The 265,000-nt window shown below is 62.9% G+C and overlaps 1 protein-coding gene across 2 annotated transcripts; it reads right to left on the reverse strand.

Annotated features, from left to right (window-relative positions):
- Positions 1-67,965: 67,965 nt before the first annotated feature.
- On the reverse strand, positions 67,966-239,932 carry ZNF536 (zinc finger protein 536; the record flags this gene model as incomplete). Of its 2 annotated transcripts, XM_084905463.1 has the most annotated exons (6): positions 239,646-239,932; positions 157,793-157,901; positions 114,620-116,857; positions 82,250-82,402; positions 72,625-74,109; positions 67,966-68,427 (listed from the first exon to the last, which is right to left on the reverse strand). In XM_084905463.1, the coding sequence occupies exons 3-6, from the start codon at positions 116,853-116,855 to the stop codon at positions 68,420-68,422; spliced, it is 3,882 nt and encodes a 1,293-aa protein (XP_084761589.1). In that variant the 5' UTR covers positions 116,856-116,857; positions 157,793-157,901; positions 239,646-239,932. The 2 variants fall into 2 exon arrangements, with proteins under 2 accessions (XP_084761589.1, XP_084761588.1); XM_084905462.1 differs by lacking the exon at positions 67,966-68,427 and having other exon boundaries at positions 72,614-74,109.
- Positions 239,933-265,000: the final 25,068 nt, after the last annotated feature.

Below are 265,000 nucleotides of genomic sequence, written 5' to 3' on the forward strand. Positions count from 1 at the left end.
CTGTTGGTTATGTGCGGAGTGGGGCCCAGAGGGGGTGGGAGAGTGGCTGCAGGCTCAGGAGCAGGTCAGGCCTGCAGGGCGGGTCTGGGCCCGGGCACCCCACCCTCCCTCAGAGCATCTGCCCTGCCCGGGGGGTCCAGGGCCCAGGTCCCCCGCCCTCCTCTGGCCCCAGCCCGGGCGCCACAGGGCGTATGCAGATCGCTCTCCATTTCCCTAATTCCACAGCCTGGACGGCTCTCATCAGACACTAGTTCTTGTTTTCGATTTCCAGAAAAACATGCCTCCATCTAATCAAGATGCCGAAGGGCTCGGAGACCTGCCTCCGAGGGCCGGGTTTCACCTCCCTGACCCGGGCTTTTAGCGTGGAGCCCGTCCAGGGCTGTGACTCACTGAACGTGAACAAACAACATTCTTTTCGTTGTTCAGTCCATGGGTGATGCTTTCCCACTGATTCTTAGAGAGAGTAGAGGGGGGCGGGGGGGGGAGAGAGAAACATCATGTGACAGACACACAGCCATCAGTGCCTCGCCCAGCCCAGGGCCGGGACCAGCCTGCCTCCCAGGCCCATGCCCTCCACCGGAGTCGAACCCCGGACCCTCTGCGGTGCCGCCCTCCGCTCACGGACACGCCGGGGAAGACTCTCGCCCAGCAGAGCCGCTGTGCACGCTCTCACTGCTTCCTCATCTGTGTGGTTTTCGTTTCCTTTTTCTAGTTTCCTTGCGTTATTCCAGTGTCTGTGACTGGGTTTTTAAAAAATATATTTTAGCCAAGACCGGTTTGGCTCAGTGGATGGAGCGTCGGCTTGCGGACTGAAAGGTCCCGGGTTCGATTCCGGCCAAGGGCATGCACTTGGTGCGGGCATATCCCCGGTAGGGGGTGTGCAAGAGGCAGCTGATCGATGTCTCTCTCTCATCGATGTTTCTAACTCTTTCTCTCTCTCTTCCTCTCTGTAAAATATATATTTTATTGATTTTTTACAGAGAGGAGGAAAAGAGATAGTTAGAAACATTGATGAGAGAGAATCATCGATCAGCTGCCTCTTGCACGCCTCCTACCGGGCATGTGCCCGCAACCAAGGTCCATGCCCTTGACTGAAATCGAACCCGGGACCCTTCAGTCCACAGACCGATTCTCTATCCACTGAGCCAAACGGGTTTCGGCTGTGACTGGTTTTTAAGAGCGTGTCTATGACCAGAGATGTTAACCGTGTCTCACGTGCTGCAAAAGAAATGCCATGTTTCCTGTGACTGTCTCACTCTGGTGCTTTACCTTTTGGTGTATCAAACGTGCGTATGAGCTAGAAACCCTGTTCTGTTAAAAAAAAAAAAAAGGGGGGGGGCCCTCTGGGCCCACACACACACATACACACACACACACACACACACACAGATACACACTCATACACACATACATACACATGCACACACGCACAGATACACACACAGATACACACTCATACACACAGAGATACACACATCATACACGCATACATACACACGCACACACGCACACACATGCACAGACAGATACACATGCACAGACATACACACTCATACACACGCACACATACATACACAAAAACACACACACAGATACACACTCATACACACACAGACAGACACACACACTCATACACACACGCACACATACACACGCACACACGCACGCCCCAGGTCTGCGAGCTCCCAGGCTAAGAGGATGCATTAACTGCAGCGCCCGCGTGTCCGAGGGTGAACAAACGCAGACGCCTTAGAAGGGAGGCGTGTGTGTGACCCGGGTGAGGCCGTCTGATCTCACGGAGCTCAGCGCGGAGAAGAGAGAAAAGCCAGGCGGTTCCCGGTGGCGGCAGGGGAGGCGGGGGCAGGGGAGGCGTCGGCCCCGGGGAGGAGCTGCCCCGCTGACCCCAGCTTGTAGGGCCGCGCCCCGGTGACCCTCTCCGGCTGGACCGCGCGGGGCCACCCACGGCCACCAGCCCGGCAGCTGCCGCGGGAGCGTCGCCCGGACTGGCCGGGGCGGCCTGGCCTCCCGGCGTGCCCGGCCCGCGGCAAACACCGTGCAGGCAGAGGGGAGGATCTGCCATCTCCCCCTTCGCCTTCCCACAACAACCTCAGCAAAACCACATGACTCGCCTCCGACAGTCTCCCCGGTGAGGCTGCTACTTTGGCAGGAAGTCAGGACGGCTGTTATATAAATTCCATCTGATGCCAGCACGGCCATCTGTGAGCGCGCGCGCGGAGCTGCTGCCCCCAGCCTGCCTGCACAGCCACGCTCCCCGGACGGGGGAGGGGAAATGTGATTAATTTGCAGAACGCTCGTGATTTGCTCATATATTATTATAACCGCTCATCAGCACATGACACGCTCCCGGCCCTCGGTGCAAGCGCCGCTTGGTTTCAGCAGTTTCCTGCGTCGGCACCTGACAGGCTGCGGGGCCTCTGATGGCTCTCAGATGCTTACCAACAGTAATTCTACCCTCCGAGTCGGAGAGAAAGCCCGTAGGAGGCAGAGGGGACGGCGCCCGGCTATTCCGCTTCCTTCGGGGACATGAACCCCATGGAACTCCCGGGGGCGGGGCCGGGAAGAGCCCTCCCAGCCCCGGGTGCCGCCCGCGGAGACAAAGACCCTCTCCCGGGGCAGGTGGGGCGCTGCGGGAGCCAGGTGGCTGCGGGAGCCGCTGGCCCTCTGCCTCCGTGTCGGGGTCCCCTCCCTTTGCCCACGTTTAATCCCCGCGGAGCCCCCGTGTCCTCTGCACACGCGGCCTCGCGGGCGCTGGATTCCTGCACCCCACCCCCCGGCTCAGAGGACCAGGATGCTCGGAGCCCTGCCTCAGTGCTCCATGGCCTGTTTCAGATTAGAGACTTTAGCGGGAAGACAAAGGCCCAGCCTGCCATCCCCCGCGCAGGAACGGGACCACAGAAGGAGGCCGTAAGCGCCCGCGCCATCTGTCCGCAAACAATAACCTGCTTGCCGGGAGGGCTCGCAAATTACCCCGCGCCACCGCCCGAACGGCGGAGCCGGAGCCGGGGAGGCCGCCGGAGACCCCTCTGCTGTTCCTCGGTGTTTCCCGCCCCCTCGCCCTCCCCCCAAACTGACTGCTCACCCACCAGGGAAGGATGCCTGGGGCAGGGAGATGTTTGTTATCCGATCGGCTCTTCCTATCCCTGCGCCTGGGACTGGGGCGGGGGCGGGGGGGCTGGCTGTCTCCCCACTAGACCGTTGGGACCACTGGCTGCAGGCTTGCAGGGTCTGGGGTCTGGGTCCCTCCCCACGCATCTGGGAGGGAAAGGGGCAGAGGGAGGGTCCCTGAGCAGACCCCACTCCCAATAGGGAGAGTCCTGACCGACCTCTGTCTGTCCAGCAGGCTGCTCAGCTGGTCCCTGGCTTTTGCTCCAGATTTTGTGGGAGGCATTTGGACAACAGGGACAGGGCTCCCTCCCCAGCCCCAGCCCCAGCCCCCCTGCTCCCCACCTTTTCTTGCTCAGACTGATAGAAACTGCCTCACTAACCACCACCACCACCCACCCCCCCAATCCCACCGGGCATAAGCTACTCATGGTAATTAGCCAGACTCTTCACTCACGCTACAAAATCCCGGGAAAGTGATTTACTGGGATGGAGGAAAAGGAAAGCCAGCCATCCGCCAAGAGGAGGGAACGTGGTTTGTTTGTTGCGGGAGGTTTTCTGTCAGGTGCTCCCGGCGGTTCTGAGCCTGGACCCGGGTCCCACGGGGTTAGCTCGGCGTCCCAGCAGGTCCTCCCACGTCCCAGGCGGGAAGAGCGAGGTGCAGAGTCGGCACCCTGACAGGGTGAGCCAGTTAAAGCCAGCTGGTTGAGCCAGAGTGAGCCATTAAAGCCAGCTGCTCTGGCCCGACCCCTCCTCTCTCAACCCCCAGAGCCCGCCAAGACCCTGCCTGAGGAGGAGTCTGCACAGCCCGTTTGGTGCCCAGGAAGCCGGGGGACTCTGCAGCCACACGAGATGTCTTCCCCGCGTCTCACAACAGACTCCGGCTGCGCAGAGAGGGAGAGGGCTGGGCGGAAGGAGGCCTCCGGGCCAGGGCACCAGCTCCTCGCTTCCCAGATCCTCTCTCCCTGGTGCATCCCCCCCGGAGCCAGGGCCACCCCACGGCCGTCTCCCCTCCCCGCAGGCCCAGGGCCAGCGCTGCTTGCCCCCCCCCCCCCCCCCCCCCCGCGCCTGGCCAAGCCCTGCACCCAGGAAGTGACGGGAAAATAAACGCGGATTGTAGGATCTGGGAGAGGTCTCAAGAGGCCGCCGCCCAGCCCTGACTTCGCCGTGTTTTCCTGACGCCCCACCTGCTGTCAGTTAGGCCGCTGACACAGCCTGGCTGCAATCTCGGGGGCAGAGGGCAAGTTTCACTCTCATTCAAACCACCAGGTGTTTCTATTTTCAAGATCCAAGTGCCCATGGCGGTCAGCTCTCCTGCGCCCAGCGCCCCACGTGCCCCCAGCCCAGCCCCAGTCAGAGGCCCCGCCCCGTTTCCTGTTTCTTCTCACCTCCTGTCCCCTCGCCTCTGCCGCGTGAGCCGCGCCCTGGGATTGGCTGAGCGCTCCGCTCACGTGACCGTGGGAAGCGGCTGGGGAGGCGCCCGGGTCCTGCCGGTCCCTGCCCAGCCCCTGGCGGCTGTGCTGCCGAGGGAAAGACCCGAGTTTCTATTTCCTGTCCGACGCCCACCTGGTGGCAACGGTGCCACGTCCGCAGACAAGGGCCCAGGCGGCTGCCCTGAGGACACGGGGGACGGGGAGGGCGCAGGTCCCTGGAAAGCGGTTCGTGCCCCAGGGTGGGTGGGCCTGTCTGTCTCCGGCGCGTCCCCCAGACCCGGGCTCGGCCCGCTCTTCCCACCCGCTCCCCTGGGCACGCGCCCCAGGAGGCGAAGCCCCTTCCGGGAACACTGACGGGTCCGAGGCCGAGCCAGCGGCTCTGGGCGGGTCTGCGAGCACCTGCCGGGCATCTTAGGCCGCAGCACCCTTACTACCTGTCCCAGGGCGGACCGGGGCCACGCTGCCAGAGAGGGCCAGGCCCAGGGCGGACCGGGGCCACGCTGCCCAGAGAGGGCCAGGCCCAGGGCGGACCGGGGCCACGCCGCCAGAGAGGGCCAGGCCCAGGGCGGACCGGGGCCACGCCGCCAGAGAGGGCCAGGCCCAGGGCGGACCGGGGCCACGCTGCCAGAGACGGCCAGGCCCAGGGCGGGGACCCGGGGTGGGGGGTTGTGCCCACTGCCTACGGCTGCTGCCCACAGAGGCTGGCCCCCAGGAGGGGATGCCACGTGGGCACAGGGCCCCAACGCAGGGCTCCCCTGGGCGAGAGCCTCGGAGGCTCCGGCGTCCCCACGGGCACCCACTCTCCTGACAGGAATGGAGCCCATCGCGGAGGGCTGGGCCGGTAGCAGGTGAGGGAGCCGCCCAGTGAGAGGCCGATGCCCGCCTGACTGCCTTTAGGGGCAGCATCCACTGCACCTGCCGGGCCGTGACAGACAAGCACGCGTGGAGTTTGTGGGGTGCCCACAGCGGGCCACGTGCGCCCCCAGCGCTCGGGCCGCCCGGGGAGGAGCGCACCTCCTGCCCCAGAACATTGTTAGACGCCCGTCCACCCCCCCACTGACACTTCAAAGGGCCCCCCTGGACCCGAACAAGACCCTCAGGCACACGCTCCCCACAGCGGGACTCAGCCCCACGGGAACACGAGACAGACAAACCGACTCTGGGCTGGGGGCGGGGTGGGGTGGGGAGAGGGGCAAGAAGGGGGCAGGGGAGACCTGAGCCGCTCAGGCAGTGCCCAGTGAGTGCTGGCTCCCTGTTTCTGGGCATCAGATCCTCAGCAGGAGTCCGGACCCTGGCAGCTGCAGGCAGACACATAATAGTGCTATTTACCAAATACAGTAAACTGTTATCGGGCTCCTGCACCCGGAGTAAAACCCACCTTCTGCCCCGAGGACGCCGGGGGGAGAGCAGGTGCCCAGAGAGCAGGCCTGGCCCGTGTCTCCGAGAGCCACGCAGGTAAACAAACCGGAAAACCCGGAGGCAGAGCCCACCCTGCAGGCATCCCACTGTGCAGACCGAGCCTGGGCCGGGCCATCGCGCGTGGCAGGGCCTGCATCCTGGGGTCCCCAGGCCCCGTTCCTTTTTCGGGGGGGGGGGGGTTGGTTGTTTACAAAGTCAACCTTCTCAGTTCCCCGAGGCCTCGACACTGCACCCCACCGCAAGCAGCCCTCACAGAGCTGGCGGGCGGAGGTGCCGCGCTCCTGACTTTGCCCTGAAAGACGGGATGATTCACACCGAGGAGATGAGGCCCCAGCATCCCTCGCGTGTGGCGGGGGCCTGATCCACAGACGTGTCCGGTGGTGCCGGAGGGGACCCAGTCCCGGCCCGGGGCCCGGAGCCCCCAGCGAGAGCCGGGCTGCGTCCCCGCGGGGTCTGACGGGCTGGACGCGGGAGTGTGGCAGCCTGCGATGTATTTCGTTTTAATTCAATTTGGTTTCACATCCTGTTTTGCAAGTCAGCGAGACGGGCGAGGTTTGCCGAAAAGGGGGCGGACGGAAGGAGGGACGCGGTCGCCGAGCAGGCCGTGCTGCCGGCCGGTGCCGGCCGGGCCGGAGCTGCCTTCCCGGCCCAGGCACCCGCCCGCAGCCCGCGGCCGCTATCTCGCGCTGAAGGGCCTATTTGTCTGCTTTAAGTGAAATCACTCAATTCTCAAAAGTCAGTGGAGGACTTTGGGAGGGGGAGGGCTCAGATAGGCTACTCCAAATAAGTTCCATTAATCAAAAGACACAGTGTAATGTAACTAATATTTTACAATTAGGGGAGACAAGATGGAACTCGGAGCCATCTATCTCTCTTACACCGCGTGATCATCGATTCATAATCGGGCCTGGGAGTCGCAGGAGATGCATTCGCTGGCGGGGCCGGGGGGAGGGCCGGTCGGAGCCGAGATAATGAACACGATGAGTGCGCGGGCTGAGGCTGAGCCGGATGACAGGCTCTGCTGACGGATGACACGGAGACAGGGAGACACCTGACAGCCGCCGCCGCCGCCATCGCCACCGTCACCGCGCTCCTTCCCCGGCACCGGCTCCTCAGTCACCAGGGAGCCACCCAGAGCTCGGGCCCAGGGCTCGGGTCACCAGGGAGCCACCCAGAGCTCGGGCCCAGGGCTCGGGCCCAGGGGCCAGGCTGCCTCGGTACCCGGGCCCAGGCGAGCGCCACTCTGCTGGGCTCTGCCTCCCATTGTCTTGCCCTCCTGGGCACCGGCAAGCCGGCCGCCCCACTCCATCTGTGTGGTAATAAAATGTCCACCTCTCCAAAGGGAGCCACTGCCACCTTCAGGAGGAGAGGCGCTGGCCCTTTCCGGAGAGAGAGGGAGAGGAGGAGGAAGAAAGGAAGGAAGGAGAAAGGAAGGGAGAAAGGAAGGAAAAGAAGGAAGGAAGGAAGGAAGGGAAGGAAGGAAGGAAGGAAGGAAATAAGGAAATAAAAAGAGAGAGAAAAAAAGAGAAGAAAGAAAAAGAAAAAAAGGAAAGAAAGGAAGAAAGAAAGAAAAGAAAGGAAGAAAGAGAAAGAAAGAAAGAGACGAAAGAAGGAAGGAAGGAAGGAAGGAAGGAAGGAAGAAAGGAAGGAAGGAAGGAAACAGACCGGGGTGCCTGGGATCGGGGAGGCCCCGGGCGGCAGAGTGGCCACCGGGGCCTGCACTCCCGAATGACCTGCCGGAGCCCGGGGAATCCGCGGGCAGCGAGCCGAGCAGTCACCGGGCAGAGAGGGAGGGGCGGCGCGGGCACTGCACAGGCCTCCCTGGACGTGGGGACCCTGAGCCCCCCACAGGCCCGTCCTGAACCCCACGCGGGCCCACAGCCATGGTCTCTGTCTGAGACACAGAGGGCCTCGCCGCGGGCTCAGGTAGCGTCTCCGAACAAAGGCAGCCAGCCCTCCCCGGAGGCGGGAGCTGGCTCGGCGGGATGGCAGGCCCCGGGGCAGGCGGGGCGATGGGCCCGGGGTGGGTGACCTACTAAGCCCTGGTGACTGCTTACGTGAGGCGCGCAGACGGAAGCCAGAGGTCGGCGAAGGCACGGCTGGCTTGCTCAGCGTTCCTTTTTCCAGTCGGAGCGTGACCGCTGGGTGTGTCCCTTGCTGCTGACCACCCTGCCCGCCTCCCCTGCCCCGCCCCCCTCCCCCTCCCCCATTCCCTCCCTGCCTCCACGGGGTCTGCTGCCGGGGCCGGGCCCCGGAGCTGGGGGAACGGGCTGGGTGGGAGCACGCGGATGAGTGTGGGCGCACCGACCCTCACACACGGGGACACGCCCTGTCGGAGGCCCCGAGGCCCCGGCCTCTCTGCCCGCGGGCACCTCGGCGGGCGCCATGGGGGAGGGAGGGCTCTGCCGGGGGCGGGGGCGGGGCCGGCCCTCAGGGGGAACCCTGTCACCTTCCTGACGACCCGATGGTGCCAAGGACACGAGGTGTGGGAACCTGGGTGCTGAGTCCGATGGGGTGGGCCAATCACAGGGCGAAGGTCTAGCAGCCAATCGATTCCCTGTGGCCCGAGGAGCCCTGATTGGGGGCTCCCCCGGCAGTACCCCGGGAGCTGCACCAAGGCGGGCCCCGGAGGCCGGTCGGAGAGCACAGACACACTCGGCACTGATGTGTGTGCCTCGCGAGGCTCAGGAGCCCCCGTGCCGGACGGTGGGGCAGGTCCCGGCAGCTGCCCCCAGGCCAGCCAGCCGTCAGCACCGGGAAGTCCTGCTCGGAGCCGGAGCCCTCCCTGCCCGGCCTGGGCGACAGGCCCGCTCACCTGCTGCCTTCCACACGAGCCGGCCCTCGCTGCCGCCACCACGCGCAGAGCCAGCCGGGCCCGGCTGCGGACCGGAGGCCCGGAATCCCGCACACACCGGGGCCGCGTCTCCGCGCTGGGACTCCGCCCTCGGAGGCAGGACGGAGTTTTCAGGTGTGAAGGGCCTGCCAGGTGCACCCGTTAATAATGCGGACTTTTTTTCAATCGATGGAGTTACACATATGTTTGATATATACTGGTACGTGATCTGATATGTATGCTATTTTGTTGTATTGACAGCAAGCTTCAAAACTTCATATGTCAAATTTTCTGAAGGTGTTAACATCATAGATATTTTTACACTTAAAAATGTCAAATTTCGTGCCAAAAAAAGAGCATTTGCGGGAAGTCTTAATTCATTACTTTATTTTGAAGAAAAAGTTAATCGTATACTTCGGGAAGCTTATGGTGAACATGCTCCATCTCAAGATCCTTGTGAACGCTCGTGTAAATGCTTTAAAAGTGATGATTTCCATGTGAAAGACAAAGAACATCCAGGTCAACCGAATAGGTTGGAAGACCAACAATGACAAGCATTACTGGATGAAGTTGCGTGTCAAACTCAAAAACAACTTGCAGAAGAATTAAACGTTGCTCAGCAAACAATTTCCGATCATTTACAAACAATGGGAAAGATTTTAAATGATGGAAAATGGGTGCCACATCCACTGAACAAAAGACAAATGGAAAACAAAAAGTCATCAATAAATGTTGCTTCAATGGCACGAAAAAAAGTATTTTTTGCATTGAATTGTGACTGGCGATTAAAAGCGGATTTATTTTGAGAATCCCAAATGCACAAACTCATGGCTTGATCCAGGTCAACCATCAACATCGACTGCAAGGCCAAATTGCTTCGGAAAGAAGACACTGCTCTGCGTTTGGTGGGATCAGGAAGGTGTGGTGCATTATGAGCTTCTAAAACCAGGTGAAACCGTTAATACTGATCACTACTGACAACAATCGATCAATTTAAAGCACTCTTTGATCATGAAACAACCAGAATGTTCCAGAAGGCATGGCAAAGTAACTGTGCTTCATGATGATGCCCCATCACACACTTCAGAACCAGCTAAAGACACGTTAAAAGATCTTGCCTGGGAAGCATGAACCCACCCGCCGTGTTCACCAGCCCCTGCTCCGTCAGATGACCGCCTGTTCCCATCGACGGCACACGCCCTGTCTGAGCGGCACTTCAACAGGTACAAAGTGGAAAATGGGGTCTCTGAATGGTCTGCCTCAAACAAGAACAGTTCTATTGGGACGGTACCCACAGATGACCTGACAGACGGGGGTGTGTGTAGATAGTGATGGACATCACTTTGAATACAGCACTTTCCAGGTTTCTCTTGAAATGACCATATTTTCTTTGATTACAAAATCCGCACTATTAACCGGTACACGTGGTCTTTATGGACACTGCCCCCTCTGGGACCCAAGGCATTGTGGGAGGAAGCAGGAAGCAGGCTGGGCCCCCCACATTCCAAGGGAGCCCCTCGTCTGGGTTGGTCATGTGAGTCTTTGCTTCTGTTCCTTGAGGTTTGATCAAATGCAAGTCAAGGAAGATGTGTGATTTCTAAGGAGAGAGACTCTCTGTGGGAGATACGCACCAAGCTGCCGGCTCGTCTTACTGTATCAGTACACACACACACACACACACACACACGCACACACACACATGCACACACACGCACGCGCGCGCACATATACACACACATACACACGTGCACACACATACATACACGCACTCACTCTCACACGCACACATGCACGCATACATGCACACACACGCGCATACACACACACTCTCACACACACACGCACACACGCACACCACAGCCCTGCCCGTTTCCTCGGGGTGAGAGCATGGGCCCCGGGACTGAGGGGTCAGGGGGTCAGTGCCGGTCAAGGGCAGGTTCCTCGATTTCGGCTGCATTCCCAGCCCGGCTCAGGGCACGTATGGGAGATGATCAATCGGGGTGTCTCTCTCACTTGGAGGTTTTTCTGTCTCCCTCCCTCTGTCTCTCCCTCCCTCCCTTTCACTCTCTCAAAAAAATCTATATATCAATGAAAAAAAATATTCTTGGGTTTGGATTAACAAAAAACAAAAACAAAAAACCCCAACCAGAGTTAAAGGTTTGAATCGTTCAGCTGAAAGAGGTATGAATGGAGGCCTGGCTGTGCTCTGATAGCCACACACAGGGAGCCCTCCAGGTGAGGATTTGGGGAGGGGCAGGTGGGGTAGGGAGGGGCAGGTGGGGGAGGGGGCAGTTGGGGGAGGGGAGGGGCAGGTGAGAGAGGGGCAGGTGGGGGAAGGGGAGGGGCAGGTGGGGGAGGGGCAGGGGCAGGGGAAGGACAGGCGGGAGAGGGGAGGGGAACCTGGGGGAGGGGAGGGGCAGGGGGAGCGGGGCAGGGGGAGGGAGGGGAAGGACAGGCGGGAGGCGGGCCCCATTTCAGTGGGGGGTGGTTTTGCAGCCTGGGGGCCCTGCCTGTGCCTGGGTGGTGGCCTTAGGGGTTCCTGGTTGTGAAGAGGCGGTGAGGGACCAGCCCATCCCGGAGGCCCCTGGTTTCCAAGGGTCTGGTGAGTCTAGTGTCCACAGCAGGAGGACGAGGCCCGGGAAGGGGCAGAGTCCGGCCCCCCTCCCGCCCCGCAGTGGGCGGGCGGTGGGCGGCGGGAAAGGGAGGAGCAGAGGCTTTGGGGGGGGGGGACATTGCAGGATCACCCAGCAGCTCCCTCCCCCCAAACACATCCCGGAGGACAGGGGAGCCGGGCGGGGCCTTCTGTTCTCAGGAGAATGGAGAGGACCGAGAACGGGGGCCCATCCCGTACGGGCCCCCGCTCCGCCCCCCTCTGCGCATCTGACACGGGCGGGCCCCGTTCCGAAGCTGGTTCAGGCCCCTGCACCGCCCAGGCCGGCGGGGGGGGGGGGGGGGGGGGGGGGGGGGGCCCTGACCACTTCCCAGGACCCGCGCCCAGCGGCGGTCTCTCGCGCCCCCCGGTGGCCGGCGGGCGCGGGCGGCGCGGGCGGAGATGAAACAGCTGAATAATTGAATGCGGGCAGGTTGAATCAGGGGTCACCATCTGCTGACTGGAACTGTTGGCACACTTCGGCTGCGCCGCCGGCTCGTAAACACGCCGCAGTTACCACGGCGGGCCCGGCCCGAGATGAGGGAAAACGGCCTAAAATAAGCCCGCGCCAATTAAACATACACCATCCTGTTGTCATGGAGACCGAGGAAGGTCACCCGCTTCTCATGGCATTAAGGAGGGCGTTGGTGCCAAAAAAAAGAGAGAAAAAAGACAGGTGATCCTTTCATCTCCGGGAGGAGGGGGAGGGGAGAGGGGGGAGGAGAGAGGGGAGGGGAGAGGGGGGAGGGGAGAGGGGAGGGGAAAGGGGGGAGGGGCCGGGAGGGGGTGGCGAGGGCAGTCCCCAGGCTGCTTCCTCCCGGCGTGAAGGGGAGGAGGGCACGGGCAATGACACCATCTTAGCAGATGCCAGCGAGGGCGGGGCCGGAGGGAGCCGGTGCCCCTGCCAGCGCTGCTTAGCGTCATGCCCAGATGGTGCATTCGTCCCTGGGGCTGGGCCGGGGCTGGCGCTGGGGCTGGGCTGGGCTGGGCTGGGCTGGGCTGGGGCTGGGGTGGGGCTTGGGTGGGGCTGGGGCTGGGGCTGGGGTGGGGCTGGGGTTGGGCTGGGGTGGGGCTGGGCTGGGCTGGGCTGGGGCTGGGCTGGGGCGGGGGGGGGGGGGGTGAGGCTGGGCTGGGGCTGGGCTGGGCTGGGCTGGGCTTGGCTGGGGCTGGGCTGGGCTGGGCTGGGGCGGGGCTGGGGCTGGGGCTTGGGTGGGGCTGGGGCTGTGGTGGGGCTGGGGTTGGGGCTGGGGCGGGGCTGGGGGCGGGGCTGGGCTGGGGGCAGGCACCCTCCCGGGAAGGAGGTGTCCCATGGGGCTGGGCCTCGCTGCCAGCTGCCTCCGGGGCGGTGACCAGGGGTCGGATGTGGCGGGGACGGAGCCGTGAGGATCCGGTGGGCTCTGCGAGGCCGGCCGGCGGGCAGGCCTGTTCCAGGAGGAAGACCAGGGCCAGTGCCGTCTCACAGCCTCCGCCGGGAGCGGCCTCGCTCAGGGCCTGGGCCCGGGGTGCAGGGGGGACGGATCTGGGGCAGCGCACAGGCTTCCTGCACACCCGACCTGGGCTCCGAGCCGGGCAAGACCGGGACGCGCCCCGTGAGGCTGGGGGTGTGAGGCGTGGCCCCCGTGGCCCCCAGCCCTCCCCGCCCTCTGCACACGGCCACAGCCTCCCCTCCCCGGTGCCTCCGGAGGGCGCTGTCCATGCGCCGGATCGCCGGGCGGCGGCGGGGTGACCACGGGCGGGCCCTCCTCGGGGGCGCGGTCACGTCTGTGGGAGCCGGGCCGGCGGCGGGCACGCCACAGCTCAGAGGGGCCTTCCCGCTCGCGGGCGGCGGTGCCGGGGGAGAGGCGCTGAGATGGGGCCGGGGAGGGCCGGCCGGAGGCCCCGGCACCGCGCCCGGTAACGAGGGGCCGTCACGCCAGGCTGGTGCCCGTCTCGCCGTGAAACCAGGCTGCGGGCGGCTGCCCGGCGGGCGGGGCGAAAGGAGGCGGGCCGGGCGCTGCCCAGCGGACGCGGTCCGGGCCGCCCGGGAGGGACCCTGCCCTCCGGGCCACAGCGCCCTCTCCGGTGCTTCCTGTGCCCCCCCCCCCCCCAGCAGCTCCACGCCCCTCCTCCGGGAAGCCCTCCCTGATGCTCACCGGGCGCCCTTCCCCAGGCGGCCGGGCGGGGCACAGCCTTTCCCAGGCCCGGCCCCTCCTGTCCCTTCACCCCCAAAACCCGAGGTGACCCTCTGCCCGCCCCACGGGCTCCGTTCCTGGAAACAGACCCGCCATGACCAGGAGGCGTGCAGGAGGGTCCCTGGGTTGGGGGTGGGGCGCAGGGACTTGGTGATGGAAGGGGCTGGGAAGTGGGGGACGGGGCACACCTGGCAGAGCCCCAGGATGAGAGACAGCTGTGGGGTGGGTAAGGGGGGCAGTCTGTGCATGGCCGCCTCCCTTCCTTGTTACTATGGTGACAGAAGTCCCGGGACTGTGGCTCCCAGACCCGCCTGTGTCTCCTCGGTCGGCCTGACCCAGTCCCCTGGCCGGCCACACCATCGTCCGCTGTGCCCCGCCCCAGTCCCCACCCCTGGGCTGTGCCACGCCCCACTCCCCACCCACTGCCACCTCTGGGCTGTGCCACGCCCCAGTCCCCATCCACTGCCACCCCTGGGCTGTGCCACGCCCCAGTCCCACCCACTGCCACCCCGTGGGCCTCTATCTGCCACGAGCAGCCACAGCCCGGCCTCCTGCCTCCCTCCCGGCCACCCTGGCTTCTCCGCGGTGATCTCCCCCGACCCCACACTGCCCTGCGCGGCCCCGCGGAGCAGCCGTTCAGGGGAGGGGCCTATTGATGACCCACCCGCGATGGATTAACTTTCAATACAGAACCAGGCCGGTGCCCGGAGACAGGGAGCCCGGCTCAGCCGCCCGCCCTCGGCCGGGGCAGCGGGTCAGGGCTCCGGGGCCACTGCACCTGCGCCCTCTCCCCCCCCCCCATGAAGGGTCCATCCCCAGGGGGCGCCGGAGGGCAGCCCGCTTGGGAGGGCAGGCGCTGGGTCAGCCAGATGGCCGAGTGTGGCTCATGGCCTGGACAGAGACCCCCTGTGACCCGCAGCCTGTGACTGGCCCTGGGGCCGCCCGCCCGTGAGGACACTCCCACCGAGACAGACCGGGAGGGGTGAGCCCGAGGGAGCGCACACTGCCCGGGGACGGCAGCCCAGGACGCCCTGTCCCCCAAACGCCAGCCAGCGGCCTGTCTCTGCCCAAACGCAGCCTCCCCGCCCCGGCCCTGCTGAGGCCGCCCGCCAGGCCCAGCGCCAGGCGCTCCGGGCTCATAACCCCGAGAAACACCGAGAGGCTTCCGGCCAGGCCGGGGCCGTTCGCACCGGAACACTCGCAGCCCGAAAAAGGATCCCTGCCCCTGAGACAGCAGCGGGCCCGGCGAGTGGGCCACCAGAGAGACGGGGATCACGGGCCGCACGCCTGTGTGGGATCTAGTGGACAACGTACACCGGGGGAGGCAGGGGCATCCACAGACTTTCGACAACAGAGATAAAAAAAACTTTAAAGCTGAAACCGGTTTGGCTCAGTGGATAGAGGATCGGCCTGCGGACTGAAAGGTCCCGGGTTCGATTCCGGTGAAGGGCATGCACCTTGGTTGCGGGCACATCCCCAGTGGGGGGTGTGCAGGAGGCAGCCGGTGGATGTTTCTCTCTCGTTGATGTTTCTAGCTCTCTATCCCTCTCTCTCCCTCTCTGTAAAAAACCAATAAAATATATTTTTTTAAAAAAATTTTAATGGAAACGGAACAATACGTGGGATGCACATTGTCTCCCCACAAACAAGCCCGCTGTCCGGAGCCGCCCCCCGTGCCCCCAAAGACTTCTCAGGCAAGTCCTGGTGGAAGGGCTTTGCTGGAAACGTAACTCAGTAAATGAAAGATGGAGCACAGCGAGCCTCCTCCCCACAGAGCCTGCGCGGGGAGAGACAGGGTGCGTCTCCGAGGTGCCGTCACTGAAGCAGAGACTGACGTTGGCTGTTTCTGAGCTGGAACAGGATCGCCCGGTGCACACCCTCCTCGGCTGCGTCCTGGGACAGGGTGGGGGGACCCCGGTCCGGGCGGGGCCGCTCGGCTCCCCAGAAGCATTCCGCCCGGCGGGCTCCTCCCAGGAGCTGCCCATCCCGGGTCCCCTTACCACGAGGGCACAGGGCACAGGGTCCCGGGGGGCACACGCAGACCAGGGCACCCAGGGGGCCGCCCGGGGGCCGCGTCTCCCCGCTCTGGGGGCCGGGAGCCGGAAGCAGACCCGTGTTCGCGTGAGCGCGCCCCCAGCAGCCGCCTGGCCAGAAGCGCCAGAGGGACCCCCACGCCCCCAGGAGGGCGTCTTCCCCAGAGGGGGGCCCCCTGCGGCCGGGCCAGGCCCCCCCAAACCCACCGCAGCCAGGCCTCCCCGGGAAACGGGGCCCGGGCCAGCCAGATGTCCTGTGACCTCTGACCTCTCTCCGCAGTGGGTCTCTGGGTGCAGCGGGTGCACAGCACCCATAGCTCGGCCTGAGGTCCGACGGGGCCCCTGCAGCGGGAGCCCAGGCTGGACGCGCGGCGGGCGCGGTCCTGGCCCATCCACAGGGGGCGGGGGGGGGTGAAAACAAGCGTCCGATGACCCCGTGGACGCAGGGTGCGTGTCGGTCACGGGGTTTCCGCCGGCGTGGGAGCCAGGCCGGGAGGGTGTGTGCGGGAGGGTGTGTGTGGGAGCCAGGCCGGGGGGGTGTGTGCGGGAGGGTGTGCGTGGGAGCCAGGCCGGGAGGGTGTGTGTGGGAGCCAGGCCGGGAGGGTGTGTGTGGGAGCCAGGCCGGGAGGGTGTGTGCCCGGAGGTGCGGGCCGGTCAGTGCCCGGACGACCTGGGCCAGCACCTGGGCCACAGGCGCCCGGAGAGCGGCCCCGGGGGCTGCCGGCCGGTCCCCGAGGGTCCTCTCTGCTCCGACTGGTCCCCGAGCCGCACGCAGGCAGGGCTGGACGTGGCTGAAGAGGGAGCCGGCCAGAGCCCCTCACCCCGCACGCCCCCCCCCGAACACCCCCCCCAAACAGCCCCCCCCGCACGGCCCCCCTCCCTGTACAGCCCCCCCCCCCCCCCCCCCCCCGCACACCCCCCCATCTCGCTGGACCATCTCCCAGGGATTAGGAACAGACCCGCCCATCTGCGGGTTTCGGGCGCCCTCTTGTGGCCATTCTGGGTTCCGGCGCCTGGTCCCTGAGGGCACAGCCCAGGCCCCGGAGCTCCGCCCACAGGAAGCGGCCCAGGCTCCCCGAGGCAGCAGCTGGACACAGGCCGTGGCCTTGGGGTCGCTGACCTCTGACCGCGGACAGCAGCGCCCGGTGGCTGCGGGCACCTTCCTTCCTGTTATCAGAAACCCGGAGGAACCTTCAGATCTTATACAGTCTCTGTGGTGACTTCACTTCACCCCCACTCAGGCCCGCGGGGTGCTTGTCACCTTGGGGTTCCCCACCACCACCCTGTGCCCTGCAGGCAGCCCTGCACCGGCAAGGCCTCCTGGACCGATGGGCACGGGGAGGACCACAGGCAGGCGCAAGGCTGGTGACCCCCCCAGACACACCGGGGGCCGGTGACCCCCCCAGACACACCGGGGGCCGGTGACGCCCCCAGACACACCCGGAGGCCCGTGACCCCCCCAGACACACCAGGGAGCCGGTGACGCCCCCAGACACACCCGGGGCCGGTGACCCCCCCAGACACACCCGGAGGCCCGTGACCTCCCCAGACACACCAGGGAGCCGGTGACCCCCCCCAGACACACCCGGGGGCCGGTGACCCCCCCCCAGACACACCGGGGGCCGGTGACCCCCCCCAGACACACCCGGGGGCCGGTGACCCCCCCAGACACACCCGGGGGCCGGTGACCCCCCCCAGACACACCGGGGGCCGGTGACCCCCCCAGACACACCCGGGGGCCGGTGACCCCCCCCCAGACACACCCGGGGCCGGTGACCCCCCTCAGACAAACCCGGGAGCCGGTGACACCCCCAGACACACCGGGGGCCGGTGACCCCCCCCCAGACACACCCGGGGCCGGTGACCCCCCCAGACACACCCGGGGCCGGTGACCCCCCTCAGACACACCCGGGGCCAGTGACACCCCCCCCCCCCCGCCTGTGCACAAGTCCCTGCCCTGTGCCCGGCAGGCGGCCCCTCTGAGCTCGGGGACAGTGACCCCTGGCCCGGGGGGAGGAGCTGACCCGGAGGCCCTCAGGCACCATGCAGCCCTGCTCTGGCCCAGGTCCCGGCTGCTGCAGTCTGACCAGCCCCGCCCTGTGCTGGGAGGGGGAGGGGGAGAGGGGGAGGAGGGGGTGTGGGCCATGCAGCATCTGCCCCTGTCTGGGACAGCAGGACAGGAGTCTGGGTCTGGTGCCACCATCTCTCTGACGCGGCCCGATGTGCTCTGAGGAGCCTGGATTTAAAATTTGGGCAGGTTTGGTTTAATTTTTTAAAAAGAGGAGAAATTAAACGGTGTCTTCAGGCGCCAGTTCTGAGAGCAGGGACTAGCCGGTGAGTCTCCAGCCCCCTCACCCCTGGGGGGGGGGCCCTGAGTCCCTCCAGGCAGGACTGTCCCCGAAGGACCCAGGAGGGCTCAGAACGGGAGCAGTGCGGTGGGTTTTAGCCTGAAGGCAAGCCTGGGTGCCATTGCTGTGCAGACACTGCCACCTGCTGGTGGCCGGGGTGAGAGCAGCCGCGCTGGCTGACGGAGGAGCTGGGCCACAGCACAGCATCGCCTGGAGCTGAGCTCAGGTGAGCCAGCGATCATGCCTGCACATATGTGTTTGTGGCATGTTTGCACACACGTGTCTGTGCCATGATTGTGCATGTGTGTCTTTGGCATGTTTGCACATGCGTATCTGTGACATGTCTGCGTGCGTGTGTCTTTGGCATGTCTGCGCACACGTGCCTGTGGCATGCCTGCACACATATGTCTGGCATGTCTGCCTCTGGCCAGTGACCCTCTCTGTCCCTCAACCCTCTGACCCCAGTGCTCCCCACACTGCTGCGCACCCCCCGGCCTGTGCCGGGAGGACACCGGCTGGGTCCCTGGGGCCTGACTGACATGGAAATCCTTCCAGAACACAGATCCCGAGTGTGTGCGCTGGCCCTTCGGGGCAGCCGCCAGCCTCTCCACAGCCAGGTTCCCGGGAGCCACTTCAGGAGGCTGTCCCAGCAAGGGGACCCCTGGGGGCCCAGCACAGGCTGGGGGGGTCCTGGGCCCAGACCCCGCGTCTCACGGCTGCGCCAGCTGCCTCCCCGGCCTGACCTGTCCGCCGCCTGCCGCCCGCAGCCAGCAGAGCAGCCGGCACAGCTCTGAGCCTGCACTGCTCCTCACTCTCCAGCTCGCTCTCCTCACCAGAGGGCTTCCTCTCCATCAGCCACTTCCCTCTCCTGAGCCCAGCGGCGCCGGTGGCTCCTCACGGGGGCCGGAGGCTGCAGTGGGTGCGAGCGTCCGGGGCCCAGGCACAGCCAGGGTGCCGGGTGCCCTCGGGGTCCGGGCTCACAGCACAAGGCGCTCCCCGGCCCCGGCGGCAGGGACCCCACGGCGGCCCTGTGCTCACAGGCCCAGGTTTTCTCTCCCCCCTGAGCGCCCCCGCAACTGGATTCAAAACAAGAACGAATAAAAGCCACCGGGAGATCCCACCCACAGGTGAACCCCGAGGGGGCCGTTCCAGTGCCCCTTTCCGATGAGGAATCCCGGACCAGACGTTAGTAACCGGCCCGCGGCCGCACAGCGAGGGCGGACCGGGGTCTGGCCCGTCCCCGGAGCACAGCCGAGCCGGACGCCCCCCTGGGCTCCGGGAGGCGGGCTGCGGTCCTCCCAACGCCGAGGCCACGCTCCCGAGCCACAGGGCGCCCGCGCCCGGCTGCCCAAGGTCAGCTGTGCCGCGGCCTCCACGCCTGCAGCCGCCGCCAGCAGCGGGGCGGCCGGGCGGCCGTGGGCAGCTGCGGAGGCGGGCGAGGGGGTGCGTCCGCCTGGCGAGCTCCCTCCGCAGCCTCCCCTCCCCCCGATGGCACCGGGCGCGGGCCTGGCGCGGGGTATCTTTCCGATCCGGGAAGCTAAACAAATGAGCCCCCTTCTGGGTGCATCTATCACCAGATCTCCCTCCCGCACAGCTGTGAGAGAGCGTGCGTGCGTTCCTGGCAGTTTTACCAGAGATTAAAGAAGCCTGGGGGGGAGGTGGGGTGGTGGTGAGGGTGGTGGTGGGGGGGGGAGAGGGGGGGGGATGGGGAGGGGGAGGGGGGGGGGAGGGGGCACTGGCAGCGGAGACAGCCATATGCCACTTGACCCGGCCCCTGACCCTGTGGTTCACTCCGGAGAGGGGATTACGGCGTCACTGTTAGTAACTCCCTTTTCATATGGAAATTCCTTTTCAGAGCACAGATCTGTCTTTAATCGCATCCCCCTAAAAACATGCCTATTTCTAAATTCCCCGATCACGGACATATAGATTTTTTCATAGTTGTCTGCGAGCATACATTAATGTTTAATTTCTCCGGGCCCCTTTGTATTTTGTTAATGTCACGGCCTGCGTGAGGCCTTGCCAAGTTTCTTAACTGTCATGTTAATTCCGAGACCTATTCTGCATCCTCTGACATTTCGGGACAGAACAAGGCGGTAAAAATAGATTAGAAACAGCTTAGAAGCGTTAGGACCGGGGCCGCGCAGATGGCGGACCCGGGCCTGCGGGCGGTGGCGCACACAGTGACCCTGGCCCGGCCCTTCCCCGGAGGTAAATGTTTGGACGGGCGCGGGGCGGTGGCCGGGCTCAGGGCGGGGCCCGGGGCTCAGAGCGGGTCCCGGGGCTCAGGGAAACGTGACCAGTCCCATCGCCTTCAGCCACGCACTGGGGACGCGCACCCACCCTGACCCGTCGGGAGTCCCGGCAGCGGCCGGGCTCAGGGCGGGGCCCGGGGCTCAGGGCGGGGGCCAGGCTCAGGGCGGGTCCCGGGGCCCGGGAAACGTGACCGGTCCCATCGCCTTCAGCCACGCACTGGGGACGCGCACCCACCCTGACCCGTCGGGAGTCCCGGTCTCCCTTCCGCACAAACAGGACGGGGGGGCGGCCCTGGACTTGGCTCTGGGTCCGTCCGAAGGCCGTGGACACGGTTCCAGGCCGAGGCCGTCGGCGGGGCCCAGGGGAGGCTGGCGGTGGCCGCCCCCGGACGGACGGTCACAGACAGGGACACCCACAGCACAGACAGGAAGCCGGACCCGTCGTCTTAACCGGATGGGCGGGCGCCCACCGCCCGGCGCGATCTCCATTTCAAAGGCCGCTGCCCTCTCATCTCTGAAGTCCCAGCCCCGCTCCCCGGAGGGCAGGATGGAGTCAGGCTTAAAATGCTTTCTTCCTCCCCCTGGGGAGCTGTGTGTGTGTGTGTGTGTGTATGAGTGTGTGTGAGTGTGAGAGTGAGTGTGTGTGAGTGTGTGTGTGTATGAGTGTGTCTGTGTGAGTGCGTGTGTGAGTGCGTGTGTGAGTGCGAGTGTGTGTGTGTGTGTGTGTGAGTGTGAGTGTGTGTGTGAGTGTGTGTGTGAGTGTGTGTGAGTGTGAGTGTGTGAGTGTGTGTGAGTGTGTGTGTGAGTGTGAGTGTGAGTGTCATCCCCTTCCCTTTGAGGGGCCTCATTATTCCCACCGTCCTCGCTCCGTCCACATCCCCCCCTCACCCCCCGTCTCTGCGCGCTCTCATTACTGCCGTCTTTCCCACGGCCCGGCTGGCGGCTCGCACACAGCGGGCATTGACCGGGCATGGCCCCCGGCCCCCGCTGACCCCCCAGACGCCGCGTTGAAACGATAATTGCTGCCCTCCTCGCCGGAAACCGGGGGAAGAGGCCCCGTCCGTCACCACCAGGTATTACCGAGGCCCCGTCTTCAGAACTCACAGAGACATTAAAAAAAGAAAAGAAAAGAGAGAAACACACACACACACACACACACACACACGCACACGCCCGCCTCGCTGCCTGTCCCCCGTCCGTCCGTCCGCCGGGGGGCGGCGGCCATTCTTTGCGGCTGACATAATCCAGATTGATTCGTTCAGCAGATAGAATTCAGGCCACTCTGCCCTTTATGGGGGAACACAATACCCGCCTCTATTCGGCCACAACGTAACCTAACGGCAGCGGAATGTGCAGAGGAGGGAGCTCACACTGCTGGCCCCGCCGCCGGCACAGGCTGGGCCTACTGCTCAAACCGCCAGGCCCGGCCCCGGCCCCTCCGCCCGGAGGTCAGCCGCCCGCGGGCGCTGTTTTCGGGGCAGAAACTCTTTGCTGAGATCTCGATGAGGCCGTGTTCTGGGGGGCAGCCCAGGAGCCACGGCTGAAGGAGAGCCGCATCAGAGGGTGCTACGTGGGGGGCGGGGTCCTCTGGGGCTGCCAGCGGGAAGCTCTGGTCTGGGAAATTTGCAGAAGATTCGGGGGGAGGAAACCATCAAGACAACGACTCCTCTCCCATCACACACCTGGAAGTGCCCGCCGGGCGTCCGGCTGTAAACTCAGCCCCTCCTGTTCCTCTGCGTCGCTATCGACACCGAGCGGCCAGGTGACTGTGATCTCTGCACGCATAACAATCTGGCCACTCGGTGTCTGTCCTATAGAATAAAAGGCTAATGTGCAAATGGTCCCCTCAGCCAGCAGGCAGGCTGGCCAACTGCCCATGTGCCCTCCCCTGGCCAGGCTGGCCGGACCCCACCCATGCACGAATTCATGCACCAGGCCTCTAGTGTGTATACACACACACACACACACACACACACACTCTGAGTGGCCAGGTTACCATGTGTTCAGAAATCATCATAACCTGACCGCTCAGTGTGTGTTTTATACAAAACATGTGCTTCCATGTAACAACCTGTCACTGAGTACGTTTTCTGTGCACAATGCTGCGTGCATATCTGTATGTTTCCAAGAAACGTATGCTTCAAAATACACCATTTCCCCAAATGTATTTGCTGTGCATAATGACACACGTGTAACCATGTGATGTGTTCACAGCACGTACGCCCGCAGCCCTGGCCGGGCAGTTCCGGGGGTGAGAGCACCTTCCGGACACGCCAAGCATGTGGGCTTGGTGCCCTTTGGGGCACAGACAGAAGTCACCCAGTGGCGGCATCAACACATGGGCCCCCATCGATGCTCCCCCCTTCTCTCTCTAAAGCCAGCCCGTCAATAAAAGGATGCTCCCACATACATTCCCCCAAGCGTTTCACTGAATATTTCCTGTGCGTAACTCTGTAACACGCTTTCATAAGACGTACGCGTAAGCAGCTGACGCTTCACCGAAGGTTCCCCGTTCCACCGCCATGGGCCCTGGCGACGCGGTGTCCTCCTGGAGGCCTGGCCGTGTCTCCCACCCCCTCCTCCGCACGCCGGCGGGGAGAAACCTGTCACCATGGGCCTGGCCGTGTCACCCGCCCCCGCCCCGTCATGCCGGCGGCGGAGAATGTGGCTGCAACCCGCTTAGACGCCCCTCCTGCGAGCCGGTGCGGCCCTCGGCTGAGGCCCAGCAGGGGGCGCTGTGAGGGTGAGTGCCTGTCGCATCCACGGGACACGCAGGTCCTCCTTGGCCTCCGGACCCCCCCCCCCACCCGGTGCCAGTGAGGACGGGACGCTGCTGGTGGCCAGGGGCCCTCTGCCCGGACGCATCCTTTGGGAGGACACAGCCCGAACCCTCCCGGAGCCTCGCTCTACACCTGCTGACCTAGGCTCCCGCCGATCCCGCCGGATCCCGCACACGGACGGCAGACTGCCGAGGGGGGCTCCCGCCGGATCCCGCCGGATCCCGCACACGGACGGCAGACTGCCGTGGGGGGGCGGCGCGGACAGCAGCAGCCGTGCAGACGGGCCCTGACAGACCCACGGGCGCCTGAGAAGGTTCTGGAAAGGCGGACCGGGGAAAACCAGAGCAGAAGAGACCGCGCTCGGATGGAAACCCTTTTCTCCCCGCGCGAGGCCGAGCCTCCTGCAGTTTCATCTTTGCATTTGAGAGCAACGCGGTCTCTTATCTTGTTTAAATAGGAGACTCCCACAGCGGGTGCTCCGGTCACCGGGGGCAGAGACGGCGCGGCCGCGCTCCGGAACACTGCGCCCGCGCTGGGCCCGCCGTGTTCGGCCGGCGCTAACGGAGCCAGGCGTGCGCAGGGCGAGGGAGCGTGTGGCGGCAGAGACTGCATGTGTGTTACCCATGCACACAAATGCACACACCCCACACGTGTAGATTCACCCTCATAATGCATACGTGCAGACACACGCACACATGCATGCATATATTCAATGCACACCACCACATGCATGTGTGCACACATGCATACACACACACACAGAAACACACTCATCTACAAACCAGCACCATCGGAGCCCCGTCACCGGAAACGCACAGCATCTGACACACCTGCATGTGGCTGGGCCTCCACTGTCAATCATGAGAGCTCACGCCGAGAGTCAGGCCCTGTGGCCTGGGAACCTTCAATCAATGGAACCTTTCACAGCTGAGGCTTCCCAAAGCTGTTTCAAATATGTATCCAATGAGGAGGTTAATTGAATAATTGATCACTCGGTAGCGATTCAGTGCTCTTGGCTCTCTCTGGCGGCCTCGGGATACGGCGTGGTAGATATTTATCCGTTGACCAGTCACCGCTGCCTCATGCAGTTACCTGAGCCCCGAACCCGGGCCTTCCTCTGTGCCTTCTGACGTCAGGGCCCCGGGCGGACGGGACGGCTGTTTCCCGCCGTGACTGAGGAGAGAAGGTGAGCGAGGGCCGGTCACCAGCTCGCTCGCAGCCTTCCCCGGCATCAGACACGGAGTGGGGACAGCCTGCCCGCCCGCAGGAGGACACGCTCGGAGCATCACGCTCACGAGGGGCCCGTGGCCGTGGGGACGACACACCGTCAGCTGGCCCCCTCGCGGCATCGGCAGCAGGCGCACTCCCTTCTGCCTGTTTCTCTCCAAACGCGGGAGCCTCCGGGGACAGAGCCAGCGCCAAGCCCCTCTGAGAAGGGGGTGGCCCCGCCCGTCACCACTGGTTAGCGAGTCCCCACTGCCAATGGCTTCTTTAAAGGGGCGTCGATGGAGCGTTATGAAATCACCAGCTGTGCACACACCTGTATGCACCTGCACGTACCTGCTCACACCTGCATGCACCTGCTCACGCCTGCACACAACTGCACATATCTGCATGCATCTGTACATGCTTACACACACCTGCTTGCACCTGCTCACACCTGCACACAACTGTATGCACCTGCTCACACATGCATGCACCTGTACATGCTTGCACACACCTGCACACACACCTGCTCACACCTGCACACGTCTCTGAGTCGGAGGGCGGGGCCAGGAGGCCTGACGGTGCTCTGGAGCGATCCCGCACACCCCGGCAGAGCCCGGGTCCGTGTGGAGCGTCGGCCTGTCGCCTGGAGCTCGGAGCGCATCTGGAGAGAAGGCTGCGCAGGCCCCACCAGGGGCGGCCAGGCCCGGGCCCTGCTCACACCCAGGACGGCTCGCCCACCGAGGGGTGAGGAGCAGACACGGTGCTTCCTGCAGCACTGCCGGCCGGCCTGCCTCTCAGTCACTCCTCCGGCCGTGCCTGCAGCCACGGCGGGCGAGGGGGCGAGGGGGCGAGGGGGCGAGGGGGCGAGGGGGCGAGGGGGCAAGGGGGCGAGGGGGCGAGGGGGTGAAGGGGTGAGGGCGAGGCCTTCGGGACAGCACACACGGAGGACCTCGGGCCCGGCTGCACCCAGGAGCCCGGGAGGGCAGGCCCAGGAGGGTCAGTGGAGAAGCCGAGGAGGAGCGGCCAGGGCGGCAGAAGGCAGGGCCCGGGACAGTGCCCGGGAGAGCCGGGCAGGGCTGGCAGAGGGGCCCAGCGCCCCCGTGGATGTGGCTGCTCCGGGGCCACCCCGGGCTCAGTGGTGAGGTCGCCCTCGAGAGGCCGCCCACGGCCCGGACCGTGGAAACGTGTGGGCTCGCGGCTCGGTGCCGCCTCTGCGACCGGCCCCGTGCCCGCCCGTCCACAGGGACCGCCCGTCGGTAATCAGAGCCCACGGCCGGGCGCCCCCCGCCCGGCACTCGCCGGCGTCAGCCTGAGGCAGATGCGATTAGAGCCGGGGCTCCATTACCGAGCGGCGAGCGGACTCCACTTTTCTTCGGAAAACGGAGAACGGATTACCGTCCGCGGGGAGAGGCGGCGATCGTGAGGAGCGGCTCAGGTGGCGCGGCTCCGGGTGCCGGTAATTGCCGCGGCCAGGGCCGTCTCTGGCTGTATAATGAGCGTTAAAAGAGTTTGTGCATCATTACTCTATATGAGTTCCACAGTTATTACCTGAGAGCCGGAGCGGCGGGACGAATGACCGCCCGCCCGCCCGCCCGCCCGCCGGTCCGCCCGCCCGCCAGCCCGGCCTCGGAAACGGGGCGCGGACAGACCTCGCCGGCGGGGCTCGGAGAAGGGGGGACCCTCGCCGGCTCGGAGAAGGGGGTGGCTCCCGTGGCGGCTGAGGGGAGACCTGCCCCCAGCACTTGTGCCGGCTCTCCACATTTTTCTGTTTCGTTTCAAAGGAACGCTATTGAACCAGGGGCTTAAGCCACACACACACAGAGCTCCCTGAGCACAAAGGGGGCCCGGCTCTCAGACAGGCCCGGCCCAGGGGCTAGGCCCGAGGTCGGCAAACTCCTCCGTCCACAGAGCCAACTATCAACAGGACCGCGATGGACATTCCTTCGGAGAGCCACAGTTTTAAAACTTAAACTTCTTCTAACGCCACTTCTTCAAAACAGACTTGCCCAGGCCGTGGTATTTTGTGGAAGAGCCACACGCCAGGGGCCAAAGAGCCGACTGTGGCTCAGGAGCCGCAGCCCTCGCCTCTTCGTGGCCCAGGGTCACAGGGCAGGGTTTGGAGCCCAGTACTTAGCGGCAATAACTACTGACTCCGCGGAGGAGAGGCCCCTCTGGAAATCCGGATACAAGCATCTCTGCGGACACAAAGGAGCTGACAGTACTCAGAGGAATGTTTTAAATGTCGGAGAGGTGGGGGGGGGGGGGGGCGGGGGCAGCGTGTTAATGGAACCCGGTCACGGGGGACCCCCCTCCCCCCCATCCCTCCCCGGCCGGGGGGAGTGGGTGCTGCTCCCCGGGCTCCGCTGAGCCTGTTTTGTGCGTTAATCCCAGCATTCTGTGCTGCTGGACCACACCTGCTGCCGCCGGGCCAGCGGGCGCCGAGGAGAGTGGAGATCGGAGAGGCAGCTGCACAAACAGAGCCGGGGCGGGGAGCCCCCCCTGGCGTCCCCGCGAGCACGCGGCCGTGGAGGGGCTCGGAGGGGGCTCAGGGCCAAGTTCCACACCGGCTCCTGGGCTGGGCCTCCTCCCTGGGCCCCGGCCTCCTCCCCGGGCCCCGGCCTCCCTCCCCGGGGATCAGCCTCCCTCCCTGGGCCCCGGCCTCCCTCCCTGCCCCCCGGCCTCCCTCCCCGGGCCCCGGCCTCCCTCCCCGGGGATCAGCCTCCCTCCCCCGGGCCCGGCCTCCTCCCCAGGGATCAGCCTCCCTCCCTGGGCCCCGGCCTCCCTCCCTGCCCCCCGGCCTCCCTCCCCGGGCCCCGGCCTCCCTCCCTGCCCCCCGGCCTCCTCCCCCGGCCCCGGCCTCCCTCCCCGAGCCCCAGACTCCCTCCCGGGCCCCGGCCTCCCTCCCTGGGCTCAGCCTCCCTCCCCAGGCCCCGGCCTCCTCCCCGGGCTCAGCTGTCCTGCCCTCTCTCCCCTGCCGAGGGAGGGGATGCTGGCCTTCGAGGGTCCTGCCCAGACCCCTGAGGGCCCCTCTGCCTCCCCCGGAGCAGCTGGGGGGGGCTGTCTCCACACACACGTCCTGGGGAGAACTTGCAGGTCTCCTCGAGGCCTGACTGTTGTGCGTCAGGTCTGCCTCCCCCGCCCCCGTCACAGCCACGGTCACAGCCTCGGTCAGGGAGCTGCGACACGGACACAGCCCCTAACAGCGGGCTTCCCGGCGCTCTGCTCCGGCCCGTCCTGGCCGTACCTCGCACCCTGACCGCTAGGCCCGCGCCCCCGCCCGGCCTCCCGCCCGGGGTTTCTACGGGGGAGGGAGGGCACTGCCATTGACCCGGACTGACTCCCCGAACGGAGCCGAGCCCGCATGCAGGGGCCCCGCGCACCAGGTGCGTGGAGAGCCGCCTGCCCCCACGCTCCTGTGCAACGAACCAGCGGCACAGCCACCTGTTCTGCCGGGAGCGTCTTACCGACGACAGCGAAGCGGTGCGATGGACAGCGAGGGCGGAAGCTCCCCTGGTCCTGCCAGAACCAGAACCAGAACCAGAACCAGAACCCAGCGGACGTCTGAGACCGAGCCCGCGGGGGGGGGGGGGGGGGGGGCCCAGGGAAGAGCCCACACAGACCACAGGGCCGCGGGCACGGTTCCGAGACCCGGTGCAGGGGCAGCTTCACGGGACCCTGGGAGCGTCCGCTCGGAAGCCGAGCCCCCCAACGGCATTCCGGGGGTGCGGGCTCTTCCCGGAACCGAACCCCGCTCTCCCCCACCCGCCCACCGCCTCCAGGCACCAGGCCCCGCTCCCCCATCCGGCTTGGAGCAGCGTTCCCGCCGCGGGCCACTAGGGGGCGCCCGCGCCGCGCGGCCCCGGCCGCTGGCAGGATGAACACATTAATTTGCGATGAGATAATTTTTGACGTAAATGTAAAATGGTGCCCATTCGGACTCCGTAATGAAGCATGGTGCGTTTCGGCGGCTCCTAATTTGACGAGTTAAATGACTCCATTACGTGTCTAACAGACAGAAGCAAATAATTTCTGGTCAGTTGATGTTCACTTACCCGTGTCATTTTTGCCCTGAAAATAAAAGCCTCCCCTCCGCCGTTCCTTTGTCTTAAGGGCCTTTTTCTCTCTTTCCTCCTCCTTTCTTTTCCTCTCTCTTTTTCTTTGCTTTTTCGTTAGGACTTTGAACGCAAATAGACTCAGAGAATCCGGACGAAAGCAGTGCCCACCAGCCACGGACACGTGCACACACACAAATCACAGATCCCTTCGAGGGGAGCTAGACACGGGACACCCCCTGCCTGACCCGCCCCCTGAGCCCGGAACTCGGCTCCCGGGGGTTCAGGGTGGGTCCGGGGGAGAAACACGTGTCCACCCCTCACGTCCATCGTCCTCCCGTCCAGGCGGCCCAGTGACTTTGAACGCGTTCGGCACGTTGTCAGGGGGTGCATGTTACCATCGCGACAAAAAAAGAGAGAAAAACAGCTTTCACAAATATCCAGTGAAGAATGATTTTGCCCAAAGGGGGGGGTGGTGGTTAATATTGAATCTTAATGCTCCTCACTGAAGGCTCTTTCTCCGCTAAAAACAAGCGGGAATGAAAGCGTATCGGCTTACACCCGGTGCATGCATATTAGCAGGCGCAGCTGCGGGCGGCCCCTAAGAGCCTGTGATTAAGTTATGGGGTATCGTGTGCCCCGCGCCCCCTCCCCCCGGCCACCCTGGCAGACAAAGCTTTCTCGCTGTCGGTCTATTAGATGACAGAGCGTCCGGTTCGGAAATGTGCAGGCAATTACGGCGGCACCTGTGTCCCGCCGCTCCCGCGCCCGGAGCGCCCTGGGACGGGCGGCCGCCGGCCGGGACGGCTGTCTGGGCGCGGGGCCGGCGGGGACCGTGGTGCTGGGCCTCGTCGTGGGGAGAGCGGGAACCCCGGGGCCCAGCCACCCCCCCTGCCCCGGCAGCCGGACCGGAGGAGCCCACATTGGCAGGGCCCGGCCCTCCCTGGCCGGCCCACACGGGCACCGGCTGGTGACACCGTTAGGGCTCGAAGACGAGTGGACGGCGTTGGTTCTCCCCGAGGCCACGGCTGTCTGACTCCCTGAGATCGGGCTGGAGGGCGTGTCTCTCAGGCCCCGGTCCCCCCGGGTGCAGACCCCGCCCCCGGGGAGCGGCCCGGGCTGTGGACGGCCGGGGCAGCGGGACTGCGTGTGGCTCACAGCTTCCCGCTGAGATGTCCCACTCCTCTGTGTCCGGGGAGTGGCCGGGGGCCCCGACTCAGCCCCCGTGTCCGTGGGGGAGGGACCCCCGTGTCCGTGGGGGAGGGACCCCCGTGTCCGTGGGGGAGGGGCCCCCCGTGTCCGTGGGGGAGGGGTCATGTCCGTGGGGGAGGGGCCATGTCCGTGGGGGAGGGGCCCCCCGTGTCCGTGGGGGAGGGGCGGGTGGTGGGAAGGACCTCGCCTCCCATGGGTGTCATTTGCGGCCTGAGCGGCGTGGACACAGCTCCGGGCTGAGCGGCTGGAAGGAGACCAGGCCGGCTGGGAGGGAGCACCGTCCGGGAGGCCTCCGGGCCTGGCTGGGGTGTGGGACGCGGGCCCCAAAGCCGGGGGGGGGCTCCCCAGCACAGCCCTGGGTCTGTGTCCTGGGACCGGTGAGAGGCAGCGCATCCCTGGGGGAGTGAGGGCCTGACAGCCAGAGGCGAGAGCGGCCCGAGGAGGGCACACCCCAGGAACATGGCCCCGGCCCCCGGGAACCAGAGGCAGGTGAAGGGGGCTGTCCGGGCTGAGCCGACGCCGGAGGACCGGCTTCCAAAGTGCCTCCCGGGAAGCTCTGCGGCGCCCGCAAAGCGGGGAGCACCTCCCCCGAGTTCCAGCTCCCCCGGAAGGGGGGTCCCCGGAAGGGGGGTCCCCGGAAGGGGGGTCCCGGGAAGGGGGGTCCCCGGAAGGGGGGTCCCCGGAAGGGGGGTTCCCGGGAAGGGGGGTCCCCGGGAAGGGGGGTCCCGGGAAGGGGGTCCCGGGAAGGGGGGTCCCGGGAAGGGGGGTCCCGGGAAGGGGGGTCCCCGGGAAGGGGGGTCCCGGGAAGGGGGGTCCCCGGGAAGGGGGGTCCCTGGGAAGGGGGTCCCCGGGAAGGGGGTCCCGGGAAGGGGGGTCCCTGGGAAGGGGGGTCCCCGGGAAGGGGGTCCCCGGGAGGGGGGGTCCCCGGGAGGGGGGGTCCCCGGGAAGGGGGTCCCGGGAAGGGGGGTCCCGGGAAGGGGGGTCCCTGTGAAGGGGGGTCCCGGGAAGGGGGGTCCCGGGAAGGGGGATCCCCGGGAAGGGGGGTCCCGGGAAGGGGGGTCCCCGGGAAGGGGGGTCCCGGGAAGGGGGGTTCCCGGAAGGGGGGTCCCGGGAAGGGGGTCCCCGGGAAGGGGGGTCCCGGGAAGGGGGGTCCGGGAAGGGGGGTTCCCGGAAGGGGGTCCCCGGGAGGGGGGGTCCCCGGGAAGGGGTTCCCCGGGAAGGGGGTTCCCGGGAAGAGGGTCCCGGGAAGGGGGGTCCCCGGGAAGGGGGGGTTCCCAGGAGGGCAGCCTTGGGGAGGCTCTGGGGGCATCAGAACCGGTTTAACCACCACCACCCGCCCCCCTCCCTCCCCCCTGCTGCTCTCCCACCTGCACTGACAGGTGATGCTCAGGCCTGGGGCGGCCAGGCTCACGGCACAGGGACCTGGGGCAACCACTGAGGACACGCAAAGGAGGCGTGTGCCTTGGTGCCCAGAGGGGGGCCCTCCGAAGGCAGGCATCTTGCGGGGGGCGCCCCCAGCAGGACAGCGGGGGAGGCATTCGAGGGTCTGCAGGCCGACCCTCGGGGACCGGGGAAGCGGCTGCGGGGCGAGAGCAGCAGGGACCCCCGGGCCGTCAGCAAACACCTCGGAGCCCCCGGGACACGCAGACGCGCGGTGGCAGGGCCTCACGCAGCCCCTGCGTTTAACAGGGACGGGGGGGGGGGGGGGACCCCAGCGCACGGCGGAGCCCGGAGGAGATACGGGCGCCGCTAATCAGCGACCAAACAGGGAGAGTTACGATTTAATTAAAGATATTCAGCATGGGTTCACAAAAGGGAGGCCATACGTAACAGAACTAATAGAATATTTTGAAAAAGTAACAAAAAGGAATTGGAGAGGGAAGCCAAGGGTATAATTTACCGGGACCGGGCAGGGGCGGGGGGGCTGCCACGGCTGCGCGGGGGGCGCTTCAGGGGAGCGTGGGGGCCGGGGCTCCGTGGGCCAGGCCCCCGGGGACGCCCCGGGCGGAACACGGTGAAGTTACTATCTCAGAGCGGCCGCGCCGCGGGCCAGGCCGCCGGTCCGAAGGCCGCGGGAGGAAGAGGCGCCGGTGAAGGCCGTGCTCTCGCCCCGTCACCACGGCAGCAAAGCCGGCCTCAGAACCGGGCTTAGCACAGGCCCGGCCGCCGGCCGCCCGGCTCCGGGGGTGAGCGCGGCCCACGGCCCCGGGGGTCAGGGCCCGGGCCCGGCTGTGGGCCCCCCTGACGCCGAGGCCGCTGGGAACCCCCGCCCCCGTGCGTCCCCCGGGGAACGGGGCATCAGCCATCCCAGCCCGCCTGCCCCTCACGTGCCCGGCAGACCCCGTCCCGCGTGGCAGACCCGCTGCTGAGGGCTGGGGAGGTGCCTGCCCCCAACCCGCCTCACCCCAGACAAGCCCGCGCGCCAACCCCCAAACCCACCCCAACTCTCGCAGCCTCAGTCCTCTCTTTCCGGGGAGACCGGCTCCAAAGGAAGCGGCAAGAGCAAGTGCACGGAAACAGCACGCTCCCCCACACGCTCTGTACACGGGAGGGGGCTGGACGTGACGCCGGCCAGGCCCGTGTGCGTCGCAAACAAACTCTGATTTGTGGGCCCCGCGGGTCCCCCCGAGAGTCTGTCTAAGCTCGGACTGAACGGCCCGGCCACGCGGCTCAGGGACGGAGCGTTGACCTACGAACCAGGAGGTCACGGTTCAGTTCCCGGTGAGGGCACAGGCCCGGGGGGCGGGCTCCCTCCCCATAGGGGGCGTGCAGGAGGCAGCCGGTCCGCGGTTCTCTCTCCGCATTGACGTTTCTCTCTCCCCCCTCCCTTCCTTTCTGACATCAATAAAAATATGTTTTAAAAAAATAAAAAACTAGGGCTGCGCTCACAAAGCATCGGAGAAGAGATTTGGGGCCAGAACTTGGGCGAACCGGCTCTTTGGCCCCTGGAGTGTGGCTCTTCCACAAAACACCTCGGCCTGGGCGAGTCTGTGTTGAAGAGGTGGCGTTAGAAGAAGTTTAAGTTTAAAAAATGGGGCTGTCCGAAGAAATGTCCATCGTTGTGCTGTTGGTGTTGGGCTCTGTGGACGAGTGACTTTGGGAACCACTGGCCCTAAAGTGATGGACAGTTCAAAAACACAATGCGTGACTTTGTTAAAAATAAAAATAAAAATTTACCAGGCCTATGAGAAAGAAGACCCCATAACACCAGCAGGGATTAAACTCCTTAAAGTCTAAGAGTCTCGCAGACTTTAAAATAAGACTTTGCATTTAAGAAAATAGACATTCAAGAAAATAAGGACAGGCAGAGACTTTTGCGGAAAATTAGAATCTTAAAGAGAAATCAGCTGGTCACTCCCGAGCTAGGAAGCAGGGTCTGACACCAAAGCTAGTGTTTCTGAGACGCCTGGGAACCCATCGCTGAGCGACCGGGTGCGGGTGACCCCGATGTGCTCTCTCAGGAGGCCCGTCTGGACCGGTCACAGCCACGGACACTCAGCCCACGGGGCCCACGGACACGCCGGCCCTCCCTGGTGCCAGGAGAGCCCGCAGCCGCCACGCAGGAAGTGCTGGGGGCGGGCAGCGGGCACAGGGGCGGCAGCGGGCACAGGGGCGGGCAGCGGGCACAGGGGCGAGCAGCGGGCACAGGGGCGGCAGCGGGCACAGGGGCGGGCAACGGGGCACAGGGGCGGCAGCGGGCACAGGGGCGGGCAGCGGGCACAGGGGCGGCAGCGGGCACAGGGGCGGGCAGCGGGGCACAGGGGCGGGCAGCGGGCACAGGGGCGGGCAACGGGGCACAGGGGCGGGCAGCAGGCACAGGGGCGGGCAGCGGGCACAGGGGCGGCAGCGGGCACAGGGGCGGGCAACGGGGCACAGGGGCGGGCAGCAGGCACAGGGGCAGGCAGCGGGCACAGGGGCGGGCAGCGGGCACAGGGGCGGGCAGCGGGCACAGGGGCGGGCAGCGGGCACAGGGGCGGCAGCGGGCACAGGGGCGGGCAGCGGGCACAGGGGGGGCAGCGGGCACAGGGGCGGGCAGCGGGCACAGGGGCGGGCAGCGGGCACAGGGGCGGCAGCGGGCACAGGGGTGGGCAGCGGGCACAGGGGCGGGCAGCGGGCACAGGGGCGGGCAGCGGGCACAGGGGGGGCAGTGGGGCACAGGGGCGGCAGCGGGCACAGGGGTGGCAGCAGGCACAGGGGCGGCAGCGGGCACAGGGGCGGGCACAGGGGCGGGCAACGGGCACGGGGGCGGGCAGCGGGCCGGCCTGGGGGCAGGGTTCCTCGCTCTCCGCCCGCCTGCTGCGCCGGACCCCCTCCGAGGGGCGCGTGGGGACCTGGGCACCATCTGCTGTGGGGAGTGACATGGGAGCAGGAGGGCGAGCCTCCGTGCGGCCCCCAGGGTGCCACTCCCCCAGCTGCTCCTCCATCGGCCCTGCTCCCTCGAGTCCACACTCCTGAGCCTCACGGCTCCGCACCGGGAGCCCCCATGCCCTCCTGCTCCCTGCCCCCGGCCGGGCGCCGGGCGAGGGCCGCTCCGAGCACCGCCGGAGTCACTCCGAGAGCGCCGAGCCCCCCCGGACCGGGACCCACGGCCCCTCTTTGTCCAGATGATAACAAACACAAAGCAGCGGCGACGACGTCCAAACAGACGCGGCTCCAAACAGCCGATGGCCGCCTCCCCCGGTGCCCTCACCAAGCACAGCCGTGCCAGCGCTGAGCCGGCTCCAAGCGCCATATGCCGCCCTCCTCAGCCCGGTGGGCGGGCCCGTGGGGGGCCCTGCGTGCTCGGCAAGGCAGGCGGGACACAGCAGTGTGCACACGCGCGCACACACTTACGCACATGTACACACACACATTCAAAGTCATCCACACACAGTCACACACACACTTACGCGCATGTACACACTCACACATTCAAAGACATCCACACACGCGCACGCGCACACACACACACACACACTTATGCTCGCGCACACGCACACACATTCAAATACATACACACACAGTCACACACACACTCACACACTTATGCACATGTACACACTCACACATTCAAAGACATCCACACACTCAAACACACACACACACACACACAATCTCACACAAACACACACACACACACACACAATCTCACACACACACACACACACACAATCTCACACACACACACACACACACACACAATCACACACACACACACACACACAATCTCACACACACACACACACACACACACAATCTCACACACACACACACACACACACACAATCACACACACACACACACACACACAATCTCACACACACACACACACACACACAATCTCACACACACACACACACACACACACACACACACACTCACACACACACACACACACACACAATCACACACACACACACACACAATCTCACACACACACACACACACACACAATCACACACACACACACACACACACACACACGCGGGTATTAAATGGAGGGACGCGGGGAGACGAGCACACACCCAGGACCTCCCCGGGCTGCACCCTCTCGGGGCTCCTGACAATCTGTCGGCGGCGGGACCTGCTGCCCGCAGACACCCCGTGGCAGAGGTGCTGGGCGCCCAGGAGAAGGGAGAGGAGCCTGCCCCCGTCCGCCATGGGCCGCGGTGCCGGCCGGGCCCTCCGGCTGCGGAGCGGGAGCTGGCACGGCAGGCCTCTCGGGGGCACTCTCTCTTCCTCCGTCTCCTCCTGACGGGGAGCCTAAGCTCGTCAACCCTCCGCCAGAGCCTCCCAGGCGGGCGCCGAGGGACATATGGCGCTCGCCCGGTCCATATGACTGGCTGAGCGTCGACCACCACTGTTGATACAATACATCACGTTCCCCTCAATATTGTGACAGCGTTCGTCACCGCGATGAGATCGCTGTCAGATGCGGCCCGCCAGCCTACGGCGCCGCTCGGCGCGCCAGCCCGCGCCTCCGCCAGCGGGACCCGCTCGGTGCCCAGCGACACCGGGAGGGGGCGGGCTCCGGTGCCAGCAGGCCGCAGCCGGCACGGGGCCCGGGCGGGGGGGGGGTCCGCGGGGCGCACACGCGGGACACGGGTCCCAGGAGGGGGAGGCACGCGGCTCCACGCCTGTGCGGGAGGACACGGGCAGGAGACCCGCGGGGCTTCCGATCGGAGAGGACAGGCCGTGGCAGCACCGAGAGGGGCAGCAGCCCCTCCGAGTCCATCCCGCCCGCGGCCCCGCCTGAGCTGGGGTCTGAGGGCGGGGACTCGCCGGGGGGCCTCCCAACGGGAAATGAGACGCTTCCCGCAGGCCCCGTGGCATCGGCCACGCTTCTCTCGGCCCCGCTCACCGGGAGCCCGGGCGCTGGCAGGACAGGGACAGGGGCATCGTGGCCCGGGAACCGCGGTGCCGGGTCCACAGGGCTGACCCCTCCGCGGCCTGCGTCCAGCCCCACCCACCCTGTGCCCACACGGCCAGGCCTGCCCCGGCTCCTGAAGAGATACCCGGGGCCCGGCTGGGGGGCTCAGTGGTTGAGCTCTGACCTATGAACCAGGAGGTCACGGTTCAATTCCCCGTCAGGGCACTTGTCCAGGTTGCAGGCTCCAACCCCAGGAGGGGGCGTGCAGGAGGCAGCAGATCAATGATTCTCTCATCATGGATGTTTTGCTCTCTGTCTCTCCCTCTCCCTTCCTCTCTGAAATCAATAAAAATAGATTTAAATACACCAAAGATAATCTGATTGAGTAGAGATATATATATAGAGAGACTGTGGTCTTGGCCCCGTGGGCTCTCCCGTGGGCTCTCCCGTGGGCTCTGTCCTATGGGCTCTGTCCCGTGGGCTCTCCCATGGGCTGTGTCCCGTGGGCTGTGTCCCGGGGGCTGTGTCCCGGGGGCTGTGTCCGGTGGGGACGGGCCTCCTGGGTGTCCTGGGGGGTCTCACACGCCTGAAAAGCCAGCCATGCCCCTCTCCTTACAGGAGCCTCCGGCCTCGGCCACGCCCTCCACGGCTCAGATAGGAGGCGTGTCCACCCTCGCAGAGAACGTCCCAGTCACACGGAGAGCCCTGCCAGGGGCTCCGGCCAACGGGAAGGGCATCTCAACCACGACCCACTGGCGGCCCGCCACGCACCCGTGGGCCCCACGCCCCACCCGTGGCCCTGAGGGCGGCGTGCACGCAGGCCAGCGGCGGCCTGGGGAGGGACCCGGTGTCTCCTCAGTCGCTGGAGAGAAGCCTGAGGGGCCTCTCGCCTCTACAGCAGGACCCAAAGCCTGCAGCCTGCCCGCCCACGGGGCTGGGGGTGGCACAGCACCGTCTTCCCGCTGCCCTCGGGGGCCTGCCTGTCCCTGGAGACGGGCCACGGCCCCGGTGGGCAGGGGGGCGGCGGGGTGGGGCGGCCGGGCCTGGGCACAGCCTGGCGCCGTCCCCGGCTGGCAGCCCGACTGCCCCCGGCGGTCCCCGCACAAAGAGGGCGCCTGGCGCGCCGCGGAAGGGGCGTGGGCGGCAAGGTGACTGCACACTCCAGCTCGCTGCGCCAGCGCGGCTCGCACCTGAGCGCCAGATGCTCCGAGCAGATGGCCGGGGCGGGCACGCCGGCTCCGGAGAACCAGCCACGAGGCGGCCCCGTGCCCACGCCCGCCCAGCCTCCCTCCCGACGCCGGGCCGGCCGGAGCCCAGCCCCTGCCCCCGGGGGCCCAGACCCGCGCTGGCCGCCCGCCGGGCGCGGCCTCTGCCCACGGAGGCTCCCCGGCCTCTCCCGGATGCCTCTGGGTCGGCAGGTGCATCTGCTTCTGCTCCAGAAGGTCCCAGTAAATGTGATTCATTTGCAAATTAATTTTTCAGCAAGTGGCTGGCTGAGCAATAAAAGGGAGCCTCCCGCGGAGCCTGGCGGCCCAGCGACAGCCCCGGCCCTTCCGCTGACCTTGGCCCCAGGGCCAGTCCTGACAGGGACCCGCCACCGGGGGTTCTGAGCGGCCACGGAGGGGCGGGCAGGGAGGGCTGTGCCAAGGAGAGCTCTGCAGGGGGGGGGGCGATGCTCTCTCAGCAGCAGCGCTGGCAGGGGCTGCGGGCCAGGGCTGGGCCTGACCGGGGCCCCTTTCTCTCCCAACAACCTGTGTTCTCGCATGCCACGCCGACACGCAGCGCCCACGCCGACACGCAGCGCCCACGCCGACACGCAGCGCCCACGCAGACACGCAGGGCCCACACAGACACGCAGGGCCCACACAGACACGCAGCGCCCACGCAGACACGCAGGGCCCACACAGACACGCAGGGCCCACACAGACACGCAGCGCCCACGCAGACACGCAGGGCCCACACAGACACGCAGGGCCCACACAGACACGCAGCGCCCACGCAGACACGCAGGGCCCACACAGACACGCAGGGCCCACACAGACACGCAGGGCCCACGCCGACACGCAGCGCCCACGCCGACACGCAGGGCCCACGCCGACACGCAGCGCCCACGCCGACACGCAGGGCCCACACAGACACGCAGCGCCCACACAGACACGCAGCGCCCACACAGACACGCAGCGCCCACACAGACACGCAGCGCCCACGCCGACACGCAGCGCCCACGCCGACACGCAGGGCCCACACAGACACGCAGCGCCCACGCCGACACGCAGCGCCCACGCCGACACGCAGCGCCCACGCAGACACGCAGGGCCCACACAGACACGCAGCGCCCACGCAGACACGCAGCGCCCACGCCGACACGCAGCGCCCACACAGACACGCAGCGCCCACGCAGACACGCAGCGCCCACGCCGACACGCAGGGCCCACGCAGACACGCAGCGCCCACGCAGACACGCAGCGCCCACGCCGACACGCAGCGCCCACGCAGACACACGGCGCCCACGCAAACACACAGCGCCCACGCCGACACGCAGCGCCCACGCAGACACACGGCGCCCACGCCGACACGCAGCGCCCACGCAGACACACGGCGCCCACGCAGACACGCAGCGCCCACGCAGACACGCAGCGCCCACGCAGACACACAGCGCCCACACAGACACGCAGCGCCCACGCCGACACGCAGCGCCCACGCAGACACACGGCGCCCACGCAAACACACAGCGCCCACACAGACACGCAGGGCCCACGCAGACATGCCTTGCTGTTTTACAGACGGATAGAGACACCCCCCCCCCCCCCCGCCATGTGGAGAATGCTGGGACGTACCAGGGGCTCCATAAACATGTCCCATGACCGGGTGGATGAGGCCGGGGACGGAGGGATGAGATGGAGGAGACGACCTGCCCCAGGCCCTGCTTGGCTCTGTGAGAAGGGCCTGTTACACGTTTGCTTGCTCACAGGCCCTGCCTGGCCAGGCCCCCTCGGGGTGCCTTCTGCCTGTCCATCTCGCTCTCTGCCCAGCAGGCGGCAGTGTACGAAGGTGACCCCGAGGCGAGGGCCGGCGGGCACAGAGACTCCGGCCGGCCCTGCGCCAGGAACAGGGATGCAGGCTGCGAGGCTGGGGCCTCGGGAAGGGGTCCCGCCGAAGAGAGAGCAGTGGGTCCTGACTCGGGGCCCAGAGCGTGCAGGTCCGGCCGCCGGTCTGATGCCCACAGTTCGGTGTGACCGTGTTTACTGTCCCAGACCCAGTTACCAGGGAAGGATGGGGGAGGGGGCCCGGCCGCGGGCTGCGGTCCCTGGCGCGCTCCGCTCCTCCGCCCGCGTCACCCGCCCTTCTCCCGCGTCATTGAGGAGCACCTGCGTCCGCAGGCGGCACAGGGGTGCCCGGCGCCACGGGGGGGACACGGCCCCAGCCCACGGCCCCCGGCGCCTCCTCCGGCGCCCCCCCGGGGGTGCGGGGCCTGGGGTGGGGGCGGCAGGACCCGCTCCATGCGGCCGCAGCCCTCCCCGTGCCCGTGCCAGCCGGGCCAGCGTGCCAGCCAGCTCGCTCACGAGTGAACAGCTTGTCGCCCCATGAAAACCAATGGATGGAACAAATTGTATTAAATTATGTAAAATGCTACTAAAGAGCACATTCTACCAGCGAAGAGAAAAAATAACCCCGAAAACCCCATTCTGATGACAAAGGATAACGAGGGGCAGAAATGCTAACTGGGCGTGATGCTTGAGACCCAACCCTGGGCCACGGCGGGCGCCGGGATGGACCCCGCGCGGTCAGCGGCCCCACTGTCCACCCGTGCCAAACCCGGGCCTCTCCCACCGGCTGCCCCCGACCCAGGGGCGGGGCCGCTGGGCCTCTGACCCACGTGAGGCCTGAGGGTAAAGCACACAGCACCCTCCCCACAGCCGAAAGCACGAGGGCTCAGGCAGGACCCCAAACAGCCTCCCATCCGAGGGCCTGTGAGCCCGCCCGGCGTGGCTCAGGGTGAACGTCGACCTATGACCCAGCAGGTCAGGGTTCGATTCCCCGTCAGGGCACAGGCCCGGGTTGTGGGCTCCATCCCCCGTGGGGGGCGTGCAGGAGGCAGCTGATCCGTGATTCTCTCTCATCATGGATGTTTCTATCTCTCTCCCCCTCACCCTTTCTCTCTGAAATCAATTTAAAAAAAAAAAAAAAAGTAATTTAGAAAATGAAAACTAGAACGAAGTGAGAGGTGTGCGGGTGCGTCCGTCTGTCCGTCCGCGAGGCGGATCTCGGGTCCCTGACGGCGGTGCGGGCGGCGCTGGCCGGGGGGGGTGGGGGCGGAGGCCCGGGCGCGGAGGCCGAGGCCAGGCGGGGGGGGGGGGAGGCTGAGCGCCTTCGCCCGGAGGACAGGCACAGGGCCTCCCACCCCGCGGTCCGGGCCTCGGGGTCCCGCGGCCTTTGCTGTGGGCTGGGACCGGTGGCTCCCAGAAGTGGGCTCAGGCACCCCGAGCCTCTCCCTTCCCACCCCTTTTCTTTCTTTTTTAAAAAATACAAATGTTTATTGATTTCAGAGATGAAGGGAGAGGGAGGAAGAGAGAGAAACATCGTGAGGAGAGAGAATCATGGACGGGCTGCCTCCTGCATGCCCCACACTGGGGATGGAGCCCACAACCTGGACATGTGACCTGACTGGGAATCGAACCGTGACCTCCAGGTTCACAGGCGGATGCTCAACTCCTGAGCCACGCCCACCGGGCCCCAGCCCTTTTCTGAAACCTCGAAGGAAGGCCGGCACAGCTCAGCCCCCGAGAGAGGCCCTGAGCCACCTATATATATAAAAGCCTGAGCGACCAGACAACCGGACGACTGGACAACTGGCCGGCAGCCGTGACGCACACTGACCACCAGGGGGCAGACGCTCAGCACAGGAGCCCGCCTGGTGGTCAGTGCACACCCACAGCTGGAGCGCCACTCGCTGGCAGGGAAGCCGGGCGGGGGCGGCACGGAGGGCCATGGATCCCGCGGGCCAGGCCGAGGGACCGTGCCGGTGTGCGAGCCCGTCCGCCGGCCTCTGGTCTGTAATAACACGGAAGATAACTAACCCTGTGCTTTCTTCTCAGCGAAAACGCCTTCTTTTTAATTTTTAAAAAAATATCTTTTGTTGATTTTTCACAGACAGGAAGGGAGAGGGACAGTTAGAAACATCGATGAGAGAGAAACATCGAGCTGCTGCCTCCTGCACACCCCCCACTGGGGATGTGCCCACAACCAAGGTCCATGCCCTTGACCGGAACCGAACCTGGGACCCTTCAGTCCGCAGACCAACGCTCATTCCACTGAGCCACACCGGTTTTGGCTCAGCAAAAACTTCTTTAAGCTGGTGCCTCAGACCCCCCAAGGGTAGCCTCCCGCCCCATTCGCCGTCTCCAACAACCAGGTCAGGGCTGCTCCACGAACCCCAAGGACAGACACTCGGGGGGGCATGGGGACACCCGAATATCAGGCAGGAGGACGGAGCCCCAGGTCCCACTGGGCACCAGCACTGCCGCGCTCCTCAGCCAGAGAATGGGGTGCTGGTTGGGGGGCCCTGCGCTTGCTCGGCGTCTAAAATCACACAGACGGCCACCAACGGGCGTGAGACGAGCGGCAGTGACCCAGGCCTTGCCCGTCGGCCTTTCTTTCCTGCGGAAGCGGGCAGGCGCCATGCCAGGGACCCAGGCCCAGGACCTGCCCTGCCGGCCGGCCGGGAGGCCCCTCCCGCCGCTGCGCCCCCGTGTGTCACTCAGCGGGAAATGAGTAAGACGAGGACACGGTGACGGAAATCACACCCGTCCGACCGCTGACACCCTCCGGACAGCGCACCGCGGACACCGCTGCTCCCGGGGACGGGGAGACTGCGCAGCGGCCAGGGCGGGCACAGCGGCCAGGGCGGGCGCCGGGGGGGGGGGACGGGGGGTCTCCGAGGGTCACCTGCACCCACAGGCTCCCGCCCAGCCCCCAGGCGCCCGGTTTGCAGCTCAGCAGCTCCGCGGCCACCCTGGGGCCCACAGGTTCCGCTCGGGTTGGCCCACGTGGTGTTGGGGTTTTGGGTTCTGAGCCTACGCTTAGCCATCATGAAGCTTCGTGTGAAGATCAGACATCTGGCTTCATTTAGAAACTGGAGCTTGGCGGAAAAAAATAGCACTCATAAAAAAAAAGCAAGCCGGCCGGCGTGGCTGCAGGGCTGCGCGTTGACCTAGGAACCAGGAGGTCAGGGCACAGGGCTCCGTCCCCAGTGGGGGGCGTGCAGGAGGCAGCCGACCCATGGCTCTCACTCACCACTGGTGTTTCTGTCTCTCTTTCTCCCTCTCCCTTCCTCTCTGAATTCAATAAATATGTTTTAAAAAATAACATGATATTTTTAAAAGTGAGAATCACCACTGCGGTCCTGGAGGCAGACCTGTGCACGCTGCGCCCCGGGGGAGGCAGAGGGGGCGTAGGGAGCACGTGGACGGTGGAAGTGGGACCATCGACAGGCAGGTCCCCTCTTCCAACCGGAGCACGGCCTTCCCGGCCCGAGGGCGGACACGGCTGGCGGCGAAGAAGTCCGTGAGGCCCCCACACCTGACACGGACACGGCCCCGAGCCGCGGGCACCGATACAGACACGGAGGCCTCCAGTGGAAAACCAAACCAACCGGAGACCGATGCGCCTGTGCAAACCTGCCAGCGAGGAAAAGCACTCGGAGGGAGTGAAGACGGAAAGAAAAACTGCAGCACTTTTGGTTAAAAAAAAAAAAATTTTTAAATCACCGCCTATCCAGGGAGCGAAAGCAATCGTAGGGGGAAATCCTGACGTGGAAACCTTCGTGTGTTCCCCGAGGAGAAGGCCACCGAGAGCCACGCCGTCCGCCCACAGCACAGAGCGCAGGAACCACATCTTCTGCAGGGAGGCGGGCCAGGCTGGCACCGGGCCGCGGGAAGGAAGGAAAACCAGCGAAGGAGCACCTGCCTCTGCAGGGACAGGCCGTGCAGGGCCCGCCCAGCACCCGCGTGCAGCCCACGCAGACATCTAGGCCCGCGGTCGGCAAACCGCGGCTCGAGAGCCACGTGCGGCTCTTTGGCCCCTTGAGTGTGGCTCTTCCACAAAACACCACGGCCTGGGCGAGTCTATGTTGAGGAAGTGGCATTTAAAGAAGTTTAGGTTTTAAAAAATGTGGCTCTCCAAAGAAATTTCAACCGTTGTCCTGTTGATGTTTGGCTCTGTGGACTAAGGAGTTTGCCGACCACGGCCCTAGGCCACACGTGGCAATGTCTACAGACTTCTTGATTGTCACCGTTGGGGTGTGGCCTGGGTACCTGGTGGGCAGAGCCAGGGACTCAGGGTCCTGGGTTCCCGGGGGAGTGGGGGCGGAGGGCAGCCTGGATGTCCGTGCTGCTAAGGTCGAGAAACACTGAATTATATTTTTTTAAAATATGGGTTGTTTTTTAATTTACTTTTTAGAGAGAAAGGGGAAGGGAGAGGGAAAGTGATAGAAACATGGATGAGAGAAGCATCATTGATCAGCTGCCTCCTGCACGCCCTTGGGAATCAAACCAGCGGCCTCTTGGTTCCTGGGTCGATGCTCAACCCCTGAGCTACCCTGGCCCGGCTGACCTCTCCTAACAGGTGCACAGGAAGGGAAGCACAAACTCACAATCAGAAAGAAGGACAGAGCCACAAATAAATAATAAATGTGTGTGCGTGCTTTGTGCAAATCATCCTAAGTAAATCAAATGAATATGTTGTTTTTAAAAGTGGAAATCACCAAAGTTCATCCCATAAAAGAAAGAACTAAAACCAACCGAGTCCCACTCACACACACACGCACACGCACACACACGCACACGCACATGCACACTCACACACACATACACACTCACACATGCACACGCACACTCACACACACACATGCACACTCACACATACACACACTCACACATGCACCACACACCAGAACACAGAGAAGGCTGTCAGAGAGCCGCCTCAGAAATGCTGGCGGCCCAGATGTTCGCACTGTTAATTCCATCAATCCTTCAAAGACAGATGACAGCGGCGCTATTTTAACCGTTGGCGGCCGGGGGAGGGAGGAGAGAGCCTCCGATGCTTCCCGAGGCTGGTGCGGCGTGGACCGCAAAACCTGGCACCGATATTTAAAAAAATCCACCTCCCCCCCCCGCCCACCCACTCCCACCCCCTGCTTCTGCGCAGCGAGGCAACGAACGGCCAGCGATATTGTACTTATTTATTGTTTTATTTTTATTTTCCCGGCACGCCCTATCCCCTCAATGCCTCTCCCCCTCCACCAGCCCCCCCCACACCACCACCACCTAAACGGAGCTTTAAACAGTCGGCTTCGGCAGCTGTGCGTTACAGAGAATCACAGGTTTCCACCCAATGCAGTTGGTTCTTTAAATAAAAAGATGAGCTGCTGTAGCAAAAGCTGCTGATATGACTCGCTAATTTAATATTTTAATATGCTGCCACGGGGGCGGGGGGGGGGGGGTTGGATCACCTCCATCCCGAAGAGGCATTTTTAAATTTAAACACAAACCCCCGATGGAAATAAACAGCCACCTCATCCGGGGATCCGGGGGAAGGCGGGGGAACGGGGCTCCTGCTGGGGGCTCGCACCCGGCGCCGGCCCTCAGGGGGCGCCCACCCCCGCGCTCCGGCCAGCCCTCCACGCGGGCTCCGTGCGGAGGGGACACAGCCGCGCGGCTCCATCAGCCCAGACGGGGGAGGCGGCGAGGCCGGCCTGGGAGAGCGTGCTGTCCCGGATGCTATGGGAGGCGGCGGGGATGTCAGAAACAATGAGACAACCCAGGGCCAGCTGACCCTGACGTCCGGAGATGGGCGTGTTCGATTCAGCCGATAAATCGGTATTCCTGGTCGCCAACGAGACAAACACCACGGAGAGGAACCCTGATTTACAACGCAGGGCGGTATGGAGGAGGGAGGGAGGGAGGGAGAGAGAGAGGGAGAGAGAGAGAGAGAGAGAGAGAGAGAGAGAGAGAGAGAGAGAGAGAGAGGGAGAGAGGGAGGGAGGGAGGGAGGGAGGGAGGGAGGGAGGGAGAGGGAGGGAGGGAGGGAGGGAGAGGGAGGGAGGGAGGGAGGGAGAGAGAGAGGCAGAATACCTGGAGATCACCCTAAACAGCAATGCCAGGGCCTGTGTAACAGGAAAACAAACAATTGTGCATCACTTCACCACCGACTACGAGACGAAGGCGGGACAGTGTTAATTCTCTATCCACACCTACAAATGTACTATTTCCTTATTCCCCCAAAAAACAAACAAAAATCCTGCTGAGCATTTGGAGGGGAGAATAATTTTTAAACTGAGGCTAACGATCATAAATAGACGAGAATGAAAATCTGAGCAGAAGGCCAGGCTGCCGGGGCGTTCCCTTCATCACAGTCGCCGGCGTGTTTGGGACACGCGTGGGGGGACAGGCAGGTCCATGGGCACACAGGTGGGCGCCAGGGGGCAGAAGAGAATTCGGGAACTGATAAAGGTGCCTTTTCGAATCAATGAGAGAAAGAAGAATTATTGAATAACTGAGCCACTGGGTGGGTGGTGGGAATAAAACACAAAACTGGAACCCAAATCCACTTCCTTCCCCCCCAAATCAGGATGATTCAGGATGGAAAGTTCCAGAAAAATGAGCAATCATTAAAGATACCCAGGAGGTTAATATAAAATCTGGGAGGAAGCCATGACAGATAAAGCTAAGAATAAAAAAAAAAAAACAACCCTAAAACCTCACCATGATAAAAACTATATAAACAATATCAAAAGGCATATGACAAACTGGGAAAAATATTTATGACACAAATGACAGAAAAGGGCTAATTCCCTTAATATATAATAAGCTCTTACAAACCCGTGAGAAAGATATCAATCATTCAGCAGGGGGAAGGGGGGAGGGGGAAGGAATGAAAAGGCAGTTCACAGAAAGGAGGAGTACGTGACTTACAGGCAGCTGGGAAGAGGGTTCCTGTCACTCACAACCACAGGCGTGTAAACAAAAACACGGAGCCCGTCAGATGGGCAAAGGTTTCCGTCTTTGACTGAGCAAATCTCTGGTTTTGTCCTATCAAAGCGTCTTCTCTCTCTCTTCCTCTCTCTCTCTCTCTCTCTCTCTCTCTCTCTCTCTCACACACACACACACACACACACACACACACACACCACAGGTGGCCAGTTGTAAAAGAGGGAAACCATATAAATAATGATATTCTATTATCATCATCATCATATACAATAAAAGACTAATAAGCAAATCAATTGAACAGCGAAACAAATGGTGGAATGACCAGACGCTATGATGCACACTGACCACCAGGGGGCAAACACTCCACGCAGGAGCTGTCCCCAGCCTGCAGGCCCCAGGCCAGCCAAGACAAGTGCCAGTGGGGGGGGGGGGGGGGCGAGAGTGACCTGCCTGTTGCCCCACAGATCGGCCCTGATCATCGGACAGGCCTAGAGAACCTACCTATGCATGATTTTCATGCACTGACCCTCTAGTATTACATATGCATATATGAGTATCATATACACTGAGTGGCCAGATGATGATGATCTCTGAATGCAAAATAATCTGGCCACTCAGTATATATCCTATATTTATCATATAGGATAATAAAAGGCTAATATGCAAATTGTCCCCACCACCAGGAGTTTGACCAGCAGACAGGCCGCCCAACCACCATGTCCCCTCCCCCTGGCAAGGCTGGCCAGACCCCACCCATGCACGAATTCATGCACCGGGCCATACACATACACACACACACACACACACACACACACACACACACACTAGGTGTACCAATTAATAATGCACATTTTTTTAATAGATGGAGTTAGATGTAGATATATATATGCGATTTGATATGTATGCTATTTTGTTGTATTGACAGCAAGCTTCAAAACTTCATATGTCAAATCTTCTGAAGGTGTTAACATCACAGATATTTTTACGCTTAAAAATGCCAAATTTTGTGCCAAAAAAAGAGCATTTGCGGGAAGTTTTAATTCATTATTTTATATTAAAGAAAAAGTTATCGTATACTTCAGGAAGCTTATGGTGAACATGCTCCATCTCAATATACTTGTGAACCAAGGCTTTAAAAGTTATTCTTTCCATGTGAAAGACAAAGAAACTCCAGGTCAACCGCAAAAGTTTGAAGACCAACAATTACAAGCATTGTTGGATGAAGATGAGTATCAAACTCAAAAACAGCTTGCAGAAAGGTTAAACGTTGCTCGGCAAACAATTTCTGATCGTTTGGAAGCAATGGGAAAGATTTTAAAGGAAGGAAAATGGGTGCCACATAAAACTGAACGAAAGACAAATGGAAAACCGAAAAGTCATCAGTAAATGTTGCATCAACGGCACAAAAGAAAGTCTTTTTTGCATTGAACTGTGACTGGCGATGGAAAGTGGATTTATTCTGAGAATCCCAAACGCACAAAATCATGGGTCGATCCAGGTCAACCATCAACATCGACTGCAAGGCCAAATCGCTTCGGAAAGAAGACACTGCTCTGCCTTTGGAGGGATCGGGAAGGCGTGGTGCATTATGAGCTTCTAAAACCAGGTGAAACCATTAATACTGATCACTACCGACAACAAGTAATCAATTTGAACCACGCTTTGTTCATAAAAACATCAGAATGGGCCAGAAGACACAGCAAAGTAACTGTGCTTCATGATGACGCCCCATCACACACTTCCAAACCAGCTAAAGACACGTTAAAAGATCTTGCCTGGGAAGCATTAACCCACCCGCCATGTTCACCAGCCCCTGCTCCTTCCGATGACCGCCTGTTCCCATCGACGGCACACGCCCTGTCTGAGCAGCACTTCGACACGTACGAAGTGGAAAATGGGGTCTCTGAATGGTCTGCCTCAAACAAGAACAGTTCTATTGGGACGGTACCCACAGATGACCTGACAGATGGGGAAATGTGTAACTTGAGATGGACATTACATTGAATAAAGCACCTTCGATGTTTCTCTTGAATTTATTGTGTTTTCTTTGGATTACAAAAATCCGAATTATTAATCGATTAACAATCTGCATTTTTAGCCAGTTAACAATCAATCCGCATTAACTGGTACACCTAGAGCATATATATGTTATATCATATATATATATATACATACACACACACACACACACACACATACACACACATACACACACACACACAATTATTCATCAACAGACGCTGATTAAGTAAATTATAGCGGAGACAAAGGGACTGGTTCCTGGGCAGCACTAAGAATATCTGACTGCCGGCTTAGGACCGCTCCCTGCCATCTGTCGGACATCCCCCGAGGGCTCCCAGATTTCATGCACCGGGCCTCTAGTTTCAAAATAAAAAGTTTAAAAAGTGGTGAAAACCTATTTTTTCCTGCAAGTCTCCCTTGGACCATCAATGAAAGATACAAGACAGCTGACGGACAGTCCTTACATCCAACGGAAAGTCCCCAAGGCGGGACCACACTACCTCCCGCCCCCATCCCTCCTCCCGGATGCCCTGTGCCCAGACCCCCATGACACGCACACACCCACCCTCTCCCTGGCTGACAGAGAGACCGGTGGCCCCTCAGAATCCAGGCAGGTCCCTCGGGGACAGACGTGTGAACTGCACAGCCTTCAGCGTCTGCTGGAGCCTTGGACCTCAACGTGCCGCTGGGTTTGGAGAACAGGCCGAGCCGTGGGACCCTCTCCTCGGCCAGAGCGGCCTGGGACCGTGTCCCCCCGACCCCTTCCCGGTCCCCCAACTCTCCACGTGTGAAACCGGGAGGCCCTGGTCCCCAAAGACGGGCTGCTGACCTCCTGGCTCCGATCCCTCCCGGGGACCGGCAGCCACCGGGAGCGAGAGCCACGGCCCTGCCCCGCGGCCTGGCCCAGAGCAGCCCCGCTCGCCGGCGGCAGAGGCTGGTGCGGAGGCGCTGACTCCAGCTCCCGCGGCCCCCGGTTCAGGCTTAAGCGATGAAAATGATGTTGAAAACCAAGGCCAAAGGCCACAGGCACATCCTTGCCACCGATTATTGACACGAGCGTGCCACGGACCTGGCCAATCAGAAAGTAATTCCATAAACACTGTTATTAAACGGGAGGGCAATTACGTTAAGTACTGGAAAAATGTCAGGGTCGGGCGTGAGTTTGGTGGGTATCACGTTCTGTCTGACACGCAGTGGATCGATGGCGCCAGGAAATGCATTCAGAGACCGCGCGCCCCGGCCACCCACCTCCGCCGGCCCTCCCTCCGCGGCGCCGCCCGGTGGAGAGGGAGACGGCCTTCCGGCCCATTCCGTGGACCCGGCGCGGGGAGCGCTCTCGGGCTCTTTCTACCCACAGGGTGGGAGCGACGGAGGAGGAAGGTGAGCCCTGACCAGTGTAGATCAGTGGGTAGAGCATCGGTCTGCGGACTGAAAGGTCCCAGGTTCGATTCCGGTCAAGGGCATGTACCTTGGGTGTGGGCACATCCCCAGTGGGGGAGTGTGCAGGAGGCAGCTGATCGATGTGTCTTTCTCATCGATGTTTCTGAGACTCTATTCCTCTCCCTTCCTCTCTGTAAGAAATCAATGAATGTATTTAAAAAATAAAAAAGGAGGAAGGTGAGTGTGCAGACTGGGTGAGGGGATGGCCTTCCAGCCAAGGCCCTATTTGCTTCCGTCTTTGTCGCGGGAGGGGGCAGGGTTCGAAGTGCTGAGGAGACACGGGAGGGTCCTGGCAGCAGCTGGACGGGGCCTGTTTGCAAACCGGGGTGCCTGGAGGCACCCACCCTGAGGCTGTCTGCTGTCGCTCCATCGGTGCCATCCGGGGTGTGCCTGGCCCCTCCTGCTGGCCTTTCAGAGGGCCACCCTCCTCCACCGGCCGGTGTGGCTGAGCGTGCACCCCGGACCCAGGAGGTCAGGGTTCAATCCCCGGTCAGGGCACTGGCCCGGGTGCGGGCTCGATCCCCCTAGGGGGGCGTGCAGGAGGCAGCCGATCCGTGATTCTCTCTCACCATGGCTGCTTTTATCTCTCTTTCCCCCTCTCCCTTCCTCTCTAAAATCAATAAAAATATATTTAAGAAATAAAATGAAGGCCGCTGGAGGACTCGCAGGGGATCAGTCTGGAGAAAAGCTCCCTCCCGGGTCACCTCAGGTCACAGACGGCCCGAAACAGCGCAGAAACGAGCTCATCAAAACCCCACCCGGCCCGCGAGGCTCCGTCCAATGGGGCAGCCTCTTCCTTTCTAGGGAGATTGTTTTTAGCTAAAAGAGAGAGAGAGAGCGAGAGAATATAGCACATATACATCTGCCTGTCTCGGCCTCATCTAACCTACGTGGTCATCAGACCCAAACCCCCCCCCCAAAAAAAATCCCGTTTCCTTAAATATTGCGGCTCCGCGGCCGCCCGCCTCTCCTTCCCCCTTTCCCCGTAGCTTTGGAAAAATAGATAATTATTTCAGTTAATTCCAGCAAAACAGTTCAAACTCATCAGGCTGAACAAGTATAATTTACTGCTCCTTCTGCCGCATTGTTGGGGCTCGTGCGGAGGGATGAGCGAGGGGTGAACAGCGATGGAAAAGGGCTGACGCGGCGGCCGGGGCGCGGGGAGACACCTGCCCGCGGGGGGCCGGGCCGGGCGCGGGCTGTCACGGGCGTGACAAGGTGTTCTCCAATTGTGTCTGTGAACGCCGCCACACACAGCTCCCCGCGTCACTCCCGCCGCCGAGCAGCCTTTGTGGGACACAAAGGAAATGAGCGCCTTGCACTTTCCTCCGCGCCCCCGCCCGGCCCCCCCTCCCGGCTCTGCCCTTTCGCCGCCGTTCCCCGGAATCTATTTTGCTCTTCAGTCAAATTGCCTTTTATTTAAATGGCTGCCCAAAATAGCTCAGCCGGGAGAGAAAGCTCAGGCCGTTTTGCTGGGGTCCTGGCGGGAGGCGGCCCTGGGGTGCGGGAGGCCGAGAACCAGCCCCCTCCCGGGCCCTGAGCGTGTGGGCGGTGGGGTGCTGCCCCCTCCTCCCCACACTGTCCCCGGGGACACGGCACCCCAAGAGCACAGGCCCCGCTGGCCCAGCCACGTGGCACGTCCGGGGAGGACAGAGTGGGCTCGGCGAGGCCCCCTGGTACGAAGCCAAGGACTTCTCCCCTGCAGAAGTGGGGTTCGGGGAGAGTGAGAGAGAGGGGGTTCTGTCAGAAGTGGGGTTCTGGGAGAGTCAGAGAGAAGGGTTTCTCTCAGAACTGGGGTTCGGGGAGAGTCAGAGACAGGGGGTTCTGTCAGAACTGGGGTTCGGGGAGAGTCAGAGACAGGGGCTTCTGTCAGAAGTGGGGTTCGGGGAGAGTCAGAGAGAAGGGGTTCTGTCAGAACTGAGGTTCGGGGAGAGTCAGAGAGAAGGGGTTCTGTCAGAACTGGGGTTCGGGGAGAGTCAGAGAGAGGGGCTTCTGTCAGAAGTGGGGTTCGGGGAGAGTCAGAGAGAGGGGTTCTGTCCAGAGCCTGCGTGGAGACCGCGGGCAGAGGGACAACCGCCACGGACGGTGGGGGCCAGCCATGTCCCAGGGCCCGAGGGGGGCAGGGAGGGGTGGCGCCCACGCGCCCATGGACACGGGAGCCGGCGCTCGGACCGCGTGGGCAGGAGGCGGAGACCACGCCTGCCAGCAGGATCCGGGCTCAGGCCGGGCTGGGCCGGCTCCCGGTGGACCTCGTGGCGGTGCCCGGCTGCAGGGACGCTTCTCTGGGTGTCCCTGCTCCTGCCGCACCCAGGGAGCCGGTGCCCCCGCGGCGTCCTGCGGGGACAGCTCTGCACGCACCAGTACACGCGTGTGGTTCCTGGCGGTAGGGCCCAGGGGCGGAGGGTGCCACACGGAGAGACCTGGAGGAGGCGTGGGGGCCTCCAGTCCATCTCCCCTCCCCCTCTCCCCCCCCCCAACAGAGGCTCCATCTGACTTGCCTTTTTACAATGATTTTTTAAAATATTTTGATTGATTTCAGAGAGGAAGTGAGAGAGAGAGAAACATCCATGATGAGAGAGCATCATGGATCGGCTGCTTCCTGCACGGCCCTTCTGAGGATGGAGCCCGCAGCCCCAGCCTGTGCCCTGACCGGGAATCGAACCCTGACCTCCTGGTTCTCAGGTCGACACTCAACCCCTGCGCCACACCGGCCAGGCTGACCCGTGCGCCACCCTGAGCGTCTCCCGGCATCTTCTCCGATGCGCCAGGCTGTGGCTTCGAACCCCGGGCGGCGTTCACGGGGCCTTCCCGCCAGGCGCCGGGGAGGACCGGCTCCCTGTGCGGGCGAGGGCGCCCCCATGGCTTCCGGCTACGGGAGACCGCCCATGGCGCCCGCGCCGCCCTCTCACCTGTTTGCCTCGCTCCCTCCAACGCACCCGTCACCCTGGGACCTGCACGGCGAGTGCCACCCTCCATCCCGCAGAGCCCGCTCAGCTGTACGCTCCGCGCGCATCGGTCCCCCCGCCTCCGCTGCCGCGGACTGGCTGCGAACGGGGCCGCTGATTTAACCCGGGGGCTCTGGCGGGGAAAGCAATGGCCCCGAAGATGTCTGTGATGGCGAGGCATTTGCTTCTCGTTTCCACAGCCCGTGAGGCTCAGACACGGAGTCCGTCACGGGACGGCGTGTCCAGTGTGGCCGCCGCTCACACAGCGATTAGCGGGCCCAGAGAGGGCCCCTTCCCCCCTCAATCCCCCCTCAATCCCCCCCAATCCCCGCTGGAAACCTGCCTGTCAGTCAGCGCACAAAAGGAAAGGTGCTCAGGGAGACAGACGGGCCAGGGCAGCCCGGAGGCTGGGCCAGGACCCCGGGTTTAAACAGACCGCCCCCCCCAGTTCTATTCTCTGACGTCCCCGGTGCTCCCTCAACATCCCAATTCGGCACCCATGGGTGCTTCCTCTGAACATGAAGGCTACTTTTCAAAATATATTTTTATTGACTTCAGAGAGGGGTTCTGAGAGAGAGAGAGAGAGAGAGAGAGAGAGAGAGACATCAGCGATGAGAGAATCATCGACCCGCTGCCTCCTGCGCGCCCCCTCCCCATCTCCCGCACTGGGGGTGGAGCCCACACCCTGGGCATGAGCCCGGACTGGGAATCGAACCCTGACCTCCTGGCTCATAGGTCGATGCTCAGGCCCTGAGCCCCCGGCCGGGCACGGGTGCTATTTTTGCTTTGCAGGAACCTGAGCCTCGTGACTCCGCGTGGAAATCTCGGCCGCTCTGCGCCCTGATTGCGGTGCTTGGCGCGAGGGTCGTGAATAATAATCTCGCTAAATACGCTCGCCGCCGGCTATAAATAAGGTGATCAGGCCGAGGAGGCTTTGTTTCCGAGGGAGCGGCGGCACAGGCCGCTGCTGTGAGACAATAGAGCTTTAATTTTAACGCGAAAATAAATACTTACATTCATAAATATTCAAGCGGCTCCCAGAGTGAGGGGGCGGGTGGGGGAGGCGTGCAGGAGGCAGCAGGGGGCGCTAGGCTTCCCAGCCAAAAGGGGTTCGGAGGGGGCCAGGCCCCTCCCAGGGATGCGTGCTTCTCCTCTAAGTTCTTAAAAAACACGTATTTTTATTGATGTCAGAGAGGAAGGCAGAGGGAGAGAGAGAGGAACATCAATGATGAAAGAGAGTCACGAATCGGCTGCCTCCTGCACGCCCCCCACTGGGGATGGAGCCCACCACCCGGGCCTGTGCCCGACCGGGAATCGAACCATGACCTCCTGGTTCCTAGGTCCATGCTCACCCCCTGAGCCATGCCCCCCGGGCTCCCTTCTACGTTTCAGTAAAAGGATCGTCTGTGATCGCAAGCCGCCCCAGCACCCACTGAGGCCGAGCCGCAGAGGGGAGGGGCCGAGGGCACCGCTGACTGGGCGCCGAGGGGCCGGGCGCTGAGGAGGAGGTGGCGGTCCTGTCCAGACCCGGCCCTGACATGGCCCTGACCCCGCCAATCCGACCGCGGCCGCAGCAGAAAGAACGCCATCTCCTCGGGGCGTCTGTGCGGGTCCCATCCCCCCCCCCCCCCCCCCCGAGTCCGTGTGCACGGAGTTAGCCACCGTCTGTCCGCACAGACCCACCGCCTGGGCCGCGGTGTGGCTCCGGGTCTGGGCCCGGCTGGCGCCGGGAGCTGCCCCTGCGGCTTCGCCCCAGGTCACCGATCGCAGGCGCCCGGGGCTCCGAGCAGGAGGCGGGGGACCTGCCCGGTCCATGGGGCTGGGAGGAAAGCGGGCGGACACCGGACCTGACGGGGCGGGAGACACGGCCGAAGGCCGTGTTCACGGCCCCGAGGGCAGAGGGCAGAGGGCACTGAGGCCAGGCTGCTCTCAGATGCCAGGGGCTGTGATCCAGATTACGGCCTTAACCCCTCCGCCCAGATCCGCCATCAGCGAAATCGCTCACGGACTCAAAATTGGGGAAAGTGAAGAGATTTTAATTGGATTTCGGCTGCACCTCGGTCCAGAAAAGCAGCCAGGGAGGAAATGGGGGGCCAGGGTGTGGGGGGTGAGGAAGGACTGGGTGTAGGGGGAGTTGGGGTGTGGGCGGGGCCGGGGTGGGCGGGGCCCAGGAGAGGTGGGCGGGGCCGGGCAGGCACACACCTGTCCTGCCTCAGTGGGCGCCCCTCCGGCAGTGGCCGGGACGTCCCTCGTGGAAGAACGTGGGCAGCAGCGCGTGAGGCTTTCCATCACCACACGCCGCTCTCCCTCCCGCTTCACGTTCCTGTAATTACAGCTCTTCCTCTGACTTCAGTCAGTTTGCATGCGCTTCGGCGGCAGAGCTGGGAGGCCCGGCTCAGATCTCAGGCTGCAGCGTCCTGTCTGATGGCAGAGGCGTCTGTGCGGGGACCCGTGCCCGGGGCCACCGTGCTGCCGTTAAACCCGGCCCAGCGCCGGGCACGGGCCCCCCCGCCCCCGGGGTTTCTCTCACAGGTAGGAAAATAAAAAAAACAGGCTGTGTCAGACGCATCAATTCCCAGAAGGTCCCGGTGCCTCCAGAAGCCACTGCAGATGATCTCCCGTTTACGACCGTCCAGAGAGGCCTCGGGAGAAAGGGTCTCCGACTGAAATGAGACCAGTGCCGAGGAGAGAGGAGGGAAGAGATGGTGGGGGAGGGAGGGAGGGAGGGAGGGAGTGCGTGGCTTCATCTGCCCGAGTCACAGGGGCCCCTCACTTTGGGGAGTAAACACCCAACCTTCACGAAGCAAGCTCCCCGGGGAGTGCCCCTGAGTGCCCATCCGGCTGAGGTGGGTGGGGGTGGCGCACACGCACACACACACACACACACGCACATGCACATGCACACACATGCACACGCACACGTGCACAGGCACAGGCACAGGCACACACACACAGGATCGGGCCCCTTCTGTGAATCAAGCTGCAGCCCCTGCCCGCTGGCTGGCCCTGCCATGGCCCCCCTCCTCTCACAGGCCCCCGAGACCAGCCAGGCCCGTCACAGACCCCGGCGAGTCCAGCTGAGATCCGCGGGCCTGCCCGGACCTGCAGAACCATCCGTTGGCCCGAAGACCTGTGGGGAGACAGAGCTGTCTTTGGGCCAATGAGTCGGGGCTCTTTGTTACACAGCAATACTAACCGCTACAGCTGGGCGGAGAGTCATCTGTGACAAGGAGCCGCGTGGGCCTGCCTTGTTTCCCCCTCCCAGCTGCCCTCCGCCCCAGGACAGGACGGGCCTTCGCTAGGCATGTTCTAGAACCATGATAACAACGGCGACTATGTAGCTGGCATTTCCCATCCAGTGGGCAGTGACCGGGCCTCGGACACAGTGCCCAGCCCTTTGCATGTGTGACCTCACGTCATTTGGGGCAGACGCTGGCGTTACGCCACGGGGCATCTGACGTTCAGCAAAACAGAGCTGCCTGCCCAACCGGCGTGGCTCAGGGTTCGATTCCCAGTCAGGACACAGGCCGGAGTTGTGGGCTCCATCCCCAATGTGGGGCATGCAGGATGCAGGAGGCAGCTGATCCATGATTCTCTCTCATCATGGATGTCTCTCTCTCTCTCTTTTTCTCTCTCTCCCTTCCTCACTGAAATCAATGAAGACATATTAAAAACAATGACAAAAACAGAGTCTCCTGACCGAGGTCACATCCCATGTGGGAAAGGGACCCAGGCCGTTCTGTTGGAGCCGGAGCTGGTCCTCAGAGCGACACCCTGAAGCGGAACCGGCTGGGGAGCCCCTCCCTCCCGGACCACAGGCCGAGCTCACTCAGCGACACGCCAGGCCTGTGTCAGCCGTCTGGCAGGCGGAACCGAGAACCCGTCCAGGACCCGCGCCAGCCTGCAGGCGCCTGGCCCCCGCTCTGGGAGGTGAGCCTGCCCGGCCCGGGAGGTCCTGGGGGAGGCCAGGGCTCGGGCTGCAGGGACCGGCCTCGGTTCTGGACACTGGGGTTCCCCGGCCCTCGGCGCTGGCCCAGCCTGGCGTGGGGACAGCGTTCCGTGCCACACCAGCACCGTTCTCTCCGAGGGCGGCCAGGAAGCCCGCGGCCAGACGGGTGCCCTCACAGGCAGAGCCGGGGCTGCCCCCCGAAAGTCCCACAGGGACACCAAGGACCTCTCGGTACCAGCCGGGCACTGTCCTCGGCCCAGAACCGGGCCCCTAACGTGTGACCCAGCCGAGTGGGAGGTAGAACGGGCCTCAGCCAGTGCCCGGCCGGCCACCCCGGGACTCGGGGACGCCCGGTGCCGCGGTTACTAAATGGCCCCGCCTCCTCCAGAAACCCCCTCAGACGGCACCTCCAAACCTAACACCAATGTGACTTAGAGCGAGCGCTGACATCACGGTCACAAAGAGGACCCGTGGGGGTGAAGTGGAAGATTCGGGGGTGGGGGCGGTGCCCGGTCAGCCCGACCGCACAAAGCCTGGCCGGGCGGGCAGCGGGCCCTGCCCCTCAGAACTGACTCACCCCACCCCCGTGCCTGCGCAGGGGCCTCACCCCCGCCCGGAGCCCCGCGCCCGGTACCCCACCCCTCCCTGTGCCTGCACAGGGGCCTGGTCCTGCCCGGAGCCGGCGCCCGGTACCCCACCCCTCCCCATGCCTGCGCAGGGGCCTGGCCCTGCCCGGAGCCCGCGCCCGTCTTAACGAGCTTCCTTGGAACGTGGCCTTTGGAAGCCGCTGGGACGACGGGCTTTAAATCCGCGATGATGTACTGCGTCTCCGCCCGGACAGGACAATGGTGCTTACTGTGCTTTATGAGCCGCCGGCGGCTCAAAGGTCACTCTGGATATGGCTCGGCCGGCAGGGGCCGCGCGGAATGGAAATTAGGTTACATGCGATCAGCTTTCGTATTAATCAGGCCAGAATGGATTTTTAACATTTTTCTAATGAGCAACGGAGAAGGGAGAGAAACACCAGGAATGAGACGGCGGGAGGCAGAGGGTGGCCGGGCCGGCGAGGCCCATGGCCACGGCGAGCCCCCGGCCTCGGGTCCGAGCCTCGCAGACCCCGGCCCAGGGGGACAGCGCCGGTCACCGTAGGTGCAGGGACAGAGCGGGACCAGCCGGACGTACCCGCTGGTCTTCGTGGGAACGGATGGCAGAACGGACGGAGGGAGGAACGGGCTGCAGTCCGCGGGCAGGGCCACGGCCCCGGAGCGCCGGGCGGGCAGGGCGCGTCACCGCTAAGGATGCCTCCCGGGCTCAGGGTGCCCGCCCCTCAGCTGTGAGCACGGGGATCAGACTCAGACCTGGCACCCAAGGCCTGGCCAGGGCTCACCGCGCCCACCCCGCCCCCCGTCTGATTGTGGGGGCCCCGTAGGCGCGATGCTTCGGGGTGAGAGTCGGGGTGCTGAAATGAGGAGAATTATTCAAAAACGGAATCAGCCAAAGCGGAAGAGCTGGGGTTTCTCTCCTCTCTCCTCTCAAATCAAAAGGTGGTTTGCTAAGGTTCTGTCCGCCACGCACAGACTTCCGATCCCGAGCCAGTGAGGTCAGAGGGCAGAAGGCAGAGGGCGGACCCCAAGGGCAGCTCTCTCTCGGGCGTGGGGTGGGGACACCGAGGCAGGGACTGCAGGTGGGGCTCCCAAAGGGCCTCGGACGCCGCCTGGTGGACGCAGAGTCACTCGGAGCATCGCGGACAGGAAGCAGCCCCTCCACCCTGCCTGAGCCCCCCTCCCCCCGCAGACCAGGCCCCGAATGCAACCATCGCATGAGCCGTGCGTGAGTGACCCCGACTTCCTTTCCCGAGAACCCCGGGACCTGCGCCGCCCACAGGGGTGGGTGTGCCGGGGCAGACGGCGGCAGACGCGGGCGCGGCCGGGAGCCCTCCGGTGTCGCCGGGGACTGAGGGCGCACCGGCTGGCCCCGCCTCCCGCCTGTCAAACCAGCGCAGCACGCGGCCGCACCAGCGGGTGAGAAATAGACCTGTGTCTGTCATTTCAAATATTTTCTGTTAAAGGGAGAGAGAGAGAGAGAGACATCCATGATGAGAGAGAATCCTCGATGGGCTGCCTCCTGCACGCCCCCCACTGGGGATCAAGGCCGCAGCCTGGGCCTGTGCCCTGAGGGGGATGGAACCATGACCTCCTGGTTCATAGCCCGCCCACCGGCCCTGTATTATCTTACATTTCCTTACTATAGTGTGTGTGGGTGGGTGTACGTCCATATACGTGGCCCTCGGTTTTGGCCACACACGATTGGCCTGGCCTTCGGCACGGGGGCTCAGAGTTATAGCGCCCCCCGCCCCCCGTCCACCTCAGCGCCCCTGCCAGGACGGCTGGGCTCTGCGGGGACCGGAAGCCTGGCACCCTTGCCCGCGGCCCTGCCCCCTGCCGTGGAAGGCCAGTCCCTGAGGGGCCCGTGGCAGCAGTGGCCCCAGGCCAGCTCCCCGGGGAAAGGGGCGCCCGTGGGGCGGGAGGCGGTGGGAGTGGGTGGAGGACTCTGCGCCCTTCTCTGCAGAGGAGCCCTGCCCCTCCCGGTCTCTGCTCAGGCCCCTCCCGCCCTCGGCCTCGCCGCCAACCCTCGCCTTTGTGCACAGAAGGAGCCGGGGACACGCGGGCGAGCAGGTGGCCCGGGTTGCCATAGCGCCACCTCCACCTTCCCCTGTCGGGAGCCGCCGAGCCGCAGCGAACGGGCACGGGCCACCCGCCTCGCCCCCAGCAGCCCGAGCGGCAGGAGCTGCAAATAATAGACCAGCTGGGAGAGAAGCACGAAGGAACCATCCAGAAATAGCTGCTCGTGTGCGAGCAGCCTGCCCAGACGGAACGGGTCCCGGAGCGAGCAGCCGGTCCTCCCTCCTCCCCCGTGTCCCTCGGGGAGCGGCACCCGCAGACGGGGCGGGCTGGGGACCCGCTGGCCCACGGCGGGCCGGGCCGGCGCACTGCCCGCTGCCCCCGGACTCTCAGGAGCCTCTGCCCGGAGGCTCGGCTCAGCCCCCGAGGACCGACCACCGTTCCTGGTGACGGCGGGGGCCGGCGAGAGCCTGACCAGCCCCGCTCTCGGGCCCTGGACACCGGAAAGGGAAACTGGGCAGAACGGACTGGCCCTGGGCAGCCCCAGGGGTGGAGGGGCCTGGGCAGTCCCAGGGGGGTGCACCCCGAGTCCCTGCCGCCGAGCGCAGCCTCGGAGCTGGAGGCCGCTTCCTCTTCCAGGAGGAGGCGTCGGCGTTCTGCACGCCGGACCCGGTTCCCGCCCGAGGCGCCAACGCACATCCAGGCCGCAGACGTGTGAGCCGGGGCGGCGTGACCCCGAGCATCTGCCCTTACCCCCTCCAGGCCCCGCCTCCGCACCCGAGAGGTTGCGTGCACCCGTGCTGGCACCCAGGGGCCCAGGAGGAAGGCGGTTCCGGGGACCTGCCCAGACACCCCGGACGGCGGCAGCCCTGGCCTCCCGCGCAGCAGCCGCGCGCCAGCCCTCTCCCTGTGCTGACCTCCCAGGTGACCTCTACGACTCACATAGCCTAGGAATCTTTTTCTTTTTTTTTTAATGATATTTTTATTGATTTCAGAGAGGCAGGAGAGGGAGCGAGAGAGAGGAACATCCATGATGACAGAGAATCCCAGGTTGGCTGCCTCCTGGGGATCCAGCCCACAGCCCAGGCCTGTGGCCTGACCTCCTGATTCGGAGGCCGATGCTCCACCGCGGAGCCACGCTGCCGAGCCCGGAATCTCACCGTGTGTGCGGAGGGACCAGCTTGGGCTCAGTGAGCGTAACGGCGGAGCGGGCTGCCGAGGGGACGGCGCAGACCCTGGGGGAGAGGGTAAGGGGGAGGGGGGTACCTCGTCAGCACCTCCCCACAGCACAGAGTGGGGAGGTGCTGACGAGGTGGCCCCCGGAGGTGCGCCCAGGGCTGGGGCGCCCACCCCCGCGCAGGAGGCAGCCAGTCCTCTCTGTGCGGCTGACAATGGTTATTACGAGGATCCGCCCGTGACGGGAGCTTGTGCTGAGTGACAAGGTGTTATTTTAACCTCGGCGACAGCGAGTGCGGCACTGCCTCCGCCCGGGAGCGCTCAGCTGCGTCACTCACGGGAGAAGAGCCGTCCGTCCGCCGGCGCCGCCCCACCCCCGCGGAGGCACCAGCCGAGTCCCCGCCGCCAGCTTCCCCGCAGAGATCTCCCTGAGCCGCGAGTGCCGGTGACGGCGTGGAGGGAGGGGGTCCCGGGAGCTCGCCGAGCCCACAGCCTGCCACTCACCGGGCCACCGCGTACCCAGCCTGGGGTCCCACTTGAACACCTAGACCCGGGGTTCCTCGGGCCCTGCACTGCGCACCTCGGGGCCAGACTGCCCTTGGGGCCCATCCCGCATGGTGTAGGATGTTCAACAGCGCCCCGGCCTGCACCCCGATTCCAGGAGCCCCCCGACGCCTGTATGCCTGATGCCTGCCCCCTCGGGCGGAGCCGAAAATCCCTGCTGTGCCCGCGGCCTGTTCGCTATGCAGCGGATAGAAGGTTCTAGAACCCAACTCTGCCTCTCCTCCTGAGCCCACCTGGCCCGGAGGCAGGTCCGGGCCCGACGGGAGGGCACAGGGGGTCGTGACCTTCTGGCCGGGAGCAGTGGACCAGGCAGGCGGGGCCCAGGCGGGACGGTGGCTACACGGCCATTTCTCCTCGGGAGCCCAGGGCCCTCGCCCAGGACCAAGAAAGTGCATTTTCTTCTTCTTTTTAAAAAACATATTTTATTGATGTCAGAGAGGAAGGGAGAGGGGGAGAGAGAGAGAAACATGGGCCGGCTGCCTCCTGCACACCCCACTGGGTATGGAGCCCGCAACCCGGGCCTGTGCCCTGACGGGGAACCGAGCCCTGACCTCCTGGCTCCTAGGTCGGCGCTCACCACGGAGCCACGGGGTGGGGCGGGAAGTGCACTGTCTGTGACCGGGCCGCCCACCGCGTCGGGCTCTAACACGAACACGAAAGGCCTCCGTGCAGCCCGGCCCACATCAGCAGGAGGCCCCGTGGCTGCTCACAGGCTCGGCGGACGCCGGTGACCCAGGCCAGCGTGCGGCTCCTCCCTGCTCCCGCGTCCCTCCCTGCACCGGCCGCAGTGGCAGGAAGGCTGCGGGGCTGGGATGAGGCTCCCTGGCCCGGGACCGTCTCCCTGAGCACCTGAATGTCCCCCGAGGGGAGCGGGAGCGAGAACAGGGACCAGTGAGAGCCACACTCCGGCCGTGACCCTCAGCGCCCCGTTCCGGCTGATTCCCGGGGGAGACAGACGGGCAGAGAGTCGCGTCCGTGGCCGTGAGCCCAGGTCCCGTCACAGCCAGGTGTCCCCAGGGCCCCGCCCCACGTCCCTCCGACCTCAGGCCTCACAGCTCGGGGAGGCCGCCTGCTCCAGCCCTCCCGATGTGTCACTCTCACTCCGCGTGTACCTTCTCCAAACCAGTGCCGCGGCCTCAGTGAAAACAAACGGTGGTTTCCGGGCAGATCGATGCTCGCATCCTGGCCTTTTGAAAAGGAAAAAGGCACCTGTCACCAGACCCTCCTCTCGGCCCCACCGGTCGGTGTTCACAGGCCGATACGTGATCGATAGCAGCCCCCGTGCCCACGGCGCCCTAAGAGGCCGCGCTTCTCCAGGCTTCCCGGCCCGCAGGTGGGCGAGGCCCCTCCCCGAACCCCGCGGCTTCTCGCCTCCGTCCTGGGGCCTCGGCTCCTCACGCGTCCGAGGAAAGGCTCTATTACCAGTTAACGGCTCCCGAGCGGAGTGCTCCCTGCCGGGGCACAATGGCCGCTCGGTCTCCGGAGGCGTCCGGCTGACGTGTCTGAAGGCAGGCGCAGGCGCCGTCCGAAATGCCCAATTTGTGCATCTGCGCTCCCGGCCGCGCGGGCACCACATGTTTTTAATTATCCTAATGGCCCTCCAGAACCTGTTCACGGAATCACACACACACACACTCACACACACACACACACACACACGCACGCAAGCACACACACACTCACACACACACTCACACACACACACTCACACACACACTCACACACACACTCACACATACACACGCACATACTTGCACACACGTGCGCGCACACATGCACACATGCGCGCGCGCGCACACACACACACACGCAAGCGAGATCCTTTTACTGCTAGTTGTAATTTAAACACTTTTCACGGGAACGGCCGGGGGCGGGGGGGCGGCCCAGAGGCCTGGGGTCCCAGGCTGCCGCGGAGTTCCAGCTGGAGTCCCACCCCCTCCCTCCCCCGGCACTGGGGGGACCCGTGCCCCCGCCTGACACTGGTAATTGGTCCCATGTGACGGGACTCGCCCTCACCGGGGCCCGAGGAGGAGGTGATCTGGGGCCCCGGGGGCCGGTGGGGTCAGAGCCTGACATGGTGAGGCTGACAAACATTATCCCGGTCTGACCCGGCTGCCTTCCCGGGCCACCCACGACCACTGCACGGCTCTTCCCCACCTGGGCCGGGAGCCCCGGGCGCTGGGTCAGGTTTCCTGGAGGCCTCTCTCTCTCTCTTTCTCTCTCTCTCTCTCCTGGGGGAGGGGGGACAGGGACGGGGTGCTGGCAGGTTTTTGTTCCCTGAGGCTGAGTGACTGAGTCCATAGAGACCTGAGGATGATGGGGTCCCAAACGGTGTCCTTCCTGGAGGGAGGACGGACATGGAGGGGGCGGGGGAGACCTGCAGAGGGCGGGGGGGGGGCAGGTTCAAGGTCAGCGGGTCACGTGGAGGTCACCGGCCTCCGCCCAGGCTCCCAGGTCCTTCTGAGACGGAACCTCTCACCCTCCGTGAACCATGGGTGGCCCGTGAGGTCCGAACGGTGGGTGACAGCTGCTCTAGGGACCCAGAGCGACGATCCAGGGGTGAGGGCAGCGCCCCCCACGGGCAGGTGTGGAGCTGCACCTGCTGAGAACCGGCTCTGTCAGCGCCCCGCGAGGGAGTGGCCCTGCACACAGTAGGTGTGATGCTTAAAAAGAACCGTGGCAGATGGAGGGACAGGGCGAGGACCAGGCCCGCGAGGGAGCGGGCGGCCATCGGCCCCGCCTGGCCCGCAGCCGGGGGACATCCTCCCGTCCCCTAGCCCGGGGGCAGGGCGCCTCGAGCCCCGTTCTGAGAATCCAGCTCCGGGTGGATCCCAGGAGCGGGGAAGGCAGAGCAGGGAGGAGCATAAAACCCCAGTCCCACAGACAACATCTGTCTGCGCAAACAATGGGCCATTATCTTGTAAATAATTCTGATTAAGCGGCTGCATTTCCTCCTGAAAGGGTGCAGGGAGGAGGCAATGGAAAGGGGTCTGCCAGCCTCACCCTCACCCTCACCCTCACCCTCACCCCTCACTCCTCACCCTCACCCCACACTCCTCACCCCTCACCCCCACCCTCACCCCCACCCACACCCCTCACCCACACCCACACCCCACACTCCTCACCCCCATCCTCACCCCCACCCTCACCCCCACCCCTCACTCCTCACCCTCACCCCCACCCACACCCCCACCTACACCCTCACCCCACATCCCTCACCCTCACCCCTCACCCTCACCCTCATCCCACACCCCTCACCCCACACCCCTCAACCTTACCCCACACCCTCACCCTCACCCTCACCCCTCACCCCTCATCCTCACCCTCTCCCTCACCCCTCACCCTCACCCTCATCACCACCCCACACCCTCACCCCACACTCCTTACCCACACCCTCACCCCACACCCCTCACCCTCACCCCACACCCACACCCTCACCCTCACCCTCACCCCCACTCCCACCCCACACCTCTGTGCACTCAGCACCAGACACTGGCCCAGGCCCCTCTCCTCTTCCCCCGCCCGAGCGCCCTCTCTCCTCCATCTCCTTCACTTCCCTCCATCTGTTCACACCCGTTCTCGCCCTCATCCTTCTCCCTGAATCACTTCCATCTGCCCAGGTCTCCATTATCAACCTGCTCCCCCGTCTCTCTCTTTAAAAAAAAAAAAAAAATACATTTTTATTGATGTCAGAGAGGAAGGGAGAGGGAGATGGAGAGAAACATCAATGATGCAAATCACTGACCGGCTGCCTCCTGCACTCTCCACACTGGGATCAAGCCTGCAACTCACACATGTGCTCTGACTGGGAAGCGAACCCTGACCTCCTGGTTCAAAGGTCAACGCTCGCCCACTGAGCCACCTGGTCTGGGCATTGTCTCCTCGTTTGACCTTTGCCCCCCCATCCCCCTTTCTCTCTGCCCACGTGTCTGACTGCTCCCGGTGTCTGTCTCACTGCCTGACTGACCCCTCGGCGTCCAGCCCTGCTGAGGCTCCCCTCTGCCCTCAGGCTGGCCCGCCCCGCCCACTGCCCGGGACACCGCGTGGTGGGAATGGTGTGCAGTCGGGGCTGCGGGCAGCTGGTGGGCCCCCCTCTCCCCCCGGAGGCCCCGGGCCCAGCAGGAGTCCTCTGGTCTCGCTGGCCTGGCTGCCCGTGTCTCCTGCTGGAAACCAGGGCCACGGCCGGGAGCGGGGACTGGACACCCCTCGCATGGGGGGGTGCCGGCGTTCCCGGCCTCGGCTTCCAGTCAGCCCCCGAGGACTCCCCTTCGGAGGGCATTCTGGGCCCCCAGTCCCTGCTCCCACGGGCGGCCACGGAGAATTTCACACGCCCCAGCCGGGTGAATCCGTCTGCTTAGACGGGAGAAACAGCTCTGGCCGGGCCAGCTCAGTGGATAGAGCGTCAGCCTGTAGACCAAAGGGTCCCGGGTTCGATTCCGGTCATGGGCACGGACCTGGCTGGCAGGCTCCTCCCCGGCCCGGGCCCTGGTTGGGGCGAGGGCAGGAGGCAGCCCATCAATGTGTTTCTCTCTCATCGATGTTTCTCTCTGTCCCTCCCTCTCTCGTCCCCGCTCCCTAAGAGCCCACGGAAAAGTATGCCCTGGTGAGGACTGGAAATTAAGTGAAAAATAAAACCGGGAGAAGCAGCTCCTCGGGAGCCGGGCCGGTTCTCACGCCCTGGGACCCGCCGCTGACGCTCACACGGGTCCCCAGACGGGGTTCCCGGGGGAGGGGGAGCCCGGCTCGGCTCTGATCGGCCCTCACACGGGCGGACACACCGGCAAGAACGGAACGGCAGGGCGGGTTCCCAATACCCTGCAGGGTCCCTGCCGCCCGGTGTGGTCTCAGCGGCCTCAGCGGCCCTGGGGGCTCTGCCTGGCGCTGCCGGGGGGCAGGGACCCTGAAGTCACTGCCATGGGGTGACGTGTCCCCTCCGGAGGAGGGACCACCGGGTCACACTCACCTGGCGCCAATGCCGCGGGGGGAGGGGGTGCCCACGTGGGGGTGGCACTGGGGTCCTAGGAGACTGAGGACGAGTGGGCTCCCCTCGATAAGGAAGGGCCCCCACACGGTGTGTGAACCCCATCACCGCCCCCCCGCCGAGCCCTGCCCGGGGCAGGCACCTCAGCGGGCCTGTCCGTGCCGCCTGCAAGGCCCCCGCCCCCGCCCCCCCCCCCTGCCTGCCCATGCTATAAAAGAGCAATAATTCGTTAAATTGATTGCCAATTTGCTTTCCTCACGTGGCTGCCTCTCTCCCTGGACGTGGATCCAGGAGAGCATATCCCATTAATCTGACAACAGCCGAGTTCAGGGGAAACGGGCTGCGAGCCGGGGGCTGGGATGGGGGCCTGGGCGGCCCCAGCGAGGGGGCGGGGTTTCTGCGGGAAGGCGCGGGCAGAGCCCCTGGCGGGCGCGGGCAGGGAGTGGCGGGCGCGGCGCCGTCGGTGTTAACATGACCCCGTGGCGTTTCTGGGAGGAAGGCGACCACACCAGCCAGGACCCCCCCTCCTGGGGTTTTTTCATTTACTCTTTTACTGATGTCAGAGAGGAAGGGAGGGGAACAGAGAGAGAGACATCCATGAGGAGAGAGAATCATGGACCGCTGCCTCCTGCACGCCCCCTCCTGGGGATGGAGCCCCCAACCCGGAGCCCGTGACCTGACGGGGAATGGAACCGGGACCTCCTGGTTCCTAGGTCCACGCTCAGCCCCTGAGCCCCGCCGGCCGGGCCTCCCCCAGTGCAGCTTCCTGTAGGCCTCTCAGAGCCCCTGCAGGTCACCAGGGCCAACCCGCTTCCCGGCACCTGGACGGACGTGCCCCTTCCCTCCTCGCCTGGGCCTCAGCGTACAGTCACCCCCGGAACCTGCACCCCACCTACAAAGGAGCCCCTCCCCCGGGCAGGGACCACCCCCCCCCCCCCCCCCCCGCTTGGCCAGGACGGGTCTAGGCTGGCCGCCGAGGGCAGATCCAGCCCACGGGTGATGCTTGTGGCTCCAAACAGGCGGGGCCCGTGCTGATGGGGGAGGGGAGGGCGCAGGGAACAGAACCGCCTGCTGTGGGCGCTGGGGAGTCAGCTCATGGCAGAGGCTGAGCCCGCTCAGCTCCGCCTGGCAGGCCGCACGCCCCCCAGGACGCCCACCTGGGGTGAGAGGCTACCAGGGGAGGGGTGGGGAGGGGGCGTGCAGTGCAGGGGGGTGGGGGGAGGGGAGGAAGCTGGGGTGCCCTGAAACGAGAGGGGAGGGGCTGGGACTGGCTCACACACTGAGCCTCCAAGCCAGCCCTGCTCGGCCTGAGAAGCCACCTGGGGGCTGGGCCGCGTGGAGGGGCGAGGGAGCAGTGGAGGTCCGGATCGCACCTGGATCGGGCGCCTGGCGAGGCCGGCCCCGGGGGCAGAGGTCCCGTGTGCAGGGCCCGCGGCCAGCAGTGGCTGGAGACTCTCCCGCCCGCCCACGTCCCTGCGGAGGCCTGGTCCAGAGGGCCTGAGCGTGCTCCTCTGAACAGAGGGGGCGCCCCTCCTCGGAAGCTGAGAACGTGGCTTCGTAAACCAAACGGGGCCTGGGCCTCAGCAGAGGGAGGCCCTGGGGCCCTGGGGGTGACGCAGCCTCAGAGCCACCCGGAGGCACAGGCGCATGGCAGGTGTGGGGGTGGCAGGGGGGTGCAGGGAGTCTCCTGACATTCCGCCTACCTCCCAGGCAGCCCGCAGGCTCCGTGCCTCGGCTTCCCCCCCACAGGCCCCGAGGTGTGGGGGTCCAGATGCGGGGACACCCCTCGTCCAGGGACCTGCGCCCGTGCCTGGCTCTCCCCTCCTGCCACAGTCACCCCACATCGGGAGGCCCTGTCCTTGTGAGTCAGTACCAGGGGCGCCCTAAAGCCGGCAGGAACCAGCCCCGGAGCCGCAGTGCCCTGGGGTCCTCTGGGGGCTCCCCCCGGGGCGGGACTCCAGGGGCTCGCGGGGGGGTGGGGTCACCGAGAGAATGAACACGAGGACTCGAAGCGGCACTGCTGGGTCACAGCGTTTATTAGCAACAGCAAGACAAGGGGCCGGGCCTCAGCGTCGTCCACATCCGTCCGCACGGCCCTCGCGGCCCACGCGGTGCCCAGCACACGTCACGCCCCGCACCCACAGAGGGACAGGGCTTCCTGGCACACGCCTCCTCCAGGGACACCTCCAGCATCTCCTAATTGCCGAGCTCGCCCGGTCCCCAGGGAGTGACCCCTGGCACACGATCCCCCCCGCCCCGCCCCGCCTCTGCACGTGGGGCCTCAGCTCCTGCTTGTCTGTGGGCCGTGCTGAGGAGCCGCCGTCCTGGGTCCGACCGGCACGGGCTCCCGGACGCCGGGCCTGACACCCGGCCACACTCGCACCGTGACCCGTACACACGAGGGCGGGGCCGCCGCACTCTCTATGCGTCACAAGCACAGGACACGGACACGGGACCTCATAGGGCTGCCAGGGGAGGGACGGAGCCCGCCCCCTCGGCAGGCCTTTCACGGGGAGGGGGGAGGGGCGGGGGAAGGGGGGGAAGGGGGGAGGGAGGGGGCTGGGAGCACCGGGCTGGTCACCGGGAGGCACAGGGGAGGGAGCCCTCACCCTGCACACCTCACTCAGGCGTGGCAGACGCAGGGCGCGGGGACACGCGGGGACACGCGGGGACAGGTGGGGCGGAACCCCGCCTCCCGCTCCGCGTCCACGTGCTGTGGGGTGGCCCCGGGCACCCCCCTCGCCAACAGCGACTGTCTGCTCAGCACAGGTTCAGCCTTTCTCCTCCTGACCTGTGAGGGGCGGGGCGGGAGCTGCCGGGGGCAGCGCGACAGCAGGCCCGTCCAGCCGGACCGGCCAGAGCGGGTCACTTACCTGCAAGAAAACGGCACAGGCGTTAGACGCCCCGGCCCCGGGCCAGGCGCTGACTCGGGGGCCGGACCACAGAGCAGTGTGCGGGGGACGCCCCGCCCCCCACCCCACAGCCAGAGCAGCAGGAGGGTGAGCGGCGGGCGGCCAGGCGGGAGGTGCGGTCAGCGCTGGGGGGGCGGCGTGTGGAAGCGGCTGTGCACACAGCAGCGGGACACGGGGAGGGAGGGCCTGACTGGGCAGCCGGGTGTGGGGAGTCCAGGCGGCCGTCGGGCTCCCAGGCCGGTCCAGCACCACGGACGGAGGTGCCACCGCGGAGCTCAGCTGGGACACACACACACACACACACACACACACACGCTCAGGACAGCAATGGGGTCACTCGCCCCTGGTCTGCCTGTCCCCAGAGCGGGTGTTCTGACCACACTCTCAGCATTCTCGTCCTCCCTCGAACCCTGCAGTCCTGGGAGGGAGGGAGGTGTGTGTGTGTGAGTGCATGTGAGTGAGTAAGTGAGCAGGTATGAGCGTGCGTGTACGCCTGTGAGTGTATGCCAGTGAGTGTGTGCATGTAAGTGTGCGCACATGTGTGTGCAAGTATGTGCAGACACCAGTGTGTGAATCTATGCATGCACATGTGTGCGTTTATGTGTGTGTTCACACGCCTGCATGTGTTAGTGTGTGCATGTATGTTCACACATGTGGTGCATGTGGGCTGAACCAAAGAGCTCTGCTGCTCCCTGGCTCGGTCCTGGATCCGAGGGGCCTTGGACAGGACGGCAGAGGACGGCGTCCAGACCCCGGAGCCGGCCCCCGCGGCCCGGGGACGGAAGGTAAACAAGGCGAAAGGCCACCGTGTCTGCGGCTCAGACGCCACCATGTGTCTGTGCTGAGACGGGGAGCAGCCCGCCTGGCACACACAGCGGGTTCACACCACGCTCTGCCAGCCTCAGGGCACCCTCAGCCCAGGCGTTCCAGTCCGTGCACAGGAGGGGGGGAGCACAGGGAGGGGGCGCCCTTCGGAGGCTGCCCCGGCACCCCCACTCCGCACAGGGAGCACTGGGCTCGGGGGGACGGGGAGCGCCTGCCCAGGGCGGCTGGTCTCGGGGGCGCCTGGCGACAGCACCCATGCTTCATCCCAGCAAGGGTGTGCGCTAGCTCACTGCACTGCTCTGGGCCTTCAGGGCGAGCCGCAGGGACCCAGCCCCAGGCCCCGGACCACACGGGGAGCGGGCGCCCCATAGGGAGAGCCCAAGTCCACAGGAGGGAGGGGAGTGCTCCGCCAGGCTCCGGCCACGCCAGGCTCCAGCCACGCCAGGCTCCGGCCACGCCAGCCCACGGAGGGTGCAGGCCTCGGCCGGGAACACAGCAGGTCTGCGAGGCCAGGCCTCAGCCGCCATCTGCCCTCCGCACGCACGGGAGGCAGGGAGTCGGGGCCGAGGGGAGACGTGGGACCCTGGATTCCCGGCCAACACCGGCCCCTCTACCAGTGACGCCCACGGATGCCAACGTTCAGCTACTGTGTGTGCTCCCCGTGAAGTGAATGAACTAGACCGGGAGGGCAGTGTGCCCACAAAGCCCTCTGCCCCCGCCCCGCCCCGCCCCGCCCACGGCAGCCCAGCGGACGGCGATCCCGTTCCCGGCCGGACACGCAAAGGGATGCGCGGGCTGGGCCTCTTGGGCGAGGGGAGGCGAGGGGAGGGCTGAGCACAGGGTCGGCGTCAGGCCCCTCCCGAGCACCAGGGCAGGTCTCCACGGGCCTCCCTGGGCAGAGCAGGGCCGGGCCGCTTCACAGTGGGAAGGGGGAGGGGGACAGGTCAAATGAACGCACACCGGCTCCCAGAAACCAGGGGGTTCCCGCTGGCTTCTCCCCAGTGCGGGGAGCAGGGCCCGGCCTCACCGGGGAGTCTGTGTGTCAGAGCTCCAGACCCCGGGGGTAAAATATTCCCTCTGCCCTCTGCCCTCATTTTCCTCCTCCTCCTCTCTTCCTTCCTCCCTCCTCCCTCCTTTCCCCTTCCCACCTCCTCCCTCTTCCTTCCTTCCTTCCTTCCTTCCTTCCTTCCTTCCTTCCTTCCTCCCTCTGCCCTCCTTCCTCCTCCCTACTCCCTCTTCTTTCCTCCTTCCTTCCTTCCTTCCTTCCTTCCTTCCTCCCTCTGCCCTCCTTCCTCCTCCCTACTCCCTCTTCTTTCCTCCTTCCTTTCTTCCTTCCTTCCTCTCTCCTCCCTCCTCCCGCCCGCTGGGAGGTCAGGCACAGAGCCCCTCCCGCTGCCTTCATCCCCTCTTGGAGAGAAACTGTAACTTGGGTCCCAGATGCTGCTGCCCAAGGGCCGAAGGGGTGACCGGGCAGAGGTGCACGCGGTGCAGGAACCGGGCGCTGTGAGCTGCTGTTTGTCACAGCTTTGGGGGGCGGGGCGGCGGGGCCTGGAGCTCAGCTCGGAGAAAAGGGTTCGAGACAGAGCAGGCTGCTCCCGGGCAGGCTCCCTCGCACGGGCAGGAGGGTGGGAAACTGACGGGTAATATGAGCTCATTTCAATGAGAAAGAGCTCGGGAGCGCGCCCGGTTTTGATCTTTTCCGAAGCCTGGATTCCTGGCAGGGACCGGGTCCTACTGAGGGTCTGACAGCACTGGGAACGGACTTACAGACACATCCCAACCGTCAACGGAGGCGCCCTCACACACGGACAACGGCGGAAGGCAGACGTCCACCGTCCGGCTCCCCAGAAGGAAAGGGGGGGCTGGCCTGGCCACACCCCCTCCTCCTCTTACACCGCGTTAACGGCCCCAAAGGAGGGGCCTGTGTGGCCGGACGAGCCCGCGGACCACTCAGTACAGGGGCTGCAGCACTGGGGGGCTGGCAGCTTGGGGGGCTGGCAGCTTTGGGGGGCTGGCAGCTTTGGGGGCTGGCAGCTTGGGGGGGCTGGCAGCATTGGGGGGCTGCAGCTTTGGGGGGGCTGCAGCTTTGGGGGGCTGGCAGCATTGGGGGGCTGGCAGCTTGGGGGGGCTGGCAGCTTGGGGGGGCTGCAGCATTGGGGGGCTGGCAGCTTGGGGGGCTGGCAGCTTGGGGGGGCTGGCAGCTTGGGGGGGCTGCAGCTTTGGGGGGCTGGCAGCATTGGGGGGCTGGCAGCTTGGGGGGGCTGGCAGCTTGGGGGGGCTGCAGCTTTGGGGGCTGGCAGCATTGGGGGGCTGGCAGCTTGGGGGGGGGCTGCAGCATTGGGGGGTGTCAGGAAGCCATAGTGGTCTCTGAGAATTCAAAAAGTCTCTCTGACGCCTGGTGCAGCTCCTCGGAATTAGGAAGGAGAGGGATACATGTCCATCTCAAGTTCCAACCAGTTCAGCTTCCCAAACCCATGTGTGCAAGGACGTCAGATTCAGAGGCTGCAAAATACGCCTGCCTTCCTGTCTTCCTCCCTTCCCTCCTCTTTCCTTCTTCCTCCCTCCCTCCCTCCCTCCCTTTGTCACAGGTGAAGTCGGTCACAGCCCCGGAGGAGGACTGGACCCCCGCCCCGCCCCCGGCCCCGGCCCCCAAGCCTCCCGTCCACCAGAGCCCCGTCGGCCCCGGTCTAGGCTCGGGGCCCCGGGAGCCGTGCTCTCCGAGAGGCAGAGGCGCCGGTTCGCTAAGCAGAGCGGACGCACGGGGTCACCACATGGGCGGCTGGGGCTGCGCATTTCTCGCCGGGACAGCGGACGGACAGGTGACGAGACAGACGGACAGAAGGCAGCAGCAGGACAGAGGGCCCGGGGCACGGTCCCAGCCGCTAAAGGTGAAGCACAAACGCCCCGCAGCCCCCACCCCACCCCCATGTGGAGACAGGTCCCCGGCTCCTGCCTCGGGGTCCGCGTGAGGGCCAGCAGCCTGGCGTGCGCAGGAGGGAAGCGGAGAGGGTTTGGCCGGGCACAGGGGGGCACCGCCCCCTCCGAGGCGTCAGTTAATGCTGAGGAGTTTGTACGCTGCCACGTCCCTTCCCCTTCACGTGCCCTTCCCCTCCAGGGGTTCAGGACGGGGTCCCTCCCCCGGAGACCGCCCGGCCCAGGCCCCGCCGTGCGAACGGCGGTCCGAGCGGCACCGCCAGGACCGGGGGGCGGGGGGCTCAGATGTCCGGTTCAAAGTCCGCCAGTGCGTCAGTCTGTCCGCCCGCCCGCGCCTACCGAGTGCAGGCTCAGCCGGCCGTGCCGGGAGAGGACCGGGAGGAGGGTTCTAGAACTTACCGCACACGTCCGGCCTCTTGGCGCAGCCCGAGCCGGCGGCGCCCCCGGCGAGCCCGTTGAAGGCGGCCAGGCCCTCGGCGCTGTAGGCCCTGAGCACCGACAGCATGTTCACCGGCTTCTCCGTGGCCGGGAGGAGGCCGGGGCTGGGCCACGGCTTCTCCGCCGCCAGGCCCTGGGCGGGGGCGGGCTGCGGGCCCGTGGGCAGCGGGCCGTCCCCGCCGTCGCCGCCGCCCTTGCCGAGGGCCGCGGGCGGCTTCCTCGCCGCCTCGGGCTCCGTGTCCGCCTCCTCGTCCTCGTCGTCCCCCTTGGCGGAGTCCGCGTCCTCGGAGGAGGCGGCGTCGGACAGGCCGTCGGCCGCGCTCTTGTCTGCGGGGTCGGGGATCACGATGGGGGCGTCGTCCTCCGGGGGCGCAGTGCCCTCGGGCCCCTTGCTGGGGCAGGAGCTGGCGGCTCCCGAGCTCCCGGCGCCGCCGGGGTACACGCCGAACGGCTTGTAGAAGTCGGACGGGAAGCTGCAGAACGTGGCGTCCACGTGGCCGGGCCACGGGCCGCTGCTCGGCTCGCCCAGGGTCTCCGTGGCCGGTCCCGGGGCCGTCTTCTCGGGAGCCGCGTCCAGAGGCCCCGCCAGGGAGGCCAGGGCCGCCTCCTTGCCCGCCTCCCGCGCCTGCTCCTTGCCGGGGCCGGCCACGCCCGCGGCGGGGTCCCTGCGCCTGGCCCGGCCCAGGTGGTTGGCCTGCAGGTGCAGCGCCATGAGCTCCACGGAGGACGTGGTGAAGGCGCAGAACAGGCAGCCGTGCCACGCCACGCTGTCGCGCAGCGTCACCTGGGAGCCGGGCAGGGCGGGGGCGTCCGGCCGCACCGACAGGTCCAGGGGCTCGTACTGGGCCTTCTCCGGCCGCCGGGGGGGCGCCTTCCCGCCGGCCCGGTCCTCGCCGCCGCCGTCCGCCCCGCGGGCCCTGGCGGACGCGGGGTCTGGCGGGGCCTTGTCCTTGGCGGCCCTCTCCCTGCGCAGGGAGCCGAGCACGAAGCTGTCCATGAAGGCCTGCAGGGAGCCCTGGAAGCTCACGCCGTTGCCCGCCAGGCCCTGGTAGGCCCTGCCGGCCTCGGAGAAGTGGGCGCCCTTGGCGGGAAGGTCGGTGCCTTTCGGGGCGTCGGACGGGGGCTCCGAGGAGGAAGACAGGCCACCGCCGGCCGGGCCGGGGTGGTCCCCGGACGAGAGCGCGCCGGCCGGCCACGGCTGGGCGGCGGGGCCCCCCCGGAAGTCCACGCCGGGGAGGCCCTTGAAGGCGCCCCTCAGCACGTCGGGCCTGAGGAACAGCGCCGCCCTGCTGGCCGGCTCGTCGCGGGCGTCCGGGCCAGCGGGCGGGCCGGGCAGGGGCCCCGCCCCGTTCTGCCGCTCCCGGTGGTGCCGCTCCAGGTGGTACTTGAGGGAGGCGGACTGGGTGCCCGCGTAGTCGCAGTGCGGGCACTTGTAGGGCTTCTCACCTGCCGGGGGCGGGCACGGGGAGGGGGTGGGGGGGAGAGAAGAGAGAGAGTTTATCTCGCTTTGCTGCTCGCGAGGCTGGAAGGAGCAGAGCCTGTTCTTGGACACAAAGCAGCGCCAGCTAATAATTAGCCGGAGAACAACCGCTCGTTAATAGGAGAATAATTCGTGCTTTCCAGCCTGTCTAACGATCCCATACCATTGGGGACTCCTCAGGAATGACATACTATCCACACACAATTAGCCATCTCTTTCTTCATCTAACGTGGGGAAGCGCTATAGGTTTAAAAGCTATGATTACGAAAATTAAGCGTGATAATTCCAGCCGCGGCGACAGCGAGCGCGCAGGTCCGGGGAGGTCGGCGTGGGGAGCGAGCGGCCGGGCGCAGTGTGTTCGTGCGCACCGCCGCCCTGGAGTTTGTTTGAATTATACACATGGAAACCATCTTTAAACCTAAAAATTTTATGGCCCTGTTACGCAAGACTGAAATGAGTGATTTAAGCCTGGCTCGCAGTAAATCATGGATATAATTAGCAAATGGCACCCGGCGCAGGCCATCCATCACCATCCGGAGGGCGCCGGCCCGGGGCGGGGCGCGGCAGGCCCGGCGTTGTTTCCAAGGAGAGATCCATAAATACCGGTCCCCTAAAATATTAACGCCGCCCCGCGCACGCACGTGAAGACGTACCGTTCAGACCGAGCGCAGTTCATAAAGCTTAAAAGAAAACGAGTAATAAAAGGGGGCAAAACACACTTAGCGTCGGCGTCGGGAATTAACGTTATCTACTGGCCTGCGCAGGGCCCTAAATTTGTCCTAATGGCGAGCCCCACGCCGCGGCAGTAAAACGCGTAATTTACCTGTAATAGGCGCTTTCGAGAGAATAAAAACCGCGTTAAGGGGCGTTTTAAAACATATAAGGCCATTTCCGCGAATTAAATATTTATTTCAATTCCGCACCCGCTCCTGTTGTCCCCGCCTCCACAGAGAAGACGCAGGCGCGTGGGGCTCGGGCCAGGTGCGCCGTGGGCCCAGGGGACAGGAGGCGGCGCACACGCAGGTTTAAATCAGTGGAGAGAACGTCGGCCTGCGGACTCAAGGGTCCCGGGTTCGATTCCGGTGAAGGGCATGTACCTTGGTTGCAGGCACATCCCCAGTGGGGGGTGTGCAGGAGGCAGCTAATGGATGTTTCTCTCTCATTGATGTTTCTAGCTCTCTCTCCCTCTCCCCTCCTCTCTGTAAAAAAATCAGTAAAAGAGAAAAGAAGGGACGCAGGGCTTCAGGCGCTGCCTCCACGCCCCGCCTCAGCCGTGGGATGCCCAGGTTCAGGCCGCCGCCGCCGCCGCTCTCTGGACAACTCACCGGAGACGGGACGCCTCCGAGGACGGAGCTGGGCCACGGGGGGTCGGCGGCCGGCGTAGCCCAGGCGGCAGGGCTGATCAGGACGCAGGGTCGGGCTGGGGTCAGGGGGCACCGGGTGGGTGAGGCCCGCAGGCGCTGGGTGAGGCGAGGGCTGCCCGCAGAGCACACCTGGGCAGTGAGGTGCTTAGTATTTCACCGCGGGGTCCGCAGGCAGCGCCGGGCCTCTGTGGCGGGGGCTGCAGAGGGGGGGTGTGGACGTGCCCCTGGGCCTGGGTGGGAGCAGGGGGCCGCACGCAGGAGCTGTGGTCCTGACGCCCTAGGTCAGGGTGGGGCCCGTAGGAGCATTGCTCCGGGGTCCTGAGCGGTCCCGACGCAGACAGGGGAGGAGTGCGCTTTGAAAGAGCAGAGTGAGCTGAGGAGTTAGACAAACTGCCGACACTAACCCCCTCCGCGTCCAGAAGTCCTGCTGCCGCCCGCCTGCCGCAGCCTGAGCTGGACACCGGGTGCCGCTCCCGGGAAGGGGCTCCGGGAGGGAGGGCAGCTGAGCGGGCAGGCCCTGCCCCTCTGCACCAGGCGGGCTGAGAGTGAGGCTGGGACCGCGGTCTGCCCCCCAGGCCACGCCTCCCACATCGGGCCTGTGCCTCCTCACCCTCTGGTGTGGGACACTGGAGCGTGTGTGCTCGGAGGTCTCCTGTCCGCTCTGAAACCCGGATAGGCCTGTGTGCACTCACACTCACACTTACACACCTGTGCGCGCACACACACACCCAGAGACGCCCGTGTGCACTCACACACACACATACACACTTGTGCACACACACGCACACATGCACACACCCGGAGACGCCCGTGTGCACTCACACACACACATACACACCTGTGCACACATACGCACACACGCACACACCCGGAGACACCCGTGTGCACTCACACTCACACATACATACACCCGGAGATGCCTGTCACGCTCTTGCGTGCACACACACACACACACACACACTCTCGTGCATACACATCTTACACCACACACATTCCATACACCACACACACATGCATGTGTGCGCACACACACAAACAATACAGCACACACATCACATAACACATGCACATCAGTGCACACACATCATGCAACACAGACACACACACATGCACACACACCCCCCTCTTCCATTTGGCCAACAGACAAATGCGAGCCCACCTGTGCTGAGAGCTACTGCCCAGTCCACGCCACCCACCTGGCCACTGGCTGCAGCCTGGCAGGGCTGGTGCCAACGCCTGGGCGTCTGCCCAGGAGACAGCCATTGCGCCCAGCCCCTCCCGCCCAGCAGACCCTGCCCGGGACTCGGAAAGGTGTTCCCTGTGCAGCCACGTGGCCCCGGCCGCCCAGGCCCGGCCAGCAGCGCCGCCAGCTGAATAACTGGCCACGTAGGCCTCACGTGAGTCCAAACCCGCCGGGGGGGCCCTCGGGCTGCCCCGCCTCTCGGGCGCCTGGACCCGTGGCGTCTGAGACGCCGTCTCTGCATCTGCCTGGTGTGGGAGCCTCCCTCTCCCGGGCCTTCCCCGCGGGCTCCCCTCGGGCTGCGAGACGGCGGGCAGACCCCACGGGGTGGCCGCCACTCAAGTCCAACCAGCTGTGGACACGGCGACCGCTGATGCTCTAGGTCCGCGGTCAGCAAACTCATCGGTCCACAGAGCCAAATGCCAGCAGGACAACGCCTGAAATTCCTTTGGAGAGCCAAGTTTTTTAAACTTAAACTTCTTCCAACGCCACTTCTTCAACACAGACTCACCCAGGCCGTGGTGTTTTGTGGAAGAGCCACACTCAAGGGGCCAAAGAGCCGCATGTGGCTCGGGAGCCACCGTTTGCCGACCACGGCTCTAAGCAAAGCCACACTCCAGTTTTCCACAGGCAGCTCCCTGGTTTTTATTATATATATTATTACTTTTTCACAGAGAGGAAGGGAGAGGGATAGAGAGCTAGAAACATTGATGAGAGAGAAACATCAACCAGCTGCCTCCTGCACACCCCCCACCGGGGATGTGCCCGCAACCAATGTACATGCCCTTGACCAGAATGGAACCTGGGACCTTCCAGTCTGCAGACTGACGCTCTATCCATTCAACCAAATTGGCTTCAGCGCTCGGCGCTCCCTGGATTTTAAACGCTGGCAGCTGCCTAAACACGTCCCCAAACACTGGGGCCACGGAGCCCCCTCCGCCGGCTGGTCCGGCCCCGACGGCCCCTCCGAAGGCTGCGCCTGGGGGCGGGGCTGGGGCGGGGCCAGTCCCCCACCCACCGAGGCAGTCAGCGCCCCGGGACCTTCCCCGGGAGACCTCCACCTTTCCAGACGCCGCCGATCGGAGGAGTGCAGCTGGAATCGGGTCACAGCCTCCGCAGCCCCTCACTCAGCGGGCAGACGCAGGGGTGGGAGCGTCCAGCCCGCGGGCCACGTGAGACCCTCGAAGTCATGGGGTCTGGCCCTGCCGAGGCCCAAGGGGGTGTGATTAGGTGTTTGCCCAGATAGAGCAGACGGATGTCTAAGCCAGCGGTCGGCAAACCGCGGCTCGTGAGCCACATGTGGCTCTTTGGCCCCTGGAGTGTGGCTCTTTCACAAAACACCACGGCCTGGGCGAGTCCATGTTGAAGAAGTGGCGTTAGAAGAAGTTTAAGTTTTAAAAATGTGGCTCTCAGAAGAAATTTCAATCGTCGTGCTGTTGGTATTTCCGCACGGCCATAGGGTTCCCCTTCGGAGCCTCCACGTGGTGCCGGACCAGCCGGAGTGAGGTCCCTGAACCACAGGTGGGCCCGGACGGGTCCCTCGGGCTTTGGGAAGGGCCTCCTGCTTCCCAGGTGTCCTTGCTGGTTCCTGTCTGCTCTGCCGCCGGCTCAGCGAAGGGCTTCCGTTTGCCAGCGAGGGGCGGACGGCGGCTCCTCACTATCAGCTCGGCCTCCCTCCCGCGCTCGCTCAGCGGCGGCGAACACCGGGAGAGACAAATGCGCGGGGCCTTCCCGCGGCAGCGCCGGTCCATAAATATAAATTGTGCGCTAATTCCCCCAAAGCATCTATACGTTGTAAACCTGGAGACTCCTCACACAGCTGCTCCGCGCTGAGCGGTGGCTTGTCCAGAAGGGGACAATCTGTGTCTCTAATTGCTGTCACTGGAGCCCAGATTCATTAGGCGACTTCCCCATTAAGCGTGAGCATTAATTTGTCTGATGAAATATCGCCGCGGCAGCGTTCATTAGCCGTGCCCGCGGATGGCGCCGGCTCCTGCTTCCGAACCGCGGTTAATCCCGCTAATGGGCACCGCCCGGCTCGGGGTGTGCGGGCAGAGGCACGCCCGCCCCTCCCCTCGGCAACTCCTGGGGCGGTGTGGACCCCGCCAGGTCCTTTCCACAGAGTGTGGGCGTCCTCAGGGCAGGGTCCGGAGGGGGCGGAGCGGGGAGACCGCGGGCTCTCGGCTCATCGGGGGATCCACGGGGCCATGAAAAGTCACCTCAGAACAAAAGGGTAAAAGGATCCTCTCCTTTGGGGCAGGGGGGTACTTTCCTCCCTTTTTTCCATCATCTCGCAGGGGGCCGGCCCCGCTAAGCCCGGCACACGCACTCTCCTTCCGGAAGAGGAATTGGCAGAAGCTGGCAGGCTAGCCCCGTGGTCGGCAAACTCATCCGTCCACAGAGCTAGATACCAACAGCACAACGACTGAAATTTCTCTGGAGAGCCAAAATTTTAAAACTTAAACTTCTTCTGATGCCACTTCTCCAACAGAGACTCGCCCAGGCCGTGGTATTTTGTGGAAGAGCCACACTCAAGGGGCCAAACAGCCGCACGTGGCTCTCGAGCCGCGGTTTGCCGACCACCGGGCTAACCTATCTGATTCTGATCAGCCCAGGACGGCGTGTCAAACAGGAGGGGAGCGCGGGCTCCCAGGGGTGCATGGCAGAGCCACGTGGGGGCGGCCTCCCGGCCCGGAGGGTCCCTGGCCGCTCCCTCCACAGCTGGGAGCCGCGCAGGTCTCAGGGCCACGCCGAGCTGAGGTGCGGCCCGCTCACCTGCCTAGGAAGGGGTGCAGGGGGACGGGCAGCCGCTGAGTCGGGGAGGGAGGACGCGGGAGGGGTCCCCCTCTGCCCGCCCTGTCTTCCCACCAGGAGGAAGGACGGTGCACGAGGCCACCACGGGGCCGCCCCCCACCCCACCGGTCACAACACGTCGGGGACACGCTGTCTCCGGCGCTCCTGCGGGCCCAGGAGGACACGTGTGTTCTCGCTCACAGACTCCTGGCCGGGGACACGCCGCCCTGGGCCGTGGGCTCAGTGGCCGCCAACGCTCTGTTCACTTCGGTTCCTCATGCGTGTGGCCTGACGCTCACACCGCCGTCACGGATGTGCCGAACCGCACACGGACCGCCTCCTGCTCAGCCCCCCTGCACGCGTGTAAGCGCCTCCCGCCTTCTTTGTTCTTTGATCAAAAGGAAATCGATCTCCATCTGGGAACGATCCTGCCTTTCGCACTCGGCCGCGCTGCTGGGGTGTGAGGGGCCGTTTCCACAGCGTCTACCAAGTCCAACCTCCTCTGGGCGCTCCCAGGATGCCTCTGCCACGGCCGGCGTCCCCGGGGGCTGAGTCAGACATTTCGGGAGAAGTTTGTGAAGCGGGAAAACAGGCGTCTGGGGAACCGTTCACGTTTCCCGCGCGTTAAAGCGTCAGCAGCAGCATCCACCTGCTTTTGTCCAGGTCCGGACGGCCTCCTGGCGGCCTCGGTCCGCTCCCCAGAATGTTCTGGGAGCATCGCTTTCCCGCGGCCAGCTGGGGGGGTCTCCCACGGGGTGGGCGGGCTCCTGGCGGGAGGCCCTGGCCCTCTCTGCTGCCTCCCAGGCCCTGGGGGCCGGGGCCACGGCGGGAGGCACAGCCATGGTGAGCCCGGTCCAGGGACACGTGGCCAGGTCTCCCCTCCTGGGACAGGCCCGTGGCGGGGCCCCTGGGGGACTGTCCCCATGTCCTGGCAGGATGGGGGCCCCCCAAGCACCGCACAGCCTCGGGGACCCGGCTCCCCGGGAGGGCAGTGCTCCTCGGGAGGAGTGGGGAAGGCAGAGGTCACAGAGAAGGGGATTGGCGCCACGTTCTGGGGGTGCAGACACCCGCGGGCGGGGTCCCGGCCTCACCGCGCTCCTGGGCCAGTCTGCCGCCCGCAACCTGGAGTCCCGCCCACAGCCGGCTGCCCCCGTGGTTCCCGATGGTCGGTGCTCAGCCCGCCTCTCCCATCTGACCAGGGTCCCCGCCACCCCCGTCCCTCGGCGGGCGGCCCCAGCACCAGGCCCGGCTGCAGGAGGCGGGTCTCTCAGGGATGGCCAGGCGCGGGGCACCCATGGGTGGCCCCTGGGACCGAGACATCCCAGCCTTGGGACAGGGCACGGGTGGCCAGCCTCTCGTTCTACAAACAACTGCGCGCGCAGGGTCCTCGGGGGCGTGAGAGCAGAGGGAGATGGAGTGGGGCCTGAGGGTGCCGGGCCCGTCTCTCGGAGATCACAGTGGCCACCGGAAGGAGATCATTCCAGGCGGGGTCCGTGGGCACGGACATCCTACAGCGGGGCCAGGCCCCTGCCCTGGAGGGACAGACAGGAGGACGGGAGGGGTGGGAGGCAGCCGGGGGCAGAGCCACGGTGCCCGCTGGGCCGGGTCCCAGGGCCAGGCCTCGGAGGAACCCGGCGTGCTTTCGGGGCTCCCTCCTGGCCGGGGGGGCTCGCTGGGAGGGGACGTCCCAGGGGCCACGCTCCCACCCCCCTGGCTCTGCAGGAAGCGCAGCCCGGCCCACGCCGCCGTCCTCGGGGCTCTCTCCCCGTCAGGGAGGTTGGGAGCAGCAGGCGAGGGCCCAAGGTTCGCCGCTGCCACTGCTCTGAGGCCCGCGCCCCGCACACCCTGCCGGCCCTGAGCTGTATTGATTCCCCGGGAAACAGACCACAATTATTTCTGAAAATGGATGGCATATTTGTCCACCCTCCGGAGCAGCCCAGACTCCGATAGATAAAGCGTCAGGAGGAAAATCAAAGAAAATGGAGGTGTCCGTAGCGCGGATAGATTTTTCTTTCTTGTCGGCCACGTCCAAGCGACTCGCAGGAAAGCAGGAACCGGGACGGAGGGGCAAGGCAGCGGCCGGGGAGGTGCCGGCCGGAGGGGCAGCGGGAGCCGCCGTCAGGCCCGCGGCCTGTCCCCCGGTGGCCTAAGAGCCCTCGGTCCTTGTTCTCAGGAGACGCAGCCTCCCTCCGCGGCCCCGCCTGGCCCACCCAGGTTCGGGCCGGAGCCCCAGGGGGTGAAGCCAGGGAACGGCGACATCCCCTTTCACACATGAGACAGTCTGACCCTCAGCGCTGTCACCCTCTCTCCTGCCCCATGGTCCCGGGGGGCCGTCTGGGGGGCCCATGTCCGTATCTAATGAACCGACAGGATCCCGGGACACGTGGCCAGGTCTCCCCTCCTGTGACAGCGTGCAGCCTGAGGAGCCCCCCACAGCCCCCAGCGCAGCCTCGGGGACCCAGCTCCCCCGGGGAGGAAGGTGCACCTCCCGGGCCTGCCATCCTGCACCCCAAAGGCACCGGTCAGTACGAGGTTCGGACGGGCCCTGAAGCAGCAAGAGGAGGCGCGGCCGAGTGTCCATGTGGGGGGGGGGGGTGTGTGTGAAGTCCGGTCGGGGTCGGTTCCCCGCACACAGTCCCCTGTGCCCAGGCTCGAGGGAGACCGGACGGAGTGACCCCCCGCGGTCCCAGGCGGGCGGCCCCGGCTCACCTGTGTGAATCCGCAGGTGCACCTTCAGGTGGTGGGACGTGCGGAAGGTCTTCCCGCAGTACGGACAGTCCTTCATGGCCGAGCCCAGGCTCCGGTCCCGCAGCAGCGCGGGCGGCTGCACGCCGGCCGCTCTCCCCGCCTCCTCGCCGAGGTCTGCAGCGGGGGAAACGTTGGCACGTCACTTCACGCCCGTCAAACGCTGTTCGCACCCGAGCCGCCAGCGCCACGCGGAGCCACGCGCGTCGGCACCACACCTGTCTGTCTCGTCCTTCTAAATCTGACAGAATGCTGACAATTCATGTATTTCCTTGTTATTCTCCAAAATTATTTCATCTTTCCTATCATCGTCTTAAGCAGCATATGGTACCTTTATATCGAACTGAATTAAACAAGAACAGAAACAGCTGTGTCAGCAGCTGGTCGGATTTCTCCTCTTGCTTAGCTCCTATTAAATATAGTTTTCCCCCCAAAAGTTTAGCAACGGAGGGGTTTGGTTGGTGGTGACTAATTTATAAGAGGGGCTGGCGGGAGAGTCTGCCGTGGGACTGAAGTCACTTTTGCATCGTATGAAGCACCAACGGGAAATGGAAAGCGTGCAGGCCGAGCCCACAGGCCGGCAGGCCAGGGCCCCGCAGGGGCAGGAAGGACAGGGCGCGGGGGGCCTCCTGCCGGGCTGCTGGGCCCTCGCGGGCGGGAGGAGCCTGGAAAGGCAGTTCCACGGTCCGCCCGCCATGAGCACGGAGACGCGCCCACGGGCCGGTGCGGACACGGTGAATCCCCGTCCGCGTGGAGCCGCAGCGCAGCGGTGCCCATGCCTCCGGCTGCCGCTCCTGGAGCCCAGACCGTCAGACGGCGGAGCCAGTTTGCAGGGAGCCGCCTGCCGCGTGGATAAGCTGGGCCGTGACGGTGCAGACAACGGTGGGAACTTTGAGCGTTTGGAGAACACGTCAGGGCCGTGGTCGGCAAACCACGGCTCGCGAGCCACAGGCGGCTCTTTGGCCCCTGGAGTGTGGCTCTTCCACAAAACACCACGGCCTGGGCGAGTCTGTGTTGAAGAAGTGGCGTTAGAAGAAGTTTAAGTTTAAAAAATTTATCCAAAGTAATTTCAATTGTCCTGTTGATAGTTGGCTCTGTGGACTGATGAGTTTGCCGACCACTGTGTCAGGGCGAGGCTCGAGGGGGCGGCGGGAGCCGGGAGCCGTGTGTTGGGGGTGACAGAGGGAGCTGCACTGACCACCTCACAGACCCGAGGCCCTGCGGCGCCCGGGCTGGCTGGATCCTCTCCTGCCGCAGCCCCCACCCTCCCTGGAGGCCTCACCTAGACCCTCTGGGGTGACCACAGGCCTGGGCTCTGCGGAGAGCAGAACACACATGTTCCACGTGAGTGATGGCAATGCATATCGCTGCCTCCTGCAGCACCGTGTGTGGGCTCCATGCAGACCCACAGGCGTGAGCGGGACTCGGGGCCCTGAGCTGGACGGGGGCAAGCGCCCTTGGCTCTGAGGCTCCCTGCAGACGCTCTGGGTGGAGCACCTTCTGCCTCAGACCGCCCACGAGGGCACGTCACCATGGCAAGTCCCGGAGGGCTCGCGGGAGCCTGAGCTCTGACCCCTCTCACCTGGGGAGCTGTTTGAGGGCCCCGCCCAGCACCAGGTCTGGGGGCCTCCTCACGTGTGTGCAGATTCCCGACGAGGGCCGTGGTCGAGGGCCACGGGCACTGGAGGCTGACAGTGCCTCGGCGAATCCATGCCGCATGCAACCGGCAGGGACCCCGCTCCCGGCGCCCATTTCACCAGAGCCCAGGAGAAGGATGGTTCAAATAGCAGCAATGCCCGCTCCTGCCGCCCGCCTGCCCGCCCCCCCCGCCCTCAGCACAGGCACCGGCCTCCCCGCCTCCCTCGGCCTCTGCGGCGGGGACCGTGAGGTCAGTGACCACCAGTGGGCCGCCCGCTCCCGGATGGCAGCGGCCCTCAGCCGGTTACAGAGCGCCAGGCGCCCGGAGGCTGCCTCCGGAGAGGGGTGAGCTGTGGGGCTTTTCACCTCCTCCCCGCACCCAGGGTCTTCCTCCATCGCTTCTCAGCGCGAGCAGGAGGCAGGGGAGCAGGGAGGGAGCGGGGAGAGGAAGGAACACCCATGGGGCCGAGATCAAACCTGCAACCCGGGTGCCTGCCCCCCACTGGGCACAGAACCGGGACCCTTTTCTTTTTTTAAACTATGTTTTTATTGATTTCAGAGAGGACGGGCGAGGGAGAGAGAGATAGAAACATCAATGATGAGAGAGTCATTGATTGGCTGCCTCCTGCACGACCCCACTCGGGATGGAGCCCACAACCGGGGCACGTGCCCTTGACCGGAATCGAACCTGGGACCCTTCAGTCTGCAGGCTGATGCTCTATCCACTGAGCCACACCGGGTAGGGCTTAAAAAATATTGTTACTGATGTCAGAGAGGAAGGGAGAGGGAGAGAGAGAGAGAAACATCCATTTTGACAGAGAATCAGGGACCGGCTGCCTCCTGCAACACCCCACACTGGGGATCCAGCCTGAAACCCGGGCCTGTGCCCCGACCGGGAATCGAACCCTGAGCCCGGCCGGCAGGGCAGGAGTGGATGTCTGCCGCTCTATTCCTGGGGCCCTCGTGTCCCGTGATCTGCACGTGGGCACAGCCCCCAAGTCTCCCCCAACAGCCCTAGTGGCTCCGTGGGGCCGTGGGCCAGTCAGACAGGAAGGAGGACGGGATGGAGCAGAGCGGAGCTGGGGGCGGTCCACGTGGCCCCGGCAGCCCTGAGCGATGACACAGATAAGGCCGCAGCCGGGAGGTTCCAGCGTGTGTGGGGGGGGGGGGGGCGGGGGCGCCGGACCGTCGTCATGCGGAGGCTGGCCTGGCCCCTGCCTTTCATCTCTCCGCCGCGGACATGTGTGGCCCAATAAAGGGAATACATTTGTAAGATAAACAGCCTTCGCTGCAGATTTAAGAATCTAATTTTCACTTTACACGGAGATGGGATTTTTTTTTTTTTTTTTTTTGAGGGCCAGAAGGCCCGTGGCGTTTACTCTGAGACTAAATCCAAGTAGAAAAACAAACTCTGGGCGACGATGAAGGGGACGGTGGGTGGTCCGGGAAGTGTCCGGAGGGGCCGGGAGCCAAGGGCCGGGACGGAGGGCTAGGGACACAGGCCAGGCTGTGTGCGGGGACCGCCCGCCCCCGGGGCCGCTCAGAGCCGACGCTGCAGCCTCGACCCCCAGACGCCCGGGAGAGGCCTGAGCTCGGCCGGCGCCCTGTGCGCCCTCCCGCACCTCACCCCCGCTCCCCCCCCAGCAGGAAGCAATCCGGTCCTGGCTACAGACCGAGGTCCCGCCCCCGGGGAGCAGGCGGGAAAGGAAGGGGCAGTTTACATACCGAGCTGTGGTCCTCGGTCGGACAGGTGGGTGGGTGGAGCCTTCTAAGAACTGTCCTTCCCACAACCTAGTTCTCCCCGGGCAGACGCACTCCCCAGGCCTTCCGGGGGTGAAGGACGTGTGGACGGGGGTCAGCCTCAGCCCCCTCACCTGCTCCTCGCGCCCTGGGTCCGCCCGGACCGGAGTGGCCCTGGGTCCGCCCGGCCCCGGGGTGGCCCTGGGTCCGCCCGGCCCTGGGGTGGCCCTGGGTCCGCCCGGCTGTGGCTGGGGGCCGTCTCCTTCTCCTGCCTCCCTGGATGGGGAAAGGCTGGGGAGACCCCTGGGACCCCACACGCCCCGCACTGGGGACAGAGCCCACAATCCGGGTGTGAATCTAACCAAGAATCGAACCGGTGACCTCCTGGTTCACAGGTCGATGCTCATCCTCTGAGCCACGCCAGCAGGGCTGGGACCCTGTACACTGAGCACTCTGGGATCGATCCGTCCTCAGAAATGGAGTCGTGTTTGGGCGCAGTGATAATATTCCGGAGGGAACGGGCTGCAGGTTCCCCCTTCCCAGGTCCCTGCCGAGGACAGGTGACCGGGACCAGGTACCGGAACCTCGCACGCTCTCCCTGCCCCCACGGCGGGGGTGTTTGCTGGAAAAGAGCAGGCAGGCCCAGGCGTCCAGGTCCCCAGTTGGTTCAGAGGGACTCGGAGAACAGAGCCAAAGACCACGCCGGGGACAGAGGCTGCCCTGTGCATCGGGCCTGTGTGTCAGCTCTCACTTCATCCCCCCACCCCCCTTCATGCTCACAGTGCATCTTGGGAAGATTTCCTTCCAAAACGATTACAAGGAGGATGTTGGTGGTGTTGATGGTGATGATTGTGATGATGGTAGTAATGATGATAGTGATAATGAGGTCATAGTGATGATGAGGTGATGGTGAGGATGGTGGTGATGGTGATGGTGATGATAGTGATGGCAATGATATGATGATGTGAGGAGGATGGTGGTAATGATGATGGTGATGATGAGGTCATAGTGATTTTGGTGATAGTGATGGTGGTGATGGTGATGGTGGTGATGGTGATGGTGATTATGGTGATAATGGTGATTATGGTGTTGATAGTGATGAGGTGATGGTGATGATGATGAATGGTGATGTTGGTGATGGTGATGATGATGGTGAGCATGATGGTGATGATGGTGGTGATGATGGTGATAATGATGGTGGTGATGGTGATGATGAGGTGATGGTGGTGATGGTGGTGATGAGGTAATTGTGATGATGATGATGAGGTAATGGTGATGATGGTGGTGATCATGATGGATGATGATGGTGATGATGATGGTGATAAGTTCATGCAGTGACTGGAGAGTTTTTCAGCAATCTCACCCAGATAAGGTAGCTGTCTGTATACCTGAGCACTTACCTCTTTATACCATGAACTAGCCATGGTATTTTGTTTTATGGAATTTCTAGTATAACAGTAAATACATTTTCCTAGATAAGTTGTCAATTCAGAAAGAACCTTGTTTAAAAAGTACCACAGAAGTCTGAATCTCAACTCATTAATGAAAAAAAACAAAACTATTTTTGGTGGCTACAGGGTGAACAGGACATCAAAAAACTGCATCTTTCTTCATTTCTTTGCCCCCACAGAGCAGCCTCTGAAATCGTCCCTGGGGAGCGGAAATGGCTCTTAGGAGAAAGCCCAAAAGAATGCACAACTCCTCTTAAAAGCTTAACACTTTCCCTAATTTTAAAAATTTTAACACGAATCAACTCAAACGAGACCATGGTTGCTGTGGTAGAGATTCCCAGGTGAGCGTTCCCATGTTCGTTTTGTTTTGTTTTGTTTTTAATTACTTTAAATGGGCGGTGTGCGGCGACGCCGTAACATCTCTGTCAACAACCCTATGGAACTCTGGGAAGGCCAGGCCCCGGGGCCTGCTGCCCTGGTGTCTCTGCCGCCTCATCAGCTCCGGCGTCTGATGGCCATATATAGTCATCGCGAAAGCTACACATGAATATGGATTGGCCGAGTGTTTGTTTAAACACAGAGATATTTCTGTCCACTTAGGGGGAGGCCAGAGTCAGCTGCCCTTCGGGTCTCCGGACCGGAGACGGGACGGGGCTCTCGGGGGACCCCCCCCAGCTCACCAGCCCATTTCCGTGTGTCCGGGGCTGGAGGCGCAGGGGGGTGTTCCTGCCCCTGTCGCTGCCTTTTTTCACCTTTGACCCACACTCAACACTGGGCATCTCTGCGTTTGGCAAGATAGGGTTTCGGGAACTGGGGAAATAGGTCATAAAAAGGCTAAAGTTTGGAGAGAAAAAAACTCACAGAAGATACCGGGATCTCAAATAGCTTCGCTAAAGCAACATTGTGATGAGTTAAGTGAAAATGAATCAGAAACACATGGATTAAATTTCCCTTAACATACACAAGGCTCCGGCGTCACGCTTCGGGCCAAACGTGTCCCTGGTTTTACGGAGCCCAGGCCCGCTCCCAGCCGCCGGGAGCGTGGCACCCCGCTGGCCACGGGCCACCCATGGGGTCTCTCCGGGCGTCCTGAGACCTGCGCGGCCACATGCCCTGCGCTCCCGCGTGCCCGTTCTGCCAGGCCCTCGGGCCGCTGTGGGTGGCGCCCTAGGCCCCGCTTGGGGCCTGACCGTGGGTGTGGCAGGCAGGATTCGGGGACACCTGTTGTGACGGGTCTCCTTGGGCTCTGCACCCCGTCTCCCCCCTCTGGCCTGGGCAGGGGTGCAGCCTGGAACCCGCCCTGCAGACCACTAGGGTGACCGTGGCCCGAGCACCGAGCAGGCCCACCATGACCCGGCTGGGCGAGGAGAGCAGGCCGGAGGTGAGGCTGGAGGGGGCCAGGGCGCAGCGTCTCCGGAGGGGACACGGGGCAGGGAGCCTGGTGGGGGAGGAAAGGCCCTGGGCCCGTCGCCTCTAGAATGGCCCCCATCTCTCTCAGGGTCCTCAGCCCCGCCCACATGGCCCCCTGCTGCTCTGACCTCACTGCCCTCGCCCCCCCCCCCCAATCCTCAGCACCCATCTTCTCTCCTCCTCAAACCTTCGCAGGGTAGGGATCGTCCGGCTCGCAAGCCTATAAGGCTCACGAAGTCACTTGGTCACCATCAGGGGGGAGTTCGTGAAATGTCTGACCAAACAGAGCGGCTCATTTTTATTTACTTACTTTTTAGTTTATTAAATATACTTTTATTGATTTCAGAGAGAAAGAGAGAGAGATAGAAACATCAACGATGAGAGAGAATCATCGATCGTCTGCCTCCTGCACGCCCCACACTGGGGATGGAGCCCGCAACCCGGGCTGTGCCCTGCCCAGGAATGGATCCCTGACCTCTGGTTCCTAGGTCGACGCTCAGCCCCGGAGCCACTGGCCGGCGAGCAGGGTAATGTGTGAGGGGACGGTTGGGAATGGCCTGGAATGACGCTATAAACACCCCAACGGCCCTGGCAGGAACAGGGTTCCCCCTCCCCCCCACCCCGCCCCGGAGCTAGGTCCAACCCCCCAGGAGTCTCCAAAGACACCTGCTCCCCGGGGGTCCCTGAGCACCCCGCCATCTGCAGCGGCTCCCCACGCCCCGCTGTGGGCAGCGCCCTCCACTCTGCTCCTTCCCGCTGCCGCCTCCCTCTGCCCGCTCTGACTTGGAGTGGCTGCTCCCCTCCGGGCCCCACCCGGCCCCACACGGAACAGGGACCCGGCACCAGGGACCCGGGCCGCTGTGTGCTGCACGTCCCAGCACGTGTAGAACAAGCTTTTAAACCTGCACCTGCTCTTCTCAGACAATGAGAGCATCCGAGGGGGCAGCAAGCTGGAAGTCGGAAGCTGAGGTCCGCCTGGGGGGAAGGACTCGGGGCACCCGCAAAACCCCAGGGACGCCCCACAGTGCTCAGCAGCACCCCCAGGGCCTGTGGTGTGACGCCAGCGGGACGGGCAGTGGTCGGGGTGCCCGGGGGCTTCCTGGGGGAGGCGGCCTCGGGGTCTCCGGTTCCTCCCGTCCGGGGGAAAGGACCACAGCACCGGCTCCACCAGCAGGGCCACGGACCAGCTTTCTCAGGGAAGGGGGTGGGGGGGCCATGGGGGCACCTTAGTCCCCCCTTCCTCCCTCAAACCGAGGCCTCGCCGCCCCGAGGAGACATCAACCAACCAACGAGAACGGCGAGATCGATGTCCTCCAGCAAAGCCACACCCCGATGGCCGCCCCAATCGCTGCAGAATATGTGGTGTGCCTTCCCTGCTCACAATTTAAACTGAGGACTTTTTTCTTCCTTTAAAAGAAAGAAGACAACTTGAGAAGCCTCTACTTCCAAATAGAGCACAGATTTCTCCATAATTTATTTTCTTAAACACACACACACACACACACACACACACACACCATACCCTATAGCTTTTAAGATCCTTTTAAGATAATTTACAGCCCCTCTTCAGGGGGAGGAGAATATGGGGGGCGGATCTCGCCTGCGGGTTCCCAGGAATTCCTCCTCCTCCTCCCCACGCGGCCCTGAGACGCTGACCGAGCTTTTGAAAAGGAACGTGGTCCGTGGCCGCCACCTGTGGGGCCGGGTTTGAGCGCGGGGAAGGCGGGGCGGGGGACCAGGCCCGCCGGGAGCGGGGTTCTGCCAGGTCCTTTTTAAACACAGACGGCACCTCGGGGTCCCTCTCAGTTAAGGCAGGTCCCTCCCCGCCCCCCCCCCCCCCCCCCGGACGCCGGCCGAGCCTCTCACCGGAACCAGGGGGGCCCGGCTTCTCCTACCGCCGCTCCAATCACTGTAAAAGTCACCGGCGCCTCCGAACCACAAATATTGACAGTTTACTGCACAACACGCTCCTGACATTTGAAGGTCACGCGGTACAAAGCACGGGCTCTGTTCTTGGAGTGTCGGGAACAAAGAGATACACGATAAGCAATTACCGCCCCTCACGCGGAGTCCGCACGCCGGGCGACGCCGGGCGACGCCGGGTCCGTGGGAGGCGCGGGGCCCGTGTGGCAGGAGCTGGGACACAGTGCCCTGCGGGGCCCGGGGCCGTGGGAGGCGCGGGGCCCGTGTGGCAGGAGCCGGGCGCAGCGCCCTGCGGGGACGGGGCTGTGGGAGGCACAGGGCCCATGTGGCAGGAGCTGGGACACAGCGCCCTGCAGGGACGGGGCCGTGGGAGGCGCGGGGCCCGTGTGGCAGGAGCTGGGTCACAGCGCGCTGCGGGGCCCGGGGCTGTGGGATGGCTCAGGACGGCTGCCGGCGTGGGGGCGGGGGCGGAGGACAGGCCCAGGCGTGGCGCACATGGGCCCTCCCCACTCCACCCCCGATGGCGGGTCACAGAGGGCCGGGCCTCACCTCCCAGCCAGGCTCCCCCAAAGCCACTGAGCCCAGCACAGTCACGTTCGGCCTACTTTCCTCGATGGTCTGCGTGCGGCTGGAAGGAATTTTAAATATAGATTTTTATTGATTTCGGAGAGGAGGGGAGAGGGAGAGAGACAGAAGCATCCATGATGGCAGAGAATCACAGATCGGCTGCCTCCTGCATGCCCTACACTGAGGATCAAGCCTGTAATCCTGGCATGTGCCCTGACCGGGAATCGAACCCGGGACCCTTCAGTCTACAGGCCAAAGCAGCCGGGGCTTGGTGCATCTTTAAAATTCCTTTCAGCCAGGCCAGCTGAAGTGGCTCAGGGGTTGAGCGTTGACCTATGACCCAGGAGGTCAGGGTTTGATTCCTGGTCAGAGCACCTGCCAGGTTTGCGGCTCCATCCCCAGTGTGGGGCCTGCAGGAGGCAGCCGATCCATCATGGATGTTTCTCTCTTCCTCCCTCCCTCTCCGCTCTTCTCAGAAATCAATAAAGATATAAAAATAAAAAACTCACACCCAGTCCCGGGCTGGTGACCCCACACTGCCCATCCCCAAGGCTGTGGCACCCACACACCCCCAGACACCCCCGCACAGGCGCGCGGCCGCCGGGCACAGGGAAGACCAGCGCGGGGTCCCTGACGGCTCTGCGGACATGGAGGCTATGGGGGAGCTTCTAGGCACCGTCTGCTCCCTGACCCTCCCCGGAGGCTGCTCAGCCTCAGCCCCTTCCTGGCTGAGGCTGGATGGAAGGGGTTCAATGACAGGTTAAGCCCGTCGTCGGCAAACTGAGGCTCTGGCCCCTGGAGTGTGGCTCTTCCACAAACTACCATGGCCTGGGCGAGTCTGTGTTAAAGAAGTGGTGTTAGAAGAAGTTTAGGTTTAAAAAATGCGGCTCTCCAAAGAAATTTCAGCCGTTGTCGTGTTGATGTTTGGCTCTGTTGGCTGATGAGTTTGCCGACCACTGGGCTAAGCAAAGACTTCGGGGGAAACCGGGTTCTGCCCCCGGGGGGCCTGGAGTCCCGGGCCAATGACACGGCCGCTCTGGGGTTCCGTTTCCTCATCCGCAGCCCGGGCCGGTCTCCATCCTCCCTCCCCACAGCGCCGGGCGCAGGACGCGCTCCGGGCACAGCCGCCCCCCGCAGCGTGGCCCACGGGACATGCGAGGGGCAGGGACCCGGGGGCCTCAGCGCCCTCCCCACCTGCCAGCTCCAGGGTGAGGCAGGCTCAGGGGCAGAGCTAGCACACTGGGGACCAGCTAGGCCGACAGGAAGCGGAGCCTGCTCTGTAGGTGACGGCTCTGTGCTGACCAGGAGGCACCCGCCCACCTGCGGGAGCTGTGTGCCCGGGGCCTGGGCGCCCCGTCCGACACGGTCCCTCCGCCATCACAACGGGGGCATGGACGCCTCGGGGCTGACACAGGCTCATCCAGAGCCACCTGCTCTCCGCAGCCCCTGCCCCTGGGCCTGTCACCCGGTCCGGGGGCGCCTGGGGGTGCCCGCCCTCTGTGCCCCACCCTCTGCACCCCGCGCGCCCCCCAGCATGACGTGTCACCTGTAAAGATCACCCCGGGCCCACGTCCCCCCGCCTGTCACTCCTCATCCCCGCGTAATCTCGGTCCTCCTGCCCCGTGTAAGCGCCAGGCTGCGGCGGGGGGCAGAGCAGATTCGTGGGGGACCTGCTCTCCCCCTGCCGGCAGGACCGGGGTGAACGCTCACAGAGGACTCAATCGGGGTGAACGCTCACAGAGAACTCAGCCTGTCTCTGCTTTTCGGGCTCGAGCAGCCACCGCAGCCCGGACCCCACGGCAGTCGGTGACAGAGGGCGCTGCTCCCCCGAACAGCCTCGCCCCGAGTCGTCCCTCCGAACCCCCAAGACCAGGCGGGAACCCCCCGCCCTCACGGAGGAAACCCATTCGGGCCCCAACAGAGCTTCGCCTCCACGAGGGTCTCCAGTCCCCGACGGAGCCGGGGGGCCGGGGAGTCACCCCGACGCCCTTCAGAGGGACACGGAGGGCCGCGGCCTGGGAACATGTGTCCCTCTGCGTGCACTGTGAGCGCCGCGCACCGGGGAGCGGGCGGCGTCACCATCCATAACGGGCACACTGTCACATGAACAAAAGCCCTCCGCCAGGACGGAGCCCGGCTTCATCTCCTAAAATTTAAGCGCGGGGCCCGAACGATTCCTGGGGAGGGGACGTGTTTATTGGCATTAAATCCCGGGAGCGGGGCCTCCCTCGGGGAACACATTTCTGCTCCCGGAAGGCAGGCCCGTGCGCGTGTGCTGTCTCTTTAAGGAGCCGCGCCGTGTCAGGGGGAGCGGAGGCCGGCCCACGTGATCCCGGGGTTGCTATGGTAAATATGCATCTTTTATTGGAGAGTAAACAGGGGCAGGAAACAAGTGTCAGTTGCCAGCTCGGAAGTCACTGCCATCCTTGAGCTGAGCCGAGGGACCCGGCCCTTCTCGTCCGACAGCCCCCGTCCGAGGCTCACCGGCCGGGACCCAGACAGAAAACCTGTCAGCTCAGTGCCGGCCTCGGCCACACCGGGTGCTGATGGAGACGTTAGAGGACGGATAAAAATCAGCAAGAAAATAAAAAAATTAAAAAATGGGATCAGCTGTGCCCAGCACAACCCTCTTTCTGGAGATGTGCTGCCTGCTCTGGCCTCGGCCCGGGCACAGACAGGACAGTGTTGGGGCGCCCGGCCCGGCCGGTGCGATTCCCGGTCAGGGCACATGTCTGGGTTGCGGGCTCGGTCCCCAGCAGGGGGCGTGCAGGAGGCAGCTGATGGATGGTGATGTTCCCATCTCCCGCTCCCTCTCCCTTCGTCTCTCTCTAAAACCAATAAAAACGTATACATTTTTTTAAAAGTAGGACCCAGTGTGAGCACGTGTCTCCGAGCAAACCTCTCAGGCTCTGGGGAGCCCTCAGACCGGCCCGAAGGAAGGGGACCAGGATCGAGCTTCCGAGGAGCAATGACAGGCCTCCCGGGCCCCCGGAAGGAGGGGCAGTCGTGCCCGGGGACAAGGGACAGGGCTGGACCCTCGTGTCTACCCGCTGCGGGCCGCTCAGGACGCCAAGAGGGAAAACACCAAGCTCCAGTCCGACTCCAAACGGCTCCTGAGCAAAGCAGGCAGCACGCTGTCCCTCACGGCCTTCGCTTCCCTGTCCTCCGAGCTGGACGCAGCCACGGGCACCAGGGAATCTGGGCGTCGCAGGAGGCAGAGGGTGAGCTACGCCTGTGTGCCCTTAGACCCCGGTGGTTTCCACAGGCATGCCACCCAGATTGCTCAAGACCTTTCCTTCTCCTTCTCCTTTTTTTAAAAAAGTATTTCTATTGATCTCAAAGAGGAAGGCAGAAGTAGAGGGAGAGAGAAACGTCAATGAGGAGAGAAAATCATGGACCAGCTGCCTCCTGCACCCTCCACACTGGAGATCCAGCCTGCAACCGGGGCCTGTGCCCTGACGGGGAATCGAACCCTGACCCCCTGGTTCACAGGTGATGCGCAGCCCCTGAGCCCCGCCGCGGCACCAGGGCCGCTCTCTCTGGCGTGGAAGACGTGCTCCCTGCCCGGGGAAGCTGCCCACACCGCACGCTCACGTCTGCCTGGTGCTGAGGGCGCCGGCCATCACCGGAACGCGGCCATCCTCGGAGCGCGCCTCGGGGTGCTGCTCAGGGGGTGTCTCCTTCAGTGCCAGCCACCCCGGTTCTGACCGTGACTGTGGGGCTCAAAACGGAGGTGCACCAGCACGTGTGCGGTCTACACCTCGGCCGCATCGGCTGCGATAAATCCACCGGCCACTGGGCGCCGGCTCACTGTCCCCCACGCCCGGCCAGCGCGCAGGCCTGGGCTCGGGCTCCATGCCCAGTGGGGGGCGTGCAGGAGGCAGCGGATCCATGACTCTCTCATTGTGGATGTTTATCTCTCTCCTCCCTTCCTCTCTCTGAAATCAATACATATTTAAAAATCAAAACACAAAACAAAACTAAAAAACCAGCCTGGGTTCTGAGGTGGGGGGGGGCGGACAGGGAGGGGAGAAGGCCAGAGGCTCCTACCTCCCCCCTCCCGCCCCCACCCCGCCCCCAGCCCGAAGGGCACAGGCCGCTCCCGCGGGATCTGCAGGAGAGGGGGAGGGGCGTGGCCGGGCCTGCGCTCCTCCTGGGGGACGGCCCTTTGAAAGCCAGTGCCATCCAGTGCCATCTGCTCAGCTTTCAAAGGCAAAGCCGACCCTCTCAGGGGTCCAGGACTGATGCCAGGGGAGAACCCTACCAGGGTCGCCATGCCCTGGGGCCGGGGAGGGCTCCCCCGGCAGCCAGGGGCACCCAGGGGCACCCAGGGCACCCCAAACGGATGGCCAGAGCCCAGGGCCCAGGGCGCCCAGTCCCCGCTCTGGGGCCTCCTCGGCCCCCCGCAGGGAGGATGGCGGCCGGCAGAGGCTCCAGCATCGGAAGGCTCATCCCCCCACCAGCTCCCCTCCAGGCCGCCCCCTCCCGACCCCGACATCCAACGCCTGCCATGTGGCCCCTCACGACCCACACGTGGGGAGCCCGCCTGGGGAGCCACCCACACGCCCAGCTGGACCCCGAGTCCGGCCGAGAGCCACTGGACACACCTCCCTGTCTGTCTGTCTGTCTGCCTGTCTGTCCTGGGCCATGGCCCCCGGGCCCTGTGCCCTTGCTCATCTCTTCAACACAGCCGGAGTCTTGGGTTTCAGGACATTTAATAAATGTTATTTTTAACTGAGAACCGTTACAGACTGCACCCGAGACACAGCAATGTCACAGGAGTCACGGGGGCAGGGGGGGGGGGGAGCAATAAACAGAACTCAGCCTCTCCTAGCACCCACCCCGAGCACCCTCAGCCCTGCACCCCGGAACCAGGGATGTGGGGACCCCCCCCCACACACACACACACTCTATCTCACACACACACACACACACACTCACACACACACACTCACACACACACACACACTCACACACACACACTCTCTCACACACACTCACTCACACACACACTCACACACACACACTCTCTCACACACACACACTCACACACACACACACACACTCACACACACACACTCACACACACACACACACACACACACTCACACACACACACACTTGAACAGGGCTCCGAGCCTGCCCCCTTCCCCGCACCAGCGGCGAGGGCACCGCCCGTGCCCGGCCACGCCCTGCCCCCGTTAATGGCCGGGACCGCCAGCTTGCTGGTAATGGCGCCCGCCCCGTAATACTTTCCAGCTAGATTGTTTTGTGGTTTTGATTCTAGGATATAAAAAAAAATGCTTTCCATTATTCTAATGTGTCACGTGCCCCGTGAACCGGTGACCTAAGTGTGTGTACATATAAAGAAAATATGAAAAGAAGAAAGGAGGGAGAGAAAAAATATTAAAATATGATGACATCATTTCAAAGGCATAAGCTTTTAAACATGCACCCGCGGGGATTTATCCCGCTCGGAGCGGAGCGCCATCCGGCCGATGCGCCTGCTCCTTTTTGTTTGGACTGGTGCCATCTTTGTGCGCCTGGTTCATGCAAGTTAATCAATTTGAGGTTTAGTTACACTGCTGAGGCTTGCATTCTATAGATTGCTAGAAAGTAATTCGAACTTGCAGAATTTATTAACCAAACACCAATTATCATTAAACAGCACTGCATTATCCTGCTTTACTACCTGACAAGAACTACTTAATGAAATTTTAGATTAAAGTTATTCAGGGGTTGATTTATGGTACGCAACTCTAATGTGGCCACTGTGCAGATGCTGGGAGCAGCGGTTTTTTGTTGTGTGTTGTGTGTGTGTGTGTGTGTGTGTGTGTGTGTGTCTTTTTTCTGAAATGCTTTCCTCCGGGGACCTCTCCCCCGTCGGCGTATCACAGCAACGCGTGTGACCTGAAGGAAAAAAATTGCATTTCTTTTTTCCCCTCTCTCTCCCCTTAAAAAACATATAGACGGGCACGAGCTCTGCCGGGCGGTCGGCCGGACCCGCGTGGCGGGAGCGGTGCCGCCCACGCCGGCTTCGGAGAGGAGGCGGCCGCGGAGTGCGCTGCAGACGAGGCTTCCGAGCAGGCAGGAGCACCAGATGTTCTTTGATGTTAATAATGGCATTTATTATTAATATTAATTAGACTGCATTCAGCAATACATTTGGGCCATTTCCAAGTCAATTAAGGAAAACGACGTGCGGGAGATGTTGTGAGCGACGTTTTAAGGCAGGTGTTCCGCAGCCCCCTCGTGACTCCGTCCTGCGGCGGAGGGGGCGGGGCGGGGAGGGAGCAGCCATTTTAGATGCCGGCTCGGCCGGGTGTTGTTTACGGCTCCGATTCTCTGGGTTTTAATATATTTTTTTATTGATTTTGTACAGAGAGGAAAAGAGAGGGATAGAGAGCTAGAAACATCGATGAGAGAGAATCATCCATCAGCTGCCTCTTGCACGCCCCCCACTGGGGATGTGCCGGCAACCAAGGTACATGCCCTTGACCGGGATCGAACCTGGAACCTTTCATTCCGCAGGCCGACGCTCTATCCACTGAGCCACACCGGTTTAGGCCGATTCCCCGGATTTTAAACACGCGATCTGCCAGCCCGCCCGCCGCTCTGACGGCGAGAAAAGGGGCACTGTTTTCGCTTTAACATAAAAGCGGGTCGAGGGCCACGGCCTGCACCCCGAGAAGCCCCGGGTTCTGCCTCACGTGGATGGCCAGACCCCTCGTGGGGGGCTCTTTAGGGACCTGCCTCGCTCCTACCGTCCCCCACAAACCTCTTCCGGAGACGAGGAAGGGGGTGGGTCCCAGACCAGGAAGCTCCCGGAAGCTCCCGTTCTCCGTGGCCTTCTGTCATTAACGGGACACGGGAGCCGGTCTCCTCCAGCCTCGGACGTCAGTGGCGACGTTACACCACGGTGATGTCCGGCTGCGGAGTTAATCGTGTTTAAGATGTTACAGGAGCGTCTTAATCGGCGACACTCCATGTCCACGTGGGCCGGGCGGGGCTGGTGCCCGCGAACCGCTCGGACCGGCTCGGACCGGAAAGCCCCGCCCGAGGGCCGTGGCCGGGAGCACAGCGAGGCGAGGCCGCGCCACGTGCCTGGCTCCCTGCTTTCCTCGAGCCCCGGGCAGACCCGCAGAGCAATGGTCCTCGAGGAAATGTACCTGCGCAGCACCCACCCCCGTTAGCCCCGGCTCATCGGGAATTCACGGACCTGGAGGCTTTCTTATGATTTGTGTACGAATTAAATTCTGTGTCATCGCAGCATTAGCTCCGAATGTAAACACAATAGACTGGGTCCCTGTGGCTCTAGCAGCTGAGGGAGCTGGAGCTGGGAGTGGGGCTGGGAGTGGGGCTGGGAGTGGCGCTGGGAGTGGCGCTGGGAGTGGCGCTGGGAGTGGCGCTGGGAGTGGGGTTGGGAGTGGGGTTGGGGGCTGGGAGTGGGGCTGGGAGTGGGGTTGGGAGTGGGGTTGGGGGGTGGGACTGGGGCTGGGAGGTGGGAGTGGGGCTGGGAGTGGGCCCGCAGGGAGGACAGGAGAAAGTGGCCAGAAGCCCTGCCAGAGAAAGTCTGACCACGGCCTCGCTCCATTCAAACCCGGGCCGAGCTGCAGACACTGGAAATGGCCCTGGTGGTGAGGCGTCCCGCTCAGGCCTGGGGATGCTGCTTCCTTTGTTCTCAGGCCAAGTCTGGCCCCGGGAGGCAGGCGGGAAACCTGATCCCTCCCCCGTGGCCTGGCCCGGCCCCAGACTCACGCGGCTGCGCCCGCCCCCTCCACGGGAAGCTGCAGGCGGATCCGCGTGGACCGTGGGGAGACGGCCTTCCCCTGGCTGGACACGCCCCGGGCACGGCCAGGGGACAGCAGAGGGAGGACACGGCCTACCCCGGAAGGGCGGCCGGCCAGAGAGGCCAGTCTGCCATCCACCTGCCTGGACTCCAGGAAGCTCTGTGTCCGTGTCCTTGAGGCCACAGGGCAGAGGTCAAGGCCACAGGGCAGAAGTCACAGGCCACAGGGCAGAGGTCAAGGCCACAGGGCAGAGGTCAAGGCCACAGGGCAGAGGTCAAGGCCACAGGGCAGAGGTCACAGGCCATGGCAGGGCAGAGGTCACAGGAAACGGCAGGGCAGAGCGGGACCCGGCCATCATGAAGGGGGCGTTTCATTTTTACAGAACGCCAGCCCCTGCCCCCGCCGAGGGAGAACGGGCCTCAGGACAGCGCGGCCCGGGGGAGGCGGGGCCATCGGAGGCCCCAGGGTGGGCGGTGCCCGCCATCGCCAGGCGCTCCCGATGGGCACGGGCTCTCTGCCCCGCGTCCCTCCGGGCACGCTCCCGCGCCGGGCACGCGCCCCCGGCGGGCGCCCCGAGGGGGGTATTTGTGGCGCGGTGCACTTTCATGGCTGGAAATTAATGAACATGCCTCGCTCCTAACAGCAGGCACCTGGATCCTCGCGAGCAATCGGAAACAGATTTATTCTTATTAGCGTGTGCGCAGCTCTCCGGGGAGCGGAGGGACGGCTGTGCCCTGAGCTGGGAGCCCCGCCCGGACGGGTCCGGGCAGAGGCACCCCTGCCGCCCCGGCACCCGGGGAGCCGCCGGTGGGTGGGGCCCAGGCACCCGGAGAGGGAGGCTCTGAGGCAGCGACCGGCCCCCACGGCAGAGGTCAGGCCATCTCACCGCTTCCACCGCCACGTCCTGGTGACAACCGCCCCCTCAGCCACGCGCCCGGGGGCCTGCCTTCCAGCGAAGCGACTGGGGAGGGACCTGAGCCCCTCCGTCAAGGCCACGGCAGCCACTGCCACGACCTTGACCGTGGTCCCCGCGGAAGGACAGCTGGTGCCGTTCCAGGCGCTGGCTCCCTGCCTCCCGGCCCCCCGTGTCACCCGTTCATTTTTTAATTTACTCTTTTTTTTGGTTAATCCTCGCTCCAAGGATATTTTTCTATTGATTTTAGCGAGAGTGGAAGAGAGGGGAGAGACAGAGAGAAACATCGATGTGAGAACGCCCATGGATTGGTGGCCTCCCGCCCACGCCCCCACCAGGGATGGGGAACCTGCAAATGGGGTACACGTCCTTGACCGGAATCGAACCCGGGACCCTTCCGTCCTTGGGTACGACGCTCTATCCACTGAGCCGCACTGGCCCGGGCCTTCACCCTTTAAAAAAAATATATTTACTGAATATATTGGGGCGACGTCGGTGAACATGATCATCCAGGTCTCGGGGTTGGGGTAGGGGTTCTCTGGGACAGCATCTGTCTGCCCCACCGTGCGCCCACCCCCAAGTCAGATCTTCTCCCGGCACCTCCTGTGAGGACCCCTCACCCCCCCTTCCCTCCGGCAGCCACCCCACGGCTGCTTGTGTTCACAGGTTGTGCTTCTACGTCCGTCCGTCCGTCCGTCCGTCCGTCCCACACGTGAGGGGACGTACACAGTCCTCAGCTCCCTCTGCACCTGAGCCCGTGGTGGGCAAACCGCAGCTCCTGAGCCACCTGCGGCTCTTTGGCCCCTGGAGTGTGGCTCTTCCACAAAACACCACGGCCTGGGCGAGTCCGTGTTGAAGAGGTGGCGTTAGAAGAAGTTTACGTTGTAAAAATGTGGCTCTCCGAAGACATGGCCATCGTTGTGCTGTTGATGTTTGGCTCTGTGGACGGATGAGTTTGCCGACCACGGGCCTAAGGGATTGCACTGGCAGAGTTTCCGCTTCCTCTGACCCCATACGTGTCCCAGGCGGCCCCGGGTCACGGCCCCTCGCCCGCGCGGCTCACCCACGAGGGAACGCGCTGCCTCCCCTCGGCGCCCGGCCTGAGGTCCCTCGGCGCCCCCGCCCCGGATTGTAAACACACCGGCTCTCCTTGGAGTCTTCGGGTTCTTTGTATTTGTTGCTTTTGCACTTAACTCCTCGGTCCTCTGGGGTTTGTTTTGGACGAAAGAGTGAGTCAGAGTCCAACTAACAGAACAGGACGGCACCCGCTCCTGCCCTGCAGCCCCAGCGAGCAGGACCCCCCCCCCCCCGGCTGAGGTCCACGAGGGCGACACAGGACACGTGTGGGAGACGTCCAGGTGAGGCCTCTGTGAACACGGAGTCACGTGGAGCTTCAGACATGTGGAACGCACCTCACGTGTGAGTGAAGCTGATAGAACTAAGATCCAGTCCGGCTGGCGGGGCTCAGGGGCTGAGCATCGACCCAGGAGCCAGGAGGTCAGGGTTCGATCCCGGTCAGGGCACAGGCCCGGGTTGCGGGCTCCATCCCCAGTGAGGGGCGTGAGGAGGCGGCCGGTCCGTGGTTCTCTCTCATCGCTGATGTTTCTGTCCCTCTCTCTCTCTGCCTTGCTCTCTCTCTAAAGCAGTAAACACCTTTAGGAAAACATGGGTGTGTGTTTTTCCACCTCGGATGGAGTGTGTAAGACCTAGATGTTCGGATGGAATGTGCAGTCCTGTTACTTACCCGTGGGCCGTGCCAGCAGCCCCGTCTGAAGACGCACGGAAGGAAGAGGGTCTCCCTCTGAGCAGACAGACCCCCTCCGCACGGCGCAGCCCCGAGCGGCTCCCCATCGGCTGCCATGACCGCACGGGAGACGGCCTTCGGGGGAGTGGTCTTTACACACCAAGCACACGCAGCAATGCCAGCTTTTATTAAGATGACACGTTCCGTGTAAAAATTAGAATCCCGTTCCCGTGGCGTGTGAGGGGAGACGGGAAAGGCAGCACCACGTGTGAGAACAGCCGGCCCGAGGGGCGCGCCCTGCCCGGGGCCCGCTGGCTGCGCGCAGCCCCGGACGCCCAGCAGCCGCAGCGGGCTGGTGGGGGCGGGGACTGAGGGAGAGGGAGCGGGCTGGTGGTTGGACACGGGGCAACAGACCCACCGGCCTCCACCTCGTGGCCCCTCTGCAAAATGGACACCCCCGGACGCGGGACAGGACAAGGGACGGGACACGGGACGGGACACAGGACGGGACACGGGATGGGACACGGGACGGGACACGGGACGGGACACAGGATGGGACACAGGATGGGACACGGGACGGGACACGGGACGGGACACGGGACGGGACACGGGATGGGACACGGGACGGGCGGCGTGTGGGACTCTCAGCCTCCCACTCGGGGAGCGGCGGGCGAGCTGGCCTCCCTCCCCACCCGGCCGGATCCCAAAGGCCCTGCACTGAGCTGTTCTCCTCCCTCTGGCTCTCTGGCTCTCCAATGAGCCTGGCCGTCCCGCGAAGCTCTCACCTCTCCCGTGTCTGTGCTAACGAGCCCGACAAGAGGCAGAAGAGCGAGACTGCCATGGCCGCGGCCGCCCTCGCTGACACGGTGGGAGCACTCCAGAGCTGCCTCCCGTTCGCTCGAACAAAGGGCCAAGTCCCCGAAAATGCCGGCCCAGGTTCCCAATACATATCCTGGGGACACGTACACACATGGGGACACACGCATGGGGGCGCGCGCGCACGGGGACACACGCATGGGGACACGCACACGCACGGGGACACACGCATGGGGACACGCACACGCACGGGGACACACGCATGGGGACACGCACACGAGAGGGGACACGCACACACATGGGGACATGCACACGCGCGGGGACACGCACACGGGCGGGGACACGCGGGAGGAAAGCTCTCTGGCCCCCGGAAACTGCCTGGCTTCCGGAAGAGGGCAAGGTGAGTGACAGTGAGGGAGGTATTTCGGAAAGCGGTGACTGGACTTCAAAAACATACTCCAGCCGAAACCCGTTTGGCTCAGTGGATAGAGCGTCAGCCTGCAGACTGAAAGGTCCCAGGTTCGAGGGCATGTACCTTGGTTGCAGGCACATCCCCAGTAGGGGGTGCGCAGGAGGCAGCTGATCGATGTTTCTCTCTCATCGATGTTTCTAGCTCTCTAGCCCTCTCTCTTCCTCTCTGTAAAAAATCAATAAAATTTTTTTTAAAAAAAAACAACAACACACTCCACTCGGGTGGCAGGCTGATTGGGCCGCACGCCCGGACGTGGTGTCCACCGGGCCCTTCGTGGGCACATCTCTGCAAGTGCGGGGCGTGAGGGTGCCCATGAGGTGCCCGAGGCCCACGCCGGCCGGCTGCGGCCACGCGAGGGTCCCGCGGGGCGGGCCGGCAGGCGGCCCCGCAGGAAAACACCTAGTGTGCGCTCTATTGCGCCGCACGGAGGATTACCTATCTGTCCCGCCGCAGACCCCGCGTTGAGTGCGAGCCAAGAGCGCGCGATTGTGTTAATTAATCTGCCATTGTGCGCGCGGGCAGCTGCCGCGGGCCCGTGGCCGCGTTGTCAGAGGAAACAATGTCGTGTTAGCCTCCGACGGCGTCCGCGGCGACAAAGGACGCGCATAAATCACCCGGGCGGCGTCATCGGACGGCATCTGACCTTTCCGGGGCCGAGCGCCGCGATTCGGCGGGAGATCGCGGATACGTGATACCGACGCCTCCCGGCCTTTGTTTGGAAAACAAACATTCTCCGGAGAGGACGACGGGAAGGGACGGAACGGGGCTGGGGGACCCCGCCTGCGGGGGCGGCCGCGGTGGTCGCTCTCGGGAAGATCAGAGCCCGGAATATCAAGTTAAAAGACAAGCTCGCTGGCCGGCGTCCAGCGCCTCGCGGGGTGAGAACGGGGTGTCTGGTTCTGGGCAGAAGCGGGGGGCAGGGGCATGTGCTGAGGGTAGCACGCAGTGTGGACACCGGCCTTATCTTCCTCCCTGCAGATAAGGCGCGGAGAGCACTTCCCCTCTAATTAATATCCCGCCCCTCCGCCGCCCCACCTCCCCACCCACCCGCCCCCACACACAGGCCGGACCGAGGACACAAGGCCCACGGAAGGGCCTGGGGCGGATAGGGAGCCCGTGTGCTGGTGCCCGGTCCGGGCCCTAAGCCGTGGCCAGCGCCCGAGGGCCTCAGAGAAGGAAGATGAGCCAGGGCTAACAGGGTTTTTAAAGGGTAAGCCCCTGGCCCTGGCCCTGACCCTTGTGGCTCAGAGGATATAGCGTCAGCCTGCAGCCTGGTTCCATTCCGGTCAAGGGCATGCACCTGGGTTGCGGGCACATTTCCAGTAGGAGGTGTGCAGGAGGCAGCTGGTCGATGTTTCTCTCAACTCTCTGTCCCTCTCCCTCTCTGTAAAAAATCAATAAAATATATTAAAAAGAAAAGAAAAGAGTAAGGCCATGTGCCTGGCCGGCGTGGCTCAGGGGTTGATGCCGGCCCAGGAACCAGGAGGACACCAATCCAATTCCGGGTCGGCACACGCCCAGGTTGTGGGCGCGATCCCCACTGCGATTCTCTCTCACCACAGATATTTCTCTCTCTCTATCCTTCCCCCTTCATCTCTCTCTAAAAATCAATAAAAACATATTTTTAAAAAATAATAGTCTTGAGAGGAAGAGCACTCATTTAAAAATGTATATACATATTTTTATTGATGTAAAAGGAAGAGAGAGGGGGAGAGAGAGAGAAACACCCATGATGAGAGAGCTTCACTGACCGGCTGCCTCCTGCACGCCCCACACTGGGGTTCGAGCCCACACCCGGGCCTGTGCCCTGACCCGGAATCAAACCATGACCTCCCGGTTCCTAGGTCGGCGCTCAACCCCTGAGCCCCGCTGGCCAGGCTTGGCTCCCATTTTAAAGGCGTTTGTGGGGAGGAAATGGGTACGTTGAGATCACGACCCACACTGCCCGCCCACGTCAGGACAGGCTGACCATTTACCCTCGGGAAGTGAGGGGGTCCCCAGGAGCCGCAGCAGAGGGTCCCTCGTCGATGCCGAAGCCACAGCTGACTACTCTTCCGATGCAATTTGCCCATTTTCCCGCCCCCCACGCCCCACCCAGAGCCCCGTGCTGACACCCCAATCCCGCCTGCCCCCCGACCGGGCGGCTGGCCCATGAGTCACTGGGCCCGGCGCCTGCAGACAAAGCCCCATTATCGCCAACGTCGGCGCGCGCGCCCCCAACGCAAACCTTGCCCTCTCACAGCCCTGCTCTTCTCCCACCGAATGCCAGCCGCAGTGGGCCGGGGAGCTTGACATTTCCCGGTGCGGCGGTGCACGAGGCACCCCGGGCCGGGCCGGGGACCCGCCCTGAGGGGGCCGGGACAATGGCCCTCAGTCCCGCTTCCTGGAAGCCCGTGGGCAGCGTGGACAGCGCCCCCTGCCGGCCGCAGGGCTCCCCGCCTGAGGTCCCCAGCTGTCAGCACGGGAGGGGGCCCGAGGGGACCCCCAGATGCCGCCCCAGCTCTGCTTCCGCTGTGCCGTAGCCGGCGGCGGCTCACCCTCCCCTCGTCCCCACGGAACCCAGCGGCCAAAGGTCCGGATGGCAAACGCTACGTCTGTTTGAAAATAACTCAGAGAACGTGCCCGAGAGGTGAGACCCGGCCGCTCGGGGCTCAGCCCGAAAGGTTGTGGACTCAGCACTCCTTCCTGGCTTAGGAAGCGTCAGCTTAGTAAAAAAATAATAATAAAATAAAATAAAATAAAATAAAATAAAATAAAATAAAATAAAAAATGGGGGGCGGTCAGCAGTGGCTCTTCTCCCCCAGCAACCAGGTTACTCTCCCTCCTTGGTGTGCATGTGAACCAAGTCTGAGCCCCACACACCTCCTCCCTCGGCTAAAACACGGGCTGGCCAGCGTGGCTCAGTGGTGAGCGTCGACCTGTGACCCAGTAGGTCATGGTTTGATTTCCCGTCAGGGCTCAGGCCCAAGTGGTGGGCTCCATCCCCAGTTGGGGGCATGCAGGAGGCAGCCAGTCCATGATTCTCTCATATCGCTGATGTTTCTATCTCTCTCTCCCTTCCTTTCTCTCTAAAAATCAATAAAAACATTTTTTTAAAAAGGAAGAAACCACCACCATACGCTCTACGCACACGGTGCAGAGCTGCCCACGTCCGGGCTGGGTGGACCCAGGCTCCTGACGCTGCCAGCACTCGGGGGGGGGAGGGGGGGCGCGGATAGATACAGGAGGCCACGAGCACGGCCACGGGAGCGGCGTGGCTGCCGGCGGAGCCTAACGCGCCGGGGCCGGTTCTGACCAGAGCTGCCTCCTGGCGTTCCGAGCGGACAGGTTCATGGCCGCTGAAACCGCCCGCGGAAAGGGAAATGGAGCGGCCCTCTCTCCGAGTCACCTGATTTATAGGAGCCGAAATGGATCCATATCATTGGAGACGGCTGATTGCAGGCGCCGGAGAAGACGATGGTGGGAGTGCGGGGAGGTTTGTCGCAGGGATCCGGGGAGGGGGCCTGCGCACGGCGGACACTCCTGCTCCCTGTGCAGGATCCGCTGAGAACACACAGTAGGTCTGCCGTCCTGAGACAGGCCTCGCTCTTTCCCAATTCCGTTCTATTCTTTGGAGGGGATGTTACACGATACACAGCAGGGGCGAGGCAGCCAGAGGGCCACGTGCCGGCCGGACGCCGCTCCCGCTGGGACTTCCGTGTCCCTGTTTCCTGTGTCCGTCCTCCCGCGTGGCCACGAGCAGGAGCCACGCTCGGGGCACTTCCTTCTTTTCTTCTTTTGTCCCCAAACCCTCGGGGCGGCCCTGAGAGGAAGGGCAGGGCCACCTCCTTCACGGCGGACAGCGATGCCCCCCGGCCGGGGCGCGGGAGGGAGAGCACAGGCAGGGCTGCCCGGGGCTGTGCGGCCACAGTGCCCGCCTCCCGCCGGGAGGCAACTCCTCTCCCGGTGAGCCAGCCAGGGGTCCTGTGTGACCTCCCGTGTGACCTCCTGTGTGACCTCCCCTTCCTCTCTGTAAAAAATCAATACATTTTTTTTTAAGAAAAGAGGTGATGAGGTCACGAGGGTGGAGGCCCCCCGGGTGCAATTAGCGCCCTTCCAAAGGGACCCAGGGCAGCTCCCTCCCACCACGTGGGGACACAGGGCAGCCCTCGGGCCAAATCCACTGGCCACCTGCTCCTGTAAATAAAGTTTTATTGGAACACATCTCACCCTTTGATGGATAGAGCTGAGCAGTTACCACGGAGACCACAAGACCTACAAATGCCTAAAAAGACTGATCTCCTGATTCTTTACAGAGAAAGGTTGCTGACTTTGTATGGAACATTCGGTGACAGATGACACAGGACATGCATTTAAGTAAAAAGTGTGTCACGTAGAAGCTCACGCAGGAAGACCGGTTCTTGTGAAATCCATCTCTAATGCACCAGGGTTTGGGCAGGTCACTGCTGAGTCGCGGTGGCCATAGACATATTTTTAAAGTCATTTTCATTTGCCCGGACGGCGTGACTCCGTGGCTGAGTGTCAACCTAGGAGCCAGGAATTCACGGTTCGATTCCCAGTCATGCCCGGGTTGCAGGCTTGACCCCCAGGAGGGGGCGTGTGGGAGGCAGTCGACAGGTGATTCTCTCTCATCAGTGATATTTCCATCTCTCCCTCACCCTCTCCCTTGGTGAGATCAATAAAAAATTGTGTTTTTTTTTAATTTTTTCTTTATTTATCAGTATTTTCTAAGCGTCTAACAGGAATGGGAATTTATAGTTTGGAAAACAACTGCCATGTCATTAAAGAGCCACAGCCATAGCAACCAAGAAGCAGGGAGGGTCCGTCCTGGAGGGGGTCGCTGGTGAAGGTCAGAGAGGTCGCGGGGCGGGGCCGCGGGAAGGCCCGGCTCTCCCAGCCCCTCCCTCAGCAGAACCGGCTCGTGTCCCCGAGCCGCGTGGCCGAGGGCCCTCCCCTTCTCAGGGCGAACTGCTCTAAAACACGGCACCTACTGTCACGACGGAGCATATTTAGCAGCAAAGGGAGCGTGGCATCTGCCGTGGTCTTCGCGGGTGACGCGCTCACACCTCACGCTGAGCTGAACACACGCGCTGGACGCGGGCCAGACGCCTCTCGAGGGGATCGAAGACGCGGGGCGTCCGCGGGGGCGGGCGGGGGCGGGCGGGGGCCGCGTCCCGGGATGTTACCGCGGTGAAGAGGCGAGGGCGCGGCGGGACCCACGGCAGTCAGACAGAAAGGAAGGCCCGGACGGCGGTCAGACAGAAAGGAAGGCCCGGCGTCCCCTAAGGTCCAGCCCAGCAAGCGGCCTGAGCAAGAGGGAGAATGGAGTCCACCGAGGGGCTCCGGGGCTGAGCGTCCACCTGTGAACCAGGCGTCACGGTTCCATTCCCGGTCAGGGCACAGGCCCAGGTTGCGGGCTCCATCCCCAGGGTGAGGCGTGCAGGCCCCCCCACACATCACAGGCCGAACCTGGTTCTCCATCCCGGCCCCGGCCCCGGCCCCGGCCCGCCGACAGGCACCACATGCCCCGTGATGTCAGCAGTGCCGGTGACGACCCCCACGGCCCTGCCTGGCTCCGCACCTCCGCCCCCACGGCACACCCGAATGGTGCAAACGGTGAGCAACGTGCAGTGCACGGTCCACCCGTGGGCACACGGCCGGGGGCTGGGCACACGGTCCACCCGTGGGCCCATGGCCGGGGGTGGGCACACGGTCCACCCGTGGGCACACGGCCGGGGGGGGGGCACATGGCCGGGGGACGGACACACGGTCCACCCGTGGGCACATGGCCGGGGGGTGGGCACACGGTCCACACGTGGGCACATGGCCGGGGGGTGGGCACACGGTCCACCCGTGGGCACATGGCTGGGGGGTGGGCACATGGTCCACACATGGGCCCATGGCCGGGGGGGCGGGGTGGGTATGCTCCTGCCCAGGGCCTGGTCTGGCGGGACCAGCTGCCGAGGCCGACAGGGCGGCAACCACAGGCCAACACGGAGGACCTGCCCCGCCTCGCCTGCCGGGTGCCCGGATGCCCAGGCCCTGCCCGGGGAGGCAGCCCCGCCCACGCGGCTCCTCTGAGTGCCAGGAGCCGGGCTTTCTGAGGAGCCTCTCCAGATGGCGCCTGGGCGGCTGTGCCAAGCTCCGCAGCTTAAGTAAATGTTGCTGTCGCCCCGTCCTGCCAGGAACAGGCATGGGGGACCCGCCGTGCGTCTCGGCTGCTGCGATGCTCCCTTCCCGGGGAGATCGGCGAGCCCCCCGCCAACTGCCCGCACCCGCGGGGAGCCCCTGCCCCTCTGCCTGGGCACGCCTGGCTGTGCCCCCGCCTCCCCCTCAGCACGCCAGCCCGGCCCAGGGGGCGCGGGACCAGCCGGCACAGGCGCATGCCGACAGAGGAGAGGGGGCAGGAGCCCGGAAGGGCAGCGAGCAGGCCCCAGGCTGGGAGATGGCAAAGGTTCAGCCTGATCATCACAAATCCGGGATGTGCACACACATCCAATCTCCGGCCCTGCAGGTGTTTCTCCGCCCCCGCCCCGCCAGCCCGCAGCGCGGGAGGCAGCCACGGAGCCGGCTGCTCGCCCGGCGGCCTTGCCGCTCAGCTCCTCCACCGTGTGCCCGGCCGGCGTGGCTCAGGGGCTGAGCACCGACCTAGGAACCAGGAGGGCAGGGTTCGATACCCGGTCAGGGCACAGGCCCGGGTTGTGGGCTCCATCCCCGGGGTGGGGGGCGTGCAGGAGGCAGCCGATCCGATTCTCTCTCGTCATGGATGTTTCTCTTTCTTCTTCTCCCTTCCTCTCTGAAATCAATAAACACACATTAAAAATAAAAAGAGGCCCCACCACTGAGCCAGGACACGCCTCTCTCTGACACGCTCAGCGGCAGCACGCCACGTGGGCTTCTGGCCCCCGACAGGCTGAGTCCAGCTCCCAGCACCTGCCCCGGTGCACGAGCGAGCAGGCCTCTGCAAACCGCCACTGAGCGCTGTCCAGCCAGGACGGGAGGGAGGTGTGACCGGGCCCCGAGGGCCCCTTCGCGCCAGCTGCCGCCCCGGGCCTGTGGGCAGACCACCCCACGCCGGAGGGAAGGTGCAGGCCAGAGGGGGCGCCCGGCCCGCTGACCGGTCCCCACCTGACACTCGCCGGGAGTCAGCTGGCTGGCCTCGGCCTAGGTCCAGCCTGGGACCCGAGCCCAGCCTCCCCCTCCCTCCGCCCGTCTGCACCGACACGCGGCGGCGCCTGCACACACGGCCAGGCCTGCGGGTGGAAGGGCTGCAGGTGGCCCCGGTCTGGACGGCTGAGCTTTAAAAGCCTGCGGCGTGTCCGTTCCCTGAGCTGGCTTCCGGATCGGGGGCCGGGGGGGTGACGGGGGTGCGGAGAGGGAGCGGGGTGCACAGGGGCACAGGGGCACCGCAGACCCTCCTCCGCTCAGCAGGTGCCTCTGGAACCGGAAACCAGCTCCCCGTTTGACCGATGCCACGTTCCTAATGTCATCTTTGTAAAAAGAAAAGAAAAAAAAACGAAAGAAAAAAAGACGTGTTTCTATTCTCTTCTGTTTCTAATAAAAAGGAGGCAGCAGCCTGTCCCTGGGAAGGCACTCGCGGCCTCCGAGCGGGTTAACGGTTTTTAAGTACATTTGTCAATGGGATTATTGTTTTCTAAAGTTCTGCTCTGCACGGAGATTAGTGGCCGCCGTGCCCGGAGAGGGGGGCGGGGTGAGGCGGGAGGGGGTCCCTGGTCCTTTTCATCCCCAGCCGGGCGGGCGGGCGGGCCGTGCAGGTGCCGGAGAGGGAGGCCCCGGAGGGAGGAGCCTGGGTGGGCGGGTTCCCTGGAAGAGCCTGGACAGGCCCCCTCCCCGCCCTGGGGCTCCCAGCCCCCTGTTGCTGCCTGGGTCCCCAGCGCCAGTGGGAAGTTTGGCTTTTGCTGCAGGAAGCAGCTGGGCCAGGCAGCCGCGCATGATAATGGCCTCCGAAATCTGCTGTGCGCGCGGCAACAATAGGGCGCTCAGTCTCCCGGAAAATTGTGTTCATCAGCTAACTCCGCTCAGTTACTAATTGACATTGCCAAATATTTTAAGAACAATTGAAATGCACAAGCAAAAAAAAAGAAAAAGATCTTAATCCTCAGATTTAAATATTTTTCTTTTTTTTACCCCCTCTGCTTTGGGGCCTGGATGTGTATGGGAGCGGGGTGGGCGGGGAGAAGCCCCCGGAGAAAAAGGGGGCACAGGAAAGGGAATCGAGGGTCTCCCTGTGCAGCCCGGGGCTGGACGCCGGCCGCTGAGGCTGTGGTCACGGGGCCTGTCCAAGCTGGACCCCTACATGGGAATGCCACTCGGCCGGCACCGAGGAGGCCAGGCGTGGGCCCAGCTGACCAAACAATGCGCGTGCCCGCTGGACAGGCCGCCCAGCAGGGTGGGGGCGAAGGGCCTTCTCCTCTCTCGCTCTCCCTGGCTCCCCAGAACTCGGCGGCGTTATTTACCCTCGAGGGTCGGCGCCTCTGGGCGCCCTCCCCGTCCAGGCTTCGGCGAGCCCTCTCGGCAGGCCCGGGGCGGGGGGGGCAGCCGGGCCGTTTCCCAGCACATTAAGTTTTAATTACGCCGAGGTGACTTCCACGCGAAGCCTGAAGATGCAGGCGCCGGGCCGTCCTCCGGGGGGCGTGCCGCTCGGATGCGGGCCGGGCTCTGCGGGGCTTTCGGGGAGAGATGCCGGACGGAGGCCTGGGCGGTGGGCATGCGTGCCAGCCTCGAGGGGACGTCCAGACAGCCACCCGCTCCCGATGTCACGAGGGTTTGTACTCCGCTGCCTCCACGTCACTCACTCGCTGGCCTTGGCCACGGACACAGGAAAGACACCGGCTGGTGTGAAACCATCCGCCAGCCACGCACACAGCAGCAAAAACGGGGGGATGAGCCGGGGGGAAGGGGCGGCGGGGGCGGGGGAGGTCCATGCGGCCGGTTCTGCCCCTTCCCGGCGAGAACGCACGGCCTCTCAATCTGTCCGAGCCCTGGCTCCCGCCGCCGCTCCGGAGAACAAACACATTTTCCGGTTCACCGGCACGGCGTTCACACGCTCACCGACTCGAACCTCCTCCAGCTCACAGCACCAGCGGCTGCACCCACCCCAGCCCGGCAGGGGCGGCCGCCGGCCGGCAATCACCGCCGTCTGATCGCAAACTTGACCCTTTTGGCAGCGTCCGGGGCTGAGCTGCCGTTTTAAACAGCCGCTCGCCGGCCCCGCGCCCGCGTCGGTAACAAAGGCCGTTCATTGTGCGCCTCCGCGCCCAGGGGCTCGGCAGAAAGGGGGGTGATGCATTCAGAGCGACGGTCGCGTTAAGAGCAGCGATTTGTAAAGGAAGGTTTGCCGGTGATGGTCTGGAGACACGGTTTCCCAGGCCCTCCTGACCCAGCTTCCACCGAGGAGAAGAGGCGCGGGCGGAGATGGAGGGTGGCGAGGCTGTCAGGCCGCCGGGAGCCGCGGGGAAGCCAGAGGCCTCCATGAGCGCCTCTCTCCCTGCGGAGGGCACGCCGGCTCTTTCCGCCCTCCCCGGGCGGTCCCTCTCTGACAGCGATAATAAAACAGCTATGGTGTCACCTGTTCTATGTAAAGGCTTCTTTTCCAGGCGCTCTGTCCTGGGAAGGAAGAGGGAGGAGGGAACAGACTGGGGGTCGGGTTCTAATCCCCGGGAGCCGCGTGGACAGGGGGCCTGAGGCTGCGGCTCGGCCAGAGCCCGGGAAGGGCCTCGGTGAAGGAAGGAAGGAAGGAAGGAAGGAAGGAAGGAAGGAAGGAAGGAAGGAAGGAAGGAAGGAAGGAAGGAAAGAAGGAAGGAAGCCGCCCGCCGGGGACGCGGTCAGCCTTCGGGACTCCGCAGCCTCCAGGGGGGGCGGGACAGCGCGCCGCTGACCAGCTGACCGCGGCGCGGGGCGCGGGCTCTGCGAGGCGGGGGCCGGCGGGCCGCGAGGGCAGAGCGGCTTTTGGCGAGAACATTTGGAGGCCGGGCACGGCGGCGAGGCAGAGCGTGGGGGCCGCCGCTCAGCCAGAAGGTGAGAAAACCGCGGGGAAGGAGCCGCCGCGAGGAGAAGGCGAGCATTTGGCGCCGGAACATTCCGCCGAGCCCTCTGCGTCTCAGCGGGTCCGGCGAGAGGCGCGGACACCTGTCAGCCGCCTGCCGCCGGCGCAGGGGAACCGGCCTGCGCTCCGCTCTCTCTGCCCCTCGAAGGTCCCCCGTCCCCAAAACAGCACCGGGACCGCACTCCCCAGCGCCAGGGGCCTCTCCCCGGCCGGGAACAGTCCCCGGGGACAGGGGACGCCCTCTCTCTGCTGCTCCGCGTCCAGGGACCATTCCCACCGAGGCCTGCAGTCCCCCTGCCCCTCGCCCGCCCCGGGCCGCGGTCAGTCCTCGGCGCGGCCGCCCCGCCCGGCGCTCCGTCCCGCGCGGCCTCCCCGGGGCTCCCGCCGGAGATAAATCACCGCCGGGCGGGGACTCGGAGCAGACAGTGTGTTTCATGGGTATTTAAGCAGCGGCATTAAGTGCTATCGGAATCTCTGGAATGTGCCGCTCAGATTTATGTGTCTTAACAGTCGGTCCTGGTCTCTGATAAGCCGGCGGCACACACTTCATCTCAGCCGCTCTGCCCGGCCGGAGGGCGGCCCGTGCCCGCGGTCACCGCCCCGCACACAGACGGTCATCAGAACGGGGGGGGGGGACTTTAAGAGAGCACGCGCCCCCGCCCTCGCTGCCGCCCGCCCTGCAGGTGCCGGAGCCGCCATTTGTTTTCTGGGCTTAATGGCTGATGGCAGAATCAATGCTGCCGTTAGTGACGGGGCGTTTGTGCGGCTGCGGGGCGAGGACGGTGTGAGCTGGCGCCTTCCTCAGGAGGGCTCGGCACAACTGCCCTGCCCGTCCGAGCCGAGGGCTGGGCCCGGCCTGGGCCGCCCGCCTGCCAGGTGGCCACTGAGATTCGGCCCTGGGAGGTACAAGGATTTGTGTGTGTGTGCGTGTGCATGTGTGTGTGTACAGGTGTGTGTATGTGTGTGTAGGTGCGTGTGTGTACGTGTGTGTGCTTGTGTGTAGGTGTGTGTGTGTAGGTGCATGTGTGCATGTGTATATGTGTATGTAGGTGCGTGCGTGCGTGTGTGTAGGTGCGTGTAGGTGCTTGTGTGCATGTTTGTGTAGGTGCGTGTGTGTGCATGTGTGTGTATGTGCATGTGTGTGCATATGTGTGTGTTCTTCAAATGGGCCATGAAGCCTCCGTGTTGCTGATGTTCTGATGACAGATTTGCTGCTTCGCTGTGTTGGACCCCAAGGCCGCATCGCCCATGCACACGGCGCGTGGCGGGATGGGCACTGGCACATCCGTCAAAGCTCCGTGCCTTCCCAGCCACAGAGGAGCTGGCGGGAGGGGGGGGGAGAGGGCACGCTGCGATTCTGGAAGGGACCCCACAGGGCCTGGTCTGGGGGGGAAGATTGGGGGAGCGGGCTCCGGGCCCCCGGGCGCTGGAGAGCAGAGGGTGCCAGCAGGGGCAGGCCATGAGGGGGCGGGCGGGAGGGCAGTTACAGGGAGAGGTCTGCCCCGGGGGCGAACGTGCCCAAGGGCCACCCTGCCACACGGGAGGAGGGTCTGAGACATTGGGTGGGAGCCAGGGCTCCGGGGACGGCCAAGGGCCACAATGGCAGCCTCTCTCCACCAGACAGACAGGCCCTGAGGTCCTCCCGCGCCCACCAGCCATGCTGACCTCGGCCCTGACCTCGCTGACCTCAGACCTGACATTGAAAAGCAGAAAAGGCCCACCCCCGCCCCCCACCGAGGCCTGTGCCCGGCGGCTGTCGCCCGCCCCCCCGCCCGCCCGCCCGCCCGGCCGCCCGGCCGCCTACCTGAGGAGGACGGCGAGGCGGGGTGCGGGCTGTCCTCCTGGGCGCTGCCGGTCTGCGAGAGGCCGCCGCCGGCCCCGCTCTCCTCGGTGACGTTGGAGGAGCCGGGCGTGGTGGAGCGGCTCACCGACTGGGACTCCTGGTCGCTGCCGGAGCCGCGCCGCTCCTCCAGGCCCGCGTGCGGCCCGTCCTCCTCCGCCCTGCGGTCCCGCTTGTGCACGCGCGAGTGCACCACCACCTGGTGGTAGGTGCGGAACACGCGGCCGCAGTCGGGGCACTCGGTGGGCTTGTCCTTGAGGCCGCCGGGGCCCTGCAGGTGGTAGTCCAGCGCCTGGCCCGGCCCGTGCGCCAGGAACTCCCGGGCGCCCTCCAGCGGGTCCCGCGGGCCGGCCGCCTTGGCGCCGGGGAGCAGGTCGGCGGGCACCTTCTGCCGGGAGCCGTCGGCGCCCACCAGCACGTACTCGCGCTTGTCCCGGTCGAAGAGCACGCCCGCGGGCGCCAGCGCCTCCTCGGGGCCGCGCGGCCGCGGGGGCTCCTTGGGCAGGAAGCCGTGCTCGGCCGCCACGCCGCGCGCCATGAGCTGCCAGGCCTGGTAGCTGTGCACCGGGTCCATCTCGGCCACCTTGGCCGCCGCCTGCAGCCGCTCGATGCAGCTGGACTTGAGCGGCGGCACCAGGCTGAGGCAGCCCAGGAGCGCGTGCTTGTCCCCCTCGGGGGCGGCCCCGTGCGCCCCGCCGCCCGCCATGGGCGCCAGCAGCTTGCCCAGCACGTCCTTGTCCTTCGGGGGCAGCTCGGCCTTGTAGAGCGGGCCCTGGCCGCCCGGCTCGCCCAGGCCCGCCTTGTCCGGGCCCAGGAAGCCGCCCTGCAGGCAGGACAGGTAGCGGGAGTAGAGGTTGGCGTGGGCCTCGGGCGCCAGGCCGCCCAGGGCCGCGGGCGCGTCGGCGGCGGCGGCGGGCTCCCCGGGCGCCTTGGCCTTGGCGGACAGCTTGTTGAGGTGCACCTTCATGTGGTTCTTGAGGAACCAGGGCTCCTTGAAGCGGCGGCCGCAGATCTGGCAGCAGTGCTCGAAGGAGTCCTTGTGCTTGCGCATGTGGCCCTTGAGGAACCAGGCCTGGCTGAACACCTGCCCGCACACCTCGCAGCGGAACTCGTGCGCCGCCTGCTCGCCGCCGCCCGTGCCGCCCGCGCCCTGCGCCGACTCGGCCGTGATGTGCGCCTTCTCCACGTGGCCGATGAGCTCCTCCTCCTGCGAGGCGGCGAAGTCGCACAGCGTGCACTTGTAGGGCTTGTGCAGGATGCGGATGTGGCGCTCCAGCTCCTCGCGCTTCTTGAACTTGCCCTTGCAGAAGGTGCAGCGGAAGCCGGCGGCGGGGGCCGCGGCCTCCTCCTGCGCGGCCCCGCCTCCGCCCGCGGCGGGCTTGGGCGAGGGCGCGGGGCGGGCGGCGTCGGGCGCCCCGGGGGCGGCGGCAGCGGCGGGGGCCGCCAGGTGGCCGGCGGCGGCGGCGGGGGGCGCGGGCTGCGCGTGCGCGTGTCCGTGGGGCGGCGGGGGCTTGAGGTCCGGGCGCGCGGGCGCCAGGCTGCTCCGCAGCTGCCGGTCGCGCAGGATGGCGCGCTCCTCCAGCTCGTGCAGCAGGCGGTTCTCCTCGCGCACGCGCCCGCGGCCCTTGCCCAGGTTGCCCAGCTTGTGGGTGCGCAGGTGGATCTTGAGGTTGCCCTTCTGCGCGGCGCGGTGGTCGCAGTAGGGGCACTTGAAGGGCTTCTCGCCCGTGTGCGTGCGCATGTGCAGCGAGAGGATGCTGTTGAAGCGGAAGCGCTTGCCGCACAGCGGGCACGGGTACTTGCGGTTCTTGCGCGCGTCCTCCTCGATGTCGCTCATCTGCGACATGATGCCCAGGTTCTGGCCGTTGAGGAACTGCTGCAGGTCCACGCGCCCGTTGAGGCCGGAGTCCAGGTCGCGGCCCAGCGGGCCGGCCAGCAGCGCCATGGGGCCGCCCAGGCCCGGGCCGCCGCCCAGGGCCACGTGCGCCTGGTCCTCGAGGGGCGCGGGCGGCTTGTCCTCGGCGCCCGGCCGCGGGTGCAGGTCCGGGAAGGCCTGGCCCAGCTGCGCGGTGATGTGGTGCAGCTTCTGGCTCATGGCATACTGCCCGTTGAGGACCGGGCCGCTGCGGCGGGGCTCGGCGTCGGCCGAGGCGGCGGCGGCGGCAGCGGACACTCCAAGGCACAGGCTGGCTTCTTCCATCCCTGGAGAGGGAGAGAGAGGTCAGATGGGGCGTGGAACCGGGCGGTCCCGGCCCCGCCTCGGCACCATCACACTCGGGGATGAGACTGGAAAACAATAATAATTTTTAAAAATGAATTATTCAATGCCAACGATGCACCGTGGCTCTGGTCCCCCCATTTGTTTGGGCAATGCATCGTCTTCCCTTGTATTTCCTATTTGCTGACTGCAATTACTCATTCGCAGCTCAATTATTAATGTTTTACCACTTTTCATTACCTGAAATATAACACATGGGGCGGGGGGGGGGGGCGGTCAGCGTGGGAAAGCCTCCCTCCCGCCCCCTCCCCCCCGCGGGACCCCCACACCTGTTGGCTGGGTTCAAAGTCAGCCCCGGAGCGCAACGGCTGCCCCCTCCCTCCGAGCTCCGGTTCCCACGCCAATGCACTCGCCACTCTGAGATGAAAGGGGTTATTTCATGTTTTGGTCAAAAAAAAAAAAAAAAAAAAAAGGAAAAAGAAAGAGACACCCATGGCATGATATTTACCGATACGTAATAAAACAAGATAATGTTTTGGGGGGAAATAAAGCGAAGGACAGGCTTTGGAACAATAAAAGGGGTTTTGCTTTAGTCAACAAAAAGTGCAGTAATATCTCATTAAGCTGATTAGTATGCTGCTTAGAAACAGTGCTAGGTGCTGTAACACATGATTATAATCATAAAAATCCTTCAGTGTTTGCAAGGAAGCATTAACGAGGTATATTAAATTTTAAGGAGACTGCTAGTAGCAGCTTTGCAAACCTCGGAGATTAAGGTTTAACCCTTGATGCCACGGAACGCCGTGAGGGTGCCGTCGGGGAGCTGTGCCCGCCGAGGCGGCCGCACGGCCTCCTGGCTGAGCCGTGGTCGCCGAGGAGGCGCAGGTGTGGGTGGGGCGAGGCCCCACCAGGGACGCGCTGGCTCCCTGTCCGTCGGCCGCACCGTCTCCGAGGCCGGGCGCGGGGCTTAAGGCGATCGTTCGGAGAACTAGATAAAGACCAATTAGAGGCGGCGCCGCCGCCATCAGAACCCTCGCCCAGGCTGAGCGTTTTTAATAACTTTCCCGATGCCCGGTAATGAGTACAAATGGCACCTGCGGAAGCAGCTCTGCAGAGAATGAGGACGCGGAGCCGTTTGTTAAACACCAGCGCGCAGCGCGGGCCAGGCTGTCACCGGCCCCGCCGCCCTCCAGCCGGGGCAGGGCCACATCACCGGCCTCACCGCCCTCCAGCCGGGGCAGGGCCACATCACCGGCCTTGCCGCCCCTCCAGCCGGGGCAGGGCCACATCACTGGCCTCACCGCCCTCCAGCCGGGGCAGGGCCATTCACCGGCCCCGCCGCCCCTCCGGCACTGGCCTCGCCGCCCTCCAGCCGGGGCAGGGCCGTGGAGCCAGGCCGTGCGGGCGCGGGTGCGGGAGCCAGCCCCACGGCAAGCCCCCGGGAATTCCGCTCTGGGCAGCCAGGAGCCCACGCCTGGGTCCTCCTGTTCCCAGAGCCCCGCTCCCGCCCGCCCACGGCCCCCAGGAGCCCAGACCCGCTTCCTGCCCCGGAACGAAGCTGCCAGCAGTCCTCGGCGGGCCCCGCCGTTGGGATGTCCCGGCCAGCCAGGTGGGCCCGAGTGGCGCTCACCCCCCCGCCAGGATGGGTGCCCGGCCCCTGACTCCTCAGGGGGTCTGGGGACAGAGCCCGGGTGTGGAGGACGCACAGTCAGGGCCCCGGGGTGTGCTGCCCGCCGGGGGTCTCCAGCAGGCCCCGGGGAGACAGGCTGGGCTGGGTGGCTGTGGGGCACAAGGCGGGGGAGGCACAGACACGGGCAGAGAGCGCCAGCGTGGTGCAGGTCCGCGTGTTCACGTGGACGCCGTGGGGCACCTGCCGTGGCGCCTGCAGTGAGAGACCTTCCAGTTGGCCATCTTCCTGTCCTGGTGGCAGTCAAATGGTTCAAAAAATTGTTATTATTGTGATTTTCCAAGGCCCAGTTTGGAGACCGGTCCAAAGGAGTGACTGCTTGTGGTGAGTCGTGCATCTCAGTAACTTGCCGAGATGCCCTGCGTGCCGGGCCCGGTGCTGGGCCTCAGAGACATGGCTGCCGGCCCGGCAGTCCTGGCGTCCACCGGCCCGGCGGGCACCGAGGGACATGCCCAGGTGCAGAGCCCTGGCTGAGGTCCCCAGGACCGCAGGCCGTGTGCCCAGCCTCTCACCGCCTCCAAGGCGCACCCTCTCCCCCGGCTGAGCCACGCTCGCTCCTCCCCTGAGCAAACGCGGATCCCAGCCCGAGGGCACCGGCGGGCAGGGACGTTCTCGAAGTCCGGAGCCAAGGCGAGGGCCCGCGCCCAGAGGCTGCCCGTTGGCGGCTCCGCAGACGCGCGGCCAGAAGGCGGGCCGATTCCAGGCTGCGGCCAGTCCTGGGGAGGCGGGAGGCTGAGCGCCGCCCCTGCCACCCGGCAGCAGACAGCGGGTCGGGGAGGCCCGCCCGCCGCCCCCAGGCACGCGGGGCCGTGGACACGTGTCCAGCAGCGCGCGCAGGCCTTTCCCGGGGGGTCTGGGGACACGGCTCTTTCACTTTAAATTCCTTTTTCAATCAACAGAGCTTTTTAAAAACCCTCTGTGCAACTGGTCAAGTGCCATTGCTGAACACAGAATGTCCCAGAGCCAGCAAAGGCCGAGAGCGTCTTTCTTCTGACTCGGGCCTCGGCTCACATGTCCCTGTGCCCCGGGTCTGAGGCCGATGCCCCGTCCTCTCCAGACCGGCCCCACCCGCCCTCCCAGCGCTCAGCGCCGGGGAGTCTGGCGTGGACCCTCCGGCGTCCGGCGAGCAGCTGCTTTCCCGTGAGGCCAGGTCAGTGGGCCTTGGTCCCAGAGAACGTCTCAGGCGAGCGCAGTGCAGGCTCCGTGCTGCCCGCCGAAGGGGGGTGAGCAGGCCTCTCACCACAGCCCAGGGTCATGAGCCCCACCCTCAGGGGCCCCAAACTCAGCCTCGCACAAGCCCATCAGCACCCACAGTCAGACGCGCCAGAGCCGAGGGCCTCGGGCTGCCCCCTGGGGAGACCCCGCTGCCACCAGCCCTCCTGTCCAGGTGCCCACGGGCACCAGGGGGCAGAGGCCAGGTCTCATGGGACCCACAGGGACGAGGATTTGAGCAGCGCCAGCCCACCAGGAGACACGCCAGGCATGAGCAGAGCCCCGAGGGCAGGGCCGTGCCAGACGGTCAGCCAGTTCCGCGGGGACCCAGCCTGCAGTGCCAGGAGCAGGTGCCCAGATGGGTCAGCCCGGCCAGTGCCAGCGCCAGCGCCAGCCCGAGTGCAGGGGAGGGAGTTCCTGGAAAGAAGGGAGCCGGGAGCTGGCCGGGCCAAGGCGGCTGCGGCAGGATGGGCTGGCGGCCCGCCCGGCCTGGGCCTCAGCGCTGGGTCCACCCAGAGCCTCCAGCCGCCAGGTCCCACGTCCAGCACTCACTCACCCCTGGCTGGCCAGTCACCCGGGGACACGCGCCAGAGGCCAGGGCACGGCCACCGATGACAGGGAAGCAACCAAAAGGCTCCTGAGAGGCAGAATGCCAAGTTCAGGGGGAGGAGAAACAGCGCAGCTGTGGGCACAGGTGTGTGTGTGTGTGAGTGTGTGTGTGTGTGTGTGCAGAGTGTGTGTGCAGGGGAGTGTATTCAGAGGTGTGAGTGTGTATGAGTGTGTATGAGTGTGTGTGAGTGTGTGTGGGTGTGTGTGTCTGTGTGCATGTGGATTTGTGCAGGGGGAGGGTGTTCAGAGGTGTGAGTGTGTATGAGTGTGTGTGTGTGTGTGTGTGTGTGTGTACAGAGTGTGTGTGCAGGGGAATGTATTCAGAGGTGTGAGTGTATATGAGTGTATGTGAGTGTGTGTGGGTGTGTGTGTCTGTGTGCATGTGGAGTGTGTGCAGGGGGAGAGTGTTCAGAGGTGTGAGTGTGTATGAGTGTGTGTGTGTGTGTACAGAGTGTGTGCAGGGGAGTGTATTCAGAGGTGTGAGTGTGTATGAGTGTGTGTGTGTGTGTGTGTGTGACACATGTAGGGGGAGTGTGTTCAGAAGTGCGAGTGCGAGTGCGTGTGTGCATGTGCGTACACACATGCAGGTGAATGTGTTCAGAGGTGTGTGTGTGCAAGGAGTGTGTGCACAGGTGTGTGTGTGTGTGTGTGTGTGTGTGTGCGTGCCCATGGAGTCGGTCTGTGCAGGAGGTAGCTGATCATGATTCTCTCTCATCATGGATGTTTCTCTCTCTCTCTTCCTCTTCCTTCCTCTCTGAAATCAATAAAAACATATTTTTAAAAAAGAAAACATACCAAGAACCAAGCGGGGCCCGAGTCCCGGCCGCCGTGGCAGCCTCGCCACCACGTGGGCCCAGGACAGCTTCTGGGGCCGGAGGTTCCGCGGGAGCTACGCCACGACCGTTTCCGGGAGGGTGCCTTGGCCCAGGGCACCCACCAGCGGGCACCCGGATCGCCCGCCCTCCCGCCTCATCACCGCAGCCACCGGAGCGCCCGCGGCCGGCGGCTCCTGCGGCAGCTCCTCCGAGGGAGACCGGACGGCGCCTCCCGCAGAAGGACATCGGAAACCAGCGGCCCCAGAGATGCCAGCTGCAGCGAGTATAAATGCATTTTACACAGAACACGGTTCCGTTTTGCTAGCACAGGAGGAAGGGGGGAAAGCAATCTTACGAATCGTCCAAAAAATATAGATCTTGCCAGCGAGGGTCTTACCGCGCACCATGAAGAAGAGTGGTGGGGAAATAAAATGACTCAAAATTGCCATTGCAGCTGGGTTTTAAAAAATGGAATACTGTTGACTAGCCAAGCACAGCCAAATATTCCTTTTTTATCGGCGTGGGGAGGCCCGCCTCCCAGCGCCCCCAGCTCGCAGCCCCCAGGCCGGCGCGGGGCAGGAGGGGGCTCGGGGCTGCGGCCGGGCCCCGGAGACGGCCTCCCCCGAACGCTGTGCGGCCCGGGTTCTGGCCGCAGACGGACCCCCTCCCGGGGGCGGCGCCGCCCTCGGCCTTCGCCGGACTCGTCCTCCTCCTGACCGGGGCGGTGACTGAGACGGCCCCGGCCGCACAATGCCCTCCAGCAGGCCCCTCTCCCACTGTCGGGCTCACGCTGCGCGCTCAGGTTGCATCAGCACAATCCGCTCCTGCCCCGAGCACGGAGCGCGGACCGGCGGGCCGTTCGGGGTCATTAAACAGCGGTGAACGCGGTGACAAAAATAAGCCGGCGACTTCACGCCCGTGTGCTGGCCCGGAGCTCCGTGCTGAGCCAGGACCTTGTTCTCCGTCTCCCACCACCCACGCCGGCGACGTGGGCCCCGAACGACCCATCGCAGACGCTCCCGGGGGCAGGACGCCGAGGGTGTGCGCCCGGAGGGTGAGCCATAGTCCCAGGAAGGCAGCGAGGGACCTTCCTGAGGTGACGGACGGACGGATGGACGGACGGACGGACGGACGTGCGGGCGATGCTGCGAGCTGGGCCAGACATGGCTAAGTGCTGGCTGCGGTCGCTAATGACAACGTGCCGTTCAGACCGGGCTGTGGACGTGGCAGCCACGGGGTAACCAGGGGAGTCCGGGTGGGAGAGCTGTCCACTGCCCACCTCCCCCGGAGGGAGTGCGGACAGAGCCCAGGCCCTCACTCTCTCCAATGCACATGGTCAGCGGCCGGTCCCACACAGGCCCACGGCACCCCAGGCAATTCCTGGTGAGTGTTCCTCCTCTCTTCCTCTTCTTCCTCTTCCTGCTCCTCCTCTTCTCCTCCTCATGCTTCTCCTCCCCCTCCTCTTCCTCCTGCTCATGCTCCTCCTCCTCCTCTTCCTCCACCTCCTCTTCCTCCTGCTCCTCCTTCCTCCTATTCCTCTTCTTCCTCCTTCTCCTTCCCCTCCTCCTTCTGCTCCTCTTCCCCCTCTTCTTCCTCCTCCTCCTTCTCCTCCTCCTCCTCCTCCTCCTTCTCCTCCTTCTTCTCCTCCTCTTGCTCCTCCCCCTGCTCCTCCTTCTTTTCCTCCTCCCATGTCCTTCCTTGTTTCTCTCTCTCTCCTAAGTATATGTTTGCTGTGGTCAATAAACTCTTGCTTTTCTACCAAAATAAAAAAATAAAAAAGCCAGCTGACAGCTCGGTGGGAGACTGGAAGGTAAGGCCATCATGAATGACACCTGTCAGGCCTCGTGTGGCAGGACGTGGGCGGACCGAGGGGTCTACGGCGGGACCGGTTCCCGCCTCCGAGGTGGCTCCGGGAGGAGGGGCCCACAGACACAGCCGACCGAGTCCGCTGCTGAGATGGGGGACCTATGAGGTGCGTGAGGCCGGGTGGGGGGGGGTGGAGGCTGGGAGAGGAGGGGGGGAGCAGGGAGGATAAGGTCTGGGAAGCAGGGCGGACGGACACAGGTCTCCTGGACCAGGGGGGCGTGTCGAACGGGGAGTGCAGGTGAGCTACAGCCAGGCGTGATTCAGCCATCCCCGGGGCCTGGGGTGGCACCAGCAATTCCTCAGGGTGGCCCCAGGGCGGTCCTCCCCACTCCCCAAGGGCCCCCAGAGCAACAGGGAGGCGGGCCAGGCCCAGGAGAGCCCCAGATGGAGGGAGACCCCAGACCTGCCTCTCTCCTTCCAGAGGCTCATGCACCCTGACGGGAGCCTGGGTCTGCCACTCGTTACCGCTTGTCCACTGCCCACCTGCCCGCACCTCCCTCCCTCCCCCGTGCCCCATGCCCGCCTCCGCGGCTGGGGCTGCCAGCCTGGCCCCCTTGGGCCCGGGAGGAAGCCCTGCCCGGTGAGCCCCGGAGGCCGGCTCTGCAGGGCCCACCTCTCATTCCAGGGACACAGCTGGTCGGGGCCCAGCACATGCAACCTCTGATCTACGAAACGGCAACTGCTGCTCCCCCCAGCGCCCCGGACTCCGCAGCCGGTGCCCAGCGTGACTGAGGAAGAGGATCTACGGACGGACACACTCCCTCTCTCCCTCCCTCCTTCCCTCCCTCCCTCCCTCCACCTGATGCAGAGCGGCCACGGCCCCATTTCTGCTCCCCAGGAGCCTCCCCACTAACTGCAATGGCAGTGACGGCGCCTCCCTGTCATCGCCCAATCCCTGGAGCCAGCACTTCCGTTTAACTTTTTATTGGGAAACATACAGAGCACTCTAATCCATGCTTACTGAGGGGATGGAGGGGTAAAGGCATGCATCAATGAATGGATGGATGATAGATGGACGGATGATGGGTGATGGATGCGTTATGGATAAATGGATAGGGAGGTAGATGGGTGGACAATGGATGGATGGATGGATGGATGGATGGATGGATAGGTGAGTGGGTGAATGATTGATAGGTGGAGAGGTAGATGAATAGGTGGATGGATGATGAATGATGGATGGATGGATGGATAGATGATGTATGGGTTATAAATAGATGAATGGATGGATCCATGAATGGATAAGTATGTAAATGGGTGGATGGATGGATAGATAAATAATGGAAAGATGGATGGATGGATGGATGGATGGATAGGTGGGTGGGAGGGTGGGTGGGTAGATGATGGATAGATGAATGGATGGATCCATGAATGGATAGGTGGGTGGATGGGTGGATGGATGGATGTGTGGATAGATGGATAATGGGTGGGTGGATGGATGGGTGATGGATGGATAATGGATGGATGGGTGGATGGATGGATAATGGATGGGTGGGTGGGTGGATGAGTGGGTGGATGGATGGGTGGGTAGATGGGTGGATGGGTAGATGAGTGGGTGGATGGATGGATGGGTGGATGGGTGGATGGATGGATGAATGGATGGATGGGTGGGTAGGTGGATGGGACGAGTGAACGAGCACCCTCTACACGCTGGGCACTCGAGGGTTGTGGCAAGGAGCCTGGATGCATTTCCGGGTGCCAAACCCGAGAGCAGTGGGAGCACAGGAAGTGCCAGGTGGCGTCAGAGCAGGGGAAGGTGCGGGGAGGCAGAGCCCACCACCCACAGGCCGGCCCGAGAGCCTTCTCAGACATCGGGCTCTGACGTGCGTGAGGGAGGCCCGTGCCCGCAGGGACTGTCCCTGAGGCTCGGCCCATGTCCAGCCTCTGGGTCCCTGTGTCCCAGGAGCCCTGCTCCCTGACGCCCCGAACTCCCGAGCTCAAATCCCCTCTCCTGTGGGGAAGCAGGTAAAGCAGAGGGCGGAAGGCCTCCCCAGGCACCGCCTGAGCTCCGCCCGCGAAGGAAGGCCCCACCTCTGCGGTGTGCGTGCCCCGCTAATATCCTTTTAATTAATTCACTATTTTTTACTTTAATGCATTTAAGAGAAAACTATATCATTACCCTAAATGGGAGTTTGTATCGCATGCTCTAAATTAAAGGTAATTATAAAAATAAATAAAACGGGAGCAGCGTTATTAAATCCTGGCGGAACCCGGGGCGGCTCCCTCTCCCCGGGGCGGCGGAGGGGGTGGCGGGGTGCGGGGACACGCAGGGGAGGGTCGCGGGGAAGGCCTCTCACGGTGACCCGGTTGCTCCATGGGGGGAAGGGGGTCCTGCACGTCCTGAGGTCGCCCTGGACACCCATGCAGGCCCCTGCGGTGGCCGGCAAGGGTCGCAGTGCACAGGGGCCTCCGTGAGAAATGCAGAATAAAAGGAGCCAGCTCACCTTCCTGCCGATTACAGAAAGCTTTTCATTCCAGCCCTGGCCGGTGCGGCTCAGTGGTCGCCGATTCGATTCCCAGTTAGTACACATGCCCAGGTTTTGGGGTTCCCTCCCAAAAGGGGCCCGTAGGGGAGGCAACTGGCAGATTTCCTCTCTCACATTGATGTTTCTCTCCCTCTCCCTCTCCCTCTCCCTTCTTCTCCTTCTAAAAATCAACAACAGAAAGAAACATTCTGACTCCTCCCTTCTCTGCCTCCTGGGCCTCCCACGCCTGCTGGGACCGTCACCCGCTCCGAGCCCCCACACTGGGAGCCTCACCGCCAGCCCCTCCTCTGACGCGGGAAGACAGGACAGCCCTGCGCCCTCGCCGGACCGGGGAATCCAGCTCGTTTTCTCTCTCCGGAGAGAAGATGGCAGAGGCGGCGATATGCCCTCGGGCGCTGGGGCGATGGGTCCAGCCCACAGCAGCCGCCGCTGCCCCAGGGGGCGGGTCCGAGGGCTGTGCCCCCAGGGCCTGAGCGGCGCCCCGCGGGTCACCGGCCCAGCCGGGCTCCAGGTCATTAGCGCGCGGGCCGTGCCTCCACGCCCGATGTGCTTCCTAGGACTCTGATGGCGGGAGGAGACGAGCCCCACGCGCAGACGGGAAGGAGCTGCCTGGGACCAGACGCCAGTGATGACGGGGAAATAACGGGTTTCAGAGGCTCCTGGGCAGCCACAGCGTGAAGCCACCTGTGCACACACACACACTCACACACAGACTCACACACACAGGCTCTCTCTCACACACACACACACATAAGCACAGGCTCACACACACAGGCTCTCACACACACACTCACACACACATACTCACACACACTCACACACACACACACTTACACTCACACACACACACACACACACTCACACACACCACACACACGCTCACACACACACACTTATACTTACACTCACACACACACTCACACACACTTACACTTACATTCACACACACACACTCACACACACACACACACACACACGACATCAGGACTGAGGAAGGGAAATAAAATCAGATACAAAGAAGACTTAAAAATCACAATACAATACAAAACAACGTTATCCCATTAAAAATCCTATATTAAAATGGACGATTATCTAATAAAAGGATCTGCTATGACTCAGGGAGATGTTAAATACCTGAATAAAATCATAATCATAGCAATTAAAAGATAATGGGCAGTTACATCCAAAAGAAATTACAAAAAAAGAAAAGGCCCATCCGTTTCAGACTCATCACTCCTGAGGCCTCCAGCGGGATGAGCCTCCGTGTCTATAAACGGGCCCAGAGCACGGGGACACGGAAGGGCCCTGGTCCATTCTTGAAGAAAAAGGGGAATCAGGAGGAAAAGGGGGAGGGAGGGGATGGGGGGAGAGGGGGAGGGAGGAGATGGGGGAGGAGGGGGAGGGAGGAGATGGAGGAGGAGGGGTAGGGAGAGGAGGAGGGGAGGGAGGAGATGGGGGAGGAGGGGGAGGGAGGAGATGGAGGAGGAGGGGTAGGGAGAGGAGGAGGGGAGGGAGGAGAATGGGGAGGAGGGGGAGGGAGGGAGATGGGGAGGAGGGGTAGGGAGGGGAAGAGATGAGGGAGGAGGGGAGGGAGGGGATGGGGAGAGGGAGGGAGGGATGGGGGAGGAGGAGGGGAGGGAGGGAGGGGAGGAGTTGGGGGAGGAAAGGGAAGGAGGGGAGGAGGGGGAGGGAGGAGATGAGGGGAGGAGCAGAGGAAAACGGGAGGAGAAGAATGATGAAAGGGAGAGCACTCTGCCGCTGCCCCTCCCCCCCCACAGAAGCCAGAGGGCATCTCATTTACAAACATCCATGCAAACGGCCTAAATAAAATATTAGTGAAATGAACCTTGCAGCCTCTTAATAATTCCTCAACAGAAAACCACAACCGAGTCCCATCATTCAGGACTCATTCACCAACAGGAATCCTAGAAATCCACCGTATTACTATCCTATAGAAAATTATATCAACAAAGTCCCAAAGACACACGATAAAAATCCAGCGTACCCTCCTGATTTATTAAAAGATAAAGAGTCTACCTCAGGCATCGCGTGTGATGGGCCGGTATTGGAAGCGTTTTTGTTGAAGCTGGCAACAAGATGCTCTGTCCTGAAGGTCTTAGCCAGTGCAAACACAGTTGTTGTTTTTTGTAAAATGGGAAAAGAAAATAGGAGATAGAATTCTTGGCAAGACAAAAGTGTCACTATTAGCAACTAAAAATGACTGTGTGCACAAAATCCAAAGAAGTAGAAAACCCTTGGTATTAGTAAATGTGCAGTAAGATGACAAAGATAAATCAATACACTGAAAATAATTGCTTTCTTATACACTGTAAACCAACAGCAAATTATCAGAGGAAATCTTAAACACCTAGAACTAAGTATAATAAATAATGGGCAAGACCTACATAAAGTAAAAATATGAAACTTGATGGGGAGGCGTTAAAATAAGACCTGAATAAATAGGTATACCATGTTCATGGACAGAAAGGCGATGTGGTAAATATGTAAGTTTTATGCAATTAGTCTACAAGTCCATGTCAAATCGCTGATAGGAATATCTACCAAACTTAGCACATGAAATCCCAAATTCATCTGGAAAATGTGACAAAAGTAAATTTTAAGGAAGGGGGCATGAGAAGGCATGGAGAGCATTATGCTGAGTGACGTAAGCCAGTCAGAGAAGGACAAGTACCATATGATCTCACTCACAGGTGGAGTTTAATGCACAAACTGAACTAAGGAGCAAAATAGAGACAGTCACTCAGGGAGCAGGCAGAAGACAGCTCTGTAGGGGGAGAAGGTGCCGAGGGGGAAATAGTGGGATTGAGAGAGAAAAAAAGATAAAGAACTCATGGACAAGGACAACACTGATGAAGGAAGGTAGGTGGAGCTGGAAAAAGGGTAAGGGGAGGGGGAGGGGAGTAAATGGTGATAAAAATAATAATAATGATTTTTAAAAATTTAAAGACTTCAATTTTGTATTCCATATTTCTTTAATGTGACTCTTAAACAAATTTTCTTATATAAAACCAAAACAAATTCCTCTATATTTTATATGAGTTAGAAAATATAAATTTAAAATCTCATGCATAATAGCAAATCATGAGTAAGTACATACATGTATAATGCATGTAGATACCACCTTGCCCTAGTAATATACATCAAAATAAATACTCAATGGATTAGAGATTTACATTTAAAAATAGGACCATAAATACATAAGGAGGTGAATTGAGGAGTATCTTAATATAATAATGGGGTAGGAAATTATTTTCAAAGCATGACACAAAAGGCAGCAAAGGAATAGATTAAAAGATTTGATCTCTAAATCCCTTTATCTCATTAAAAAATGCCATGTACAAAATTAAACAGCCAGTGAGAAACTTGGGAGAAACACTTGCAGGATATGTAAAAGACAAAGGGTCAAAACCTCTGGCGCAGGGAGAGATCCTACAATTCAAAGAAAAATTCAGACATCCCAGGAAACCACACGGGGCAGTAAAAGGCATAACCAGTGGCGCGCCGAAGACCTACAGACATTCCTTTAAAGGGAGGCAGATAGATGCCGAGATAGAGCGATGACGGGATAGAAATAGTTATAGAGAGACAGCTATATATATATATATAGAAAGACTGATAACCACATAAAATATAGATACGTGTATATATTAAGCTCAAGAAACGAAGAGTCGCATTAGTCACCTGTTAAGTTAGCAGGGCTTTGTTGAGTAATACTGAGTATGGGCAGAGCGTGGGGGAAGGGCAGTTATGATCTGTGTGGGTTGGGGGCAGGTAACAATCTGACATAACCCGCCTAAAGGGCAGGGAGATTTGGCAACAGGTAATCAGACGGCTCCACGTGCATTCCCTTTACTCCACGCCGAGCAATTAAACCCGAGGAAGTGATTAAGAATGTGTACAAAGATTTATCTGAAATGATTTTCATCAGAACGCTGTTCATTAAAGTGCAATGGGATTGCCCTTTAAAGGGCCGGCTGCCGAGGGTGGGGCAGCGGGGCGGGCGGGGCGGGGGCCAGGAACGCAGAGAAGAAAACCAGGAAGGATGGCGGCACTGGGAAACAGCTCTGCGGGTTCAGGGGGTCCTGAGGGGCCTTCTCCGCAGGACAAGGTGTGAAGTCAGGTCACCTGAATCTCATGGACCTGCTGGGGCTGCTGACAGGAAGTAAACTCTCCACGTAGAAACCTCTGGGTTTTATTTGATTTGTTCATTCATTCATTCATCTACTCAACAAGTATTTATTGAGCAAGTACTCTATGCCAGGCACCATTCTAGACACCACAGATGGATGGATAGAAAGATATTGATAAATACATGGATGGATGAATGATGGATGATGGATGGATAGATGATAGATGATGGATGATGGATGATGAATGATGGATGGGTGAATAGATGGATGGATAGATGGATAATGGATGGATGGATGGATGGATGGATGGATGATGGATTGGTGGATGTTGGATGGGTGGATGATGGATGGATGGATGGAAAAATGGAAGGATAGATGATAGATGGATGGATGGATGGGTGAATGGATGGATGATGGATTGGTGGATGATGGATGGGTGGATGATGGATGGATGGATGGATGGAAAAATGGAAGGATAGATGATAGATGGATGGATGGATGGATGGATGGGTGGATGGATGGATGATGGATGGATGATGGATGGATGATGGATAGATGGATGATGGATGGGTGGATGATGAATGAATGGATGGATGATGGATGGATGGGTGACGGATGGATGGATAGATGGGCAGATGGATGGATGAAAAGATAACTAGCAAAGCAAAAAGAAAACCAAACATGTTGTAACTCAGATGCTAGTCCTCCGTAAGATCTTTCCTCCTTTGCTTCCTCCTTTCTTTCCAGTATCCTTCTCAGCTCCTGAAATTGGCAGGCGAGAGGGCAGCTCACAGCCCTCCTTGGAGGTCAAGACGATTTTGATGGATTTGAAGAGGGTGATGACTTTTTAGTTCCCGGAGAAAAGGCCACAGCCGGGAAGAGGCATGTGATGGGTACCGGAGGGAAGAGTTTAACGGGATGAGGTCTGAGGGGTCTGGGTGGCAGGCTGAAGCCGGAGCCACGGCTGGCCCCTGGACGGCGCTCAGACCGGCAGCCCTGGCTCTCAGCGGGAGCCGCGCGGGCAGCAGGCAGGGGGACGGCGGTGAGGGCGGCCCCGGGCCCGTCTGCACGTAGCCCGTCCTCCATGCCCCCGGAATGCTCACCACAGTGACCAGCAGCTCACACACGTCACGGGAGGAAACGCAGGCCCCACGGTGAGGCCCCTGCCCACAGGCCCCCGCCAGTGGCTGTATCGCTGACACCGTGTCCACGGCCACGCATCTGCCCACGGAACCACACGGCCCCCTGCGGCCCTGCGGCCGAGGGAGCTGGACAAGAGAGCGAATGAGACCCAGATCCCGCTGCAGCCCCACAGAGAGGACCCCCCACCGGCGCCCGCCCCTCGTGTCCTGGGGAGCCCCCGAACCAGACTGGGCCCCCCGAGGCGAGGCGCCCGAAGGCCATCACGTGCCGTGTCCTCTGCAGGGTGAGCCGCGGGGAACGGGGGTGAGCCGCGGGGAACGAGGGGGGGAGCGGGGGGGGGGGGGGCAGGCGGCCAGGTGGTGAGGGCGGCGGGAGCAGCTGGGACAAAGACTGCGGCCAGCGCGGGAAGAGAAAGGCTGGAGGGATTAGGCCGCTGAATTCCCCTCCGGTTCCCAGGAGCTCTGCAGCCAAGAGGAGATTCTGACGCGGTGACTCAGCGGATGTTTACTGAGAGCCTACTGTGCGCCAGCCTGTCCCGGAGGCGGCAGCTCCCATCACAGCCAGTGCAGGACCCAGCCTAGGACCCAGCCCCAGCCCCAGCCCCGGACCCAGCCAGAGACCCAGCCCCGGACCCAGCCCCGGACCCAGCCCCGGACCCAGCCCCGCACCCAGCCAGAGACCCAGCCCCGGACCCAGCCCCGGACCCAGCCCCAGCCCCGGACCCAGCCCCGGACCCAGCCAGAGACCCAGCCCCAGACCCAGCCCCGCACCCAGCCCCAGCCCCGGACCCAGCCCCGGACCCAGCCCCGCACCCAGCCCCAGCCCCGGACCCAGCCCTGGACCCAGCCCCGGACCCAGCCCCGGACCCAGCCCCAGCCCCGCACCCAGCCCCGGACCCAGCCCCGGACCCAGCCCCGGACCCAGCCCCGCACCCAGCCAGAGACCCAGCCCCGGACCCAGCCCCGGACCCAGCCCCGGACCCAGCCCCACACCCAGCCAGAGACCCAGCCCCGGACCCAGCCCCGCACCCAGCCCCAGCCCCGGACCCAGCCCCGGACCCAGCCCCGCACCCAGCCCCAGCCCCGGACCCAGCCCTGGACCCAGCCCCGGACCCAGCCCCGGACCCAGCCCCAGCCCCGCACCCAGCCCCGGACCCAGCCCCGCACCCAGCCCCAGCCCCGGACCCAGCCCCGGACCCGGCCCCGGACCCAGCCCCGCACCCAGCCCCGCACCCAGCCCCGCACCCAGCCCCAGCCCCGGACCCAGCCCCGGACCCAGCCCCGGACCCAGCCAGAGACCCAGCCCCGGACCCAGCCCCGGACCCAGCCCCGGACCCAGCCAGAGACCCAGCCCCGGACCCAGCCCCGGACCCAGCCCCGGACCCAGCTGCACCCAGCCCCGGGGACCTCCCGGGTCAGAGGCGGCGGCCTGGCCCAGGGCGGAAGGCTGCTCGGGGCAGCAGGGCCTCTGGCCCACCGTGCGCTCAGCATGGGGCCCTGAGCTCCCACCAGCGGCACCAACCCCCCGGAACCGACAGGCACGGCCGAGGGCTGGTCTCGGCAGCGAGGCCGGGCAGCGCCCACCCTGCACACTGCCCCCGGCCGTGGTCAGAGGCGTCCGAGGGCCCGCTGGAGCCAGGGCAACCGGAAACCACTCTCGCCCGGCCGCGGCCTCTGGCTCTCCAGCCGCTTCTCCGTTTTCGGGCCAGAGGTCGCCTGCGGGGCCACGCAGCAGCTGCTCCGGACGGGACCGGGATGTCCTTGGTGCCACGGTAAGCCACTGCCAGGGCCCCCCAGGTGTGGCTGCCAGGGGCAGGCTCTGCACGGGAGCCCCGTCTGGTCCTCCCTCACTGCCAGGCACCCCCAGCGTGAACGGTCACTCCCCAACCACAGAGAGGCCTGCGGGCCGGCTGGGTGTGGGCTGCCTTTCTCTCTGCGAGGACGAGGGCAAGGCTGCCCCTCGACCAGCCTCCGGAGCTCAGATCAAACTTTTAAAAACGGCCCGGCTGGCGTGGCTGAGCAGCAACGTAAGACCCAGGAGGTCGGGGTTCGATTTCCCGGTCAGGGCACAGGCCCGGGTTGCAGGCTCCATCCCCAGTGTGGGGCGTGCAGGAGGCTGCTGGTCCATGATTCTCTCTCATCACTAATGTTTTTATCCCTCTCTCCCTCTCCCTGCCTCTCTGACATCGATAAAAATATGTGCGTGTGTTTTTTTAATTTTAATGAAAAAAATTGTTTTCATTTTCAAAAATTAAACATAATCTTCTTCCAGGAAGCAGTTGGGCTGGCGAGACCGTCTGACCGGGCTGCTTTGGAGACGGCGCCCTGCGCGTCCGCCTGCACCTGCGGCTCTGCTCGGGGGCCTGGGCGGGGGCAGGGCGGCGGCGGGACGGAGGCGAGAGGCCCAACAGCTTGTTTGCCACCAAGAATCAGAGTCCGCTTCCTCCTCGGAGGCCGAGACGGCCCTCTCGGCAGCCGCCGAGCGGGCCCTGCCTGGCGAGCATTGTGCCGCTGGAGCGCTCCAAAGGTTAGCGTCAATGAGCCTGCCACCAGTATAACCCAAAATAACCCATTCAGGAGAAAAGTAAGAAATAATTGCCGCTCCCCCCCCCCCCCCCCCCCCCCGCCTGGCGCTATAATGATTTTGCATAACAGATTGAACGCGGGGCTGTTGTGACAGGTGGTAGAATCCAGCTCGTAAGCACCGAGACAGGGTTCAATTTAGTTTGTGAATCCTTTAATTGTTGTGCAGCTAATTAAGGAAGGTTCTTTACACTCGCGAGTGTTTACCGTCGCTGGTATGCATACATGAAAAATTAAATTGTGCCTTCGAGGGCTGAGAACTATAGAAAAATCATGGCCGAGGCTGCAGCATGCTCCCCGGCTTAAAATAGCTGCTCTTCACAATCGGAATCTGTAAAACTTTTTGCTAAGCAAATACAGAGCTAATTAGAAGTGTTCGTTGGACCAATTAACATTTAAATAAATAAGCCATATTGCACATTTCACAGTCTTTATTTAATGATGCTTCTAACTCTTTGGGAAGATTCTCTTAAGTACAAATAAGTTGTCATAAAAATGAAAGATAAAAATAACCCCATCACAATATATGCTATTTTTCTCCCCGTGCCTTGAAGTCCTTTTTTGCGAAAACTCTTTACCTATTGTTGAGGGAGAGGGGGGCGGGGAGCCACACACATCCTCTCATCTGCTCTGGCTACCTCTCCCGTCTTTGAATGGCAACAGGGAAACATATTTTATTACTATTTAAATTGTTATGATAATTCTGTTTACTTACGGCTTTTACCCCGTGATAGAAAAATCTATTTTAGAAAAATCCCATTGAATCTGAGAATATACACGAGCATAGAAAGCAGGGAACGCGAGAGAAAAGCAGCCGGGTCCGGGGGCGCAGCAGAGACGGCGGTGTGGAGGGTCCCTCCCGCGGGCTCCTTTGCAGAATGAACCCGGGAGGGGAGGGAGGGGGGCGGGGAGCAGCACCCCATCCTGGGGCTGCCTCTGCTCGGGGTGGGGGCCAGCGGAACGGGGGCGGGGAGCCCTGAAGTCCTCTCTTATCCTCAGAGACCGACGGGCAACCCAGCGCAGCCCCGATGTTCAGTGTCTTTTAGGAAAGAGGCAGAGCAATTCTGCAGAGGAAGGACGGCTTTTTGAACAAATGGCGCTGGACCGATCGGAAGCCCGCAGGCAGGAAGATAAAACAACGAGCGTTGACCTAAACCTCGTGCCTCACACAACGTTCACTCACAAAGGCACGCAGACCTCGGCGTAACACACACCGGCACAGAACGCCCGGCAGGCAGCGAGGCGGCCGCGGCTTTGGCTGGGCGCGCTCAGCGCGGCACCAAAACCACGGAACGTCAGGGGTCACGATAATGCCCTGGCTCTCACCGTGAGTCACAGCGCTGCTCCGAGGAAAACCCTCCAACGCAGACAGAAAGACAGGCGACAGCCTGAGCCGGTGTGGTTCAGTGGATAGAGCTCCCGCCTGCGGAAGGAAGGGTCCCAGGTTCGGTTCGGTCAAGGGCATGTACCTTGGTTGTGGGCACCTCCCCAGTGGGGGGTGCAGGAGGCAGCTGATGGATGTTTCTCTCTCATCGATGTTTCTCTCTATGCCTCTCCCTTCCTCTCTGTAAAAAAAATCAATAAAATATACATTTTTTAAAAAGATAAGCGACAGACTGAGAGGGGCTGCCTGCACGCCCTGCACCTGCAAGGGACTCAGCGTGTGCAAAGGTCTCTGAGCACCGACAGGGGGACACAGGGAAGCATCAGAACGCAGGTGAAGGCGCGAGCAGACGTTTCCAAGACAGAGGTCGGCAAACTCATCCGTCCACAGAGCCAAATGTCAACAGCACAACGATAGACACTGCTTTGGAGAGCCACATTTTTTAAACTTAAACTTCTTCTAACGCCACTTCTTCAACACAGACTCCCCGCCTGGTCCAGCCTTCACAGGGGAACGTGTCCCAGAGAAGCGCACGCCTACTGCGCGCAGCACACAGGCGCCGCCGTCCGTGGCAGCCGTGTGCCGGCCGCGGGCTGCAGGTGCAGTCACACCGGCCCGGCCCACCGCGGAGCGCCACAGGAGCACAGAGGGACGGGCCGGGGGCACGCAGAAGCCGGCGGGCTCGGGGCAGGTGCTGAGAAAGAGGAGCCCACGTCTGAAGGGCATAAGTCGCCCGGCCGGCGTGGCTCCGTGGCTGAATGCTGGCCTATGAACCGGGAGGTCCCGGGTTCGATTCCCAGGCAGGGCACATGCCCCGGTTGCGGGCGCGATCCCCAGTGTGGAGTGTTTTGCAGGAGGCAGCCGATCGGTGATTCTCTCATCATTGATGCTTCTATCTCTCTCTCCTTCTCTCTGAAATCAATAAAAATATATTTTGGAGAGAGACGGACAGACAGACAGATACCTGGGTGTGTGTGTGGTGGGGGGTTTCTGAGCCCGAATGGAAGGGAGCAGGGAAGGTGGGGGAAGGCTTGTTTAAGGAAACGAGCGTTTACATGTGCGAGCCCGCTAATCACATACCCCCACACGCACCTAGAGGGCGTCCCACACGCCATCACCCCTGTGCCAGGGTTCCTGACCCACACGCGAACAAACCACAGACCCGCTGAGGCCGAGCACCCGCCGGCTCAGCCCCTGAGGCTGTGTCTGAGGCCGAGCACCCACCGCCGGCTCAGCCCCCCGAGGCTGTGTCTGAGGCCCAGCACCCTCCACCGGCTCGGCCCCCAGAGGCTGTGTCTGAGGCCGACAATCCGGAACGCCGTGGGCACCGCCCGGTGGTGCCCTCACACCCGCTCAGCCTCCTGTTCGGACAGAGGAGCAGCCGGCGCTGTCTGCACACAGGCCTCTCCTCCCTCTGTGGGCCGCCGTCCGGTACAGAAGAGACTGCCCGCTTCCACCTCCCGGAATGAAGCGCACGCCCAGGCCTCAGGAGTTAATGTCAGCCACGTGCGAGCAGTTACCCGGGGCCGGGAGACAGACACCTGGAGACATGGGGGGCCCCAGAGAGGGGCGTCCAGGGGTCTCCAGGCAGAGGAAGTGCGTCTGGGCCGGCGCCAGGGAACCTGGTGGGACGAGGGTGGGGGTTCAACCCCAGCCCTCCCAGCCTCCCCGCTCCCTCCCCGTGGGGCCTCCCGCCACGTGGGGCCCCCACGGAGCCCACCTGGGCGTGGCCCGTGAGGCTCCGCTCTGCGGTCTCCGTAATGAAGTCCCCGTGGCGGCTGCTCCTGCCCTCCCTTTCTGGTTTAGACTCGACCGCAAAATCTCTCTGCCCCGCCTCCCGCCCCCCTGGGTCTGTGGTTTCCGTCTGGTTCCTGGCACATTCTGGCTGACACCCATCGGGCGGGGATCCCCAGGGGAGGGGAGAGGAGGAGGTGCTGAGGGCTTCCGCCGGAGCTCCCAGGACACCCGCTGGGTGCCCCTCACCATCCACCATTGTAGGTGCTTCTGGGGGTTCAGGCCATCGCAGGACCCTCTGCACCAGGCCTGCTGGGGGCCCCATCCGTGCACCTGGGCCTCGGGGGGGCCCGTTCATGAACCTGGGCCTGCAGGGGGCTCCATGCATGCAGCAGGTCCTTGCATGGGTGCTCTGTGGGCTCCTGGCCTTAACTTGGGGTGAGCAAGAGGCCACGTGCACCCCACGCCCCGCAGAAAACCTGCAGCCAACCCGTCCTGCTTCTCCCCTCCCCTCCCCTCCCCTCCCCTCCCCTCCCTGCCCTCTCAGCCCCCACTTCCCGGCCGGGTCACCACCTTTTGGGTCTCACAGGGGAAGAGTTGGGGTGCACAGGGAAGGACCCCAGGGATCAGGTGCCTGGCCTCCCCCGCAGCCCTCCCCCAGGCTGGCTGTGCGGCCCTGGCCCCTGCACCTCCCGCCAGGCCCGGGGAGCGGCCATTAGTGTCTGCGGCTCTTTCCCCGCGGGGATTAACAACAGAAGCGACAAATGTCCCTCCGTGTGAGCGTCTGACCTCACCGGAGTGTGTCATCGCCGGAGTCAGGGCTCCTGTCAGCGCGGGTGACAAACGGCCCCGGCCTCCGTGTGGGACCCGCCGGCCTCAAGGCCCGTGTGCCCAGCCTGCGGGCGCGGCAGGAGGCGTGGAGGGGGCGCGGGTCCCTCTGTGCCGTCGGGGCCGCAGGAGAACGGGGTGCTGGGCCCCAGCGCCCGCTGCCAGGGGCGGGGTGAGCAAGGCCCCCACACGCTCTCCAGCCACAGCCACAGAGTGTCCTCGCTCTGCCCCCACCACCCAGCCACCTTCCCCCTCACCACGGGCCGGCCGGCCGGGCGACAGTAAGGGGCGGGTGGGACCGGAGCAAGCACACCCTCGGGGTCTGCACAGAGGGATCGCAGAAAAGAGGAAACCCGGCCGGCGTGGCTCAGGGGCTGAGCGTCCACCTGTGAACCAGGAGGTGAGGGTTCGATTCCCGGTCAGGGCACAGGCCCGGGCTGTGGGCTCCATCCCCAGTGGGGGGCGTGCAGGAGGCAGCCGGTCCATGATTCTCTCTCACCATGGATGTTTCTCTCTCCCTCTCCCTTCCTCTCTGAAATCAATATAAAAAAAATAATTTAAAAAGGTGATAATTCCCTGCCCACAGCCCATCCGCCAAAAGAAGGGTGATCAATGGGAGAATTAACTGCATCCCTAAATAACGAGCGCGGGCCTTCCTCCGAGGTGCTTTATTAATTTGTAAATACAGTTATTGAGTGTCTGAAAGTTCTAATTTAAATGTATTGATCTATTAGTGTTTGGTCGCATTTCCACCCCAATGTCTCGGAGGAGATGGATGGCGGAGCCCATGTCACCACAGTGACCAAAACCCTGCCGAACCGTGAACGCGCTGCACCAGGACAGGCCGAGGGTCCGGCGGGGCTCAGGGGCGGAGCGCCGACCTGTGAACCACAAGGTCAGGGTTCAATTCTAGGCCAGGGCACAGGCCTGGGTTATGGGCTCGATCCCCAGTGCAGGGCGTGCAGGAGGCAGCCGATCCATGACTCTCTCTCCTCATGGATGTTCCTCTCTCTCTCCCTCTCCCTTCCTCTCTGAAGTCAATACAAATATCTTTTTTTGTTGTTGTTAAAGAGGAATGGAGACAGCTGTCACGGGAACGGGCAGGAGCAGAGCTGGGTCCCGGTGGCAGGCGGCTGGGGGCAGGTTGGGGGAGGCAGGGAGAAGGGAGACACCACAGGAGCCAAAGTGTGAGAAGCAGCCAGAGGGAACCTTCTAGAATATGCAGGCACAGGCCCCGGAGCTGGAGCAGAGTCTGAGGCGGCTTGGTGGAGTTCCTCTGAATGAGCGCTGGGAAAACGGGTCACTCATAGCTCAGACTCTTTGGGCCTCAAGGCTTCCCAGGACCGAGCCCCCTGTTCTTCGGGGTGCACAGGCCTGGCCAGGGGCGGGGAGGGGGGCTGACGGGGTGGACCATGAGCAGCTGGACAAGGAGGGGGACAGGTCGATGCTGCTGACCCGCCCCTGAGGCGCGGTCCCCACGGTTTCAGGAAGACCGGAGGGAAGGGGCAGCCAGAGAGAAGCCTCGGTGTGAGAGGGACACGGATTGGCTGCCTCCCACACGAGCCCCACGAGGCCCGGGACCGAGGGCCGGCACAGAGGTGGCGCCCGTGGCGGGGAGATGCACCTCCGGCCTCCGGTCTGCGGGCGGATGCTCTAGCCACGGTGCGGGCAGAGGCCAGAAGGAAAAGTGAGAGCAACCCGGTGGCCGCTGCCGCCACACTCCGGAGGGGAGGGGCCCTCGGCCAGCAGGCCCTCCCGCCAGCCAGGCCGGCCAGGCACTCCGCCCGCGCCCCGCGCCCTCGGGCTCAGAAACCCAGGGGCCGCCGAGGGCCCGGCCAGCCGCAAGACCAGGGCCTCACCCTGCGCGCCCGGCCCCTGGCACTGGGTGTCACACTCTGCCGGCCCAGGAAGGTCCTGGGAGGTCACGGGAGGTCACGTGAGGTCCTGGGAGGTCATGGGAGGTCGGGAGGTCGGAGCGGTCTCAGAGGGGAAGTGGAGACGGGCCCTGTGCCTTTGTTGGGCCCCTCCTGCTCTTGCCTGTACGACGCTGTCGGTGTGGCCCCGCCTGTTCCCGCTCCCAGTCCAGTCCGTCTGCTGCGCTCAGAAAACAGGGCCAAGGCCGGCAACGGAGCGGGCACAGGGGGAGGGGCAGGGAGGGGCCGGAACTGGAGGGGCCGGAACTGGAGGGGAAGGGGCGCTCCGGCGTGGCCAGGACCCCACGCCCTCTCGGAGGAGCCGGACGCTGGGCTCTCGAAGGGCCAGGCGGGAGGGTCAGGGACGCGCACGTGGGCCGGAGGGGGTCCGGGGGGCGGGTGAGCACCTTGTTCTTCTCGGTCAGAAGGCTTCCCCCTCCACGTCCCTCCCAGCCGAGCAGAGGCAGGACCGGCCCTCCCGTACGGGCCGAGGCGGATGGAGGCCCAGCAAGGCCCAAGCCCTCCGCCAAGGGCACCTCAAGGTCGCAGTGAGAGCTGAAGGCAGCTCCGGGGTCCTTCCCGTGGTCCTCCGAGGTCGGACCCCAGACTCCCCATCGGGGTGCGTGGAGCCAAACAGAGCTGGCCGGGGTTCCTGCGGCTTCCTGTGACCGGAGGGTCTGCCGGCCTGGCCCCTCACACACACCGCGGGCACACCCTGTGCACACCCACCTACGCGCACACACGTGTGCACACACACACAGCACAGGAGTGGGTGCGGCCCAGGGGGAGCGCCCGCAGGGGCAGGAGGAGAGCCAGGCCGGGCGGTCAGGTGGGCCCAGGGCCGGTGGGCAGGGCGTGGAGCCCGCTCCCCGAGGCCTGACTTCCAGCGCCGCCGGCAGCTGTGTGGGCCGGACCCGGCCTCTGATTGATCTCATCATCCCCTCCACAAGGTGAGGTGCGGCCGGGGACGGCGGGGGGCCGGTGCAGCCGCTCTGGGCGGCTGCCAAGGACCACAGGCAGCGGTTGTGGGGGCGGCCCTGGTCCCCCCGTGATTTCTCCACCCACAGCCCCGCTGGGCGGCTGGGGTTCCTGGGTCACGCCCCACCGGGTTCATCATTGTGAATGGGCATCTGTCCACCTCACCGGCCCCTCTGGGCTGCGCACGCTCCTGGGACCACTGACCGTGCACCCGGGGGAACCCTGGGTGCTCTGGGCTCCAAGCTGACCCCCTCAACTCCTCCGCCCACTTCCCCACCCCAACCCAGCCCCTCAATACAGCCCCTCAATACAGCCCCCCTCAATACAGCCCCCCTCAATACAGCCCCCCTCAATACAGCCCCTCAATCCAGCCCCAATCCAGTCCCCGGCCGTGGAGCGAGCAGCCCCGCCGGAGCCCAGGCCGCCGGGAGGCTGTGTGCCATGTGCAGTGCAGGGTGCGGTGCAGTGTGTGCGGTGCCGTGTGCGGTGCAGTGTGCGGTGCAGGGTGCGGTGCCGTGTGCGGTGCAGGGTGCGGTGCAGGGTGTGGTGCAGGGTTCGGTGCCGTGTGCAATGCAGGGTGCGGTGCAGTGTGCGGTGCGGTGCAGTGTGCGGTGCAGGGTGCGGTGCCGTGTGCGGTGCAGGGTGCGGTGCAGGGTGTGGTGCAGGGTGCGGTACAGGGTGCGGTGCCGTGTGCGGTGCAGGGTGCGGTGCAGGGTGCGGTGCGGTGCCGTGTGCGGTGCAGGGTGCGGTGCAGTGTGCGGTGCGGTGCCGTGTGCGGTGCCGTGTGCGGTGCCGTGTGCGGTGCCGTGTGCGGTGCAGGGTGCGGTGCCGTGTGCGGTGCCGTGTTCGGTGCAGGGTGCGGTGCCGTGTGCGGTGCAGGGTGCGGTGCAGGGTGCGGTGTGTGCCGCGGGCAGCGCGTCCCGAGCTTGTTTTCCTGCCAAAACGCGACCCCCTTTGTCTCCGCGCAAAGGAGGCCTCGGCCCGTCTGCGGGGCGCGGAGACGCTGCCAAGCGCTGTCTGGGCGGCGCCGGGCCCTCCCGGCCTCCCCGGCTATATTTTTAACATAAAAACCCCACATTTAATTGGTTATGCATCTCTGTTCTCCCCGCACTCCTGGATATCACAGAGAAACACATTAGTACACGGCAATTAGTGCGGCGGCGGTAAGCAGCGCCGGCGCTGGGCGCGGTGGGTGATTAAAGAGCATTACTCTTTATTTCGTGCGGGGCGCGGGGAGGGGCGGCAGGGCGCTCCCGCTGGAGGCAGGAGGACACTAACAGGTGGCCCTGGCCGCTGGGCGCCGCGGACTCCGGCCGAGAGCGCCTCTGGGTTCTTTATTTTTATTTTTAACAGAAAACAAAAACCAAAAACATCAACAGCTCTCCCTTTTGTACGAGCCGGGCAGCCTCTCTCCTCTTCGCGCCACCAGATCAGCGAGCGGAGATTTTATTATTTCCGGGAGCGATGGTGTCAGGAGAAACAACACCGACCCTCATTTCGCACAGAAACGGAGAGCCTCTTCCCCGGAACGGAGGGCAGCCCGGGTCCGGTCCGGGACCGCCGGCGGCACCGGGCCCGGCCCACCTCGCAGCCCCGGCCCCGGCTCTCCCTCGGTGCCCGTGCCCTTCTGTCCGTCCACCTCCTCCTCGCAGGCGGGCCTGGCACCTCTCCCTGGCATCTGATTGAGTTGACAATGTGCTGCTATTTGCATGCAGATCCCGGCGCTCTCTCCAGCTGCTCCCAGCCGCTCCCTCCGCGGTGAGCGGCCCTCCCTGGATCTTTGTGGGCCCAGGTGCCTCCCCCGCGCCGCCCGCCTCCGGAGGCTTCTCCCGCAGCGGCTTCTCCCGCCGCGCAGCTCCGAGGAGGAGGCTGCTCCCGCGGCGGGGAGGCTCCGTGACGCGGGGCCACATCTGGAGGCGGCGGCTCCTATTCATCACACATTCACCGGGCAGACGGTGCTGGGCCGCCGCCACGGTGCCGGGCCGCGCTCTGCGTGGGCGGCGGGCTGTGTTTGGTTTGGTTGGGTGTGTGTTGTTGTCTCCTCGGCATTTCAATATTTAAAGAGCCATTCACCGAGGGAGGCGCCGGGTTTCTAGGAAAAGAGAGGCGAGCCGCCTAAAAGCGCTGTCTGCCCGCCGCCCGCCTGGCCGGTCCGGGAGAGGCACCGCTGCGGCCTTAGAGGTGAGGGGCCCGGGGCTGGGGGCCCGGGGCTGGGGGGCCGGGGCTGGGGGGCCGGGGCTGGGGGGCCGGGGCTGGGGGGCCGGAGCTGGGGGGCCGGGAGGTCGGGGGGGCCGGGGGCTGGGGGGCCGGGGCTGGGGGGCCGGAGCTGGGGGGCTGGAGCTGGGGGGCCGGAGCTGGGGGGCGCTGGGAGGGGGACGGGAACAGGCCAGGAACAAAGAGGCCTGAGCTTGGGAATTTGTTTAAAAAGAAGCAACTGCTACAGCCTTCGCCCGTCTGCTCCCGCGGACACGCGCTCAGGGCACCAAACACGAACGGCTGCACTTGCTTCGGGGGGATAATGGGGCGGGGGGGGGGGGGGGTCCGGTCGGGTTCGAGGCGGAGGGAAAGGACAGTCTAACCCGGAGCTGAGCGTTGGTCTCATCTCCCTGAGTTACTCTGGAGCCTCGTGGGCTGCTCTCTCAGAAGCCCTGCGGCCGTCAGACCCGAGGGGGGGACCACGTGACGCCGGGAAGGCCCAGCAGCTGCCTCCCCCTCTGAATGGACAGTGCGGCCCACGTGCCCGGAAACGTCGCCGTTGATTCCAGAACCAATCTGCAAAGGGATGTGTACTGCGTGGACGGGAGTCCATGTGTGAGCGTGTGTGTGTCCTGTGCTGAGGAGGACATGCTTACACACATACAAACACATACACAAATATACACACACATGCACAGACACGTGTGTGTACACGTGCACGCACACATACACAGGCTGAAAGGTGAATGACAGAACAAGGATCATCGAAGTGGGACCATTCTCATTTTTCAAGTCAAACTCCAGCAGGTACAAGCCGAAGCCGACCTGTGACGACCACAGTGAGACCGCTTTGCCGGCGCCTGACACCGGAGAGAAGCCGGGCCAGTCCCAGAAGTGCCAGGGCGGCTCCCACCGGCCACGTGTGAGCAGGGACCGTTGTGAGTCCTGCCCCGGGCAGAGCTGCCTCTGCCACGGAGCCCACCCCTTCGCTGGCATCACCCTTTGTCTCAGCCAGCGGCGATGCCACAGATGGCGGCCGCCGGGCCCACACCGGGCCCCTCCGGGTGCTCCACTGGCGAAGGGAGCCCCCCCGGCCCGCCCGGGGGCGCCACGTGCAGGACAGCCGACGCCAAGGCCCCGTTCTCCGAGGTCACTTCCTCCCCCGGAGCCAGCGCCCCTCCCGCTCCCCGGGGAGGCAGGCTGCACGAGGCCAGGCACTTAGCAATCGGTGCATTTTTTTTAAGACACATTTTTAGGCAAATGACACAAAGAGAAAGAATCCTGTTTTCATGGGAGTCTTTGGGGGCCACGGGCCTGTCCGGGGCCCCTGCTCGCCGGCACCCCGGCACCCGGGTACCCGGGCCCCCAGCCCCCCGCCCACCCCCTCCCGCAGACCCAGAGCGGAGGAGCAGATGCAGGCGGACAGGATGACATCACTGGGTGGCATGTGGCACGGAGGGGGGGGCGAGGGGGGGAGGGGAGAAGCGGAGACGAATGACATTTTGCCGCGGTGGCGTGCTATTTTCGTGGGGGTGGCTTGACTTTTGGCCCAAACGCATATGCCAGTGGCGGGGCGAGCTCCGGGACCCACAAGCACGGATGTGTGCTCACAGCTGTACTGTACTCCACGCAGATGACATGTTCCGGGCGCCGGCCGCCGCGGAATGCTAATTAGCATACTGGAGCGATGAGCGGCTGCGAGGCCTTATTGTTCCATTATTTCACGAGGCCCAGCTGCCTTTGTTTATGCCCTTCCCGCGCGTGCCACAGGTTCCCCGCCCCCACGCCCCCGCCCGCGTTAATATTTAAAAAACAAAGGGCGGCAGACTGGCGTGTCCGTGCCGGCCCGAACCGCGGCACCGTTAAGCTGCTCTGGTTCGGCGCTGAGAAATAATTGAACAGCCGCGGCCAGCCGGCAGCCTGCGTCCGGGCACCGAGGCTGGGCACCGCGGCCGGGCACGGAGCGGCGGGGGCACAGCCAGCCGGCGGCCTCGCTCCGGAGGGCGGGCACGGCCAGCCGGTGGGCACCTTTACCGGCATCGATACCTGGACAGCCCCTCGCCGTGGACGTGGTTTTTTACACAGAGTTCCTGGGACCGCCGGGAAGCCGGGATGCAGAATTCAGGAGCAATTACCTATTTTTTTTATTTATTTTTTTTTTTTTGCAAACTAATATTCCAGGCGATTATTAAAAACAAACACTTTCAAAAAGATGGACTTAGCGTTAGATAATGGGGAGAGCACCAGCCCCCCACACCGGATTAATCATGTTTTTACACGTTTTAATAGCTGTGTCACCTGCCGGCTGCGTGCACCGGCTGCTACTGAGGGCGGGCATTGATGACGGAGGCAGCGATGTTCCACGGAAAGCCATCTTGAAAGCTTGTTTTCGGTTAAAAAAAAAATTAAATTAAATAAATCCATAATTTTATAACCCCACTCAGAAGAGTGCCGTCTGCCAGGGGTTCCCTCCAGCGCCCTGAGCCTGGCTGGCCGTCAGTCTGTGCGGTGAAACCCGGGTTCCCCGGCGGAGCCGGCCGCGGCCTACAGGTGCGACAGGCACGTGCCGGGCGTTCGCGGGGGAGAGGCTGGCTGGAGCCCAGCGTTTACGGCGCTTTGGCTCCGTGTGGAACAGAAGGCCCCCGCTCCCTGGCAGGTCCCCCCGCCGCCTCCGTCTGTCCGCACCGGGCACTGGGCACCGCGGATGGCGACAGAGGTCACGCCCCGTGTAGAACTCTCCCCTAAAATGCCCGGTCCTGCCAAAACCGGTTTGGCTCAGCGGATAGAGTGTCGGTCTGCAGACTGAAAGGTCCCAGGTTCGATTCCAGTCAGGGGCATGGACCTTGGTTGCGGGCACATCCCCAGTAGGGAGTGTGCAGGAGGCAGCTGGTCAATGTTTCTCTCTCATCGACGTTTCTAACTCTCTATCTCTCTCCCTTCCTCTCTGTAAAAAACCAATAAAATATATTTTAAAAATAAAAATAAAATAAATAAATGAAGTGCCCGGTCCTTCGCTGCTCACAGCCACGCTGGTGCTCCAGACCCCGCCAGCTGCCCGCAGCCACGGCCGGCAGCTGTCTAAGGAGCAGCGGGGAAGGAGCCTCAGCTCCGCGGAGACCCGCCCGCGGGCCCTCTCCTCGGAGGTGAGGGGAGCGTGAGGGCGCCCGCGTCCCCCTGCGCGTCCCCAGGAGGCGCCACCCAGCGCTCGCTCCGCTGCGGCCACCCCCGCTGTGGACACAACGCGGACGCGTTTTAATTGGATCCAGGAGTGAGCTGAATTAGCAGCCGCTGGGCGCCTCGGCCCCAGCCCGCGCACAGACCAGCAATAATAAACTTCCCCTGACTGCCGCCTCGCACCCGCATTCCTCTTCACCTGCACGTGGGACAGCTCTGCTCTGCTGACAGCCACGAAGGAATGCCTTGTAAAAACAAACAGGACTGGTTTCCTTCTAAAAAAAAAAAAAAAAAAAAAAAAAAAAAGGCTGTCTTAGCCAGTGTGGCTCAGTGGGTAGAATGTCAGCCGGAGGTCCTGGGTTCGATTCCAGTCAAGGGCAGGTCCCTTGGTTTCAGGCTCCTCCCCAGCCTGGGCCCCGGTTGGGGTGTGTGCAGGAGGCAACCAATTGGTGTGTCTCTCTCACTTGGACATTTCTGCCTTTTCCTCTCTCTCTCTCTCTCTCTTCCCATCCTCCCTGCCTTCCATTCTCACTAGAAATCAGTGGGGGGGTGGGGGGGGGGCGGAGATATCCTGGGGTGAGGAGAAAGAAAAAGAGAAAAGAAAATGAAACGAAAAGGAAAGGAAAGGAAGAAAGAGAGAGAGAGAGATGGGGCCTTCCCTCTGCTCCCCTTATTTTATAACGACGAGATCAAGCCCTTTTGCAGGCAGAAATAGCATCTTCAGACTACATACAGGGTCCTCACGGTAGGAGAGGCCAGTAAAATGGAAACCTCCACAGGTCATCATTCCCTGTGGTCAGTGGTGCCAGGAGCCACAGTCAGGGCCACAGTCAAGGCCACATCAGAGCCATAGTCAGGGCCACAGTTGGGGCTACCGTCAGGGCCACTGTCAGAGCCACATTAGAGCCACGGTCAGGGCCAAGGTCATAGCCACAGTCAAGGCCACCGTCAAAGCCACGGTCAGGGCCACGGTCAGGGCCATGGTCAGAGCTAAGGTCAGGGCCATGGTCAAGGCCATGGTCTGGACCACAGTCAGGGCCACAGTCAGGCTCTAGACTCTTACTCCTCACCACACAGCTGGGCCAGCCTCAGGGTACTTCCTGGAGCTCCATCTTAGACCTCCTGAATCAAATACACATTAAAGGCCCTCGTCCACCCACCAGACAGAGCCGACCAGAGAGAGCGGAAGGGGCCACCTCCCTGCGGGCCTGGCTTCGCTATGTGGGGGCATGCAGGTCTGGATTGCAAAGGAGTCCCCAGGAGGGAAAGTGTGTTTGCAGGGATCACATGGTCACAGGGATCACACGGTCACAGGGATCACACGGTCGCAGGGATCACAGGGTCACAGGGATCACACGGTCACAGGGATCACACAGTCACAGGGATCACAGGGTCACAGAGATCACACGGTCACAGGGATCACACGGTCACAGGGATCACACGGTCGCAGGGATCATAGAGTCGCAGGGATCACAGGGTCGCAGAGATCACACAGTCGAAGGGATCACACGGTCACAGGGATCATAGGGTCACAGGGATCACAGGGATCACACGGTCACAGGGATCACAGGGTCACAGGGATCACAGGGTCACAGGGATCACACGGTCACAGGGATCACACGGTCACAGGGATCATAGGGTCACAGGGATCACAGGGATCACACGGTCACAGGGATCACAGGGTCACAGGGATCACAGGGTTGCAGGGATCACAGGGTCACAGGGATCATAGGATCACAGGGATCACAGGGTCACAGGGATCACACGGTCACAGGGATCATAGGGTCACAGGGATCACACGGTTGCAGGAATCGGTCACAGGGATCACAGGGTCTCAGGGATCACACAGTCACAGGGATACAGGGATCACAGGGATCACAGGTTCACAGGGATCACAGGGATCGCACGGTCACAGGGACCACACGGTCACAGGGATCACACGGTCACAGGGATCACACGGTCACAGGGATCTCGCGCCCCCAGACCTCCCCCTGATGACGCTCTTCCCGCGATCCACAGACATGGCCGCAGTCAGGTGGCGGTTAATTAGCACTAAACTCTTCCTCTCCGTGCAGTCACCGCCTCGCCTGAGCCACTTCATCTGGAGGACGCTGGCTCTCCAGATACAATGAAGCATTAGCATGTCTGCGGTGCTCGTCACGGTGCGCCTGAGCGCCAGCCCTCCAGCCCCGCGGGCACGGTTCGCCCACCACCAGCCGCCCGGCTCCCGGCTCCCGGCAGGGAAGTGTGGTGGTCCGGGTCGCTTGGACCTGCCAGCATGGAAAGAGGCTGCATGGCTAGAAAGCCAGAAGGAGAGATGCTCAGCCTTGTCCGAGCTGGAGTCGGCCCTGGCCGGCATGGCGCAGGGGTTGAGCATTCACCTATGAACCAGGGGTTCACGGTTCGATTCCCGGTTAAGGCGCATGCCCAGTGAGGGGCGTGCAGGAGGCAGCCGGTCCATGATTCCCTCTCATCGTGATGTCTCTCTCTCTCTCTCTATCCCTCTCCCGTCCTCTCTGAATTAAATAAAGACATCTTTTTAAAAAGCTGAGTCAAATCTTCACTCTTCCACCTGGGTTTTCTTTCTGCCTCTCAAACCACCAGCCCGGCCTGCCCCGGGCCCTCCCGGGAGCGGTGCCCGCTGCCCAGGCTGCGCGCGGGCCACGGAGGCACAGGTGACCCAGCTGACGCACAGACAGCTCCGTCAGAACGCGAATGTCCACACTGTAAGTTCAATATGAAAACATGTGGGGCGGGGGGGCGGGAACGGGGCGGACAGGTGTGCTTGCGCGATCACAGAGCTCCTTCCTGTATGACCGAGCGCCTGTCCCAGCACCTCCCCGGGGAACCCCGCAGACTGCCTGCGCCCACCCTCACCTGACGGGCAGGTCTAACCGGAGACTTCGTGGAGATGTCACTGCGCACGCCTGAACGTAAGAGTTAGGTAAAAGAAGTGTGCCCTTCAAAACAAATACCAAACCCACAAGCAGGAACAGGGAAAGATGGAAACGGAGGTGCACGAAGAGAAACGTGGCCGGGCTGGCGCCAGGGGCTCGTTCCCGCAGCCCCTGAGCTGCCCCCGCTCCCCGGGCCTGCAGGCTTTGTACCCCAGACTCCTGCCCTGCTGGCCCTGGGCCCTCAAGGACTGTCAGAGGCAGACGTGGGCTCCAGCGAGGGCCTGTCTGAGCTCTGAGGGCCAGGGGAAGCCACAAAGCTGAGCAAGCCCCCTTCCCTTTTAAAGGAGAGAAGGAGAAAGAGGTGGGATGGGGAGAGAGGAGAGAGAGAGAGAGAGAGAGAGAGAGAGAGAGAGAGAGCAGAAGAAGGAGGAGGAGGAGGAGGAGGAGGAGGGGAAGGAATAGGAGGAGGAGGAAGAGGGGGGGAGGAGGAGGGGGAGAGAAGAAAAAAGGCAGAAACGAAGAAAAAGGAGAGAGTCCGGGAGGGAAAGAGAGTGGAGTGGGGGGTAGAGTGACTGGCAAAAGGCCTTATCGGGAAGAAAAATGTTTAAATGCGCGCACTCTATTTATGCCCCAAATAAACAAGATAATTAAGTGTCCGCTTCCTCAGTTGTGCCTCGGTTTCAAGATCAGCCGTGGCCGCGAGTGTTTGGATTCCGGGGAGCGTGTGGAGGGCCTCGGGTCCTGACCCTCCGGCCGGGAGCCGGGCGCGGCCCCCCCGGGCTCACGCTGGGATCAAGGCCGGCACAATAGGCGGAGCAAACGGACACCCTGCCCTCGGAGCCGGGGCACCGGCGGGAGACGCCGAGGCTGCCCATGGTTCCCGCGTCCGGCTGCTCCGCTCGGGCGCCGGGCAGCGTCGCTGTGTGAGGCGGGGGGTGCCGGCGGGGGTTTGTGCAGAGCGGGCCTTTCCCGTTATGTCCAAAGGGCCAACCTGCTGAGCACGGTCTGCGGCCCCGGCCCCGGAGCACCAGCGGCCAGGGCCTGTGGGATCACTGTCCCCGAGGTCCCGCTGAGCCTGAGGTTCCCACCCTTCCTAGCGCCGCGGCCCTTTAACACAGCTCCTCACATGGGGTGACCCCGGGCTCTTCACATGGGGTGACCCCGATGGGAAAGTTATTTTCCGATTGTCTGAGGCGACCCTGCCGGCGGTTCTCAGGTTCCGACCCCCAGGTTGAGAAGCGCTGCTGCAGAGCCTAAGACCATGGGGAAACACAGATGTTTACATTGCGATTCATTAACAGAAGCAAAATTACAGTTATGACGTAGCAACGAAAACAGTTTTATGGTTGGGGGTCCCCCCACATGAGGAGCTGGGTCCAAGGGTGGCGGCATCAGGAAGGTGGAGAACCACGGCTCTAAGGCCTGAGCAAGACAACGGGGCACCAGGACGCCCAGGCCGCCCGTGCCTTCTCGCCTCCCCGCGCCCTCTGCCCCCTCAGCCTCAGGTGCGGAGACGGCCCTCAGTGCCCGGGGCCCGGGTGGGGCCGGGGTCATCGCAGATGCCCGGACGTGGCAGGCGTCTCTCACCACCAGCACCCGCCGCGCCCCCAACCCCGCCCACTCTGTCCTAGGCCCCGACACCAGGAAGCCTGGATCCCACAGGCCTGGCCAGAGCCGCGAAGGCGCGGAAGCAGCGAGTGGCCGCTGTGGGCGGTGGAGCCACCCGAGTCCCGCCCTCCGCCCCCGCCTGCAGCCGCCGCCTTTGCCGCAAAGGCTGCTGGGAGCAGGCCTCGATGGTGCTCACTGGGAGCCCGCCCTCCCGGGCCCTTGGGCGGCACCCTCGCCCGGCGCCGCTGCTGGGCTCCGGGGAACGCCGGCCTGGGCTCCGGGAGCCGGGGCCGGGGTGACAGCTACGGGGACCAGGCCGCGGGCAACGGTGACGGCGAGCTCCCACCCAGACCCCTGGCTGCACCCTGCGCTGCCCGGGCCACGCTGGAGGACAGACAGACGGCCGGCCCGGGCGGGCGGCGGCAGCGGGCGGCGCCCTGGGTTAACGGCCCCTTCTCTGTGGCGTCTGTTTGCAAAGCTGACCTCATGCGCGGCCTCGCTCTCCTCTCTGAGGGCCCGGGGGACACAGGGGCCTTTGTCCGGCGGCAAACAAAGGCAGAGTCATGGCGGGGCGGCCCCAAAGCGACGGGGACACACGCCCGCCCCCGAGGACCCCGCCCGCCAGGACCCCGCCCGCCAGGACCCGCCTGCAGGCTCAGCGGGCAGGGCCGGAGGAAGCGGGATCCAGTGCCCCCCCGCCCCCCCTCCCCCATTGCTCTGAGACTGGCCCATCCCAAGCCCGGGGGGGGGGTTACGTCTATGTCCCCCCGGAACCAGGCAAGAGGAGCGTCTCGAAAGGGGAAGTCACCCTGGACGCCTTCGTTGAAGCTGGTCACCTGGACACGACCAGGCCTCGCCCTGCTCCCCACTCCAGTCAAACCCCAAACCTGTCAATCACCAGCTGGTGCAGAGCAGAAAGCACCATTATTAGCCCCATAAACTCCACTCAGGTGCCGGTAAAGGGGACGGGGGTGAAATGAAGCTTTTGTTTCTAGGGAAGGAAGGAGGAAAAGAGGGAGGGAAGGAGGGAGGGAAGGAGGGAGGGAAGGAAGAAGGGAGGGAAGGAGGGAGGGAAGGAAGAAGGAAGGAAGGAAAGTAAAGGGAGAGAAGGAAGGAGTAAGGAAGAGAGGAAGAAGGAAGGAGGGAGGGGAGGAAGGAAGGGAGGGAGGGAAGGAAAGGAGAAAAGGAAGGGGGGAGGGAGAGGGGAGGAAGAAGGGAGGGGAGGAAGGGAGGAGAGGAAGGAAGGGAGGAAAGGAAAGAGGGAGGAAGAAGGGAGGAAGGAGGGAGGAGAGGAAGGAAGGAAGAGAGGGAAGGAAAGGGGAAGGAAGAAGGGAGGGAGGAGGGAGGAGAGGAAGGAGGAGAGGAAGGAAGGAAGGAAGAGAGGGAAGGAAAGGGGGAGGAAGAAGGGGGGAGGAGGGAGGAGAGGAAGGAGAAGAGGAAGGAGGGGGAGAAGAAGGAGGCAGGGGAGGAAGGAAGGAGAGAGGAAACAGACAGAAGGGAGGAGAAGGCGGGAGCCCACCGCGGCCGCTCCGGGCCGGGGGAGGGCAGGCCAGGCGGAGGCCTCTCGGCGGCCTGGGCGGCGAAGAGGGTTAAATTTATGTTCCATCACAAGCCCCCCCCCCTTTCTTTTTGGTTTCATCTTCTCAGTAAAACACATAACTTAAAATGAAATCAAATATTAAAAATGACAGCCTCTGTAAGTGCCGGGAGTCGCTCCGGGTCACGCAGGGAGCCCGCCGGCGAGTTGTCAGGCCCGATCTGTCAGAGTGAATTAGGGACAATCAGCGGAGACTGAGAGGGAAGGTGATTGTTATTAGGCGGCCGGGCCGGCGCGGCGCCCAGATGTGGCCGCGCATATCAAGGGCAGGAAGCGGGAGCGGGCGGCGGCCGGCGGCGTCTTTGTCGCTAATAAGCGGGAAGTTACTTTGATGGCAGCGGGGCGGGCTGGGGGATACAGCACCGCTCCTGCCCGCCACACACCGCCACCATCGCAGCCACGCGGGCGGGGCGCGGGCGGGCGGGCGGGAGGAGCACCGCAGGCACTGCCAGCCCCGGGCCTGTCCCGCCGGGCCGGCCGCCGCGGACCTCGGCGGGCCGCCGCCCTCCGTGTCCCGGGGCGGGAAGAGGCCCCGCGTGTCCCGCCGTGCGTCCCGTGGCGGTGGCGGTGGCGGTGGCGGCAGCAGGGAAGGCGGGAAGCCCGTAATGAAGCCGGTGGATGCGGCAGGAGAAACAATTTGCCATGCAGACCAGCCCGGGTTCCTGCGACATTACTTATGCAGCGTTCCGCAATTATCCTGTGATCCTCTCCGGCAACCGCCTGACAGCCGTTGTGCAAACAATAAAGGAATTACAGAAATAAAAACAAATAACGTTCCCCCGCGGAGGCCGTGTGTGTGTGTGTGTGTGTGTGTGTGTGTGTGGGACGAGGGGAGCCGGGCCACCCCGCCCCGCCCCGCCCGGGCACCTGCCCTCGGCCCCCTCTGGACGGGTGCAGGGCCGTCTGCGGGCCTCCTCGAGAGGCGCTGAGGACACGGGCCCCCTCGGCAGAAGGAGGGGCCGGGGCCTGGGTGGCCCAGCAGCCGCTCCATTTCCCGTCTCACCTGCTGCCACAGGGGAGGCGGGCCGGTCTGCCGCCCAATCAGACGCACCCACACATTCCTGTGTCCCCACATCAGATTGTCAGGGGTTCCGTGGCTCAGGTGTGGGGGGGAGACACAGAGGGTGGGGTGCAGAGGCTACAAAGGGCGTCCTGTCCCCCTTCCTCAGGGGAGGGGCAGATCTGAGAAGGAGTGAAGGAACCGTGGGCGGAAGGCGGGCGCCCCCGTGCAGCCAGGACCTGGCCTTCCTGCCACAGCAACGCCGAGGGGCCGACGGAGGCCGGCGAACCCCGGGGACGGAGCCCGTGCTGTCAGGGGGATCAGGGCGTGGCTGGCCGTGCCCGCTGCATGTGTGCTGTGTGTGTGCTGGGTGCTGTGAGCCCACTGTGTGTGCTGTGTGTGCTACATGCTGAGTGCTCACTGTGTGTGTGCTGCGCTCCCGCTGTGTGCCTGTTGTGTGCTGTGTGCTCATGTGTGGCCGCCGTGCTCAGTGCTAAGTCCATGCTCAGTGCTAAGTGGGGAGCCGCAGGGGCCCCAGCTCTGTCCGTCCACAGACACACTTGCATTTGCAGAAAGAATTTTTAAAACTTAGATTCGTTGCCAACATTGGGGGGACGGGGAAAGAACCAGATTTTTTTCTTTTTTTTTACTTGCTTCTCTCTCCTTAAAAGCGGTGCCTCCTGGGGAACAATCTGCCCCCCGCCCCCCCCCCCCCGGCCGCCCTCGGTCAGAGCGGGGCCGGGGCCGGCCTCCCGGCTGCTCTGCAGGCGGCCCGTGGCCAGGAGGCGGCCGCCCGCCCGGGCCCAGCGGCCAGGCCGGGGGCTTCTGGGTGGCCCTGCCCCCGGGGACAGGCTGGGGCAGAGCCCAGGCCTCCAGGACCGAGCTGGCGTGAGCACCCGCCTCTGTCCAAACCCTGAGGGTTGGTGGTCCCGAGAGGGGCCCACGGGAACGTTTGGGGTGCGGGGGGGGGCAGCTGTCAGGGACCCGCCACCAGAGTCCGGGCCTCGCGTGTCCCGGGCTTGGCCACGCCGTGGGCTCTGCGGGCCCCTAACTGCCGGGTCCCCGGAGAGCGCCGTGGCGCTGGGACTCAGCGCGTTTGCTGAAACCAGTGAGCCATGGTGGTCACGTGATGCACAGCGGAGGGTCAGGGAGCCGGCGACCCTCACAGCGTGCCTTGGCTGGCCCCGGCCTGGCCCCAGCGGCCCGTCCCCGATGGCGGACAGCTGGCCTCTGGCTGGGCCCACATGTAACTGTGTGACCCTGGGTGCCCCTGGCCCTCTCTGGCTTGTCCCTCGCCTCTCGGGGGAGGTGGCTGTGACCACAGAGGCTCTGCCGCCCGGGGTTCCGTGGGTCAGAGACCAGGATTCCTGAGTGGCCACAGCCAGGGAGACGGGCCGTGCTGCCCCCGCCAGGCCTCTCCCCGCCTGAGCGCGCCCGGCAGGTAAGCAGCCGCTGCTCGGTGTCCGGGGGGGCAGGGGGGGGCAGATGCTAAAGGGGATCCCCCGAGGGCCCTGCTCGTACCCAGGGCAGCACTGGGAGGGGTGGGAGCGTGTTCCCAGGAGGCACCATGCTGAAGGGAAGAGAAGTGAGTGGACAGGGACCTGTTCTTCCCCTCCTCCCCCCGTCGGCAGCGCAGTGACGTTTAAAACCCTGTCCTGCCGGTGTCTGTGGCCAGACAGAGCCGGGCTCGAGGCTCCCCGCTTCGCCCTGGCGCAGGCTCACGCACGGGGGGCGCAGCACGCAGGCCAGCCGCGCCCAAGCCGCCGGACACCCGACTCCGCGCCGACAAAGGCTCAGGGCTCAGCCGGAGGCGGCCTTCCCCACGTGAGAGGAGGCGCCTGCACCCCCAGCCGCGCAGGCCGGGCAGACCACGGCCCCCCGGTCAGCGGGAGCCGGGACCCGCCACCTGCAGCTCGAACCACGCCCACGGCCCAGGGTCTGGCTCCAGCTCCGGCTGCCCAGGAGGCTCCTGTGGGGCGTGGCCACGTGTCACTGTGCAGCGGGCCACCTGCTCTGCACCCCGAGGCCAGCAATATGGCCTCGTGGCAGACACGTTACCAGGACACCCAGGCCCCAGGCCCCAGCCAACAGCCCGCCCGGAGCCGCGCCCAGCCACGGCAGAATTGCAGCGCCGGGGGCATCTGCCTGCTGGGACGGAGGGTCTCTCCGGCACGCCCTCCGGTTAAAAGCATCGGGACGCATCGGCCAGCGTGGCTCAGCGGTTGAGCTCCGACCCAGGAACCAAGTGCTCTCCAGTTCGATTCCCGGTCAGGGCACATGCCAGGTTGCGGGCTCGATCCCCAGTGTGGGGCGTGCGGGAGGCAGCCGATCCATAATTCCCGCGGCTTCCAGGCCTCCCCCCGGATCTCTGCCTCCGGCCCGAGCTCCCTGGTGCCGACCAGACACCACGCAGAGCCCTGCACACATGCCGGCCGTCACCGTTACCGCACAGACATCACCGTGACCGCCGCCTCAGCGCTCCCGAGCACCCCTGCTTCAGCGCTCCACGGCAGTCACCACCGCCGAGGCTGCTGGCTCACGTGCACCGGAGCCACGCGGGAGCCACACGGGAGCCACGCGGGAGCCACGTGGACGGGCCGGAGCCAGGTCCTCCCACACCCCGGGGACAGGGGGAGCCTCTCTGTGCCCATCAGGTGGGGGAGGGAAGCTCTTGTGGGCCTGAGACACCCACCCCCCTGGGGTCAGCACAGGGTCCCCCGGGAAGATAAGGCTGAGGGCCCCCAGCCGGCCTGGTCCCCTGGAACCACCTGGAGCCGCATGGGGTGGGCAGTGGGGGGCGGGGGGAGGGGGTGGGCGTCCCATCACCAATGTGGGGGAGAGGCCCCCACGGCAGGCTGCTGGGGCTTTCTGCCAAGAAGCTTCGGGTGGCCGTTGGGGCACCCCAAAACTGCCTGCGCCCCCTTTCACGTCGGGGAGAACGTGCGGGTGGTGTCCCCCCAGAACCTTCCGACGCCCAGACGCACTCAGCCAGCCTGGCCCCGCCCCAGGGCCCGGGGACAGGTCCGCTCCGGCCGGAACCCACCCGAGTGCAGGGCCAGTGAGACAGAGCTGCCGGAGGACCGTGTGCGTGGGCCCCCATCCTAAGGCCTGTCCCGCTCAGGCCTCAGGGTGCCACGCTCGCTCCGGGAAGGGCCGATCCCATCCCACACGGCTCCCGGGACCGGGGCCGCCCCTACACAGCGGCGTCTCCGAGCAGCACCTGCCGCCTCCCCGGCCGATGCCCCGGGCTCTGCGCCGGGTTCCTCACCCGCTGGGCGGCCTCCGCCCCTCGCCGGCAGGCCCCGGGGCAGGCTGCGGGCACGGCCTGTGCCATCCATCCAGAGCCTCCCGAGTCACAGACCCGTCAGACACTGGGTGGTGCCTGTCTTCCCTTCCCATTCAACACGGATCGGGGGCCACTGCCGCCCCCTCCTCCCTCCTCTCCCCGCTCAGACAGGAGCCCAGGCGGCCCCCAAAGCCAGCCCGGCCCCGGCCCCCGCGCCGAGCTGCGCCCCCCGCCCGGAGCCTCCGCACGGCAGACCCCGCCCCGCGGAGCCGCGCTGCAGTAAGGCTCCTGACTCCCCCATCTGTGTTTTGCCTCCCGAGAGGGAAAATAGTCTTTGCAGACAGCCCCGTCTCTGGCAGGAGAATCCCAAACCTTACTGGCACCAAAACGCTTGTTTTCCCAGCAAACAGCCCGGCACCGAAAACGGAGCTGCCTGCGCGATGCAGGGAGGGAACTAGCCAACAGCGCCGTCTGGAAGCCCCCGCCGCAGGGGGGGAGGGCGGGCGGCCGCCTCCTGGGGAGCCGGGCCCCGGGGAGCCTGTGACCGGGAGGCCCGAGCCGAGGCCACGCCGCACGCCGAGCTTCCCGGCGCAGTCACACCGCCAGGCGCTGACGGGAAACACCGCCGCGGTGTGAAATCAACACGCTCCCGCTCCAACCGACGGCACCCGTCCAGCCCCTCCTCCGAGACACGTTCCGCCCGTCCACCAGGCAGGGCACGCGGTCACCGAGCCGTCGCCAGGCGCACCGCGGCCCCTCGGGTGGCCCTGGCCACGTGTGTGTCTCCTCGCCCACCCCAGGCCTCCCCTGGGCCCGTGGTGGGCAAACTCGCTCAGCAGCAGAGCCAAATACCAAAAGTACAACCACTGACATTTCTTCGGAGAGCCACATTTTTTACACTTAAACTTCTCCTAATGCCACTTCTTCAGCATGGACTCGCCCGGGCCGTGGCGTTTTGTGGAAGAGCCACACTCAAGGGGCCAGAGAGCTGTCTGTGGCTTGCGAGTCTCGGGTTGCGGAACACAGACCTGGACCGTGCACGGAGCGATGGTAAATAGTCCAGATCGGCGCTCCCCTCGGAGCCTCCCAGCGTGGCGGGGCCTGTGGCTCGGGCCCCGGGGTCCCAACCTCCGGGATCTAACTGTGTCCTTGGATGGTGACCGTCCCTGGGGCCCGAGGCCACGTGGACGGGCAGGCACGTGGCACGGCCACAGGCAGGTGACCCTGCTCGGCCCGGCTCTCAGGAAGCCACGGCAAACCTCCCCTCCGGTGTGGTTGTGCCAAAACCACAGGGTGTGTTGGCGGCCGGGAGCCCCAGCCCTGGGAACTGAAGCCTCCGCTTGGTCCTGGCAGAAAACCTCAGAAAAGGATGAAGATCGTAGCGTTTTGCCCGGCCGACGTGGCTCAGGGGTTGAGTGTCGACCTATGAACCGGTCGGGGCACAGGCCCAGGCTGCGGGCTCCATCCCCAGTGGGGGGCGTGCAGGAGGCGGCCGGTCCATGATTCCCTCTCCTCATTGACGTTTCTCTCCCTCTCCCTTCCGCTCTGACCTCAATAAAACGTGGCCTTTTTCACGGCCCCTTTGTTCCCTTCGGGGCACAGGTCCTGCCAGCACCTGGCCCAGAGCTCCTGGAGAGGTGCCACCTGGGAGGGGGCCCCCAGGCCGGGCGGGGTGGGGCGGGGGCCTGTGGCCTTGGAATCGGCGTTCGGCCAAAGCCGCCCGGCCGGAAGGGCCCGGGTGCCCGGCGGCGGCCAGCCTGGCATCGGGCGACTTACCTTAGCTCAGCTGCATGCTGTCGCAGGGACTGTCAGTCTGGCGAGAACCTCGGCGAGAGGAGGCAGCTGGCCCGGGCGCGGGCAGCGTGCGGGAGGGGCGTCCGAGTCCCTGTCACCAAAGAGAGAGAGCAACCGGTAAAGTGACTGTAACCAACTCGCCCCATCCCACAGCGACAGGCGGAGGTCAAGGGCCTGCACCGGAAAGGTCAGAGCTGAAACCCAAGCCCCTGAGGGAGGACAGCCCCCCCCCCCCGCCCGCCCTCGCCCCCGCCCCGCGCTGGAGGCCACGGTGACGCCCGGAGACCCAGGAGCTAAGCAGGGCCCAGCGCTGGGACCTTCCATTCCCGCCCGATCAATAAGAGCTTCTATTTATCAGGGCTCCAAGCAGCCGCCTCCTCTGACAGCCTCCACTGTGTTCCCTCACTCCGGGCGCCGGAGGGACCGGGCACGCGGGAGAGCGGACCCGCGCCCCACGCTGTTCACACCTGCAGCCCCCCGTCTGTTCAGGGGCCGGGGTCGGCGCGGACCTGGCGGGAGCGGGAGCTCCTTTGTCCTCCCCACCGGGCTCCCTGCTCTGCCACCAGGCCCCGCCGGCGGGCCGCCCCACACCCAGTCCGAGGGCGGGGGGCGGGACGGGGGGGACCACTTTCTCTTTCTCTTTTATTTTTTGGTCCCAACTTACCCTTCGCCGAGGGAGAGAGACGCGGCTCTGCTGCTAAGACAGTCGCCGCTCTCATCATCTGTGCACCAATATTTGCTATCAGGCATTCTAAATAGATTATCACCCGTCCATCTGTGTCGGTATTGATTTATCGGGCGGGGAGCGGCCCTGGCGGGGGCTCGCGCCCACCCGAGGGCTCCCGCCGGCACCGGGCCCTGCTCCCCGCCACGCCGGCCCCTGCCTCCCGCCGGCCCCGGGGAAAGGAGCAAATGATAAATCGCTTATAATATACTGATCCAAACCGATATGCAAATCTTGTTTTTTAAATATATTACTTGAGTAAAAAGAGGCGTCATTAACATATGAATGCCGCATGCAAATGGCGGTGACAGCAGATGTTGGCGCATCTAATTGACCTATATGTGAATTGCATCAGAACCCTTAACTCCATTAATTCACTCCCCAGTAGCGAGCGACTGTCCAAAAAATAAAATAAAAAATAAAAGCGCATCCTTCCGAAACCACGCATGGGGGCGCGGGGCCGGCGGGGCCCCCGGATTCTGAAACAAGGTCACCCACCACCACCCACCACCGGCGAGCGGCGGGCGGATTCTGCTGCCTTCTGCATTCCCCTCCGAACGGATGACATCACGGGCCGTGTAAATCGATCACTTAATAGCACTGAGAAAGGGCCGTGCGGTGGGGAGCCGGTTACGGGGGGGCGGGGAGAGAGAAAAATGGCCCAGTTTTTATTCTTTTCCTTGGCAAGAAATGTCATACCTCTCCAACCGGGGGTGTGTGCGTGAGCCGCGGCGGAACACACAGATGCCGCTTTCACTCCCCGTCTTTATTTCCCCCACTTCTCCTCGGAATGACATTAAATTGTATTAAACAGCCTTTTGTCCACGGGGCCCAGACCACCCCGCGCAGGATAATGTATCAATGCCCGGCGCTGCGGCCGCTGAGCCGCGACGTTCCGAGACTCGGAGGATAAGTATGAAGCACCATTGTGTGTATAGCCTGCTAACAACTGTGACACATACTAATAGAAACATACCTAATAAATTACTGCTTTCAGGTCTAGCAAGCTGACATTTCTCTGCAAGGGACAATTTTATATTTGTGGCACAGAACAAAATTGCTTCATATGAAGCCACCGCGGATTAGCATAAAAATTAACACTTAAATTCCAGCTTATTTTCCTCCCTCTCCTCCTGCCACAACAATCAATTCCTCTTATAAATCTGATTAGATTTTATGATCCTTATTATTCAGAGCATGTCTGCACACAGCATTCACGGGCTTGAAGACTATTTGTTTAAATAGGAAAAAAAAAAAGGGAGAGAAGAGAAGCAGATAAATCTATAGGTATTTTTTATGACCCCATTCCCCACCAGTTTCTTGCTCATACTGTAACATCGGTAATTGATTGCGCACATTAATTAACATGTAAGGTAGGAGCCCGGCATTACGCGTGATTTATTTTCCTATCTGGCGAGGAGGTTTGTCTGCTGCCCTTGTGTTTCTAGGACACTGGGCCCGAAGCCGGGCCAGACATAAATGCCAGTGCTCATTCCCCCTGAAAGTTATTAATGTCAGATATGAAATGAGATTTTTGATTTCACCTGCTTGCTAATCCACCAAAGCTGTTTTTGAGTGATGCGGGCTTAAACGCCGAAATGCGAGATGATGTATCGCCCTCGCCGATCACATGCAAATATGTTCATTAGGCGTAATTGAGGAGAGAATAGCAACTGGCATAACACGTCCAGGTCAACACACACACACAAACACACACACACACACACACACACACACACACACACACTGCTGTTCACGGAACGAGCCCTGACACACGGCACCGCTTGGGGGCTGTCCGGCAGGCGCCAGGCGTTCTGGTGGCACAAACCGTGGGCACCCGGCGCCGCCCGCGGCCACAGAGGGCGGGGCTGCCTGAGCGCGGCGCGTGGTCTGCAGTGATAAATACCCTCCCCTCCCCCCCCCCGCCCAGGAAGGGCCACCGACCGGCCACGCGCTCTGGGTGGTACCGGGAGAGCTCCCTCCACCCTCCATTCAAACGTGGCATTTCCCTTCCTGTCCTGGTGGCTTCCAGTGATTTACACGGCTGATTCCTCCACAAATGAACCGGAAGAGGAGCCAAGAGTATCCCGGCCACGCTGCTGGCCGCCCCGCGTACGTCCGGCCGTGTGTTTTCAACCACGGAGAGTAACACGCCACGGGCCAGCCGGGCGGCTGGGTGGTGAGGGCCCGGGCGGGGCAATAGGAAGGGAGGGTGAGCGTCCCGGGCCACCCCACCTGCCTGTGTGTCTTCCCGTCCCCTGGTCCTCCTCCAGGGTCCCCTTTGGTTACCTAGGCAACCGGGTAAGAACTCTTGTGATTGGCTGTGAGCTGAGCCTCCCTGTGGGCGGGGCTCTGACCCACAGATAAGCAGGCCACCTGAGCGGGGTTCCTTGGGCCGAGGCTTCCTGAATCCTGGGGGGGTGGCAGGCCCCCAGGGGGTCCCCTACAGCCTGAACGGCTGGTGTGGCACGGGCTGGAGGCTGGACCCTGGAGCCAGCAAGGGCCACCCAGCCTCCGAGAGTGGACAGCTGGCTCCCTGCAGTGGACGCTTACTGAACGGTCAGCACAGCCCTGGCCGGGGCTGCTCAGTGGACAGAGTGTCAGCCTGTGGACTGAGTGGTCGTGGGTTCGATTCCAGTAAAGACCATGGACCCCGATTGCAGGCTCCTTTCTGATGCAGGCCCTGGTCAGGGCTCATGAGGAGGCAACCCCCATCGATGTGCTGCTCTCACATCCATGTTTCTCTCTGTCTCTCCCTTTCTCGTCCACTCTCCCTAACAATCAACGGATAAGTATCCTCAGGAGAGGATTTACAAATAAAAATAAAAACAGCCTGCACAGCAGGGAGGGCGCAGACACACGTGCAGAGCCGTGCACTGGAAGGGACGTGGATGTGGGAGCAAACCCCCATTTCTCTCTCTCTCTCCCTCTCTCTCTCTCTCTCTCTCTCTCTCTCTCTCTCTCTTTTTTACAGAGAGGAAGGGAGAGGGATAGAGTTAGAAACATCAATGAGAGAGAAACACCGATCAGCTGCCTCCTGCACGCCCCCTACTGGGGATGTACCCACAACCAAGGTACATGCCCTTGGTGAGAATCGAACTGGGGCCTTTCAGTCGCAGGCCGATGCTCTATCCACTGAGCCACACCAGCCAGGGCAGGTTCCTGTGCCTCTGGGTACAGAGTCTCAGCGAGTAAAACACACACCACAGCACCTGCCCCGCCCGTCCTTCAGGACAGTGTGACGCTCAGACGCAGGAACCGCCGACACTCCTCGGCGGGAGGAGAGAAGGATGTGTGACCCTTGGCGGGTTTTCACTCCCGCTGGGCCCACCACGGCATGTCCTGTCCACGCCACGCCACCCACGTAGTCCACGTCGGCCACGTGTGCCCCTCAGGCGTCACCGAGACAACAGCCGCTCCCTCCCACCCCGCCTGGCACACACAGCACAGCCCTGGGGCCCGCACTTGGCCATCACTGCTTCCCGGGGATCCTCAGGATTCTCTCCTTCTAGGGGCGGCCAGAGGACGGCTCAGAGCCACGGAGGTCCAGGGCGCCCCACAAAAGCTCAGGCAAACCTGTGGGAAGCCTGGGGGTGGGGAGGCCTCAAGACCAGCACCCCGGACATGGCGCGCCCACAGTCACCGCAGACGGTGAGCCCGCACCTCTCACACGTGCTTGTCCGCTGCACGTGGCCGCGCCCAAGGACCAGGACGATGGCCGGAGTCGGCCTGGTGGTGGTCAGACTCCCCTCCTGATGCCGAGGCCCTTTCACACAGCTCCTCGTGGTGTGGTGACCCCAACCATAACACTGTTTTCGTGGCTACTTCATCACTGTACTGTTGCTACTGTTATGGATCGTAATATAAATATCTGTGTTTCCCCGTGGTCTTGGGCGACTCTGCTAGCGATTCTCAACCTGTGGGTCGCGACCCCTTTCAGCTTTATGGTTGGGGTCACCACAGCATGAGGAGCTGTATGGAAGGGTCGGGGCATTAGGAAGGTGGAGAGCCACTGCTCTAGAGGCCTAATTTGATTTCAGTGTGTTGTTTGCGAATGAATGAAACAAATCCACGAGCTAGCAAGTGCACAGGTGAGCACAGAGGATGGCTGAACAGACGCGCACGGCCCCACGTGAGCGGGCAGGTGAGGGCAGAGCGATGACGGAAGAATTAAAAAAGTAACACATTCGTGGACTGAGGCATCCACGTGAAAATGCAAATGCAAATGAAAAGGGGCCTGGGAATGAACGGAAGGATGCCATTGGCATCTCCTCTTTTCTTTTCAATATATTTTATTGATGTCAGAGAGGAAGGGAGAGGCAGAGGGAGAGAAACATCAATGAGGGGAGAGAGTCATGGATCGGTTGCCTCTTGCACACCCCACACTGAGCCCGAAACCCCTGAATATGCCCTAACCAGGGATCGAACCCTGACCTTGTGGTACATGGTTGACTCCAGTGCATTTTGATTGGTTAATTGTTTGATTGACTTGAGAGATTGGGAAATATCGACACCGTGAGCCTCGGCAGGAGTGTCTCGACCGAGGAGGACAGGGCTCCAGGAAGTGTCTGCGTGTCCCTCCTCCTGCGGCCGAGGCTGGGGCAGCACACGCACACTCCGGCCACTGACACGGCGCCCCCCCCCCCTCCCCACCGCCCGTCTGCCGTGTCGTGAACCACTGACGATTCTCCTTCACCGGACTCACCGATTCTACGTCTCAGCAAAAATCGTCAGTGACACGGAAATGACACACAGTATTACCCCACAACGAGGTGTGTGACACCGATCCCTAACTCTGCCCAGAGGAAAGGGTGGGCACGCCGGGCAGAGCCACCTCAGAGAGTGGGGATGCGGGCCTGAGCGGGCGCGGCGGCCCGGGCTGAGCACCCAGCATGGGCCTGAGCACCCAGCCGCCTGGCTGGGCCCAGTTTCCTCATCAGGAAAATGGGGAGCACAGCACCTACCTCATAAGTTATCATAAGAATTAACTGGATTAAGTGGGCTCGTTAATTAATGATTAATTAATTAATTAAGTGCGCTTATTAATTAATAATTGATTAACTGCATGAGAGCACGTCACTGGTGCCGCTGTTCCTATACTGAGGATAAGCCAGCAGGGGGAGGGGGTCGTCCTGGAGGCCCTCACAGGATGGGGACTGAGCCGGACACTGACCTACAAGCGGGTGGCCGGGGTCAAAGTCCCGGCTGAGCATAGGCAGCCTGGCTCTTGCCTGGCCCTTGCCCAGCTCACTGACTGACCCGGGGATCCCTTCCCTTCAGGCCTCAACTCTCCCAACTGAACGCCAAGGGGCTGGAACTCCGGGGTCTCCTGGCCCTGGGGAGCAGGGACCCCCGAGGCCCCCAGCCCCGTCGTGGTGAATACACACCTCCCGCCTGCGGTCACAGGCCCAGCCCGCGGGGCAGCCCTGGCTGAGAGACTCCAGTGCCCGGTCCCGAACCAGGAGGCTCAGGGCTGGCACCGAGGAGGACACGAAGGGGGGGGGGGGGCGGCCAGCAGGGCAGCAGAGAGGGGCTGGACCGAGTCCCATCAACGGGGGCAGCTCAGCGCGGACTCAACACCCTGGGCCCCGGCCTGCCTCGCCGAATCCAGCCCAGGCCTGGACTCACGTCCTCACCCCCCTCAGCTCATGGTCGTGACAACAGCCACACCCACACGGCGCCTGGGAGAGGCTGAGGCCTGGCCGTGTGTGTGCTGCCCCCCCGGGGGGGGGCGCCCTCTGCCGCCTGCCCAGCCCGCGTCCCGGAGGCGGGCTCTCGGGAGCGGCTCTGCCCTGAAGCAGGTGGTGTCTCCGAGCACCGGCATCTCCTGGTGCCCACATCACAGAGGCCAGGCCTGGCCGGTGCGGCTCCGTCGTGAGCGCCAACCTATGAAGCCGGAGGGCACGGTTCGATCCCGGTGAGGGCCCAGGCCCGGGTGGTGGGCTCGATCCCCAGTGGGGGGCGTGCAGGAGGCGGCCGGTCCGTGGTTCTCTCCCATCGCTGATGTTTCTCTCCCTCTCCCTCTCCTCCCTCTCTGAAACCCACACAAATGCACATGTTTTAAAGAATCTGATGGGGAGGCTGGCCTTCTCCAGGCCCAATCTTGCCTGCGGGGATTTCTGGTCCTATCGCCCGGAGGCCCTGGGGTGCGTCCCGGACCCCATCAGCAGCCCTCGGTGCCCATCCCGTCCTCCTGCCCCGCCTGTGGGTCTGTGATGGGTCCGGTCTCCGAGGGGCCATGCCTCCCTGCAGCCCCGAGTGGAGGCTCCCCAGGCTCCATCCCCGGAGCTGTGCTGGGTGTCACGGCGAGATGCCCCTCCCCAGGAAGCACCTGGTGAGGGTTCTGGGCAAGCACGCGCACACACACACACACACACACATACACACACACATACACACACACATACACACATGCACAAGCACCCGTGCATGCACACACATGTACATGCATGCACGCACACACAGAGGTTGGTTTGTGGCCATGAGCACACGCTCTCCAGCAGGCCCCAGGGTGGGAGGCCGCGCTGTGTACAGGCCGCTGGGTCTCTTTCCAGAAGCATTAGTGGGAAGGCGCTTGCCGAGGAGCAGGCACTTGTCCGGCTCCCGGGCGGGCGAGCGGGGACGACGCTACCATAGAAGGCTCGCCGGGCCGCGGCTGCCCCGGGGGCGGGGGCCACAGGGCCGCCCTGGCCCGCCTGCGAACTGGGAAATCACACGCGTGGAGAAGCGTGATCCCCGCAATCCCCGGTCAGCTCCGCAGTCTTTACTGAGACAAACGGGGTCAGGGCCCCGGACCCGGAGTTTCTCCTCCTCCCTGTCCTTCTGCCCGGAAACCTCACTGGACGTTCGTCCAGAACGAGCTGCGTCAGGGCGGCCTTTCCCTCGGGAACGCTTGTCGGCGTTTTTATTTTCCTGAGGGTCTCAGACGCGGCCGTGCCTGGGGGCTCCGGATCGCACCCTCTCACAGGTGCAGCCTAACCCCCGATGGATGAGTTCCCGTCCCGGTTCCTTTCCCGGGAGCGTGGCTCTGCCGGCTTCCTCACCGGGCGTCTCGGCGGGACTGTGTCTCTCGCTGGGCCAATGGCACAACTGAACGCCGGAACCTTCTAGGCTGTGATCAGGCTCCGAAAATGCCGCGATTTCTAACTCACCGGAGCCCAGCACGCCCCGTTATCCACCCCCTACAGTCCACATCGGCTGCGAGGGCGGATTTCAGGGAATTCTCCTTTTTCCTTCTTCTTTTTTTTTTTTTTTTCCAGGAAAGCGTTTGTGAATAGGCCCGAACGATTCCATTTAAGATAGCAAAAACAAAACAAACAAACATCTTGGGGTAAAAATAATACGCCCTGGTAATTTGATTAGAGCGAAAATCAAACTCTGGGTGTTGTGAGCAAACAATGGGACCCTTTACGCCACCAAACATTTTCCCGGCTCCCTAACGAGGCGTTCCACATCGAACAAGATAAATCTCGTCCCATCGCCGGCGGATCAATGGCAGGTAGGAGAGATAAAACCGGAATAAATCACCGTCCCGCCGGACGGGGAGCACCCGGCAGGCCCGGGACCTCACGGAGCCGAGCCTCAGGCGGGCGTCGGGCGAGGGGGAGCTCGTTGCAGAGACCGTGGCGGCGGCATCTGATCCAAATATGCTAATGATTTTTATTGGTCGAATCTTGAAAGTGAGGTTTATTTTTACGAGCGTGCATTAATTAACCCCGCATGCGCTATCGCCCGGGCTATCTTGCCAGGACTTTCATTTAAACGTGTTTATTGTGAGATGTTTGCGTTCTCCACATTTGCGGCCCACACGCAGCCGAGCCCATGCTTTCCGCCGGAGCACTTAGAAAAGTTAAAAGGAGTTATTGTTTTTGATTAATGCCATTTCGGGGCGGAAAAAAAAAAAAGTCACGAAGGGTTCCAAGTCCGAGCTCGGCATAAATTCTTTGACATGAAAAAGAAAGAGACGTCGGCACGGAGATGGGAGGGGGCGCGGGCGCCTTCGGAGGTGGGCTGCGGGTCCGAGCCTCGGCGTCGGCGTGAGCTCGCGTGGAGCCGCCGTGGCGTGGCGGGGGGCTGCGGGGAGCTCGGTGGGGACCGCGGAGAGCGTGGCAGGGCGTGGCCGGCCCGGGAAACGGGCTGTCGATCACGGAGGGTGCGGGACAGATGGGAGTCTTAAGGCCCCGCCTGTCATCCTCTGATTAAGGAAAGGAAATGATTTCACGGAGAAGATATTCCCTCGCCTTGTTTTGTTTTAAGTGAGTCTGTACTTTCCACCAGGCTGGACATATTTATGGAGGCTCATAAGTTACCCCGCGATCACCCACATCCCCTCAATCTCAACAAACCGGCTTTTTTCCCTGCCAATTATCTAAATATCATAACTATAAAATCGCCGGAGACATTCCCCGTGCTGTAAACATCGCCGCTGCGAGGCTCCGAGTGTAAACAGAGCGAGGCATCGGGCCGGCTCTAAGCGCTGTTATAAAAACTGCTCTTAAAAACCAAACAAAAAATGTAAAGCTTCCATCTGCTTTATGATCCTCCCCTCCCCCGCGCACGGCTGCTGGGTGCCAGCCCGCCGAACCGCCGCTCGCGAAGGAGGCGGCCGGGTCACGGCCCGCACACACAGAGACCCGTCCGCACGCGGGCTTTCTCCGGCCGCCCCCGGGGCTGGGCCCCGGCAGGACGGGCGGGGGACGGCGGGTGCGGGAGGGGCCCTCTGAGGCCTCATGTTTGGTAGACGACGTGGCGGCGCGATGGCCGTGGGGTCCTCACCGACCGTGGATCCCTGGCCTCCAGGTGGCCCTCCTCCCTCACAGGCCCGCTTCGGGCCCTGCCTGCGCGGGGCAAACACAGACCGAGACCTGCACGCCAAGCATGTGCCAACCAGGCACAGGCCACGGCCACGCACAGGCCCGGGGCTGCGAACAGGCCCTCGAAGGCACAGGCAGTGTCCCCTGGTGGGAGGTGTGTCCCGTTCGGGGGAGGAGGAGCCATGCGGACTGGACGCCGGAATCTCCCGTCAGCGAGGGCCGCTGCCGCAGACAGGCCCTCGTGCCCCCTGAGGCCACCGCCGGGGTGACCTCGGGGCTTGGGGGTCCTGGACCTGTTCCCCCTGAGACGGAGCTGCTGGGGGCTGGGGCTCCTCACAGTGAGGGGGACCCTGCTCGCCGGACCCCAGGCCTGACAGGGTCTCCAGGCGCCCCCCCGAGAGCAGATGGTGGGACGGGGCAGGTGGCAGCCTGCCAGGGGTGGGGGCAGGGGTCAGAGCAGGAGGCCCCTCAAGAGCCAGGGCCCCCCGGAATTCCTGGGAAGGGGCCCGCCAGCAGGTCTCTGCCGCGGGGAGAGGAAGGGCCTGGGGGGTCGGACCCGGAGACCCGAGGGCACTGACGGGGACCCATGGGGTGTGTGCGCTGCCCGTGGGGCGAGGGACCCCAGAGACGGCTCAGAGGGGACTTCCGCCTCCCCGGGGCCTCCAGTGCCCGCCCAGGCCCACACCCGCCCATGGCCGGGGCCCAGGGCCCAGCAGCAGCGACCCCGCAGGCTCCCAGAGGCTGGAGCGTTCCGAACTGGGACTGGGGCGCTCCCTCTCCTCCTGCTCCGAGCGCGGCGGGGAGCGCCTGCCGGGACACAGCGGTCACCGGGGCGGCCGCCGCACAGGGCGTCACGGCCGGGAGGAGGCAGAGCCGGGCCCGCTCCCACGTGGCACCCCGCGCTCTAGGCCTGCATCCCCGAGTCCTCTAGGGAAACCGAGGCAGGGAAGCTCGAGTCGCCCGACAGAACCGGGACCCAACCCAGATCGCCGTCACCATCGTGCGGGGCTGCACGGTCGCCATGGGCTTCACACCTCACCACACGTGACTGTATCTCGTTTCCAGGATTTCCTTCCTGCCCAGCCGACAGACACAGACAGACGCCAGGACCCTCAGGTCTCAGGTGCCACGCAGGTCAAGTCATGGGCAGCGGCGGAGCCCCCTGAGTCCCCAGCGGGCCCGGCGCGCACCAGGAGCCACTGCCCACCCAGCGGCGCGGCCGCCATGGGCCAGGACGGGGTCCAGGAGAGGAAGCGGGCCGCCCACGTGTCCTGCCCGTCGGGCGGGGATGCAGATCTGACGGGTCTCACGCTGGTCGCCAGCCCTGCGCTCCCCCCAGGAGGCCGAGCTCAGGCGTGCGGAGGGCTCAGGCTGAGTCCGGCGGAGGGAGGGTGGCCAAGCCGGAGGCCACGGCTCCGCAGATGGCGGGGGGGGGGGGGGGAAGGGGGCTCCTGCAAACACGGACCATATTTAGGAGAAGCCGAAGGCTGGCCACAGCCACTCAGCTCAGTCACCCACTCAGCCAAGCGTCCTGGCCAGAGTGTCCGACACCGGCCTCACAGAACCGCGGGCGGGTCCGCGGCTCCCCTCGGAGGCCAGGTTCCCACGGAGGAGAGGGGGCTGACGTGAGGACGGGGGAGAGAGGGAGAGCAGCTGAGGCCCGGCCCCGCCCCGGAGGAAGGCCTGGGTGAGAGGCCGCGGCCCGGCCTGCCCGCCTCCGGCCGCCTCGCCTGTGTCGGCACGGCCCGGACGCCGAACACTGGAGCCGCCGGCCGGTCAGGCTGCGCTCTCCCCAAACCGGTCCCTAATGAAGTTTGGGGCGAGCTATTTTGAAAACAGCCCACACAGCATAACCGCACGCCGCCATCAGCTGCCGTCCTCAGATGCAATTTCATTCATAATTAAATAGGAAGAAGCCACCACCTCAAAATAGCGCGGGGGTCACAGCTGAGCGCCCCGGCCACGCCCGAGAATTCTGGCCTGGGCCGGCCTCGCTGGGCTGGCCTCTGGCGCCCCCCTGGCACCGCCCCCGAGCCCACTGCGGCCTCACCCACCTCCGCCCGCGCCTGTCCGCAGCCTCCCGGGCAACCCACGCCCTCTCCTCCTCCGCCTCCAGGTGCCAGCTGCACCACGGACCGGCTAGCCCCGTGGTCGGCAAACTCATCCATCCACAGAGCTAACTGCGGTACCAACAGGACAACGATGGACATTCCTTCGGAGAGCCACGTTTTTAAAACTTAAACTTCTTCTAACACCACTTCTTCAACATAGACTCGCCCAGGCCGTGGTATTTTGTGGGAGACCCACACTCAAGCGGCCAAAGAGCCGACTGTGGCTCGAGAGCCGCGGTTTGCCGACCACTAAGGAGCCTCGGCAGCCCGAGAGGCCCTCCCAAGCACCTTTAGCATCTCATTAGCAAGATTCCGATCATCCATCCATTCATTCATCCATCCATCCATTCATCCAGCAGCAGCGTGCTGAGGACCTACTACGTGCCGGATGCCAGAGAAACAACAGCATCCTCCATGGGGCACCGTCTGGTGGTCAGGCCCCGCCCTGTGTTCAGCTGGAGCCTAAACCCGCGAGGTAGGACCCGGTGCTCAGACCCTGCCGCTGCCCGCGGTTCCGGGCGGTCCCTCCTCCCTCGTCCTCAGGGCGCTTCCTCAGGGGGACCGTCAGCACGGGGCCGTGGGGGGATTCCGCAATCAACGCTCACGCCATCGGGATCACGACTTTCTCCTTGAGAGGAAGAGAACATTCTGGAACAGGACGCCCTTCCCCTGGCCGGGTGCTGCTGCTTCCGGGCGCTGCCGGCTCGAACGCAGGGACCCTGGTCCACCAGTGACCTCAGGCCGGCAGCGGGCGGGACCCTGCGCCTCACCCTGAGGCTGGGCTGGGCCTCGCGGAGACGTGACTATCCTCACAGCAGATTCGTGGTCCCCAAGGGGGTTTGATTCTTCCTAAAAACCATTTCTGGTAAAAGGAGCATCAGCAAAAGGAGTCGCTATATCCGGCGCCATAATGAGGCTCTAACGAGGACGGCAGCCGTCAGCTAAACAAACGTGTCATCAGCGCAAGAGCGACGGGTCCGGAGACACAGCCAGCCCCTGGGGCCGGAGGCCTAGGGTTCGTCCTGATGGGGTCAGCGGGTGGGTGGGTCAGCGGGTTGGTGGGGTCAGTGGGTAGGTGGGGTCAGTGGGTGGGTGGGTCAGCAGGCGGGTGGGGTCAGTGGGTGGGTAGGTCAGCAGGTGGGTGGGTCAGCAGGCAGGTGGGGTCAGTGGGTGGGTGGGTCAGAAAATGGGTGGGATCAGCAGATGGGTGGGTCAGCGGGTGGGTGGGGTCAGTGGGTGGGTGGGTCAGCAGGCAGGTGGGGTCAGTGGGTGGGTGGGTCAGAGGATGGGTGGGGTCAGTGGGTAGGTGAGGTCAGCAGGTGGGTGGGTCTTTCTAGGGTACAATCTCAGGTCACCTTTATTCACTTATTTCTTTATTTAAATACATTTTTATTGATTTCAGAGAGCAAGGGAGAGGGAGAGAAAGATAGAAACATCAATAAGGAGAGAGAATCATTGATCGGCTGACCTCTTGGTTCCCAGGTCAATGCTCAACCACTGAGCCACGCAGACAGGTCGGGCTCAACTGACCCCTAGGGGCGGAGCCATGGGTGTGGTGAGGTCAGGGACGGCTGGGTGGGAGCTGGCGACGGGACACACGTCAGGAGGCGGACAGTGGGCACGGCCCGGGGGGACCAGACAGCACCGCCCCTCCCAGGCTCCCCGTCACCTCCCGCCCTGACGAGGGGGCACCCACAGGCTGCGGGCAAGCAGGAGGGGTCTTCTTACACACACACCCAAAAAAAATACATTTCCTTCTGAGCATCTACAGTAAGACCGTCAGATGTGGTGGTTTGGGAGTATCTGTTGAGATGGCCAGATTTGAGTTTCTATTAAAATCCGTGCACAGAATATAACAGGAAACTGTGAATGCAGTGGCGTTTGTGGTCAGGAGCGTACAGTCACTCTGAAAAAATAAAATCAGCCCGGGCGGGTAGCTCGGTGGGTTGGAGCATCGGCCCCCACACTGAAAAGGTTTCCAGTCAGCTTCGTGGCCGGGGCACAGACCGAGGCTGAGAGCGATCCCCAGCCAGGGCTGTACGGGAGGCAGCCGGCCGAGGTTTCTCCTCTCTCCCCTCGATGTTTCTCCCTTCCTCTCTCCCCCTTCCCCGCTCTCTACAGTCCATAAAATGTCAAATCCTCGGGTGAGAAATGAATGCGTCAGATAAGACACCCCCGCCGGCACCCACAGGACCCGGGTGAAGGCCCTGCCTCTCAGGAGGGTCCCCCGCTCCTGCTCAAGCTGCTCAGACCCACTCCTGCTCCACGTAATTCCGCGGCCGCGGCCTCCGGTGTGCTCACCCAGGCCCACCCGTGTGTGGCCGGGGGCCCGGCGATAAGCAGGCGTGATCCATCCCTCAGTCCCCACCTCGCCCACAGTGCGGTGCTGCTGGGGTCGCCATGGGGACAGGGGCCAAGGAGTGCGTATTGAGCGCCACTGTATACCAGGCGACATGACGAGCGTTCAGATACAGCGTCGCACCGAGGCCCCGCGGTTATAAAGCGCCCACAGGAGCGGGTCTTTTCGCAGATGTTAGTGCGTTCTCTCAATCAATATTTTTCTCAAAGACTCGAGGAGCGGGGTTCAATAAGACCCGGATCAATTCTGACTTTTCCTCAGAAATGGGGTGGGAAGTGTGCCCCCAAGGGCAGTGAGGCAGGCCCCTTACTACTCCTCTATCCTGCCCGGCAACAACCCGCTGTTTCTTTAAAAAAAAAAAGGGGGGGGGAGGGGGCAAGGGGGTTGTTTGTTTTTAATATTTTTTTTTATTAATTTCAGAGAGGAAGGGAGAGGGAGAGGGAGATAGAAGCATCAGTGATGAGAGAGAATCACGGACCGGCTGCCTCCTGCACGCCCCTCACTGGGGATGGAGCCCGCACCGCACCCCTGGCCTGTGCCCTGAGCGGGAATCGAATGGTGAGCTCCCGGCTCACAGGCTGACAGGCCCACGGGCAAGGGTGGGTTTTAATGGGCTGTGGGCATGACCCTCAGGCCACGGCGGCACCGCACGGCACACACACAGCGGCTGGACGTGGCGAAAGGGGCCACAGCCGATGCCCCACGGTCTACACCCCGGGCCACCCAGGCCCCACCCAAACACAGCTCCAGCCGGGGCGCCCCAGGGCCCACGCCGGAGGAGGCAGAGCCGAGGCGGGCCTGGGAGGTGCGGGTGGACAGAGCAGACGGGAAAGCCAGCGTCCACGCCCCGGGGCACTGAGACGTGAAGACAGAGGAGCCATCGCGGAGGCCGCCCCTCCGGAGGGCGCGGGGCGGCGGGTTTGCCTTCCAGCAAAGCCCCGCGGAGGCGGGAGCGGTGGCCGCACGCAAACGCCACGTGACGCTGTCACTGATCTCCTCGCATGCACAGCCGCGCTCATGTGTCTCCAATTCAGAGGCCCAAATTGAAGACTCATGTGGAGATCGTTAGGAGCAAAAATCAAACGCAGGCCTGGAACACGCCGCCTCCCTTGGGGCCAGCGGCGGGAGGGGCCGGGATCCCGGGGAGAGGGCGTGGGGTGGGCCGGCCCCGCTGGGCCCCGCTGGGCACCACTGGGCACTGCTGCCCGCTGACCAGGCCCCCGCCTCACCCGGGACCATCATTCCCATCTGGTGGGAACCCGTGTGCGCCACGGCTCCACGCCCACGGCCAGGGGACACGCCCATGGCCAGGGACACACCCACGGCCGGGGACACGCCCACAGCCAGGGGACACGCCCATGGCCAGGGACACACCCACGGCCGGGGACACGCCCATGGCCAGGGACACGCCCATGGCCAGGGACACGCGCACAGCCAGGGGACAGGCCCACGGCCAGGGACACGCCCACGGCCAGGGACACGCCCACGGCCAGGGACTTGCGTCCCTCCTGTGTCAACTTCAACAGGACGTCCTTGAACAGAAGCTGCCGGAGAGAGGAGGCTCCGATGCCTAAGGACAGAAAGGGCTTCTGAACAACAGTCCCCCAGTTTTAAAAGGGGGAGATGTCCTCCCAGGCCCCCCGGATGTGCAGAGGCCGTCCCGTCTGTCACCTGGCCGCCTTCTCGCCCACGGCTAGCAGCTGCACCCCTGGCCCTCGTCTCAGAGCTGTCAGCAGCTCAGCTCAGCTCAGGGTTGCTGTCTCCACCAGCAGCCACTCCTGGGCTGGACTCTCCCACTCGGACGCGCGGACAGGCACGGGGAGGCTCAGGATGTGCAGGTGCAGACGCTCCAGACACAAGGACAGAGGCGGGGATAGGTGGATATGTGCTGGATGGCTGGATAGGTGGCTAGATAGATGAATGAACAGATGGACAAATGGATGGATGGTCAGGTGGATGGATGGATGGATGGATGGATGGATGAGTAGATGGATGATGGGTGGATAGATGGATGATGGGTGGGTGGATGGATAGATGGACAGATGAATGGATAGATGGGTGGGTAGATGGATAGACAGATGGATGGGTGGGTGGATAAGCGAATGGTGGACAAAGAGTAGATGGAAAATGAAGGCGAGATGGAAAATGAAGGAGAGACAGTGATGGACAGGTGGACGGAAGAAGAAACTGGGAGGAAGTGCGATCAGGTAGCCAGAGGGACTTGGGGAAGCAGATGAGCAGAGCACAGGGCACGTGGCAGTGGGAGGGACGGTGCGGGGAGGAGGGGCTGGAGGGCAAACACTGGCGGGAGAGAGCCCTCAGAGGGAAGGTGGAAGCCGTAAGGACCAGCAATGCCACCACCAAGCGGGGCCACGACCCTCTTGCCACCAACCATGGAAGAGAGACAGCGCCTCAGATACTGCTCATCTCCTTCTCATGCTGCCCAGCCCTGGACCCTGGGCCCTGGACCCTGGACCCTGGGCCCTGGACCCCGGACCCTGGGCCCTGGACCCTGGGCCCTGGACCCTGGAATAGACTCCTCATGAAGCCCCCAGGCCCAGTCCCGGCGGAGAAAACATGCCTATTTTTTAGCAGGGATGAATTATTTAGCACTTCTAAATCCAGAACGCATCCAATCTGAGACACACACTGTGCTTCCCCTGCTCTGCCCACTCAGAAATATTCCCTGCTTTCTCTGCAAGAATAAGATTATTGATTGTGGGTGAATTAGCAGCTCGAGAGAGATCCAGATGCAAATGGAAGGTGGGAGGTGTCGCGGGGCTGGAGCCCAGTGTCTGGGGAGTGGGGTCTGTGAGGAGGGGGGAGGGGGGAGGGGGGAGGAGGCGTGGGTGCTGGGCTGGAGCTGAGCAGAGAGACGTCCTCACCCGCATCTGTCCCCCCCTCCCCTTCACAACCACCAGAGGGGCGGGCTCTACTGGCAACGCCCCCACCCCACCCCACCCCACCCCCACCCCCACCCCCACCCAGCTCAGGCAGGAGCAGGGGGATGTGCTGGGGGGTGGGGGTGGCCTGGTCCATCAGGAATATCATGGGGTGCTGGGCCTGGACCGGGAAGGGCCCTGGGCTCCTGCCTTCGCGTCTCCTTTTCCCATCGCAGGGGACAGAGGGCCTGACGGGCTGTGCTTGTCCCCACGCCCTGTGCTTCCCTCAAGAAGTAGAGGGTCTTTTCTTTTCCTTATGCAATATGTATGGTCTGACATTACTGTAAGTCATCAGGACTTACATCATCATCATCATCATCATCATCATTATTATTATTATTGAGAGTGGAAAGGAGGGAGGCAGAGGAGTAAAGGGCAGAGAGAGAGACAGTGATTGATAGACAGGTGGATGGATGGATAGATGGACAGATGGATGGATACATGGATGGATCGATGGATGGATAGATGGATGGGTGGACCCCTACCACCACCCAGGGGCAGCTTCGAACCTGCAACCCAGCTATGTGACCTTGACCGGGAATTGAACCTGCGACCCTTTGGTCTAAGGGCCGGCACTCTAAGCACTGAGCCCACCGCCAGGGCAGGGCTTGGGGTTCTGAGGGCTTCGGCCCTCTGCAGTCTCTCCGGACCCGGGCTGAAACCGTAGCTGTCCGTCAGTGGGTCGGCCCCGCCCCAAAGCCTCGTCTGCGGGTGAGTGAGGGCGCAGAGGGCGGCGGGCTGGGGGGTGCGGTGCACGGCCCTCCCAGGGGACAGGAAGTCCCAGACACGGGGTGAGCGCTCCCCAAACACCACATTTCCCCTGCCTGCCCGCCCGCATGGCTCAGGGGCTGAGCACAGACTTAGGAACCAGGAGGTCAGGGCACCTGCCCGGGTTATGGGCTGATCGGGAATCAAACCCAGGACCTTTCATTCCACCGGCCGACGCGCTATCCACTGAGCAAACTGGCTCGGGCCCTTGGACTTGTATTTGAAAAGGAGACGCTGCTGGTTCGCTTGAACCCAGAGCTCAGCCACCACGGCAGTGTGCCTGCGCTACCCAGGTTCCCGAGGCGGCACCGGCCTCGGCGCTGGGACCGGCGCTGTCTCGCTGATGGCATGTCTCATCGCGCTGTTTCCCGAGCGCAGCCCTCCCTCTCACCCAGGGTGCCACGGCGTCTGGAGAGGAGTCAGAGCATGGGCACCGCCCGCTCCACCCACAGGAGCCGGCAGCTCCTCCGCCGCCCGACCACAGTGCCGGCGTCCGGTGGCGCGCCCGCCGGGCAGGCACACCCGGGCTGGACAAGGTGGTGCGTGCGGTGAGGCCCACGTCCCCGGACACCCACCCCGGGCAGAGCCCTTCCCGCCCCATTGCATCTCCATGAGGGAGACACTCAACGGCCACGAGAGGTCCCACCCTGAGCCCGCCACCGGCACACACACCCTGAGCCACCGGCACACACACCCTGAGCCACCGGCACACACACCCTGAGCCACCGGCACACACACCCTGAGCCCGCCACCGGCACACACACCCTGAGCCACGGGCACACACACCCTGAGCCACCGGCACACACACCCTGAGCCCGCCACCGGCACACACACCCTGAGCCCGCCACCGGTACACACACCCTGAGCCACCGGCACACACACCCTGAGCCACCGGCACACACACCCTGAGCCCGCCACCGGCACACACACCCTGAGCCACGGGCACACACACCCTGAGCCACCGGCACACACACCCTGAGCCACCGGCACACACACCCTGAGCCACGGGCACACACACCCTGAGCCACCGGCACACACACCCTGAGCCACGGGCACACACACCCTGAGCCACCGTCACACACACCCTGAGCCACCGGCACACACACCCTGAGCCCGCCACCGGCACACACACCCTGAGCCACGGGCACACACACCCTGAGCCACCGGCACACACACCCTGAGCCACCGGCACACACACCCTGAGCCCGCCACCGGCACACACACCCTGAGCCACGGGCACACACACCCTGAGCCACCGGCACACACACCCTGAGCCACCGGCACACACACCCTGAGCCACCGGCACACACACCCTGAGCCACCGGCACACACACCCTGAGCCCGCCACCGGCACACACACCCTGAGCCACGGGCACACACACCCTGAGCCACCGGCACACACACCCTGAGCCACCGGCACACACACCCTGAGCCACGGGCACACACGGCGGCAGGTACCACGGACGCTGCCAGCGCGGCCCCAGTGCGCGCCTGTCTTGGCGACGCCACCGGAGACAGGGCGGCCGGCGGTGTTCGCAGCCCGCAGGGCTCACGGGGGCGGTGCCCTAACGAGGGCGTAAATACAGACGCAGCTCAGACTCCGCTCTCCTGCCCTCCTCGCACCCCACAATCTGTGGCCGGCCCCGGCGGCTATTCTGGGCAGCCATTGTGGCCGGGAGCACTCGCCGCGCCAGGGTTGCTAATCACAGCTCTGCAAATCTGCGGAGCAATCATCCCCGCATTGTGGGATTCGGGATCCGCAAAACGCTGAGGTTTTAAAGTTGAAAAATAAATTAGCCCGCTGGAACTATTTTACACCAAAAATAAAATAAAAAATCAGTCTGAGGCTTTACAACTCCATTATTTGTTGTTTTTTTTAAAAAAAATTAAGACTGTCTCGTTGGTGGCAAATGACAAGGAAAGGCAGGCGGTCACGCCAGCATGTTCCTGACCGGGCGTCCCGAGGAGGGAGCGGGCTCGTGCGGCGTCCCCCCAGACCTCCTCAGCCCGGAATGCACGGCCACGGCCACGGCCACGGCCACGGCCACGGCCGGCGGGGCTGCGGCTTGGCGCCTCCGGTGTGGCCGGGGCTGGGAACACTCCCAGGTGGGGACGGCTCAGTCGACGTGTTCTTCGATGTGTCAGCTACTCACCTGCTAGAGCCGAGCCCGGTGTGGGCGGCAGAGGAGCTGGCAGTGAGCATGGTGCCCTTTGGGCCACGGAAACCGCGATGATGCGGACAGTGAGGGGAGGGTGGGGGGTCCCCAGCCCGCCTGTCTGAACATGGAGCTGCCCTGGTGCAGGGGCTCCCTCTCAAGGGCAACTCGCCTGCCCACAGCCAACAGGACTCCAGGGACAGGACTGCAGGTTCATGTACTCTCCAGGTCACCCCTCAGAGGCCAGGTGTGTACACACACAAGCACGTGCACACGGGTGCATGCATGCACATGCAAAAACACACCGTACGCACACAAACATGCACACCGGTGCACCCACGCACACCCAGACAAACACACTGTGCATGCACACACGCAAGCACACGTGGCACACACACATGTGCACACAGGTGCGCCCATGCACACCTCTGCACGCACACACCTGATAACACGGTACACACACACACATGCACATGCACAGGATTCCCGCCAGCCCCTCGCCACAGTCTGCAAATCATCAGCGGTTCACTCTCACCAATCCCGCTTTCTCAAACCTCACGGCCCCCCAGCACTCAGGCCCCGGTGGAACGTTGGGGTGCTCAGAACCCCTCGGAGTAAGCCCGTCCCTAACGCACGGCCTGCTCCCACGTGGCCTGCGCCACTGCCCGGCTCTTGTCAGACCCCCATCGGGTGCTCAGCTCCTTCCTTCTCCTCACGTCACATCAGGTGACATAAGCACCAGTGACAGCGGCCTGCTCCTCCCCACCCCTGTGCTCCATGAGCTCCGTAACGGTGACCATGGGCCCGGGCCCACGGGGCCTCCCCCGCAGCCACACACCGTGTCCGTGCGGCTCCCCTAACCCCGGCCCGGGGCACGGATGGCTCCATCGCTTAAAAAATGGCCGCCGAAAACGATTTCACCGAAGGAAACTGAAGCAGTGATCAGACACTCCCAGCAAACAGGAGTCCTCACCTGAGGCTTCACAGGCAAATTTTACCGAATATCCAGCGAAGAGCCAATCCGGTCCTTCCCGAACCGTCCCAGCCCGTCCCGGAGGAGGGGGACTCCCACACTCGCCTTGGGAGACCAGCCGGACCCACTCCAAAGCCAGAGACAGGCCCGGCAGCGAAGGACGACAGGCCAGGGTCCCTGATGGACACAGATGCTAAAACACTCGACAAAACATCAGCAACTCGGGTCTGGAAACGCATTAAAAAGATCACGCACCATGACCAGGTGGGATTTATTCCAAGGATCCAAGGCCGGAACAATAGCTGCGAATCAATAAACATGACGCATCACCTAAGCAAATTGAGAGACGAGAATCACACGATCATATTGATACGTGCAGGAAAGCATTTGATAAGACCCAGCACCGGTTTATGAAAAAAATTCTCAGCGAAGTGGGAACACCCCTCAGCATAATAAAGGCCACGAATGACAATCCTGCAGCCAACACCACACTCGATGGACAAGAACTACACCGTCTCCCTAAGATCGGGGACACGCCAGGGACAGCTTCCTTCACCGCTCTCACTCGGCACAGCACTGGAAACCCTAGCCACAGCAATCGGACAAGAAGAAGAAATAAACAGCATCCAAATTGAAGGGGGGAAAAAAAGAAGTAAAATTATTATTATTATTTGCAGATGACCTGATACTGTATATAAGATACCACAAAGAAAAAAAAAAAAAAAAAAAACCTACTAGAACTGATAAATGAATCCAATATAGTGGCAGAATACAAAATTAATATTCAGAAGTCAGTGGCATTTTTATATACCAATAACGATCTATCAGAAAGGGAAACTAAGAAAACAATCCCATTTCCAACTGCATAAAAAAAAATACCTGGGAATACATTTAAACCAAGGATGTAAAAGGCATTTAAGATCATTAAAATGTCCAACTACCCAAAGCAATCTATAGATGCAACACAATACCTATCAAGACGCTCATAGCTTACTTCACAGAACTGGAACAAATATTCCAAAAATGTGTATGGAGCCAAAAGAGATCCTGAATAGCCACGGCAATCTTGAGAAAGAACAAAGTTGGAGGAATCACTACCTGATGTCAGACTATACTACAAGGCCGTAATCATCAAAACCGCATGGTATGGGCATAAATCAGGCATCCAGACCAATGAGACAGAACAGAGCCCAGGAAGAAACCCACACCTTTATGCTCAGTTAATATTTGACAAAGGAGGCGAGAACACACAATGGGGTAAAGACAGTCTCTTCAATGAGTGGAATTGGGGAAACTGGACAGTTCCACGCAAAAAAAAAGAAAAAGAAAAAGAAAGAAACTAGACCACCTTCTTACACAGCACACAAGGATAAACTTAAATGTTGGACTAGATACCATAAAAATCCAAGGAGAAAACAGAGGCAGTAAAATTTCTCGTAGCAATATATATATCTGTTTTTTCTGACCCATCTCCTCCAGCCAGGGGAACAAAAGGAAGAACACGGGACCACCTCACACTAAAGAGCTTTTGCCCAGCAAAGGACCCATCGACACAACGAAAAGACAAGCGCCTGAGTGAAGAACGTACCCGCCAAGGGCACATCCGATAAAGGTTTATGTCCAAGATGGATACAGAACTTACACAGCTCAACACCACCCCCACCAAACCACCCTGCCCATGAGAGACGGGCAGAGGGCCGGCCTAGAGGCTCTCCGAGGACTACAGCGGCCCAGACACAGGAAAAGGTGCTCAGCCTGGCGAACCACCAGAGAGACGAAAACTTAAACCACAATGAGCATCATCACCTCTCACCGGCCGGAGCGCGATCACCAGGAAACCACCAGCGCCCAGCGCCGGGAGGGTGCGGAGAAGAGGGAGCCCGGTGCCCGGGGCGGGCGGCAGGCCGGGCGGCCATGGCGGGAAGCAGTGTGGAGTTTCCTCCACAAATTAAAACGGACCTGCCTGTCACTGCCGGGCACACCCCGGAGACCGGACCCTGACGGGAAGGAGGTGCCCCGTGCTCACTGCGGCGTGTTCACGGCGGCCACGGTGGGAGGCAGCCGCAGCGCCACCCCGAGGGGAGGGGTGAAAAGCCGGGTAATGGGACCCTGCTGGGCTGTGAAAAAGAAAAGAAGAAAATCTTACCTTTTGCCACAGCGTGGAGGGACCTGGAGAGCATTATGCGAGTGAAATAAGCCAGTGAGAGAAAGACCAGTTCCCTGTGATCTCACTCACATGTGGGATCTAACGAGCAGAGTAAACTAACACACGAAACAGAAACAGACGCACAGATACCAGGGAGCAGACTGGCAGCTGGCAGAGGGGAGGGCTGGGGCTGGGGGAGACGGCGAGGGGCTAAGAAAGAAAAACAACTCACAGACCCAGAAACAGCGGGTGATGGCGGGGAGAGGGGCGCGGGCGGGTAGGGGGCGACGGGGATAAGCGGTGATGGAAGGAGGCGGATGTGGGTGTGAACACGCGATACCACGCAGAGAGCATGTACGGAACGGCGCACCTGCAGCCTAGATAACGGTATTAACCGCTGTCGCCCCAACAAACTCCATTAAAGAAAAAAACCTTCCAATGACCACGGCGGCCTTGGGGAAGCAGCAGAGAAATGCCCCCGCCCGGTGTCTGCTCTGACAGACACGTTCCTCCTGTCCGAGTGGCCCAGCCGTGTGGACCACCTAACAAGTGCCCACTGCCAGTCCGGGCATCGGGGTGTCTGTGGGGCCTGGACCCGTGACTGTGGGGCCTGGACCCGTGTCTGCGGGGCCGGGACCGTGACTGTGGGGCCGGGACCGTGTCTGTGGGGCCGGGACCCGTGTCTGTGGGGCCGGGACCCGTGTCTGTGGGGCCGGGACCCGTGTCTGTGGGGCTGGGACCGTGTCTGTGGGGCCGGGATGAGGTGTCTGTGGGGCCGGGACCGTGTCTGTGGGGCCGGGACCCGTGTCTGTGGGGCAGGGACCGTGTCTGTGGGGCCGGGACCGTGTCTGTGGAGCCGGGACCGTGACTGTGGGGCCGGGACCGTGACTGTGGGGCCGGGACCGGGACTGTGGGGCCGGGACCGTGACTGTGGGGCCGGGACCGTGACTGTGGGGCCGGGACCGGGACTGTGGGGCCGGGACCGTGACTGTGGGGCCGGGACCCGTGTCTGTGGGGCCGGGACCCGTGTCTGTGGGGCCGGGATGAGGTGTCTGAGGGCCTTGGACGTCCTTGGCTGAACGGCACCCGCACCCGCGGCAGGGCCCGGGGCGGGCCCAGGAGCCGTGTCGGCCACGGCCTCCCTGCCCACCAGGCGCCGGCCTCCCGGCCCATTATCCACGCACTTGAACCCGGGCTGACAATGAGCTCGTGGGGAATGGCCGCGGCGCTAATTGTCTGCGTTTAGTCACGCCATCGGAGGCGATGGGCTGCGCCGGCCGCGGGAGGAGCAGCGGGGACGGTTCCCGGGAGCGGCCGCGGGCTGAGCTGGACCCTCCGCCCACCCTGCCTGGACCAGCCCCCCCCCGCCGGCCTCCTGCCCCGGCCCCCTCCCCTTCAAGGACACTCCTGCCGCCTTCCAGCCCGGGAGCAGCTCGGAGGCCGGGCGGAGGGCCGGGCTCCGTCCTCCGTCAGTCACCGTCTGCGGGCCGCACCGCGTCAGTCCGCCTGGCTGGCTGGGCACAAAGGGAGGGAGGTGTCCCCGGGGGGGGGGCGCCCACCCTCAGCGCCATCTGTGCTCCTTCCGGCAGGAGGACGGCAGCGCGGTGCTAACCACACACAGCCGGGGGATAACCCGGCGCCCGGACTTCACAGCGAGACGCAGGACCCGCGCTGCTCCTGCCACACTGGGCCGGGCCCCGGGAGGCACTAACGGCAGCCGAGAGTGCCACGCGGTGATGGCGCAGACAGGGCCTGAGGGCGCCAGGCCTCTGGGCAAGGCCGGGCCAGAGAGCCCCTGGGGGACGCCCGAGCCACAGGGACCCCCACCCACAGGGACCCCTCACCCACAGGGACCCCCACCCACAGGGACCCCTCACCCACAGGGACCCCCCACCCACAGGGACCCCTCACCCACAGGACACCTCACCCACAGGACACCTCACCCACAGGACACCTCACCCACAGGGACCCCCCACCCACAGGGACCCCCCCACCCACAGGGACCCCCCACCCACAGGGACCCCCCACCCACAGGGACCCCCCCACCCACAGGACACCTCACCTACAGGGACCCCCCTCCCACAAGGACCCCTCACCCACAGGGACACCTCACCAATAGGGGGGACCTCACCTGTGAGGGGTCACCTTGCCTGGGGGCCCACCTGCCGGGTCTGAGGGCACGGCCTCCACAGGCACCACCACCACGCCTGACCGGGCCTGCCTCTCTGCCCACCTCTTCCCGTTACAGAGCCACCAAGACGCCCACCCCTCCAGGCTGAGAAGGAGCCCAGCCCGCCTGCCGCCGCGCCCCAGAAGCTACGACGGGCAGAGCCGGGAAGGGCCACACGTACAGCCCAGCGCGTTTTTCTCTCGGTCCCGCCTGAGCCACGGCCCCGCTGGGAGCGGGGAGCCCCGGGGGACAGCAGGGTTTCCGGTGATCCCCACACAAAGCCCGTCCGCCAGCCGGAGGGATATAAACTGATTTCTGCCAGGCCTGTCCTGCACCGGCACTGCCACCTGTGAGAGGCGCCGGCACAGAGGGTGCTGAGGCCGCAGCCATTCCTCCTCCACACACAGCCATCCCGGTGCCGGGGCCCAGACCGCGCAGCCGTGTGACCTACATACCCTGGGCACTGCCTGCCGGGCCCCGGGCCCGGGAGCTCCCCACGTCTGAGCCCCCTCCGGTCTGTCTCTCCAGCTGACGTGGGGACAACCCAAATGCACCTGGAGAGGCCAAGCAGCCTGCCTGGGTGGCTCCGTGGTTGAGCATTGACCTAGGAACCAGGAGGTCACTGTTCGATTCCTGGTCAGGACATAGGCCTGCAGTGAGGGCTCCATCCCCAGTGTGGGGCGTGCAGGAGGCAGCCGGTCCATGATTCTCTCTCCTCATGGATGCTCCTATCTCCCTCTCTGAAAGCAATAAAAATATTTTTTTTAAATCGCTAAGTGGACATTTATGTGGCGCCCGGGACACATCTGGAGTGTGTGTTTTCGTACGGATTCTGTTTGTTTTGGTTTCTCTGCATTCCTCCTCTCGGGGCCCAGGACTCCTCCTGCCTCGTTAGAAAGGCTCTCCCTGCAGGAGCGGGGTTCTGTCACTTGGGGGGCTCTGTCCTGTGAGCTCGTCTGAGCAGCCTGTGGGGCGGGCGTGGGGAGCCGGAGCCGTGGGTCCCAGCAATGGGAGTGGAGGCCCGTGAGCCGCTCAGGTGCCAGGCTCTCCAAGGGGCCTCGTCACCTCGCACCGTCCCACAGTCCCCGGCCCAGGGCAGCGTGGGAAACCCATCCCCGGGGCCCACGGGGCCAGGGCTGAGCCGGTCCGGACGCAGGCAGAAGGCTGCACCCCCCCTCCAGGAGCAGAGCTGGCCGTCGGACTCAGATGAGCACCCTCCGAGCCAGAGGCCAGGGCCCCCCCAACGTGAGGCCAGAGAACCCTCCCAGCTCGGGCCCAAGGCCGGCCACACCCCGTCTCAGAAGACCCTCCCTCTGCAGCGCCCCCCCCGCACCCCTGCCCCCCGCTCCAGTCTCCAGAACTTATGACTGATAATCCTCTTTTTTTCCAGAAAAGCATGGTTTATACGAAAAGAAATTCACAAGATTACATGGAGAGATCGCCAAGTCCCCCCGAAACCGTGCACCGCCGCCCGGGCAGGCTCAGTCCACTGTGTGCGTGTTTCCAGGGCGACGTGACCCCGTGGGCACCCGCGTGGGAGGAGGCCACGACGCCGTGTCCCTGGGGCCAGCGGGGGCTCCTGGGCTGCGCTGGGCTCCCACGGGCAGGCCCACGGGGACAGAGCGCCCCCCGGAGGCAGGTGCGGACGGCCGGGCACTGAGCGGACCCGTGTCCGGAGGAGAGAGGTCCCATCGTCAGTGAAGCTGCGCCCTCCCTGCCCATCGCTGTCCTGGGAGCCGCCCAGGAGGCCAGGGAGCGTGCCCCCGGGAAAGGGCGGCCCCTGTCTGCCAGGCGAGGCCATGCCCCCTCCGCTCCCCACACCCCCCGGGTAAGGTGCCCACAGGAGGGGCTGTCGCCGCCCCCAGGCTCGGCGGGACACCTGGGGGACCTCACCGCCCGCCGTGGGCCCGGCTGGGAAACGCGGACACCCATCGTCCGGTGTGGCCGAGCTTTCACAGGGAGGGGCCCTGGGAGCCGTGTCCTGCGGCCGCCTGCGTGTCCCAGAGCCACGAGGAGGGTCAGGCCAGGAGAGGGCCGGCGGGGGCGGCAGAGGTGGGGCAGGAGGAAGGGCAGCCACACCTTCCCAGCCCGTCTTCCCTGAGTCCTGTCCCTGGTCCCCGCTGAGACCCCAAAGGGATGTTTCCACGGAGGAGCCAGAAAACGCTGGAAAAAGGAAAAGATGCCGGCCGGGTGGCTCAGCGGTTGAGCGTCGGCCTGTGAACCAGGAGGTCAGGGTTCGATTCCCAGTCAGGACACAGGCCTGGGTTACGGGCTCGGTTCCCAGTGTGGGGCGTGCAGGGGGCAGCCGGTCCATGATTCTCCCTCGTCATTGATGTTTCTATCTCTCTCCCTCTCCCTTCCTCTCTGACATCAATAAAAATATTTAAAAAGAAAAGAAAAGCACTTCTCAGTGGAGGCCAGTGACCCGAGGGTGCGGACGCCCATGCCTTTCCCGTGGCCCCCCGGCCCCGGTCACGGTTCCCGCCGGGTCACGGTACCCCTGACCTGGACAGCCGGGCCGTACTGGGCGGCGGCTAGTTCTTTTGTGTTTCCATTTTTCCAAAAGGGCGGTGTTTCACACATCCATCCGGAAGCAGGTAAAGCGTTTAAATTATTTTAACATCAAGTATTTGCCAGAGCCGTAAATATATATGAGGAGACTAATTGTCAACTTCTCCCAGAAACCCGGATCCAAATTCACGTCGCCACGTGCGCCCGACCGCGATAAATCACATCCTTCCCGGGAAGGCGCGGCGGCCATAAAACAACCCCGCCGCCCGCGGCCCGGCCGCTAAAAGGCTCCCCGCCGCCAGGAACCGCGGATATATTATCCCCGCCGCGCCCCCGGCTCCCCCCATTACCGATGTTCGCGGCGTAATGAATTTCCCGGGCCCTGATGTGTGATTATGGCTATATTTTTATCTATATGTTTTGTGGTTCTTGTACTTAAGCTTTTTGCTCACAAATCCTTTATTAAAAGTACTAAATTGTCAGAGGCACCCTCGTATTTCACGCCGGGCGCCGTCCGGGAGCGTGGGCCCCGGCGGGCGGGACGCGCTGCCGCGTGGGGACGCCTCCGTGGAACCGCGAGCCCCGCCGCCCGGCTTCGCACCCGGGACTGGATGTTCCAGAAGGTTCCCACGTCCGGCTTTTTCAGCTTCCCGAGTCCGGGCCGCTTTGGGACCCGGGCCATGGGGCAGGCGCCCGGACGGCCCGTAGGGTCTCCGTCTCTGATGCCCACGCCCGCTGCTCGGCACGGGTCCGAGGAAACCTTCCAGGCACGGGCCTCTCAGACCCAGACCTACTGCTCATTTTGGTTTTCGTGAGCTCAGTTCAAAATGAACCACCAGAAGGGAGAGCGTGATCTGGCTCTTTGGTGAGAGGGCTCGGGTTTGGTTTTCAGTCCTCCTCCTGAGGATATATTGTTACTAGGAGAGAGAGAGAGAGAGAGAGAGAGAGAGAGAGAGAGAGAGGGAGAGGAGGGAGAGGGAGAGAGAGAAACATCAATGTGAGAGAGAAATATCCATCAGTTGACTCCCGTACATGCCCCATCCAGGGCATGTAATCCTTTGGTCCACAGGATGATGCTCTAACTGAGCCCCCAGGCTAGCGGACACAGCTAGTATTGTGAGGCGGGAAGTGGGGTACGAGAAAGATGGTGGGGGCACATCCCCAGGAGGAGGTGTGCAGGAGGCAGCTGATCCATGTTTCTAACTCTCTATCCCTCTTCCTTCCTCTCTGCAAAAAATCAATAAAGTATATTTAAATTTTTAAAAGGAACAGTAAAGTGGCACACTCCCCAAGAGGGCACGTTCCATTGCCCATGTCCCATGTCACTGAGGCTGTGTGGACCCAGACACCCCATCGCCAGCCTGAGCCCGGCCTCTGCAGCTCTGCCAGCTGTGCCCACCCGCGGGCTCCTGCATGCGGCAGCCAGGGCAACACGAAGCCCCGGGCAGCGTTAGAAGGAGTGGAACCCCAGGTCTGGCCCAGGACACGGAACCCCGGGTCTGGCCCAGGACACGGAACCCCGGGTCTGGCCCAGGACACGGAACCCCGGGTCTGGCCCAGGACACGGAACCCCGGTTCTGGCCCAGGACACGGAACCCCAGTGCCTGCTGCAGAGTTGGAGCTGGGATGCCCGTGGCCGTGGGCTTGGTCCTTCCTCTCCCAGGACAGACAGGCCTGCCGCCTCCCAGGGGTGTAGGACACCCGGACGACCGCTCCCGGGCGTCTGAAGAAGCCGGGACGCACGGGCGCCATGGGGAGCGGCTTCTCCGCGTCGCCCCGCCTCCTCGCTGGGGGGGGGAAACACGGACACAGACAGGCATGATGACGAGTGCCTGTGTGACGTGCTGCAGCTTGTGTCTTCTCTCCGGAAAGCCCAGTCCCCCGTCCCCACATCGGGCACAGCGGGGCGGGGGTCACGCCGCACATGGCACCTGCCGGGACCCACCACCCCCTCGGCTGTCCCCGTCAGCATCACACATGACACTCCAGTCTCTCCAGCATCACACATTTCAATTTGGCCGAGCTCTTTAATATTAATCGCTGTCAATCCGAAGGAGAGTGCGTCATAAAAAATTAATCGGGACGAACAGCGCGCACGAATCCCCGCCTCCTGAATACCGTTTCCGATTAGACGGCAGCAGGCCACCAACGCAGACCACCGGCGAGGGCGGCGGGAGCCAACGGCCGGCCCACCCTGCCCCTCCCCGGAGACAAGGGCCTGGGGGCCTGGCCCCTTCACTCCGGCACCGGGGGAGTGTGGAATTCACAGGGCACTTTGGAGCTAAAGCACACACCCTCGCGCTCACACATGCACACGTGTACAGGCGCATATGCTCACGAGCACGTGTGTATACATACAAGCACACGTGCATGCACAAATCAATCGTGTGCGCGCACGCCTGTACATGCAGTGCATGCACACATGAACGCATATGCACAGGAATGCACACACGCATGAATGCACACACGCATGCACACACGCATACACACACTCCCACTTGTGTCCGCAAGGACCGGGCACAGTCTGGCGGCTCCCGGCCGTGCGCGTCCTGCGGGCACGCAGGGCCTTTCTGCAAACCGCTCGCGGCTCTTCTGTGAGCGGCTCCGCGCTCGGCCCTGAGCGATGCCAGGCAGGAAGTTTAAGTGGAATGGCTCCCAAGTTCCTCGAACGGTTTAATAAAACACAGCCTGACTGCGGCGCGCAGTTTAGAGCGGCAAACGATGGCCCCTCGGCTGGGAAAATGACCTCCCGTCGGCAATATCACTTCCAGCCTCATGATCCGAGGCCGCTGTCGGCCGTTCCCTCAGCCCGCCGGGCAATTCTTCTCCGTAACGAGGCTGGCGGCGGCCGGGCTGCTGCCAGAGGTGCCCGCCACGTGCCCGCGCACAGCTCACTGGTGCTGGGACAAGAAAGGCCGGACGGAGGGTGGCAACACGCAGCGAGGAATGCCCCCGGGGGCAGAGAGATGGCAGACGACACGTATGGAGGATGTGCCCTGGCCGGCAAGCGCAGTGGTTAGAGCCATGCCCCAAAGGGTTGCAGGCTCGGTTCCAGGCCAAGGGCACGTACCTGAGCTGCAGGCTCACCATCAGCTGGCAACAGCAGGAGGCAACCAATCAGTGTGTCTCTCTCACATCGATGCTTCTCTCTCTCTCTCCCCCTCCCTCCCTTCCACGTTCCCAAAAAATCAATAGAAAGAATATCCTCGATGAGGATTAACAAAACAAACAACAAGAAGAAAAACACAGGAAAGGGGGGTTCTGGAAGCTTGAGGAAATGACACAGCGTGGCAGTGGCACCCAGAAGACAACCCCGTGTGCCGTGACCCTGCGCCGCCTGCCTCCACAGGGCGGACCCCAGGCCAGACAGACCCTGACCCCACCCAGCCCGGCACCTGCCACCGTGAGACCCCTCACAGGAGCAGCTCGAGTCCCCTGCGCTCAGAACACGGAGCAGCGGTGGCCAGGACACGGAGCGGCGGCCGGACACGGAGCGGCGGCCAGGACACGGAGCGGCGGCCAGGACACGGAGCGGCGGACAGGACACGGAGCGGCGGACAGGACACGGAGCGGCGACCAGGACACGGAGCGGCGGACAGGACACGGAGCGGCAGACAGGACACGGAGCGGCGGACAGAACACGGACAGAACCCGGAGCAGCAGCCAGGACACGGAGCGGCGGCCAGGACACGGAGCGGCGGACAGGACACGGAGCGGCGGCCAGGACACGGAGCGGTGGTCAGCGTGGCCCACCACGAGCGCCTCCAAGGCCGGCCGGACGGCTCTCCTCGCCTCCGCAGGCCCGAGCCCGGCCGACAGGCACCGGTGACCTTCCGTCCCGCCCGGTGCGAGGAGGCGGCTGGCCACGCTCGTTAGAATTATACGGCAAATTAGATGAGCCGTTTTATGATTTTTCAAAAGAAAGGGCTTTTTTTACATAAAAAAGCAGCCATTTCCTCTTCTGACGCGTTTCGTTTTTAAGGCCATAAAAGCGGCACCTGGGCACCCGGCGTAATGGACTAATTACGGGACATTATGTTTGTCCCGACTCTTCCCCGAGCCGGACCTTCCGGACGCACTCGTAAAAACCGACGGCCGCCCTGCTGCTCCTGCCGAACCGCCCGCACGCCTCTGCTCCCGGTCCTCCTGAGAGTCCTGGGCCCCCGGTGCCCTGGCCCCGAGCCATACCTCAGACCCTGTCACTGCGTGTAAAGCCAAACCGCCTCCCGCCGCCCCTGCGGGTCAGCGACCCCCACCGACGCCCCTGCAGCTGGCAAACCTCTTCTCTCATCCACAGGGAACTTGTTGTTCACACACACACACACACACGCACTGCCCGGCGTGGCTCCATGGCTGAGTGTCGACCTAGGGAACCAGAAGGTCACGGTTCGATTCCCGGTCAGGGCACAGGCCCGGGTTGCAGGCTCCATCCCCAGTGTGGGGAGTGCAGGAGGCAGCCGGTCCAGGATTCTCTCTCCTCATGGATGTCTCTCTCTCTTTCTCTCTCTCCCCCCCGCCCCCTTCCTCTCTGAAATCAGTAAAAATATATCTTTTAAAAATTCTTTAAAAACACGCACGGCATCAAAGACGCACAGGACAGGACAGGGTCTGGGGCTCTCTCTCTGTGTGTCTCCATGGCCAACGTGAATATGCAGGAATATTCATGCAGGAGTCATAGAGGCCCCAGGTTCCAAACGAACAGAAGAAATCCCCAATAATGATAATGAGCAATAACAACGAACAGCCACGTCCCAGGCTCGCCTCTTACATGCGCCTGGCACGTCGCGCTGCCCGTCGCGGGCGGGAGGGCGTGCGAGGACGAGGAGGGCGGTGTGGCCGCGGTGGTCACAGTCTTACCGGGGGCACCGGCAACGCACACGGCGGCTCCGACACAGACGCCGCCTCTCCCGCGAGGGCCCATCCGTGACCTTGGCGCAGGCCCCGGCGCCTCGCCCGGGCGCTCGCTCTCCCTGTCTCCAGGCCCCTTCGGGGGAAAGGGTAATTTTCCGGCCCAAAACTGCAGCGTGTTTTTAATGCGCCAGAACTTCAGAATTGAAGGGACTCTTAGGAGCCATCGAGACCTAATTTCTCATTTTATTGCCGAGAAAATTGAGGTCCGGGAACTCGGAGCGTCTGACCCAGGTCCCTCCGCTGGGAAGGAAGAAGCGGGGCGGCCGGGTCCGGAGGCCGGGCCGGGCGGGGTGGGTCCACCCAGGAAAGGCGGGCTCGGGGCACAGGTCCCCGGGCGCCTGCAGCCACGTGGACGCTGCTGGGAGAGCAGACCCGAGCCCTGACCAGCGCACTGCACCCCCAGGGCCGGCCCCCCAGTGACACACACACACACACACCCGCCGTCAGCACTGGGGAGCAGCTCAGACGCCCGGGCGCGCAGAAGGGGAAGAACAGGCCTTTGTCAGAGGCCGGCCCCTGAGGCCATGGCACCGGGGCGGACGGAGCCTGGCACTCGGAAGGCCGGCACCGGCACCAGCAGCTGCCCACGGTGACCTCAGCCCCTGGAGGCCTCCCCAGGGGCCGGGGGCACCGTCCACAGAGACGCCGGGATGTTCTCCCTGAGACCAGAGCTCTGGCCCTGCCCTCGGGGCTCGCAAACACACCCCACCCACGAGTCTTCCCCACATGAAGGAATGAGAGCCCGGGGACACGGGCTGTGGGGGAGTCCAGGCGGAGGGGTGTCCTGGAGCCCCCACGCCCACCCGACAGCAGCTCCCTGGACAGCGTTCGGGCCAGGTCTCCCTCCGGTGCAGACACCGCGGGGCACAGGCCCGGACGCCAGGCAGACCACGCCGACTCGGGCCGGCCAGCCTACGGGCGGCGGCTTTGAAGCGGGGAAGCAACTCGCACGAAAAATCCCACGCACTATCCACGCCTCATCGCACCACGGCCTCGCGGGGCGGGGCGCACAGCAGCTCTCGGAGGGCTCTGAGCAGCGGGAGGGGGCGGGGGGCGGCGGGCTGGGCGGGGGCATCTTCCTCCCAGCGGGGGTTTCCCGGGACGGAACCCCATGTAGTGGTGGGGGCGCCCCGGTAGGAGACATAAAGGAAGCGCGGCTCACTTAGCACGTCCCTCACCCTCACTCCATGCCCCCATGTGTCCCCTCTCCCAGGGACACCGTCACATCCCCTCTAATCACAGAAACTTCCCACCAGGACCCGCCCTGGGGCCGCAAAACCCACTGAGCAACCCCCAACCGGCCGGCGGGACTCAGGGGCTGAGCGTCGACCTATGAACCAGGAGGTCAGGGTTCCATTCTTGGTCCAAGCACAGGCCCGGGTTGTGGGCTCCATCCCTAGGGTGGGCCGTGCAGGAGGCAGCTGGTCCATGATTCCCTTTCATCATGGATGTTTCCATCTCTCTCCCTCTTCCTCCCTCTCTGAAATAAAAATATAAAATAAATAAAAATAAAAACTTTTTTTTAAAGAGCCATCTCCGAGTGATCTCGCTTAAAGGGGCGGTGAGGAGAGCGAGGCCTGGGGTCAGGGGCAGGCCCGGGCCCTGGTGTAGCCACGGGCAGGGTGTGACCCAAGCCAGTGAGGCGTCTTTGCTCAGCCTCAGTTCATTTCCCTGCGACGTGGGCAGCTGAGGGAATTAAGCAGGATGGGGCGGGCAGGCTCTTACCCCGGGGCCCGGCCAGGCCCACCAGGAAGGGCGGTGGGAGCCGTTAGCGGGAAGAAGCCTGGCCTGCGGTCCCTGGCTCGTCCCAGGAGGCACCTGCTCGGAGCGGCCAGCGGGCTCCTCGGGGCTGGGAGGGTTCAACGCCTTCAGGGTGAGTTTAATTACATGTTGTCGCTGACTGGCCGTGCCGACGATGGCCCAATTACACATGTAATTTATCAGCGAGATATTTGCATACATAACGAACCCACGCGGAAGAGTCCGTTTCTGTGGATGCGGAGAATGTAGCACCGGCGTGCCGCGGGCCGTCTCGCTCACCTGCAGGGGGCGGGGAGGGGGAGGAGGAGGAGGGGAGCGCCACGGGCCTCTACTCCGCGCACATGCTGGGTGTCCGCACCCAACAGGACCCCATGGCGTCCGCCCCAGGAGTGCTCTCCCCTCAACAAGCCAACCCCCAACCCAGGGGCGTGTCCTCGGCGCTGCCTCCCCAGGCGGGGGTGGGGGGGCGCTGGCTGGAGAAACTCACCGCCCCTCTCCCCTCTGGCACCTCAGAGCGTGCCAACCACAGTCCCCGGGCGCTGGGAAGCCCGCCGGCCTGGCAACCTCCCGGGTGCAGGCCCTGGTAGGAGTCCGCGGGAAAGGCTGGCTCTCTGAGAACGGCCTGCACTTCCTTCATCTTGAGTAGAGGGAGAAGGAAGACTGACCGGAGGAAGTGGAACCACGAATATGAACAGCAGCACATGCTCATGAAATGCCTGCCTGGGGCCATCTACACGCGTAACAAGGCCTGGGTGACCTCCCGCGTCGTCATCACTGTCACCCCAGTTCACAGATGAGAAAACTGAGGGGCCACAATGGCCCTGACACTTGGTCATGAGGACATCAGGTTCCAGAGTCCATGCCTTTGCCCTGGGTGGCCAGGTTCAGAGGTCATTCGTGTCTCTCCTTTATTATGGTCTTACTGGTCCTGCTATAATGTCCACTGGGCAGTAACTTAAAAGTCAGAGGTGGATGACTTTTTATCCTCATTATTGGGAGTAAGTTTTTCAATCAACAGATGCTCTCCTTGCCTGCATGTGGGACCACATTACACATCCACCCATCCATCCATCATCTACCCATCCATCCACCCATCATCCATCCATCCATCATCCATCATCCATCCATCCATCCATCTATCCATCCATCCATCCATCCATCCACCCATCATCCATCCATCCATCATCCATCATCCATCCATTCACCCATCATCCATCCATCCATCATCCATCCATCCATCATCCATCATCTACCCATCCATCCATCCATCCATTCACCCATCATCCATCCATCCATCATCCATCATCCATCCATCCATCCATCTATCCATCCACCCATCTACCAATCCAACCATCTATCCATGCAACCACTCATACACCCATCTATCCACCCATCTATACATCCACACATCCAGCCATCCAACTATCTATATCTATCCATCTATCCGTCCATCCATCCACACCCATCCATCCATTATCCATACATCCACACATCCAGCCATCCTTCTATCTATCCATCCATCCATCCACCCATTACCCATCATCCATTCATCTAGTCACCATTCATCCTTCCAATCACCAAAGTTTTACTGACAACCTACTATGAAACCGGCACCCTTTCAGGACTCACTGAACAAAATACGAAAGGCCCTCCTCCCTCCAGGTCTGTAACACAGTGTGGGAGACCGGCCAGGACTGAGTCTCCAAAATGCGTCCTGAATCAGACAGCGCAATGTACTGGAAACCCTCCCCCAGGAGGGTCATTCTGAGCCATCACCTCCGTGGTGATCACCGAGGACAGCTGTGGAAAAGCCCAGGGTACCAAGACCGACCCCCACACGGCAGAATCATTGGGGGGCAAATCCTGCAGGCAACGATTTTATGGCAAACGCTTCCTGTCTCATCCTCTCGCTCCTCAATTTAAATATGGCGATGTCTGTAGGTGCACAAGTACCGAGATTCAAGTATCTCCATATAAGTGTGTGTTCAGAATGCTCTTTCTGATCTCAGCTGATTGCATCTTTCGAGCCGATGCTGGAGCAATAATCTTTGTTCTGAATCAAAAACGAGATCTCTCTCCTCCTCCCCCCCCCCCCATCCTGAGCTCACAGCCCACCGCACCCCGCCCCTCCCTAAGACACCCAGCTGGTCCATCTGCCTCCAGAGCCCAGCGCCTGTTTCTCCCCACGCCCCGTGAGGGGCCCGGGCTGTGGGGGCGGAGGCACAGGAGAGAAGGACACCCCCCCACCTCGGGCTGAGTGTATAACTGTTTAAACACATCTCGCCGGCACTACAACAATGTCGTCCTTGGATGACACGGGTTCCGAAGCCCTTTGGAGAGGTGGGATGGTATCAGTCACAGGGGTGACTATATGGGGTCTAAGTGGAAGTAGATAAGACTCAGGCCCAGGCTGGGGCCGGGCTGTGTGACAGCGTGGGGGGCTGGGGGGAGGGGCTGGGAGGTGGGGGGTGCTAGAAGTGGGGGCGGGAAGAAGGAAGAGGCTGGGCTTGGCCAGGAAGGGGGTGTAGGGAGTGGCCATCCTCCACACGTCTTCGCTCCCAAACCAGGTGTCCCAGGGAGCCCCCCCAAACTGGAGTCTGGCCAGACCCCCCCACACATACCCCCAAACACCTGCCGTGCTCCATCACCTTGGACCGGGAGCTCACAAAGAGGGCGACTGTGGTGGCCCCGGGGACGCAGGGTCTCTTCCGGGACCTTTCTGGTAGTTGCAGTGGGGACGGGGTACACTGCCAGCATCGAGGGGCGCAGGCCAGGGAGGCCCCTAAACACCTTCCAGTGACCAGGACGGCCCCACAGCCGAGCATCCCGCGGCCTGAAAGGTCCGGTGCAGAGGCTGCGCTGAGCCACCTGAGACCCCGGAGGCCGCGCTGAGCCACAGGCCTGAGACCCCGGAGGCGGAGCCCGAGCAGGTGGGGGAGGGGGTGCGGGGAGGGGCACCCCCAGAAAGGGTTTACGGCCCACCAGGGGGCCGGCACAGGGGACAGGAGAGAGGATAAACCGGGCGGAGGGAAAGGAGCCCTGGAGCCACAGGACGCACTCTGCGCCTGTGGGTCTAAGACTCGCCCCTGATCACGCGTCAGAGGGACCGGGAACCCCACGATTCTTTTTTTCCTCCAGGCAAACAGGGGCCGGCCGAGGCACATCCGGGGACGGCCCAGCGCCGCCCCGACAAATCGCAGCAACGCCCCCGCCGCCGCACCAGGCTCACCGCGGAGCCAGCCGCACGCCCTCCCGGTCCCCGGGCCAGGAGCGGGAATCTCATTAAGGACCTTCGCGGGGGGAATCAGCTCTGAGAAACGGTAATCCTGTCTTTCAACACAAATGTTACAGGAAGCTATGAATTTGGGAGATCCGAGGGGGACGCGGGTGCGTGTTGTGCTAAGGTAATAGAACGGCACCCTATTATTAGATCACATTAATCATCGCGGGCCCGACGGCTGACAGCCGCTGAAAAGGATTGAAAGGCCTGGTAATGGATATAAATTACCCATTGTGCGATAAAAGGATTTTTACTAAGAAGGTAAGAATAAAACAGCAAATTTCTAATATCTCTGTGGTGTAAAACCCCAAATAAGAGGACTCCGCGGCCAGCAATATCCACAAAATCACAAGCAAGCACTTTTCAACGAGATAAAGTCACAATAAACACACACACACACACACACACACACACACACGCTTTCGGCACAATATACAATTAATTCCCAAGGGCGTGATTCTGCCCTGAGCCTCCACCCCGGTTTGCGTAGTGACCCCCGAGGCTCCTGGTCAAGGGAAGGGAGGCCAGCTAACTAGGTCCGAGGCTGAGTCCCAGGGGTGCTGGGTCGCCTCGGGTGAGGCAGTGCCCAAACCAACCCGCCCTCCCAGTCCTATTTTACACTTTTTTCAGCTCTGAGCCTGGGATCTGGAGTGTGGCCGAGGCGACCAACAGGATGATGCTCCGGGACAGATCCACCCATCCATCCATCCACCCATCATCCATCCATCCATCCATCCTTCCATCCATCCATCCTTCCATCCATCCACCCATCCACCCATCATCCACCCATCATCCATCTATCCATCTATCCATCCATCCACCCACCCACCCATCATCCACCCATCATCCATCCATCCATCCATCCTTCCATCCATCCATCCTTCCATCCATCCACCCATCCACCCATCATCCACCCATCATCCATCTATCCATCTATCCATCCATCCACCCACCCACCCATCATCCATCCATCATTCATCCATCTATCCATCCATCCACCCTTCATCTATACATCCATCACCACCCATCCATCCACCCATCATCTATGCATCTACCCATCCATCCATCATCCATCATCCACCTATTCATCTATCCATCTACCCATCCATCCATCATCCATCCATCCATCCATCATCCACCCATCCACCCACCTATCCATCTATCCACCCATCCATCCATCCATCCATCATCCATCCATCCATCCATCATCCATCCATCCATTATCCATCCTTCCATTCATCATCCATCTATCCATCTATCCATCATCCATCCATCCATCATCCATCATCTATCCTTCCATCCATCCATCCACCCTTCCATCTATCCATCCATCCTTCCATCCATCCACCCATCCATCCACCATCCAGGCCCAGCCCAGCCCATCCCCCACCCTGGTCCAGAGCAATTGGGAGCCCGCACTGCTTCGCCGTGTTGCAAACGGCCTTCCCTTGCCAGGACCAGTGCGAGCCCCTCCTCCTGGGCGATAGGTCACCTGAGGTTGTACACGTGACGTGGACGCAGAGCTCCTGGGGTGCCGGGACGTGTCTGCAGAGGAGACACCTGAGGTGCTTTTGGAGCCCACCGTGGCCGCCCTGACCCGGACACTGACGTCGAACCCCGGCTTGTGGCACCCGTCCAACTCGAAGCCGAGTCCCGGCCGCCAGAGGTGCCTGCCAAGTGCATGTCCCCTCAGAGTGCAGCAGGGACCCCGCCATTGCCAGCCCAATTGCTGCCTGCCCGCCTGGAGGCACTAAGCAATGTTCACCTCTCAGCCACCTGTTACAGGGCCAATCACAGCCTCTCCTCCCCCTCCTCCTCCTGCTCCTCCTCCTGTCTCCTCCTCTTCTTCTTCCTCCTCCTCCTCCTCCACCTATCTCCTCCTGCTTTGTTCTCCTCCTCCTCCTCTTCCTCCTCCTCCTCCTCTTCCTCCTCTTCCTCCTCTTCCTCCTCCTCCTCCTCTTCCTCCTTTTCCTCCTCCTCCTCCTCTTTCCTCCTCCTCCTCCTCCTCCTCCTCCTCCTCCTCCTGACTCCCTTCCTCTCTCCTCCTCAATCAGATTATCTTTGGCATTTTTAAAATATGTTTGTATTGATTTCAGAGAGGAAGGGAGAGAAAAAGAAAGAAACATCGATGAGAGAGAATCATGATCGGCTGCCTCCTGCACACCCCACACTGGGGACGGAGCCCACAACCCAGTTATGTGCCCTGACCGGAATCGAACCCTGACCTCCTGGTTCACTGAGCCACGAGCCGGGCGGCACTCTGACTCCTCCATGTGCTTTAACATAAACCTGGAGACTGAGAAGCAGGACTGTCCCAGCGCCAGCTCTGCAGGCTCACGCTTTGCTCGCAGACCCCTGGCGTCTGGGGTCTGGGGGCAGTGGGAGGGGCAGAGGTTCTGGGGGGCAGAGAGCTGGGGACAGAGGTGCTGGGTGGTTATGGTTCTGAGCAGGCGGGAGGCAGATGAATGCGCTCCCCCAGGACACAAGGAAGAAGGTTCAGAGAGAGGCAGCCAGACCCCTCAGGCCTCTCTGGGGAGGGCGTGGCGACAGGTGGCCAGTCTGGGACAGACCCTGAACCCTGCTCTCCCGGGCGGCGGGCTCTCCCGTGTCCAAGGTGCTCCCTCCAGGGCCCCGACACCCCTCCCTGGCTCTGGGTGCCCCTCTCAGCCCAGCCCCCAGGGATGGGGCTCCTCGGGGTGGACGTGGAGGTCCTGTGCCAGCACAGGGAGTGACCCCCCTTTCCCTGGGGGCTCAGAGGGCTCAGCGTGTCCCCCCTGACACAGCCGCGTCCCTCCAGATCCAGTGGAAACCTGAGCAGGGCGTCTGGAACAGTCTCCCACTCGGCCTCCCGGCCAGGGCCTCCCAGGCGGCTTCCGCTCAGCCAAAGGACCGGAGAAGACCCGTCTGGGAACGTGACCCCGAGGACAGACCAGAGCTCAGTGAGGCCTGGGCCCGGTGCTGGGCGGGGAGGACCGGCCAGCAGAGCAGACAGCGAGCGCCAGGGGCCTGGGGTGGGAAGGAGACGGGCACTCCGGGAGTGGCCAGAAGCGCCACGTGGCCAGGGCGTGGGCAGAGGAGGGGACACGGGAGGGAGCGGGCACCTCAGGACCCAGCGCCCTGTCGGGTGCAGCAGGGAATCTGGCCCACAGACAGCCCATGCCCCCCCTGGGGGCACAGCCGTCCTGTGCAAACTAGCCCACCCAGCGGTGCCAGCCACCCCTCCACCTGGCACCCACACACCAGGCCACTTCCCCGCCCAAGCCACCCAGACGGACACCTGACGCCTGGAGACAGCCCCACGCCCAGCGCCTGCCGGAAGTGCCCACTCAGCCAGCCCTCGGCCTGCTCGCCGCCTCCTCTTGCCTTTCCCTCAGACACCACCATGCAGGTGCCCGTGCCCCCAGCTCCCTCCGCCGCCCTCCCCTGGGGGCCTGGCCTTCGCCCCCTGATCTGTTGGCTTCGGGGCAAGCGGGCTCTCAGTTCCAGGTCCCCAGGGAGCCACTGCCTCTTCTTGAAGGGAAAGCCAGGCCCACTGAGCCCCGCCCACTGAGCCCCGCCCACTGAGCCCCGCCCACTGAGCCAGGCCCACTGAGCCCCGTCCACTGAGCCATGCCCACTGAGCCACGCCCACTGAGCCACGCCCACTGAGCCACCAGGTGTTTGAGCAGAGAAGGAGCTGAAATCCCTCCCATTCTCTTTTCTTTTCTTTAAATATATTTTATTGATTTCAGAGAGGACGGGAGAGAGAGAGAAAGAAACAATGATGAGAGAACCATTGACCGGCTGCCTCCTGCACACTCCCCACTGGGGATGGAGCCCACAACCCGGGCCTGTGCCCTGACCGGGAGTCCACGCGTGACCTCCTGGTTCCCAGGTCGATGTCAATCACTGGGCCATGCCGGCCCGCTTGCTCTTTCCAAAACCCCATCAGCCCACCCCACGGGGTCCCGCCACGGGCCCAGCAGGGCCGGGCTGCAAACGAGTCGCACGCCTGTGAGTGTGCACGCGCACATGTGGGGGCAGGGACGCTGCCACCGGACACTGAAATAGCATCCCAGGGCGGCATGCCCGGGCTGTCAGATATGGTTCCAGAGAAGTCCTGCTTGATTGTAAAGCAAAGTAACTTCGACGGAGAGGCCGCCTGAGGCCTGTCCCATCCGAGCGCTTTCGGGACGCACAGACGTCCCAGGCCAGGGAACCTGCACCCCAAACTACCAGACCGGGATCCGGGGTGACAGGAGGCGGGGCTTCCCTCCCGCCAGTGGCCGCCCGGTCCATGTAGCTCTCCCCGGATAACCAGGCGGTACCTCACATGCTTCCGCGCAGGAAAAAGAGAGGAAAAAGAAAAAGCCACGATGCTCGGAGCCAATCAAATTACGCCCCTGTCTCTTTAATAAACAAGCCCATGTGCGCGTTAACAGTGTTGAAAATTCAATTTAAACTCTTTCTCTGGTGCTGCTTACTCTAAAGATGGTCTTTCTTAAACACCAGAACACCAAGGAGTCGTTAGCGCTCTCTCTTCATTACTTCAAAAAACCAATCATTAGACACCAGAGTATATACGTAATTAGAAAATCACTTCCTTTGCAATCCAAGCTAAGTAGTTTACATACTGTAATTACAGGGACAAAATCAATTTTTAATCATTTCCCTGATTGGGCTCATCAGCTCTGTGGGAACATTGTAACCTGCTTGTTGTGCAAAAGCAACATCTGGGCTGGAACAATTACCCTTTGTTTGCTACAATATTCCTGAAATCTCTCCGCTTGCACGGAAAACCAAAACACGGTGGCTCGCAGGCCGGGAGCCTTTCTGTCCTTGATCCACGGGTTTCCGAAAAGTCGCCGGGCCAGGCTGGCGCCGCTGCAGGGACGCACGGTCGGTCGGAAAGCGTGCATCCGAGGAACGCGGGGTTGTGTGCGTGTGTGTGCGTGTGTGTGTGTGTGTGTGTGTGTGTGAGAGTGTTTTATTTCCCCCTTTTTCTCGGGGAGATAAAAGTATCTGATTGTTTTAAAGATCCATTCAGCTGCCTAATTGTTCCGTGGCGCACACATGGCATTCAAACCACCCACACGCGACAAAGGCTCATCTGGGCAATCACGGGCGGCTATTATTGCGACGGTTTACACTTTTCTAATACAAATGAATGGATTTTATTTTTTTTAATTTTTTAAAAAACACACAGCAACACAAAACCGAGAAAGCGCTGAGTCTGTGTGAACAGAGCTGGTGGGGATTGGCAAGGCGCGGCCGGCGTTCTGTTCTCTAATAGGAAATGACCTCATTTACGCTGGAGTAATAATTAGTGCTGCTTCGCTGAGAGTTAAGAAAAAAACTTTCCCCGGATAATCAGGCAGCCTCGCCTTTGTTCGCGCTCCAGATTGACGGTTAACCCTTCCCGGGCGTCCGAGCTGCCGCCCGCCCGCCCGGGGGCCCGGCCGCCGGAGGGCCCGCAGCTGTTTGGAGGCCGCAGGATCGCCCGGTGCTGCACGTGAGCTTCTCGGGGACGCCTGGAGAGCCTCGGTGTCCCTTTGAAGAAATGGGGAACCCCCAAACACACCCGCCACCCCACCCACAGCACCCGGGCCCCCTCGGCCCCTGGGCTCCCCGGTGGCCCTGTCCCCCCGCCTTTTGAAGTTGCTCAGCTTTGACTTCTGCTTGCAAGTCCCCCCGACCTATAACTCATTCCTGCTCACACCGCCCTGAGGAGGAGGAGGAGGAGGAGGAGGAGGAGGAAGAGAGGAAGGTGAGGAGGGAGGGAGGTGTTGCGGCTGCTGGCGCAGTCCAAGCTGGTGGCGCCCGAAGGGGACAGGACTTGAGCAGTTAAAGAAAGTCTGTCCAGCCAGGCCTCGTGGCTCCGGGGCAGAGCATCGGCCTAGGATCCAGGAGGTCACGGTTCCATTCCGGGTCAGGGCACAGGCCCGGGCTGTGGGCCTGATCCCCAGTGGGGAAGGTGCAGGAGGCAGCCGATTGATGCTTTGCTCTCATCATGGATGTTTCTCTCTCTCCCCCTCTCCCTTCCTCTCTGAAGTCAATAAAAAAAAAAACTTTTTTAAAAGAAATACAATCCAGGAAACAGCCAGGGTTCATTCACATGAGCGGGCACACATGCGCATGCATAGCTGCATGCCCACGTATACATGCATGTGCACAAGTGAATGTACACGAGTGCACATATGCACGTCGGTGCGGACACCACATGGGAAGGGACACGCCCTAACCATTCCTGGCACACAGGAGTGACAGCTGACACTGATTGGGCACTTAGCACACCCCCCCCCCAAAGTGCCAGGTACTGACTGATCCACTGGCGCCCCTCGCCCTCAGGACACCCCCATGGGGCAGAGGCTACCACCAGGCTTGTTTATCTGGGGGAAACCGAGGCACAAGTCATGGACTACCTTGCCCAAGTGAAGGGCTGGTGGGCGCGGGAATCAGGGTCTGCATCCACGGGGGCTGAGTCCGAGGCCCCGCTCTGAGCCTCGCCCCTCCAATCCCGGCAGCCTCTCTCTGTGGCTCGGAGAGCCCGTGCCCGAGGCAGCCGAGCCCGCCGGGGCCACTGGTCAGAGACGCCCACCGTCCCGAGTGCCGGAGTCTTCAGGAGCGCGCACAGACTCGGCGTGACCCTACTCACGGCTCCTCGCCTCGTCCCCCGCGGGGTTCTGGCCGGGACGAGGAGAGGAGAGATGTGCTGTGAGGTGCACAGACCAGCAGCCCCAGACCTGGGCCGCCTACGGCAAGCAGCAGGGGTGCAGCGGCCACCGGAATGGGGAGCTGGAGTGGGGAGGGACCCGCTCCACCGGGGGCTGCTTCCTCCAGGAGCGAGTGCCCTTGCCCAGCCCAGCCCGGGCCTCACCCCTCCTCAGGACTCGCCCCAAGGACTCCGCAGGAGGCCCGAGCTGGGACCACTCTGGCCCCAGGCAGAGTGATGTGAACGGAGGAAGAAACGCCAGGAGACTATAAATCCTTCTTTTTATTTTATTTTTAAGGGTCTTTTTGTTAATCCTCGCCCAAGGATATTTTTCCATTGATTTTTAGAGAGAGTGGAAGAGAGAGGGAAAGACAGAGAGAAACATCAACGTGAGAGAGACACATCAATTGGCTGCCTCCTGTATGCGCCCTGGCCAGGGCCCGGGCCAAGGAGAAGCCTGCAACCAGAATCGAACCCAGGACCCTTTGGTCTGCAGGCCTACGCTCTATCCACTGAGCCATACCGGCCAGGCCTGTAAGTGCCTTCTGAGCGGTGGTATCGCCACCTGGTCCTCACAGATGTTTCTCATCTTCAGGAAAGCACTGGGACCCCGGCAGCTGATCTACTGAGAGGTCACTGCGCACAGGGCCTGCTCCGGTTCCCCCGGTGCTGACGAGGAGGGCAGGCCCTGACCTCGCGGCTGCTGGGCGCCTGCGACCCCCCCGCCGACGGGCACGCCGTGAGGGGGAAGCCCGCACCCGCTCTGAGGAGGAGAATGTCTCCGGTGTATCCTCTCTGCTCTTCACAGGCTGAAATCATATCCTGGAGACACTGAATTCAACGAAATAGCCCCTTCAAATCCATTTCACCGGTTTCTCTTTACCATTTTAATGTCGCTTTAAAATTTCCCAATTGCCTACGTGGCCTGCATGTGCGGCTCGCATTCTATGTCTACTGTAGAAAGTACCAGGCCGTTCCGACAGCGGGATGTGGCCGTAATAAAAACTCATTTGTTCTCTGAGGCAGGCTCTGGAGAAAGCGTATTATCATCTGTGTCACCTGAGGGGCCGGCTCCCTGGAGGTCTGCTGACGTCAGAGGGGCGGTGGGTGCGTTCTCACTCGCCCATCTCGGGGTCTCCTTCGCAGGGGCTGCTCTTTGGCTTTATTTCGTTTCCTTTCTGTTTTATAAAATGGCTTAATTAAGCCATATGTGCTTTAGAAAATACAAATAAATCCACTCCAAAGAAGATAATGACAACAAGCCACAATGCCATTGGCTGATGTGACTGATGTTGCTATTTTGAAGCATTTCTTTCTATGTTTTTCTGTGTGTGTCTGTGTGTGTGTCAGTGTGTGTCTCTGAGTGTCTTAGTGTGTCCATGTGCCTATGTGTCTGTGTGCCCATATGTTTGTGCATCTGTGTATCTGTGTCTATATGTGTATGCATGTGTGCCTATGTGTCTGTGTGTGTATCAGTGTCTGTGTGCCTATGTGTCTGGGTGTGTGTTTGTGTGTGTGTCTGTGTGTGTCAGTGTATCACTGTGTGTGTATGTCTGTCTGAGTGTCTGAGTATCTGAGTATGTGTCTCTGTGTGTGTGTGCATATGCTTATGTGTCTGTGTGTGTCTGTGTGCCCATATGTTTGTGCATCTGTGTATCTGTGTGTATATGTGTATGTGTGCCTGTGTCTGTGTGTGTGTCTGTGTGCCAGTGTCTGTATCTGTGTGTGTCTGTGTGCATGTGTCTGTGTGTCTATGTGTGTGTGTGTATGTATCTCTGTGTGTGTCTGTGTGTATATGTGTGTATCTGTCTGTATGTCTATGTGTGCATGTGTGTATATGTGCATGTGTGTATATATGTGTGTATATGTATCTGTGTCTCTGTGTGTGTCTGTGTGTATATGTGTGTATCTGTGTGTATGTGTGCGTGTGCATGTGTGTGTATCTGTGTATGTATCTCTGTGTGTATGTGTGTGTATGTGTGTATATGTATCTGTGTCTGTGTATCTGTATATGTGTGTGTCTCTGTGTGTGTATCTGTGTATGTATCTGTGTGTGTATGTGTGTGTGTGTATATGTATCTGTGTCTGTGTGTCTGTATATGTGTGTATCTCTGTGTGTATATGTGTGTATCTGTGTGTCTGTGTGTGTGCATGTGTGTGTATCTGTGTATGTATGTGTGTGTGTGTGTATCTGTGTCTGTGTGTCTGTATATGTGTGTGTCTCTGTGTGTGTCTGTGTGTCTGTGTGTATATGTGTGTATATGTGTGTATGTCTGTGTGTGCATATGTGTGTATCTGTGTATGTATCTGTGTGTGTATGTGTGTGTATCTGTGTATATGTATCTGTGTGTGTGCGTGTCTGCCCGTGTGCCTGTGTGTGAGCACATGCACACAGAGGCTGCTGGGCCCTGTGGGAACCAGGCCCCTGGCTGCGGGGGAGTCACACAGGGTGACGGGGCAGTGTGAGGAGACGGGCGAGGATCTCGGGCAAAGACACCTGGAGAAGGGGCGGCACCAACATATACAAAGAGCTCCCGGGGCTCAACAATGAGGAGTGAGCAGCAGGCACAAACGGAGGGACAGCTGGACGGCTCGCCGGAGACACGCAGCAAAGCAGCCGGAGCAGACGCCGGGCGAGCAGTGGAGAGGCTGCACCTGAAGCCCCCGCGGGGCACACAGACCCGGCCGCCCGGCCCGACCTAGAGTGCGGACCACACCGGTGCCGCACGGGCGGGGCCACGGAATCCACACTCCCTGCTGGCAGGCGTGGCCCCATGGCCCATCCGCCCGTCTGTCACCGCACGGACACGCACACCATGTGGGTGCGGGACAGGCGTAGGGGAGCACACAGGACCCTCCGGGGGTGGGGGGACGGCCTCTCCAGCCTCTGTCTGTCCCTGGCGAGCTGTCCCTTCTGACCGCACCGAGCGCAGCTCCGGCTCCCGGTCATTCTGGAGAAAACCAAGGACATTCGAGGGCAAACCGACTTGGAGGCCACGCAAGACGTGTCACCATTTCCGTGTGGTTTCCTAGTCACACGCAGAAACAGGCCGAGCTCCTGCAATGTCCCTCACGCCACACAAACATGTTGTGTGTGGTGGATTAATGTGTCAGGGAGCGCCGAGAGCATGCGCCGGGAGGACAGAGCCCGCGAAGGACCGGGGCCCCAGGAAACCGGCCTTTCCCCAGTCTGGCGGCGGCCGCCCCCTCGCTGCCCCGCGGCACGGTTCCTGTTCTCCCGATCCCAGCACCTGCAGCCCTCACCGTGCACAGAGAAGACCAGGAAAACAGCCTCCCCTCCCATCTTCCTCGTCTTTCCGTTTTGGTAAAGATTCTGTAAACAGCCCCGGCCGGTGTGGCTCCCCGGATAGAGCACTGCCTGCGGACCAAGGGCCTGGACCTCGGCTGCAGGCTCCTCCCCAGCAGGGCCCCTGGTTCGGGCGCCTGCAGGAGGCAGCCCATCGCTGTGTCTCTCCCACATGGACGTTCCTCCCTGTCCCTCGCGCTCTCTTCTACTCTCCCTAAACACCCACGGAAAAATATCCTTGGATGAGGATTAAAAAGAAAGATTCTGTAAACATTCTTAGAAAGAGGATCTTCCCGCTGCTCCGCCCACAGATAGCGGGGCTGCGGCCGGTGCTCCAGAAACAGCACGGAATTAAAAAAAACACCGGAGTCACGGAGACCGGAATGGAGATGCTTCCTACGCTAGCAAACACCCTCACGAATCTGCACAACCTTGACCGCCGGCACCGAGGGTGCGATGACCCGGTCTCCGCCCCTTTCCGAGGGGACATCACGGAGGCTGGCGCGTCGCTTCAGAAAAGCATTGTTCTTAAAAGAAAAGGCAAAAAAAAAAAAAAAAGCCTGCCTCTCCCAGCCACCATGTAATTTGTGAGATGCATTTTTAAATGATCCGCAGCGGCGGCTCCATCAGTCAGATGATCCCGATAGATAATTCGCCCGGCGTCACGTGACCCCGTCGCTCTGGGAGCCGCGGATGCGGCCCGCGCGGGGATAATGGGCACACCTGTTTACGCGTCACCTCTGTGTGCTAATTGTCTCCTCGAGCCGCGTTTCGCCGGGAACGCATTCATTTCTGACAGGCGGTGTCTACTTAGAAATCGCATCACTTCAAGCACAATTGTGCTTTTGTCTATCAAGTAAATGAAGTGCTGTTCTCCAGATCCCCGGCTCTGATTAGGGGAGCAGGGGCGCCCCGAAAGGTCAGCCGTGATTTACCTGCGGCGGCGGCCAGGGTTAACGGCACCCGGCGAGTCCCGGCCCCGCGCTGTGATCACGCCACGCGGCCTGAGGGTCCCCTCCGGGGCGGCGGGGGGAGGGGGCGGGTCAGGGGGCGTGCCGGGCGGGCAGCTGGGTCTGTGCTGGCGGGCACAGGTGTCCCCAGGGGCACAGTCCCCCAAAAAGGCAGCCACGGAGGTCAAGAGAGCGTGCTGGTGGGTGGGTGTGTGTCCCTGCCTGTGGGTGGATTCTCCCATTAAAAAGATATTTAAAAATAATTTTTCAAATTGCCTGACGCCTCAGGTCAGACTTGAGTTGGTTCCAATCGGTGGGAAGGTGACTACAACCGAACCCGAGCCGACAGCAGGCTTCGGACACGCTCAGGGCGGCCCTGCACGGTGTAGCTCTGTGGGTAGAGCGTCGGCCTGCAGACCAAAGGGTCCCAGTTCCGATCCCTACCCCCATTGCAGGTTCCTCCCAGGCCTGGGCCCTGGGGGAGGGCGGGAGGGGGGGTGTGTGCAGGAGGCAACCCATCGGTGTGTTTCTCTCTCCCGCTCTCTGCCACTCTCTCTAAACATCTCCGGGAAATATTCTCAGGTGAGGATTCACAACAACAGAGAAATAAAGAAAAGCCGGGCCGCCCACTGCGCTGCCGAGCACCAGTCACCGGTCTGCGGCAGGTGCCCCTCCGTCCGGGCCGAGGCCAGGCCGGACGCCAGGACCCGTCCCTGTGGACAGAGCGCTCAGCCCAGCAGCCGGTGTGCACGTCTGGAGGAGGCGGGCCAGCCCCGCCAGTCGGGGTCCGGATACCAACGTCTGAGTCCGGCCCGTGGCTCCGAGGCTGAACTCCGACCCAGGAACCAGGAGGTCCCGATGGATTCCCGGTCAGGGCCCGGGCCCGGCTCCAGGCTCCGTCCTCAGTGCGGGGCGTGCAGGAGGCAGCTGATCCATGATTCTCTGTCATCATTAATGTTTCTCTCTCACTCACTCAAAACCAATAAAAATATATATTTTTTAAAAGTCTGAGACTCATGTAGCTGAGCCCATTCCTACGGGTCATCGCCACCTGACTTCCCGCCCCCGTCATGGGGACGGCTGTGCCTGCCGCGTCCTCGTCTCTGACGTGGGTCGGCCATGTCCTCCGCTCCTCCCATTTCTCCGTCTGCCCTGTGGATCGTCTCCCGCCAGAGCGCACCCCGCCACGTGGCCTCACAGCAGGTGTCCCAGGCTGTGGCCAGGGCCCCCCGGAGCTCTCACTGCCTCTCAGCACCCCACGCCCCCTCCCAGCAGCCACCTGTGAGGAGGCCCCCCTTCCCCGGGCGCCCGCGCTGGTGGAGGATTCCAGAAACACATCTGCCCAGAGAGACACGACCAGCAGGCTGGCCCCGGGCACGTTCTAACTGGGCTGCGGGAGCCTCCCACCGGCTTCCCCCACGCTGCGTGCTTCCCCGTGTTCAGGAGATGCCCCGTGTCCTTGTTTTCCCACAGCGCCCACCGGGGCCCAGCACGCCCACCGGGCCCCAGCACGTGCCCACCAGGCCCCAGAGCGCCCACCGGGCCCCAGAGCGCCCACCGGGCCCCAGCATGTGCCCACCAGGCCCCAGAGCGCCCACCTGGCCCCAGAGCGCCCACCGGGCCCCAGCATGTGCCCACCAGGCCCCAGAGCGCCCACCAGGCCCCAGCGCGCCCACCGGGCCCCAGCATGTGCCCACCAGGCCCCAGAGCGCCCACCTGGCCCCAGCGCCCACCGGGCCCCAGAGCGCCCACCGGGCCCCAGAGCGCCCACCGGGCCCCAGAGCGCGCCCATCGGGCCCCAGCACGTGCCCACCAGGCCCCAGAGCGCCCACCCGGCCCCAGTGCCTGCCCACCGGGCCCCAGTGCCCACCAGGCCCCAGAGCGCCCACGAGGCCCCAGCGCCTGCCCACCGGGCCCCAGTGCCCACCAGGCCCCAGAGCGCCCACCGGGCCCCAGTGCCTGCCCACCGGGCCCCAGTGCCCACCAGGCCCCAGAGCGCCCACAAGGCCCCAGCACACGCCCACCGGGCCCCAGTGCCTGCCCTCTGCATGATGTGGGCCCACCCTCTCCGGGGTCATCGCGCCCAGGAGCGAGCAAAGTGGGGGACCCCGAGGAGGCCAGCGGGACGGGGCGCCCAGACAGGCAGACCCCCCCCCCAGGAGCCCGGGAAGCCAGGCCCCACCGTTCTCGCCCCGGGGCGAGGAGCAGTGTCCTTTTCACGCCGCGGTTCCCTCTGCGCCAAGCACTCTCATCACCGAGCCTCTGCTTTCTAAGCAGCGCTGGTTCCCGCAGGTCAAGAGCATAAATAAAGCCGTCAGCCGGGGACTTGGAAAGCGCTCGCAGGAACAGGAAGTCCTTGTGGACGGGCCATTTGTGCAGGCGCCGCGGCTCTCCGCGGCTCAGCCCGGCGACTGCCGCCCCGGCCCCGCTCACACCCACGGAGGTTTGGGGGCAGAGGAACCGCCAGGCCCAGGCTGCAGTCCCCCGGGGTCAGAGGAGGCTGGGGGTGGGGAGGATGGGGGCTGGGAGGAGGCTGTGCGGTGGGGGGAGCTGGGAGGGGCTGGGAGGGTATGAGGGGGGGTATGAGGGGGGAGGGGTTTGCATCCACGGGCTGGTGCCCAGCTGAGCTGCGGCTGGGTCGTCTGCAGCGCTGACTATGACACTGGCTCATGTCACCGCTTAGCGTGACTCCCGACAGGTGGAATCTGGTGCCCCCCGGACAATGCGGGATCCAGAGACGAGGACACCGCTTCTGCCAGAGGGTCTCAGAAACGGACATCCTGAGGTCAGACTGCTTAAGGCGGTTAATATCCCCCCTTCACCCCGCCCCGAAGAAAAGGAAGCCTGGGAGAGGGCGGGGGCGGTCCTCCCTGCCCGCTGCTCCACGCGAGCACTCCACGCGAGCACTCCACCAAACACACCCTGTCCCATCCTCTGCAGCCCACACGGACGCACACACATGCACACGCATGCAGGAAACGAGACCCACGAAGCACCACGAACTCACTGCCTCGCCCAGAGGAGCAGCAGACGGGACTGGAGGAGGAAGGGCTCTGGGGGGAGGGTTCTGGGGGGAGGGCTCTGGGGGGAGGGCTCTGGGGGGAGGGCTCTGGGGGGAGGGCTCTGGGGGGAGGGCTCTGGGACCTCAAAGTCCGGCCATGTGGCTCTGGGGTTGAGCGTCCACATACAAGCTGGGAGGTCAGGGTCCGATTCCCGTCAGGGCACAGGCCCGGATTGCAGCCCGGGTTGCAGGCTGGATTCCTGTGTGGGGCGTGCAGGAGGCAGCGATCCATGATTCTCTCTCATCACGGATGTTTCTCTCTCCCTCTCTCTGTCTCTCTTCCTCAAAACAAAAAACAAACAAACAAACAAAAAAACACCAACAGCAATGACCTCCTGCCCCTGGAGAGGGTCAGGGTCTGGGTCAGGGTCAGGGGTGCAGCTGCCCCGGCAGAGGGTGACGGGCAGCGTGGGCCTCGGCCCCAGAGGCTGGTGCCTGGGAGGGGCGGCCCGCGCCACCACGCGAGGCAGAGGCTGGCTGCCGCAGACGGCCACGTGAGCCACCGGACGGCCCTCCGTGGCAGACGTGGCTTCTTTATCCCACGCGGGCAGGAGTGCCCGCCCGCCCCCTTTCTCTTTATCAAATATCCCTGACAACGCGATAAAATGAGAAAGAATGAAGGATGATTACAAAACAGGACTTTCATGGCCAGCGTCTGCGGGACGGGCACACGGTTACATACATCCCCTCTAAGTAATCAGGAATGTATTGGTATTTTGAAATTATGTATCTCTAATAACACAAAAGTACTTAAGAACAGAAATAGACAGTAATGGAAAATGCAGTCAACTGTTGACAACATATAGAATTTCTGAAAGTAATTTGCAGAGAACAGCCGAGCAGATGAGTCAAAAATTTTCACACACAAAAAAAAATATTTCTTGCCTCCGATAGTCCAATGTAATTCATTTTCTATCTCTGTTCATTAATCATTGTTAAAATTAGTGATCCATTTCTTCCACTCTGCCATCTGCACGCAGCTCCGGCACAAACGTGACACCTTCCCGCATAATAAAACCTGACAGCGGCTGGGATGCATTTCCAACGAGCTCTCTGCACATTTGCACCTCGAGAACGGATTCTGTTGTCAGACAAAAGTGGATTATTTAACCGGAGTCCTTTCTTTATCAATTCCGAACACAGATGTGTGGCAGCGTGTGTGTGCGCGCGCGAGTGTGTGTGCGTGTGTGTCTGTGCGTGTGTGTGCGTGTGTGTGTGCGTGTGCGCGCACACACGAGAGCGCGTGTGTTAAAATATGATCAAGAAAATCCGCTTGTTTTAATGAAAACGAATTTTCCTGCCTGAAGTCTAAGGCGTCAGAGACCCCGGCGTGCCAGCCAGGACCCTCCCAGCGCCCGGCGGGAGTGGCCGCTCCAAGGGGGGTGGCTCATGTAGGCAGACGTGGCTGCTTCTTGCAAACTTTGCTCATAAAAACGATGTCATTCCAACCTCCTCACAAATGTGGTTGTTGTTTCTCTTCTCATTTTGATATCCTGCTTTATTTTGTGTGTGGATTTTTCTCTCCTCCGCTCTTTGATGACGGAATTTCAGATAAACACATTTAGGAAAAGACAACGCCATCGGGGGCGGGGAACGCGGGGAGAAGCTGGCAAAAATGACACTCGCACCGCGGGGCCCGGGGAGCCAGGGCTGGGCCGCACGCAGGGCCCCGCCCCGGTCCCCGGTGCCACCCATGGGTGCCCTCAGCCTGGCGGGCACAGGGATGGGGCGGGCACCAGGGGCTGTACACGGGGACCCGCCCCTCTGCTCCGAACGGAGGGGCGGCCTCGTGGGGAGAACGTCTGTGAGCTTCCGAGGCAGCGGAGCCCCTGACGGCCCAGCGGACCCGGCTGTCCCCCCGCCCGGCCCGCAGAGAGGGGACGAGGGGACGCGGCAGGGCAGGGTGGAAGGGCGCAGTCGGCATTTCGTCACCCGCCCTGCCCGCTCCCTGCCGCCTCCTGACACCGCCCAGCCTCGGGGCCTGTGCAGCCCTGGGGACACCTGTCTGCAGCCTCACCGCCTCCCGCCTGGGCCTGGGGCCTGCACCTGCCCAGCCGTGCCCTCTGCCCCGCGCCCGCCCACGGCAGGTGTGCCCCCAGAACAGAGCAACAGAGGCCTCCCCTGCCGCAGGGGGGCTGGAGGAGGTGGCCTCTGAGCTGCCAGAGGCTCCCCCAGCGGAGGCGGAGGGAACAGGACCCAGCAGGGCAGGGGCAGGGCAGGGCTGAGGGGGGCCCCTCTCCAGGCTCCAAAGGACCCATGTCCTGGGCACGAGGAGGAGGAGGAAGAGGAGGAAGAGGAGGAGGAGGAGGAGGAGGAGGAGGAGGAGGAGGAGGAGAGGGGAGGGGGGAGGGGGAGGAGGAAGAGAAGAAGGGGGGAGGGGAAGAGGTAGGAGGAGGAAGAGAAGAAGAGGGGAGGGGGAGAGGTGGAGGAGGAGGAGAAGAAGCAGGAGGAGAGAGAGGGGAGGAGGAAGAGGAGGAGAACAAGGAGGAGGAGGAGGAGAAGGGAGGGGTAGGAGGAAGAGAAGGAGGGGAGAGGAGGAAGAGGAGGAGGAGGAGGAGGAGGAGAAGGGAGGGGGGAGGAGGAAGAGAAGAAGAGGGGAGGGGGAGAGGTGGAGGAGGAGGAGAAGAAGCAGGAGGAGAGAGAGGGGAGGAGGAAGAGGAGGAGAACAAGGAGGAGGAGGAGGAGGAGAGGGGAGGGGGGAGGAGGAAAAGAAGGAGAGGGGAGGGGGAGAGGTGGAGGAGGAGGAGAAGAAGCAGGAGGAGTGAGAGGGGAGGAGGAAGAGGAGGAGAACAAGGAGGAGGAGGAGGAGGAGGAGGAGGAGGCGGAGGGAGCACCTGAGCCACAGGAGCCACAGATCATGTCCAGAGTCCAGCAGCAGCAGGACTGCACGGCCAAAGGTGCAGCTTTGACAGTGTGGGGAGGGCCAGTGAGGCAGGCGCTCGCGCTCTCTCTCTCTCTCTCTCTCTCCCTCCCTCCCTCCCGCCCTGTCCAAAGCAGGACTTTCTCTGTCCTCCCGGTTTCTGTCTCTGTCCTCCCAGCCTGGCGTGGAGCTTGGAGCTGATTCTCTTCCCCGCCCCCCCCCCTCCACAAGCCTCATTAGAATGAGAACAGTCAAAAGACAAAGTTTGCAGAAATCAAGGTTTAAAATAGAAATAGCAACTGACCCTCAGCCTCAAGGCTGCTGGCTGGGCGGGGACGAGAGCGACTCTGTCCAGCTTTCCTGGGGGGCCTGCTCCCCAGACCGCGGTGGGGGGCACAGGAGGGGGAGCGTGGGGGGGTCTGTCTGCCTCCCGGAGGGGGAGGGGAGGGGAGAAGCTGCAGAGGACCGTGGCTTTATTTTTTAATAGAATCACAAGTTACATTCACCCCTCAGCAGCCAAGACGGCTGCTGGCCCGTTAACACATACAGAACCCAAAGCCCCGTTTAATACTTCAGAACGGAGACCTTCCATTTTGCCCCCGGCCCCGAACAACCTCACACACAGGAGCGCACACAGAGACATGTTCACACACAGGGGAGGGGCTGGTGAGGAGGCGAGGCTGGGAACCCCTGCCTGGCACTGTCTGCAGCCTCCCCCCTCCCCGCTGCAGCCTAGAGTCCCGCCCCCCCCACCACCACCTCCAGCCTCTCAGCCCAGGTGGCCAGCACAGCGGAGCGGGCTGACGGCCGGGCAGGCCCCCGGGGGCGACTAGCGCCGGTTCAGAAGCCCGGGGTGGGCGGCCTCCACACCGGCGCCCGCACGAGCGGCCTCGCCCGCACTGAGCAGGGACAGGAGAGACGCTCCGCCCGGGCTGACCCCGCACCGGCGCCCGGGCTGACCCCGCACCGGCGCCCGGGCTCGGAGCCGGCTGGGTGCTTCTTCCCGGGCCTGGGCGGCGGGGTGTCCCCATTCTCTCTCCACGTTTCTCAGAGTCCGGAGTGAGTGCGTGGGCGCGTGTGTGCACATTGCGTGTGCTTGTGTGTGTGAATCTCAGCCGGGCCCGATCTGGGAGTTTCTTTTGAGAAAGATGGCCCAAGAAGGATTCTAGGGAAGCGCTTAACTCTCAGACACGTGGAAACACGGGCCTGTTCCCCCACAGGCACATGGGAACACACACACACACACACGTGCACACGCTCACACCGGCTCTGGGAGGCGTCTCCTGGCGGCAGGAGACACTGAGCACCTGTTCAAACAGCCGTTTCCGAGCGGCGGGACCAGAGGAGCCGGACCCGGATCGCGGGGCGAGGACGGCTCCTGCAGGCGTGGCCGCACCCACCGTCGCTCTCACGGACGGCACACGCCCCGTCATGTTCAATTCCCTCCTGTCCCCACAGGTGAGTCCTCCGTGCTGAGCTAACGAGAGGAGAGGGCGGCTCTGCCAGCCCTCGGGCCCCCCCCCCCCCCGCGCTGTCCACCGGGAGGGGGTGGCCCGCAGGGTGGGGGGCTCGGACAGGCGGGGACTCGGAAAGTGTTCTCTGCGACAGTTACATGCGCCCACACAGCCAGCGTGCTCCCCTCTCCCCGTCACTTACACGTTTACTGAGCCTTTAGCCCGGCCCAGGCCTCAGGGGTTGAGCGTCGACCTAAGAACCAGGAGGTCAGGGTTCGATTCCCGGTCAGGGCGTGCAGGAGGCAGCCGATCCAGGATTCTCTCATCGTTGATGTTTCTCTCTCTCCCTCTCCCTTCCTCTCTAACATCAATAAACACATATATTTTTTTAAATTTCACTGAGCTTCTGCCAGGTGCATACACCGCACCACCCTCTGGGCTCCCGATTCTCACTGGTCTTTGGTGGGCTGCTAAAGGTTTCTTGTCTTTTTAAATATGTATTATTGATGTCAGAGAGGAAGGGAGAGGGGGAGAAAAAAACATCCATGATGGGAGAAAATCATGGACTAGCTGCCTCCTGCACGCCCCCTACTGGGACTGAGCCACAACCTGGGCCTGTGCCCTGACCGGGAATCGAACCCTGACCTCCTGGCTCCTGGGTCGATGCTCAGCCTGAGCCAGGCTGGCGGGCAGGCAGAGCTTTCTTCGGTGAAGCACCCCGTTGCCACGTAAAGCTAACCGCATTCCCAAGGGCAGGGCAGGGGCCCGCAGGCCTCCCCGGGCCGGCCCTGCACCTGCTGGGAGCCCGACCCGGGGAGGGCGAGAGCCTGGGCGTACCCGCCGCCTCCGCCCCTCCCGCGCCCACGCTCAGGCATCACCGGGCACCTTCCCGCACCTTCCGGCCTCCCATGGGTGCCCGGGCCGTTACTCCTCCTGGTCACTCTCTGACTGAATCCACCGCTGCTCGAACCTCAGGCCTCCGGTGAGCAGGGGCACCTGAGCGCACAGCGGGCCTCCCTTGGGTGTGAGAGAAGCATCAATGGGGGGAGAGAATCCTGAACGTGTCCCCCCTCCTCGAGGACCCGGGGGGGCTGGGGCCTGGGTGTCATTTCCGAGCAAAAGCCGCCACACCCTGTCCGTCTCCAGCCCAGAAGCCGCCAGGCGTGGCCGACACCCCCGTGCTGGCTCTCCCCTCACCCACCCCAAGGCGCCTCTCCCCAGAGCTCCGGGTGGGGAAGGCCAGCCAGGGCCGCGGAGACGGCGTGGGCTCCGGCCACCAGGCGGCCACGCCCCGGACGGTCTCCTGTCCTGAAAGTGCAGCGGCCGCGGTGAGGACGCCGAGTCCCCGCCCACCGGCCGGTCCGCGCCACCAGCCGGTCCACAGGAGCAAGAGCCGCTCCAGGAAATGGGGGGCTGGGGGCGGGGGGCCTCCTGGGCAAGAACAGCCGCGTGTCCCCAAGCGGGGCTGGGAGGCGCCGTGGCAGACACGCACGCTGCGGGGACCCGGGCGGGCGGAGGCGCACCTCTCAGGCTCCGCTCTCTCTGAGACACCGGGCTCCTCCCCTCAGCATCACATGACCGAGCATTAACGGGAGAGAAACCGCCCGCCCGGCAGGGCTCGGGGCTTCAGCCTCGACCTGTGAACCAGGAGGTCACGGCTCGATTCCCGGTCAGGACACAGGCCCGGGTTTGGGGCTCCATCCTCAGTAGGGGGCGTGCAGGAGGCCGCCGATCCATGATTCCTTCTCATCATTGATGTTCCTCTCTCTCTCTCTCTCTCCCCTCCTCTCTGAAACCAGTACACAGTTTGAGAAAAAGGGAGAACTATGACAGAAAGCGTACACTGTCCCCGTTGGTGTGGAGCTGACCAGTCCCGAGCGGCGAGAGCGCTCACACACCCTGTCCCTCCCTGCCCCGCAGGTGTTCTCCCCTCCGTGTACACGTGAGTCGCCAGAAGATCCGGGACCCGCAGGAGGGGCCGATCCCCGGCCGACAGCGCCTGTGGCCCGGCTGCGGCTGGCGGATGCTCGGCTTCCCACTGGTTAACGGGAGCCGGGAGGCAGCCCTGGCTCTGAGGCCTCCTGTGGACAACGGCGTGGGCAGAGCTGGGCTGTGGGCTGTGAGGCCGGCACCGGGGCGTTTATCCTGCCTGAGGCCCCCGTGCCAGTTCCACGCCGGCTGCCTCTACGCCTCCCCCAGGGCTGACGGTGAGGACCGGAGAGGAGACAGGGAGGGTGGTGGGGAGGCGGGTAAGCTTACACGGAGCAGAAACAGCCTGTGGCTGCTGCCTCCGTCCCCACGGGGACACCCCCCTCCACGGGGGACGAGACCCGCCGCCCACACGCTCAGCATGGGCCGGTCCCAGCCCGCGTTCCTGAGCAGACGTTCCCGGGCCCTGGAGTTTGGACGAAGACGAAGAAGCAGGTCCCGCGGTGATCCTCGGAGGGGTGGCCTCCGTGTGGGAGACAGATGGAGGCCACACGCTGGCCGGCGCTGACCACCGTCCGCCCAGGACCCTGGCTCGGCCCCTCCCGGGAGGCGGGCTGGCTCCTCTCCCCGCGCCCGCGGTGCTGAGTCCTCACAGACAGCCCGCCGCGAGCCGGTCAGCTGCCGGCCACATGGCGGCCGCGGGCCCCGGGTTCCCGATCCTCTGGGATGGAGTCTCTCTCTCTCTCTCTCTCTCTCTCTCTCTCTCTCTCTCTCTCTCTCTCTTTCTTTCTCTCTCTTTTTTAGATCCAAAAGCTGGGAGCCGGGTGGGGGCTGTCACTCTGATGGAGGGACAGTCAACACCCACCACAGACACCACCGCGCATTTATTGATTTCCAGAGGGGGGGTAAGGTCAAAAAAAGCTCGGGTGGAGTCTCTTCTGGTCTTTTATTTTATTGGCAAAACATCCTCTCCTTGGCAGCGGGTCCAATCGCCGAACCTTAGGGGAGAGAGGAGGGAGGCCGGCACATGAAAGGGACAGCGCTCCGGCCTCGGCCCGGCCCTGACCTCGCGCGTCTTTCCGCGTCAAACAGGGGCCGGCCTCTCGGGGAGCCGGACGTGGCTTCCGACGATGACAGCCCGTGTTATCTGCGGATTAAAATAGCCCTCGTGCAGCGCGCCCCATTACAGTCTTCCGCGTTTTTTGCAAAATTGCAAACAGATGCAGCTCAAGTACCTGCGCGGGCTCTGCCAAGCCCGGTTTCTAAAGGGGGACCTGGCCCCCACGGCAGCCGTCAGCACGCGCGTTCTCCGCGCGGTGAATGGGCGCCAGGAGTGTCTCAAGGAGCAGATGGGTGCTGCTCTGTTTATAAAAGATCAGCGCGGCGAGGGAAGACGGATCCGCGGCGACGGGAGACAATTACGGGAAATGGCGCACGTTTCCAAGCTAATGGTAATGGTCCTCTAAGACCGAGTCCCCGTCCTTCCTGCACGCAGGAGGATCGTTTTAGTTGTGGGCCTTGATTGACATAATTACCGAAATGACAGAAAATGAAAGTGAACGCTGGCGGGTTGACGGCAGCACAGGCTGCCTCTTGATCACTGTTTACAGCGGCACCGATACCGATAAATGAATATTTTTCAACAGGAACCACCGGCGTCCGTGACCCCCGGCTCCCGGGGACCTTCCCCAGGGCGGCCCGGAGGCGGCTTCGGGAGCCGCTGTCTCCGATACGCGTCTCCTCCCGGTGTCGCCGGGAAGCCGGGGCCGCGGCCTCGGCCCTCCGGCCTCCGCCCGCCTCTGCCACGGCCCAGGCGGGACCGAGCCGGCCCCGTCCTCTCCTCCCGGTCTGCACGGGCAATCACGGGAATTAGATAATTACTCAGGGAAATGTGATTACACATACGTCGCCATTGCCAATGCCGCGCCTCGAAGAAAGGGCATTTCGGCGAATTGCTTTTAACATAAATAGCAAACGGGGCTCGTAAAAAAGCGCCCAATTAAGCCGCTGCCTGCTGACAGATGGGCTGAAGCCGGGCCTCGCAGAGCGTCGAGCCAGGCGCAGGGGGACCAGGGCCCCATCGCCACCACCCGGGGCGCCCTCCAAACCCCACTGCCTCCCGCACCGCGGGACCCTCCCGCCTCTCCCCTACAATTAACGCTCCGTGGGGTCGGGAGAGCTGTGAGCTGCGGGGACGGGGGAAGGGAGAGGAGGAGAGGCACCAGGGCTCAGACGCGGGTCAGGAAGGGGGACGGGAGCAGAGCCTCAGAGGGAAGGAGAGAGGTCACAGCCCAGGCTCAGAGGCCTCCACTGCCGCCCTCCCCCCCCCCCTCTCTCCCCAGACCCCCACCCCCAGCCCCAGGGCGGCCCCGGGAGGCTGTGAGTTCCCAGGCTCCCTCCTCCCCGCTGACCCACCTGCCCGCTCGGCCGCAGGCTCCGAGCAGAGAGCACGCCCTCCCGCGTCAGGGCCGGGCAGACCAGCGTCCGCACCCTGCGATCGCTGATGGCATTTGTATCGACTCCAGAATCAGAAGTAATGAGCAGAAGATTGGTTCCCAGCCTGACCCGGCGCTCCGGCCGCCGCCTCGGAGTTGCAGAAAGACAGGTTTTTGAGGAGCCGGGGTTTCAATCAGGGACAGCGAGCCGCCCCCCCACCCCCGTGGGCCGAGCAGAGGGGACTGGAGAAGTTTTGCTAAATGAACGGCTGTGGGAGGATCCTGTGTTTCCGGGAAAACCCTCCTCCTGTCTCACCGAGGGACAGGTCCCAGCACGCACGGCGGGGCACCTGGAGCCCCCCGGACCGCGTGGGTCAGCCCCACGTGTGTTCTCCAGGCTCACGCGTGTGCTTCTGTGTCCAGCGGCACCTGTGTGCAGGCATGAAGTCCTGGCTGCCTGGCTGGAGCCCTGTCGCTGGGGACACGCCTGGTGAGGTTTTAGGGCCGAGCTACAGGACGTTACTCCCGCCTCGCCAAGCTCTGAAGCCAGATGCTCCCGGCAAATCCCTACCAGCAGCCCCACGGCGATCCCCTCGAAGCCACACACGAGAGCCGTCCTATCTGCTGGGGAGAGAGTACCCGCACACCACCACCGCCCGTCTTGAGAAAAATGCAAATGATGCCACTCAGTGCTAAGTCATTCCGGGATATCTCGTCACGTGAATTAATACCCACTAGAGGCTAAGCCGGGATCATCAAGCTCATTTCACATAAGACAACGAATTTAACCGCCCGTGACTCGATGGGCGAGAAGTTAATGCGCGATCCGGCAGCGCTACCCACGCCGCCGAGATGGCCTCCGAGAAGCAGCCGCTTCAAAGGCGTCTCATCCGGGCTCGCCCTCCCGGCTCCGCAGATGGGAGAGCATTTCCGTTCCGAGAGGACGGAGCCATTTCTGCAGTGAGCAGGCTGCCCCCAACCACTAAACCCCTGCCACTGACACGAAACCACGGGACAGCTGCCTCTGCCACTGACACGGAACCACGGGACAGCTGCCTCTGCCACTGACACGAAACCACGGGACAGCTGCCTCTGCCACTGACACGGAACCACGGACAGCCGCCTCTGCCACTGACACGGAACCACGGGACAGCAGCCTCTGCCACTTTGCACCTGCAGCGCAGTGCCCGGCTCCTGATTGGCTAAGACAAACGGTACATTTTCCATCCTCATTCCAGAGGAGGCTGGAGTGAACTTCCCACTCCAGGAAGGGGTGGGGGGGTGTAAAGGGCGCCCGCCCTACCCGCTGCCAAATGTGTCCCCAACACCCTCACCCGAAAGGCAGGCCGCGCTCCCGCCCGGAGCCGCGCGTCCACGGAGCCCAGGACTCCGGGCCTTGACAGCCCCTCCCCGGAGCGGCCCTCCCGGGGCTGAGGGACGGAGCCTGCGCCCTCGCCGGGAGATGACAGATGGATTATAGAAACTTCAAAGTGCTCCGGGGCGGGGAAGCGGGGATCTGAGCTCGGCACCTTCCCCAGAGACAATGGCTCCTGACACGGAGCCTCCACCGGGGAATGGCGCAGCCAGATAGACATAATCTCCCTTTTCACCGCGCGCCGGGCACACACTCTGCCAGGGACACGCTCCAGCCGGCTACGGGGGCTCATCTCCGTGCAATGGTGACCCCGCCCCCCGTCCCCCGCCACGTGGTTAAATCAGTCCTTTTGCAAACTGACGGTTTTTAAGAACAGGAACAGCCTCTGCTCTCGGGAGGAAAAGGCAGACACGGAGCAGCGGGCTGGGCTGGGTGCCGTCTCTGCCTCCCCTGACCCGAGGAGGCCGTCACCTGCCAGGCCTGGCCCTGCCCTGTGACCCTCACACGCAGGCCCTCACACACGGCCACGGGCCACAGGCCACCAGCCACCCACCTCCCAGGGCAGCAGTGACTCCCCTGAGCCCCAGGACCCCGTCAGCCAGTGTCCCCCTCCTCCTTGCCACCCCCGCCCAGCCAGGAGGTGCACACACAGCCCGTAGGGGGTGGTCACAGGTTCTGACGTCTACCTGGGGCTGAGCATCCAGCCCCCCATCTCAGCTGCAAAGAATAAATCAAAACAAGGCAGAGAGACCATCGTGAGCCATTTTGCAACCTCAGCTCTGCAGGGCAGCCTGGGGGGCAGGGGGGGGGGAGAGGGAGGGGCTGGCTGGTGTCGCCATGACAGATCGCATCCCTGGCCCCGAAATACCGCTCTCCACGCCGAGGCCCGGGCTGCGGAGGGACCCGCGCCGATGTGATGAATCGTAAGCCCAAAAAAACCTTAACTTTTCTATGTCTCTTAAAATTTTGATAGAGACATAAAATGGCTTATGGAATTCTAATTATAGCAACAGACTTCAAAAAACTGTCTCCGTGTCAGAGATTAGTGAATCAAAGGCACATTTTTCCAGTCAATTCTCCCTTCTGAATATTAACAGTATTTATCATCCTTCCCGCCCCCAGCACGCCGGCGAGGTCCTGTCCGCACTGGACCAGGAGGTCCCAGGAGGGTGAGCACCCACCGTGGGCACACGTCTCAGTCCCTGGAGCCAGATCTTCACAACCGTCTCTTGCTCACCCTCATCATCACCATCACCATCACCACCATCATCACCATCACTGTCACCACCCTCATCATCACCATCACCATCACCATCACCATCATCATCACCATCATCATCACCATCACCTTCATCATCACCATCACTGTCACCACCATCACCATCACCCTCATCATCACCATCACCATCACCTTCATCATCACTGTCACCACCATCATCATCACCGTCATCACCTCAAAATACGCCCTGTCGAAACCGGTTTGGCTCAGTGGATGGAGCATCGGCCTGCGGACTGAAAGGTCCCAGGTTCGATTCCGGTCAAGGGCAAGTGGGGGGTGTGCAGGAGGCAGCTGATCGATGTTTCTAACTCTATTCCTCTCCCATCCTCTCTGTAAAAAAATCAATAAAATATATATTTTTTTAAAATACGCCCTACCTTCGTGCGGTATCACATGGCAAACACGGTGCAAACTTCTACGAGAATCACAGCCTCTTTCTGAAATAACTGGAGGCCCCAAAGGTCCCCCCGTTGAGTGTCCCCCACCTCCCCTCTGCTCTCCCTCAGGAGGAACCGTAACGCGCTCCGGCCAGCATCCCGCTGGTTTGTCTGGGATCGGACCAGACACCAACCACCTGCCTCCATCTGCACCCACCACCACCCGGGGCTCCCCATTCGGCCGCCCGGCCCGCCCTCCTTCCCGCCCAGTTATAGGCCCTCTGCACACCATGGCCCCGCGGGTCCTGATCTGGTGTCTGCTCCCGGGAAAGCAGATAATCAAATAGGGAGGGGGGGAGGGACAGAAAACGCATGAAAAGTCCCAAGTCAAGCCAAAGGCGGTGTGGCTCAGTGGATAGAGTGTCACTCTGCGGACTGAAAGGTCCCAGGTTCGATTCCAGTCAAGGGCATGTCATTGGTTGCGGGCACATCCCCGGTAGGGGGTGTGCAAGAGGCAGCTGGTCAATGTTTCTCTCTCATCGACGTTTCTAGCTCTCTATCTCTCTCCCTTCCTCTCTGTAAAAAATCAATAAAATATATTAAAAAAAAGAAAAAAAGAAAAGTCCCAACTCAGGGTTCCCAGGCCTCAGGAAGGCTGTGACCTAAGGGAGATGGGACCCCAGGCACAGGGCTGGCCTCCCCTCCCTGCCCCCCAGGCGCATGGGGAGATGGCGGGGTCCTGTGTGGCCAAAGCCAGGTCAGGCCCCCCAAAACTTCAGGGGACATGAAGAGTTATTTGAAAGGCAGAAGGATTTAATAATTTTATGATTTCAGGGCCCAGCGATCCTTGGACTCGTCAGCCGCACGTGCAGGAGGCGCCCTGCCCTCGGCCGCTGGACAGCTCCCAGCTTCCCACAGGAGCCTGCAGGCCTGGGCCGTCCTTGCTGGTAGGTTTTGTGCTTTTGTTGTTCGCTTGTTTTCTGTTTGAAACTAAACGTCTTTGAGTTGTTGTTTTTTTTTAAGGATATATATTTTTATTGATGTCAGAGAGGAAGGGAGAGGGAGAGGTGGAATCACCAAGGATGAGAGAGAATCATGGACCCGCTGCCTCCCGCACGCCCCCTACTGGGGAACGAGCTCACATCTGGGCCTGTGCCGGGACTGGGAATGGAACCAGGACCTCCTGGTTCCTGGGTCGATGCTCAAACGCTGAGCCGCGCCGGCCGGGCTGAAGCTCCCGGTTCTCACAGTCACAGAGGCGGCTCCCGTCCTCGCCCACCGTTTCTGTTGGACGATGTCAACGCAAAGACGCAGCTGCGGGGCCGGGCCAGGCGGCTCTGCCCGCTGGACGCCGGAGGCGCCAGAAACACGTCCCCGTGGATGGAGGCTTCTGCTCACAGCTGGTGCTGCCACCCTCCTGGGCGGGTGGCTCTCAGGAAGGAAAGGCCCTGGCACAGCCTCTGGGTGTGACCAGGAATACTCGGCGGTTTGTGCCAAATGCCACCGGGACAACCAGGAAGGCGGACACCATGTGCCGGGCTGGCCGTTCCCGCGGGTCCACTTCTACACGGTCACAGCGAGGCCGGAGCAGCCCACCGCGGCGAGGGGTCCACGGACAAGGGCAGCGTCTACGGAACCGGCTCCGGTGGGCGGGGCAGCAGTGTCACAGGCCCCGGCCCGGACGCTCCTCGCTCTGTGGAGCCGAGAGGGACGGCCGGACACAGCTGGCTCCTCGCACAGACGGAGCAGAGCAGCCGGGTCGTGCGCCGCCCAAATGACAAGCCCGCTGGGAGGCCGGCCCGCCCTGTGCCCCGCCCTGTGCCCCGATCCTGCCTCTGGTGCTGCTTGGACCCCACCTGCCTGGGGGTGCGAGGCGGGCGCCCTGAATGCGCACTCCATCTGCGCTCACGCAGCCCAGCCGCGGGGACGGAGAGGCAGCGGTGCCGGACGCGGGGCCGGGCGGACCTGGGGGATCGCGGGAGGCGGGCGGGAGTCGGCGATGCCGGAGTCCTTGCCCTCCCGGCCGCCCGCCTCGAAGGCGGAATTCCCTCCTTCGTCAGAGGCAGAAACCACCCCGAGAGGCACAGCAGCAAGGGCTTCCTGTTTCATCCGATGAGGAGCCCCCCCGGGGGGAGCTGCCACCCCGAAAGTCCTGCCTTCTGTTTTCCCTTTCTTTTTTTTATATTTTTATTGACTTCAGAGAGGAAGGGGGAGGGAGAGAGAGAAACACCCATGATGAGAGAGAATCATGGACCGGCTGCCTCCTGTACGCCCCCCACTGGGGATGGAGCCCACACCCCGGGCCTGTGTCCTGACCGGGATTCGAACCCTCATCTCTTGGTTCCTAGGTCGCCCTGAGCCAGGCCGGCCGGGCCAAAGTTCTGCCTCTGAGTCACAGTGATGTCCTGCCGCCCAGGCACAGCCGCGTGGTCTTCAGTGAATTAAGGGGAAAATAATAGCAGATCGCTCTCAGCCGTGGGGGCCTGTACGTCATGAGCACAGCCCGGGCAGTGCGTCTGCGTCTCCCCAAACACCGTGCCCGGTCCTCCTCCGCCGTTTCTCAGGAGGCATGATGCCCCCGCCTTCCCGCAGGGGCCGGACGTGGGAGGGAGGGCGGAGCCGGCAGGATGGGGACAGGCTGAGGCAAGAGAACGGGAAGTCCTATCCTCCGGGACATCGGGGAGAGATGCATGCTGGGAAACTCACTTCCATCCGGCTCTCCCAGCAAACCAGCCGTGAGGTCCGGGCGGGCTCCTCGGGCAGTGAGGTTTTGCCCCCAGATCCCTCATCTGTTACTTATCTTTCTTCTTCTTCTTTTTTTTTTTAATCCTCACCTGTGGATATTTTCCCATTGATTTTTAGAGAGTGGGAGGGAGGAGAAGAGAAAGGAGTGGGGGGGGCCCTGTGGGATGGGGTGACACTGGTCCTGATCAGGGCCTGGGATCCAACCTGCATGCAACCCAGGGACTTGACCTTGACCCAGAACAAGCCCATGACCCTTGGGTGCACGGGCGACTTTCTGACCCTGGAGCCGCCGGCCAGGGCGCCCCCGGGTGCCTCTCGGTGGCGTTCCGGCCCCGGGGCTGCTGGGAGGAGGAAGAGGAGTCTTCCAGACACAGGTTCTCCCCGCGGCGGGCGCAGCGTCAGGCACCCCGACGGCAGGCACGCGGGCGGCAGGACGGCCCGGCGGAGGCCCCTCTCGGCTCTGCAATCATCCTCCCCGACTCGAGTGTCTCCTTGAAGCCAGCGGGTGCCTCCACCTCGCTCATCAGCCCCCGAGCGCCTCCCCAATCAGGGCGGCGACGCATCTCCCTGCCCGGGACCCCCGTCAGGAGCCGCCGCCGAGGGCGAGGACGGAGCCGCGGCGCTAATCAGGCCCACGCAGCGGGCTCTCCGCCACACAGGCAGCCGGCGCTCCGTGCCCGACCTACTGATGCCAGGGGAGGCCTGGCAGGGACACGCCTTCACGGGGCACAGCTCCACGGCCGCGGCCCACGGAGCAGCCGTAGCAGGCAGTGCCCACACCGGGCAGGGCCCTGGCACGCTCCCGAGAGGTCGCTCTGCACTCCTATCCAATGGCCTCTCAGAAGGTCAGAGCATCCGCCCAGCCCGTCTCCAGTTGGACCACGGACAGGCAGGGACACGTCATGTGATGCCACACTTTTCACAAATCCACAAATCCACACTTTTCTTTGGAAAGTAGCGTTGTTTCAAAGCACATGTATGAGCCTGACAGGCATCGAGTGCTGACCCATGATCAAGGAGGTCAGGGTTCGATTCCCGGTCAGGGCACAGGCCTGGGTGCGGGCTCCGTGCCCAGTTGGGGGGCGTGCAGGAGGCAGCCGATCCATGATTCTCTCATCATTGATGTACTCCCTCCCTCTCCCTTCTTCTCTGAAATCAACAAAAATGTATTTTAAATGTATATACATTAAGCACACACACACACACACACACACACACACACACACGTGTATGGATTGGCTGCCCCTGCAGGTCTCTGCTCTCGATGGAAGCAGCTGCCTGGGCCTCTGCTGGGGCCCTGGCCGCGGGGGGCCAGCTTTAGGGGAAGGAGGCAGCAGAAACGGGCACTAATCACCGATGGAATCGATACACATAATTCCTGCGATGACGATACCGGGGTTTTAAGCAAGAAGGTGATGGGTATGGAAGGGGGGCAGGAGGGGGGCCCCAGGAGGGGGCACTGGGGTGAGACGTGGGGGGCGGGGGCCAGGAGGCCAGCTGAAGGTGCAGACGAGAGGGTCCGGCCCGAAGAAACGGCCATGCCGCAGGCCTCCTGGGGGACCCAGGTCCACACACAGCCAGTGGGCCCGGCGCCGGCACACGAGGGGAGCGGGGGAGCGGGGCCGCCCGGGGCACATTTGGCTTATGCAGCCTCCTCTGCGGGTTTGCCTCCCGCGGCGCCGGGGCCTCCATGGAGCCCTGACCTGCTCCACATCTTCCTCACGTGCTCCGGCCGCTCCCAGGAGGAGCCAAACAGCTGCCTCTTCAAAAAGGAAACAGAGAGCAAGTGCCTCTGGGCCCCGCCAGGCCAGCGGGCACTGCCCTCTTTGTGGGTCAGAGCCCTGCCCCCGCGCTGAGCAGGTGCCGGTGCAGGTGCAGCCCAGCCGATGGCTCCCAGAGGGGCGCGAGGCCAGAGGAAGCCGGGAGCCGGGGGACAGGAGCAGAGGGCGGACCGGGCTCCCCGGCCCAGCTGTCCGCAGGCAGGAGGGGGGGCGTGGGGCACACACCTGAGTCTGGAGGGGCTGCTGTCATGGAGGCTGGAGGCAGGAACATGCACATGAGTTCCCGGGATGATAAATATTAGCATGCTTCCCCGGTTCAAGCGGCGTCAATAAGACAATTAAAGTGGCATCAATAACACACACTGCCTGCTCTCGTCCGCTCTTCTGCGTCCCGGCTTCTGTAATCTCCGGAGAACAAAGGAGGGCAGGCTGCGGGGAGGCCCACGCTGCTGGCCCACAGGGGAGGGGAGGGTCCGCAGGAAGGGGACAGCGCCTTGGGAGGCGGGGGGGCGGGGTGCTGGGAGGTGTCCTGGGAAGGACGGGGATGGGGGGGAGGGTGATGAAGGATGGGTGAGGTGGGCAGGCCCCATGCGAGGGGAAGAGAGCAACTCTGGGCAGATCAATCCCTTCTGTCACGTGGCCGGTCAATAGGAGCTGCCAGCGTTGACCTTAATCACCCACAGTCGGTACTCAGAGACTCCAGGCTCTTCTGGAAGAGGAGGGCGCCCATGAAACTTGGGGGAAATTCATGAGCATCAGTGATGACAGCCTTAAAAGTGATTGTGTGAACGGCCGGCGTGGCTCAGTGGCTAAGCGTGGACCTGGGAACCAGGAGGTCAGGGTTTGATTCCCGGTCAGGAAATCATTCCTGTGTTGTGGGCTTGATCCCCAGGGTACAGGAGGCAGCCCATCCAAGGTACTCTCTCATCATCGATGCTTCTGTCTCTCCCTCTCCTTTCCTCTCTGACAATATATATATATAAAGAGTTTTGGCTCAATGGATAGAGCGTCAGCGTGCAGACAGAAGGGTACCAGGTTCGATTCCAGTCAGGGGCATGTACCTTGGTTGTGGGCACATCCCCAGGAGGAGGTGTGCAGGAGGCAGCTGATTGATGTTTCTCTCTCATTGATGTTTCTAACTCTCTCTCCCTCTCCCTTCCTCTCTGTAAAAAAATGAATAAAATACATATTTTTAAAAAAGAGTAAGTGTGTTGTGTGTGCACGAAGGCAATGAGACAGGACAATGGGATGCACGCGTACTCACACATACATGCATGCACATGCGTGTTCATTTCTATGAAACGCTATGTGGCCATTGTGCTGCGCTGGAGTTGGGGGGGAGCCGTCCCTTGCATACGAATTGCGTGGCGAAACTTTCCCATTGTTCCCGGAGACAAAACCCCACACACAGCCGCGGCCGTCCATCTGCGGCCTCAGAACCGTCCTCCGCCAGAAATAACCCGGGGCCTCGCGCGCCCCGGCCGGGGGTGGGGGCGAGGCGGGGGCCGCCGTGTGCGGGGAACTCCACGGTTTGGGGTGGAAGACAGAAGTTTTCTCCAAATTAGTGAGCCAGGCATAATGGCGCCCTGTCAAAATATTGATCTCGTTTAATCCTACCTATTGTCGGCACCCCGCTCCACGGCGGAGGGAAGGCGGCGTGTGCAGTCGGGGCTCTCGTTCGGGATGATTGCATTACGTACCGTTTATTATGGAGAGAGGAATCGCGTGTCACTTCTCACAGTGAATATGGAGCAATCACGTGGCAAGCCGTGACAGAGACTAAAATAAGCCACCAAATGCTCCCGCACGCGCCCGCGGCACCCGAAATACTCGGGAGAGGAGCAGCGGGACGCTGGTGCGCGGCTCACCGGCGCACACACACACACACACACACACACACACACACACACCAACGGGGGCCTGTATTTATGTGCGCGGGCACAGTGTTATTCCAACAGGAGCGGAGAAGTGAGAACGACGGGCTCTGTGCTGGCACGGTTACGTTAAGACATTCAGACGGCGAGTGGACAACCGCCAAGCGGCAGGCACCGGGCTGAGCGGCAGAACCGGGGCCTGCTGTTCCCCGGGCTGTTCCTCCGCCCGGAGGTCTCCTTCTCTACCCCGGCTGGGGGGGGGGGGGGGGGGCGGGGGTAGCTCCGTATTGGCGTCCCCAAACGCCAAGGTTGCAGGTTTGATCCCGGTCAGGGCACATGCAAGAATCAACCACGGAATCACTGAATGTACAGAGAAGTGGACCAACAAATGGATGTCTCCCTCTCTCTCTCCTCTCTCTCTCTCTCTCTCTCTCTCTCTCTCTCTCTCTCTGTCTCTCTCTCTCTCTCTCATCTATCTCTCCCCCTCCTCCTTCTCTCTCTCTAAAATCAATTATTTTTAAAGAATTAACTTCCTGTTCCCTTAAATACCTTTCCTCTTCATCCATCACAGGTGTTGGCTAAGGAAGGAGAAATCTTGCGGCAGCTTCTCTGAAATTCTAACGGAAGTCACGTGTCTGTCTCCGTCGTTCTTCTATGGAGTCGTTCACCTGTAACACGCACGTGGAGGTGCCGATGGGACCGTGTGCAATGTTTACAGTGATGTAGGGACGTTCACTTAGTTGTTTAAAACCAATTGGTGAGGGCCTGGCTGGCTGCTCAGTGGTTAGAGCGTCAGCCTAAGAACCAGTCAACGGCACGGACCTAGATTGCAGGTTTGGTCCTCAGCCCCGGTCAAGGCAAGTGCAGGAGGCAGCCTGTTGAGGTGGCTTTCCCACATCAATGTCTCTCTCTCTCCCTCTCTCTCTCTCCCTATCTCTCTCTCTCTCTTCTCTCTCTCTTTCTCACCCAGCCTCCTCCCTCCCTTCCGCTCTCTCGAATCAATGGGGAAAGGCTCCCCCAGCGAGGATTAGGATCCTGGGGGGAGGGAGGGCTCAGCACCGTAAGAGCCAGCAGCACACCCTGCATTCCCACTGGAACTTCCGGTGCAAAGGCTGCCGCTGGGGTCACGGAGCCCCACGGCCACCGCTGAGGAGAAGCACCGTGTCTCCGGCACTCCGTGTGGGGCTGCAGGGGCCACGGAATCGGGCCTGGTCAGGCCGCAGTGCGTGTGCGCAGAGGAGCGGCGGGGCCTGTGCGGTGCCCGGGCACGGACACGTGCGAAGAGACGGGCCTGGCGGACCCCAGGACCCAGGACCCGCTGCCGCCCTCGAGGAGAGACGCGGGGAGGAGCCAGACCGAGGAGGAGTCTGAGGAGGAGCCCGAGGAGGAGCCCGAGGAGGAGTCTGAGGAGGAGCCCGAGGAGGAGCCGGAGGAGGAGCCGGAGGAGGAGCCCAAGGAGCCCGAGGAGGAGCCCGAGGAGGAGCCGGAGGAGGAGCCCGAGGAGGAGCCCGAGGAGGAGCCCGAGGAGGAGTCTGAGGAGGAGCCCGAGGAGGAGCCCGAGGAGGAGCCCGAGGAGGAGTCTGAGGAGGAGCCGGGAGGAGGAGCCCGAGGAGGAGTCCGAGGAGGAGCCGGGAGGAGCCGGAGGAGGAGCCCGAGGAGGAGCCCGAGGAGGAGCCCGAGGAGGAGTCTGAGGAGGAGCTGGGAGGAGGAGCCCGAGGAGGAGCCAGGAGGAGGAGCCCGAGGAGGAGCCGGGAGGAGGAGCCCGAGGAGGAGCCGGAGGAGGAGCCCGAGGAGGAGCCCGAGGAGGAGTCTGAGGAGGAGCCGGGAGGAGGAGCCCGAGGAGGAGCCGGGAGGAGGAGCCCGAGGAGGAGCCCGAGGAGGAGCCCGAGGAGGAGCCGGGAGGAGGAGCCCGAGGAGGAGCCGGGAGGAGGAGCCCGAGGAGGAGCCGGGAGGAGGAGCCCGAGGAGGAGCCCGAGGAGGAGCCCGAGGAGGAGCCGGAGGAGGAGCCTGAGGAGGAGCCCGAGGAGGAGCCGGGAGGAGCCGGAGGAGGAGCCCGAGGAGGAGTCTGAGGAGGAGCCAGAGGAGGAGCCCGAGGAGGAGCCGGGAGGAGGAGCCCGAGGAGGAGCCCGAGGAGGAGCCCGAGGAGGAGTCTGAGGAGGAGTCTGAGGAGGAGCCCGAGGAGGAGCCCGAGGAGGAGCCTGAGGAGGAGTCTGAGGAGGAGTCTGAGGAGGAGCCCGAGGAGGAGCCCGAGGAGGAGCCCGAGGAGGAGCCTGAGGAGGAGTCTGAGGAGGAGCCCGAGGAGGAGCCGGAGGAGGAGCCGGAGGAGGAGTCTGAGGAGGAGCCCGAGGAGGAGCCCCAGGAGGAGCCCGAGGAGGAGCCCGAGGAGGAGCCGGGAGGAGCCGGAGGAGGAGCCCGAGGAGGAGTCTGAGGAGGAGTCTGAGGAGGAGCCCGAGGAGGAGTCTGAGGAGGAGCCCGAGGAGGAGCCCCAGGAGGCCTGTCCGTGAGCCTCGCTTCTCCCCCTGGTCTGCTCTGGACACCCCCCTTCCAGGGAAGGGCCGGGCTAAGCACCTCTCAGAGCCCAGCCCTGCCGCTGCCGCTGCGACGGGGCGGTCCCCCACGTGGGAACGCGGCCTTCCCTCTGGGAGAGGCCGGGGTGCCCGGGCCAGCTCAGAGGGCGCTGCCATCGGAGCCCGGCCGCCACGGGGCGCCCCCTGCATGCCGGGCCGGGCCGGGTGCGGCCGCCCTTCCCTGTGCATCCCCGGGAGTGGAGGCCTGGCTTCCTCGGGGCTGGCATCCCCCTCGGCCAGGGCAGCCCCCGGAATTCCGCCCGCTGCCCACGGAGGACGGGGGGCGTTCCGATGCCCCTCCCGTGGGTCCCCTCCTGAAGGCAGCGGCCCCGGTTCAGTGCCCGAGTGTGCACGCCCGTGTGCAGGCTCGAGTGCAATCTAGTGCGTCCCTGGGACACACACACACACACACACACACACACGTGTTTCATGAGGAGCCTGGAGCCTAAGAAAGCAGCGTCGCCGTGTCCACATTGGCACTGAGTGGTCACCACGGCCTGAGGCGGCTCTGCTCGCTCCCAGCACCCAGCCTGCCGTGGACACTGAATGAACGAATGAAGGAAGGAATGAATGAATGAATGGATGGCGGTGCCTCCTGGGGGCTCTGGCTGTGGCTCAGAGGACAGATGAAGAGCCAGGGCCCATCACATGCCCACCAAGATGCCAGCAACTGGTAGGCCGTGTGTGCATCTGTGTGTGTGTATTGTGTGCACGTGTGTGTGCTTTATGTATTGCATACACATATGTATGCACATTCATGTATGTGTACTGTGGAGTGTGCATGTGTGTGTGTGTCCTGGAAACGTGGACCACCTGTGATGGGTTGGGTGAGAATGTCTGCTTAGTGAAAACCTAAGCCGCTCCCCACTGTGTACAGCTTACCCTTTTTTTAAAAAAATATATTTTATTGATTTTTTATAGAGGAAGGGAAAGAGATAGAGAGTTAGAAATATTGATAAGAGAGAGTCATCAATCAGCTGCCTCTTTCACTCCCCCCACTGGGGATATGCCCGCAACTAAGGCACATGCCCTTGACCAGAATCGAACCCGGGACCCTTCAGTCCGCAGGCTGACGCTCTATCCACTGAGCCACACCGGTTTCGGCTTTTAATATATTTTTATTGTTCCAGAGAGGAAGGGAGGGAGAGAGAAACATCAATGTCTCATTGATCGGCTGCCTCCTGCACGCCCCCCACTGGGGATCAGCCCACAACCGAGACATGTGCCCTGACCGGGAATCGAACCCGGGACCCTTCACTCAGCATGCCAACCTCTATCCACTGAGCCACACCAGCCAGGGCTCGGCTGACCCTTTAAAATGCATCTTCCGGAACCTCGGAGGCGGTCCTCGTGCTCACTGAGCCCAGGTGAGTAACTCGGAGACCAGGCCGCTCCCCCGCCCCGTCTCCCCGCTCACACCCGGAAGCATACACAGATCCGTGTTCCTGGCCCCCTGACATCGGCCCCTTCATCCCGGAGGGAGGGGCACATCCCTACAAACTGAATTACGCAGAACCTAACGAACGGGGCTTGATCCAATGCAGGTGCGATGCAGCCCTTGCAAAAAAAAAAAAATTAATTAGGGAATAAAATGCACACGAAGCCTCCTCGGGGGCAGCGACACAGCCGGCGGGGAACGCGGCGCCCCCTGTGGCTGCAGGGCCGAGAGCGAGGGCCCAAGACTAGCCAGCGGGGTCCCCTCCGAGCCCAGGCCGCCACTTCCCACCCGCCTGCCCGCGGGAGCGCAGGAGGCCGCCCCTTAAATGAGATCCTCATCTGCCTGGGATTCTGCTCGGCCCCCCCCCCCCCATGCCTGGAGAGGCGGCGCTCCTCCGGCCTCCCTGCCCCGGCTCAGGAGCCCCCAGGAGCCAGCCGCCCCGACGGAGTCAACGCCCCGTCCCACCCGGAGGTTCTGTCCCAGGAGGACGAGGGGGCCGCTCGGGCCGGACCCGGAGCACCTGTGGCAGCGAGGGCGGGTCTGGAGGCCGGATCTCGGCTGCACGGTGTTTCCTGGTGCCCCCGGGCCTGGGCCTCCATGGCCGGCACGGGGCCACCCCAGCGCCGTCCTGCCAGCCCGCAGGCCGGAGGGGAGCCCGGCTCCAGGGGCCGGCTCGGTCTCGGGAGATGCCGGGCTCCGGGCGGGCTGTGGGTCTGGGGTGTCACTCGGCCTCGCCGCCAGCACGCTCAGGGACCGGCGTGCCCGCAGGCTCGGCACACACACCACACCCCGTGGACGGGCCCTGCCACCGCCGTGACCTCACCCGTCACAGAGGCTTCGTCACGGGAAAGGCCGGTCAGCCGGCCATGCCCCGGCTGGGCTCGGAGCCCTGCGCTTCCGGGGGAGCAGCCGAGGGGCCGCCCCTCCCGGCCCCCCCCCCCCCCGGGTCAGGGGACACCGACCTCCGTCCGTCATCGCGTCTGCTGCTCCCGGCCCCGCCCCGAGCGTGGCAACGGGACCCACATTCCCAGGCGCCCACCTCCGAACGGGAACAAAAGCTTTTCAACACCCAGAGCGCCGCTGCGACGGGAGAAACGGGGGGCGGGGGGGGCGGGGGGGGACAAAAAATAAAACACAGAAAATAGATATTAAGTTGTCAGAGCCGTCATCTTCCCGAGGAGCTGCAGACAGCGTCTGCTTCTTGCTTGAGACGCGGGCGGCACCCGCAGCCAGGAGAGCTCCCGGGGGGCCGGCTCCCCCAGCACACACACTCAGAGCCCCGGGGGCTCTGGCCGCCCCACCATCCGTGAGGTTGCATGTTCTCAGGTTGAACCCTTCTGTGCCCACATGTGACCCTTTGCCCCCCCCCCCATCCCACGTGCACGGCCACCTTTGACCTCTCAGGTCACTGGAGGGATTGCCCCCACCCCCACCCCTCCCCCCTGCATGCTGGGCCTCTCGGGGCAGCGCTCGGGAATGAAGCTCCTCAGGTGCGGGCGGAGCTCGGGGAGAGGCCCGGCGTGTTCCGGAGATGCTCTCTGCTCCCGGCAGACGGGTGAGGACCCGAACCCGGCACACACACCCCCGCTCCCCCCGGCCCCGGCTGTGCCTCCCCCTCCGCAGGCGCAGAGCCCGCGGCCGTTCCCAGGCGCCGTGGGAGGCCGGCCCGCCTGGGCTTCCGTAGATTTCAATCAAGAATTACATTTGCTTCCGTGTGAGCTGATCGGGAATAAATGTGGCTGGCTGTTTTGAAAGATAAAATTACATAATCAAGCTCCTCGGCGGCTGACATCTCGTGTGATCCCTGCGAGGCCTGCCGGCCGACCGCGCGCTCCGGAGCGGGTGCCGCCTCCCCGGGGTCCCCCCAGTGTCCTCCCTCCGGGAAACAAGCGGACGGCGAGGCGTCTGCCCTCCGAGCGGCAGGTTCCGGGGACAGTGGTCATCCCGGGGGGAGGCAGGCCATGTGCCGGGGACGCAGAGCCCTGTCTGCTGCCCTCGGGGCGTGGGATCGCGGCGGCGCGCCCCCAAGGGGAGCGGCCCGGTGGGCCCACATCCTCCCTCAGCCGCGCAGGAGCCGCGGCCGCGACAGGCTGCCACAGCCCCCGCCCACCGGGGACTCGTTCCCAGAGGACTCAGTAAAGCAGGGCACCCACGATGCAGAATTCGGGGCCTGCGGGAGGGTGCCCCACGGCAGCCGCTGGGAGGGGGGCTATGTGTGGCCCTCTCTGCACCCCAGCGGGTCCAGGAGCTCAGCATCCACAGTCACTGGAGTGGAGGCCGCGGGGCTCAGGGCTTGAGCATTGGCCTAGGAATCAGGAGGTCACGGTTCGATTCCCAGTCAGGGCACATGCCCGGGTTGTGGGCTCGATTCCCAGTGTGGGGCGTGCAGGAGGCAACTGGCCATATATATATATATATATATATATATATATATATATATATATATATATATATATTTTTTTTTTTTTTTTTTTTTTTTTTAATTGCTCAGCAGACACCGCTGTGATGCGTCTGGATTTCAGGAACCCAGCAGCTTAGTGGCTGCAGCCTGAGCAGCGCCCCTCGCCCTGGCCCGGGGCTGTGCAGGTGCGATGTGCTAACAGACTAACAAGAGGCTAAGAAACCCTGAAGGGGCTGAGGGTGCCACCTGGGGGCACCAGGGCGGGTGTGGGAGGTGCCCAGGGAGCTGGTGGGTAGCGGCAGGTGGCGGACGAGCCAGCAGGGAGAGGGACAGGCAAGGGGCAGGGATGGCCACCCAGTCACACAGACCGGACCCTGAGCTCATCTCGTCATGACCGTGATGCCTCGACCAAGAGCCTTCGGTGAATGTCAGCCGTGCCACGCCTCACCTTCCCGTGTTGCCACAGCACTACCTACGGCCACGTGAGGGCAGGTGGTGCGGGAGGGGACCTCCAGTCGCATCCTACCTGCACCTCCTCGTCCCTCCCAAGCATCCGCATGCCCTTCCGCGGGCACCCACCTGGCGGCGCCGGTCCTCTCCCCGCCCGCTCAGCCCCCACCCCCACATCTCCCACCCCCCTTACGCCCCCCACGCCGAGGCCAGAAGGCTGTGGTGAGCAGTGAGTGTGCCGGGAAGGGACTGGCCGGTGCAGGCGGAGGCGGCCCAGCAGTGGGGGCTGGGGCGTGCTAACCCGGGAGGCAGCCTCATGGCTGCTACCCCTGGACCCACCCCCAGCCCCTCCATCCCTGACATTTCCTTCCTGAAATGGGGGGGGGGGGAGATACAGCACCCGCCTTCGTAAACAGGCTGCAGGGAGCCCGCCAGTGGCCCAGTGGATGAGCGTGGACCTAGGAACCAGGAGGTCACGGTTCGATTCCCGGTCAGGGCACACGCCCGGGTTGCAGGCTTGATCCCCAGTGGGGGGCGTGCAGGAGGCAGCCGATCCATGATTCCCTCTCATCATTGATGTTTCTCTCTCCCTCCCCCTTCCTCTCTGAAATCAATAAAGAATAATATTTTTTTAAATGTATCCTTTTAGCCCTAGCTCGTTTGGCTCAGTGGATAGAGCATTGGCCTGCAGACTGAAGGGTCCCGGGTTCGATTCCGGCGAAGGGCACATGCCCAGGTTGTGGGCTCGATTCCCAGCAGGGGGTGTGCAGAAGGCAGCTGATCAATGATTCTCATCATTATGTTTCTATTTCTCTATCCCTCTCCCTTCCTCTCTGAAATCAATAAGGAAATATTTTTTAATGCACCCTTTAAAAAATAAATAAGAGGCTGTGGGGGTTGGATGAGTAAAGGGCTCAGACCCCAAGCGCACACACGGCCACGCTGACGGCTCCGAGCCGCGCCCCGCCTCCCGGGGTCTGGGCCCAGCAGGGACCAAGCAGCTCCCACAGGGGCCGTTCTCAGGGTGAGACTCGTCTAGAAGCGGCGGGAGCCCCTCTGCCTTCCACTCGGGTTCTCCTCCTCACGGACCCCCCAGTTCTGCCCCATTCAGGCCGGCCAGCCCCTCGGGCCACACCTGGAAACGCCTGGATACACCAGTGATTGTCGGGGGGGAAGGGAGGGGGGGGCCGCCGGCATGTTCAGGTCAGAGGTCAGCCATGCAGCCAAACGCCTTCCGCACACAGGCAGCCTCGGCAGCAGCCGTGTCCACTGTGCGGCTGTGCGAACCCTCGTCTGGAACGCCGGGGCTCCGGTCAGCCTGGCAAGTCCCCCCACCCAGTCCCGTCTTAGAGCCCCTGACCTGACCCCCGCAGGCACAGAGGCTGCGAAAAGCCCGGACCCATGTCCCCTGGGGCAGCCTCACTCCACGAGAGGGAACGGCGGACGGTGTACCCGGAGTTTTAAAAGTGAAAGTGGGATGTGGATGCTCAAGCAGCAGCAGAGCCAGCAGCACCGGCCGGCCCCACGTGAGCCTGGGGCAGCCAGGCCTGGTCAGAGGCCCCACGCCCTCCCACGCAGGCTGGCCCCGCCTGGCGGCTTGCCGAGCGGCCCGCTGTCCGGAGGTGGCTTCCAGCCACACGGCCTTCCTTCGGGAAAAGTGTGCATCGGCCCCAGGAGGCAGCCTGCACTGGGCCGGGTTCTGGACGTGTACCTTCCCTCCCGCTTCCTACCGCTCCAGCTGTTGGCATGACCCCCGCCCCATCCGTGTTCACAAACTCACAGGCCCGCCCAGGCAGTGCCAGGTGGGTGGACAGGAAATCAGGGCAGAAGCGGTGCCGTGGTCAGGGAACACCCTCCCCAGCACGTATGCACACACACACACACACACACACACACACATATGCCTACACTAGTGCACGCATGGACATGTCACACTCAAGCACACACACACAAGCACGTGTACACTCATGCACGCGCATACACATGCACAACGGTGCATACACAGACACATGACTGCTCATGCACAGAGGCAAGCACACACAGAGACCTGCACACTTGCGCGCACACAGACATGTGCATATTCATGCAGACACAGACACGTGCACACTCATGCACACACACAAACACACACTCAGGTGTGCACACACGGAGACACACACACACTCGTGCACATGCATACACACGCCAGCATCACCACACCCGAGCCCCCAGTGGGGGCACCCCCTGGCGTAGCTCCATCTGCCCGCACCTGTGACCCCCCAGCCCAGCTCGGCTGCTCAGCCCTCGGAGGGCACTGAGCGAGGCCCGAGCCACAGTCCGGCTCCCAACCGAGGCCTCTCCCGCCAGACACACAACCGAGGACAACAACGCCCATCCGCTGAGCCGGCCCCCAGCAGCCCTGGGGCCCCTCCTCCCCCATTCCCTCAGGGCCCGCCCCGGACGGGCTCCAGACGCAGGGCCGGTGTGGGTTCCCCCGTGAGCCCAGCCACAGGAGTCCCTGGGGTCAGGGCACCTGTGTGTGGCTGGTACACCCCACAGCTCACCCTCGGCCGCCGGGACTGCCACCCTAGGGTCCCCTGTGGGATCAGGAGGGAGCGGTGCCCACTCACCGCGGGGTCCTGGCGGGGTCCGGCCCTCTGTCCTCCGGTGGGCCCGGGCGGACCTGCAGAAAGCTCGCGCCTCTTCCCAGCGCGCTCGGAGCCTCACTTTAAATAATGCCGAGAACAAAATGCAGGCTGATCTCGCCGCTTACTTACAGGCTTATTAACACGCCGCATCCAAAGATGGTAAAGAGCTATAATTGTCCTCATTCAAACGGGAAAAATAAACCTATTTGCTTCCTTCCTTTATGATCCTCTTCCAGAGGGGAGAAAAAGCACGAGTTCCTCTATGTTCTCGGCGCCGTCTGCCTGCCTCCCTCCAGCCCGGCACTTTACAGACACCTGTGCCATTCAAGCGCCTCCCGGCAGAGGCGGCTGAGTCCTCAGGCCAGAGATCCGGAGACCGGCGTGTCTTGCTCAAAAGGGGGTCGGGGCTCATGGCGGGGAGGGGGTGCATTTGTAGGTCTGAGCTGAGGGAATATCTCAGGTTACCTGGGGCCGAGCAGACAACCGGATCAGGCAGCTTTGGGGACGCAGCACAGCGGGGTGCTGTGGCTCGCAGGGCACCTGTCTGGCCACCTGCCTGCACCCCCCACGAGGGTCAGTGGCTCCTGGTGTCAACCAGACAGTGTGGCTGCTGCCCCCACCACCAGCACCCCATCATCTCACCGTGCACACGGCCCTGCCAGCAGTCAACGCTGAGCTGCCAGGATCTGAAACCGGCTCAGAAGTCCAACGCTTCCCGCACGGAGCAGGCCCGGTCCCCAGCCTGGGCCCCGGGAACCCAGATCCATCGGAAGTGCTTTCCCGGGTTTTCCATCACAACCATCCCTGTCCCCGGAACTTTCTGCCCGCGCCCGGCTCAGCCGCGAGCCTCGTACACACGTTCTCCGCGGATGACATACGAGGCACTAACCTTTCTCACAGGCCCAGATGTTAAGTTCATTCTCATCCCATTTATGCAAATTTCACAGGAACCGTCAATCCGAGGAAACCTTAAATCACCGAACACTCTAAAAACCCACACTCGGCCGCTTTGCATGCAGCGACATTTACATAAAGTCACAGTTCAGGGACCGAAGGTGGCAGGCAGATGTTACCAACACTCTCCCACACAAAGGCCGAGACCGGGGCCCCCAGCCCCGGGTCCCAGGTCCAGGGGTCTCTGCCTGCTTACAACCATGTTCAAGTTTTACCAGGCCGCCCGGCTGGTGTGGCTCAGGGGCTGAGCATCAGCCTGTGAGCCAGGAGGTCACAGTTCGATCCCTGGTCGGGGCACAGGCCCCGGCTGCGGGCTCGATCCCCAGTGTGGGACGTGCAGGAGGCAGCCGGTCCATGATTCTCTCTCATCATGGATGTTTCTATCTCTCTCTCCTCCTTCCTCTCCTTTCCCCTCTGAAATCATTTTTTTTTTTTTTTTTCGGATAAAGGGTGCTGTGGAAAGCGAAAGCTTCTGAAAGTTTTCCAAACTTTGGGCAAACAGGGTCCCTTGTCCAGGCGCCTGGCATCCCTGTCATGTGTAGATGGAAGCAGGACAAGGCTCACAGGCAGGGCCCAGGGTGAGGCCTCTGGCAGCCCCTTGGTCCGGGGGGTGGGAGGGACCCCCGGGCCCCTGAGCCTGCGTTTGCCCACGCCTGGCCGCCAGGCCGTCGTTACCAGGCAGATCAGCCAGGCGGTTAATGGTGGATCAGGAGACATTTGCTCTGCGCTATCAGAATGACATCATAACTAAAGCAGCCTCCGCCAGAGCCCCAGGCTCCCCGGAGCAGAGGCTGGAGGGCTCCCCGGCGGCACCCAGCGTCCCCTGGCCTGCTAGGCTGGGTGGGGGCCCAGCTGCCAGCCAGTTCCCAGAGAAGGGCAACGAGGGTGACGGTGGATCCCAGCAAATCCACGGCCCCGGGTCCTGCTCGCTGCAAATAACAGCGATGATGGATTGTGCCTGGTTAATGCCGCCGAGAGGCTGAGAACTCACTCTCCTGGGCGGGCCAGGGCTGGCACCTTCAGAGGCAGCTCCCGCTTGGCTGGGGCACCGGCGGCGTTGCCAACAGAGCTGCCCATGTCTCCGTGCCCCGGCCTCCAGCAAACCGCTGCGTGTGCCCTCCTGCCCGCCACAGACACAGGAGAGGAGGGGAGACGGGCAAGTGCGAGGCCCTGCTGCTCCTGTGCTTTTCCACGCACCGGCGACCACACACACACACACACACACACACACGCATGCACACGCATGCACACACATGCACACACACAGACACAAACCTTGGGAGACTGGGGGAGGCATCCGGGAAGAGCTGCCTCTGGGCACCACCGGCAGCAACAGCCCGCCCGCCGCTCCCCGCAGCTCTGCCCTCCGCGGCGGCAGGACCAACCCAAGCCCCAGCGAGAGGTGCCCAACTCCAGGGCACCCCAACCGCCTCCCTCCCCAGCTCGCTCAGGTACGAGCGGCCAGACGGCCTCACCTGCCCCGGAAAGTCGGAAAGTCGGCAGACAGAGAGAAAAAGTTGCGGAGCTGCCGGCCGGGAGCCGGGAGCCGGAGGCGGCCGACCCCACCAGCCCGGCCCACCCGCCGCGCCGCTCCCGCACCTCGCCCGCCGGCCGCGCGCTGACCCGGGGCGCCGAGGGCACCGCTGGGCACTTACTTGGCACCCGCTTCCCCACGGGCAGGTCCTTCCTCGCGGTTTCCAAACAAGTTTCAGGGAGGAAGACGGAGGCCAAAAAGAATCCAATTATGCAAATGGCTCCGGGCCGGGAGGAGGCGCGCGCCCGGGCTGACGCGGCGGCCGCACGAGTTGGGGAGCAGCCGGGCCGGCGGGTTTACGGGGCGCGTCACCGCTGCGCCCGGTCCCGCCGCCCCGCATCGCGAAGTTCATTAAAGCGGCACCGTCCGCTTTCCGGGGACCCGCGCCCGCTCCGCTCCGGTCCCCCTGACCCCGCGGGCGGGGCGCTGTCCTCAGCCTCTCTTCCTGCCCCTCTCCGCCCCCCCCCACCCCCCGCCCCGTTCCTCTCCTTCGCTCTTTAAGTCGCCTGCCTTCCCTCCGAACAATGAACAAAGCTGTGAGTGATGGGAACGCTCGCCCCTCCCCGCCGCGGCCGGGCCAGAGCGCCCTCAAAGTGGGCGCCGCGGCCACTGTCCCCGAGACACTGCGTCCCGCACCCTGCCCCGCGCGCGCGCACACACACACGCACACACACGCACCCACACATGCACACAAACACGCACGCACACACACACATCCCGCACACACGCACGCGCGCCTCCCCCCCCCCCCCAAGTTCACCTAAGCCCTGGCTGGAGACGGGGGCGCCCAGGCCAGGGCTCCAGGGGCTGCCGGGCTCGCTGGGGACCCAGGAGACCGGGGCGGGGAGCACTCGCGCCCAGCTCGCTCCCCGCGGCCATCCCGCCCTCTCGCCCCGGGCCTCCCCGAGGCTCCAGCAGCCGCGCCGCCGCCCGCCCGCCGGATGCGCTCGGCAAACGCGGCCCCTGTCGGCTCCCCGCTAAACTGCACGGCGGCGGCGGCCGGGGAAGCGCAGGAGCCCAGGCCGCCCGCGCCCCCGCGCCCCCGCGCCCCCGCGTCCCCCCAGCGCCACCCGCCCCGGGCACACGAGCCCCTCCGGCCCGGACGCCGCGCAGCCTCCGCGTTTTCCCGGCAAAGTGACCCGGAGGCGCTGGAAACCGCTTCCCCGCGAGCACTCCGGAGACACAACAGATCCGCAAACAAAACCCGGCCGCGGCCGCAGCCTCCGCGCCGGCTGGGACCCGCCGGGCCCCGCGGGATCGGGCAGTGTCCGCCTTCACCGAGAGGGACGGGAGGGGCGCCCCGCGCAGAAGGGAAAGGGGGGCAGCTCTCCACCTGTCCCCCCAGAGAGCCCCGCCGGAGTCCCCGCGAGGAGCCCCGCACCCCTTTCCTCCCCTTTTCACTAACTTGGGGGCGCTTGCGGTCCCTCCCCTGCTCATACCCCTTCTGTAGGGAGAGATCTATATTTTAAATTATTTGCAAAACTGCAACAGATGGGCGCGTGAGATCTGGACACTTTCCTACTCATCATCAAAGAAAATCCCCCCCCTTTTTTTTTCTTTTTTGCCTAAAATACATCCCGGTCCCGCCTACGACTGTTTTCCTCAATTCTTCCTCTTCAGAAATAGCGTGGGGACGCAAACAGAAGGGTTTGTCAGCAAATCACTGGCCCCAGTCTTGCATCTGTGGGGAAGGGGGGTCTGTTCCCCCAAACTGCGCTCTTCCTGGGCGCCCTGGACCCCCCCCCCCACTCCCCGCCTCCAGCCCCCCACGCCTGCCCCCCCTCCCACCCACACACACACTCACACACACACACACTCACACTCACACACACACACACACACACACACACGCTCTGATTGGCCTCATTTGCAGCCGGGCTGCGGCTCCTCCATAACCTGTTACTTATTTCTGTCTCGGGGTCTATGGGGCCCCCAGCCGAGTCCCGGGGCGGGGGCTGGGCCGGGCTCAGGGGGGCGCCGCCTGCGATGGGGCGCTGCAGCCGGAGCCGCGGGCGGGCGGGCGGCGCGGAGCGGAGCGGACCCGCACCCCGGCCTGCGCGCCCCCGCCTGGGCCTGGCGGGCTCCCGGGGCCGGAGGACAGCGAGCACACAAAATGGCAGGTCTCTGCGGCCCGGCGCCGGCAACTTCCACACCGTGAGAGCAGCGGCGAACTTTGATTTTTATTTTTTTAATGATTATACATCCCCCGCTCCCTCCCCTCCCCTCCCCCCGGCGGCGGACCCGCAGCGAGCCGCGCAGGGAGGGAGGGAGGGAGCGGGGATCCCGCATCTCGGCGCCGGGAAAACGGGGAAAGTCACTCGATCAGAAGTTTGCGTGGCCCCGGCCTCCCCTCCCCATGCGACCCCCCAGAACCGGCGCGAGTTTCCGGGGGCCGGGCGCAGGGCCGGGCGCGGAGGGGGCGCAGCGGGGCCGGGAGCCGGCGCTGGGTCCACCCCCCTCCGGGCGCGCCGGGCGCCGGTGCCGGCGGCTCCTTTTCAAAGTAACGGTCGGGGGCTGCGGGCGGGCGGGGCGGGCGGCGGCCGGCGCGGGTCCCACTTGCCTCCGAAGTTGGCCGGAGCCATCCGCGCCCAGCTGCCGCCGCGCCGCCGGCGGCTCCCCGTCCCCCCGCTGACAGCCTCGCGCCCACGTCACCGCCACGGATATTTAATTAGAGCCTATTTTTTAATCGAGACGGGGCCGGAGGAACCGGGCGCAGGCCTCGCCGAGAGGGGGAGGGGAGGGAGGGGAGGGGAGGGGGCCCCGCGCCAAGAGTCCAAACTCACTTTGCCACCGCCAGCCGCCCCCCCGCGCGCCCCCGCGCCCCCGCCGCGCCCCCCCCCGCCGCGCCCCGCGCCCCCACCTTTGTTTTCCTTACCTTACAGACACACCGAGGCGCGGGCGCGGGGAGCAAAGTCGGCACGTAAACGGAGCGTTGTAAAGATTGTGTTCAATGAATAATGAAACATGTCCACATGATTGACTTGATCATTTTCTGGGCTGAGGGGGGACGGCGCCCTGCTCGCGCGCCTCCCGCGCCCGCCCGGCGGAGCCCCGCGCGCCGGCCCCGGCCCGGCCCGGCCAGGGCGGGCTGCGTGCTCCTCCGCCTCCGCTCCCGTCGCCCCGCTCATCGGTCCTCCGCGCCCGGCCCCGCGGACAGCCCCGGCCCGGCGCGGCCTCCCCCGCTCGGGTAGGTGAAATGCATTGTACCATTAAAAAGGCTCTCCATTGTCGCCCTGGCATAATTCACAGCAACTAGATAGGTCTTGCGGCATTTAGCTTTGATGAGCCGGAGACTGAACCCTTGATATAATAATCTACAAAGAATGGTGTGTGATCGTCCATTTTTTCTCTCTCTGTCTAGCAACTAAGAAACCATTTAACACGGCGCAGCTTGCTTCTGACCTTGAGCTCATGTAAACACACTTATTAAAATCTATCTATTCTCCAGGAGCTGCATTCTGATTGTCAGGCTCGTTACGGAGACATATATCAGCCCCTCCGCTTGTCACTACTTTGCATTCCTGCCTTTGACTAAAGAATTTTTTATCCAGCCGAGAGAGAGAGAGAGAGAGAGGGAGAGGGAGAGAGGGAGAGGGAGAGAGAGATTGCCAGGGAGGGAGAGGCAGCCGCGGAAGGGAGAGCGGAAAAAAGCGTCATGCTTACCTGCTCCCGAAACTATTTAAAGTCTGTTCCCTTCCTGGGGGGAGAGGCACTCCCCGGTGCACCTCGGTGGCCGGCGGGTCGCGGCGGAGCGCGCCCAGCCCCGGCGTTTAAGGGAGTCATCACCCATCAAGTGACGTTGATCCGCGCTGTAACCTTGTGGCGTATTTAGTGTAAATAAGGCACTTATGTTGCCAATCGCGGCGATACAAACAGGGAGAGGTCCGCAGCCCGGCCTCCCGCGCCTGCCATTAGAGGCGACTCTATTTGCAGACGCTGTTTAGGAGATCATGATCATTCTAAAACAATGCCGGTGCCAAATGATTATGAAAATATGATTTTAATTAATCACGTAGTAGGCAAGGAAATTAGCATACGGTAATTAAACTTGGAGGAGGAGGAGGGAAGGAATGAAAAAAAAAACACGTCACGCAGGCCCTCTGCCTTATGGGTCCCGAATCATCCTCTCGGCGGGGTGGGCTCCGGGACTGTTGCCCGACAAAATAACTTTTTTAAAGGCAACTTTTATCAGCGGAGCCGGGTCCGAGCTGCTGGCACAATCCTGGGAGGGCAGGGGAGCGAGGCGGGGACGTGAGCGAGCGGTGCCTGGGTTGGGTTTCTGTGGAGGGGCCAGAGGAGAAGAAGGGGGAAAGCTGAATAATGCAATTATGCATTCTCTGTCCTGGGGTTGACAAAAGCTGGTGCCTCAATAGCCTCTTTGTTGTGGGATTATATAATGATCCTGGTGTCGTTCTGGGGGAGAGAGGGCTCGGTAATAATAATAAAAGAACTATCCAGACACGCCAATGAGGAGCTTGTTTTAAAGAAAAGACTCGCATATGACATTGAGGAATGTTAATAGCAGAAAGACAGGATCCAAAAGAGTTGACAAAGAGAGAGGGAGGGAGGGCGGGCGGGGTGAGGTGGGGGTGGGGGAGAGGCCTGAGTTAAGCATGATTAAGAAGCGATGGAGAGAGATTGATTATTCAAAACGACAAGCCACAGGGACCTGAACACATTGATCCAGGTAGGATTCGGTCCAGCTTGCCCCAACTGAGTTCCCATAAGACAAATGGGGGGGGCGGTAAATCAGGGTACCACCATCTGTGAAAAGCAAAGATGCAGAAAAAGCAGCCACTGCCTCCCCATCACCACCCCTCCTGTGGAAGGAGCCATGGGGGGCGGGGGAAGCACCTGTTCCAGGGCGAGGCTAGTGCCCAGACTTCCAGCGGGAGGCGCCTCGGAGCAAGGGGTAGGGTGGGGGGGAGGGAAGGGCTGGGGCACTGGCCTTGGCTCCACCTCCTCAGACTGTTCTGAGAACCCAGCAAGGGCTCTCGCTCTCTCACTCTCTCTCATCTCCATCTCCATCTCCATGTCCGTGTCCTCTTTCTCCATCTCTATCTCAATCTATCTCCATCTCTATTATCTCTATCTCCATCTCTCTCATCTCTTTATCTATCTCTGTCATCTCCATCTCTCTATTTCCATCTCCATATCTATCTCCATCTTTATCTCCATCTCCATCTCTATCTCAATCTCTCTCCATCTCTATTATCTCTATCTCCATCTCTTTCATCTCTTTATCTCCATCTCCATCTCTATCTCCATCTCCGTGTCCCTGTCCTCTATCTCCATCTCTATCTCCATCTCCATCTCTATCTCAATCTATCTCCATCTCTATTATCTCTATCTCCATCTCTCTCATCTCTTTATCTCTCTCTCTCTCATCTCCGTCTATCTCCATCTCCATATCTATTTCCATCTTTATCTATCTCCATCTCCATCTCTATCTCAATCTCTCTCCATCTCTATTATCTCTATCTCCATCTCTTTCATCTCTTTATCTATCTCCATCTCCATGTCCATCTCTGTCTCTATCTCCATCTCTATTTCTCTCTCTCTCTCTCACATCTCCATCTCTCTATCTCCATCTCCATCTCTATCTCCATCTTTATCTATCTCCATCTCCATCTCTATCTCCCTTCCTCTCTCTCATCCCTAGCTTTTGGAAGGCAGGAAGAGGATGGGTTTGGCTCACACGCGAGTTCTATGAGAGTCTTAAAGTCCATTCAGATCTCTGCTTGGGTGCCATTACACCCCCTCCCCACCCAGAAAAGTTCAGGCATTCCGGCCACATTTCCCTATCGGATGTGTCTGAAATTCTCCTCCAACAAATTCCCAAATACAAGGTTTTTCTCTCGTGTGGAAATTAGCATCGCAATCACAGCTCCGCGATCACGTCTCGCTGGGGAAGAGTGAGGAGCAGTGGGGTGTTCTTTATGCCAATTCTTCCTGGATCAACTGATTATCCTCTGGCGTCTTTGACCCTGTTATTGTAAGTCAAGTGATTCTTTCTCGCTGACAGCCGGGACAAAGGGGCCGGCAGGCTGAGCCGGGCCAGAGGAAGTGCCCATATGGACTTGGAGAAAAGGCACTTTCTCCCCAAGAGAATGGGGGTGACAGTCGCCTTTGAACCCTCCGCCCGGGAGGCAGGGAGCTGGGCAGGATGTCTCGCCACCTCGCCACCTCTCCGGGGCCCTCCGTGGTGCCCAGCGGGTCTGCAATCCCAGGGCCAGGGCGCCCCTTCCAGGCTGGAAGGCGGGAGGCGTCTGCGCCTCGGAGGGCCCTGCGTCTCAGCACAGCCGCGCTCCGGCGGCCTGGGACCAGGGCTGGTGCACGGAGCTCGGAGAGGAAGCTGGGGTGCTTTTTAGCCCCAGAGCCTGGCGGGCAGGCGGGCAGCGACTGCTCCCCCTGGGAGGCTGAGCCGGGGCCTGAGCCCCGCGCTGGGTTCTGGTGGGAGTTCGCGCGCGCCCCCTGTCGGCTCCGGCGCGCTCTGCGTTCCCTGAGGACTGGCCAGGCCTGCATCTGGGGAGCCCAGGGAGACCGCCCTGCACAGCCTCCAGATGGGGCGCCAGGGGAGGGGGGAGCTGGACCGGCACAGGGGCCCAAACGTGACACCCGCCTGCGACCCGCCAAAGCACTGAACGTTCCTGAGAGATCTGCCCCACCCAGGTTTGGGGGCCACTCCACAACCTGGGGCTCCCATCCTTTGTTTCTTGTCCGGGGATCCTGGGCCTCCCACCTCCTCCCCTGCCCCTCCCCTCCTCACCCTGCAGGCCATGCACCCACAGTCTTATGCTCACAATCCTCATGGCCCCGGAAGGACAGCCAGTCCCCGGCCCGGGACTCGGAAGGCGGGTCTCCAAGGTGGCACCCCCCTCCCACCCTCCTGGGACCAATGGGCATCAGTATCAGCTGGGTGGGCTGTGAGCTGGGTGGACGGTGGCCATGGGTGGGTGTGGGAGCCACACCCGGCCTCTCCTAGGGCCTCCTGTGACATGGAAACTCCTGGGTCATGCCACCCTGGCCTATTTGGCTCAGTGGATAGAGTGTCGGCCTGCAGACCAAAGGGCTCCGGGTTCGATTCCGGACAAGAGCATGTACCTGGGTGGCAGGCTCCTCCCCGGCCCGGGCCCTGGTCTGGGCATGTGCGGGAGGCAACCAGTCGATGTGTTTCTCTCCCATCGATGTGTCTTTCTGTCTCTCCAACTCTCGCCCCCACTCTCTAAAATCAGGGGGAAATCACCCTCGGGCGAGGATTAACCAAGAAACTCGTCACGTCTTAGAGGGCCCTGACCTCTGACCCAGCCCAGCTCAGCCTCGGCTGCGCTTCCTACACTGGCGCCCGCTTCCTTTGGTTCTGTTCAGCTCCTTCTCCCTGTGCCTGTTGCTCAGCCTCCCCCCCTCCCCCCCCCAACAAGCAGGTTAGAAACCAGCCAGTGCCGTGGCCGAGGCCATGTGACTCACACAGTGAGGCCAGGGGAGCTTCTGGAGAGGGTGCTGAGCTCTGGACCCGGGGGGGGGGGGGGGGGGGGACACCAGAAGGCCAGAACACATGTTTTTAGAGGCGCCAAGTCCCGCCCAGCCTCAGTTTCCCCACTGTCTACCAAGCCAAGGACCACTGAGAGGCTGTGCCCAGGAGAATAGGAGCCACTTCAGACCCAGCTCCTTCAGACAGGAGGAAGGGCTGAGCGGCCTGGAGGGCCGGAGCCCAGGCACAAGGGCCGGAAGCACAGGGTCCCAGGGCCCTCCCAGCCACAGACCAGCGGGGACTCAGCGCTCTCTCCCAGCCGCAGGCACGCCGCTCCCCGAGTGCCGCACACCCAGCTCCCGTCCACCGGGCACTGGGCGAGAGCCGGGACCGACAGCGCCTTCCGTCCACGGCCGGTTTCCCTGCGGCAGGACCGCCTGGGCGTCTCGGTCCAGTTACTAGACACCAGCGGAGCGCCGGTGCCCTGGGCTCGGCCGCAGCTCCCGCCGCCCCTGTGCGGGGCCGCAGGGGGGTGGCTGGGGGGTGCCTGGCGTCCCTGTGAGGCCTGTGGGACCTGCGATCGCTAGCATCAATTTGGCGGTAGTTTGGGGGGACAAGGCAGGGACCCACAAAGCAGTGGACCTTCTGGCCAGAACGGGGCCGGAGAATGCTGACGGGGGCGGGGGGGGGGGGGGGGGTGGCGGCGCGCGTAGTCCATGGAGTAGCCCACGATCCCTGCCTCTGGGGGGACCTGGACGTGTCCGGTGGGAAACAACTCCTGGCGGGGAGTCAGGACCTCGTTTTCTTAGGACGACGGAGCCTCAATGCCCTCTGCGTGCTGCCACGGCGCCCACTGGCCACGCCCACGGCCCCGGTTCCCACCTGGTTTGCGTGGAGGAGGCGCACACGTTGCTGCTAGAAACTAGAGGGAACACGCACGGGGAAACGCGGTCTTCAGCAGGGACAGAGCGAGGGGGCGGAGGCTGTGACATGGCTCCCAGGGCAGACAGGCGCCCGTGGAGGCCGGGGGCTCCCCTGCGTGACCCCGAGGCTCATCGCCGATGCACCGAGCAGCTGGGGACCAGGCAGGCCACGCACAAGCCCACTGGTGCTGGCCACCACCCAGGGCCCGAGTGAGCCTCCCCGCCCTGCCCAGGGCACAGGCCTGGGCTCCGGGGGGCAGTGAGCCCCGGCCCACATCCCTTAGACTTCATCTTATTTCTGTTTTTAACATGTTTTTCTTGGTTTCCGAGAGGGAGGGAGAGAGGGAGACAGAAACATCAGTGATGCGGGAGAATCATCCATCCGCTGCCTTCTGCCCGCCCCACACTGGGGATCAGGCCTGCAACCTGGGCCTGGGCCCCGACCGGGAATCGAACCCTGACCTCCTGGTTCCTGGGCCCATGCTCAGCCACTGGGCCCCGCCCATAGGGATAGACCTCATTTAAACCCTGATTCCACCGAAGGACTGAGTCGAGTCTTACGGAGGCTCTTGGGGAATCAGAAAGGGAAGATGGGTTGATGGTGTCAGGCTCCGAGGGAAGCAGTGGGGGGGTGGGAGCAGTGGCTGGGGGAGGGGGAAGGAGGGGCTTGAATGCAAGGGTCTCGCGTCCCCGCACCCTCCCGGGCGCTCTGCAGCCAGGGAATGGCTGTGAGCAGGTCGTGCCAGAGTGCAGTCTGGGGAACTGGCACCTGACGGTCTGGGAAGGCAGTCCCCCTAGTGACTGGGGATGAATCTGTACACTTGGGGTGCATTTGAGACATGCATGTCCACCCTAGCCTATCCAGCCCCCTCCTGGGCCCCCCAGGGTTATTGCTGCCCACGTAGGGGTGCCAACTAGGGCTGTGCTTGTGGGAGCCCCTCCCTGCCCGAGGCTGGGTGCTTCATCGCTGGGGTCCCTGGCCCAGGGCGGGAATTAGGAAATATTGGTGGAACTAATCAAGAAATTAGTCTGATACTTAAATAATTCATACTGTGTATGAGGCACTGTTTCACCCTTCATTGGCAAAGCAAATGAATGAATGAATGAATGAATGAATGAACGAACAGCATTACTTAAAACCTGTCCCCAGGACTGAAGGGTCCTTGGTTTGATCATAGCCAAGGGCACAGACCGGGTGCAGCCTGACCCCCAGCCCCGGTGCACACTGAGGAGGAGCGCAGAGACAGAGGTCGGAGGCGAGGGTGCTGTCTCCCTGGACCTCGCCCGCCACCCTCTCTGTCTCTCCTCCCGAGCATCTTCCTGCGCACGTCTTATTTTTTCCAGACTTCCAGGCGTTCTATATAAACGATTCTGTGTCCTGCTTTCATTTTCTAACCTTGTAGCGCAAGGTATTTCCCACGTCATTAAATATGCCTGAAAACATGATTTTATGGCTACATAATGTTCCTTCAAATGGATGCAACATAATTTATTTAAACAATCTCTTATTTGGGAACATCTAAATTGTATCTGATTCTTTGTTCTCTCCCAAGTATCGGAGGGAGCGGGCGTTTCACCGTGAAACCGCTATCTGCATCGCCGCCTGTTCTGGGAGCAGTCGGGAGAAGGGAGACTTCGGAGTCGGGGTGGGAGGGTCTGAGGCTCCCTGAGGCATTCCCAACCCTCTGGCCCCCAAGGCCCCCGCCCCCCACAACACCCCTCACGTCCCCCTGCCTCCTGCCCGGAGGGAGGGGCTTCGGGGCTTCTGCGCAAACTCCCAGGAGGTCGTTCACCCTCAGGCTGTAGCCACATTGTAGCCACCAGGCCTCCTCCTTCTGATGCCATCTCAGCAGGCCCTGCTGCCCCCGGGCTCACCCTCAGCCCTAGGCAGCCCGGGGGACCCCCACCCCCCAGCAGGGGACGAGCAGGACCTTCCTGGCTTGAGAGGAAACACTGTATCGCTTTCCCAGCTCCTTGCTGGGCTGTGAGCAGGGGAGGGACTCAGCCAGCCAGTGTCAGAGACCTGGCGTCTCCGGGGCGTGGTCCCGCACGGACCGTGGCCTCCTGGTTCCAGGGGGACGCCCAGCCACGGAGCCCTGCTGCGACTCTGAGCGGATCTCTGGGGAAGGGTCACACCCTGCAGGGGGGTAGAGATTGGTGGCCGTGCCCGGGCATGTCCTGGGCATCGCTGACTAGTAACGAGCTAGGTACCTTCCCAGATGCCACGGCTCCTCTGACTCCGGGCCACGGAGCAAGAAGAGCCGCAGAAGGGCCCTGCGCGACGGGACAGCCGCCACCGAGCCTGAGGTTCGTGCTTCATGCCAGCCCCTGGTAGACTCCCTCCCAGCAGACACACCTCCCTCCCTCCCTCCCCGCGCTTCTCGCCACACCCAGCCCGGCCACCCTGCTCAATGGTTAGAGCATCGGCCTGCAGACTGAAGATCCCCGGTTCGATTCCCGTCAGGGTACACACCCAGGTGAGGGCTCCATCCCCGATGTGGGGTGTGCAGGAGGCAGCCAGCCCATGGCTCTTTCTCTCTCCCTCTCCACTCCTCTATGAAATCAATAAAAATATCTTTTTTAAAAAGCCTAACCAGGCCCAGAGTTCTGCTCTCTGCCCCCCGGTGCCATAGACGCGGTGGCCACGGGGCGGGAGCCGTGCCTGCTGGGGAGGGGAGAACCCCAAGTCCCCAGGAGGAGATGGTGGGGCGCCTGGAGGAAGCTCTGTGCTCAGAGGCCATTACGGGGGGAGAACCCCGTGCACCTCGAGGCCCCCGGGGTGCGTGGCCTCCGCTCGCTCAGCGTCCGGGGTTCAGAGCACAACCCTGGGCCATCGCGGAAAGGTTAATGGCGCCCGCGCTCTCCGAGAGGGAGAGACGTGGAAGTAATTGATGGCTCTCTCTGGAGCGCACAGCCGCGCACTCACCCCCGTGGCTTCCCGATGGGCCGGCTGTGCTGTGGTGAGAAACAGCATTAATGGAGCACCTACTGTATACTGAGCCCTGCGTGGGTCCAGGGAGGAGGGAGATGGAGAGGGGAAGGCTGGGCCCTGTCACCACGAGGCCCTCAAAACCCGCAGCTTCTCCCGCCTTCTTCCCCAGAGGCTTACAGACTGCACCCGGGGGGGGGGGGGGGGGGAGGGCCTGGAGCTGGCTGCCTCCCTCCGCCCACCCCGGGGGCACCTGCACCCGCAGGCGGGTCCGACGGGTCCCCTCGGCCCGGAGCCCCTCGCCAGCTGGGCACCCCAGCCCGCGCCCGCTCCGGGTCTGTTTTTATTATAAATATTTCATTGTGGAGGAGTTTGGGTCGGAGCTGATGTACAGCATTTGGCAGCGCTCCCCTCCAGCATTTGGTAATAATTCCACACCAAATGCTGCGGAGCGACCCTCCCAAACGGCACGGCTGCCAGCCAAGCGCGTGCACACTGCAGCCGGGAAGCGGCTCATCGGAGCGTCTGGGTGCCGGGCCAGCCGAGGACACATGCCCGGACCCAGGGCCGCCTCGGGCCCGTCCCGCCCGGCACACTGCCTGGCGCTGACCTCTGGGCAGCCGGGCCCGGAGCTGCCCCGGGGACATAAAGCAGGTTGCACAGCCCGGCCGGTGTGGCTCAGTGGTGGAGCGCCGACTAGGAACCAAGAGGTCATGGGTTGATTCCCCATCAGGGCACAGGCCCAGGTTGTGGGCTCCATCCCCAGTGGGGGGCATGCAGGAGGCAGCCCATCAATGACACTGTCTCACTGATATTTCTTTCTCTCTCTCTCCCTCTGCCTTCCTTTCTGAAGTCAAGAAAAGTATTTTTGAAAAAACACACAGAAAAAAAAAAAAGAAAAAGAAAAACAGGTTTTTACACACTAGGTGCTCCATAAGCTGCTGGGTGAGATTCTGTGATGTAAATTAAAACATGCCTGTTTTTTTGTGGGTTTTTTAAAATATTTTTTTATTGATTGCAGAGAGGAGAGATGAAAACATCCATGATGAGAGAGAATCATGGATCGGCTGCCTCCTGCACGCCCCCCACTGGGGATCAAGCCCGCAACTGGGCCTGTGCCCTGACCTGGAACGGAACCCCGGACCCCTCAGTCCGCAGGCCGGCACTCTATCCACTGAGCCACACGAGCCAGGGCACATTTGCTTTTTCACATTCCATTTCCATGCGCTGGCCGAGCCCCGCCCCCCCTCCCGACAGCCCCCATGTCCTTAGGAAGCAATGGGAGCTTCCTGACGCCCAGCACTGAACCGCCTGGTGGGTCATGTCCCGTGGCTCCGTGGCCCTCGCTGGGTAGGCTGGGGGCAAAGGGATGCCTGGCAGCTCGTGGTGGGGATGGCCTCGGGCCACAGCCCGTGCCCAGGAGGCATTCGCGCCTGGCCAGGGCCCTCGGGTGCCACGGGCTCCACACGATTTCCCCCCATGGGTGCGGACAGGAGGCGCGTCTCCTTCGGGCCCCGAGGCACCTCCCGGAGGCAACGGCAACGCACACAGGCCCCAGGCTGCGTCCTGCCCTTTTCACACGCCCTCCCTCCTTTCTCCCCCCTCCTCGTCCTCCCTCTCCTCCTCCTCCCCTCCTCCCCCTTCCTCGTTCTCCTTCCCCTCCTCACCCTCCTCACAGGGCATCGTCCGCTCTTCCCCCTCCAGGCATTGGCTGGCAGTGTTGTGAGTTCTCGGGACCCAGCCAGGGTCCAGCACCCTCTAAGGGACCCCCACCCCTCTCATTTTTATTATTTTTCAGGCTGTGATGATCCTCCTGTGAATTGATTGTTTAATCCTGCTTAGGACTCTTGGACTTTTTTTTTAGTTAATCCTCACCAGAGGACATTTTTTTCCATTAATTTTAGAGAGCGTGTAAGGGAGGGGGAAGGGACGAGCAGAGAGAGAGAGAGAGAGAGAGAGGAACACTGATGTGAGAGAGCCACATTAATTAGTTGCCTCCCCTGTGAGCCCCAACCGGGGCATGAAATCTGCAACCAAGTGTGTGCCCTTGACGGGAATCGAACCTGTGGCCCAAGGTCAAGGGCAGCACCTAACCATGAGCCAAGCCGGCCAGGCGCTACGGCTCTGCTCGGAGGACTCGGTCTTTCCTCGAGGCTGGAAAGCGCCCGCCTGTTCCTCTCCGGCTCCACCTCTTCCCCTGCCCTCCGGGAGAGGCCTCAGGTCTGCACCCTGCTCTGCCCGCGGCCCCTCACCGGCTCCTCTCTAGCATGTCACCGCCCGGGCCGCCGGCTGTGTGACCTCTGCCCTCCGCCCCTGTGCTGCTCCGGGAGGTCTGCTTCCCAGGGCCAGCCTCCCGCACCCAGGGTGCCCTCCTGGGTGCTGCAGCTCAGAGCCCAGCCCTGTGCCAGCCCCCACCCCGAGACGTGGCCTGGGCTCCGTGCACCTGTGACCTGCGAGGGGGCGGAACGCTGGGACCACAACGTGGCTGCCCTTCACCCACCGGAGACCCGTGACAGGCCCCGGAGACGCTCATTCTGCCACCCAGCGCACCGGCTCCGGGGTGGGCGCTGCCTGCAGGGCTGCACCGGCCCGAGCCCAGCACTGCCGTTTAGGCTGTGACCTCGGGCAGCTCCCCGGGGACAAAGTGGGTGCTCGCCGGGCCCCTCCCAGTCCCGACGGCGAGACGCTTCGTTCCGGGGAGGCTGCCTCCCCCACTCCCACCCTCACCCCCAAGCCCAGGCGGCCGCGCTCTGAGCCCCTGGGAACCGCGTGCTAAGAGCAGGGACGGAGGAGCCGGTGCCTATCGCCCACCGCTGTGCTCCTTTCTCTCCCCGGGGCGTCCCGCGGGTCCCCTCCCCACCGGCTTCTGGTACAAACGATGAGAAATTGAGGAGGAGACGGAGAGGTGGGCGAGGCGGCCGTGGTAGGGGATGAGAGCCGCGATCCATCAGGCCATTACCAGCGCAGCCATGGGTCCGCCTGGGCTAAGCGAGCAGGGCAGGTCGTCCGACCTCCGCTCCTGCCGCAGAGTCAGCCAGGGCCGGCGGGGCCCGGAGCCTGCTCTGGACCCCAACACCAGCTCCGAGGGCCCAGGGGCTCCTGACATACCCCCACCCCCACCCTCCGGAACTCAGCCTCACACAGGGCTGGAGGGCGAAAAGCAAGGAATGGCCCGCGGCCTGGCTCGGGGGCTGAGCATCCACCTAGGAAGCAGGAGGACAGGGTTCGATTCCCGGTCAGGGCACAGGCCCGGGCTGTGGGCCCCGTCCCCAGTGGGGGGCATGCAGGAGACAGCAGAACCATGATTCTCTCTCGTCATCGATGTTTCTCTCTGTCCTTCTCCCTTCCTCTCTGAAATCAATACAAATATATATTTGTTTAAAAAGAGACTTAAAAAATATATAGAAGCCAGGAGCTGCCTTCTTCCCGAACCGGGCCCCAGCTGGGCCTGTGCACCCCGAAGAAGCTGGGGACCAGAGGGCTCCAGCCCCCCTCCCCGCAGCTCAGAAAGGGAAGCGGGAGGCGCGGGAGGTGCGGGAGTTACTGCCGGCACTTGATTGGAGTGACTGTTACGTAAAAGCCAACCCAGATGAATCGCCTGCAGGGAGTTGTCTGGCTGCATGAGTTTTTACACATCTTTCAGGAAATCAAAGGCCCAAATGCTAAATCTCACACTCAGGAACATCAAGTGGATTTGTGACAGTCCCCGGAGGCCGCGGTGTCCATAAACCGATGAATGAATCACACCGACGCGGCTCCGCCGTTTCTCATCTGTGACTGATACAATATTGATAACACTCCGCTCACTTAACCCCTTCAGGCCTGGGCGCCACGGCCTGGGCTGCACCCATCCCAGTAGGGCTGTGGTCGCCTGTGGGGCCACAGCAGGCCAAGGGCCGCTCGCTGACCCCCGGGCCAGACGAGGGTTCACATGGCACTTGCTGCCGGCCGGCGTGGCTCCGTGGCCGAGCATCAGCCTAGGCACCAGGAGGTCACGGCTGGATTCCCGGTCAGGGCACAGGCCTGGGTCTCCATCCCCAGGGAGGCGTGCAGGAGGCAGCCGATCCATGATTCTCTCTCATCAGTGATGTTTCTCTCTCTCCCTCTCCCTTCCTCTCTCTGACATCAATAAAAACATATTTTTAAAATTAAAAATATGTGGCAAGAGGAGGCAAGAGGAGGCACACCTGTATCTGTGGCCCCGGCCAACCCCCCGGGAACCAGACGCCTGTACTCGGCCTGCTGCTGGTCCAAGGCTCAGCTGAACCCTCCCCGAAGCGTCCACCTGCCTGTCCACCTGCCCGTCCATCTGCCCATTCACCTGCCCGTCCACCTGCCCGTCCACCTGCCCGTCCACCTGCCCGTTCACCTGCCCGTCCGCCTGCCCGTCCGCCTGCCCGTCCGCCTGCCCGTCCGCCTGCCTGTCCGCCTGCCCGTCCGCCTGCCCGTCCGCCTGCCCGTCCACCTGCCCGTCCGCCTGCCCGTCCGCCTGCCCGTCCACCTGCCGGTCCACCTGCCTGTCCGCCAATACCGCCGCCTCCTCCCCTGACAGCCCGTCTCCCCGGACCTGGCTGAGCTGCCCCACAGCTGAGCCCTCAGAGAGGACGAAGTCGGCGCCTCTCTCTTCTCCTGTGAGGGAGGGCGCTGCCTCCCAGATCCCTGAGCGGTCCCTCCCCCTCCGTGTGTGACACCTTCCTCGAACCTGCGCGCCGTGGGGAGCGGGTCTCTCTTTGTTTCCGTTCCTTTCGGCTTCTGGTCCAGCTGTTCGAGGGGCTCCAGACCCTCAGGGGCTTCTCCTGCTGGGGTGGCAGCCACTCCCCCTCCCAGCCTGTTCCTGGAACTGCTTCTCCTCCCCGCGGACCTCGAGGGCGGGAGGCTGCGGGCCCAGCCCCGGGGGTGCCTGCGGGCTCCCTCATTCCTGCCGCAGAGCAGACACAGACCGAGTTCACGCCTTCCCTGTGTCGCCTCGCCAGCGCCCACGGGAACGCGTTCTGCAGGGCCTCTGCCGCCAGCGGCCGCCTTATCTCCATCTGCCTCCTCCCGTGACCTCAGCGGCAGCTCCGCCAAGGGTCTGGGCGCACGTGACACGCGCCCGTTTCCTGGCCTGAGACCTTTCCCCGCGCGGCCCTTCGCCCTCCGCACGGCAAGACTGAGGAGTCAGGGTTTCTGTCGATAGTAAACCTGGTGGTCTTGCATACCCATCACATCCGCTTTGGCCACCTATATATAAATTAGAGAGAGAGGGAGGGAGAGGAAGAGAGAGATAGAAACATCAACGAGAAGCATCACTGACCAGCTGCCTCCTGCACGCCCCCTGCTGGGGAGGGAGCCCGCAACCCGGCACGTGCCCTGACCAGGAATCGAACCCGTGGCCTCTTGGTTCCGGGGTCCACTCTCAGCCCCTGAGCCACGCAGCTGGGCTTCTTGCCTTTGGTGGTTGTTGTTAACCCCCATCTGAGGATACTTTTTCAATTGATTTTTTTTTCTTTTTAGAGAGAGAATGGAAGGGAGAGGGAGAGACAGAGAGAGAAACGCCATGCTGCTGCCCGAGGCTATGAGTTTGGGTTTTTTGTTGTTTTGTTTTTGATAAACCCCTTCACCTTTCTCACCCAGCCCCGCACCCTGGTTCTACTCTCGCCTTCGAGGGCAGGTGTGTGGCCCGATGCTGCCAATCAGAGCATCAAGCCTCTGACACAGTGTCAGCTCCGGAGAGGACTCGCAAGCCCAGCTGATGCCGTGACGCTTGCTTTGGGGTCTCCTCTGGGCCGCTGCTCCCAGAGCTTCTCCTGCTGATGGACCCGGGAGTGCGAGAGGCGCGACTGGAACTGTGGGGGCCGCACGGGCAGAGAGCCTTCCTGCAGACATGGGGACTGAGCAGCAGGGTGAGGCAGCGAGGAGGAAGGGGAAAGGAAGGAGAAGGGAGAAGGGGAGGGAGAGGCAGAGGCAAGACCAAACTGCAGCCAAAGAGGGAGACAGAGTGTGAAGACAGAGGAGAGAGCCCCTGGATCCAGCCATTCCTGATCTCCGCCCGAGGGCCTTCCAGGTGTGCCGATCCCTCTATGGCTTCACATGGATTGTGCCGCTCACAAGCCGGAGCAGCGGGACAGCGTCCTGAAGTCTCCCTGAAAGGCCGTGTCCCAGCAGGCGGAGAAAAAACCGCCAGCCACTGAGCGGAGTGGCCAAGGCGAGCCGTGATGGATATGCAGGGCCCACCTGAGGCCACCAGGTTTAAGAGGCGCCCAATCAATAGGAAGTCATTAAAAATCAATCCCGGGACCGCGGACCCGCGGGCCCGCGGCCCTCGCTCAGCACCTCCGGCCCCGAGCGCCTGAATCACTTCCCACGGAGCGCGCGGCTGCCAAGCTAATTTATGGGCGCACTCCGCGCGCTAAGTGCTCAAATTCGGAAACGATGAGCTCCCGGGCGGCGCCGGGCGTGGAGATCGGAGCTGAGAACGCGCCGCACGCCCTGTCGTTACAGAGGCTGGGGAGCGGGGTTCGCGAGGCTCCGTGACTTAAACGATTTACATGCTGCAGTGTGGGGCGGCCTGCGCATGGGGGGACTGGGAGCGCACCTCGTCACCTCCCCTCTCCCCACGCCGACCCCATGTTCCCCAAAGTGTCCCCTGGCCCTCGCGGGGGGCCCGGACGGGGAGGGGGTCACATACACGTGGAGACGGAGCTCCTTTTTAATGCTGTTTGATTCCCAGCAACGTCAGGCGAGCTGAGCCATAATGATTTTCAAATATTTAGCAAAAGCTGGGACCCTTGAAAGGAACTCGCGCTCTCCAATTAAGACGCGTCGCGGATGTGAAGAGGTTTAATTGGCCTTCTCTCCGGCTGCAGGAGCCTCGCCCTCACAAACACTCGTTTTCTGTTTTGCCGCGTCGGGAGACGCATGAGGTCCCGCAATCGCACGGCCTCCGGAGCCCAGGCCGCTGGCAGGAGCGGCCGGGGAGCTGAGGGACGAGCCAGGGCCCCGGGACAGGTGGGCAGGCCTGGCCTCCTCGGCGCCCCTCCTGCCGCCCCTGGCACGGGCACTGCGGCTGTAAAAGCCAACGCAGGGGGCATCAGCGCCCTCCCCGGCGGGCGGGCCTGGCGGGCGCTGAGGGGCCTGTCCCTTCGGCCCCTCGCCCCTCAGGCCGGTGTAACAGTCCCCCCGGGAGCCACTCAGGTGGACCTGGGCTACCCCGTCCCAACCCCACCCTCCGGGGTGACATCCAGCCCTGGGGCCGGCCACGTGCGCTCGTCCGCCCCTAAGCAGGTGCTCCCTGCAGAGAGGCCCCTCTCAGAACCCCGCCTGCTCCTTCAAAAGGCTCCCCCGATGACCTATGAACCAGGAAGTCAGGGTTCGATTCCTGGTCAGGGCACAGGCCCGGGTTGTGAGCTCCATCCCCAGTGGGGGGCGTGCAGGAGGCAGCCGATCCATGATTCTCTCTCATCATTGATGTCTCTGACTCCCTCTCCCTTCCTCTCTGAAATCAATAGAAATTTTTTAAAAATTAGAAATTAATTTAAAAAGAGTTCATAGCATTAGAAGAAGAAGAAGTTCCAGCAGCGGGCTGCCTGCAGGTAACACCGCGATGCCGGCGCGGAGCTGGGGGCCCGCCAAGGCGGTCCGGCGGCAGCTGTCCGGCCATTAACCGGGTAACGGCTGATGGTGAGGTTATTGCCGCGATAAAGTACCCTCAAAAGCATAACAGCGATGGGGGGGGGGGGGGGGGCGGGGAGTGCAGCCGGCCCGAATGGCTGCGTCTGAAAACCGGCCTCTCCCAGGCGGTCCATAACGGTTCTCCGCAGCCAGTCGCCAGCCAGTTGTGCTCGGTTAGGTTTACGGTGCCGGCAGTAAAGACGGTGGCCAGGTTAAGCGGCTGGTGCGGTAGCCGGTCTTGCTGGCTGCCCCGCTCCAGCATGGGATGATTCATTAGGGGGGACGTGTCCCCGGCACACGCACCAACGTGAGCGTCAAAAATACGCAGCCCGGGTTCGGGTGGGTTTTCAGACCAGAATTAATTTTTATTTGACAGCTTCTGTGGGCGGAGGACAGCTCACATGTGGCAGGAAGCAGGCGCTGACATTTTAAAAATGGCTGTGGCTTCGGAGAGACCGAGTCGTGACTGCGTGGTCTTCCCATCCCCCGCGGCGCCCCCGGGACAGCCCCGAGCAGGGGGGTGGGACCTGCCTGGCTGGTGGGACCTCCCAGGAAGGGTCCTGTGACGGCCTCGGTAACAGGCCCGGGGCCGCCAGTCCCTAAGGAGCAGCCCCTGACCACCCCCGTCCTCCCTCCACACACACCCCGGCGTTGCTCTAGGCACCGAGTGGCAGGTGCCTGGCAAACACGCTGGTGGAGAGCCTGTTCCCAAAGCTCAGTACTGCCTCCTGCTGACCATTATGAGTACACACAGGCATGTAGGGCTGCTGCTGGGCTCAGTGGTGAGGGGCAACCTAGGAACCAGAAGGTCAGTTTGATTCCCAGTCAGGGCACAGACCTGGGTTGCAGGCTCCATCCCCAATAGGGGGCGTGCAGGAGGCAGCCGGTCCATGATTCTCTCTGATCATTGATGTTTCTCTCTGTCTCTCCCCCCCTTCCTCTCTGCAATCAATATATTCCAATAGGGGGGAAAAAAATCGTGTAGGTGACACAGGCAGTGGTCGGCAAACTCATTAGACAACAGAGCCAAATATCAACAGGACAACGATGGACATGTCTTTGGAGAGCCACATTTTTTAAACTTAAACTTCTTCTAACGCCACTTCCTCAACACAGACTCTCCCAGGCCGTGGTATTTTGTGTAAGAGCCACACTCCAGGGGCCAAAGAGCCGCCTGTGGCTCGAGAGCCGCGGTTTGCCGACCACGGGCCCAGGGAGCACGTGGCAGGAAGCTGGCACAGGGTTTGGAGGGACTGACACAGGCCAGAGGGGCCACAGTCTCCTCCCTCCACCCAGGACACCCTACTTGTGCCCTGTCCCCGCGGCCCCTGCTCCGGGGTCCCCAGTCCCAGGCTCCATCCGCTCCACAGGGGCCAGTCCCTCCATCCCTGAGCAGCCAGGGGGTGAGCCGCCGGCTGGGGTCACATGGGGAGGCCCTCCCTCTCCCTAGGGTCCCCCTCAGCCTCCTGCTCCCTCAGGGCCTGGTCTGTGATGTGGGGGAGGTGGGGGCGGCCCAGGAGTCTTTGGGGGAGGCGCTGGGAGTCTGGCAGCAGCCCAGCCAGGAAGGGGGCCTGACCAGCCAGGCGTCGGGACACCAGGGTCTGTCCCAGCCGCTGGGGGAGGGGTATAGGAAACAGGGTCTGGGAGGTCTGTGGTCATGAGGCAGGCGAGGTGTGGGGGAGAGGATGCGGGGGCGGGGACAGGAGATGTGGGGGCTGGACGGGGTGCAGTGAGAGGGACGGTGGGGGGCACTGGATCCTTATTGCACGATGGTGGAGGGAGACGATGCCCCACGTGGGGGGACCAAGAAGAGCTGGGGGGGTCTGTGTGCTGTCCCCATGTGCGCCCCTGACCTATGTGCGGGGCGCGGGGGTGCATCCGTGTGCGTGTTCGCTGGCATGTGTGTCTTCACCTGTGTCCTCGCCCGCCCTCACGGCGTGAACCTTTAGTGTGGTGCATGCTTGTGCGGGAGACGCCCAACCAGACCCCCCGGTGTCGGCCCACGGCTCCTGTCCCTCCCCCACTGGGAGACCAGGACCCCGAGGGAAATCCTCAGGCGACCCCCCTCAGAGCTGCTGGGAAGTCAGGGTGCCCCCACCCCCAGCCGGTCCAGCCCCGACGGCGACACAAACAGGAAGGGGACAGCAGAGTCCTGCTTGCTCGGCGCTGCCCCAGGGCTGCTGAGCGGGACCCCGGTCGCTCCCCACAAAGGACGGCCTCTGGCTCAGGAGCTCCTGTGGACAGACAGGCCGGCGGGCTCCCGGGGGGGACCAGGCAGGGGGGCAGGGGGCACCAGACACATCGCAGGGGGCAGCCGGGTGGCTCTCCTCCTCCTGCTCCGGCCACCAGCCCGCAGGGGCCAGCGTGGCGCTCGGGCAGCCCCGGCAGCGCGCTCAGAGCCCCGGCTGTCCCGGCTGTCCCCACCGAGCTTCCCTCTGCGCAGGAAGCCATTCTCTTTTCTAAACCTGGGCGGGTGGCAGCACTCGGTGTTCTGTCCTGCACTTTGCAGACATGATGCAGACACGATGAAGTGAAGGTAATTCTTACTTATTGTGATTACAGCCGATCGGCGCTGTCCTCGGGAGGCGCCCCCCCGGGGGGCTGTATTTCGGCGCCATGCGTTAGCACCATTTCCTCCCGCACGGGTCACCCCACACACACACACCAGGCCCTCGGCTCCCGGAGCGGCGCTTCCATTCAAACCCACCCAGTTTCAGGCCCCACGCCGGGGTCCCTGCCCCTTGGCCCGGCCCAGCCGGCCCCCACACTGTGTCCCCGAGGCCCAGGTCTGCCTCGCTCCGTCCTCCAGTAACTGCATATCAGAGGGTTTATTAGCCCTGAAATTCCAAATGGGAAGGAAATGAGAGGAGGTGAGCCCTGAACCTAATAACCATCAGATCCAACTGGGCCAGCGACTCACAAACCCACAATCGCAGCCCGGGGGCGGGGCAATGGGGACGGGGAGTCCGCACCAGGCAGCCCTGGGGCCCTCCTTTGGGGAAAAAAAAAAGCGCTGAGAGAGGCGCGCTGCCTGGAAGGGGAAGTCCGCCATCATTTCCCGCTACCTGCTTAAACAAAGCCTAGTTCCTCTTGTTTTGCTGGAATTAGTTTGGCTTAGCTCTCTCCCCCGTTAGAGGCCTCTGGCCACGTTCTGGGATAAGTCCACGCAGAGAGGAAAGAGAGGGAGGTGGTGCGAGGCAGGAAGCAGGCGGTGTGAGAAGAGATCGATAAGGAGAGGGCAGACACTCCGGCCTTCAGTTGGGAACACCCGTGCCCTTGACCAGCTTTGAGGGGCAGGGCTTACCAGGTACTGGTTAATAACGCGGATTTTTTTCCATCGATGGAGTTACAGGTATGTTCCTATACACTGAGTGGCCAGATTATTATGATCTCTGAATGCATACTAATCTGGCCACTCAAAAAATATACATATATTAGAGTCCTGGTGCATGAATTCATGCATGGATGGGAACCGGCCAGCCTGGCCAGGGGGAGGGGATATGGGCGGTTAGCCAGCCTGCCTACTGGTCATACTCCTGGTCGAAGGGACAATTTGTATATTGGCCTTTTATTCTATAGGATAGACACTGAGTGGCCAGACTATTATGCATTCAGAGATTGTAAAAATCTGGCCACTCGCTGAATATGTGACTTGATATGTATGCTATATTGTTATATTGACAGCAAGCTTCAAAACTTCATATGTCAAATTTTCTGAAGGTGTTAACATCATAGATATTTTTATGCTTAAAAATGTCAAATTTCACGCCAAAAAAAGAGCATTTGCGGGAAGTTTTAATTCATTAATTTGAAGAAAAAGTTATCGTATACTTTGAATAGCTTATGGTGAACATGCTCCATCTCAAGATCCTTGTGAACGCTCGTGTAAATGCTTTAAAAATGATAATTTCCATGTGAAAGACAAAGAACATCCAGGTCAACCGAAAAAGTTGGAAGACCAACAATGACAAGCATTAGTGGATGAAGATGAGTGCCAAACTCAAAAACAACTTGCAGAAGAATTAAACGTTGCTCAGCAAACAATTTCCGATCATTTACAAACAACGGGAAAGATTTTAAAGGAAGGAAAATGGGTGCCACATCCACTGAACAAAAGACAAATGGAAAACCGAAAAGTCATCAGTAAATGTTGCCTCAACGGCACGAAAAAGTATTTTTTGCATTGAATTGTGACTGGCGATGAAAAGTGGATTTATTCTGAGAATCCCAAACGCACAGAATCATGGGTTGATCCAGGTCAACCATCAACATCGACGGCAAGGCCAAATCGCTTCGGAAAGAAGACACTGCTCTGCGTTTGGTGGGATCGGGAAGGTGTGTTGCATGATGAGCTTCTAAAACCAGGTGAAACCGTTAATACTGATCACTACCGACAACAAACAATCAATTTATAGCACTCTTTGATCGTGAAACAACCAGAATGTTCCAGAAGTCATGGCAAAGTAACTGTGCTTCAAGATGACGCACCATCACACACTTCAGAACCAGCTAAAGACACGTTAAAAGATCTTGCCTGGAAAGCATTAACCCACCCGCCGTGTTCACCAGCCCCTGCTCCGTCAGATGACCGCCTGTTCCCATCGACGGCACACGCCCTGTCTGAGCAGCACTTCAACACGTACGAAGTGGAAAATGGGGTCTCTGAATGGTCTGCCTCAAACAAGAACAGTTCTATTGGGACGGTACCCACAGATGACCTGACAGACGGGGGAATGTGTAGATAGCGATGGACATCACTTTGAATACAGCACTTTCCAGGTTTCTCTTGAAATTGTTGGGTTTTCTATGATTAAAAAATTCACATTTTTAACCGGTTAATAGCTCATCTGAACACTGGTTAACATGCGGATACCAGTTAAAATACGGATTAGCCAGCAAACGCGCGCGTGGACAGAGCCATTCCTCCCGCGGGAGAGACCGCCAAGGCTCAAGAACAGCCTCTGACGACAAGCGTGCGGGAGAGACTACGAAAGCCTGGGGATCGGGAGCCCGGGGAGCATCAGGGAGTCCCCACCGGAGGAGCAGGCGCACCCCGAAATGCGGACCCTCCACCTCCGCAGGCGCAGTGAGGGGGCGGGGTGTGAGGGGGCGGGGTGAGGGGGTGTGAGGGGGCGGGGTGAGAGGGTGTGAGAGGGGGTGAGGGGGTGTGAGGGGGCGGGGCGGGGTAAGGGGGTGTGAGGGGGCGGGGCGGGTGAGGGGGCGTGGGGGGCGGGGTGTGAGGGGGCAGGGGGTGAGGGGGTGTGAGGGGGCGGGGCGGGTGAGGGGGCGTGGGGGGCGGGGTGTGAGGGGGCGGGGTGAGGGGGTGTGAGGGGGCGGGGGGTGAGGGGGTGTGAGGGGTGTGAGGGGGCGGGGTTAGGGGGTGTGAGGGGGCGGGGTGAGGGGTGTGAGGGGGCGGGGTTAGGGGGTGTGAGGGGGCGGGGTGAGGGGTGTGAGGGGGCGGGGTGAGGGGTGTGAGGGGGCGGGGGGTGAGGGGGTGTGAGGGGGCGGGGCGGGGTGAGGGGGCGTGGGGGGCGGGGTGTGAGGGGGTGTGAGGGGGTGTGAGGGGGTGTGAGGGGGTGTGAGGGGGGCCGGGCGGTGTGAGGGGGCGGCCTACCTGCCAGTCCCATGGGCAGCTGCACACAATCTGGGCTTCGAATGGAGGGAGCTGGAGGAGGGCAGGCCCCGCCCATCTGCCCCACCTGCACTCCAGGCACAGGCGAAGGCCCCGAACCGGAAGTGCCTGCCGGTGCACCGGAAGTAGTTGCTTGGGCCCAAGCACCGGAAGTGCCTGCTGGTGCCCTCACACTGGAAGTAGCTGCATGTGCCCGGGCACCGGAAGTGCCTGCTGAAGTAGCTGCTTGTGCCCATGCACCAGGAGTAGCTGCTTGGAGCCAGCCACCGGAAGCGCCTGCCAATGCCCCCGAACGGAAGTGCCTGCCAGTGCCCAGGCACCGGAAGTAGCTGCTTGGGCCCAGGTGGCGGAAGTGTCTGCCGCTCCAAGCAGCTTCCCTAACTCCGGCACGGGGAGCCTGCCCGGAGAACCACTGCACAGAACTCCGCATCCTCCTGTGGTGACAACTCTATACCCAGCTGGGCGTGGAGGGAACGTGCGTCAGCACAACGCAGGGCACACCTGCCACGCCCCAGCTCATCCTCCACGGTGAGCAGCTGGGCGCCTTTCCTAACGGTGAGGAGCCGGGCCAGGACGCCACTCTCCCACTTCCACTGTCATGGCGTGGAAGTCCTGCCACAGCGACCAGGCAGGAAAGACAAATGAGAGCCGTCCACGTCGGAGAGGAAGAAGTGAAACTCGCATTATTTGCAGAGGACATGATCATATGTATGGAGAACCCTAAAGACTCCGTCAAAAAGAAAAACTATTTGAAAAAATAAGTGACTTCAGTAAAGTTGCAGGGTACAGAGTCAATATACAGAAATCTGTTGCATGTCTATATGCCAATAATGAATGAGTGGAAAGAGAAATTAAGGAGACAGACCCACTT

Source organism: Pipistrellus hanaki (assembly GCF_964339955.1).
Source record: "Pipistrellus hanaki genome assembly, chromosome: 15".
Lineage (NCBI taxonomy): Eukaryota > Metazoa > Chordata > Mammalia > Chiroptera > Vespertilionidae > Pipistrellus > Pipistrellus hanaki.